The sequence below is a fragment of the Notechis scutatus genome, chromosome 6, assembly GCF_049901735.1.
Source record: "Notechis scutatus isolate UNSWTSFEM ecotype Mainland chromosome 6, rNotScu1.2, whole genome shotgun sequence".
Lineage (NCBI taxonomy): Eukaryota > Metazoa > Chordata > Lepidosauria > Squamata > Elapidae > Notechis > Notechis scutatus.
In genome coordinates this window covers 46,431,646-46,635,987 of record NC_142014.1, presented here as the reverse complement: position 1 = coordinate 46,635,987, position 204,342 = coordinate 46,431,646, and the positions used below count along the sequence as shown (strand labels likewise).

Below are 204,342 nucleotides of genomic sequence, written 5' to 3'. Positions count from 1 at the left end.
TAACAGTGGTGCCATTTAAAAGTTTTGTTTAGAAACTTGTGAACAATAAACATTTGGGTGTGTCTTGCAGGAGCAAATCTTATGGATTGGGCAACAGAAGGAGAATCATCGCTTTTATTTATAATTAGATTTTATGTTTCAGAATAAGTTTCATTATTATCAAGAAAAAGAGTTCCAGCTTTTAATGGAATGCAAATAGCTGTGTTTAAACAACACCCACATTAATGCATAACAGTGTTATCTGTGTATCTGTGAATAATTTCTTGACTGAAGCAGTTAGAACTCCACACCATTATCCAGTAAACTTGATTGCTTGGTATACTTTATTTTTACACAGCAAACACATAAAAACATTTGTAACTTTAAAGAGTCAACAGGTAATTCACATTGTATGTGTTTGCCGCAGAAGCTATCTATGAAAATGCAGAAGTGCATTTGCTGCCATGATATTTATCTTTCTATTGTAGTATCTTCAGCATCTCACATTATAAGTATGCAAAAACATAGAACAGGGCTGTCAAACTCGTGGCCCATGGGCCAGATGTGTCACGCACTGGCCATACCCTCACCCGATTTAGCAAAGGGAAAAGTAGTAATAAGTCACATGATGCTGTGACGACATGAGTTTGACACCCGATATAGAGAGAACATTGCTGTTAATTGGTTTGCTAAATATTCAACTAAACAATTAAACCAATCTTTCTTAATCTGGGTCCTTACAATGCCTAAATGTAGTATGCTAGCTAAGAATTATAGAAGCAATGGTCTGACTAATCGCTGGGTACTTGTAGGAAAGACTTACTAAGATTTCATTTTGTAGCAAAATTCCATCCAGTCCAGGACTGACTAAGGCACATGAGATTTAGACAGAGAAGGAGTTAGATACAAGCATTGAAGGGCACTTAGAAAGACATCAGGCATCTATTAGCCACTTACTATCCTTTAATTTGTATTTAAGGAAAGAAATGTGGCTCTGAATATGTAGCTTATTACGGATGTACATTTTCTGGTTTTTACAATATTAAGGTTACAGTATATAACTGATGACCTCATAGTCTCACAACTTCCTGATTATTGGCAGAAAACCTCAGGGTCCTCATTATTACATCATCTGCAAGCTTCTTCTGATATAAATTGTTCTTCAGCTTAAATTTCATCTCACTTCTGCATGTTATTCAACGTAGCCAAATAATAGCGTTCTGCATGTGCTTCAAATGAGAACACAAACCTTTTAATGTTTAAAAAAAAAACTATAAATCAAATGATAAAGTACTCCACTGTTAATGTTACATGTTATCTATCTCTAGGCAAAGTTTAGAACAGTTTTCTTTCATGGTTCCAATGTGCATAAATCAGTAACTTGATCATTTATTTAAAATGACAAAATAATACTGTTCTGTTCTTATGCTTTTCCATCTTTTTAGCATGAAAATTGAAGGATTCCAAATTGTTCCAGCATGCCAATTTTTATTATTTTTTCCTGCCAAAATTAATGAGCTTTAAGATTAGCTTTTGTTGCATAGTCAGAAAAGGTGTATATGCTGGTTTCTTAAAAATTCTGAAGTTATTTTATTAAGCTTAAATTTACAAATGTAAGATTGTTACATTTGCTTCTAAGATATAATAGCTATATACAGATAGTCCTCAACTTATGACTACAATTGAACCAAAAATTTATGTTGCTAAGTGGCAGTTGTTAAGTGGATGGTGCCTTATTTTACAACTTTTTTGCTACAGTTGTTAAATCACTGCAGCTGTTAAGTGAATCATGCAGTCATTAAGTAAATTTAGCTTCTGCATATGATTTTGCTTACCGGAAGCCAGCTTTAAAGGTTACAAATGATGATCACATGATTAGGGGACAGCAATTGTCATAAATACATGCCAAATGCCCAAATTTTGATTTGCTTTGACCATGGGGAGGCCACAATGTCATAAGCATGAAAAACTGTCATAAGTCACTTTTTTCAGTGCCATTGTAACTCACTAAATGAATGGTGGAAAGTTGAGGGCTACCTGTACCCTCCCTGTATTATGCTGTGTAACGGCGTGTTTGAAGTGAATGTAGGCTATATATTTCAGAAGTTAAAGAAAAGGATGTAAGCACTCTTGGATCAGTATGCATAAAAGAACTGGGGTCCAAATATCCCCTAAAAAATCTAACAGGATTCTGTGCATTAGGCAGAACATTTTTGGCAATGAATATGAATATACTCTGTGTGTGTGTGTGTGTGTGTATTTTCTTAAGTTTTTGTGGGTACTTACATGTATGGTATTCAGCTTTGTTCGGGTATTTTCCCATGTCATTATAGTTGTGCTTTTAAAGTTGTAGCAACGTTTTGGCAGAATCTCATCTGCCATCATCAGGCTTCTGTATTGTGTTCGTCTGTGAGTCAGACTTTTACAGTTGTTTCAGTTTTAAATTTGGGGCTAGCCAAGAATGGTTTTTCTTCATCCTGATTGGTTGGGAGTCTTGGTCTGTGTTTATTGGTCTTGGAATTTGCTGTGTTCTGCTTGATTGGTGTTTCTAATATCTTCTGTCTGTTTTGTGGCTTTTTTTGTGTCTTGATTGGCTGGCAACATTGTGTTCCTGTATTGGAGGCTTTTAGTGCAGCTTGGCTCTGAGTAAATGGACGGCTATCATTTGTTAGGAAGCTAGGTTTCATCTGGGTGCCTGGTTGGGGTGTGTTTGAGCTGGAGGGGGAGTCTGTTTGTGCCCAGGTGTTTGGCTGGCTTGTGTGGAGATTTTTTTGCTTGAGAGTGCAAGCTTCCAGATAATTGACAGTCTGGTGGAGTCATCTCTTCTATTCATGCTTTCAGGTCTTTTTTCAATCTCTATGGCTTCTCTGATAATTCTGATAAGAAAAAAGACCTGAAAGCATGAATAGAAGAGATGATTCCACCAGACTGTCAATCATTTGGAAGCCTGCACTCACAATCAACAAAATCTCCACACCATTAGCCAGGCAAACACCTGGGCACAAATAGATCCCCCCTGATACCTCCAGCTCAAACACACCCCAGCCAGGCACCCAGATGAAACCTAGCTTCCTAACAAATGATAGCCGTCCATTTACTCGGAGCCAAGCTGCACTAAAAGCCTCCAATACAGGAACACAATATTGCCAGCCAATCAAGACACAAAAAAAGCCACAAAACAGACAGAAGATATTAGAAACACCAATCAAGCAGAACACAGCAAATTCCAAGACCAATAAACACAGACCAAGACTCCCAACCAATCAGGATGAAGAAAAAACCATTCTGGCACAGCAGTAGGCTAGCCCCAAATTTAAAACTGAAACAACTGTAAAAGTCTGACTCACAGACGAACACAATACAGAAGCCTGATGATGGCAGATGAGATTCTGCCAAAACGTTGCTACAACTTTAAAAGCACAACTATAATGACGTGGGAAAATACCCGAACAAAGCTGAATACCACATACATACATACATACATATATATATATGTATGTATGTATGTATGTATGTATGGCCTTCGGTAAGTACGTATGTAAGTACCTGAAAACTTAAGAAAACATATATATATATATATATATATATATATATATATATATATATATATATATATATATATATATATATATATATATATATACACACACACACACACACACACACACACACACAAACACATATATATATAATCAATCAAGTAAAAAGTCTGAGAAATCAGTGGATTCTTCAAATAGCAGAAACTTGTTCTCTCAAAGAAGGAAAGTAAATCTTGTGAAACAGAATGTGAAGTGAAAATCAGTTGTATTAAGTTTTGCTTCATATTTTTAACTTCAAAATGTACATGAGGATTTGTCATTTTTGCCAAAGCTGGAGCACAGAGGATATTTTCATTGATTTTGAAAATATGACATAAATCTGAATTCTTTAATCTGAATGTGTTTTGTTTGAATATTGTTAATGTCTTCATAAAATGTGCATGTATAGGTTATCTTTCAAATTACAGCTAAGAGGCTGCTTCTCTACTACAACCCACATTATACTCAGTTTTATTTTGTTTTATATTTCATCATCAGGGAACCAGACATGATACTCTAGGAAGTGGCAAACTCTTTTCTGCTTTCAGAATTCTAGCCTACTAAAGAGACCAAGAATCTGGATAATTTTTAATCACAATATTCAATATAAGGTTAGTACAAAGGGGGTTGCGGGGGAGGAGAGAAAAATCACTGAAAACTTATTCTGGGTATTATGGTATTTATTTCCCAGGTATGGAGAGGCACCTGTCATCTTTTTAGACTTTCATTTTTGTAAGAATTACTAAAATATTTTTTGAAAAATCAAAAATGTTGAAGTCTTAAAGCCTTGGTCCATGCACCACTGGAGATACTTTTTCTCCATCCCTGATAAGAAGCACGTGAGAATTTTACCTGTTCACAAAAATAAATTTTAGATTGACATCTCTTTTAACAATCGGCTTTATATACAAAGATAGTGGCACTGAATAAGGTTATTCCCTCCAATTTAAAAAATGCCCCTAAAATATGTTGCAAGTATTTTAAGACCATATTACTGTTTCAGAAGAATTCAAGCACTAATGTCTAAATAGTGTTCTATTCTTAACCCACAGGTCAAAATATTATGGCCTGTCAGTTCAGGAAGTAAACAAAAATATTCTTTATATATTTGGAAAGCGCTTAATTCAAAATTACATGAATATACTGCACCACATGGCTGACCATAAGGGGAATACTGGAATACTAGGATGGGGAGAAAAGTGTTCAATACTTGGTTCTTTCCAACCTTAATCTTAATACTGGAAAATATATAAATCATTTATATAACATTATGCAAAAGAAGGCACAGCCGGTTATAGTTTATACAAGCAGGATGCATAATACACAGAAGTACAGAAGTAAAACATTTCACATCCTTTACATATTGTTTAGAAATGTATTAAAGATAACTTCATTAACAGTGTTCAACACTTGGAGAGCAGGATATAAAAATTATAAGTTGTTTTAATGCACAAAAGATTTCTTATACAAAAAAAACCCTCAATGTATAAAAATGCTAAATAAACACCATACAAGTAGGTCATTTGTGTAATGGAAAGTGCAAACCATAGTAAAAGAGTTTCATCATGTCCTCCTGGCGTTACCAGAAAAATGAAACCCATCAGAATGGCTGTGTCAAATCCAGTTTATTAGTGAGTCCCCAGTTTGTTGAGACATCAGGATTTATGAGCATTTGGAGAAAGGAGAACTGGAGAAGAGGCCCCATCCAAGCTGGGGATTTGCATTGGGATGTGACCATTTAGCAGAGTTGGAAACTGTAAAAAAAAAAAGCATTGGAAAATGTCACATTTGCATTATATGTGTAAGCTCTCAAACATTGTTTTTAATGATACATGGAGACTGCTAATTGTAGCAGGTACAAGTAAAGTAATTACTTTTAAAAAGACGCATCAGAGGATCGAAGTTAAACATCACTCATTTTGCATTGGATGAATATGAGATGGTTCGGAAGAAAGCATTCGGGGAAAGCACATAATATTTGTGAGAACCCATAGATTCTTATGGGGGGTGGGGGGAAACGTGATTTTTGAGTAAGCTAATACTTTTTCATTTTATTCTAAAATAAATCTATATCAATCTGAGGTTTGACAAATGTTTTTTTTTCTTTTTGTAAATGAATTAAGTTAAAATAAATCTCAGAACTACAGGTTCGTATATAACATTGGGTTGGGAAAGAAGCACATGAATCTGCAAGAGTAACAACACCTCAAAGCTGATGAATAAGGTGCACATCGTTTTATTTTAGCATTCAGAATATGATAAAAAAAATCATAGAAATAATAAAATTGAAAAGAATTAACAATGCAAACATGTCCATATGTTCTGTGAGGCATTCTAATCTTCAAGACAATAATGAATGCCTAATAAAATCAAATAATCCTCAAAAGGACTAATATTTTTAATTTATTAATATTTAATAAATTAATTTATTTTAAATTAATTTGATTTATTTAAATGGCTTGTATATCGCCTCAGGCCCATGATTCAGAACAGTTTAGAGCTTAAAAACAGACAACAAAATAAATTTCAAAAATACTGTAGTAGTTCAGGACACCACTACTCATTGAAAGCCCAAATAAAATGATGTTCATATATTTCCAGAAGGTTATCAAGAAAAGGACCAAGAAGTAAATTGGAGGCAAGGTATTCCAGTGACTTAAGTCTACTATAGGCAAAGCTTGTCCCCTTCAACTCAAAGGGATGGAACTTTAATATCTTTCTCAATGATCTCAAAGGTCAGAAAAAATTATTTTGAAAAAGACTACAATCAAATACCCAGTGCCACACTTTACTGGGCTTAGAAGCTTTTATGCAACCAATACATACTAAATTGTACTTGCCTACCAGCAGCCTATTCATTGCATTGAGTCAGTCTCAAAAGCACTCCCACATAGAGCACATTATAAGAACTCTTATATTCAACAGCTTTTTGGTCCAGTAAGGACTATAACTGGCACATCAACCAAAACTGAGCAAAGGTTCTAGCGTTCCTTTGCTCTAGCAAGAGCCATAAAACACCTCACACACTCCAGCCAAGTCATGGGCATTTTCTTTCAGTGGAAGCACAATTCTGTCCAGAGTCATTGTGGGAACTAAATTAAAGCCAGCATCTTTCTGAACAAACAAGTTCTAAAATGTAACTTGAATTTGGCTATCAAAAGGTATTTGTAGTGGAACTACTAGAATATATCTTCAGGGAGGATGCAAAAACCACTTAGTAGCTAAGAAGGGTGTCAAAGTGGTGGCCCATAGGCCAGATGCGTCACACACACAGGCCACACCCACCCCAGCTCTGCAAAGGGGAAAAAAGATCACGAAATGTCACATGATGGCAACGTGACGCCGCGAGTTTGACACCCGTGCTCTGAGATGACTACCACTGATGATTTGGGGATAATGAAACTTCTGCAAGAAAACAACCTCAGAGAGCACCAAAGACCCCTCGTATCAAACTCTCAGCTATAAATATTCTCCTTTATTAGTAAGATAACTCTGTATTTTGTATCCCCCTTTTTTAATGCATTTGTTCTGATAAACCAAGGCATGATAGCTTAATGCAAAGTCCCTGTGGCTGTTCTCTTGGCAAAGTTCAAAGTTCTCTGCCCAAAATATTATTAGGAATCTTGAAACTGAGAAACTGACTGATTTTGGCGTCTATGCTACTCAACACCCACAAGCTGTGAGCAGCTGGGAATTAGATTCTCCCAGATTAAAGGTGGGGTAAATTAAGGCCTGATTTGTAAATTCCCAGATATTAGTTAACATTCTTGAGTCTTCAGGTGCTCATTTACTACACTTGACAAATCCTTTACAAGGTGTAACGTTCAGTTTCATACTTGTTTGCAGTATGAAGCAGCACAAGCTAAAATTTCACAGATTTGACTTTTTTTCTGTATTGTACGAAATACTCTGAAAAAGGAAATTCTTTTTTTTTAACAGCAAGTGCTCCTATAACTTTGAAAAAAAATACATTCAATTTATAACATCCTATTATATAAACTGCCCATTTTGCCATTATATTATGGCAAAATGTAAATGTTTTAATACTTTACAGGTAAAAAAAATTTAAACAATCAGTAAAGGGAATATTTGTCAGACTGACATAGAGTTAGTGTAATAGTTCTAGTATTATTTAATAGTTCTACTATTAAAAAATCATTGCAACTTTAGAACAGGCTGTGTACAACATAGTGTATAACTAAGTTTTACATAGTGAAAAACAGATTATTAAATACAGCTATTCTTAATTACTTTATTCAAGATGTACATGCTTTTCTATGTCAGTTCCTCAATATCTAAGCATGAACTTTGCATTACAGAAGCAGCAGAGGTTGCAGTGATCTAGTTAGAGTCTAAACTAGATTACTCTTGCATCCATTTCTTAACCAATAAAACTGGGGAAGCTGTTGAATAGTTATCACATTCCTTTTCTGTAACAAATATCACCTTTGGAATATTTTGGACTTTCCAGTGGCTCTTGTTGATTTTCTGTCCTATTTTAAAAGCAAGGAGTGATCTGGAATCTAAAAATAAATGGTCATACACAATTTAAATTCTCCACAGATTATATACTATAGTGTTCCATGGGCAAAAGTTTCACTTCTAGAAATCCAGGGAATATGGCTGAAGGAATGCATCTCTAGCAACTCATTTAAAAGACGCTCCTAAATTCCTTTTACAAACAAAATAAAGAGCTCTGATTCATTGCAGAGATTTGCCCAGTAGGTTGGAGCTTACTTGCTGAGCCAACTAACAATTTTGTAAATTGCCACAATTTGTCTATCCTTGACTCATCCAAGCTTTGTATTTGACATGCTATGTCAGAGTTGGCTCTTTAGAAGAGCTCCTTTTGCTGTTGTGCCTGGATGTGAAGGATTCTAGGGGGTTTCCCTCAAGTCATTCAGTGCAGCTATAAATACTAAGCAAACAAGTAACTGCATGAATTCAAATGGAGAAGCGTGTGTAAGGTGTTGATGAATTTCAACTGTATTTCCTTGCTATTATTTCTACCTTAGTTGCTTGGTAAACTGCAGCTCTGAACAAGTCTCTCATTATCCTAACGACACACAAACTTTTAGATCCAGAATGAGTTAATTACCATCTGCAGAGGCTCTGCCAATTAACCTGAGCCACTGACGTCAGTTGGCTGCCACAGAATCACCTCTACCCACTATGCTGGGAAACGAAAGTAGTTTTACCTGTACATCAACTCAAAATAAATGGATTCAAGCAGGTAGTGTTTGTGACAAAATAACATGTCTTTGTTTTTGGAAACAGCATTACACCATTTTTGAGAAGAGTTCAGGGATAAAGTTGAAGGAGCAGATGACGGGAAGTGATACCATTCGTCACTTCTCTTTGGAAAGCCAAGCACGTACAAGTAGTTTTCAATTTACAACAGTTCATTTATTGACAGTTCAAAGTTACAATAACAATGGAAAAAGTGACTTAAGACTGTTTTTCACACTTATGACCATTGCAGCATCCCTGTGGTCATGTGATCAAAATTCAGGCCCTTGGCAACTGACTCATATTTAGGACAATTGCAGTGTCCTGGAGTCATGTCGTCCCCTTTTGCAAACTTCTGACAAGCAAAATCAGTGGGAAAGCTAGATTCACTTAACAATCGTGTTACTAAGTTAAACACCTGCATTGGTTTACTTAACAACTGTGGCAAGAAAGGTCGTAAAATGAAGCAAAACTCACTTAACAAATGTCTCACTTAGCACAGAAAGTTTGGGCTCAATTGTGGTTGAAAGTCAAGGACTACTGGTAGAATGAACAAAGCAAGTTCTAAGGGTGGTGGAAACTTGGATCTCCTTTTCCTCCTTCATCAGGTTGAATTTACATTTCAGAGCACTTACCCACTAAATAAGACTATCTGGGTAGATGATACTATTATTTAAATTCTTCAAGCATTGTATGAAAGGGGGAGGGGGAGGCTTAAAAATCTCCTCTAATCGTATTTCATTTGGAAAATACTATAAAGAGGAGAGACCTGATTTTCTCCCTGCTTCTTTCTCTGCAACTCTCTCTACAGAGACAAAACACCATAAAAGAAATAGGCTACTTCTGCTAATCTCAATCCATAAAAGCTTCTTCTCAATTCTTGTAGGAAGTCCATGACCAACTTTTTTATTTATTTATTTATTTAATCCAATGAAATTTTTTTAGGGTCTTGGTTGCCACAATAGTTAATTCAGTCAAAAGCTCTCCAGAATAACTATTAATTCATGGGTACTGGCATCACATGAGAAAAGAAGTTTTGAACACATGGGCAACTGTATTAAGAGAATCACAGTTGCCACAAGTTGGGACAGTGTCACTGCTCTCTTTTCATCAGTCTTGTCTGCACGGGGCAGTCAAAAAAATCAAGATGGCAGTCGTGGAAATGCAGTTAAAGTGCCCCTCTTGAATGTACATCTGCACAGTATGCATGCATGGGGATGAGCTTGCTATTGCACCATCTGGACCCTTTTGATCAACTGCTGCAGATGGCACTACTCTCCATTAAGTGTCTTATTACCCCTATTCAGACCATGTAATTGACTGGATGGTCTTTATGGTCTTTACACTCTGATGGGTACATTGACCCATCAGAGTAAACCACATTTAATTTTAATCGAGGTCAGTTAAATCCCTATGGACTCATTCTCAACAGCCAGGGACATTTGCTTGCTATAACAGATCCAGAGTCCCTCTATCACTGTTAGGAACCATTAATATTAGTCAAAGCTGCTTATATTTTCTGTTTTCCTTTTGTCAGTCAAGTACAGCCAAAAGGGCAAATTCATGTGTAGATACAGTTTTACAATGACACTTTTCTCTTCTTTGATAAGAGATTAAGAGAGCGTGCCTTGGACCCATATAGCTGTCACCCATATAGCTGTCAAATCCTTGAGACTGATAGTAGCTTTTCTAATACAATGTTCAATGCCTGTTACTGAAAGATTGCGGTTTCAGATAAGACATATTAACCTTCTAAGCAATCATCAAAATTCTTTGTGGTCTTTTTCATTGATTTCATTATGTACTAAAAATTGTCAACATTTCTTTATTTCATTTATAATGAAATATTGCAGCTGATGTTTTATCAGGAAAGTATTCTGATGTGTACACTATACTATCAGCAGATTAGATCCTAATTCATTTACCAGCAATATAATGAACAACTTTGGATCAGAGCCATTTTTACTGCAGCACTGATGTCCTTGTCTCCTGGCTTCAGAGAAGTTACATATGTTTGCCAAGCATTGAATAATCACAGTTTATAATATGTCTCACCCTAAAGCTGAAGCTCTTGTTTCTTGAGCAAAGGGTTTAACTGTTATATATTTCCTATATCTGTTTTGTTCCCAATGGCAAAGATTGGTCTGAGACAACATGCACCAACTTACCTGGAACAAGGTGTTTGGTCCTTGCAGTCTGGCAGGACTCAAGGGAGCAATAGGACTGAGGCTGCTCCAAAAGTGAATACTAGAAAGCAGTGGACTTGGGGTCAACAGTAACCCATTTGGAGTCTACAAGACAAAACATACTAGCTTAGTCATCTGTTGATAAATATTACTATAAGGAGGCTGGTATGCCATTAACTTTCTCACTTTTATCATAGCTTCTTCAGTGTTGCTTACATCCTATTTTCTAATGAACATTTTGAATGGGATATGTAGAGTCATATTCTAATATACTGTTATTTTTTTCCGTATCCCAGCATCAATTCTAATGGAACACTTGCTAGTTGTTTCCTTGGAACATGATTGATGAAGGCATAGCTGGATTCAAAACAGCACTCTTTTGATCATAAAGCAAGGCTATTTTATACCCCACACTAGATTGTTGCAGTCATCCAAACTTAACTGTTATTTTTTCTATAATATATATTGAAAACAGCTACCCGTTGTTCCCCTTTAGTTCCCTGTGCCAGAGTATATCAATAATCTTGGGAATATACATTGGGTTGTGTTCGTAATAAATCCCCAGCTTGTTTATTCTCCTCGTTTGATTTTATACACATGTCAACACTGAAGGTGGCCGAACTGTGGCCATTTTCTTTTGTAATTTTTCTCTACAGAGTTTCTTCTTCTCACAGCTTCAGGGCTGACACAGCCTGGAGCGAAGGGGACAGGAAGTGGGGCATAGAGATAAATGGGGAGTTGTAGCCAAAATAAAACTATTTCCCCTGGGAATCAAGGACGTTGGTGCAGGTATTTGAATGGTGGAGACTGAGGTCACCTAGCAACTGGACTACATGCTGATTGGACCATGTGATGGGTCACTGGGGGGAAATGTAAAGTTTTACTTTTAATTGGGTGTAAAACCGGTTGGAATCTAGAGCCAATTTTTCACCAAGAAAATGCCAATTTGATATGTTCCAATAAAATGTTATTTGAGGAAGATGCTTGCCTCAGAGTTCTTATTGAATAGGACATATTACTTGGAACCTTGACAACATGTTCACACAATGCCACAAATTTGGTGAATGCACAAGTATACTGGTTTTACCTCACTCCTCCATAGACCACTTGTTAACTAGTGTACAGACATATGTTATGTAAACTCAAAAGTGACTTCCATCCCGAATTTATATTTGAGTTTTGCAGAGAATCCAGGTAAGAAATTCAACATGGTGATTCTTTGAAAGTAAACAAATAGTCAGTCCTTCTGAGTTATTTTTGTTTCTATTATTGGAACCTGGCAGGCGAAAGTTGGAATGTAATCAAGCAAATACATGCATCCATTAGTTCGGAGTTCGAAACTCAAGCTCCTATCCAAAATACAGTATATCCTATTAAGTTCAATATGGCTCATCTCACACAATTAGAGGTTGGAGCTTCAGTCCCAACTCAGCTTGTGTGGCTCTTCTGCTCATTAACTGCTATTTTCAACAGAATGACTCACAAAAAAGCTGAGATTTCTCTTGCAAACAACCCACACCTTTGAAAGCAACTGTCAGGTCATTTATTTTTACAAGAACTGTAAACTCTCAGGCTTTTGTACCTAAAATAACCATGTTCCTTTTTTTGTACCAGTACTTTTTTAGAGTGAACTGATCATTGCTCAGTGTTAAACTCTTCTACTGCACCTTTTAGCATTGTCAGAACTTAGTTCTGAAGTGGCTAATCGGCAAAATGTCTAACTCCCTATGTTGTACATAGCACACTTGAAGAGCCTTTAAGCCAAACAAAGGCCCATACTGAATATCAGAACTCCAGTCTAATTAATAAAGGGGTTAGTCCTGAAAGAGGGGTTGCTACAGTATTCTTTTAACTTTTCACATTTTCCAGGAGAATTCAGTTTATGTATTATTAATACTTGGCAAAATTAGAAAACTACCTATATAAAATTAGCAGCCATTTCAAGGGATAGTTCTCAAGGTTTCAAAAAATATAAAATGGTTATCAGAACAAGATTTGGTTCCTATGTGAATTGGTTGAGGAAATCATATCAACAGAAGTATCAGGAAGTGCAGGAAGACTACCAAGTTGAGATTCACCATGCTTCGATGAGCTGGATGGGATCTGTAGCACTTGGATCCTTCGTGCGGAATGAGTTACCTCGCCTTGATGCTTATGGAATATTATCCTTAACTGTAAAATTTGAGTTGACCATATAGAATTTGAGTTGACTCATATAATTAAATATGAGTTTTTAATCCAGTACGTAAACAGTAAAAGTTGTAAACTTGTATTTCTATATATTTTGAGGTTCTGGAAAAATAAAAATGATAAATAGCACTGGAGGTATTGTAAAGACTGCCTGTCTTGAGACTTGTCCTGATATTTTTGATAAGCAGATTATGTTGAAAACTGATGTATCTGGAGGCACTTACATTTTTAAAAAACTTTTCTTGACTTTTGCAGTGATCCTTCAGTTTTCTGCATGCCTTTGATATCAATGTCTTTCTTCCTTGCAGAATTATAAGCCCTAAGTTATATTTGGCATGATGCAGAACCTCTGAAATGACTTTACATCAGTTTTGTATGGAGTGTTCTGAAACTGCCCTCATGTGGTACACTTGCTGACTAATATTTATCCAGGAAGAAATGATCAAAAATAGGATTGTGCTGTTTTCTTTCTTATGTTTTGTTAAGATATGTTGGTTAAATATACCTTAACAGAAGGGGGAAAAGAAAATGGCACAGGCATCCTATTTTTGATGACTTCTAAGTGGATAAATATCAGTCAGCAACTGCAATGTACTTAAGATTGTCAAAGAACTCTTCCTATGTCAGAAAACAACAAATGAAGCTGGAGTCTGGTATATTTTTGCGTGTGTCAAAGTCAGCACTTGAGTTCTGATGACTGTGTATGCATGCAGATGCTGCATATTGGTCATGTTCCAGTGGATATTATTCATTCTTACATTCATTCACTTCCTCTCATTCACTGGAAATAACTATAGGGCAGGGCCCACATTACTACCTAGAGTTCGAAAAAGAAGCATCTAAGGCAGGGGTCTCCAACATTGGCCACTTTAAGCCTGGAGGACTTCAACTCCCAGAATTCCCCAGCCAGCTTTGCTGGCTGGGGAATTCTGGGAGTTGAAGTCCTCCAGGCTTAAAGTGGCCAATGTTGGAGACCCCTGATCTAAGGGAAAAGCCGGATGACTGCAATAAAGCGCTTTTCAATCTTGTACTGTTTCAAAAATATGCTGTCCTCATGTATCCAAGTCCTATTCTACTGAAATAAGGCTGGTAACTTGTGCTATCTTTACAATTTTAATATTAGAGTTAAGTTAAGGAAAGTGACTGCAGAATTATGAATGGCCACACACACGCTTTATTTTTCTTTTTACCATGTGCTGCTTGCCAGTAGGAAAACAACTACCAGTCACTCTCCCGGATGAGACAAATCAGACATAATTTGCTTAACCACCCATCAATTTGTTGAACAAACCAACTGAAAGCACAGAAGAGTTCCATAAGTGTCACCTGTGTTTAGCAGTCCAAAAGGATTACACTTCAGTAGAAAATCTGTCTGATAGGAATACATGGTGAAAGATTGTCAGAAATGAATGAGATCTATCCAGTGGTGGGATTCAAAATTTTTTACTACTGCTTCTGTGGGCATGGCATGGCTTGGTGGGTATGGCATGGGAAGAATACTGTAAAATCTCCATTCCCACCCCACTCCTGGGGGAAGGTTACTGCAAAATCCCATTCCCTCCCCACCCCACTAACCTGCTTTCCAGCTCCGTTCTCCTGTGCAGGGCAACAAAAGAAGACCCAACCAATCAGCTGGGACTCGGGAGGCAGAGAATAGTTAGGGGTGGAGACAGTCGGAGGTGGTATTTGCCCATTCTCTGAACTACTCAAAATTTCTATTACCAGTTCTCCAAAACTGGTCAGAACCTGCTAAATACCACCTCTGGATCTATCCTCAATTGAAAGGGAATGGAAGTGCCCGTAGCAAATGTCCACACCAAAAAGTAGCCCACATAGTACACAAAGTAATGATATGCATTCCTCCCTCAGAAACCAAAACAAACAAATAGAATTGGTAAAAAGTGCAATTGTGCAAATCAGCAAAAGCAGTGGAAAAACTTCAATGTACGCTTTAGTAACAATGCACAGTCCAGTTGTTTAGGTATGAAGATAATTCTCATTCCAAAGAGTGCTAAACCATTTTGATAAATGCATTTCATAATGGTTTTTAATTAATATAAGGAGCAGCATTACATGTTGGAACAACGTTCAAGGCAAGCATAATCTTGCAAAGCAGTCTCTTTTGGAGGAAAGGAAGTACAGTATGCCTTTAGTAGCCTAAAATGGTCAATTGTAGCTGGTCAGATCCCAACCTCTAATTACACTATCAACGAAGCATACTAAAGTGTATCCATGGCAAAATTTGAGTTGGATGAACAGGGAAAGCGCTACTTTAAAACCGAACAGAAGCGGCCCACCCCCCCCCCCCGGTCCGTACCGCCCCCCAAAGGAGCCCTCTGCGGCGCCGCCACTTTTTGGAAGCGCTTGGGCTTTCGAGCTCACCGAGCGCCAGGCCGGAGCCCGGGCCCCCAGCCCCAGGCGCCGCTTTTGCACCCCGGACCCACCAGCGCCGCAACGCCCACGGCCCGCGCCGAGGAAGCACCATGATTTAAGTGATTTCAGGTGCAACCTGGAGAATGAGGCAAAGGCAACATAAGGAAGACATTGTCATGCCAACAGTTACTGGTGCATATATGTATCATGTTAAGGGATGCAAGAATAACACTTAGCTTAAGTACCGCAGCTGGGGAGTTGGCTTCAGTGATCAATATTTTTTAAAGCTTCATAGATCTTGCTACGTTAAAAGTAAGCAGATCTTCTTATGGCTAATTTTGTTTATTTCTGCTCCTAATGCATCTATCTCTTTTCCTGATAATATATAGCAGTGGTGGCTAACCATTTTGGGCTCCTGTGCCAAAAATTGCAGGCGCGTTTGCATGTTAGCACCCAGAAGACAATGCGTGTGGGTCCTCCACACGCCCCCTGTACATGTGCGCATGACCCCCACATGCTGTGTGCCTCTGCATGCGTGCGTGTCTCCCGCGCACCCCCATACTCCTGCACATGCACGCCATATACTCGACAATCAGCTGTCAGGTGGGCGGCACATGCGCAATGGGGCTCTTCCGAGCCACCTCTCGCATCCCAGCAGAAGTGGCTCTGCATGCCACTTCTGGCACGTGTGCCATAGGTTCGCCATCACGGATATATAGCATTTCTCTGCATCTTCATGATTGTCCTATCCTCTCATTCCCTTGACTGCAATTAACAAATAATACATTATTGGAGAAGCAGAGAAAGAACAATCCACCTTAATCCAAAATCGCACTGTTTCTTGCAATGGCCTATTTATTCATGATTTTGATAAATGCATTTCAGAATGGTTTTTAATTAAGTAAGGCTAATTGAGGAAACCATTGAGGCTCATAGCCACTAAAATTGGATACAACTTTAGTTTATATCTTCATTTTTTTTTAATCAAAATTGTTGCCAGAGCTTTGGAACAATGAAAAGAATGAATTCTAACATGTGCCTTTACCTAAAATCACTGAGAGCTTCATCAATACCACTGTCAACCATATTGTTTATAGGTGCTAAATCTACATCCTAAATCACATCTTCAGGCAATGAGGTCAGTAACTACTAGGTTACAGAATTATTCTTCCCATGCATATATATCTACATATTTTCAGCTTGCGTACTGACATTTTACATTTACTTTCTGTGTAGCCTGGGCCTTAATCTTTTAAAAATATCAAGAATGTCTTTCTCTGGATATTTGCATAATTAAATTTCTATGACTAGCACTATATGTTGTGCTAAATTCCATGAAGTATAATTGAGCCCATATGCATAAGAACAGACTGGAAATATCTTGTCAAGATTGCAGTGTTTGTTTAAAACACCAGGGTTAGCTTTGCTACTGAATGAACAACGTCCCTTTGTAAAAGGACAATATAGGAAGAGAAGGCTTGCAATTACCCATCACCAACTTCTTTCTGGAAACAAAAGGGAAATCCAATGCTTAGTTTGCAGAACACATATTTTTTTTCATTGCCAGGGCAGTTCCCAGTCAGAGGAGCAAAAACAGGAGCAGAGCAGAGCAAAGTTCATTTGATCCTCAATGCAAAAGGGAGAAGCAGTTCTTTACCCTTATGGGGTCAGCCTTTTTTTGTTCTCTGAACATCTTCAAGCCATTTTCTGATTAAATAAAACAGTCTGACCTAAATGTGTCAATTGGTATTTTGCTTGCAAGAGGCCTAGTGCCAGCAGAATACAAAGGGTTATTAATCAGCAAAGAATTCCAGTTGCCAACTGGCCAGAGAAAAAAACAAAACTTGTTCTTACACATTCACTGTAGACCAGAGCAGTGGTCGCCAACCTGTGGGCCGGGGACCACTGGTGGTCCACGATAAAATTTTGGTGGTCTGCAGAGAAATGTCACCCCCAAAGCAGCCCCCCCAAAGCAATTAATCCAGGCTGCGCGGGAACACAAGGCTTGCATCGCTTGCATTGCAAACAACATGAGGTAGTGAGGAGAGGGGAGAAAGGGCAGAGGGGGGGAAACTTGCCCCCTCACCTCATGCGCCTGGCCTGGCCACTGGGCTGCTTCTTTCCGCTTCTTTCTTCTTCTGCTTTGGGCTGCACGCAAGGAAAGCAGCAAAAGTCTTTCTTTCTCTCTCCCAAACTCCACCAGAAATGAGTCTTTGGGCCCCTGCAAGGCATCCTGCTCCAAAAGGCTGCACCGGCATGACAAGTCTCACTAAGACTCATTTCTGGCAGAGTTTGGGGGAGAGAAAGAAAGACTTCTGCTGCTTCTGCTGCTTTCCTTGCATGAAACCAAAAGTCTCTCTCTCTCTCTCTCTCTCCCCCTGAGAACGGAGCTGGAAACAGTATCCTGCGATTCCAAATAAAGAATGATCAATTGTTAGGAAAACGGGGTGGGGAATTTTCCTGCAGACTTTAAAACTTTAACCTTAGACTGTTTACTATTGACCTTACCCCTTTCCTAAGAGGTCTGTAGGGGGGGCATGCATAAGCGCACCAATGAGCCTATCGTCCCTGTCCTATTGTTTCTTTTATTTTTCTGGTACCCATTTGTACCCATTTCATGTATGTACCCATTTCATGTATTCATAACTATGTATATACTTATACCTATTATCTCGTAAGCGATTGACAAATCAAAATAAATAAAAATAAATTAAAAATAAATTTTCCCAGGGTCTCTGGTTCGTGGGATTTAAAATTATGACTGTTGTGGTCCCTGAGGTCCAAAAGGTTGGCGACCCTGGACCAGAGGTCTCCAAACTTGGCAATTTTAAGACTTGTGGACTTCAACTCCCAACTCTCTGGCTGGAGAATTCTGGGAGTTGAAGTCCACAAGTCTTAAAGTTGTCAAGTTTGGGGACCCCTGCTGTAGACAAATCTTGCTATGAAGATACATTTGTAGGTCCTGACATGGAATGATTAGTTTTGGCTTCTCTATGACAGAGCCCACATTACAACTGTCCCTGGACTTGACCCTGATCTTAGAGAGTGTTAAAAACATACATACTCTTTCAGTCTGTTTAAACTTTTTTTAAGCATTATATATCTCGACTTAATGTCTTACTTCTTTTTACATGCTATCTAGGGATGTTAAAGAGAGAGAACATATACATGTTTAAATAAATAAAAGATATTTCTCTCTGGTGATAGTTATTTCTTCTGGACAAGTTAGGCTATATCAGCTTGCAAATGGAATATCATCTATTGGTTCTTTTGTCCTTGATGACTACTTTATACCAAGAATTCTGCAAAGTTAAATCCCATCACATCTGGAGGTTTCCAATTTGAGAAATATTGCTCTATTTTTAAAGGCTCCCACTTCAAAACACGTTACCATTACAGAGTATCATACATCCAACTAAGCCACTAACAACAGCTTTTGTCATGCTCATGAAAATCCATGGGCTGGGCTGTTTTTATGAAGAGCAGAAAGATGCTGAGCTCATACAAAGTGTGCAGCAGTTCTTCCAAATAATTTTCAAGTATGCAACCCCAATAAGAAACTTTAGCAGATTTCTTATCATCCAAAATGTTCATTTTTATAATGACCAAATCTCCTCAAAGAAAACTGCACATCTCCAGACAATGCAGAATCTCTGGACAATCCTATCTGAACTCTTGCAGAGCTGTTGCTGGTCTGTAAACAAATGAATTAGACAGGCAGTAATTCAGCAATTTCTAGATATATTTATTTTGTCATTTAAGAGACAGGTATATGGCAATGAATGCATCATACGGAAAGTCCCTTTCTAAAATCAAATATTGAAAGTAGCAATATTAATTTTCTAAATCTGTATATTTAAAGCAGCTTAATACTCCCTCTCTGAAAGACATAAAATCTGCTTAATAAGCAGATGAGAAGTCATATTTTATGAATACATATATGTAATACATGGTTAAAGAAAAGTCAATCAGACATCCTTTGGCATATGCAGCTGGGTTTTGATCTAATATTTCCTTATATTTGTTTTGCGTTCACATTTCACATATGCTTAAACTATATACATACATACATACATACATACATACATACATACATATATAATTTGTTTTCTGAGGTTCTCGCGGGTATTTGTATGTGGATCTTTGGTTATTCGGGTTTTCTCCCGCGTAAGATTGGAAGTATCTAGGCAACGTTTCATTCTTAAGTTTTCACGGGTACTTCATGTATGGCATTCAGCTTTGTTCGGGTATTTTCCCGTCATTATAGTTGTGCTTTTAAGTTGTAGCGCAGAATCTCATCTGCCATCATCAGGCTTCTGTATTGACGAGCAGACAAACACAATACAGAAGCCTGATGATGGCAGATGAGATTCTGCAAAGTACAACTTTAAACACAACTATAATGACGTGGAAATACCGAACAAAGCTGAATGCCATACATGTGCCAAAACTTGAGAAAACATATATATATGTTATATATGTTATATATGTTATATATGTTATATATGTTATATATTTATATATGTATATATGGATGTGTGTATGTATGTATGTATGTATGTATGTATGTATGTATATATATATATATATATATATATATATATATATATATATATATATATATATATATATATATATATATATTTTTCTGAGGTTCTCGGGGTATTTGTATGTGGATCTTTGGTTATGGGTTTTCTCCGGCGTATTGGCCAGAGTATTCAGAGCAAGCACAGAGCCGAAGACAGAGCATGAAGATGATGAATTCTTCTTCTCTGTGCTTCTCAGATGATTCACTCTGAGAATCTTACGCGGAGAAACCCGAATAACCAAAGATCCATATATATATATATATACCGTGTTTCTCCAACAATACGGCCTCCACCAATAGGAAGCCCCACCATGTTTTATTGGCATAAAATCAAATTAAGCCCCTCCCCCAAATTAAGCCCCATATTAAACATGCGAAATGGGGGAGAGCGGGGGGCTTGCCGTTAGTAAGTACTTTTGTTGCATGCCCGGATATGGTGCTGCCTGCGTTGGTGGGGCACTTCATATCGGGAGACCTTCCACCGTTGCTTCTCCCTTCTCCCTTGCCCTTTCTCCCTTGCTGCCGCGGCGTTTGGCGCAGCCACGTGCGGCCAGTCAGAGGCTCCTTCCTGCAACCGGAGCCCTGAGGAGACATTCATTAGGCGCTCCGTCTTCCCTTTGCTTTGAGGTAAGCGATTATTTTACGAAGCCTCCTGCCCGGAGGGCAGCCCAGCCACGTGGGAGGCTAATTTCCCGGGGCCTCTTCCGTTCCTCCCAGACCTCCCTACGCTCAGCGCCTCTGACGCGCCACTCCCTTCAGCCAGCGAGCTCTTCCACCTCAAAGAAAGGCCAGGCGGGCGGCTGCAGGAGCAGCAGCAGCAGGTCTGAGCCGCCGCAGCGGAAACAGCCACCACCCAGCCCGACGCGGGAGAATGCAGCGAGGTTAGCGCCCGCCAGCCCGGGCGAGATTTGAGAACGAGGGCAGGAGGAGGCACGCACACACCCGTGGCTCACTTTCCCAGCTTTGCCCAGCCCTTACGGCTCTGGCGCGGCCCTGGCAGGATGAGCAGAGGGTCCGGCGAAGGGCTGGGCAAAGCTGGGAAAGTGAGCCGCGGGTGTGTGCGTGCCTCCTCCTGCCCCTCGTTCCCAAATCTCACCTGGGCTGGCGGGCGCTAACCTTGCTCATTCTCCCCGCGTCGGGCTACGGGTGGTGGCTGTTTCTGCTGCAAGCGGCTCAGACCCGCTGCTGCTGCTCTGCAGCTGCCCGCCTGGCCTTTCTTTGAGGTGGAAGAGCTCGCTGGGCTGAAGGGAGCGGCGCGTCCAGAGGCGCGCGCAGCGTAGGGAGGTCGGGAGGAACGGAAGAGGCCCGGGAAATTAGCCTCCCCACGTGGGTTGGGCTGCCCTCTCGGGCAGGGAGGCTTCGTAAAATAATTCGCTTTACCTTCAAAGCAAAGGTAAGACGGAGCGCCTGAAGCCAAGTGTCTCCTCAGGGCTCCGGTTGCAGGAGGAGCCCTGATGGCCGCACGTGGCTGCACCAAACGCCGCGGCAGCAAGGAGAAGGGAAAGCAACGGTGGCCCGAACCTGAAGGTCTCCCGAATATCCAAGCTGTCGCCGCCCGCCCACCCACCCGAGGACGCAAGGGGGAGAATTAAGTCACCCCCGAAAAGACGCCCTAGCCGCTTTTTCGGGGTCAAAAAAATAAGGCCCGGCCTTATTATGTGAGAAACACGGTATATATATATATATAATTATTTGGATTAATTTTGATTCTTGTTTTTACTGTCTTTAAAACCCTTCTCATAATTGTGATTAATTTATTCCTGTTTCACTGACCTGGTATCTTTCACACACAGAACACAAATCTTACTTTTGGCCATGCTACCTGAGCGCTATGGTTGAACATATTTGGAGTTGCCAAGCTGGGGAAGTAATTTTATTCTGTTTGGCTGGGGAACAGGATATTGCCAAAACACTGCCACAACAACATGGTTGTAATAGTGCTTCCCTTTTGAACATTCTCCCCAAAGAAATTCCTGTAGTGCCTGTGGTATTAATTTTACAAATACATATTTGCTGCTGCTGCTGACTTTTTATACCATTTTCTAATGCTTTTACTCATAAAAACTATAGTTAAATGTTATTGGTAAGCACAAGTATAGGGAATATCTCATCTACTAACCAGGAATTGCAAAGGCTTATATATTATCTGCCAGCTTATTTCCTAGGTCACCTGTTTTCTCCAGGTAAGAAAAACCACATATCTACAGGTGGGATAGGAAGACTTAATTCTGCCCTTCCCAAAATCCTGGAATTCACCTCCCTTGCTAAACTGAACTTCCTCCCATTGGCTCTGATTGTTCAGCATTTAACACTTCTAACAGGAGGTAATCTATCTATCTATCTATCTATCTATCTATCTATCTATCTAATCATCCCCGATGATATATTTCTCTAAATTCTGCCTAAATAAGCCTTGAAATTGTTTTACAATAACTATGAAGCATGTATTGTGATAGGAAATTTTTAAAATTACAGCTAGGAATTCAAAGACGTCCGTCTTACCTGTGCGGTGAAGAAAGCAGGGGTCAAGGATCCTGAGGGAAGCGCAGGGCTATTGAGGGCAATAGAGCCAAGGTCAGTACTTGAAAGAACCATTGGAGGTGCAGAGATCTCTAAGCCTTTGGGTTTCTTAGCCTTTGGAGGAAGAGAAGGAGATTTTACTTTGGATCCTGAAGAAAGATTCAATGGCTCAAGAGAATCTGAATCCTGGTAAGTAGACTCCAGATAGATGCTTCTGTGTTCTGAGGGAAGGGGTGAGTTAGGTGACAGAGATGGTGATCGAGAGGAAGTTGATGAAGCTGAGGATATGCTAGTTGTGTTGGGCAACATTAAGGATGATATTTTTGCAGAGACAGAGGATGTTAAAAATGTAGAAGTATTTGCTGCTTCAGATGTAGATGGCAATGACACAACAGGCCTCATGACTTGTTTCTCTGTTTTGTTTGTCACAAATCTAATAACAGTCCGGACTTCTTCCAGAGGTGTGACTTCTTCCAATTTCTCCTCCAGCTTTTCTGTTTTAATTTGCTTGAGAGTTTCTGGCTGATTTTGTAAGGAATTGATGGTGAAAGATGAGTACAGCCCTGAATGAATGTATTCGTTGCGGCTTGTGCCTTTCAAGACTGGGAGACCATGCTTATGCTGTTCTCTGCTCTCCAGAGGTATCTTGCAGTCGCTGTCCTGCAGCAAAAGGCTTTCCCTGCTGATGTCCACAGCATGAGGATCCATCTTTAAGATTTCCGGGAAAGAAACAAATTTGTACACAAACTTCTGACCAATCACCTTCTTGATAATGTTCTGTACAAAATATTAAAGCAGGTATGAAAAAATATGTAAGTGACTTGACAAAATAGTTCAAAGTAGTACAAGTGACTGACTAAAGAAAAGGCTCCAAGCTCAATCCTGGCACCTCTGGATAAAAATATTGGAAGAATGACATTGTCACAGACTTCAAAAAGCTTAATTCAATCACCAGCACTGGGCTTTAGGGCCAAAATGGTTTAATGCAAGATAGGAGAAATTTTGTTAACAACAGCTCTTTGCAGAAAATTCAGGATTCTGTATTTTCTTGTCATTCTCTCTTTCTTTTCTACCCTTCCAAACATAATTTTTAATATACTTAAAATACTGTTCTTTCTTTTTAAGCCTCATGCAACATTGTATTTTCTTACTATCCAGGACTATTGTACTTTTTTATTGTAGTCATTTTATAGTCCATCCTTATCAATTTGCCTAACAGTAATATATTGGATGGGCACCATTTTAATTACTCCTAAAATGCTCTTAAAAGAAACAAAAGACATTACAGGATTACAATACCATGTACTACAGATAGTCCTCAACTTATGACTGCAATTGAGCCCTAAATTTCTGTTGATAAGCAAAACAGTTCTGTTTCATTTTATCACCTTTCTTGCCATAGTTGCTAAGTGAATCTCTGCAGTTATTAAGTCAATCTGGCTTCCCCATTGACTTTGCTTGTCCGAATGTTGCAAAAGGTGATCAGATGACCTGGGGACATTGCAACAATCATTCTTATGGCCAGTTGCCAAGTATCTGTACTTTGGTCATGTGACCATGGGGATGCTGCAATGGTCATAAGTGTAAAACACTGTCATAGGTCACTATTTTCAGTGCTGCTGTAACTCTAAGCAGTCATTAAATGACCTGTTGCAAGTTGAGGACTACCTATATAATTCTAATTTTTGTTTTAGAGCAGGAGTGTCAAACTCATGTCACGGCATTGTCACACACGACATATCGGGACATTTTCCACCTTTGCTAAACCAGATGTGGGCGTGGCCAGCGTGTGACACATCCAGCCTGCGGGTTGGGAGTTTGACAGCCATGTTTCAGAATCTCTTACAACTATACCCATATCATAAAAGGGCTGTGAAACCCTTTGAAAGAAGTGCTTCAGAAAGCATAGAAGGGCATACAAAGTACCCCTTTTCAAATTCTTAAGCAGCTGCCACTTTTTCATGTTCGCACAGCTGCTTCCCAAGTGCTCCTGGCTGTCTCTGCATTCAGGCATTAGGCACAGCCAAGTGGCCTTGCTTGCAGATTGTGCAGAGCCAGCTGGGAATTGCTTCCAAAGCAGCTGTGTAAGTTTTCTTATTAACATCGTGTTACTATAGTGCTATCCCAACATTAAAATTAATCATTTGTTTTACAATTTAAAAAAATTAAAATCATGTAAATTACATTAGAACAGGGTTTTTTTGTTGTTCTTCTGCAAAAAAAATAATGTTAAAGTTTTCAGGATAAACACTGAAATATGCAGCAAAGAATTAGAAAAATATACTGTATTTCTGCAAGTACATTGAAAGGAAAGCATCCAAACCTTTGGGTCAAAGAAACCCAAAATAGTGTATTAATATATTTTTTTAAATACCTTGTCATAATAGTATCTCAGAGCCCTGCTCAGTTTATCATAATTCATGTTAGTTTTGTTTTTTCTGAGTCCCCACAGCTTAGCCACTTCTTCTGCCTTAAGTAACTTAAATTCACCATCATTGGACGTCCAACAAATCAGGTGTTCATGCTTCTGATCAAGAAGCAACTGCAACAGGAATTGCCACAGTGTGATTGCACTCTCCATGCCTACAATAAACCAAAATAAAAAGAGGAGAATAAAGAGAATGTGAATATTGCGTCACTCGGAAATGAGCAAGCCACTTGAACGTTAGCCTACAATTTGAAGGATCTGTTTTTGAGAAGTCCTTCATCTTGTTGTTTGGATTGACACTGGAAAGAAAATTACAACAGAAAAGGAAAATCATAGTAAGCTATTAAAAAAAACACTAGCATGCTTTCCCACTAATTCCACTGTAAAATGCATTCAGTATTGTAATGTAATTCAATTTTCTCAGTTTAAAAAAAGAAAATGAGGAAAAAAAGATAAAACCATGTCAGTTCTCATCCACTATTAGTATTATCACATGACAACTATCATTAGCCAGATGATTTTCACTAAAAGGGGATAATTCTAGAAAGTGTAAACTCAGTTACACTTAAACTCACATTAGTTTCAAATACAACACACAAGTAGGATTCTACATGTAAGTATGTATATACAAGTAATCCTCGACTTACAACTTACAACTATAATTGCAACTTATTCATCATATGTTGTTACGGTTGTAAATCAAGGCACCCATGTGATCAGAAGTAATTTTCTGATCTTTTTTGCAGTGGATGTAGGTAAACCACTGTCATGGTTGTTAAACAAATAAAGCAGTCATTAAGTGAATCCAAAAAACATCACAAATTGCAGTCACGTGTCTGTAGAATGCCACAACTAGTCATAAAGCTGACCTGCCTGAAATGGCCAGGGGTGGTTTGCTTGCTAATAATCCCAATAACTACTTCAAACATTCCATTCATCTATGGTTTATTTAACCAAGGTCAAATATTATGCAAGTGGCACTAGAAAACTATGTTTTACAATTTGGGGAACATGAGTTCACATAAAATAGTACACAATATACAACATACTTAAAGTTGCTTATTATCACATATGAACTAGAGCCATTGTTTTAAGCTTTAGTTTATAAATGAAAGTGTTACAGGGGACTCTATTCTTCTTGGCAACCACCATAAATCCAGGTGCTTTCAGACAGATAACAATATCACATTGTTTCAGAGTATGCCATCGTCCTATCTCTTAATGTCTTCCTATAGAAAAATGAAGTTAAAATTCGTAAAGTATGGGCAGACTGCAAATGGAATTATCCATCTTGTTATAGTTTGTTTATGATGCATTGTGTGATTGAGCAACAACACTTCCACTAAAACTTAAATATGTCCAACAGCTTCCCTGTGGAGACTGACCTGGACCCCTAATACTTTTTAGCAAACTGAAACCATTTTTATTTCAGTGAACATTGTCCTCCTTTGACTTTTTAGCTGTTGTAATTAGTTGCAGTATCTGACTTTATATTTTACTATTTGTAGTAGTTCCCTTGAGAACCCCTCAAGTATACTTCAGTATGTAAAAAAATTAAAAGTTATTTAAGAAAATGTGTTCGTGCAAAAGTAAAAACCCTGAAACGTGTTTTCATTTAGTCCTGAATAATTTCCAATTTAAATAAACTACACTTTCATCAGTAACACATTAAAATTCATTATGTATAAAAAATAATAATCCAAAGGAGGCATATTAACCCTTGCAATTTTTAAAATTATTTATTTTGTTTGGAGATGGTACTTAAAAGTATGGAAAATAAAACTGACCAAAAAAATGAATGCAACAGCAAAATCTTAATTAATCCCTAGTTAATAATTACTTTATTCATATATAGTTAGATAGATAAAGTAATATATAAATGTCTTTTTGCACAGAAATATTTAATAGATTTTTAAAATCTATTCAATATCATCTTTAATATGTAATCATCTTAAAATTACAAATGTCATATAATTATGTGTATTTAACTTTATATTTTGGTTCTTTATTTTTGCTGCTTTCTTATTAGTGGTTTTTTTAAAACTATAAATTTTTGAAAACGATCCTTATCATGTTTTTGAATATGTCAGAGTCAGGTTTGGTTAGTGTTTGGATCTAAAGTACACTTGCTGAATATATGGACCTACTAGGAAATCTCAGAATTATAGACTCACCTTTAAAGTTAAAAAATACTCTTGGCAAACTGGTTTTCACTTGGTGCCAAGGTGACTGCACAGACTTGTCCCTGATGTCACCCAGAATCCAACTCATTGTGTGAGTTTTTAAACAAACCAATAAAGGGGAATATTTGTAGCTCAGGGTTGAAATGGTGCTCTCTGAACATGCTTGTTTTCTTGCAGATGTTTCATTACCCTAACTAAAAACTAGCTGCTGGTTCTTACTAGCACTGATGCTGTTACCTGGTTAGGGTAAAGAAACGCAAACAAGCAAGCTGAGGGCACCAAGGACCCTTCTTTTAAACAAAGTTCATTGAACATGTCTGCCACTAGATGGCACACAATTTCCGTCTCTATATACTATCCATTCTTTTGTACTTCTTAGGCAGTAAAAATGTCACATTTTTTCCTGCAAGATCTTAGATAAACTACACAAAGAACCACTTCACATGATTTACAAATGTATCAGGCCTTAGTGCAGCACAGATAGATTTTTAAGTTGCTTGTGTATATATATTACATGTATGTATATATGTGTGCCTGTCTGTATGTGTCTGTGTGCAAAACACATATCCATATTTATGGCAAACAACCAAGCAATCAAAAATGTTTTATTAACTCTCCAAGGCAATTTACTGAGGAAAATACTGAACGTACCAGAATATCAATTCCCACTTTCAGCATTTTTATAGGCAAGTTCTTCAAAAAAACATATTTCTGATTTTTTTCACTGCCCCAAAAACCTAAATTCTCCTACAGGGAGCAAGAAATATCAATTGGAGATCAGAGGCAGGAATTTGTTCCATTTATTGCCATCCATAAAATGCAAAACAATAGAGGTTAAGTAGGGATTTTAAAGGTGTTCTAATTTCTCATAATTCAAGGTAAATTCTACAGAGATTGGGGGTAACCCCACTTCTGTGCTAAGATAAAAATAGCAGGAATGCCCTGAGGGAAGCCCAAAATCTTCTTTTATCTAAACTGCAGTGTAGCACAAGCTATTCTGGACCCATTATGTGAAGCCTAGCTTTCTGGAGAAGTCTATATTGCTGGGAAAGAAAACACAAAAAGATGACGACTAGCAGCAGGTGAATGGCCTCAACTATAACAGCATTCCGTGCCCTTAGGCATAGAGTCATGGCCACATGACCATGGGAATGTCTTCGGACAATGCTGGCTCCCTCAGCTAAGAAACAGAGATAAACACTGGCCCCCAGAGTCAAACACGACTGGAAAGGGGAAACCTTTACCTTTATAATACCTGTGAGTGCACCGTGGGAGGAGTTGAAAAAAAACAATTTAACAGATTTTCCTAGAGGAACAGATTTTCCTAGAGAAAAATCTATCCATCTGGACACTAAGAATTGACATCATCTGGATGGCATATAACAGTACATTCAATACAGTACAATAGAACATTCAGTACAAGCTATAGGCTTGTGCATTCACATGTTCATTTCCATTTTTAAACTAAAAAGTAATAGCAAAAGGTTTTGGGTTTTGCAGTCTTAATACTATACTTTTCTTCATTTAGACCGGGGTTTCTCAAAACTGTGGGTCATTACTCTTGGAGGGTCATCAATAACTTGAGGGGAAGTTATATTTTAAAAAATAATAAACTGCTCAGGCTTGCATTGGCAGACTTGAATACTAGTAAAATTCACTCCAGGCATTGCTGTTCACATTACTGTTTTTGAGAACCAAATTATATATCAATTAAAATCTAAGTATTAAAAGTATGATATACAAATTAAAATGCAACTATTAAAAGTAAACTGCATATTTCTGGCCAAACCTAATGTAACTCCAATGAAATCATTAATGTTCTGAATAGGAGTTCAACCCAGGAAAATTATAATAAAATAATTTGTAATTCTTGCTATTTTGCACTCTGCAAAACCTAAGTTATTTATCAAATTGAGAGATCATATTAACACACACAAAGCCCAAAAAACTTCTTTCAATCAAATTCCTTTTACCTTGAATTGATTCATTAGTATTTACCTATCAAGTTGCAGGTCATTAAACACAATGTAATAATCTCCATTTTGCATGAACCCAGTTCTAAAAGCCTGATAAAGTTAGGTCCTATCATTAGAAAGCATTAGCAAACAGTTTGTCCCTCCAGACATTTCCCTATTTTCTCGGGTGGTTTAAAGATTATAGCTTCATAAAATGTGAGGATGTGAAAATCAATTAGTCCAAATCTTCACCTGATGAAGACTCCACTTTAGCATTCCTGACATATGGTCAAAAATCTTGGCTTAAGTAGTTCCAGCAAAGTTTGCTACTTCTCTAAACAAGCTAGATAGTTCCATTATTAAACGGTTTTTAGGAATTCCTTCCAATGCCCAGTTGAAATCTTCCCCCTGTAATCTCTGTTCCTTTTCTTCTCTTCTGATTATACTCTGATCAAGTCTAGTATAATATTCTACATAATGTATCTTTTTGAGACACTATGAGACAGCTCTTACATCTCTCCTCAGTCTTCTCTTTGTGTCCAGGCCAAGCATACCCAAGGCCCTAAACGATTCCTCCTAAAATTTTCTTTCCTGACCCATTATCATCCAGTCATGCTCCAACTTTGTAAATGTCTTTTGTAAGATGGACACAAAATGCCTGAGATCAATGAATATTGATCCTGACATTGTTCTTCTGTTGATGCAACTGCCTAGAGTTGCTGGGAGTCAGATGGTACATGAATAAAATAAACAAACAAACAAATACTGCATTTATAATGTTTGTAGCTGAATGACACTCATGTTCAGCTCAACTGAAGTACCAAATTCTTTTAAATGTACAAATGTCCAGTATGGTCTCTCCTATTTTCATGCTTCTAACCTACCTAAATTAAGGACATTTTCTTTGTTCTTCTTGAAGTTCATCTTGCTGGTTTGTGCCAATTGTTTGGATTTCCTCAGATCTTCCTAAATCTTAATATTGTCTTCTAAGGTATTTGCTATCCCTGTTATATGTATGCATTTGCAGATTATACTTTTAACCCTTTATCCATGTGATTTATTAAAAGTATTGAAGTTCAGATCCTAAAATTATGCTCCTCTGAACTTCAGGGCTTACAATTATGCCCATATGCCATGCTGTCAGCCTTCAAGATTTTCTCCCTTTGCTTTGCATCTTTCGGCTGTCATAAGTAACGGGGGGAGGAGGGGGGAATGGTTATGGGAAGTGAGCTGGAGGTGTTACAAACCAGAACTGTATAAACTGGGTGGGGGGGGTACATTCTTGCTTAGGTTTCTATCCTATGTTATGCACAGCTGCAACCCTTTATCAAATTATGTCAAGGTCAACGGACAGAAGCCTCATCACCACCTGGAGATGCCCACATGATGATATACACAACTTTTAATTGGATGAGCCAATTGAACTGTTGGGGGTGGGAACGTTGCCATTACTTTGTATATGTGATTTACGCACCCATTTTCTCAGATTCAGAATTCTTTTGTTGCTACCACTTGATTTCCAGTAAAAGATATCTTTTCTCTGATTAAAGGAGTCTAAGTATTTCTTTCTTGGATTTTGAATGGAGCACCAGCTGACACATGCTATCCCATCTTGACACTGAGCCATTGATTTATACTTGTTGATTATACATGTTCTACTGATAATAGTAATATGGTCTGGTTCATATTTCGCAGTGGGCCTTAATTAAGCAATGCATTTTTTCTCCAATTATTCACAAGCTGAGTGCTTAATAACTTCTTTTAAGGTTTTGCCAGGTATCAGCATCCATCTGATCACTCTGTAGCCACCTGAGTTCTCTTTTATTCATTGTTTAGTTATCTGCAAATTCTATTTCTTTAATTAATTAATTATTCGTTGGTATTTAATGCTGGGCAACTTATATAGGTTGAAAAACAATATTAGCAAGTCAAAAAAGACACAACATGCCAGGGACTCATAACAATTCATAATAAACCATTCAAACTCAATCATGGGCTCTCATAATGTCCTAGACCAGTGTCTTTGATAGGAAGAACATTTGCCTGTCTCCGATTGGTTAGCACTCTGCTCATCTTCTATGACTGCTCATAGGTCACTGGAGGGGCCCCAAGAATACATCCATAAGCTTCTTTATGGCTCATACAGGTAAATGATCTGGTCCTCCAGTTTTAAATTCATTTGTGATAGCTGAATATTTCCTATGTTTTTATTTATCTTGAGTTGCCACTCTACCTTTGCATCAGATATTTTATTTAGGTCTTTTTGAACAAGTTCCCTTTTGGGGAGAAGATCAAAGCAAATAGATGAGGAGTTCTGCTCTCATTTCATCACTTTTTCTTCCATTCAATGGAAACAAATGATACAAGCAAAAACATGCAATTTTTATTCTTTCTAAAGTCTTCCTGGCACTAATGTTAAATTTTCATTTATCACCAAAAATAAATGATGTCCAGCAAAACTTTTTTTTCTGAGCTGAGTGACGTAGGGCATTGTTAGCTTCCCATTCTCATTAACACTCACAGCTTCCTCTATTTCTGTAGGCTGCAGGCAGGAAATGAGAAACAAGACCAGAGGAAACCTGGCCATCTACATCTGTCCTTGTTTGCAATCTCAGCTCCAGTTTTATTCTATTAAAATCATCGTAACCCTTGACATGCCAATTCCTATCATATACTTAATCATACACTGTTACTCTGCACTTTTCTCTGTAATCCTGTATACCTTGATCATAAAGTAGCCATAATTAATGATGATGAAATGAGTTCCCCAAACTTGGTATCTAAGAAATTCCTGACCCAAAGATGAGATTATATGCAAGGGTTTGCCTACATTATCTAAGCTATATTTCAATTTAAACAAAGTCTGTGAACAGGCTATATTGGCAGCATTCATACATAAAGCTAAAGTTATAAATTTAAACCATGAATCATAGCAGTTTATATCACAAATATATAGTTTTATGTTAATTGCTAGGTTGACCCAATATGTTACGTTAAAAAAGAAACCAAATAAAAATGCACATTGTGGTTTAGCCCAATGTCTCAGTCACAATTGCCCAGGTCTTCTATACTTGGTAATGTAGCATTACAAGTTCTCCTTCTTAAATTGGTGTTGTAGATTATTATTTATATTCAATCATTTGGTAAGAATGAAGGACCTTCAATCTACTTATTTCAGGAATGAACACATAGGGACAGCAGAAAATGAAAACTTACCAGATGAAACAAAGTAGATGCTTCAACAGAAACAATTTTCCATAAGGAAGATAAACAAAGGAACAAGCCCAGTGGATGAGAATCACTACCAGAAACAAGTGTCATAGAAGATATGCTGCATAACTTTGAGGCCCTCACAGAATAAATAACCTCTGATTCTTCAGAAGAAGAAAACTCAAAACTGTGGAACAGGAGACAGGACATTAGATCCCTGAAGAACAAACAGGATACAGCAGTGCCCTGAAAGTAGACAAAGAGAAGAGTCATAGTGGTTGATGACATCCTAGAACAAGGAACTAAAACAAATACAGTACTGCAAAAATGCACCTTTGAAGAGTAGTCAGAAACTGCAATAGGTACAAATTGCAGTGGGTAACTGGCTAGCTGGCTTTCAAGAGCCACCTTAGACATCTAGGCTATGGGCTCAGTTTACTAAGAGGTTTTGAAGTACAATTTAATGTGTTGGTTTTTACAATAAAGTATTATGCAGCTTGGCTTCTGTGTACCTTCTGAACAGCCTTGTTTGAAGATATTCAAGCTCTCTGGATTGTATTTCCTGAAGAAAATCTGCTTGAATGTCTGCCATTATTAAAAAGTCAGAGGCATAGCCCAATAGGTAATGTTTTTACAATGTGGACCTTATGAGTAGTCTACCCCTTGAGCCAAGCTAGCATAGACCTTCATGACTTTTCAGAGGTTACTAAAATAGAGGCTTTCCAAATAGTATTAATTATTTTTAATTTACATCCTGTATTACTGTTTATTGATGTAAACCAATGGGAATCCATGCAGATTTACGAAATTCATAAATGAAACAAATCTATGCTAATCAGATACCTGGCTTGTGAAATTTCCTACCTGCCTGGAACAACAATCAGAGATGTAATGAAATACTTCAAGATTTATAAAGTCCATGGTCAATTATCCATTCTAGATAATATAAATCAGAAAAATAATGCTGCCAAGGGCACCTAAAACTGTATCACATGAACTCTAAATATCCAGAAAGAAGCTCAAATGCATTTTCATTCACAGAATAGAATTGGAAAGGGAAAGAATAATTAAACTAAATGAAACTGTTTGAGAGAAATTTGGGACTATAGTAAGATGTGGATAATATATTACTAGCATAGGATGTTTGAATGTAATGAAGTCTGGTAAAAAATATATCTGAAAAAAATGCATAAAGTTGAATTGTGAAATGAATCCTGTATGGGTAGGATATCACATTCTTGAAATAAACTTCCCTGTGAACTACAGAAAGTATTTTGAGTATTGCTGTAATAGAGCCACCAAAAATTAGAAACATAACTGAATCATAAAATGCATGACTTTTGTGGTTGATTGATATACTAATGTTCAGAGTATAGAAGATCTAAAATGTTGGAAAATTGTGTTTTACATCAACCCTAACCGAATGTTACAGAGATATCTGCCAATATCTCAAATGATTGCCATTGAGAATTTTATAGAGGCCATGGTGGCACAGTGGTTAGAATGCAATATTGCAAGCTAATTCTGCCCACAGCCAGTAGTTCGATCCTAACCATCTTAAGGTTCACTCAGCCTTCCATCCTTCTGAAGTCAGTAAAATAAGGACCCAGATTGTTAGAGGTAATATGCTGAGTCTGTAAACTGCTCAGAGAGTGCTATAAAACACTGTGAAGCAATATATAAGTCTACATGCTAATGCTATTGCTATACAGAAAGGAGGAAACTTTTTCCAGGATTATTCTGATATATGATAATATGGAAACCATAAGGAGTGAGCTGGACATATCTTTATTGTGACCTGTAAAAAAACTGTATACAAATAGGACAATGGACAGATGCAAAGATACATTCCACATCCATAGGAATCTCATAAGTTTTTAACAAAATGAATTCTAACTCATCAATAGACTTATAGATCAATAGACCCAAAACTGCTTGACTATCTTATATTAACATTTCAGGTAATGCTTTTTAAATAATATTTTAAATTTATTTATTCATAGGTTTTGTCTATAACCCAGTCCCTTAGGAACTAAAAATAACAGACAAATAGAAATTAAAAATAGAATTAAATAGAAATAGAATTAAAATAAATAAAATTAAGCCTAAATATTAATAAAATGATACATTTTGAAAGAATGGAAAGCCTTGGATAAACAAATATTAAAAAGATGGCTTGCTTTTTGTTTTTTAAAGAATAAAAATTTAACAATTTTTAAAAAGGTGGCTTGCTTCAATTCTAATGGCAGTTTATTCCACAACATGGTCCCTGCATGAAGATAGCAGTATATGTGTTAGTTTACACAAAAGTAGTTGTTGGGTTCTATAATATGTAAGGCTTTATATTCCATGTGAACAATAAAATATAAAGGTTTGGAAGGCAATTGCCAACCCAATGAAGTTGTTTCAGTAAGGAGGTTTTGTGGCAACATCAAGAAGCACTAGACATTATTATGCTACCACATTCTGGGCAAACAGCAATTTCTAGACCATCTTCAAATGACCAGTAAGTTACATTCTAATAAACTTAATATCAGGTAGTTGATTTGTAAACTACTAAAGGTAGTTTACTAAAGGTGTTACAAGGCTGTCCCATATGAGTGCTAGAAGGAGTCAAAACTAATCCTTAAAGATCAGAATGGGTTCTAACTTGACATTACAAACATCCTTCAAGACTTGGCCAGTCTCTCAGTACGTTGAGCCTCTTGTCAGTTGTTTTTTGTTATGTTGTATGTTTTCTAGTTGTGCATGAGTCTATTGGTTTTATGGTTCTTTCTTAGAGGGCAGCTTCTACATTTAATAAAACAGAAGTGCACTCACATCCCGAAGTGCCCCACAGCATTTCTCCTGAATTCTGAAGTTCAGCCCCTAGACTCAGTAACCGCTCCATCTTGTCAGAACTGAGTTTTGTCTGTTTAGCCACATCTAGTACTTTATATAGCCCAGAAATATTCAACTATATAATATATAGTTATATAATGAAATCCCTTCTCTGTAGTTTTCTCATTTCTCCATTTTTCACAACTGCACCTCTTAAAATATTATATTGATGCAGTTTCCCCCATAGTTGTTTTAAAGTTTTTTTAAATAAAATCCTGCTAAACATTAGAAATATTTTTCTCTGAAATTGAGACAAAATTTAGTGATATTTTCAAATCTTCAACATTATCATCATACTTGCTCCCCACTAAGCCTCTAATATGTTGACATTGTAAAAATCTAAATCAGGACTTCCGCCTATTATATTTCAGAGTTGTCTTTCTGGAAAAGCCAGATAATAGCTAAAAGGTAGAAAGTCCTGCAGCACTATGCAGATTGTTGATATTTAACACCAGACAAGTTATCAAGAATGTATAAAGTTATTTCAAATGAACATAGGAAATGCAAATGTATTGGAGGAGGATTCACATTCTAATACAGAAGATTCTTAAAGTGAATATAAAGATAAAACCAGAAACTTTTTTTTTTGGGGGGGTTAATGGAAAAAGACTTGGAATTTTGGGGGGACTTTGATGTTATATATTTTTCAAAAATGGAAGGACACTTCGATTCCCACAATGTACGAATGGCTGCAAAAGTTAATGGAGTTAGCAGAGATGGCTAAATTGACTGCTTTGATAAAAGAAAAAAACACAAGTACTTTTGTTTCTACTTGAAAACCATTACTGGACTTTGTGCTCAAGATGGAAAAATAATAATACTTTGATTTTGGATTTTACCGATTAGATAGATTTGTTGTTATAGAAATGGCTAGTTTATACTATTTCGTAAAAATAAAAAGTTGAGGTCTGATGTTACTGTCTTATTCTACTGCACCAAAGGGAGTCAGAAGTCAATGCCTTATCTTTCTTTTTTCCCTCTTTTTTACACTTTCTCCTTCCTTTTTCCATCCCCTATTTTTCCTATTATATGCTTTTGTATTTTATATTACAAACTAATAAAAAGAATAATTAAAAAGTAAGATAAAAATCTAAATCAGGACTTCTGCCTATTATATTTCAGAGTTTTGTTTCTGGAAAAGCCAAATAATAGCTAAAAGGTAGAAAGTCCTACAGTGCTACACATTAGAAATATTTTTATGAATTGTAGTTATCTTGCATTTTCCAAGATGGTTTCTGTAAATAGTAAAAAAACACATTGGTTGGGTAGAGTAGTAAACTTTTAAGGTGCTCAAGACAGAAGCAAAAAATATCATTGGAATGAGCACAGTAGGATTCATCTACCTATCTCCATGTCTATCTATATGTATATCTATCATCTATCTATCATCTGTCGATCTACCTATCTACATCTATTTATTTATCTACCTATCTATCTCTATCTTTCATTTTTAAGGGATAAAACATAATATTTATTCATTTTCTTAATTTTTCCAGCTTTTATGCCTCTTTGCTTTTTTAAAAAGATTTTCTCCTAGTGGTAAACTTCTCATTATTTATGACAGCTATTTTTATTCCACATTTCAGGATACCAGTTCAGCCAAATTTACTTACAAGTCATATCAACAATTATAACTCAAGACACAACAAAACAAAATATCTGGGTGAGAAGAAAGAGGAAAGAGGCCAACTTTTTCCATTCTCCTTTTCCATTCCTAATGCCACTGCATGGTTTGCCTAATGAGATGTCCAGAAAAACATTTTTTTTAAAAAACCCTGAAATTTCACGAGAACACCAAACTCTAAAAAGATTTCTTTTGTTTTTAGTATGCATTTTTATTTAATTTGGACATTCGGGCAAACTTTTACTATAATATTTCAATATAATATAGCCTATAGCATATTTGATCCAGGAGAAGGGCCTGATATTTGCTAACAGCATTAATGTTTATCCCAATTTCTGTAGTTTTTTTTTCTATTTTAAAAACATTACTTTTCACTTTAATATTTAATATATTCTTTGTGAGATGAGCAGGCATATAAATGTGATAGATAGATAGATAGATAGATAGATAGATAGATAGATAGATAGATAGATAGATAGACAGATAGATATGGACAGACAGACAAGACAGACAGACCCAAGATATCCAAATGATCCATTAAAGTGCATAGAATCTTTCATTTATGTGGGAGTAAATTCCCCTGTGAGGAAATTACTTTAGAGTAAGATTATATAGACAGCCAGTTTGGTGTGGTGGTTAAGGCACCAAACTAAAATAAAGAGACAGTTAGTTCTAGTCCTGCTTTCAGCACAAAGCTCAGCTGGGTGACCTTGGGCCAATCACTGTCTCTCAGTCCTAGGAAGGGGGTAATGGCAAGCCACTTCCAACAACATTGCCAAGAATAAGGCACAGACTTGTTCAGGCAGTCACCAGGAGTCAGCAGTGATTCAAAGACAAAGACACACACACACACACACACACACACATAGAGAGAGAGATTATATAGGGTTGTCTATTTCATCATAAAAATTTCAGTTTGACAAAATTCCTGAGTTAACAAGAAAGAATATAGAAACACACACAAATAATAATCAGGTATACACAACCATATCACTTTGGGTATCAGGTTTGTTGGGTCTCTCTTATGCAACCAACCTGGGCTGGAAAAATAAGTTTAACAAAAAGCAGGGAATACAAGGGAAGACAAGGGATAAAGCGAATGTCAAAGAAATGGCTGGAATGTCCTTGGAAGAGCTATGTGTTTTGTTGAAGACAGAGCAAGATGGTAAGCATTTGTCTATATAGTCATTAGGATTCAAACACAACTCAGCTGATATACACAGCCATGTGTGCATTAAGGTTGTCTGCCATAAGACAGTCCAAACCAGGAAGTTTGATTCAGTGCATGGATTCTATTTCCTGGATTGGGAACAGGAAGGAAATGAAGATAGTTCCTGTTTGCTAAGATTTTTAAAACACTAGTTGTTCAATGTTTTAAAAAATAAGCCATTGGAAAAGCACATAAATCTACAATGATTTTAAAAATTAATCATATTAAAATAAAATGCATACAGAATTCTCATATTTCCTGCCCCACTCATATGGTATGCATCTGTAATATACTGGCACAACATTCATTTGCACACAAAAGAACTTCCAGGTTCAAAGCCAGACCTAATCTTTATATTTTCCATATGTATCTCTATTGTTGTCTTTTTGTGGCAATGTGGCAGTGATAACTATTTTGCTGACTTAATATAAAGCCATTTTCTTACAATTTAAAATACTATAGATGTGAGCAGGATCAAAAATACTGCTCTGCTCTATAATTACTGCTCTGTAATCTGACTACAGTGAACCATTTACATGTTCACTGAAAAATATTTATTTTACTCCTATTTATCAAGCAAATCTGTATTTTATTTAAGCTTTTAAGCATACTTATCGCTTTGATTTTCTTGAACCGTTTCATTTATCTCATCAGAAGGTAAGTTGTACAAATATTAAATGGAATAAAAAGGAACACAGCTTTAATCCTGCTGAAAGCCAGAGATATTGAATAGAAACTTTAGTTTATCCCTTATCACTGGAAGTTCCCAATGTAAGGATTGTTGGAATATGTTGAAAGAAAAATATGCATATATTTTCAGATTCTTCTTTCTAGTTTCCACTACCTGTCTCCCTCTTGCAAAAATAGTGCTGTATCTGCTGGTATGTTATTGCTTACCCAAGTTCAAGACATAATAAATTAGTTGAAGCTGCAAAGCAGTATTTTTAATGAAATTTTAAAAGATATAGTTGATTCCATGATATATAAAATGGTTCAAGAAATGGTCTTTTTAAATCTCTTGATCTACTCCTGGAATTTGTCTTTAAAATAAATGGACAATTAGCCATAAGAATAGAGATCTAATCAGGGGGTTAAAAGTTAAAAAAGAGGAGTACAAACTTCAAGCATTTGCTGACGAGATGGCCTTTATAGTGGAAGCTCCCCTGGAAACGCCACCTATTTTGATGAAAGAAATAGAACAATATGGAAAGGTGGCAGGATTAAAAATTAATAAAAAACAAAAGTGATGACAAAAAACTGTACAAATGAACAAAAGGAAGAACTAACAAAGAGATTAGGGATACAGGTGGTAAATAAAGTAAAATATCTGGGGATATGGCTGACAGCTAGGTCCTCATCAATTAAAAAAGATAATTACAATAAATTAACAATCCAAATATTTAAAGACTTAGATAATTGGGCTAAATTACAGATATCTCTATTAGGCCGTATTGCAATAGTAAAAATGAATATTTTACCAAAATTGTTGCTCTTATTTCAGACGGTGCCAGTCAAGTTGGAAAAAAGCTTTTTTGAAGAACTAAATAAACACATATCCAAATTTATATGGCAGGGGAAAAAACCCAGAATAAAATATAAATTATTACAGGATGATAGAAAGGAGGCTTTGGTCTTCCAGATTTCGAAACATACTACTATGCTGCGATAGCAGCCTGGCTCAAAGACTGGGTTAATTTGATAAATAAAAGGATCTTAACGTTAGAGGGCTTTGATCTCCAACTTGGATGGCACGCATTTATGTTGGATGGAAAGAGTAAACACCACTTGTACTTTCAAAGGCATTATATAAGCAGTGTGTTACTATTTGGGAAAAGATAAAAAAGTACATTACTGTAAGGTCCCACTGTGGTTATCTACAATGGAGACAGTTACACATCCAAACGTTCTAGATTTTGATAATATTGTAAGATAAAAAGATCTATTACATCAAACCGGAGAATTAAAGGGTAGGAATCAAATACAAATTCAAGGAAAACAGATAGCATGGTGGCCCTATGCGCAGATACAAACGCATTACAAAAAAGATAAAGAACAATTTGGTTTTAACATGACCTACAAAGAATTAGATAAAATTTTGCATGGAGAGGAAAGGAAGTTGATTAGTGAAATATATAAATATCTATTGAATTATAAACTAAAAGAAGAAACAGTCAAGGAGTGTATGATAATTTGGGCAAAAAATGTGGGCCACAGTATTGAATTAGACAAGTGGGAACATATTTGGGAAATAAATTACAAACTAACTGTCAGCCTCGTACAAAGAGAATCTCTATAAAATGGTGTATCATTGGCACTTGCCACCTGCGAGACTGGCTAAGATGTTCCCGAACCTCCCCTCAAACTGTTGGAAGTGTAACTGCATCCAGGGAACATACTTCCATATATGGTGGACCTGTCCATACGCTCAGAAGTTTTGGAAAAATATCAAAAATTGGATTCTAAATATAATTAAACAAGAAGTAAAACTTGAACCCGAAACCTTTTTGCTAGGTATGATAGACTCAAAAATAGAAAAAAAATATCAATATTTAATCCTACACATTATAATGGCAGCTAGAATAAGTTATGCTTAGAACTGGAAACTGTCTATTGTCCCTTTAGAGGAGATGGTCATTAAAGAAATTCACGAGTGTGCAGAGATGGACAGCCTAACCAAATTACTAAAAAACAACAAAGATAGTGAATACTACAAAGTTTGGAACCGTTGGTACAAATGGTTAAAGAAAAAGCAACATTTGATAACTGAATAAGTTATGAAACTATGAAGGACATGCGTTTAATCATAAAGTATTCTGTGAAATTAAAATATTAAAAGAACGAGGAAGGTATTGTAACAAGGTAGATCACGTCAATGTTATGGGGTAAAACAAAAAAAGAAAAGAAAAATGTAACCAATGCTCAACACCTGCTGCAAAATGTATATATGTATATATATTTGTTTATATGTTTGTTTCTTTTTAAATGTTTTAAATATATGAAACTTAAATAAACTTTATTTTTTAAAAAAAGAATAGAGATCTAAATTATTATGGAGTTTTCCAGACATACATTGGTCAGAGTTCATATTCCCATTTCAGTTTACTAGACCATTAAAAAAGACACAGACTTGATAATTGGTGTAGTGAATTTGGCTTTCTAGAGGAATGCAATATTTGCATGCTGTTATTACATCATCAAGATTCCTGCTGGGGAGACTTATTTAATATAACCCAAACTCCTTTTGGAAGAATGAACTGGAAGAACATTTATTAGGCTGCTCAAAGAGATTGTGGGCATTTAGAGGATAATTTTTATTAACTGCAAAAGGTATTCTGAGGAATTTAGAAGAGTCACATGGAGATGAATGCTTGCTAGTCAGGTTCTAATGAAGCAGCAGAGATTATATCTTTCAAGGTTATTTCGAAGTTTGAACCTGTTACCTTGAGGAAATTAAAAAGATTCTCCACAGCATCAGTTCTGCCACGTACAGCCTGATCACTGTCCTTCCCAGGGAGGAGATAACAGGCGACTAATTTCAGTTAGGAAGAAGTATGATACTATTGGTCCTGGAAGAGGCTGCAGTTGTAGGTATTTCAAGAGGAAACAATTATCAGGATTGTTTTCAGCAAGGGTTTAGGGTCTAGGTAGAGAATGTAATTCATATTAATTTTGCTTCTGGATAACCTGTGGTAGAACCAGGATAGGGGAAATGTAAGCCTATCTTTTCTTGACTTCTTGGAAGCCTTCACTATTATATTTTTCTGGATTATCTGTAAGGGTTGGGAGCAAAATATACTAATTGCAGCGGTATTCTTTTCAGAGTGGACACTTCAGTATCTACATGAGGTTGCTAGGAGAGGTCACCCTCTAGCATAAAAATATCATCAGTAAATGGACTGTATTCAGCTGCATATTTGAATTCCAACCCAAAAAGGATGTCATTGAAATTTTGTCCCAATACCTGGAGGCTTTCGGGGTCTTCTAGCTAGGTAGGAACAAGCTTAGACTCAATTCCAGCAAAATAAAGTGGCTGTGGATACATTTCAGAGATATGGCTCTGGATGGGACTATGCTTCCCTGTTTAGCTTTCAAACAAAAGGTCTTCCTGTATCTACACCTCCTGCTTGAAAAAAAGGAAGCAGCTGTAGCTTGGAAACCTCTGCATAGTTCCACCTTATGCTTTAGTTACAGCCTTTGCTTTGACCACCTTCCAGTTGGGTTGTGGTGATAAGTTCTTCTCAGGGGTCAAGAATAGGCATAGGCACCAATTGGTTTACCACAGAACATCTCTATATTATATAGGGCAAGCCAACTGGTGCCCATGCCTATTCTTGACCCATTGATTCATATATATATATGGATGACTGCTTTCTCTCAATGGTCCCTACCTGTCCATTAATATTTGTAATAGAGGACTTCTTCCGAGTCCCAATTCTCGGAAATGCCATATGCAGGAATCTCAGCAACCTTCAGGGTCAGAAAGATTTTGCTTTCCTCTTGAAGAGTAAATTTTTAGATTTGCTTTGGTTGTTTCTTGATGTCTTGATCTTTGATATTATTGCTATATTTTATTTTTAATCCTATTGCTGTTTGGAAATCTATAAAATATTCAGAGTCAGTAGTCACAATGGAAGCAGTTTGTACAGTAGACATTCTATTTTTCACTTACATTAGAAAACAAAGAAGCCACTTATGATTATTTTGAAATTCTTTTAATATATAAAGTCTTTCTTAATCTTATTGTACAATTTACTGAACAATATGAATACAAATCAGTAAGTGTGTGGGAGGGGGTATGCATATGTATGGGGAAAGCAGGAGACTGTAGATAGATATGGGTAAAACAAGTATTAAATAATGCATTTGGCACGATTTGATGTCAGGTTTCAAAAACCAAGACCCATTGAAGTTCCTTTAAACAGTTTCCTTTATTGTCCCTCATCTATAGACAAAAATGCTTGAGAAAACTGAAGCAGATTATTTACGCCATTAAACATATATTCTGAAAATGCCTACAGAGTGCCTAGGGAAGAGCTGTCTTAACTCTTTTTCTTCTAAAATTTGCTGTCTCATGGTTCTCTGAAATGCACTCTGTCACTCCTGGGAATCCAGACTATATTCTACCACCATTTCAGTATCCGCATGGTCACATGATCACAATTTGGGGGGTTGGCATGTATTTATGATGGTTGTACTATCCAAAGATCATGTGATCACTATTTGCAATACTCCCAACAAGCAAAGTCAAGGCGAAAAGTCAGATTTGCTTAACAACTTCATGATTCACTTAACAATTGAAGTGATTAATTTAACAACTGTGGCAAAAAATGGTTGTGAAAGTTAGGCTCTCTTAACTTCCTTGCTTAGCAATGGAAATTCTGTTCCCAATTGTGGTTGTAAGTTGAGGACTACCTGTATAATATCAGTGTAGGACTGTAGAATCCTGTGATTCTCCTCTGTGGAGCTTGGCTGAAAAAACAAATTTAAGTTCCTTTGACCATATGGCGTTTGCACTGCTACAGTAGGCATTTTCAGCTGTGAGACCTTCTTATAGAGAGGTGTGTGCCTTTCCAAATCATGTCCAATTAATTTAATTTACCACAGGTTGAGTCCAATCAAGGTGTAGAAACATGTCAGCAGTGATCAAGAGAAATGGGGTGAGGGGGACACCAGAGCTACATTTCAAGTATTGTTGCAAAGAGTACGAATACTTATATGGATATGAATGCCAATGTGATGTTTCAGTTAACTTTCTTTTTAATAAATTTATAGACATTTCCTAAATTCTGTTTTCACTTTATCATAATGGGGTACTGAATGTGGATTGATGGGAAAAAATATTTTCAACAATTGTAGAATCAGGCTGCAGCATAACAAAATTGACAAAAGTGAAGAGGGTCTGAATATTTTCCAAATGCACTGTATTTAAAGTCCCAAATTCAGCATCAAATTGCCAGAGTCAAATTATTCTATATATTCTATATAAATACCCTTGCATATGATATAGTCAACATTTTATATCAAAGTCTACCTTTAATTTTCACATACATTCATAATTAGTTGTCTGCTTTGTTTTAATTATACCATTTAATTATTTCATTATGTTTTTATTGTACTTGACATTTAGGCCACCTTAAAACTTTGTAAAAGGTGAATTATAAATCCATAAATATATTCAACCTAAAGTATATATTTTTTACTTATTTAAGTTCATGTGTACAAAGATTATTAGGAGAAACATTTCAAGGGGAAAAACACTTCCAGTAAACATATTTTTATACATGTTATGAGAAATAGATGAAAGTTACATTCTACTGCAATGTGTCTTTGTGTAACATGCCTAACAAGCAATAATAAAATGTTTAAAGGGTTTGCATACAATCAAGTTCTGAATAGACTAAGATAAATAAGTTTGCATAGAAACTGTTGCATGATATTTTCACTTCATTCAAGACAAACTTATAATAGAAATCTGTTTTGCAGATGTCCTAAGATACAATATAGCCTAAAATCACTACCAAAAAATCCTTTGTTATTCATATATAAAATGGTAGATTTAATAAAAATATTTATCAATCTTCTTAATGCATAAAAAGCTCTTGTGAACATCCTTAAATTTAACAAAGTGTATTATTGTTGTTTAATATAACTAAAACAGTTTATACCTTTATATAGAATGTTCAAATAATGAACCTATGTCATGAAAGGTTAAATAAATAAATCCTTACAATATTTTGCCCCTATTACCATAATCCGCCTGCAACATATTCAGTTTTTGTTCCCCTGTTAGAAAAGAAATTCTGCAAAGTTTCAAAGTTTATTATGTATTTCAAGTTCTAAAATTTAGAGTTAAATGAAACCTACAAATGCTTTCTACTCAACAGTAATTCAACAGGCAAACATGATTTTAAACTTGGGCTGCAAGCTGACTTAAAAGATGCTGCACTTCATTTGAGATTTGTGAATTCTTTGGAGTATTTTTAGAGTTCGTTCCTAAACATTGATACTCATACTGTTCACATAACTGCAAGAATAGGTGATCCAATAAGAAAAAATCAAATTTGTTTTTTAAAAAGGGAAAACTATTGTATGTATATATATATGTATTCATCCTGTTTATATACGTTTTAGCAAATCTGCATTATCACAGTTTATTCTGATGCTTAGTAAAATCAATGTCCTTTCTTGTATCTTGATGTTTTACTCTAAGTTATGACCAATTTATAAGTCAGTAAAATTTCTAAGAACAAATATGTTCTTGTCTTTTAAGTGTTTCTCAGAAGATTCAAGTATACCAGTTGGTTTCCTTAAATCAGAACTTTCGAACAGAAATGAACTCATATAATCATTCAAGACTACAGAATGATTGTAGAAAACAAAGCTGCACTGCTACAAAAAGCTATGACAAATATGTCATTACAGCTTTTTACAGGACTACAATTGACACAGAGGAGGAGGCCAAGGCTATCAGATCTCTTTCTGGAAACCAAAGAACACCTGTACTAAATGTGGCACATAAAATCAATATTTAGTTTGTAAATTTTAGATAAATATCCACATTTAGAGCATGAGTCAGCTATGGAAGTGAAAGGTATTATATTATAAAGATACATATTAAATTGGATATGATTTAGTTAAAATATATCCTGCAGCAGTTCTACTACAAATTAAACCAAAGACCACTATAGCTAATAGTGTATTTTTTTCAGAACCGTCCATGGAAAATTCAAAAATAAGACAACATAGAAATGGAAATTGTTATTATCTAACCAGCTGATTCTCAGCAATTGATTACAGCTATACAGCTTAATAGAAGACTCCACTAAAGAGAAGGATCCTAATTATATCCCACAGCATCAATTTATTTAAAAATATTTAAAAATCTTGAAGTATGATTTCAAAATTTATATATAATGAACTGTAATAAGAAAAGTAAACTAAAGAAGTCTAGAATGAATACAAAAGAGTCTGCTTCATATTTTTTGCCTTTCTGCAGCCTAAATTCATAATATATAAATGTGTTCACATATATCTCAAGTAACAGTACAAACTATAGCTAGCATCAGTTCACAATTCCATTCTGGAATCATGTGAATGTGTGAACAAAGGCAAAGCTATAGTCTACCTATGAATGATCAGATCATTTTTATTTATTTATTAAATTTGGAGCCCACGCATCTCCTCATAGAATAACTCTAATCGGTCTAATCGGACTAGTATCAAACATATTCAAAATTTTGAACAAAGACTGGAAATATTTGAAATCAATTACTTGGTGTAAAGGTATTTATTGAGAAATCAGTAAGCACCCAGAAAAGTAAACAGAAGGAAACGTATCTTCTATAACTATAAAGAATGCAATACAGAAAGCTAGCTGTATTATGCAAATAACTAAATGAAACAGAAACTGAAAAATATAGAAATCGAACTGTGCATATAACTAACCTGTAAATGGTATCATTTCTGGGACTCAGTAATTATATTTATTTAGCTAATTCATTTGTTATCAAAATTATATAGCCACTCACCTCACAAATGTGACACTGTGAAACTAATATTTTTTTAAAAAAGAACATTGTATTTTCTGCTTTCTCTTTCATTTTTGTTACATATAAATTAAAATATCAGCAAAATCGCACAAAAAGCTACTTTACAGATAATTCAACTTAGATCCCTAGAGCACAAGTATATGATTTATAATGACTTTCAGGATAAGAAGTCATAAATTTCAATTTAAAAATATGAATCTCAAGTTTGAATAAAGTTTTTAAGCAAGAAGGAAAAAGCAACGATCCTGCACTTTTCTGTCCAGGTAACTAGTCAGAGATCAATGTAGAAATTTAATATATTAATCAACATAAACAGAAGATGCAGTATGATCGCCTAGGACATTAGTACTTTAAACATTTAACACAGTTACTTTCTTATACCAAAGATTAAAGTTCCCCTTTTAAAACAGATATGGTTTGATATCCATCAATTTTCCTGCACCAAACTGGAATTGATCAGCAAACTTCATTTTTGTTCTGTTTTAAGAGTTCTCCACTGCCAAATGAGCTCATGTACTAATTGTTGGCTGTTTTGTCTTTGTCAAAAGCAATTTATTGCTTCCCTGGCAGCTTGCTGCATGAGGAGAACAAGAAAAAATAGTAGTCAGCAAAAGGACACCAAAAAGAGCATATCCACTGCATATCGCCTTTGGCTCTGCTGCTACCCACTGCTTGCTTGAATCAATCCACTATTAGCATACAATGCAGCCTCCAGTTGATTGCTTCTGCAGGAACGGCAGCCCTCAGAGAAAAAAAAGGATGCCCATTCCTGGTAAGATCATAGCTTGAATAGCTCACTGAAACTCTAATGCGAATTATTACAAATTCTATGAATGAAAGCTATTCTGAGATGTCATATAGCCCACCTGGGATTCTACAAGCAACCCCATTTCTGGGAAGTATAGCCTGTTTCATTTTGGTTACACACCAGATATCTAAAGCAAAAGCACAAACTTCTTAAAACACTTAGAAATCAGTTTGATGATAATCTCCATATGTATTTAACGGGTTTCAAGTTCTGGATTTTTTTTAAAAAAGAGAGGTTTGTGCATTAATACAATCAGAGTTGGAAAAATATCTGGTGCCAGAATGCTCATTTAGAGTAGGAAAAAAAGTTTTTAAGTTATATTATATATGTTAAAATTGAAAATTAATTAAAATGGTAAAATTGCCCACAAGCAATTACAAATATATAATTTAGATTAATAGTCTGTAATCAAGATTGCTATTTTAAGAAACATAAGGTTTAAAAAAGTGAGATCCAAATGAACATACCTATGCGTTATTGAGATAAGCATTTTATTTACTGAGATTATACTCTTACATACAGTAGTTTATCATGATATGCAAAATGTCATGGTTGTTCACTGATGCTTTAAAACAAACCACATTTACAAGGCCAAAGCTCTTCTATTAGGAAAATGAAATGTTTCTGCCGTTCACTTCTCTTTAAAAAGTCACTCAAGACCTCATGACCAATGCACCGTTAAATTAGCTTGGTCCAAACCCCCCATCCCCGTTAAATAAAGATGTAACTTGTCTCTCTTTCAACAGTAATGCAGAAAGGCTAAGAGGGCTTCACAAAACCCTCCTGTGTTCAGGAACGGAAACGCCTAATGAGATTAGTTGGTGTGTGCAGACATTACTTAGCCATGAGTAAATGGGCTCTCTTCCTGCAACCAGTGGAAAATTCAGGGAACTTTTTCCTCCTGCAGCACCACGGTCCCTTAACCTTCAGCAAAGCCAGATCCAAAAACAACCCTCACGCGATATCCCCCCCCCCCACCTTCCCTCTCGTGGAACCGACGGTGTACAAGTTTAAAATGGACGATGGGGTTGCTTCGTGGAAGAAGTGGATGAACGGGAAGGAGCCTGGCTCGCTCCCTTTTTCTCCAGACCACAAAGACAGCCGTAAAAGAGCGAATACATAAACCTGAGAAGGAGAAAACCACAGAGTTTCTTTGTGAGCTGCAGTGACTCATTTTCAAGATGTTGTCTGCTGCCAGTTTCAAACCGGAAGCGCATGGCAATTAGTCTTGCTGTTTCCAGACGAGCCAGAAACTCTCCCAACGCTCCCCCCACCTTCCTCCCAAAGCCCCTTGGACAATCTTCTCTTTGCAGCCCGAAACAATTTAAGCAACTCCCCTGATTTCAAGGAAGGCCAGAACGGTGTACTGCCCCCTCCCCTCGCCAATACAAATTCACTGCCCCAGAAATTATCCTCCGCCCCCCGGGCTCCTTCAAGCGAGCTATTGTCGCCACGAGCCTCTGTAGGTCTTGAACGCACGCAAAAAGCGCTCCCTCCCACACACGCCGGAGTCGGCTCGTGACGACCGCCAGCGCTCCTTGGGAGTAAAGGCAGCTCCTCCACGAAACTGTCAGACACGCTTCCCTCCCCTCCCTTTCCGCAAACTCTGACTCCAAAGCTCCTTTCTCCACACAGAACAAGAGGGCCCTCCGCGGCCGCCGCACTCCCGGAGAAGCGCTTGCAGCGAGCAGAGGCAACAGCGGCGCGGGACTCCGATCCCATCCCGCTAGCCGCATTATACATACAACCCTCCCCGCCTCCCAAAAAAGATCCTTCCTTTGCCTTCCCTGTTGGCAGGTGGAGGCTCCTCGCAGCTCCCTCACCTCATCCCTCTCTGTCGGTCTCCAGAGTCCCTTCCTGCTCGGAGGGGTGGGGGAAGGGGTCCTTAAGTCGTCCTCTCTCCGGCAACCGAGGAATAACGTTTCAAAGTTTTTGCTTCCCCTCCCCCGATATGCCCCCCCCCCTATGTACACATTGATGGCACGTCGCCAGCAGCAAGAAAAATCATCCCAAAACTTTCGCCCCCACCGGCCCCAAACTCACGCACACACGGCTCGGCTCCCTTCCCCTCCTCTCCCCTTCCCGACCGCCCCAACCGGATGCCTTGCGGCGAGGCAGGGATCCCCCTGGCACGACCCTTCTGGTGTTTTGTCGGGAAAAGTAAAGTGCTCCTGCAAGTTATTTTGCAATCGATAGCAGCCCAGAAGCATTGTATTGGCATTCGGCTCCCACCTGTCTCCCCGACAACCCTTTTCCTCGCCTTCAGACTCCCTTCCAACTTTCGAGTTACGTACCCAGCCCCTGGTCTGGTGGGCTTCTCGCCAGTCTCTTCTCGCCGTTTTAAAGAGAGCTGTGTAGAATCCCCCGGTTTTCCATGCTGACAGTCCTCTAAAACGCTCTGTTGCTCTTGTAATGAGATCCTGATTTTTCCCCTTGTTTCTTTCTCCCTTCCACCCCCCCACCCCGTTAGTGTGTGTGTGCGAAATGTGTGTGTGTGTGTGTGTGTGTGTGAGAGAGAGAGAGAGAGAGCAGGAAGTTAGAGCAGTCAGACAGAGAGCCGGCTCACTTCCTTTCCTGCATTATTCCCCAGGCGGTTTGCAGTCTGTGTAAACAGGCTTTTCCTCCCTTCTCCCCTCTCTGGCCACTGATGTGCAGGCAGCATTGCTGTAATATAAGACACACGCAGAGTAAAGCGGTAACGGGACTGGCCCCACACACAAACCAAGGAACTCCAGCAGTTCCCTCTGACCTCCACCTCTTCCTGTTCTGCACCCCCTCCCCCGGGGAGGGGCTTTAAACCAGACCTACAATTTTGCTCATCAGCCTGAAGTACTCGAAACAAGGTAGCTTTAAAACAAAAACAAAATAAACACCAACAACATCCAGCTCTAAGTGATTCAACTATTTTTGGCCTTAAGAGAAGGAAATTGCAAACTGTTCATATATACTCGTTAAAAGTTGTTTGACTTGATTGCATGATATACTAAAACCATGAAAGTCCATAGAATGCATTTATTATATTGCATGTATACCGTGCATGTATCAATATGCCTACCAATGCAGGTAAATGGTTAGCGAGACATCAAATTCTGTTTTTCAGATTTTCTCCATCATGCTCACTTTTCTAAGAATTCTACTGGCAGATTTAGAAGTACTTGGTTAAAATACAATTTTAGAAAAATACAAAGACAATATTTCATTTGCAATAATACTGTTCATAAGAAAAGGAAACAACGATAGGGAGAGATAAAAATGTTTCATATAGTGCTGCAGTCAGAATACAGTAATCAAATGAGCAGAAAACTTCTAGCTGGGAATATTAACAACAAAGCTACCAAAGAGATTATCCTATATACATAAATAAACAATTGGCAAGATAGTTGAACTTTACCTCAAAAATGAGGAGGATAAAAAAGTTAAAAAGAAAAGTTAAGGAAGCCAAAATTTTACAAAATAGTTTGAGGAATGTGACTTGAACTATAATTGAAGTTCAGATTGAATCCACACCACAGATTAGGCAAGATTTTATGAAGCCCAAGAAAGTGCCAGCATAAATTTCTTTTGTTAAAAAATGGAAATATTGTATAAATTAGTAGAACAGGAACAAATGCAATTCTTAGCAAAGTAGAATGTAGAGAGTATTCCATAAGAATTAAAAAAAAGTTAGTCCAACAATAACAGCAGGGAAACCAGATTACATGCTAATGAGAGTGTTAAAGCAGTGCGAAAAGTGAACTGAAGATTGCAAAATGGTGAATTATTTATATATATTATCTCTTAGCAGATGTACAGTATATATTTTCTCAGTCAGAGATAACGGAATAAATAGTAGAAACAACCTGTAAATTAAAGACCTTGATATACTTAATAATATACTGCAGGATACAACTGGAAAATAGCCAGTGTTAACATTTGATTTTTTAAAAAAATGGAAGACAAAATTGGGAAACAACAAATTAATTTAACAGCTTTTGGTAAAATTAGTAGAAAGCATTAAAGATTACATTAGTGGACAAACAGAAAAGTAAGACTTACTGAAGAAGAATCAGCATGCCTTCATTTATGTATCAGCAACCAACAGACAGAGGAATGTAGGGAACATTACATACAGAGAATTGATGACAAATTAATAATTTAGCTGTGAATAACTTGTGCCATTGGTTTCTCCCTAATTATCATATGATTATTGTACCTGCCTGTTTCTTCATAATCTGCATATGAATTTTCTGGTTGTGAAAATGAAGCAAAGAAACCTGTGTTTGTTTTAGTTCCATCTGGAAGAAACCCTTACTTTTATTTTGTGCAACATGGCAAGCCAATTTTGCAGTACAACGGACAGCTCATTATCCCTATCCATGCCAGGGTGCAGGAGGAACTAACAAGTACAGAGTATTTGCAGCTAAGCTCTAACTTTGATTTGTTATGCCATCCAAAGGTACCATTAATACCGACTTTCAAACTATTTTTTCAAGTCCTTCAGTAAACAATCTAAGTAAACTCAGTAGTCATGGAATAAGACAGGAATTGTTGCTGTTGTTTTCTCCTTGGATGAATGTGTTTCCTCCAGGGAAATGTGGCCAAAGTCACATACCAGCAATAGGTAGGGCTACAGCAAAAAAACAAAAAAAAAACAGAGGTAGAAATAAACACTAATACATGCATCCATTCATTCCACTTCCTTTCTGATACAGCAGTAGTGGATTTCTACTTTAGAAAAGGTAAGCAATGAGAAAATATAATAGTATACATAATTGTAGAGCACATGAAAAAGTGAGTGAAATATCATTTCTATTTCTTTCATAATCCTAGGAGTCATCTAATGAAATTAATGGCAGGAGATTAGATATATATATATAATATATTCCTTTGCAAAATTCAAATTTAAACTTGGAATTATGACAACATGGAAGACAAAATTGGGAAAATCAGCTTAAAGATTTATATTCTTACATTGCCCTTATCTAAGATTTATTTAACTAGTGTGACTGAGTAAACCACCAACTGGATGTGCTCACTCATCATAGCAATGTTATTCCAATACCACAATATCTCCATTCATTCATTCAATTGGTCTTCAATTATGGTTATTTACAGTCAAGGGTTATAGGACTGCAGTCTTCTTTAAAAAATTAACAAACTATAAATGGTACAGAAGACAGTGTTGGGGGACCCTAGATCTGCCCTATGTACTGTAACACCTGTTGTACAAGCTGCACTGGCTTCCAGGTTTTTTCCCCAAGATGCAATTCAAGATTCTGGTCATCACCTTTAAAGCCACAGGGCAGGTTATGTGTGGAATCATCTTTTCCTGCTAAGCCAAAAGAGTGGACATACTCCTAGTCCCTTCCCTTAAATATTACCATTTGATGGGAACTAGGAAGCTTGTTTTTTTTTTCCTGTGGCAACCCCTGCCTTATGGAATACTCTGCCCCTTGAAGTTTGGCAGGCCTCTAACCTCCTAGCCTTCCATAAAGCTTTGAAGACCTACTTTTCCTCCAAGCACTGGGATAAGATGAAGTGACTTGCCAGTTTTTTGTTGTTTTTAATGTGTTTAGTTTTATAGTGTTAATATGGCTTTTATCCTGTTTTAACTTTTAATTGGGAGCTTTCCAGAGTTGGTTTTAAAATGTGCAGCTATGTAAATGTTATAAACAAACAAATAAATGAAGTAGAATCAGAAAGGTATTACTACATTTGCAGATTCAGAGTACTTTCTGGAAGAAAAAAAATCTTTCTGTTCCTATTCCCTACTTTCTGACCTTTGGCTTACACTACATAAATAAGGTATTATCAGAAAAAGATAGCAATTTGTGTCTCATCTTGAAATCTGTATAAAATATTGTCAGGTTCACTCGCAGATTCCTTGGTTTTGCTTCTTACTATTGGCCAACAAACAATGAATTCCTGGTTCCTGGATATGTAGGACATAGTCAGTTGTAAGTTATAAAAGGCAATAATTTGTGTCCTTAATTTACCATTATTGACTTGAGTTCCCCCTACAAGTGGTTGAAAAAAGATTATGTTTCTAAAAAAACAGGAGGAACATAAATCCTGCATTGATGAAGTCACCTTGCATTAAGCATATCCAAAATAAGTTCTTTAGAGCAAAAATGGGTAGCTTCTGAAGGGCTCCCAGGTTTCAGCAGCACTGTAAAGGTCTGCAGGGATAATAATATAAAAGTCTATGGCTTTGGGGAAGGAGGGGTTGTTGTAGAAATGTCAATGAAGGGAAGCAGTTCAGGAAACCTCTCACGGGCCAGCTGCTCTCATTCCAACTCTTAAAACTTCATCAAAACTTCAAAACAGCCCCAGATTGCATTGGAAAAATCCAGGCATTATTCTGATGAATTTGCAATAATGGGATACTTTGGAGTCTGTGGATTCTTTACTTTAGACAGAGAGAAAAATAAAATAAAATACAGTATATTGACCTGGGGAGAAACAGAATAAAACAATTCAAATAGTTCTTTTTTATTATAATGATTTCAGCTCTTTTGTGACCAGATTCTTCTGGGGAAACATTTTGTTGAGAACCACACTTTGAAAAACATGGTTCCAGGAAATTAATGGCAATGAATAGATATGTACTTCATTGCATTGCTGCAAGTCTTAAGTATCATCCAGGATTTAGTAATCTGAAAAGCCCAAGATTTAGCAGTGGCAAACCTTTTTATATCTAGTGACATACCATTTTAGGAACACTGATAAATGGATTGATTATTACTACTGTGTACTCCTAGCTGAGACACACAAGCACAGGAATATACTGTACTCCTCCAGCACTACTTACAAAAAGAGAAACCAATGGCCACAAATAGTAATACTTCTACCCCATATGCAAGCATAATTTCTGTAGGCTTATTTCAAGTTCTGTCTCCCCAATAAGGGCTTTATTTTTTTAAAATCTCCTTATATTTTTTGCAGCTGACAGTAGAATCCACAGTAGGCACTACAATCTGGCATATGCAATATAAACATTATTTACAAGTGTATTTCTTTAACACATTTAACAAATGCATTTTAACATGTTAACTTTATAAATAAAGTATATTGGTTTATATTGAAATACTCAAGCAAAAGGAAATCTAATGACCTGCTGCTAATTTTTGGCTACTGTTTATGTTTGAACTTTTCTCTTTCTTCCTGTAGAAACTTCCGTATCCTCTTCCTGTGTCCTACAAAAGACTGTACAATTCTTGAAAAAATGCAGCATAGGCAGAACTCCACCTTTCTCCTTCCTGCAAGGATATCCTTTTCCTTGTAGAATTGTTAGGAATGTTCCTATCAAAATATTCGTTCATTAGTTTTTCTCTGTACATTTCTGAATTTATAAATCTTTGCAGTTAAATGTATTTGGAAGCAAAGTATTCATTATTTCATAATAAAATTTTCTCACAGAAATATAATCTAAATCTGTTTCAAAGTGATTTGCATTCTAAGGCTTTATCATGAAAAAGACCAAGAAAAATAGTGAACAGTTATTTTTCATTAAGTGAATTAACTGAAAGAGTGGGATTTATCTGTCCAATAGCAAAGCAATACTGTATAGATTTATCACAGGCTGAAATTTTTGACAATCACATCTCCTTTTTCTCTCCCAACTCAGTAATATTTATTCAGGTATGACATTTCCAAATATAACTTGTACTCTCTGCACATGGAAAAGAGCAACCAGAATTAGAAATCATAACAATACAATTACAGTTTGAATGCTACACCTAACACATAAAACAGAGATAGTACTCCTCCTAATTGCAACCAATGCTTAAGGTAACTGTTGGCTCAGTTTCCAAGTTGTTCTCTTTTTCATCTTATGACTCAAAATAGCACAACTCTGCACAGTACAAAATCCATAAACTATTTCTAATGCAGAAAAAGACATCTCTTTTAAGTGCCTAGCTGATGCAGATTCATTCCTTGCACATTGACTCAAAATTTCACATTATAATGACTTACTCTCTTTTTAATTTTTTTCCACTTCTTTCAATTTACAGAACATTAAGAAATCAGAAATAGAGCTTAAATTATATCAAAACAAAAAATAAATGCAGAACAATATAAATATATGACAAAATAATGATTTTAAGTGATACATTAAACTTTGATCACCGAGAAAAATATTTATTTTATCTTAATACAAAAGAAGCTCACAGTGAGAAGGTGTACCCATATCATCAAGCAGAGTCTTTCTGTCAAAATAAAATAATAATTTTAGCAATGGCCCATGAATCAAAGAATCATAAATAAGTTTCAAATTTTTAACATCAAATCAAAGACCAGCATAAACATCATATCAGCATGCTACCCAAAGGCAGAAGCTGAACATCATTTGTGTCAAGTTGTCACTTAAGCATATGTACAGAATGTAAAGAGCAGTTGTCGTAGTCTATTATACAAGTGACAACAAGGTAACTTCTTGTTAGAATCAACTAACCTGCTTAATAGCGGAAAAAAAATCTTCAGAACTCTTATGCAAACTGGATGTTAAGCAGAAGGACTGGCAATGCAAAGAAATGGGATCTGATACTATCCCAGTGATCTTCAAATGCTCTCCATAATGTATTTAGATAGGTAAATTTTATAGGACTGGATCAATTTCATACTGATTCAACAATATTTCGAATGGAAGCTTATTTGGAGTAACTTGAAAAAGACCAGAATATTTTTTATGGTTGACACTTAACAGAAACATACCAAGCCATGAATCTTTAACCATAATACAGTATATTCAATAAGCTTGAGTTTTTATGAAGTCAAAGCTTGAGTTTTTATGAAGTCAAACCATGAATCATGATTTAAAAACCATAATAATCTGAATTTTCACTGTGTACAACAGCCAAGAAAACAAACCACTTTCTGGCTTGGTGCGCTGTATAATTCCAGTTGAGGTTGTCCCAGTTCTTTGAAACTTTCCAACTTGAAAACACAAACAGATGGTGAAGATGTAGTTGGTTAAATGTGATTTTGACTTATTTTCTTTTCATTAGTATTATCTGTCCAGGAAAACAGAATGATTTAAAGTTACCTAAAGCAATAAATAGTTATTCTATACCACAGCAGATAATATATAAGAAAGAACAAAATACAGCAACTTGTAAAATCAGGAAGAAAAGAGAGAAAACAGAAAACAAATACTCATCACACCAATTGACATTTATAATATTTGACAACTTAAATTTGAATGTATAAATTGCTTACTAAAATAATCAAGGTTAAATTAACCAGTTCTTACTTAATTCCACAAGCAATTTCATAAAATTTAGCTATATTAAGAATTTTTTAAAGAACTGACAAAAAATAATGGGCACAAATTATTCTGTTAATCAGGAAATTATTTTATCAGGGGAGCTAACTGTTAAGTGGGTCTGCGGGAATAAGAGGCAGGACACGGCAGGAGCAGGTAAAACTCTTTTATTATGTCTATTAAGCAAAAGTTGCTCAGCCGTGGCAGGCGCCGGCTTTTGTAGCCGGCGCTGTCCAAAGCTTCAGCCACTGACGGGACTTTATTTCTCCCACCAGTGTCTGGGCCAATGAGTGGAGTCTGCTAGCTAACTCCACTCCATGGCCATATTTGGTAATACTTAACACCCCTCCCCTCCTAGTTAGTGTTCCTCCAATCAGCACTTGCGCACGTTACATAGTCACGTAGGTAGACGGGGCTTTGAGGGGTACGACTGGACCTGTGCACCTCACTTGTTCCTGGGGCAGTGGCCCGAACGGACAGGTCCACCGTTGCTCCAGTCTGTGGAACCGTCTCAAAGTCATCTTGTGGCACGGCAGGGACCGTTGAGCCTGAAGCCTCAGACGTACACCGCGGGACCTCCTCTTCAAAAGATAAGTGTTCCCGCGTCCTGTCCGGGTTTGAGGCTAGGCAGTCAGTTCTCTTGTTGAGTTCTGTGGGTAGGGCCTTAGTCGGGGACCGTTCTGCTGGAGCGTGTCAGGTGTCTGGCTGGTTATCTATGCTAGGGACCCGGCCTCTGATCTGGTCAATGTGTCTCTCCGACAGTCTCCCTTCTTCAGTTTCTACCCGGTACGATTGGGGCCCTGTAACCCCTGTGACCCACTCAGTCTCCCTGTATAATTGTGAGCATAGACCATGTCCCCTATTGTGAAATGCCTGCATTTTCCCATGGAATCTATGGGAGTCTTGGTACTGTAGTGGGGGTGGACTCTGTCAAGTGTTGATCATAGTCTTCGGCCCATCAATAGTTCTGCAGAGCTGCAGTGTGTTGTTGCATGGGGTGTGATGTGTTGGGCCAAAAGCATTTTGTCAATCCTTTCTTGCCAGTCCCCTCAGCCCATTCGCTTGAGCGTTTCTTTGGTTGTTCGGACCATTCTCTCCGCTTGTCCATTTGTCACTGGATGTACAGGTGCGGACAGTGCGTGCCTGATTCCTAGTCTGGCCAGGAATACTTCAAATGGCTGCGAGGTGAACTGCAGCCCGTTGTCAGAGACAAGAACGTCCGGCAGCCCGTGGGTGGAGAATAGTCGTTGGAGGGTTCTTATGGTGGCCTCTGATGTGGTGGACTTTATTAGTATTACTTCCAATCACTTAGAGTACATGTCGACAACTATGAGGAAGTTTGCCCTTGGAAGGGCCCAGCAAAGTTGACATGTACTCTGGCCCACGGAGCTGTGGGTTTCTCCCATTTTCTGGGTTTTGCTGATGGAGGGGCTGGTCTGGTTTCTTGGCAGGGGGTGCAGGTGGCGACCCAGGTTTCTATCTCCTTATCCAGTCCTGGCCACCACACATAGCTTCTGGCCAGGGCTTTCATTCGGACTATCCCCGGGTGGCCCTCGTGTAGCAGTGTCTGTATTCTATTCCTTAGTGGGGGCAGAATGACTACTCTCTCCCCCCCAAAGTATGCAGCCCTTAAGCACTGACAGCTCAGCCTGTCTGTTTTTATATGGTTTGAATTCTTCCTCTTCTATTGCTTCCGGCCATTCCCTCCCCACCCAGTTTGAAATCTGCACCATTGTTTTGTCGTGGGCTGTGAGTCTCGCAATCTCTGCAGACGTCATCAGTCCGTGCTGTAGCTCCTCCACTAGTAGTACTGTGGTGGACAGTGCTGGGTCTTCGGCTAGGTCTGGAAGAGGACAGCGGCTCAGGGCATCAGTGTGGGAGATGTCTTTTTCTGGCCTGTGGATTAGGCGGTAGCTGTATGCGGCCAGGAACACAGTCCATCTTAACATCCTGGGCGATAGGATGCTTGGTGTGGGTCTATCTCTGGCAAGGATGCCCAGCAAAGGTTTGTGGTCAAGTCGAATGGTCTTCTGTAAAGGTATTCGTGGAAGCGCTACGACTACGGCAAGTGCTTCCTTGTCAATTTGGCTATAGTTTCTTTGGGTTTTAGACAGTGTCTTTGAGTAATATGCTATAGGGGCTTCTGTCCCGTTGGGCAGTTGGTGACTGAGGACTGCTCCGATTCCATAGGGAGAGGCGTTGCATGTGAGTATGATTGGTAGTGTCTCACTGTGCTGCATGAGAACACTGCTGGATGTTAGGATGTTTTTTATCTTTTTGAAAGTGTCAGCCTCATGTTGCCCCCAGGTCCAGTTGGTTGTTTTATCTAGCAGTATGTGGAGTGGTTCTGCAATGGTCACCTTCTGTGGTAAAAAAACATTATAGAAATTGAGTAACCCCAGGAAGGCTTGCAGTTCCTCTTCATTTTGTGGGGTAGGGGCTTCCCATATTGCCTTCAGCTTCCCGTTTGTGGGTCGGATGCTGGATGCGTCTATCAGGAAGCCCAAAAATTCAACTTGGGGGATGGCTAGGTGGCACTTATTCCCCTTTTAATTTCAGTCCAGCTTCTTGGAATCTCCCCAGTACAGCCCTTAGTCACTCTATCAGTTGTTCTCTGTTTTTGGCCAAAATGATCACATCATCAAAATATGGTATTACCCCTAGGATGTTGTGCAATAGCCTTTCCATAATGCTCTGGAACAGGCTGGGGGCGATGCTTACTCCGAACTGCAGCCGCTTGCATTTAAAAGCACCTTGGTGGGTGACAATTGTCTGCGCTTCAGCGGTTGCCTTGTCGATGTGCAGTTGCTGATAGCCCTGGGCCAGATCTAACTTGGCGAATATAGTCCCTCGGCCCAGGGAGTGTAGGAGATGCGCCACTACTGGCATGGGATAGGTGCTTTGCTGGAGAGCTTTATTCAGGGTCGTCTTGTAGTCAGCACAAATTCTGACTGACCAATCTGGTTTAACTGGGATGATGATTGGGGTCTCCCATTTGGCATGGTCAACCAGCTCGAGGACCCCTTGGGCTATTAACTTATCTAATTATTCCTTGACTTTGGGCCAGAGAGCGAATGGGACTCGCCATGGTTTGAGTCGGGGCAGGGGCTATTTTGGGGTCTAAATTAAATAATATTGGGGTCCCCATGTACTTGCCCAGTTTGTTGTCGAAGACGTCATTGAATTCCCATTGCAGTTCTGTGATGTCTGCTGTGGGGAACGGGGTGGTGGTCTCTGCTGCGTGAACGCTGGTGATGTGGATCTGGAGTGGCTCTTCCTAGTAGGCTTGGCAGGTTCTGGTCTACTATGGTGAGTGGCAGGTTTCCCTGAAAACAGCCGTATTGTATATGGGCTGTCTTCCTGTCCAGGACAGGTATGTGGTAGCCCTGGTAGTCTTTTAATATAAGAGTCTGTGGTTCCAATTGGTCACGCCGCAGTTTGGGTTGTAGTCTTTTGAGGGTGTCCCACGAGATCATGGATATGTAGGACCCCGAGTCTACTTCCATCTTGCAGGGCTTGCCTTCAATGGATACAGCGGCCATTATTTTGTTGGCCTCATAGGCATCAGTGTGTTTCACCTGGGTCTGGGCATAGCCAATGAAGGTGAAGTGTGCTTCTTCTTCTCAGGCGTAATCTCTCCCTTTGAATTTCCTGCCAGGTGTCTTCCACTCTCCCCCTTGGTGGCCATGTTAACTTGTTGGTGATGATGCCTGCCTGCCTTGATTATTGGTTGGTTGGCTGGCTCGGCATACCTCCACGATGTGGCCTCTGCGCTCACATCTTCGGCAGATAGTGTCTTTGAAACGGCATGCCAAGTGGTGGTGATTTCCTCCGCAACTCCTGCACTATTTCCTTGTTTCCCATCTGGCTTACTGGACTTTACCTTGTGCACTTCTCCTTCATCATCTTCACTTGCTTTGGAGGCGGAGTCACTTTGGTAGGGTGGTGATCAACCTTGGTTGCATGGACCATCCCCGTTCCCTTGATCCGCACTGCCGATTTGTCAGAGGACTCCGCGGCTCGTGCCTCATCGATGGCTTCCTTGAATGAAATGTCCTCCTGGGGCCAAGAGTTTCTTTTGTAGCGTTTGGTCCCTCATTCCCAGGACGATTCGGTCTCAGATCATCCCTTTGGTGTCTGGAAACCTGCAGTTTTTTGCTATCTCTGGCTCCGCGTGTAAAATTCATGTCGGCTCACCAGGTAGGAGGGACAGGGGCGTAATGTCCCTTGAGTGCCCGTTGGAGTTTGTCCCAGGATACGCTTTGCAGGTCATCCAATACGAGGGCATCTGCCATTTCGTAGATCTCAGAGTCGCAGTAGGTCAGGAATAAGGCTTTTTTCTTTGCATCGGGGGCTGCTTGGAGTCTGTTGACTGCCAAGTGCAGATCAAATCGGCCCATGTATGAGGACCATTTATCCTTTGCCGGGTCATAGGGATCAACATGTGCCATGTTGGTCGGCGGGGTTGCAATCATTGGGGTGGCCGGTAAAATGGCATCCGAATTCCCACGAGGTGTCCTTTGTTGTCTCCACAGCTCAGTATCCCATCCTCATCACCATTGTTAAGTGGGTCCACGGGAATAAGAGGCAGGACGCGGCAGGAGCTGGTAAAACTCTTTTATTAGGTCTATTAAGCAAAAGCTGCTCAGCCACGTCAGGCGCCAGCTTTTGTAGCCAGCGCTGTCCAAAGCTTCAGCCACTGACAGGAGTTTATTTCTCCCGCCAGTGGCTGGGCCAATGAGTGGAGTCTGCTAGCCAGCTCCACTCCATGGCCATATTTGGTAATACTTAACACTAACAGCAATCTATCCCAATAGAAATCACAGTGAAGCAGATTATTAGCAATTTTACTATTCCAAATCCACAATTACAGTTATTATTAACACATGAAAAATCAGTTCAGAATTTCCTGGGTTCTTGCTTGAAGGTGTAACAGGTCTATGTGCAAAAGCACAAGGTTCAGTGACATTTCAATACAATAGGCTGCTCATGATTACATTCAGTCACACTACAGAACATGGAATGTAACACTGATCCATATTCTGCAGTCTACATCTAAAACATAAATTAAACACATGGAATTTCAACACTACCACTGTCACTCCCAACCATTTTCCATAGTTTTTTTCCCCTGTACAGCCAGTATTCAACTCCTAATGATGACACAACGCTACAGTTGCTATACTACCACTATTTCTATTTTATGATAAAAAATGTACTGCTGTGTTCTAATAGCAGATAATATAAAAGGTGACCAAGGGTCACAAAAATATTACTTCATATAATACATGATTTTACAACAGCAAAAATATCCCAAGTTGCTTATCTATTATAACATTTACACTGATTTCAAGAATTAATTAGTGACCATGTGTAAAATAGTTTCTGTTAATCAAATTTCATAGAAATGATTTTTGATAATGTTAGTATGTAAAACTAACTTTTTAAATGAAACAGATAGCATATTTCCTTACTAGATTAAGCAATGAAATGTTAAATTATTTCTATACATGTATGAAACTTCATCAGAAGACATACACATATACATTTTTATGCAACCAGCAAGTTTTTTAAAAATGGTGTCAAATGTACACTATGCTTTGTCTTCTATTTCTAACTAGTTGAACAGGCTGTCGCCCACCTCTGAAATTTATTTGTATTCCTGATTACGGCAATCTCTTCTGAATCTTTAGTACAATTATAGAAATTCCAGACCAGGAAGAAACCTAACAATTTGATGGACATGAGCTTTTTTTTTTTTTTTAAACAAATTTTATTAATTTTAAACACAAACAAATCATTAACCATTACATACTTGAACCTTTTTCCATTATAAATTTTACAAGTCAAATAAAACCTTATTTTATACAATATAATTCTATTTTAAACCATTTCCATATGAGCATACAAATACCTCTTATCCAGTTTCTCTTTACTTCTCTTTACTCTTATTCAATTTCACTATTATTATTTCATCTATTTCTTTCTGACTTGGTTACCATTATTCTCATTCTATATTTCTGCAAGGTTTTATTAATTCTCCCAAAAACATAAACACACAACACACAAACATATAAAAAATCTTTTAGGAAAGTAACTTGGCCCCAGGTACCTCTCTCTACATGGACTTCAATTATATTCACGCTCATCTTACATGTCATTACCTATTTTATTTACCATTCTATGTCTTCTATATTAGCTTCTCCACACATTTCACTCTTCTTAATTCTATCTTATTTAATCCATCTTAATTTGAGTCATTATATTTGTATCTTTTGTCCATTTTTTATTATCCCTTTGTCTCATTCCTTATAATAATAATAAAAAAGAGTTTCTCCTGAAATCACTAATCAGAGTATGATGCCTTTCTATCTTCCCCATAAATGAATTAGATTAACATTTAAAATAACACCTAATACCCAATCTAATTCTGCTTGGTACATTCTGTCTACTAATTTTTTTTAATAAAAGAAAAATAATAAATCCAAAATGATTAAATACATAGTTAAATAATAGATCTAAATATTGAATCTTATAACATTCCCATTGCCTTTTCCAAAGACAAATGCCACAATAATAATTTTATAATAACATCAATACCATAGTCATATTAAACTCTTTAATTAAAACTCAATATTCTAAACATTCCCTTTAATATTTTATTAAATTTTAAAATCAATCATTACTAAACATTTCAACATTTTAATCTCTTATTAACTCTTAAACCATTCTAATTTTCTATTTCTAATACAAATGCTACAATACCATCTTATGTACCTTGCAAAATCTTTTTTAAAGAAATTATACTTTACCCTTTGTCCCTAAAAAAGATTCCTCTTTTCCCATCTGATTTCAAAACTTTGTGGCTTTTCTCCACCTTTTCCCTTTCTTTCTTCTCCCAACAGACCTTTCTACCCCCCCTTCTCCTAGCCTCTGCCTTACTGGCTTCCCTTCTCTGTTGTGTTCCTTTTTTCTTTTGTTTACTATCATTATATTGATTTTGCACCTTTCTTGAGTGTTTTTTTAAATCTTAAGTCCTTCATTTTCCTTCCTTTCTTTCTTCCTTCTTTCTTAGCTAAATTTTGAAATTCATTAAAGATGGCTTCTTCTTCTTCTTCTGCTGCTGCTGCTGCTGCCTCCATCTGTTGTAGTGTTTGTTGATAGGTAGCAAGCGCCATTTCTAAAAAAAGAAAGGCTTCTTTTACACCATCTTTGCCATCTTTTTTTGTTTGCTCGTATTCTTTTCTCAGTTCCTCAACAGAAAAACCCATTATAAATCTTTTCTTTTCTTTTTTTTCCCCCTCTTTCTTCTTGCAACAACCAAGATATTTCAAAAAATAGAACAATCCCAAAGTCATCAATCAATCCAAGCCAAGACAAAGTTCTCACTTTCTCTTCCTGGGGTAGTATCAATCAAAAAAAGAAAGTCCAAATCTGTATCTTAAAGCCTTATTGCAATACATTTCAGTCTTCAGATCCTTAAGGCATCTCCTCCAACAAAATCTTAACATATAAGTATATTTTTTGTCCTCTCCCTTCCCACTTATCACATAAAGCCAGTTTTTACCTGAAAAAGACAGGTTTCTCAGTATCCACTTGTTGATTCCGTAGGGAAGGAGAGTAAACTTTCCTTTCAGCACCTCAAAATTGCCGCTTGTTTTCTCTTCTGGAAAGTATCATTCAAAAAGCCATAATTTCCAGGAATTATGTTAAATATGTCTTAGAGTCCTGGGTCAACCAAGAAAAACTTTCACTTTCAAAGGCTTTCTCCTCTTCCTCCTGCGCATTCTTGCCCAGCTGCCGGCTTCTTTGTGGCGGCCATTACGGACCGCCGCTGCACCGTCTTGGGAAAAGGGGGTTCTGCCGGCTGGGGAGGGGCTCTGCAACACCCCCAAACCCCTCTCCGGATCCCCCCTATCTTCAGCCACCCCTGCAGGGCAGCCTTAGCTCCAAACCCGTCCGGATCGGAGCACCAAAAACGGCTAGCGCAGCAGGGATTGCGCAGTATCGCGAATCCCTGCCGCTCGCGAAGCCGACAAACCGGAAGTCCCGGACATGAGCTTTTATGGCCATATTAAAACAAATGTGTGCTGTTCTACAACTTTTTTTTTCATCAGTTATAAAGGCTACAATAAATTGGATATATTTTAGATTTAATTGTACGAGTTAGAGTTAAACCTAACAATTTTAGTGTCCCTTGATGTGATCTGTTCAGGGATAATGAATGGAAGGGAATGGAACAATATTGTCCTCCCAGAACAGCTTGGCTAAAATTTCTAAGGCAGCATGTCATTCCCTCTAAACTAATTTTAATTGTTAAATATTGGATTTTTCTTGGGTAAATGTTTAATTCTGCAATCACACCCAGTTGCATACAAAAGTTTAAACACTCTTGGTCAACTTATTTCAGTGAATCCCCAAATCAACAGAAATTGATACAATTCTACATGGTACAGAGAAAAACATGACATCTTGTTGCAAATTTGACTATTATTTTACTGTATTTAATTTGACTATATAAATATGTACATTATTATATGTTTTTAAAATTTGTGCATATGTGTTTATATAATAAAAAGTAAAGAATATGATCAGAGGTTCAGAGGTTTGGACAATTTTCAGGTATTATTTTGTAGTACCTCCTTTGGCAGAAATAATAGCTTCTAAATGATTCCTGGAGCTACCTATATGTCTTTCTTCCTTGTTTTCTTTTTGGAATTTTTCCCACTCTTTCTTTCAGAACTTTTTTAGTTCAGAAATATTCTTAAATCTCCTTGCATGCACTACACACTTGAACTATTAGTAAAATAAGACTAATGAGATAAAAAAATAAGGTTAAAATGCAAGACAAATAAATTAAAAGTATAATAAGGTAAAAAGTATTAGCACAACCTAAGCTTGAGAATATAAAGGTATAATAAAATTTATCTCCATTTGTGGTAACTTTGACAATAAAGAAGTAAGCACATGTGCTATTTTACCCATAGCTCCTGATCAATTGGCAAAGTGTCCCTTTCTTTAAATCAGCAGCCCCCAACCTTTTGGACACCAGGGACCAGTTCCGTGGAGAGAAGTTTTTCCATGGACTGGAGGGGGCATGGTTTCATGTGCTGCCTATATCCCGTGGATGAGGCTTTGCTTGTTTGCACAGACTATTTTCTGGCATGCCACAATGCTGGTCCATGAACCGGGAGTTGGGGACCCCTGCTCTAAATGCTATATCTCTTTTTCTCAAAAGTCTTGTAGTAGTTAATGTGGAACAATTTAAATTTTGTATCATCTGTCTATAGCACTTCGTTAAAAAAAAACTTTTCAGCCTGTCTTTTTAACCTACGTTAGATTATTATATTTGTTTGTTTATATATTAATCAAATTTAAAAAGCCACCAACCTCCATAAAGACTCTACTTTATAGTTAAAAATAACAAATAACACAGAATCAGCTAGAAAGGTGCCCACTTTCTGCTCTTGGCATATTTACTAGTTGTTGTTTTTTTAAAAAATTTAAACTGTAAACAGTTGTACCTAACTAGTAGGTATTCATTCCAAAGTATAAAACAACATCTTGTTTAACTTTGCACCATAAGTACGTGACATTTTTTATTACTTAGAGACTAATTGAAATAAAATTTGATCAAGGGTGCCTAAACACTTACTGTACATGCAGGTAAATAAGAATGTTCTCCATTTACCTCCTTATTCAGTTACCTGTTTCTTGCTGATTTCACCCATCCCTATTCTGTTCTATATTGGACAGATGTCTTGGTTTATTCATTCATATTGCCTTCTGTAATAATCCTGCTGTACTACATGTATGTTGTTCTATTTCATAGGATTTCCTTAAGATTTGTAGAAAGATCTGTCTATCACCCCACTCTATCTCCATTTCGATTTCTTTTGGGCTTTGCATTTTCAGATTTGGTTACAAATCATTGAACCTGAATTTGAACCTGAATCTATATACTACTAAAATCCCCTTGTTTGTTTGTTTGTAACCTACAGTTGGGTGAAATCGGAAAGCATAAGGCAACAATTATTCAGTCAATGTAACTCAAATGGATTAACTTACAGAATGCTAAGACTCATGACTCCCGTGGGAATGACATTTGGGGAAGTTGTTGCTTGTTCAGCACTGCTGCATTGCTCCTGTTCAGAGCCACCACCATACTAGTTCTACTTAACTTTTCTAAATTACTTCAAAGATAGTTAGGCCCTGCCATTTAGTTGAACAAAAAATATAAAATATAGAGAATAATACAGGAATAAGCCACATCTTCTTCAGCCAGTGAACAAAAAGGGAGATAGGAAACAAAAGACAGCAAAATGAGGAAAATTGCACCGGTCATCCATATTTTAAGTAATGAAGCCTTCTGGCATTTTGAAAGGTAGACCTCAAAAAATGTGAGGAGCACACTGTAGCCAAAGTTCATTTTCTACATTCCAACAGAATTCATCAGTTAAACCAAGCACACAAATACAGACTAAAAATTATATGCAAAATAAATAAAAGTTAGACAAAATGAGTAAGTCTCAAGTCCTGTAGAAATGGGTGATAGGTAATCTTTGGATTTGGATTTGGTAAACTACATATCTCTGAAAGACTGGAGATGCTGCTGTGACCAACAGACCAGGAGCAAATTTGATCCAACAGGACTCCTCTGGATAAAGGAGAAGATAAGAGATTGCCCACATGTGCTCCAGACACTTTCTCCTCATAGGAGATTGCAGAACAGTCATCATTCTGAGGGTCTGATGAGAAGCCCTGGCATTTTTAGTTAACAGCCCATCCATGTATTGAGTTATGACAGAACAGCAAATGGATAAGTATTTACCCTGTTTCTTACCCTCACTGTGTCTTTAATCTCCAATAAAGAGAAGGAGGGCCTCTCTGACATCTGTTCAAAAGCCAAAACATTTGATTGGCCTGTTGATACAATCCACTTGGAATTGGGAGATCAGTGTCATTTTCAGTTTTGCCTCAGTCTGCAACAGGAGATGTCTCTGATTATTCTAAAATCTGGAAGTTTTACTTGTGATGAAAGGTAAGGGTACACAATCCCTAGTTAATTATTTAAAATATCACATAAAAATACATTTGTAGAAATACCACTTTTGATGAAGGATTATATGCTGGTCATATTGAAACTGATTGTCTCTCATGAAGATGCATAACAGAATAACAGAGTTGTTAGGGACTTTGGAGGTCTTCTAGTCCAACCCCCTGCTCAGGCAGGAGACTCTGTACTATTCTGACAAATGGCTGTCCAATCTCTTCTTGAAAACCTCCAGTGATGGTAAGACAGGTAAGGAAATATACAAGTTAGGAGGAAAATGAGAACTTGGAGCCAACTATAACCCCATCACTACTTCTATGTTCTACCCAGAAAAAGAGGTCAGTGAGGAGAAAAAGAGAGAGTGCAGCATTGAAAGTGAAATGCATTGTTAATGAAAATGCCAATCATTTACAATTGTGCAAAGATTTTTGGATTCTGATAACCCAGGGCAGAAATGTGTGATTAAGTACCATCAGCATACTGATGATAGTTAATCCCAGGCTGACAGATTGCCTTGACTCACAGTTTCATTTAGATGTTAAAGAGGAGCAAGGAAGGACATGAGCTTTATGTCATGTCGAAATACCATAAGGAAATAGGTGGGAAATAGTCTATCAACATAACTGTGACTGTTTTTTTGATAGGAAACCTAATTAATTAATAATGCAGGTATTAAATAGTATTAAATTCATACACCACCACCCAGTCACCTTATAAGTGGACATGAGCAGCATAGAAATTTTATAAATAATAATAATGAACACCACTGGCATTGACAAATTCACCATCAGTCAATTGCAAAAGACAGCTTTACTCAGAACAGCTTACATCTGCAACAATACTTCTAACACCATAAAACATCCACATCTGTCTATCCTAGGTTCTTGGGAAGGACTCAATAGGTGGAGAAAAATGCCAAATCAAGTCTGAACATCTGGCTATGCTATACATTAAGGTAAAAATTGTGATTCATATACTGTTTTAATTGTCAAAATGCTGCATTTCAATACAAAGAGCCACATAACATAAATAACAAAAATAAATTTTAAAATGAATTTTTGTAGTTATTGATTAAAATATAAATTTTTAAAAAGAAGTAAAACCGCCCATGCTGGATAAATGAATGCTGAAACTGTAAATATTTACAAATATTTATATATGAATAAATGTTATTATTTATAAAAGGATAAGTATTATTTATATAAATTTATATGCTTATGTACAGTAAATAATATTTATATACTATATTATCTATATAATAATTATATAAATATTTGCATATTTTTAACCAAGCAAGCTGGTAGATTTTACCTTATTAAAACCAATTTCCCCTTATTCAGAACCCACCAGAGATTTTATATAAGTATGGTAACACTTTTGTTATGTCTTTATGCTTCCTAAATTCTCCTGTCTATGAACTGAAACACAGCAAGATTTTTATGGAACAATATCTTATATAACTGTCATGTCGAGAGAAGCACTTTTAAAGTATTTGTTCTAAGAGTTCGTGAGTTTTAGCTTCCTTAAAACAACCAAACAGGACTTAGTTCCTGGAATAAATGGTACTGCATGTAAAGATATAATTATATAGACATCTTTGTTTGGCTCATATTGGTCTTTGCTAATGTTAGAAGCACTTATTCTGTGGGTAGGACAGGAGCAATGTCTACTGCCTAGAAGCACTAGACAGACAAAGAAGATGAATATTTGAGGGTTTTTTTTAAAGAATCTGTAAACCACAATCACTGATAGATGGTAAGTTGCTTTTGGATGGAATGAAGGCACGATTTCAATTTATTTTGAAAGAAGCAGTATCTCTTTCATAGAGTGGCTTACTAACTTTAAAAAAGTAACAAAAATATCTTATAAATTGGCTGACCAGGAAATGGGGCTGAATCCAGAGATGAAATGTGACCCCATATAAAACACCAAGATTGCATTCCCTGAGGGCAGCCTCTCTGTTTCCCACCATATATCCCCCTACTTGTCACACTAGTATGTAGTGACCTACATCAAGCCACCTCTTAGACCCCAATTTCCCCCAACCCAGACCTCCAAAAGGATATTTCTACATCTCACCATTAGGCACATAGGATGGTGGTGGTATCTGAGTCCATGGCACTTTAGCACTTCCTCTCAGGACCAAGGAACGGTTACCTTTACCAACTCATCCATCTGCCATCACTCCTCAGCAACTCCAACCTGAATGGCTAGGGATTGCCATCCATACAACACATAGGCCCCACTCCTGCCCCCATCCATCTGCTCTCGCCCATAAAAAGGAATCAGTCCCTTGCATTGGGAAGGCCACTCACTATCCGCAACCCCCAACTATATATAGCCATTGGTCCATCAGATGGTGAAATCTTGACAGCAAAGACCAACCACAACATGATTGCCATGCTATCCCTTTTGCACACCAGAAGATGAAGACAATAAGATGGCTCCAGAAAGGAATCTTCTGCTGCTGCTAAACCTTGATTTAGCCACCCCAATTCATACTCCCCATCTTCTAAATCTTACTAAGCCCTCCACTGAAGAGATCACAAAAAGCACCAGTGCCTTTCCTCTGCATAATTCAGCTAAGCACCACCATAAAACAATGTTAAATAAATGAAATTGTATGGCACTGTTGTCAGACAAATGAGTGCCACTGCTCCTGCATCTGGAGTGGCTTCCTAAATTCTCCGTAGAGCTGCTGCGAGCATCCAGAGAGTGGGAGGTGCTCCAGTCTTCACTCTTACAGGCTGAGCTATAATTGAGGAACGCTCCACCTCCTCCACGTGACTCCACCGTCGCGTTCCCCAGTTTTAGCTCAGCCTCGCAGAGACAGGCAGCTTTAACAGTTTTCTCCTTGGCCGATTTAGGATTCCTTATCGATAACACATCAGGTTTGATCTTTCCTTACTTCCTTGGTCCCTGTGCATTTGGCTAGTCTCGGAATAGCGAAGGGGACGTTTATTTTCGCCCCTCAAGGGGGAGATTGGGGGGGTTTAGAGCCTTTTGCCCCCCCCCACCCCCCCACTCTGGTGCCTGCCGCCTTTCAAGCCGTTCTGCCTTAGCAGGGGCTTGTGCTTGCGCGTTGGATAGCACTTCTGTTGTGCCTTCCCTCCACGAACGCAATAGAGGAGAGGGCAAGCTCTTCTCTTTCCGGCCCCTCGTTCTGCCTGCGTTTTGGCAGCTTTTGTTGTTGTCGAGGGGCTTTCCTTCTCTCTGAGTTTTCGCGCTGGTTCCGGTGGCCATTTTGGGTGCGCCTCGTGGCCGGCCGCCATTTTGTTTTACTTTCAATTTTGCTGCGACGATTCTAGGAGGCTTATAACAGGACCGGCAGGCCTGTTTGGAGTTTTTTTTTTATTGTTGAAGGGGTACTGTGGCTCTGTGCCCTGTTGCCCCGTTTGATATCTGTTGGCTGGTTACCGCGGCTCACTCAGAGGCGAAGGAGAGGCACCTACTTCCCATTTTGTTGGGAGGCTGTCTCAGGAAGCCAATATATATATATATTTCCTATATTTAAATATTTACGTTTTTTTCCTAATTTTTTTCCTTTTTCTGTTTTTTCACTGTTGTTTTTTCTGGCCTCAGCGTTCATTCGATCTATTGGCTTTTTGCCCATTCTTTTTTATTACTCTGCAGTTCAGTTAGGTCCCTTTTTTGGCTTTTTGTTTAAAAAAAAACATTATAAATTAAATAAAATAAAATAAAACAATACAAGATAATTCCAATTAGTCATATATATATATATATATATATATATATATATATATATATATATATATATATATATATATATATATATATATTACGATACAACCCAAAATTTTTTTTACCAAAAGGGGGACGCGGCCCAACGATAAGGTATCCGGCCCACATTTAGGCCGAACTCCTAGGCATGCCAACCGCCTTTGTATACAACATTGTCCTATACAGGCTTTATTATGGCAGAAGACAATCCCAGAGGTCCTTCCTTGAAGGCTAAGTCAACGACGCACCATTTGCGCAAGCGGACCGAGGAATCATCCAAAGCCTCTCAAAGGGATGCCCTAAGGTGACACAAGGCTTTGGAGAGGGAATTTCACAAACGCTCTAGGGACTCTCAGTCTGTACCACCAGCCCCCCCCCACCCCCTCTACTTCTACTCAACCTCTTCCTTTGCCAGAACAACCTTCTCTTTCTAGGCGCAGTTCACCCGCCCGAAGCCTCCAAGCCACCCAACCTGAAGTGACATTTACACCGACCGCTGCAGGTTTACGCCCAGAGGGCCCACCTACAGACATCATCCCAGACAGTGTCAGAGAATGGATGCAGCTGGCCATCCGCCAAGGGATTACGGAAGGTATCCAACAGTTCTCCAGACCAGGTTTTCAAACAAGGACACCTGAAGTCGAATCCGTCTCCGGAAGATCCCTCCCCAGGCCGGAACCTCGCCATGGTCAGGTACCGTCCCCAAGGGAGCTCCCCTATCCAGAAGGGGAGGAAGAGGAGGAGGAAGAGGAGGTGGGCTTTGAACCCTCCAGGGACGAGGAAGGGTTAGAGAGAGAGTCTCTTCACTACTCTGAAGGTAGACCCAATGGAAGGAGAGATGTCCGAGGATGAGGGCATATCTCCTGACCAACCCACCTTTGTAGGCCTGTTCAAGCCTCATATGTTCAAGTCTTTGCTATTTAAAGTGAAGAATATATCGGTGCTGACTTCTCAGCCACATTCTGATCCCTCTCCAGCATCCTCTGGGGACCCAGAGGATTCTATTTTCAGGCAGCCAGTCATTGAGACCGAGGTCATTCCTACACCACCAATTTTCTCCGACTTAGTAGCGAGACAGTTGGCCTCATCAGGCCCCCCCCCGCTCCTTCCAGCCAAGACAAGAGGTTCTTTAACCTCGACACGGAATTCGCGGCCATGCTAGATACGCCCGAGGTGGATGACCCCATAGTATGCCTCGCTTCATCCTCTAATCCCACTGATGCTCTGGAAGCACTGAAGCCAGAGGACAAGCGGGCCAAGATGGCGCTACGACGGGCACATCAAGCTGATGCCTGGCCCGTTCGATCGGCCATGGCGGCATCTTTTTTCACCCGATCGTCCATCAGATGGCTTCGACAGTTGAAGCAGCATGTCCCCCCATCTAACACTAGGGCCCATCAGGACATTGCCAAGTTAACGGCCGCAGCGGAATTTGCGGCCGACGCCACCTTTCATTCTGTGAAATTTTCCTCTCGGGCTATCTCCTGGCATGTGACAGCCCGGCGCCTGCTTTGGCTTAAACATTGGCAGGCCGACATTAAAAATAAAGCTAAGCTGGCCTCCGCCCCCATATCGGGAGGAAAATTATTTGGCCCGGCCCTGGAACCATTGTTGATGGAGAGTCAGAATAAAAAGAAATTCCTCCCATCTCTTTTTCGTAGGCAAGAGTCCAGATCCTCCCAGCCTTTTCGTAGGGGATCCTTTCGGACCTCCTTTCAGACACCCTTTACCCCCAGATTCCAGAGGTCCCCGCCATTTCGGCCGGTCTATCAGGACCGGGGCGACTCGAGGGACAGGAACAGGAGGGGGGCCGGCTACAGGAGACCCTTCCGGGGAGCAGGGAGGAAGGCTTCTCGGCGCCCCAGATAGGCCTTTAGTCGCTTACCCCGTTGGTGGTCGGCTAAAATACTTTGCTGACCAATGGGCATCATCCACTTCTGATTCATGGGTCAGGAACACTGTCAAATTTGGCCTTTCTCTTCAGTTTTGTTTTCCCCCTCCAGATCATTTCATGGTTTCTCCTCTATCCAGAGATCGTTCCAAACGTACTCTCGTAGAAGCCGCTATCACACACCTCTCTGACATCAGGGCTATACAGCCAGTACCATCCTCACAGCGAGGACAAGGGTTCTACTCCCACCTCTTTCTAGTCCCTAAACACTCTGGAGGTTGGAGGCCCATTTTAGACTTAAAGAGACTCAACCGTTTCCTTGTCCACCAGAAATTCAAAATGCATACACTTCAGTCCATCTTGCAGGGCACCAGGAAAGGAGACTGGCTCACTTCCATTGACCTTTCAGAGGCATACCTTCACATTCCAATTCATCCTTCATTTTTTAGATACCTGAGGTTTTGCTACAACTGCCAGCATTTTCAGTATGTGGGCCTGCCATTTGGGCTAGCCTCAGCTCCGAGGACCTTTACTAAGGTGCTGGCAACTCTGGCGGCTCACCTCAGACATTTCCCCATTCGCATCCACTGCTATCTGGATGATATCCTCATCCTCTCTCCCACCCAGCGCCAATCCGAGGAGGACACAAAGGCTACCCTCTCGGTGCTTCAGGCCCATGGTCTGCTCGTTAACTGGGAAAAGAGTCAGCTTACCCCCTCCACCCAAATAGCTCATTTAGGGGCAGTAATTGACTCGGTTGAGGAGAAGGTCTTCCTTTCCTCCGAAAGGTTTGGCAGCATCCAAAAATTGATCAAGGTCATTAGGCGGGCAAGGAAAGCTTCATTACTGGATTTATCCAAATTACTTGGCAAATTGATATCATGCATATCCATTGTTCCCTGGGCTCGCTTACATTCCAGATCATTGCAGTGGTTCCTGCTACCTTACCAACGCTCCGGAAGGAGCAATTCAAGAACCGTGGTGAAGGTTCCTCCAAAGGTTCTCGCCTCCCTCCTCTGGTGGACCACACCCGCTACCAACAAAGGACATCTTTTCAAGGAGCCCCAAAGGGTCACTCTCACAACAAACGCCAGCCTATCCGGATGGGGGGCCACACTCAGTCACTTTCAGCGCAGGGAACTTGGTCAGCAACCAAGCGTCGCTGCAGCATCAACTGGCTGGAGCTCCATGCAGTGTACCTGGCCTTACGCTCCTTCCTCCCTCAGGTGCGAGGGCGCCACGTTCTGGTCCTGATGGACAACACCACGACCAAGGCTCACATCAACCGTCAAGGGGGCACTCATTCCATCCGCCTCATGAGGGAGGCCGAGCAGCTCTGTCGTTGGGCAGAGGCCAATCTCTTATCTATCAGGGCAGAACACATCTCGGGGGTCTCAAACGTCCAGGCAGACTGGTTGAGCAGGGCCACCTTAGACCAGTCGGAATGGCGCCTGCACCCCTCCCTGTTCAAGGAGGCCTCAGAGATATTCGGTCTGCCACTGGTGGACCTATTTGCGTCACCACACAACGCCCAAACACCGAGATTCTTCTCTCAATACCCCACCAATGGGGCAGAGAACCACGATGCCCTACGTTGCCACTGGCCCCCAGGGCTCCTTTACGCTTTTCCCCCCCTTCCGTTGATCCCCAAGGTGATCCAAAAATTAATCCTCGAGAGGGTGGAAGTTCTCCTGGTGGCTCCATATTGGCCCAGGAGACCGTGGTTTGCGGATCTTCGCAACCTGTCAGTGGCTTCTCCTTGGAGGATTCCGCCAGACAAGGTCTCGCTGTCCCAGGGACCTCTTCAGCACCCAGATCCGCAGTAGCTTCAGTTAGCCGTTTGGAGGTTGAGCGGGAGCGTCTAAGAAACGAAGGTCTGTCTATGCAGGTCATCAACACCATTTTGGCCATTGGATCAGAGCTACCATATCCAAGGTCTATTTATCCCAGGCTCTTCCTGTTCCTAAAGGGTTAACAGCTCACTCTACAAGGAGTGCAGCTACCTCGGCAGCCTGGTCTACTCAGGCATCGATTCATGACATCTCTCGAGCGGCCACCTGGGCGTCTCCATCTCCCTTTATACGCCACTATAAGATCGATGTTTATGCTTCAGCAGAAGCATCCTTTGGCAGACGAGTCCTGCAACAAGTGGCGAGAGAACCAGAGGAGATTCCGGACCAGACGGAGTCCCTCCCATAGGACAGGCCATGCTTTGGTATGTCCCACTCTCTGGATGCTCGCAGCAGCTCTACGGAGAATGGGCGTTGGTGCTTACCTGACACGCCCGTTCTCGTCGAGCTGCGTAGAGCATTCAGCCCCACCCTAATTGGTCCGTCTGGTGGGGGAATCCTGTTTCGGCCAAGGAATCAATCAGTTTACAGTTGACAAATGTATAATAGTTAGGATGAGAGGATTGTTGTTGTTGTCTTCTCGTCTTCGTAAAACTGGGGAACACGACGGTGGAGTCACGTGGAGGAGGTGGAGCGTTCCTCAATTATAGCTCAGCCTGTAAGAGTGAAGACTGGAGCACCTCCCACTCTCTGGATGCTCTACGCAGCTCGACGAGAACGGGCGTGTCAAGTAAGCACCAACGCCCAGTCCAGCCACTACCACCAGGCAAAGTGCTCCCTTTGGCAATACTACTGCCGCCAAGGCTTCCAGTACCATTGCCAAGCATTGTGTCTCACCCCATTGTGTCAAGCGCTCTGTGTACAGCTCACGTTGCCTATGGTAATTTGTGGGACTGAGAATACACACAGCTCTTCCTTTACAGCCGAGTCTGAGTCCTACAGTCCAGGTCATCCTACTGTAGAAAGTTAGCACCCACCCTTCCCCTAGAGAAATGAAATATATTAGGAAATATTTAAGAAGGCAGAATATTATACCTCCCTGGAAGAGAAAAAGAGATGCTTTTGGAAAGCAGCCCCAACCTTTGTGAATAGCCCCAGAAAGACTGAGCCATCCTATCTACAAGACAAAAGGCCTTCAGCTCCAGGGTGATAGGATTAGCCCTTACTCAGATCCAAACTAGGACAAAGCCATTAAGCCATAATAGGAATTCAACCAAGATTCAACCAAGCCTGGGACTCAAGACAACCTACAAAGTTACCTCTGCATGGTCCCACGGGAGTCTGACAACCAATCAGAATACTTTTCTTTCACAGGAACAGGAAGCAAGTTCAAAGCCCAAGAGGGTATAAATCTCTCTCTCTCTCTTACTCATGTGCTTGATTGCCCAGGACCTAAAAACCATGTGGTCCTGTCCACCATTAAACTATCTTTCCAAATAGCCTCCATGTTTCTAGTGTCTTTCTCCCCACTTGGAACTGAACCCAGATGGACGTTTCTTTCAACACTATTCAGGATCCAACTCTTAGCAATCCAGCTGTACCAAGATGCATCAGGCAGGTAGGCTCCGAAGCTTCCAAGAAACCAACATAGTTCTCATCACCTACAACCTAAAAAAATCCACAGAAGCCCATACTACAACTTCCACTCTCTTATGTTTAAAAATATATACTCTTGTTTTAGCTTTTATAAGGCACTAAAGACCTACTGTTTCCTCAGGCATTTGGGTCAGGTGGTTAGACAACTTCTGTTGACACTGGTGTGTTTGCTCAATGAATGAGATTATTGTTTACTTTTGAGCATTGTACTGAGTTTTCTGTGTTTTAATCCTTGGAAGCTGCACAGTCACTTGTGTGAGATTGGCAGCTATATAAACCATATACATCAATCAAATTAAGTAAAGTTCTTAAGATATTGATTCTTCAGTGTAAGGTGAGGGCAAAGGCACCTGATAAATTGTTTGCTTTTTCTGTAGCTTCATTGGTTCCATTGCTATTGCTGGTCACTTGGCTTCTGTTCTGATTAATAACATCAACTCTCATATCCCCAAAGATGTGCTCTTTGCATTCAGAACAAAGTTTGTGGTACTGTGGAATAATTCAAAGTATAACAAAATCATTACAGAATGGTGGTGTGGCACATATTCCACACAAACTATGATAAATATCTAATTTAGACAAAAAAACGTGATGGCAAAATGGGGAAAATATCTAACATAATACCTTGGGTATTTTAGCAATTCCTACATATTTCATATTTGCAGAATACAAGCAATCCAGAAGCAGAGCAGCATCAAAGATTTATTTGGTTCTGGTTTTGAAAAGGAAAATATAAGTTTCCTAGGATTAGAACATGGAGGGTTAGTTTGAACTGTATTGTCTTGGTTTGGTATGCATGTTAACCCTTGGCCTCACTTCCCTTTAGACAGATGTGGTCATAGCTCCCTCTTCTGTTTCTCTCTGATTTAGCTGCTGGTCTTGTACTACACTGGTTTTCTTGCTCCCTTCCTCTGCTGCCTTCATCCTCCATATTTCAGAAATATTTCACAAGAAGAGTTCTCCACTCCTCTACTCGTTGTAGAATACCTTATGCCACCAGACTTGAAATTCTAGAACTAGAAAACCTTGAATTACGCCGTCTTCGGTCTGATTTAAGCATGGTATATAAAATCATACATTGCAATGTCCTACCTGTCAATGAATACTTCAGCTTCAACCATAACAACACAAGAGCACACAATAGATACAAACTCAAAGTTAACCGCACCAAACTTGATTGCAGGAAATACGACTTCAGCATCAGAGTGGTCAATGTCTGGAATACTCTACCCGACTCTGTAGTTTCTTCCCCAAACCCCAAAAACTTTAACCTTAGACTGTCTACTATTGACCTCACCCCTTTCCTAAGAGGTCTGTAGGGGGCGTGCATAAGCGCACCAACGTGCCTACCATCCCTGTCCTATTGTTTCTCTTATTCTTCTTTTATTTTTCTTATATGTACCCATTTCATGTATTCACAACTATGTATACACTTATACTTATTATCTTGTAAACAATTGGCAAATCAAATAAATAAATAAAATATTGCAGCTAAGTGAGGGAAGTGGAGAGTTCTGTGTGCACATGGGCTTGGTTTGTACAACTCTAGAAATTTTTACACATGCATTGGCAACTTTTGGTTGGGGGGGGAACAGTGATTTCCATCTAAGCAAAAGTACCCATTTGAAAGCAGTTCTAATTGCGACCATTTCCTGGGTTTTTTTTTCCACTCCTAATAAGTAATTATTTAATGCTATGTTGTATTAAGAATTCTACCTCCCCAAAATAAACTTTAACATGAAAAAGTGAGTGTGCTGGGAATAGTCTTCAGTTCACTTTAATCACTGCTTCTTTGTAAACATTTACACTTCACAGGTGCATCAATAAAGTAAAACTTTCTTCATTTCACATATATACTAAAAATGTGCCATATAGATCAGAAAATGTGGGAGCACAGTGGAATAATCTCTATTCAAGTTAACAAAGTTACAATTATGCCATTAAATGTATTGGACATTAGCTTCCACAGTGCCAAACAACATATTTTGAAATTATGGGAGTGGGAGTCAACCATAACTTTATTTGTAAGACATTCAGAACAGGAAAAATGATTTCATTAATAAAGCATTCTTTTTTCTGCATGTTCCCTCTTTCCTCCCATACAAGTAGAACAGTAGAATCAGTCTTCAGTATTTAAGGAGTTAATAGTTGAATAGGAGAGGAAAAGGTGGAGAAAGGAAGTGGAATAGAGGTGGGGGCAACAGGAACAGTTGCCACAATTGCAATCATCAGATCAAATCAGTGGGTAGAGGAAGATTTTCCAGATCCTCTGACCTTAAAGTTAGGCAGTAAAAGGAAGAGGAAGCACATTTGCACAGAATTTCTGTAATAGCTTCCTTAGGGTGGGGTGCCTGTCCATGCACACACATGCCTCTCTAAACAAGCATACATGTGAAGTTCAAAGTATAGATTTACAAAAGAACATAAACAATCATACTCTTATTAGAATTTCCCTGATTTCAAATTCTTCAAAAGGATTACTTCCAATAAATTATAATCATTAATTTACATTTAGGATACATACACTTGTTCTCCAATATTTAAAATCATTATGGGACTTGAAAAAGACCTCAGATTAGTGATAGAGTTTCAGATTTGAATCTGTGCTCACAGAGATCTTATTCTGAACTCAAAAGCTCAGCTCAATTTGCTGCCATGCATAACAATCTATAAAACCAGTTGGAAGCAACAATTAGGAGGACCTTTGGATGGCAGCAAAGAATTAGACTTAACACATATCTCTTCACTGCCCATCATTAGATTATCAAAATTTTTGCAGTTAGGATTTGATAGCTCTATGCAAATGCTATATTTTGTGATTCACTATGGGATGCTTTTCGAGGCCAAGCCATCAATAGCACTTTTAATTTTAATAGCTGTACATCAAATAGTATCTCTTAGAACAAAGACAATCAACTTTAAAATATGAGGCAGGTGTGCACAGGAGCTAGATTAGCATCTCTTGACTTGATACTTGGATGATTTTGCGGGTGAGATCCATTCAAAACATTTTGCTTTCTGAAAGGAAGAATTAAGTTATTCTGAAACAAACTGGTCCTATATTTTACTTAATTTTAGCATTAATGACAGAACATGACATCCACCATTCCAAAGGGCTGCAAGGTAGTTTAAGAGAAACGGGCCAAAATGCTCCATGGTAAACTCTTTCCTTTATTTTTAAAAACAGCTTTATCTAATGCAAATATTAGGGTATACATGTATTGAATTTAGAACTGCATCATAATAATTGAAGAACTATGGCATCTGAGTGATAATTGTTTTCTGATTTGCAAACTATTATGTCATTTTTATACTTAAATGTTTGGCTATTTCATGAAAAAAGTGCAGTGGCAGAAATTAAAATGATGGTATTTCCTTTCACTGATTCATTAGTCACTGTGCAGACTTTGTATTAAAACTTTCCAAAGTGCAATTTTGTTGTGAAACTGCATTTTAATCAGCTGCTACAATAAAATCTGTATTTTATTATGAGCCATGGTGACCCAATGGTTAGAATGCAGTACTGCAGGCTACTTCTGCTGCCTGCTGGCTGCCTGCAATTTGGCAGCTCGAATCTCACCAGGCTCAAAGTTGACTCAGCCTTCCAGCCTTCCAAGGTGGGTAAAATGAGGAACCAGATTGTAGGGGGCAATATGCTGACTCTGTAAACCACTTAGAGAGGGCTGTAAGGCACTGTAAAGCAGTATATACATAGAATAGAATAGAATTCTTTATTGTCCAAGTGTGATTGGGCACACAAGGAATTTGTCTTGGTGCTAATGCCCTCAGTATATATAAAAGAAAAGATACATTTGTCAAGAATCATAAAGTACAGCACTTAATAATAGTCATAGGGTACAAATAATAGTCATAGGGTACAATAAGCAATCAAATCATACTAAAAAACAGTCAATATAAATCATAAGGATACAAACGACAAAGTTAAATCTAGGTGCTTTGGTTTATTGCTGCACAGAGCATTGTCTTTCCAAAGAAAAGAATGGGGAACACAGAAGGAATAGCTATAGGACTGCTACTCTTGTCCCAAGTATTTGTCTTGTTTTGATATAAAGCCTGCTATGCTTACAGTAAAGCAGCAGGATTTCATATCCAGATTTTTTTTCCAGCAACAACTACACCGTATTCTCCATTTAAAAAAACACATTCTTATACTTGCCTGAGGTTAGAAAATAATATAATTTCAAATGCAAACTTCTATTGACTGTAGGAATTATCTAGGTTATTATTTTGCACATAACACTAAACTTGGCATAAATGTTATGTGAACGTGCCTAAAGCAATTGGCATGCTTACGAATTCCACTTTTTTCTTTTTATGTTAGTTTTAGTATACATAAAAGAAAATATAAATAAACCAATAAAAAGAGAACATACATAAATAATATCTATTAGATATACATATTAGATATACACATACATCCAAAAGAATACGTTTTCAACAGCAACTTAATGGTGACCATTCAGGGAATGTTTCTAGTCATTTTTTTCATTCTGCTGTGATCATAAGAACGGAAGCTTGTTTCTATTTCTTTTTAATACTTTTTTTAAACTAATGGCAGCATTGTTAACCAAGGTAGAACAAAATGCTAAACTATATTTAACTGAAAATGGAAAGATCAGCAATTCAGCTTGAGGAGGTCAAGAAAATGTACCAACTTATATTAATTCTGCCAGATGTTTTGAGGAAAATTGTAAAGAAAGCGCATGATTGTGGTATTGAATTCCCCCTTCACTTTTTAATCTCTCCTGAAATATAGCTAATTTTAAATAATTAATTAATTAGACCTATTTCTGTGCCACTGCAATCAAAAAGATGCTTGGTAGCTTACACAGATAAAAAAAATACAATATGACAAATCACCCTCCAGAAGGGGAAAAAATACTATAACAAATGTCCTGGTATTTTTAAAAAATTTTAAATCTATATCCGTGGTCGCCAACCAGTGGGCCGGGGACCACTGGTCTGTGAGAAAATTTTGGTGGTCTGTAGAGAAATGTCACCCCCAAAGCACCCTCCAAAGCAATTAATCCAGGCTGCGTGGGAACACAAGGCTGTTCCACCCACATGGCCCATGGAAACAGAAGGCTTGCGTCACTTGCATTGCGAACAACATGAGGTAGTGAGGGAGGAGGGAAAGGGCGGAGGGGAGGAACTTGCCCCACACACCCCACGTGTCTGGCCTGGCCACTGGGCTGCTTCTTTCCACTACTTTCTTCTTCTGCTTTTGGCTGCATGCAAGGAAAGCAGCAAAAGTCTTTCTTTCTCTTCCCCAAACTCTGCCAGAAATGAGTCTTTGGGACCCTGCAAGGCATCCTGCTCCAAGAGGTTGCGCCAGCAAAGAGTCATTTCTGGCAGAGTTTGGGGGAGAGAAAGAAAGACTTCTGCTGCTTTCCTTGCACAGAGCCAAAAGTCTCTCTCTCTCTCCCCGAGAGCAGAGCTGGAGATGGTATCCTGCGATCTCAAATAAAGAATGATCAATCAGTAGGAAAATGGGATGGGGAATTTTCCTGCAGACTTTTTTGGGGATTTTCCCAGGGTCTCTGCTACTTTCTGCAGAGACCCTGGGAAAACGTCAGCAAGCCACCGTCAGTCAAAATTCATATTAGTGGTTCATGGGATTTAAAATTATGAGTTTGGTGATCCCTGAATTCCAAAATATTGGTGACCCCTGTTCTGTATGAAGGAGAAAACCAAATGGCACTTCTCTTCTGTTAAGGGTGAGGCTGAAGCAGAAAATCTCACAAGAATATTTCCTTGACAGCAAGAATACATTAAAATACATTAAAAATACCAACATTATAAACATACAGCAAAAATACTATTTTGCCCTTTCAAGTTACTCCAAATTAGTTGCTATTTTGAGATGCTGTGCCTGAAAATGTTATTGGCCACAACTGAGTTAGTAATACTCCTTCCTATGATGCCTGTGTTAGCTTTCACCATCATCAGAGAAAAGATCTCCACTACCCTAATACTATACTAAGTAAGGAAGATCCATGCTAATGTGGGTCAGTTATGCAACTAGAAAAGGTAACACAACTTTGCCCATCACACTCAGTGCATGAGGAGCATTTGCTGAACATTTCCCTCTCCTTTGGGTGTGGCATTAGGTTGGTACTGAAATTCAGAGGCAGCCTTGTTGAACTTAAATTCATAATAAAGGCAGAAGAGGCCTTTTAGTCTGAATATTTCCTGGTGATATTCAGCTGTGAATTCTGTTTGGCTTTAAAGAACATTTTAGGGTAATGTTTTAGATTTTAAATATTTACAATGTACCTTAAAATAGTATTCATTGCTGACATTAAAAAGTGAGCAAACTCTTCCATTTCAGGAGCCAATTTATGTTACCCAAAAAGAGACATTAGAATGTTTTGCCAATCAAGTTATCTCAGTGGTAGAATATTCTTAGGTGTTTTGCATGCATAATGTATTGTTTCTAACTAAATGTAGTTGCAAGCATTTTGTGGAAAAGACATTCAAACACATTTTAATGAGCAGCAAAATCTCATAATAGATTATATTTAATTTAATGTGTCTCACCTGCTATAGCTTGGCAGGCTCTTTCTGTAATCCATATATGATTTCACAAGAATGTTGGCTCTGATTTTTAGTTTAATTGGCCTGTCACTGCACTTCTTCCCCAGGCATGTTAACAAGTAGGCATTGCTCTGTCTGGCAATTTAAACAACATTTAAATAAATTGTTCCATTCAGGTTCCTTTGTTCCTTTGGTGCCAGTGTTAATGCACATGTTCTAGCAAATAGTAGATAATAGAATAGAATAGAATAGAATAGAATAGAATAGAATAGAATAGAATAGAATAGAATAGAATAGAATAGAATTCTTTATTGGCCAAGTGTGATTGAACACACAAGGAATTTGTCTTGGTGCATGCTCTCAGTATACATAAAAGAAAAGATACATTCGTCAAGAGTCAAGAATCCTAAGGTGGTCTGAAGATCTTCTGAAGATCTGAACACATAGATCTGAAGACAAAGCACAAGAGGTATAATTCTTATGCTGCCACTTCTGAATTCTTCCCAAAAAATATACTTTCAGTGGATGGGCATTTTTATGTCAGCATTAGTAGTAGGCAGTGATGATAATGAAATGATTTCCCACACATTCCGTGAAAATTATACAATATATGCACATTTCTATGCTTTAAAGTCCAACTTTCACTTCTATAACATATCATAGAGAAAACTATTGCCTGCATGGTTCTGATCTTTGTAGGTATAGGCATATCACAGCAGTCTATGATGTATTTCTTGGCTAATTGTTACTTTACTGTTGATAATTGATTCTAAAAGGCTACCCACTACTTTAATATATTCAATGTCATTTCAAAGGCTGGTTGCTGGACTTGTTGCCATGAGTTTGGTCTTCTTTATAATCAATCATATTTCCATGTTTAAACTGGTGCTTGACTTTCATTATTAGGACCCAGAGATTATTTTCATTTTCAACTATGAGAATAGTGTCATCAACACAGCAAAATGTATTGGAGTTTCTTCCTGTAATTTTAAAATTATACTTACCTTCTTACAATTCAATATATATTCAGCATCTAGATTAAATAAATAAATAAATAAAGAGTATAATGCTTTGTCTCATTCCTTTGCTGTCTTGGAGCCAGGCTGTTTTGTCATGTTCTGTTTAGACTGCGGCTTTCTGCCTTGTATATGGGTTTTGAATGAAGACAATAAGATGTTCTGGGATTCTCATATTTCTAGGATATTCCAAAGAATAACCTGGGCAGCACAACTGAAAGACCTTCTATAGCCAATAAAAATGCTTTGATTTGTTTTTAGTATTAATTGGCTTTCTCATTATTCATTATATAGCAAGGCTGGTACCCCTTATGTATATCTTGCATCCTATTGTAAACTAAGGTGTATTCTAATATAAAGACAAGTTCTATTCCTTTAGGGTATGTCCCTGAAAATGCTGTTCAATATACTGAAGAAAGAATTATTAAATCAGATGAGTATAAAACATTCCTTACTACTTAAAAAGAATGACTGCTCAGGAATTGATTTAGAACTGGAATTATTTATTGATTTAGGATATTTATATGGCTGTCCAACTCAACCAAGATGACTCTATGTAGTTGTTAAAAAAATAAAAAAAAATAAAATCCTAACAAACATAATACAAAACCACAATGCATAAACTTGTAAGCAATTAAAAAAATCAAATTGAGATCCAAACAGCAATAACTGTCATTTAATCTGGGCTCCAGCAGACCTAAAGGCTGGGGGAAAACTCAGGTCTTGACAGTCTTTTTAAAGACAAGCAGAATTGGGGCCAACTCTATGCCAAGAGGAAGATCATTCCATAAGATAAGGACCACTACCAAGGAACAATTCCTGAGTTCCACCTAATAAATCTAGTGGAGTGGGTAGATAACCTGAGGATTGTATAAAAATATAAGATTAACATATTGTCCTGGGGCCAAGATGCAGCATACTAGAAACAGTTAATAGACTGAGGTAAGACCCCAACTCCTCTCAGTATGCATCTTGCTCCCTTCCTCTCCATCTTTGTTGATTAAGATAATTTTAATATTAATATTTATTATTTTAATGTTTTATTCTGCTGGTTTTATTTGCTATAACCACCAAGAGTTGCCTCTAAGCAAGATGGGTGGCATATAAGTTAAATAAATAAGTCACAAAGCCGTGAACACTGCATTTAAGGTTTTCTGTCCATGAATAAATAAACACAAGCACAAAAGCTTATGTTTCATTTCTGACCACCTTTCCTATTTTTTATAAAATATTAATAGTCTCACCAAATTACTAATTCAGAATAGAACTGGAAGGGACCCTGGAGGTCTTCTAGTGACCCCTTGCTCAAGCATATACCATTTCAGACAGGTGGCTGTCCAGCCTCTTCTTAAAAACCTCCAGTGATGAAGCACCCACAACTTCTGAAGGCAAGGTGTTCCACTGGTTAATTGTTCTTGTCATCTTGTCATCTTTCTCATCTTATCTTCTCATCTTTCTCACTTCTTCTTTCCTACTACCTTCTCCTATTGGTGTATTATGATTTATCAGTTGCTTGTATCTTATGATCTATGACTTATCGCTCTGTTGTTTGTATGTACACTGAGAGTTTATGCACGAGAGACAAATTCCTTGTGTCTTCAATCACACGTGGCCAATAAAGCAATGTATCCTATCTTCCAGCTGCCAAGATTGAGAAACACTGGTCTATGATGTAAGTATAGTAAGTAGCAGCACCAGCAATTGCTAATGTTTGGCCGACTGCACCTCGGCTTCTTGACTTCAAAGAGGTTAAATGATATACTGGAAAGCAAGACAGAACATAGCAGACAAAGGGGAAAACTTTCATTTTGTATTCAAGTCTGAAATCTAGTCCATGGTCAGATTTCAGTGTTTATAAATGTATTTCCAAGCTTAAAACAGTCCCAGTAAGTTCCTTATATTATTTTTAAGCAACAACTAAAACGATATCGATGGTACTCCTCTTTAAACTTTTAATTGGCTGGCTTAAAGACGAAGTGGTCCTTGCAAGAATAGCATCATGTAGGCTTATTAACATCAATACTGAAAGATAGTAAGTTAGCCTACTGGCTGTTGTTGTGAACTGGAAAATACACATCATTTGTATCTGAAAATCTATCTCGGTTTCTATTAAGATTTGGAAGAAATATACAATATTGAAAGATACTAAATTACTGGCTGTTGCTGTAAACTGGAAAACACATATCATTTGTATCTGAAGATCTATCTCGGTTTCTATTAAGATTTGGAAGAAATACACGGTGAAAAAAAAACTTGCATCTCCCCGTCGGGGAATCGAACCCCGGTCTCCCGCGTGACAGGCGGGGATACTTACCACTATACTAACGAGGAAGTACTGGTGAAAAGGTCGCTTTCTGTCCACTTAAATTGCTTTCCTTGAAAGTTTCGGACTGGTAATAGGTTAATAGGTTGCTTGATCGATATCCAGAAGCTACTTGGCTGTCGTGCATCATGGGAGTAGCAGTCTGTTTCCCATTAGTTGCATGAGCGCTGGACCTCGTGAAGAACTATAACTCCCAGCGTCCTCCTTGAGCCCACCCACAATGAGGAGGGGACCCTCAGCCCACAAGGCGGGTCTTAAGGAGTTCATTAAATAGCGAGCGTCGCCCTGAGCCGCCCAATGTGTAACTGTGTGCTGCAGCCATGGCTGAGGGGGACCCGAGTTCCTTCGCTGCTCCAGATGCCTGCCGCACTCACCATCTCTACTTGAGCTGCCGCGTGGACTTCGAGAGCCAATCGCTGAGGGGCACCGCGGCCCTCACCGTGCGGTCGGAAAGGGACAACTTGAGTTCCCTGGTAACGCCGCTCCTTCCGTGGGGGGCTTCGAATTGGGGAGAGGGGAGGTTCTCTCGCGCTGCGTTGGGCTTCAGCGTTCAGAATTGCCCGGGAATTCGGGGTCGAGTGAAGAAGAAATAAAGGACGACCCCAATCCCCCCGGACTTAAAATTCTCCTCTTGATGGGCCAGGAAGCTGTCTTTGAGTGATTGCTGATAGAGATCTTGCTCCTTAAGTATGCATGCATTGGAGCGATTGGGTGTAAGGTTTTCTTTAGCTTCTATTTTAAGCAGTTGAATTAAAATAACGATTTCCTTACATGAGGGGACGTGGTGTCCCTACGACTTACTGTGTAAACGTAGAGCAGTACGTTTAAAGGAGGGGTTTGGAGGGATGACCATGCATGGTGGCTCACACACAATATCGTGAAAGCGTAATGTACAATTTAATGCATGAATGTGCTGAGCTAGCACTAATAAAATTTTAAGGCTTCTTGGAAGTTGCTTTTTATCTCCCTGATAGCAGATGTTGCAAAAGCATAATCCTTCCAGGGCTTTCTGCTAGGTCAAAGTATAGTTCTTCATGGAGGAATGTGGGATGGTCTTGCTGTGGGGAATAAACTTCCAGGCAGGTCTTTGACCAACTCTGCTTCTAAGCTGAAAACAAAATTTCTCTCCATTTTTCTTGGAACAGACTGAGGTCTTGCGTGACAGTTTGTGAAAGAAACACAGCACAAAATACACATTTCACTAGCTAAATGTTTTATCCTCTTTTTATATAAAAAAGGAGAAAATGGGCCAGAGAGTAGGAATGGTTATGTACTGTAGCAGAGGTGGTATTCAGCAGGTTTTGACCAGTTCTGGAGAACCAGTAGCAGAAATTTTGTGTAGCTCAGAGAACCGGCAAATCCCACCTCTGACTGGAGATTTTACAGTATCCTTCCCCTGCCACGTCCACCAAGCCACGCCCACAGAACTGGTAGTAAAAAAATTTGAATCCCACCACTGTTAAGCAGCCTTATAAAGAAAGCTTATATCAGTTTTAAGACTTGAGCGGACCTAACATTACATGCATTTGATCCTTTTGGAGAATTTTAATAATAAGTAAAATATTAAGTGTTTTAATTATCACTTCCAGAATATTTTCATTATTGTCAGAACATTTATTTGTTATGGTAACTCACATTTATTTAACAGGTTTTGGACACCAAAGACCTAACAATACAGAAAGTGATTGTTAACAATCAAGTGGCTCAGTTTGTTCTTGGACAACAACACAGCTTCAAAGGAGCACCACTTGAAATCACATTGCCATTCCACTTGAGGAAGTATGCATTTTTATCTTCATATCATAGTTATCTTGCTATTAGCTTGATCTTAGGACTTGTGTATTTATGACCCTGCCCTTGCTGAATAAATAATACTGCGGCATTATAAATGCTGAGAGCCAATTTAGGCTTATGGTCTTGTGGCACCAGGCTAGAAACCAGAAGACTGTGAGCTCTAGTCATGTCTTAGGCATAAAAGCTGGCTGGGTGACTATGAACTTTCAAAGTACTTTCAGCCAAACCAACCTCCCAGAGTGGTTGCTGTGGGGAAAATAGAAGGAGGGTGAATTACATAGGTTTGCTACCTTGAGTTATTTATAGAAATAATAAAGGTGGAGCAAAAAATGAGTAAAATAACTCTAGTACTATAAATATTATTAGGTGGGGCACAATATTGTATGTTATCTTTAACAGTCTTATAATTATTAAAATCATCAAGACGTTTTTGGCTTTCTCTTGCACAATCCTCTCTTTTTGTTTTGCAATCTAGCACATCTTTCCAAAGACTTTACTTTTGATCTTTTATTAGGGACAAAATGTTCTTCATTCAAAAAAAGCAGTCTAGGGTAGCCTTACAGTGAGATAGGCAGCAAATAGAACAAATAAATAAAAACCCAAGTTTCCAGAAATAAAGTTTTAAAATATTTTGAAAAGTAGAGAAAGAAAAGACAAATCTATAAAACTTTTGGTAAAGCAATCCACTTGCAAATTGTAGATTGGGAGGCAAAAGAACTTAGAAGACTGCTTTCTGAAAATTGGGCTGGTTCCCTACTTCTAAAACAGAAAGTAATGGAGGAAAAACCTCAGAAATCAGCTGCAGGATGAGTAATATCAGGAGGAATGCACTGCTGGACAAATTCATTTCCACAAGTTTATCTTCCAATTTTAAAATCAGGGATACTTGTTTTCTCAACACCACCCATTTGCTAATTATTCTTGTTTGTCCTTCTTGGTGACCCTGCTGCAGAAGAATGGGATGTCAAAAATTTTCAACCACACCCTCTACAGAAACTTGACACATCATGCCAGAATTAAGCTGTGCTACCAGAGAGGGGGTGGTTCATTTCCACTTCCAGAATATTTTCATTATTGTTAGAACATTTATTTGTTATTGTAACTCAGATTTATTTAAGAGGTTTTGGACACCAAAGACACCAATACAGAAAGTGTATTGCAGCTAATTAAAACATACTGTAGAAAGACTAGAGTCCTCAGTATCTGTCAATCTGGTGATTTCTGGAGCATGTTTTCTTCTTTAATCAATAAAGTGCTACGAATTTTAAAAAATCAACATTGTAGGTGTGCATTATAAGAATAATACATAAGAGTAAGTTGAACTCTTAGTAAGTTATATGTGGGCAGACTCGCACAAGTACATTGTGGCTCTTTGCCCACATATTCAGAAGAAATATTGCTCACATTCTCTTTGTCAATAACCATTAAAATATTTTTGATACCTGTTCTGAGAATTTCTTTGGGGTCTCATGATATAAGATTAATCTTGGTATTTGATAGGTTCACTTTGTTGTTGGCTTCTTTTCAGGCGAATAGGACTCAGCAACTGATTATAATTGTTGAGCAGCACATTATAAAATTATTTTGATTTGTTTTAAAAATGTAATAGACAACTGCTTCCATTAAGATACTGCATGGTTTTGTTTTTTTATTTTATTTTTCCAGTTGGTAACTTAATTTTTTTCCATGTTCTATTGTGCGTATAAAGTTTTCTTACTCTTTTGCTTTGTGGGTGGACCACAAACTACTAAGGTCTTTCAGCAGGTATTCATCTTTGTTACAGTTGAGGTTTGAGGGATGGTTTAGGAAAGTCTATGTGATATTCCCAGTCTAAATATTCAAATATCTGCAGGGGACAAGATGTGATTGTGGAGATCTCTTTTGAAACCTCTCCAAGGTCTTCAGCACTCCAGTGGTTTACTCCAGAGCAGACATCAGGGAAAAGACATCCATTTCTTTTTAGTCAGTGTCAGGTGAGTAGGTTGCTTTAGCGACATGTCTCATAAGTAAGTGCTACTGATCTTACTGCCTGATAAAAGTCTGAGAATGCCTTACTTCCTAAACGTGCATATAGTATGTTGTTAATACATCCTAATATACAGGAGATGTGCCATTGTGGGTAAAGACATGCTTGGTTGTCATACGGAGTTTAATGCTTGGTTTAACATACTTAGATGAATTATAGGGCTTTACACACATCTTAAATTATAAATTTACACATTCTGATTTGTATATATACTGTGCAACTTCAGATTGGACACTTCACAGCACAGTCATTTTTGAGACTGCTTATAACTCAGGTACGTACAAATGTATGGCATGCATTTTTGTAATCTTACTGAGCTACTTCCCATGTGCCTGCCAAATTTCAGATTGCCTAAGAACATAAAGTTTAGAAAGGAGTCTACTGAATGAGACGCAATAAAGTGTAGATGTATAATTGAGTTATTTGAGCCTGAATGAACTGAGACTGGATATGATTATGCAAGAATTGGATACTATGCTGCGTTGTAGTATAGAATAAACATTTTACAGGTAGTTCTCAAGTTACAGTGGCAATGAGAACCAGATTTTCCATTGCTGAGCTATGCAATTGTAAAGTGCAAAGTCATGTGACCATACCATTTGGCAACAGCAGTTCCAGTAGTCCTTTTTTATTTTGTATAGATATAATTTTTTAAAATAACAGAAATAAAGCAAAAGGAACAAAACACAAAAATGTATACATTATCAAAAAATACAGAAAAAAATAAGCTATAAAGTATAATAGCACAATAAAGTTTTATATTGTTAGACCTATGTATAATTGTTAATTATCTAATGAAAACATTCAGAGGTGTGTAAACTATATGATACACTAATATGACTATCTTGCTTTTTTTAACCTATAAATTTTGTAGTTCTGGTTGCTGACAATAAGCAACGCTTTATATATGATTGTGACTTCCAATTTCCTGCCATCTTCCCCATTGACTTTGCTTGTGGGAAGTCAGCAGAGAATTTTGTACATTGTCATGTGACAGCAAGGATGCCGTGACAACTGGAACTGCAGGGACTTGTTGTAAATATCATTCATTCGGCACTGTTGTAACTTTGAACCGTCGCTGAATGAATAGTTGTAACCCAAAGACTGCCTGTATATTAGCCATACTCTTAGTGGTTTGCTGCACTATCTATATAAGAACTAATCAGTGCCCTTGTCTCTTCATTAGGCTATTCATTGCAGAGCTCTTCTCCCCTGCCAAGATACCCCCTCTGTGAAGTTAACATATTATGCGGAGGTAAGTACTAGGCAGTTTAGTGCTTCAGGGTCAGTGCTGAAAGGGTGCTTTGGAGAGCAAAGGGTTGTGAAACTGTCTGTGACTCTTTGAAGCATCCAGATCTTTTCCCTGGATCACATGGCAGCTGCAGAGATCAGCTGTATGATCCTGGGTAAAGATGGGGCTTTGATAGTTTTAAAGACTTGCAAATGGATGCTACATTCATATTCCTGCATACTCTGAAGCATCTTTTATTAAATTATTCCCCAAGACTCTAATAGGTAAGTACTTCATGTTGCAGAAATGCCTTCCTTTTGTACTAGGTTGGCCCAACGGAATTAGTATAGGATATGTTTCAAAAGTGCATAGATTCTGCCAGAGAGACTTATTTGAGGAAATAAATAGTTAAACACTGAAAATATTCAAATGGTCTCTGTTAGTCTTGCCAGGTACCAAATGTTGACCTTCTGTTTGTAAAGTTTGGATAGTTACTTTGGTGTACATTACTTATATGGTTAAGACCAATGTTTCTCAATCTTGGCAACTTTAAGATCTTAAAGACCCATTTCACCCATGTTAAAATGCTGACTGGAGAAATTCTGGGAGCTAAAGTTCCCAGGTCTGAAAGATACTGAGATTGAGAAAAACTGATTTAGACTCAAGTTTGTCATTTTGGTTTGCAGAATGAACAAATCAACCACAAACATTAAAAAAAAAAGTTGTGGTTGATTTCTCAGAAAAGAAGTGGAGGGAAGTAAAAAGTGCTGAAGGAGCATTAAATAAATGCCTCCAAAATGATGTCATTACCTTTCCACATAAAAGTACTGAGATTAGCAGATAATTTGCAATATATAGATATTACTCAAATCATCCTGTTTGCTGCATTGCAAATTACATAAAGAATTACCTTTATGAAAATCTGTGATATGCTGTCCCTACCTGTTACTGGAGTTAGAAATTTCCAGTGTTCTATAGCTTTAAAGAGCTAAGCTTTAAGTGATGCATATCAAACTTTTTCCTTTCTTATCAAAATTGCTTATCAGAAAGTCCTGATTTAAATATCCCTGTTGTAATTAGCTGATGGGTTCATATAACATACCCAAAGAAAAATCACTTTTACCCAATTTTAGGTAATTTACCCAAGTCTGAAAAGTGAGTTTTAAAGAAAAATAAACAGAACATAACTAGATGCAGTATTGTTTACATTTTGCATGAATGTTTTTTGAGCATAGGGGTTTTCCCGAGAGATGAGTAGGGAAATTATTTTAAATGGGATGATATTAATAAAAAGGGACAAAAGAAGAAAAGTAATTTCTTATAGTTGTTTGACAAGTAATAAATGTCATACATAAATATGTCCAACAGTCAACAAATCTTTATAGCAACAACTCAAAAGCCACTTAAATTATTCAGCTCTCTAACGGTTGAAAGCCTAGTATTACATATTGTCATGTTTGCTCCTTCTGATTAAAGATTTTTTTTAAAAATGTCTGTTATCGTATATTAACATTTGCCAGACCCCAAGGTTTATAGATGGCAATTAGCACTTGAATAGCACTAAGAAAATCATTGCAACCAGTGCAAAGCAGTACTGGGATTGTCCAATAAGCACACAAGCTGCTGAACTAACTGAAGTTTCCAGGTGGTCTTCAAAGGCAACCCATAATGAGCAAATTACAGTAGTCTAATAAGAAAATAAAAGCCTATTTGGTATGGTGGTTATCAGGCTAGAAACTGGGAGATTGTGAGTTCTAATCCTACCTTAGATATGATACTTACATGAGTATCCTGTTCCATATATTGTCACATCTGGAGTACTAGCCGAAGCTGATCCAAGGCCTCTCCTGATTCTAGTCAAAAAGGATCCCTAGATTGTGCACCTGGGAATCATAAATGGCATAGTCCTATAATTAGCAGAATTCTAAATTAGTCATCACTTTGCTTGCCTGAGTTGAATTTGAAACTGTTTTTCTCTATCCTGACCCTAGCAGCCTTCATGCATAAGGACGTCTACTACATTTGCCTCTAGATCAAAGAAGATAGTACAACTGGATATCATCAGCATATTGATAATAATGCATCTCAAATTATAGATGACCTATCCTAGCATATTTGTGTAGATGTTAAATAGAATAGGTCAGGGGTGTCAAACTCATATTGTCACAGTGGCATCACGTGACGTATCAGGACTTTTCCCCCCCTTCGCTAAACTGGGTGTGGGCATGGCCAGCGCGTGATACATCCAGTCCATGAGGCGGAGTTTGACAGTACTGATATAGGTGAAAGAAGCCCTGGATATAACAGATGGATGAAGGACCCAACCTTCTCCCCATACCACCGTTGACTGAAAGATCTTTCAAATGGAAAGCAGAACTACTGTTGCATAATACCAACTCTCAGACCTTGCAAACAGTTCAGAGAATACTGTGGTTAACATCATTGAAAGCCATTGAGAAATCCTGAAAGACGAGAGTCATTTTGTTTGTTCCTCTGAATCCTTTCTGAGGTCATTCACAAGTGATAAGCAGACAGATAGACAATCCCATTGGAAGCCAAGTCTGAAACCAGGCTACTATAGGTACAGATAATTTGTTTTCCTCAGCATTCTCTGTAATTGCAACTCCACTGTTTCTTGCTACTTTTGCTAAAATGGCCATATTTCTACCCATTTGGCAAGACATTCTACCCCTAAATACACATACAGTGTAGGTTTTAGTGTATGAGGGAACTACAATTGGCCAAGACTTACCCTTGTATAAAAGACATATCTATATTTCAAGCCTTCATCTGTATATGCTAAATGCATGGATGATACATTTTTAAAGGATTTGTCTGCTTAAATAGCTCTTTTTTGTAATGGTTACACTTAAAATAATTTATTTGAATTAAAATTGTGCACTTAGTTTTCTTGTTAAATGCTAGATAATGAAACATTTACTATAAGCTTATATAATTGAGGTGCATGTTTATATCTAATTTAGCTTCAATGAGCTGTTGATGATGTAGTACAATAGAATCAAAGCTGAAAACAGCAAGATGTAGAGGGGAGCATCTGGAAGGAGATGCGAGCGTATGCATAACACATAACAAATTTCTGACTTGCACTGTTGCAGAATTAGCATTTTAATTAAAAGGAAAAGTGTTATCATATTGAATATAAATTTCAGATGTGTTTTGTGTTTAATTAGATATCTGTTCCAAGTGAGCTGGTGGCTCTTATGAGTGCCAAGAGAGATGGAGACTTGCTTGATCCAGAAGACCCATCTAGGAAGATATTCCGTTTTATTCAAAATGTAAGAGTATTCACATGACATATTGTATGTGAATGAGTTTTCTTCAGCAAGCAGCCTTCTAAATTTAAACTGTCAAACATATAGGTCTGTGGTAATTATTGTTTTATTTCCTAAGAACTTACTTCCTTCTTCCTCTGTGTTAGGTTCCAATACCCAGTTATCTGGTTGCTTTAGTAGTTGGTGCCTTGGAAAGCAGGTGAGGATAATATAGTTGAATGCTGGTTAAGTGGGTGGGGTGGTAGGGGGGGAGATTTAAGCATCCTACATCCTCAGTAGCTGTTTGTGGCTCTGGATCACTGGAAAAAGCCTGTCTGATTTCTCAACTGGACACATCTCAGGCAATGAAGCTGTACCTGCCAGGTACCAGCCACCTGGTCAGCTGATTGGGAGGAATCAGATTTCATTTTCTCATTGCAAATGGCAGTTCTGTCAGCTGGTAAGAGGCATCCACATGCCTAAGGGCAAGAGGTGAAGGAGAAAGTGAGGCATATACCTGTTCTTTCTGTGGTGATCAGTATATGAGTGGAAGGTTAGTCAAGAAACAGAATTAGGAACAAAAATAACTGAAACAATTACCTAGCAACTGTTGCATTTCAGTGTTATTCCCTGCAACTCATTTGCTCTAGTTAATACAATTTAGCTAATACTGTCTTGCATAGTAATGAAATCCAAACAGTATTCTTCATTTATCTAATTGAATGTTGTTCTACAGAGTGATTGGCCCTAGAACTTTGGTGTGGGCTGAAAAGGAACTGGTGGACAAATCAGCTTATGAATTTGGTGAGGTGGGTTACTTGCATAATGATAATAGCCATATTTGCTGGTATATTTATTTGTCTTCTGTATACTTACGTTAAAAATTAAACACTGGTTTGCTCACTCTTGTTTCAGGCTGAAGCCATGCTGAAAATAGCAGAAGATCTGGCAGGTCCTTATGTCTGGGGTCAATATGACTTGTTGGTATTGCCCCCATCATTTCCATATGGTGGTATGGAGAATCCCTGCCTCACTTTTGTAACTCCTACTTTATTAGTAAGTTTGACTTTATTATGGATCGCATCTCCTAGAAAAGAGGTCTCCAAACTTGGCAACTTTAAGACTTGTGGACTTTAACTCCCAGAATTCCTCAGCCAGCTATGCTATGCTGGCTGATGAATTTTGCGAGTTGAAGTCCACAAGTCTTAAAGTTGCCAAGTTTGGGGACCCCTGTCCTAGAACAAAATATTGAATCACTTTGACCCCATTTCATTTGCGAAATTGTCTTGTCTTTGATATGTCTTTATATAGGTACCAAAATTAACTCCCAAATTTATGTTGCTAAGTGAGACATTTGTTAAGTGAGTTTTGCCCAATTTTATATTTTTTTCTTGCCACAGTTAAGTGAACCACTGCAATTGTTAAGTTAGCAGCATGGTTGTAGAACAACATTCAATGAACCAGGCTTCCCCATTGACTTTGCTGTCATGTGACCCCTAGACATTGCAACCATCATAAATATGAGTCAGTTGCCAAGTGTCTGAATTTTGATCATGTGTCATGGGGATTCTGCAATGATTGTAAATGTGAAAAATGGTCCTGTTACTTTTTTCAGTGCTGTTCTAATTTTTAACAGTCACTAAATGAGTTGATGTAAGTCGAGGACTACCTGTAAACTATTTTTTTTGTCCAAATTATAGACCATAATATTGTAAAACTTATTTGTCTGGTATGAATTTAGAGTTTTAATTAAATTATTTTGTTTGTGCAGGCTGGTGACAGATCATTATCCAGTGTAAGTATAAATCTAAATTTACTGATTTATGAGGATACACTTATGCTATGAAATGCAAATGGGTTGCTCAAAACTTCATAAATAGCTTCAGATAATCAATGTTACCTATTTAGTTCAAAATTATTCAATACATATTAATAAGAAAAATGGCAAAGGTTTATTCTATAGAATTTGATACAGAAATTTACAACTGAAGCACATTTTAAGAGATTTAGGAGATTATATGAGCATTGGAAAAACATTAGTCTTCTTTTGGCTACATACAGTTGATGGCATTCTCTTTCATGTAATTTCTGTACTTGGTGCTGCAGACATTAACTAGTAAAACAGAACATGATTTTGCTCCTATTTGTTGTCTCTTTGAGTTAAAGAAGCCACAATACATTTTTATACATTTCAGGTTATTGCACATGAAATTTCTCATAGCTGGACAGGGAATTTGGTAACAAACAAGACTTGGGAACACTTTTGGTAGGTGAAATCCAAATGTTTGAAGAATTGTTGCTTGTTTAAGGGTCTATCGAAAAATACTCGTTTATCTGTTTCATATTCTAGGCTAAATGAGGGGCATACTGTTTATCTAGAACGCAGAATTGGTGGTCGGCTGTTTGGAGAACAATTCAGGCACTTCCAGGCTCTAGGAGGCTGGCGAGAATTACAAAACACAGTAAGTGCATTATTGGTTTATGGAATATTTAAATGTATAATATTACTCCCTTGACACATGAGCCTGGATAGATAACAAATAATAGAACAAATAATGCAAATCCACCTAAAACCGGTTTAAACTCCCCAAGCATCCAGGGGGAATTCAATACATGTATCAACACAACACCAGGAACATCTAGCCTGGTACCTGTGGAAGAAGAACAAGTCTTTAGCACCTTACTCACTTAACAAACATCTCACTTAGCAACACAAATTTTGGACTCAAATGTGGTCATAAATCAAGGACTACCTGTATTAAATAAAGACATTTTAAGTGTCAAATAGATATTTTTTAACCATTTAAAGTAAGTGCATCTGATTTCAAGAAACGTAACTATACTGCCTCTCCCTAAACCAGCATTTAATTTTTGGAAATGTTTCCTTTATTGTTTCCTTACCATTTTCGATACTCAAAGTGAGAAAGAAATACATAGATTACATTAAATAAATCCACAAAGTGGCAGCATAAGTCTATAAGTTGAAAAATTCTTTATCAAACAGAATATTTAAGCAAAATGAAGATCTGTGGAACTTAATTCAGAAAAAACTAATAATCAAACATTTTATTTGATTTGGAAGTTCCATTATATGAGTATTGTTGAAGGTATGTTCTCATATCTTGCTACTGAAATGCACTTTCAAAGTGGCAGTTTAAGGAACAAAAGTCAGATTTTGGAGACAGTATGCAAATTTCCTTATATTAGGCAGAAAAGCTTTCAAAATTTTCTTACATTTTTTGAAGTTTTTTAAGTAGCAGCCAGTACTATTTTGACTTGAATTGCGGAAATGAGCCAGACGTCAATGCAATAAAAACGAAGTATATTTTGCAGAACAAAATCTAAAATCATTTTAGTTAAAACGTTTTGAGCTCATACAAGTTCCCTCTCTCTTTAAAAATTGCTTATGTCTGATCTAGATGTGGGCAGGGTAGACATAACAGTGCCCAAAGCTTCAAGAGCCAGGAAAGAGCCTGATTGATGGATAGACTATTCAGTTTTTATAGTTGCTCATTTAACATATGCAACTCTAGACAACAATTAAAAACAATAACAAGAACAATAAAAGTGCAAATAAAAACAGCATACAACTATATTAAAAACTACTGTCAGAAATTCAGACACAAAACAATCACAATCAGTAGGTAAATGCAAGCAATACATCTGATTCAGTAAGAGGCTTACCATTTCTACTGGTCCCTTAAATGTGGTAGCACACTTCAGAGCCTTTCTAGATGCCAAAAGAATAAAGACCAGCCCTGGGAAATTATTTATTTATTTATTTATTAGATATTTTTTTTATCCTGTCTTTAGTACTTTATAAGTAACTCAGGGCAGCAAATATTACATAATATTCCTTAATAAAGGAAAATAGTTGTAGCTCAGGGTTAAAATTACACTCTCTTGAGCTTGCTTGTTTTCTTGCAGATATTCCATCACCCAGCTATGTAACATCATCAGTACTAGTTAAGAGTGCAGTTTGCTGTCAGTTTATATTCTGGTGGCTTGCCTGTCAGTGTTGGTGGGGGTGGTCTTAGGGATTCTTCGTTTGGGCTGTTTGACGTGTGCTTCTTTGATTGTTGGTCTGATGTTAACCTTGGAGTTAATCTATGCTGATCTGGGTGCTGATTGTGGGTGGAGAGGTGTTTGGGTCTTTTTGTTCCCCTTTGGGCTGGTTGATTGTCCCTTTTGCACAGTCTATAATGTTTATTTGTCTATTGATGGCTGATTTGCCAGTGCCAGGCTTCTAGAAATTCTCTGGTGTTTTTGGACTTGGATTGGTCTTAGGATGGTCACATTCTCCCAATTGACACTATGATCACATCTGTCTATATGTTGTGAAATTAAAGAACTTTCATCATGTCTTCTGATTGCTAATTGGTGTTCATGGATGCTTTCTGCCAGTCTTTTGCCTATTTGTACTACATAGTGGTTGTTGCAGTGGTTGTTACATTGTATGTTGTAGATGATTCCTGTTGTTGTTTTTTTCTCTGGGGTTGTTGGGTCTTTTGGTTTGCTTAGGATGCTTTAAAGGGCTCTAGTTGACACGTGTGCTATCCTGATTCCATGTGGTTGTAGGAGTCTGATGGTGGTTTCTGAGATATTCTTGATGTATGCTTTATTGGGTTGAGTGGTCAGGGACTTTTTGATAAAGTTGGGTGGATTTCCATTTTGTTGGAATATGTTGTATAAATGCTCTATTTCTTTCTTTTTTTTTCTTTTTTTTTGCTGTTCCGGGTTGCTGCAGAGTGTTCAGGCTTGTCTAAATAATACTCCTTCCTTCTCCTATTTTGCCCACAACAACCCTGTGAGGTGGGTTGGACTTAGAGAGTGGGACTGGTCCAGGGTCCCACAGCCAGCTTTCATACCTATAATGAGACTAGAACTCATAGTCTCCTGGTGTCTAGGCCAGTGTTTTTACCACTACATCAAAGTGAATCACAGGCACAGAAGCTCTCTTCCTGGGTCCCATCAGATTGATATTCCTTGGTAGATGGGACCCATAGCATGGTTTTCTTGGAAGATCTGATGGGATGGGTAGATGTAAACGGGAAGAAGCAGTACCTCAAATATTTCAGCCCTGTATCATGTGGGACTCTATTGGGCATTACCAGCACCTTGAATTGTACCCAAATATACTTGATATTTGGGTCTCCTTTTCTCCTTTGTACACCAGTCTTTTTTCTTTGTTGTTAGTGCTGGACATTTTTGTTTTGTTTTGTTTGCTTGTTTTTCTGTTTTGTATTTTATCTTCTTTGATAGAACAGAATAAATATACTTTTTTCAAAAAAGAATTGTACCCAAAAGCATACAGGTAGTCAAAGCTGCTTGCACTCAAGGGCTAATCAATAAATAAAGTAACAAAGTAACTGCTTGCAGAGCAGAGGCGCTGCTAAGAAAATCTTCTTTGTTTTCATAACTGTTTTCTAGATTAATAACCTTGGAAGCACAAATGAAGTAACTAATTTGATCCCTAGTCTGAAGGAGGTAAACCCTGATGTTGCATATTCTTTTGTTCCATATGAAAAAGGCTTTGCTTTATTGCTTCATCTGGAGCAGCTACTTGGTGGACCAGGTATTAATTTATTTTAAAATTACGTGACCTTCTTTAACCTAGACCAGGGCTGTCAAACTCCCGGCTTGCGAGCCAGATGTGTCATGTGCTGACCCCGCCCACGCCTGGGTTAACAAAGGGGAAAAAAGTCCCGATACATCTCATGATGCCGCCGTGACATTGTGAGTTTGACACCCCTGACTTAGACATTCTGCTATTGATTAATATATGTCATACTCTCACAGATGTCTTCATTGGCTTCTTGAGAGCATACATCCAACAGTTTGCATACAAGAGTATAGTGACTGAAGACTGGAAAAATTTCCTCTACTCCTATTTCAAGGATAAGGTTAGTTGCTATTCTTATAATTCAAGATTTTACTTAACAATTTAAACTAAAAGAATGGAATGATATGAAATCAAATTGTTGTATACACAGTCCTTTCAACAAACCAGTCTGCTTTTTTTTTTAATTTATCCAATTTGTAGAACTGCCCATCTGAAACCAGTGACTATTATTCCTTTTCACCTAGCAGCCACTTGAGTGAATGTTTAATCTTTTAAACTCAACTACAGTTTAATCTATGATCCATTCAGATATTCTTCCCAAGAGATTTCCTTACTTACCTAAACAGAGAAACGGAATGACCATGGTTGGGTAAAAAAACAAAAACAAAACAAAAAACAGTGGGAGCAGGAGTAACTTATGACTTCCTGCCAGCTTTCCTGTTGAGTTTTCTCATGAAAAACTAATAAAGGGCATTGGAAATCCCTCCCACCGTCCATCTTCCTACTTCTCTGCTCCTTTCTTCCATCCTTCCTTCCTACCTCCCCCTTTCTTCCTTACCTGAACTGATCAACAGAAAACTTCCTCTTTCCTCCCCCCCAAGAAGGCAGGTGAAGTAGTGAGTGTGGCTGGGAAACTGTCATAGAATATTGAAAATAAGGATTACATTACTGTAGCAGCCTCATAGTGCTGAAGCTTCCATAACTTTTCCAAACTGCATTCCTTTAGATTCATGGATTTCATTTGAGATACCTTTGATAAAAGGTTTACCTAAAGATGCCCCATTTCACCCACTTAAAAGTTACAGACATGAGTATAAATATACATAATGAATTGATTAAAACAGGATAATCCTAGGACCTATAGGTCATATTGAAGGAATGTGGGAAAATATTATCTATATTTTCCCACATTCCTTTAGTGGATAGATTGCCTGTGATCCTCCAGAGATTGTTGAAATGCAATTCACAACATCACTTAGTATCTGAGATACAGCAAATTGTTTATCCTTGCACTATTTAATAAAAGGAACTTTGGTAATACCTGGACAGGTAGAAAAGCACTAAATGAATAAAGTTATGTTGGCAGCTGGCACTTCAAGAAAATTGCAGTCCAAAATTACAACAAAGACTAATTTCTTCAAAGTTGCTCAAATTACCTGACAAATACGTTGAAGCAAAATATGTCATTATGAGGATTCCAGCATGGGGATGTAATTGGCACAGTAATTTAAATTTACATGCTATTCAGGATTATATAGCTGGAGGTCAGAATAATACTACTTTTGAAGATATATGTTTACATGCATAAAAAATATCTTATTTAAATATTTATGCCTGCATGCATCCAGCAAAGTCAACCAATGCTTTAGTTGTTAATGAATAAATTGTATTCTATTCATTATGTGTGAAATCTATATCTGAGAATCTGGAGATTTGATGATTTCTTACATATTCAACTGCATTTAGTTTGTTTTGGTGACTTTAAAAAAAAACTGGGGTATGTTACATTGTAAGAAATTGATATGACTTTAAAAGTAATTTTGGTTCACTGCCCACATTTTGGTTAATAGGATGTCATTTTTTTCTAGGTTAATGTTCTTAACAAAGTTGACTGGAATGCATGGATGCATACTCCTGGCATGCCACCAGTAAAACCTGAGTAAGAGTTTTCCTCCAGTAGTTTTCCCCATCTCCTTATTTACAGGCAGAACTTTTAGTTGTATTTTTAAAGCTATTTTTCAATAAAGATGTTTGTTTATTTAAATCTACATTATCTGTTCTGGATCTTTTATTTATTATGTTGATATGAGCATTTAGTTGATTGCTAGATGAATATGGTACACATTTTTAGATGATCCAAATCTACACATAGAATAGTTTTCTATAAAAATAACACATTTATTAAAATCAATATTACCAATATTATTCAAAATTCAAGATTACCAAATAGCTATAAAATATTTTTGAATTATTCTTCTTAAAATTCTACATATCTGTAAGCAAAGTTCTTTATATTACATAATCTGCTACAATGCATGTAGAGCATTAGACGTGTCAAAAAGAAACATGTAATTTCATGCAGATGAACATGCACACACATACTTTTACATTTGTAAACAAATCCTGTTTTTTCCCATCATCAGATATGATACTACATTGTCAAATGCTTGTGTTGCCTTGAGCCAAAGATGGATCAAAGTGAGTTAATGACTTCTAATCACAGAACGTTTTATATGTTTGTCAAGTGTTATTTAAGTGTTCCACTTTACTTTGACTTCCACTTTCACAATATAGAATTTAATGCAAGGTCATTGACAACTTGCCTTTATATTGAAATACTGTTTCATCAGCTGCTATTTTAGACTGTTTTGAACATTATTTCTTCATATATTTTTTATTGTATGATAGTATGAGTGTGAGAGACATTGCATAAATTTACTCAATAGAAATAGATACTTGCTGTAATACTATGATATAAAGTTGTTCATAATTATGTGGAAGCAAGGCTTTAATTTTTTTTTATGTAATTGGAATAAGTTACACATTCAGTAGGAAGTATATTCTAATCTTGTCTTTGAAGATATTTGTTATCTTTATAACTATAAGTATGTAAGACAAAAATGTTTCTTGTCTTTAAAAAAAATTTGTCTCTAAAAAAAAAGTCCTTGGTGTTTGATCCTTATTTACCAAAATGAGGTTTAGTAAATGAAATCCTTCTGAATGTGGATCCTGGCATTTTAGAAACTATGAGTTCCTTTGTACATTCCTGCCCTTGTGGATTTCACATTTCTTCCCAATTTGGTTTACTTTAGGCCACTGAAAGTGATCTTGGTTCTTTCAGCTCAGCTGATATAAATGATATGTCTTCTCACCAAGTGACTGAGTTCCTTGCACTCCTGATGTTGGAGGTAAGTGGTTGCCAGCCATTTGTCATTCAAACATATATGTGTTTAGCCAGACATTGAAAAGAAGGATTTTTTTCAAGGAAAATGGCATGAACCTGGTTTAGACAGTATTTCATTAGTTTGGAAAATTGAATGTTTACAAATTGTTTGGCTACCCATCTTGTCTAAATGATTCTGGGAAAAGTCACAACAGGTAAAAAAATAAAAACTAATACAGGTGGTCCTCGACTTACAACAAGTTCATTTAGTGATCGTTTAAAGTCACAATGGCATTTTAAAAAGTAACTTATGACAATTTTTCACACTTATGAGTGTTGCAGCATCCCCATGGTCACATGATTTACGTTCGAATGCTTGACAGCTGACTCACATTTATGACGGTTGCAGTGTACCAGAGTTATGTGATCTCCTTTTGCAACCTTCTGACTCTGACAAGCAAAGGCAATGGGGAAGCCAGATTCACTTAACAACCACATTACTAATTTAAGAACTGCAGTGATTCATTTAACAAATGAGGCGAGAAAAGTCATCAAATAGATTAACAAATTTCTCACTTAGCAACATACATTTGCTCAATTGCAGTCGTAAATTGAGGATTATCTATATACAAACAAATTATCCACAATCATTTTTTTTTAAAAAAACAGGAAATCATGATCAACAGAATTCATTCTACCTCAGCTCAACATAGTTCATATCTTCAGGGCCTTCCTAAAGACTCGGAAGGTCAAAGCCAGTGTAGGTCTTTATAGGTCATAACCAGCACCTTAAATTGAACTCAGACCCAATGCTGCTCACGTAGCTGAGGAGTAAAATGCTCTATTGGAGGACTAGCCATGCGAATACATTCTATACCAGCTGCAACTTCTGGGTGCTCTTCCAGGGCAACCCCATATATAGCACAATACGGTAACCCATTGAAGTGATGACCAAGGTATGAGTGAATACAGCCTCTGGTTCAGGAACAGGTACAACTGGCACACAACATGGAGTTGCACGGTGTTATTTTTTTATTATGCAAATGTATAAATTGTGGGAAAAGATAGCTCAATGTGATATTCTTTCATTCAGCAACATGGGGAATAATTAACTTGGGCAAACCTTGCGTTCAAATAGTCCATATGTTTCCTTCTTCCTTATTTGTGTAAGCATAAAGCAAGGATTTACATTACAAATTAACCAACTTTTTTTTAAGTATAGTAGAGGTTGATTTAGAAGGGCTCTGGGTATGCTAGGTAACTAACAGAACAAGCAAAGCTGAGGGTCTTGCCTTAGAAATAGATTGGATGCCAAAAGAAACAATGCTAGGAATTGGTTACTCAACTTTCTTGCTTCTATTTAATGAATATAGACCAAAGGCGTAATGAAGTTGTATATGATTATTATTATTATCTGCTCTGAACTGCACTTTTCTACAATAGAATGAGTGAATTTCCAGAAACATTGCTTAGAAACTGACATTGTTACTTAGAACTAAAGATATATCATTGCGGTTTTTTCCCCATTTCCTTTTCCTCCTTGTCTGTCCTTCTTTCTCTCTCTCTCTCTCTCTCTCACACACACACACACCATTTCAAAATTAATAGAATCCTCTTCCAGTGAGCCATGTGAGACGAATGCAGGAAATCTATGACTTCAATGCAACAAACAATTCCGAAATCAAATTCAGGTTCGTTGCAAATATAGAAACAATACATTGAAATGGTTGCAAATCAAGTTTTTCTACTTAGTCCTATTGTATGTACACCTAAATCTCTCATGATGGAGATCAGAAATTACACATGGAAACAAATATATTGAAGTAAGCAGCTGTTCAAGAATGAGAGCATCACACCTGGGAAGTTTGAAGAAGGTGAAAGATGATACTTTTGTTTTGTTCTTAGGCTCCTTTAAATGATGAATTATATCTGGCCAAACCGGTTGCTTAATTAGAAACTTTTGCAGACTTAATCTATTTAATTTGATGCCAACAAACATTCTTAGACTATTAAGCTTTTGGCTAAATAAGCCATTATTATATCAGGACTATATATTTTTTTTCTTTGTTTCATCCTCATGCACTGACTTTCGTGCTTTGTTTCCAGTCTCTTCAATTCAAATTTTAAAGCTATTTATCAATTGACATTCAGCCACAGTTTCCTCTTTTGGTCTTCAGCAAGCAACATGGGATTTAAAGAGATAAGAATAAACATCCCAAATGGGAGGAAAGGGGAGGGGAATGATCTATGGGTCTGACAGTCATTCACTTATATTTGTTAAGCGAAGAATGTTACATTGAAATTATCCTTAAAATTATCTAATCTGCAGGGGGTGCTGCCAGTTTTTAAAATTCTAAATTTTGAATTGCCAGTTTGATTATTCATTGTGTATATGTTATATGCAGGAGTTTTGCAGATTGATTTAGTTATTCATGAAGCACTGAAAAACAGTCTCACTATCAATAGATTGATTTGATGCTTGTTGTAAAATAAAGCAAATTGACGTGTGTGTTTTTTTTAAGAAAACCTAAGGAGAAGTTGAAAGCATATGTCCAGTGTGCAATAAACTTTAGGGGATAAAAACTTTAAAAATATGTCGATGCAAGGGATATCTTGCCAAGACAGCTTGTGCATCTTGCATGCTATGTGCTTCTTCTAAACCCTACTGATAGGGGCAAATTATCATTTTTAAAGCTTTTCTTTTGTGCCAATTAAATTTTTATAATAACTTGATATCTGGAAAAATATAAATTATATGAGTAACTATACTTAATTTGCAAAGTACTTCAGTTTAGGAACAGCATATTCTAGAAACTGGATTATTATTAATTATATATAAAAAGGATTTGTATATAATTGTTTAAAAATTAAGTAGTTTATAGTAATATAAATAAATGAATGCAATAAAAAGGGAAATGAACTTCATCTCGCTACCTTTCAGATGGCTCCGCCTCTGCATTCAAGCCAAGTGGGAAGATGCCATCCCTCTAGCTCTAAAGATGGCTACTGAACAAGGCCGCATGAAATTTGTTCGCCCGTTATTCAAGTAAGAAAAATGTCAAAATGTTTTAGCCATTTTCTTAATCATTGACTTAAACATCATTTTTTATTTTTTCAAAACCACCAGTATCAGAATTATAATGCAAATATACAACTCCCTTATTAACCATCTTAATGTGGAATTTGTAGTAGCTTCTGTTTAGTCTATTTCTTTTCACATACCAAACAATACAAATTTCACAACCTGGATGTTGAAGGAGCAAGAGTTGTTAACCTTTTTTTATGAAGCTGGCAATGCTGTTTTATAATGTCATTTTAAAACTTAAAATCATTAATACATTCTAAAGAATAGCAGTTATTATAAGATCACATAGGAGAACCCAAATATTGTTAAATTTGGCTGTGAGATTTTGGCTTTTAAAAATAATTCATTACTGGAGATTAATGAACATTATGCTGTTGATCACATTTGATTGAAGCAAGCAGTCTATTAAATATTGGATGATTAGATTACCTAAGAACTTGTTTTATCTATCATTCCACTTTGGGATTTTTAAAATAGCAGGTGGTATATACATATTTTACAAAAATAATGTAAATTCTCCACATTAGGCAGAAATTAACTAAGTAAGTTCTAACACAGGTTCATGTAAACCTGCTCCTATTTATCATACAGCACTTTCCTCAAAACTCCAAATATAATCTGAATGGAGTAGATAAACTATATAATCCTTCTTAGTTCGGACTACAGTTTTTATTACCATATGTGAACACTGTACTGATAATGAAAACAAAAGTACTAAAACAATTTTTTTTGTTAATGTGGAATTTTTTATAGGGATCTCTATAAATTCGAAAAATCACGTGACCAAACCATCAGTGCCTTCCAGCAGCACAAAGTTTCTATGCATCCAGTGACTGCAATGTTGGTATCCAAAGATCTAGGCCTGGACGGACAAATAGCTTAATTCTGCAGAGTTCATGGTGCTGACCTTGTACGAGAGAATTTTGGTATTCTTTTCCACTCTCTTGCCAAAAAATACAAATAAAATCATGGTAGATCTCATTTGCTTTCTTACTTTACATTGTGTTCTGAACCTGGAACAAAGAAGCTCTTTCTACGTTTTCTAGAGCTTTGCCCTTGTGCTACATACATGTTCTGCAAAACTGGGGGGAAACCCCTATATTTTTCTACATTTTGCTACAGTAGTTATACTTTTACCACAACAAATACAGGTATTAGTGGACTTTATTGAAACTGTGTATTAACTATAGCTTTTTGAGTTCTACCTGCAATCTCTTTTTATGTTGATATACTTAATGTAATCATTGATTTCATCAGAAAAGTGAAATAAACAATGGACAGATAAAACAATCTCTGTTTTTTATTCTTTCTGTAACAATGTTGGTATAGCTTTCATGTCTGATTCATGAGTCAAATCTTTGTCTTTAAAATATAAAGGCAGAAACAATTAACTTTTATTTTTATGTATAAGATTTATGTGGTATGGTGGTTTGCTATGGTGGCTCTGGGTGACATACAAGGATTAAAACACAAAACCCATGCCATATAACTCCTGGCACCCAAGATAAAATAACTACTTCGTTCATTTAGAAATGCAGTAGAGCTCATCTAACCACCTGACTCAAACACCTGGGGGAACAGCTAGGCTTCAGTGCCTTGCGAAAGGCTAACAATGTCAGGGGCATCTGAATCTTCAGAGGGATGCTGTTCTGTAGGGCAGGTACTACAGGTAGGCCTCAACGGACAACTGTTTAGTGACTGAAGTTACAACAGCATTAAAAAAGTGACTTATGGCCGTTCTTCACACTTAACTGTTGAAGCATTCCCACAGTCACATGATCAAAATTCAGATGCTTGACAACTAGTTCATATTTTTGATGGTTGCAGTGTCCTAGGGTCTTGTCATCACCTTTTGCGACCTTCTGACAAGCAAAGTCAAGGGGAAGCCAGATTCAATTAACAGCCTTGTTACTAATTTAACAACTGTAACGATTCATTTAACAACTGTGGCAAGAGAGGTCGTAAAATGAGGCAAAACTCACTTAAATGTCTCAACAACAGAAATTTTGGGGTCAGTTGTGGTTGTAAATTGAGTACTACCTGTACTGTTGGAAAGCCATAACTGCAGGGTCTTAACAAGATACCATGGTTTTCACAGAAGGGGCCAGAGGTATTCATCAGGTTCTGACCGGTTCTTGAGAACTGATAGTGGATGTTTTGATAATTCAGAGAGCCGGCAAATACCACCTCTGACTGGCCCTGCCCCCATCTTTTCTCTGCCTCCCGAGTCCCAGCTGATTGGTTGGGTCTTCTTTTGTTGCCCTGCATAGGAGAACGGAGCTGGAAAGCAGGTTAGTGGGGTGGGGAGGGAATGGGTTTTTGCACTATCCTTTCTCTGGAGTGCAGTGGGAAAGGAGATTTTAGAGTATCCTTCCCCTGCCACGCCCACCAAGCCACCGACAGAACCAGTAGTAAAAAATTTTTGAATCCCACCACTGGAAGGGGCTCAGAGCATGCCCTCTGCTAGATCTGTTTAGATTGAATAGAAATGATAGGAGACATTGTCCCTATATATGTTGTGTGACCATAATGATTGGTCTGCTGTGATACTCGAGATGCAGCCACAATTCCCTAATGTTTTAAAATATTTTTACAACCATATTTTAATTTTATAGATAGCTAAAGATTTATAGCTGTCATCCTTTTTTGTTTCTCCATATTGTTTATGGAAGGTGATTAGTTGTTTTTTTTAAGAAATATGCTGAATATTATTATTTTTTGCCTAGACAAAAAGGGTGTTATTGCCTGCAATGAGGGAAGAAGATGTTTTAGAGAAAACAGAGCTAAAAGGAAATTAGTAAAGAGTCCTCCCATGCTACTTCCAAATAAACCCAGAAGACTGTATTGCATGTATAAAGAATTGTACTTCCATGTTATTTCCCCATAGCCATCTTTATTGTATGATTTTTTGCTTCTAATTTGAGCTGCATTTCAATGTGAAATAATACACCAGAGAAATCTGCAACAGATATTACTTAAATGTGTATTAACATTTGGATTAATGATTAATACTAATAGGTCTACTATACATATGACTTCTGTTTGGGCTGAAGTCTAAAGGTTGTTGCTTTACCCTGGTTACCTTGTGATCAATACTGATTTTATCATTAGAGTAATCTTTTATTTCAAAATGTGCCCATACAGAAAATTACAACTTACTTGAAGGAAAACGTCCTCCTAACTCTAAGCTCATTTCTGAATGGTTTCATCTAGAATGGAGTTGGATAGTGAATTTGGGAAGGCAGACTTACTTATAGAAAACTATTGGCTCATGATTGTAAATACGTACATTTTTATTAGGTTCTGCAGTTACAATTGACATGAAGAAAAATAAAAAATTAAAGTGCCTAGATGGGAGATAATATTCTTAAATTCCAGTTAGGGTTAAAGGTTTGTATATCCCTGGTAGAAGAGATGAAAGATCAAGCCAGGAGTTCACATTATTACTTCTTTTTATCAACACACCAATAGAATGTTATTTTGTAGTACACAGAAATATCATTGAGTTGAGTAATGTTTGCTCTGCTAGGTGCAATCAGAGTTCAAAGCAACTCTGAACCCAATTTGTTTTTAATGGTAAATGCTAGGGACTAAAAACTTAGGGTTCTTCGCACAACAAAAAAGGAAGTGCTCGGTCAATTAAATAACTTATGTACTTTCCTTTGACATACTTAATATCAGACATATTTTTGTAGTAAGTATTGTTGCAGAGCTTGAATACATCTGGAGACATTGCCAGCATTAGCTATTCAAGCAGGTAAGTCTTTTGAAGGTGGGTACATGGTAAAAAAATAATTTGTGTGGGATATTTTAATTAATAGAAAATCAAATTCACCAGGAAAAAGTTTGAATTCAGATAACTCTTATCTCAGTCAAATGTGTGGAATCACTTGATTCCAAGTTTAGGAAGCAGTTCTTTCAAGAACAAAAATGAAACAAAACAGGCTACAGAGTTAATTTAAATATTTTATTGTGCTTATTTAATTTACAAAGACTTGCTTTGCTCTGTGTTTTTCATCAGATACTTGGTTATGTACATATCCTGATTTATTTGCAGAGCCCAGGAACCTCCAGGTGGGTGGGTGGCTTTTTGGTCTTCTGATTGGGACAGTAAAAGCCAGTCAGGTGGCTTGGGCTGCAGAACGTAGATCAGAGAGGTGCTCAGCCTTAAACTGAAGCTTTCTAGTAACAGGACAATCCTGAACTGAAGACAGGTATGCCAAGATACACGGTGCATGTCCGAGGGGAATGGCTCACTGTCCCTTGTCAAACTGGGACAAGCACAGTGCGATGGCTGGGAAAAGAAGCTCTGAGGCGTTACATCAAAAACAAGCCTGACAATGGAGGGTTTGCTTCAGTGGAAGAAGTAACATTCTTTGTACGATGCTGCAAAGGACTTGGATTGCTGGACCACGATGATGCCTTGGAGGATGTCCTAGAGGACAATGAGTTTGTGGAAGTTGGTAAGCGAACTGCACATTACAGGTCTGAAAATATCTTGTGTACATCAAAGGGAAATGATACATTTCATGAATTGAAATGGTCCCAAAGGAAAAGATGACAGGAAATAATAATAAGCTGGTCTCCAGAGAAACCAACATCAGGAACATGTTTAGCTTTAAATGTACAATGAATTAGTCACAGTTACTTTCAAATATCTTAAAAGCATTCTTAGAAGAGGTTTTACAAACCGTGTATTTTCCTTATTAATGAACTGAAAGAAACTATATTAGATCTAAACTGCTGTCTTTGATGTCACATTCATCATAACATCCCAGATTTCAACTGCAATTGTATCTCGGCTGAAGAGCAATTGTCTCTATGCTGTTTGTCCTTTATCATTCCTCCCTATCCACTATCAAGCTTTTGACAATCAAGTTTCTGATACAGAGATTTGTTTTCTAGGCTTATGCTTCATGTTGGCCTTCTGTAATTATTGTTAACAATATAAATTAGACTGCTATTTCCATAATCCTCACCAAAATGGAGAATGTATGTGCAAATAATAGCATAGAGAGCTGACTTCTCCCAGGTTCTTCTGGGGTAGAGACGGGAGATTGTGAATTGGCTGGGTTTTTTACTGTTTTTTTATTTATATTTGTATTTGTTGTTGCAACCTGCTCAGAGTGGTACTTTAAGATGGATGGCCATACAAATCTTTTAAATAAATAAGGGAATTAGGAAAAAAGAAAGCATAAAGAGATAAAGGGAAATGGCATAATAAAGTTTGAATAATTCAATAAAATGATGATGATGAAGATGGCAAAGATGGTTTACATTTATATGTCACACAATTCCCAGTGGATTTAGTGTGCTTGATTCTGAATATCCAGGGTATTTTTCTTATCAAAGAAAGGTAACCAAGACATGACTTATTTGGACATAGAAATGAAGAAAATCTATGTATTCATGGATTAATTTCCCTTTCCCCTCAGTGATACAAGGAGATGTAATGTCCCCAGATTTTATTCCATCTCAGCCAGGAGGTGTTTATTTGTATCCTTTGAAAAATAATTTAGTGCATAATTGTATTCTTTCTCTTGCTGATAACAGTAGCCTAAAAAGAAGTTTAAATGAACAAATGTTCCAAAATATTCTTAAATGTATAATCTACCAGTTTACCATGTTTATTTTCCTTATATGTTATTTCAGATATAGATACAGAGACAGATATAGAGAATCGGAACAGGTATGGAGGAATGGTGACTTAGGAAGAGTTAGCAGCCTTCAGCAATTTCATGTCCACACGTGATCAAATTAATAGCACCGCAACCAGAATGGCCATTATCATACACTAGTGGAACTGAAATTAAAGTCTGCTCCATAATACAGGCTCCATAACTTGGAATATAAATCCAAATGTGTTTGTTTCCTATTCTCTCCCAATCCTTGTTTATTCTTCTTTTACATTATGATTTAGATGATAAATATGCAAATAAGATTATTAAGATTATTTTTATTTTTTTCTTATAAACGGTTGTGTGGTCCTCCAGAAGGAAGAACAATATAAAAATTAAAGAAGTAAAAATGAAAGAGAAACTCTAATGATTCCACTTCAATGCCTTTGATTATGCACAAGCATCAGCAATAACCCCACAGATTACAGTTGGTTGTCATTATTGATGTCATGTTATTTTCTCTGACACAGTTGTTTCATTCAGTATCTTTATTTAGATGGAAATAGTTTGACAACAGAAGATTTGGTCAATTTAGGAAAGGGGCTATATAAAATCAAGGTAAATATTTGGAGAGAGTTTGATGTTTTTGCCCTTTATCCATAATTAAAACACAAAATAAGTAAGAACTTTTTTTTCCAGCTTACTCCTGAAGCTGAAATTAGAGTCCAAAAATCCAGAGATGTTATTGACAGTATTATAAGTGAACAAAGAGGTAACCATTGTTTTCATTTTATAGAATGACTTTCTGGGAGCACAGACTAATATTTGCTTCTTACGTTGTATTCCTAGAACTTGAGAGCAAACAAAATCCTCTTGCCAATCTGAAACAAGCATAATGAAGCTATTACACACCCAAATCATAGCAATGTGGTAATAGAAATAGAACTGAGTTTGCATCTGCTGCCCTAATGCCAAATGCATTCAGTTGGGAATAAACACTGCTTTCTGTAGAAAAAGAGAAAACATATTCTTAATTTAAAATAATAAAAAGGTATTAAGACCCATCAGCTATGTTGCAGTCATTGGGATAGAATGAAAGTTAAAAAGTGGGAAAAGCGCCACCATGACTATCAATACAATAACCCGCTGGTATAAAAAAGGTAGCATGAAGATGATGTTTCACCTGTGATATCTTCTGAGATATACTATTATGTGAGATGCATGATTCAGGATTACTGTCAACTCATAAAATATTTCTATGGTCTTTTTGGAGTTTCCAACAGAAAGGGAAGGGAAGCAGTGCAGCAGCTTGGAAACCAAAAGTGCATTCCATAAATAGTTTTTCTAGGTGACTGAAGTTTGTACCACACAAAATTCTAACTGGAGAGCATGATTGATTACTCTTGGCTATGGATGTGTCCCATTGGAGAATATGAATTACGATACACCCAGGGGGTGGGGAAAACCAGGGTCAAGGGTGACAATGAATTATGTATCTCAGAGTCGGCTATATCCAGGCAGTGCTGGACATTTTAACTCCCTATAAATCCTTTTGAAGTTTTGGAAGTTTAGCTCGAGACCCATGATTTAAATGGGGGTAACTGCCAGAATCCTGCAGCCAAAGGAACTACAGCAGGTAAATATGCACATGCCCAAGGAAACTGCCCTGGTTATAAAGCATTTTGAGAGGAAGAAAGCAATGAGGTTGCTGCAATGAACAATACTGATTATAGTGACATGCCCACCCACTGTCTATGTCTTTATTGCTGCAACTATCACATAACATTTTCTAAGTGATACTTTGAGATGGCCCTGGATTACAGAACCCTATACAGTCCTACCTGAACAGTGATCGCAGTAAACATATCAAAGTCTCTTTCTTGAAACAAAATAATAACAAATATAATGTATCTGTTTCTTTCAGTTGTCTATGGAATCACAACAGGCTTTGGGAAGTTTGCACGGACTGTTATTCCAAACAGTAAACTACAGTATGTCACTTTTATTTCTTTCTAAATTCTCTAAAAGGAAATTTGTAGAAAATATAGGTAATTTCTAAATGGCCAGCCTGAGCCAAAGCTATTTTTAATTCAGTGAAATAATTTCCATAGTTTTTCTTTAATTTTTTTGCATTAAATTTAATTTCATTATATAGTTTGAATTGACTATTTTCCGCTCTTTTCTCTCTGAGGGAGCTACAAGTGAACTTAATCCGGTCACATTCTGCAGGTAATGGAGGACTCGTTTCTAATTATTTTATAATCATTTTTACAATAATTTTTGTTCTGATAATCTTGAAATGAGCATGTTCATTTCAGGAGTTGGGAAGCCTTTGATTCCAGAGAGATGCCGTATGCTCTTAGCTCTGAGGATAAATGTGCTAGCCAAAGGATACAGTGGACTTTCATTAGAAACTCTTCAGCAAGTCATTGAAGCATTCAATGGTAAACATGATAAGTGTTCTCCTAATTTTTTTCCTCTAGACTTCAGTATTTCAAATACAATTGTTATCCTTTGGAAGAAAGTAAAGTTTTTTTTACTAACAAGCAAAGAATCTCTTATGAAAAAGGGAGCACAATCTTTCTCTCTTCTCTGTGCATTTAAAGTAGTGGATTGCATTTTGAATAAAATGATAGAATGCTGGAGTTGAGCCATGTTTGCCAACATCAATATCATTTATAACCTGTAATGCTCTAATATAGTGGTAGCCACATCTTTCAAGTAGAGAATATATGGAACACAGGGTTCAATTGTTTATTTGTTGGAACTTGGCTGTTTTCTAGCAGAAGTTTCATTTCCCAGCCAGGCAAGATCATCATGATGTAGTGGCATTTAGTATCTTTTGCTGACAGCAATAACAGCAATTATTATATATTCAGTCATTATGGCTTTGTCAAGGATCTCATTTTCAGCACACTTTAAAAAAAGAAGAAGCCTTCCCTCCTTTCCATCTGCCACCTGAAAAATGCATGTAAACATGTTCCCCTCACCTATGTAACAATTAAGTTTTTATTGAGTTTACTGATGAATTGTGAGGAAGACAAGAAATTGTAGCACTTGAAGTGCTTTGGGGAACTTGGGTGGGGTTGATTGCACAGCCAGATTTAAAAAGTTGAGATGGTGGCTATGATCAAAGTTCCACTAGTTCTTTTTAATGTGTGTTGCCATCTTGACTTATTTCACCATGTATGGTGGACACCCCTGTAACCTAGGATAGTGATAGTGAATAGTGAAAGCTGATTCTATTATCCCTGCTGAAAGGCAACAGGGTGATTTTGGTTTGCCTTCCTGCTCAGTGGACACTATCATTAAAAGGCTCTGCTAAAGATGAGGAGACAAAATGCTGTATCTCAAACAAAGAGAAGCCCTAACCAAAGTAATTTTCCTCCATAGCATCCTGCCTGCCCTACATTCCAGAGCAAGGGACTGTTGGGGCCAGTGGAGACTTAGCGCCTCTTTCTCATCTTGCCCTGGGACTCATTGGCGAAGGAAAGATGTGGTCCCCAAAGAGTGGATGGGCTGATGCAAAATATGTAAGAGAGATACTTTCTAATGTAAATGGATACATGTGATGATGGGAAGGTCCATTAAAACATCCATTAAAAGGGAAGAAGGCTATTTTCAAACTTTTGCAGTAATGTCTTAAAATGTAAAAAAAAAAAAAAAAAGATCTCCCGATTCTATATCTTCTTTAAAAAAAAGATCTGTTGTAAAATATTGTGCCCCTCTTCCATCATTGCATTTTGGGTGCTTGGCAACATGCTCACATTTATGACTGGTTGGTCCATTGATTGCACAGTGATGTAATTTGCAATTTTTTCCTGATTTCTGACATTTTTGCCAGTTTCCAGCAAAAAATATCAACTTAGGAAAATGAATTCACTAACAACTGCATGGTTCTCTTAACAACTGCCATAAAATGGTCCAAAATTGGAGTCCTGTGGTGCCAAACTTTTAAGCACAACAATTTAAATCAAAATTCTGGTTCTGATTATGTCATAAGTCAAGGACTACCTGTACTCTAGATTGCTAGAATATGAATAAAAGCCTCTGTATAACTGAAACCACTAACATTCCGGGGGTCCTGGTCCTGGGAAAGTGTGTGTTTGTGTTGAAAGAAACACAATTAGAAGCTACCTACTGCCTGAGGAGAAGCAGTTCACTAAATTAAGGCAGTTTGAAGAAAAACATTGGTGCTGGTGTGGGCAACCTTCCATTTCTTACAGTACAAATGTGTTAAATAGTGATGTACAGTAAAAAAATAAGTTCAATAAAAGGAAACAGAAAAATCTGGAAATTCAAAACAACAGTTCAATCAAAACTAAAACTTGAATGCAAAGTTAAGGCTACTTCCTTATTTTTGTTCTAGAATGCACAGCTGTTAGGTATTTCAAAATATTTGGATGTAGAATTCTGAAAACTTCAATTCAATTGAAAAGCTTTTCTCACTTAATAAGCATTCTTGGTATTGCCTTATAGGTGCTGGAAGCTCATGGACTCAAACCAATTACTTTGAAGCCAAAGGAGGTAATAAAATACATGTTTGTTTCCTAGTACCACAGTTTTGATTGGCAGATAATTTATTATATATATACATAATGCAGCACTGGATTGTTTTAGTGAATCAAAGAGGTCTGTATATTCTGAAGAAAAAAATGTAATGTTGACTAGAGCATAGGGAAACAGTTTCTTTCTCCCACTTTCCTTCTTTTTTAGGATTGTGCAATCTTTTCCTTCCCTTATAGCTATTTCATACCTTTCCTATACCCAAGATCAACATAAGTTTGTTTTACATATTCTTATTTAGCTATGGCTAAAATGCAGGTGAGTACTCAGCGCAGGATTAATTGAACTCTGCTTTATATAGTGAAAGCTTTCCTTGTGTAGTTGAATGGAATACATTTGAGTGTTTTGCATTTACTGCTTATCTGCATAGACACTTACAGAAAAGAGATTTAAATTTAAATAGTAAATTAACTATATGTGCAACACTCAAGAGATTCAGACTAAAGCTTCATGTCTTCATGGAGTTTTATAGATGACAGGACTGCTAGGAAGGTAAATTGTAGCCAACCATGAGATAGGACTGCCAGAAAAGTAATTTCAAGTTGAACAAATGTTGGAACGAAGGACTTAAGTTGCTTCTTTCCCCACCCAGGCTGTTTCCTGAGATTGCCTTGAAGCATGATTGAAGCATGAGAGAAAACATTTTGTGTTGTTTGAGTCAGGAAAATATAAGAAGGGCACACACACAGGGGTGGGATTCCACTGGTAAAACAACCGGTTTTGTGATGGTGCATGTTCATGCCAGACATGTGCTCCGCACGCGTGCTCCGCATTTTTAAAAAGCCCCTACAACTGCAGCCTCTGTGACTCAAAAAGCTGAAGAGTGGCAAACCGCTCTGCTGTGCAAATCAGCTGTGCTCTAAACCAGGGGTGTCCAACCTTGGCAACTTTAAGACTTGTGGACTTCAACTCCCAGAATTCCTCAGCCAGCAAAGCTTTGCTGGCTGAGGAATTCTGGGAGTTGAAGTCCACAAGTCTTAAAGTTGTCAAGGTTGGACACCCCTGCTCTAAACAAAGGAAATAAAGCAGAGGAAAGAGCAGGGGCGGGCGGGCAAGCCCACATGCTCATCGCAGCAAACCAGTTCTGAGCCAGCTGATCATTGGAACAAGGGATTCGCAGGAATCGGTCCGAACCAGTACAATCCCACCCCTGCATACACATGTCTTTGAACAGAAAGACTAACAGAATATCAGTGGTGGAATTCAAATTTTTTTACTACTGGTTCTATGGGTATGGCTTAGTGAGCGTGGCAGGGTAAAGATACTGTAAAACCTCCAGTCAGAGGTGGTATTTGCCAGTTCTCCAAACTAGTCCAAATTTCTGCTACCGGTTCTCCAGAACTGGTCAGAACCTGCTGAATACCACCTCTGCAGAATATAACCCTTGATGTTTCTTTGAAGGGTCTGGCTCTTATCAATGGAACACAAATGATAACTTCTCTGGGATGCGAAGCAGTTGAAAGGGCCAATGCAATTGCTAGACAAGCTGATATTGTGGCTGCCCTCACACTGGAAGTTCTCAAGGGCACAACAAAAGCCTTTGATACGGGTTGGTATTTTTAAAGCATAGTATAGACTATCTGTTTGTATATTGGCCTTTCTCTCCCTCTGTAGTAATTTGCTTCTTCATTATTTTCCACATGTTCTTTATTCAGAGACATTTTCCAGAAAATCCCTCAGCAATTCTAAAACATACTTCTGGCCCCATCTGTAAGTCACCTGAGCTTGCCACCAAGCAATGAACAACAGTATTACAGATTTTATATAAAACATATGCATTATCCACACCCACGAGGGCCACACAAGATGCCACCACCACACTTCCACGTAAAAAACAGACTCACACCCACACAGAAGATGAGACACGACCACAGACCAGAAGCCGCACTGCAGCTGTATCACTATCCACTTCAAACCCCTCTGAGCCATACATGAAGCGAACTGACCCCCACCATGAAGATGCAGCACGACCACGAACTCGAAGCCAAACAGCAAGATCACAGCTCACCAGCTCAAATCCCCCAGTAACTAAGACCAACCTGAGCACAACCAAGCCCCCACCTGAACAGAACACACCTCCAGCCAATCAGAACATGGCCCCCCAACCAATCAGAACAAAGCCAAACCCCCAACCAATGAGAACACACCCCCACCCAATCAGAACACAGCCAAGCCCCCACCCAATCAAGTCACACCCCACTAGCAGTTAAAAGGAAGAAGCAGCTGCAAGCTCACATCACTCTGAGAAGCACAGAGCTGAAGACAGAAGCCTGAAGATGATGAATGAGACTTCATCGAAACGTTGCCTAGATACTTCCAATCTTATATATAACATTTAAATGGCTATTTCTTAACCTACTCTATTTTGTATAAATGAATCTTCTATTCCATTGTACTGGCCCATATAAAATTTATGTCTGTCAGCTCATATATAGCAAATATAATCAAGTCTTCACTAAGTGGAACAGGCCATAAATTTATCTTTCCAATGTTGTAGTAGTAAGAGCACAGAGAATTCATTTGTGCTGTTGGTTTTGAATCTCATGTAGTTCAGGAAATATTCTCCTCTGACAATTTTAGCTTTTTGTCATACAATCATGTTAACGTAATCCATTATTTTCTCCCAAAACTTGGTAAGTATAGGGCATTGTAAAAACATCTGTTTTAAAGATGCATTATCCTTATTACACCTCCAAAAATATTGTTTTGACATTCCTTATCTATATAAATGCAGTGAAATCCACTAAATTCTAAATATCCTTTTTTGTTGTATAAATCATAACTTGAGATCCATTGACATTCTTGCTATACAGGTAGTTCTTGGCACACAACCATAATGGAGGCTACCCATTATGGTCAGAAGATGTGACAGCCATTAAGGGAATTGTCCACATGTTTGCCATATTACCTTCCCCCATCCTTGCTCTCCCTGATGCAGTCATTAAATAATAACCCATGGGTCATTAAACAAAGAAAGAGGTGCCTCAGGGGACCCAGGAGAAGCCCTGGGTGGCCTAGCACAGGGACATTTTTTTTCCATATCTTCATGTTTTTCTCAATTTTTAAAGGCCCATAAAGTGAATTTGGTAAAACCTCAATCTTCCCTCATTTATTTTCTGAAAATATTTTACCTCTTTATCCTTACTTTAAATCAGATATTCATGCACTGCGACCACATCAAGGGCAGATTGAGGTAGCTTTTCGATTCAGATCCCTTTTAGACTCTGATCATCATCCTTCTGAAATAGCAGGTGAGTAATCATTGGGAGTTGATATATAAATTATACAAGTAGTACAATCTTTTTTAAAAAATCTGAAAATGACATTTCTGCTTAATTTAAAATAATATTTTGAGTCATGACTACTATTTACGGTAGTTGTAGAATTCTAAATATTCTATATGTGTGTATACAATACATTACAGGATGAGATTAAAGATTTGGAAACCCAGCTACAAAACAAACTGGGAAATGAGCAATTAGCCAAACATAAATTAAATATATTAGAACAGGAAAAGAATTTAAGAGCTTTGAAATTTGCAAAACTTCAACATGCCAATTTTGAACATGCCAACAAGCCAGGGAGGTGGCTTGCTTATAGATTAAGAAAGGAAAGAGAAAAAAGAACGATTCAGCAATTACAGGATAAAGAATGGAAATTACAATATAATATGGAAAGGAAAAAAGGGATTGCACAAGAGTTCTTCAAAGAGCTCTATAAGCAAGAGAAAATTGCAGATGAGAAAATAAATCACTATCTAAAAGGGGAGACGATGGCAGTACTAACAGTGGAAGAAAGGGTAATGTTAAATAGGGATACCACAATAGACAGGCAATCCAAAAACAAAAAAAATAATAAAACACCAGGAATGGATGGATTACCAGGGGAAGTCTATAAAAGTTTAGAAGAAGCAATTGATCTGATACTTTGCAATGAGGTATTAATGGAAGCAAGGCTATTAGAATCATGGAGAGAAGCTTACATTGCCCTGATACTGAAGGAAGGCACAGATACCACATAGATTAAAAAATATATAGACAAATCTCTTTATTAAACACAGATTACAAAATTTTTCTGAATATCATGGCAGAAAGAATGAAAAAAAATATTGAATAGTAGAATACATTAGGACCAAAATGGCTTTTTACCAACAAGACAAATAAAAAACACAAACAAGAACGGTAATCAATGCACTGGAGTACTATGAGGCCCATCCAGAGAAACAGGCTGCGCTAAATACTATCAGCATGCCCAAGAGGCTTTCGATAAGGTAAATTGGCAATTTATGATCCAGCAGATAAAAGATATGAAATTCAAAGACAGATCTGGAAAAACGATAGGGTCAATTTGCTCAGTTCAGAAAGCTCATATAATAAATAATGGGGAATCTACAAATTCATTTGAAATAAGGAAAGGGATGTCCTCTTTCACCTCTGCTCTTTATCCTGACTTTAGAAATCTTGTTGATAAGAATTAGATCTAATCTGGAAATAAAAGGGTTAAAAATTAAAAAAGAAGAATATAAGGCCCAAGCATTTGCAGACAACCTTGTATTTTTCACAGAAGAACCAATAGAATCAGGACCAAAGCTAATGAAGGAGATAGAGAAATTTGGGGATGTTATGTTTGGAGAGTAATGGAGACCAGAGATCTGACCAGTGACTTCAACTCTTTATTAACAGTAAATAGAACAGAACAGAGCAAGCTATGGGTAGCAGTAACCCCTTTTATAGGGTTGGCTGCTACCCTCTTAACCAATACTAAGTGCATCAAGTTTAAACTAATAACCAATAAGAAGTGTCCTAAGCTTGGCCAATCAGGGCCTTGTTATGAAGCAATCCTTGTTCATTGTTTAAGGACCAATCAAATGTGCAGGCTTCAAAACCTGCTTTGCATGTGGCTTAGTAATTTTATTCATTCACAACACCCTCCCCTTGGGTTCCGTTTGAGGGGAGCTGTAACAAAATCTTCAAGGTAGACAGGCCGTTTGGTCTGTCTGGATGATTTCCGTGGCTCCACCGGGTTTGTTCTCAAGTCCGGTTCCGGTGGAGCGTTTGGATGATCTTTATTAAGTTCCGTTTCGCTGCATGGTGATTCCGTGCTGCTTCCGTTGTTGTTGTCTCCGCCAATCAGTGTTTCTTCGGGGTTTCGCAGTTCAGTTTCCCCCGTGTTCAAGTCCCATGGAAAAGTCAACTCCCTCCCCGCTTCAATCCCTGGTACTTCGCTGGGCCGTAGGTTTTCCGTTGGCCTGCTATCCGTCATATCGAAGTCAATTTCCTCGATATTGCTCCCCCCTCAGTTGGTGAACCCGGGGAGCCATGGGCGCTGGGTAGTAATCTCGAACGGAGTTGGTCTATGTGGCGTTTCCACACCCTCCCATCGTCTGTTAGCAGGTAGTAAGATTTAGGCCCAGTAAGGTGGGTAACGGTTGCGGGTATCCATAAAGAGTCGCCGGAGAAGTTTTTGGCAAAGATTAAATCGCCTACCTTAAATTCCCGGCATTTGCTGCTGGAGCTGAAAGGCTTTTCGGGTGCATATGCGGGGTGGAGCCGGTCGAGGTGCGATCGTAGTTTCCGCCCCATAAGAAGTTCGGCGGGCGTTTTGTTGGTAATGCTGTGGGACGTGATGTGCTGCAACAATAAAATCCGATTGATTTTCTCATCGATGTTTCCGAATTCCATTTTGTGGAGGGTCTTTTTTACAAACTGTACCATGCGCTCTGCACGCCCGTTCGCCGCAGGGTGTGCGGGCGAGGTCAGCGCATGGCGGATGCCCCGGTCAGCAAGATATTGTTCAAATGGTAATGCTGTGAACTGTGGGCCGTTATCCGAGACGAGGACGTCCGGAAAACCATGTGTGGCAAATAACCTGTTTAATTTGTTGATAACTGAGTCCGTTGTAGTTGTGCTCATTCGATGGATCTCGAGCCAATTTGAATAGGCATCGACTGTAATAAGGAAAGTGTGCCCTTTTGTAGGCCCCACAAAGTCAATATGGATACGGGACCATGGTCCTCTCGGAGTTTCCCATTCGGTTGGGCTTGCTTTAGGTGGGGCGTTGCTGACGTCTTGGCAACGTTGACAAGTAGCGACCCAGGCCTCGATTCTTTTGTTGATTCCCGGCCACCAGGCATAGCTCCGTGCGAGTGCTTTCATCCGCACTATGCCCGGATGTCCGTCGTGCAATACCGCTAAAACAGTTCTTTGCAGTTTGCTCGGGATTACGACTCTATCGCCCCACAAGATGCAGCCCTTTTGAGAAAACAGTTCGGTTTGGCGTGCTTTAAAGGGCGCCCATTCAGGTGCTAGCTGTTCTGTTGGCCAACCACGCTCAACCCAGCGTAGGAGGTGTTGCAGGACCGGATCTCGTTTTGTCTCGAGGGCAATGTCTCTCGCCGTCAATGGCGGCGCGTGTAGAGTCTCAATTTGCAACGTTGTAATGGTTGGGGCTGGATCTTCAACCGATTCTGGAAGCGGTGTTCTGCTCAATGCATCAGCGTGGAGAATTGATTTCCCCGGGCGGTGTTGCAAGGTGTAGTTGTACGCCGCCAAGAATTCAGACCAGCGGGTCATTCTGGGGGACAATATATACGGGGTTGGTTTATTACCCGCAATAATCCCCAGTAGTGGTTTATGATCAGTAATTATTGTAAACGCACGCCCATACACATATTCATGAAACCTTTTAACTGCCGCCACAATAGCTAAAGCTTCTTTATCCAGCTGACTATAATTTCTTTCAGCTTTAGCTAAAGTTCGTGAAAAAAATGCGACGGGAGCTTCTGCTCCGTTCGGTAATACGTGGGCCAGGATTGCTCCAACCCCAAAAGGTGAGGCGTCACAAGTAATAGTTAACGGCAGAGTCTCGTTGTACTGCATAAGTACAGAATCAGAAGTTAGCAATTTCTTTACTTGTTGGAAAGCGTTTTGTTCACGTTGTCCCCAAACCCACGTTGCTTTTTTTGTCTAAGAGTCTATGTAATGGTTCAGCTACGGTTGCTTTATTGGGTAAAAAGACGTTATAAAAATTGATAAGTCCAAGGAACGCCTGTAGATCTGCCTTGTTCCTTGGAGTGGGGGCCTTCTTAATTGCCTTTAATTTGTCCTCAGTGGGATGGATTCCTTGACTGTCCAGGAGGTATCCCAAAAACTCCACCCTTTCGGTACATAACTGGCATTTATTTTTTTTAACTTTGAGGCCTGCGTTTTGGAACCTTTGTAAAACTGTGCGGAGTCGTTTTTCTAGAATGTCTCTGTTCGGGGCGGCGATGAGCACATCGTCGAAATACGATACGACCCCTCTTATTCCTTGTAACAGCCTTTCCATTAAGCTCTGAAAAATTCCAGGAGCGACGCTCACCCCGAACTGGAGCCGGTTGCATTTAAATGCGCCCCTATGCGTGACGATAGTTTGCGCCTCCGTGGTGGCCGGATCTACAGGCAATTGTTGATATGCCTGTGCTAGGTCTAGTTTAGCGAAAATTTTCCCGCCACCCAGGGAATGGAGCAGGTGTTGCACTACCGGCACTGGATACGCACTTTGCTGAAGTGCGTGGTTTAGGGTGGCCCGGTAGTCTCCGCAAATTCTCAGTGACCCATCAGGCTTGATAGGCGTCACTATTGGGGTTTCCCATCGGGCGTGGTCGGTGGGTTCCAGCACGTCCTGTTCTATTAGCTTATCGAGTTGTTCATCGATTTTAGGTTTCAGGGCGAACGGCACCCGACGCGGCTTAAGGCGGATGGGTGCTACCTCGGGTTCAAGTTAAATGAGATCGGGGTCCCCTTGTACTTGCCTAGTCCGTTCGTGAAAACGTCTTGGAATTCTTGCACGAGGGCTTCCTCCCAATCGTTGCTCTCGGCATGGTGGACTCCGGCTACAGTGATTCCAAGCGGTCTGAACCATTGAAGGCCTAAAAGACTAGGCCAGTCACGGTCCACGACAGTCAGTGGCAGTGCGACGGTGCGGTCCTTGAAAGAGACCTGGAATCGGCGGGACCCGACAACGGGAATTCGGTTACCCTGGTAATCTTTGAGGATAACCCTTTGAGGGTTGAGGTCTTGGCGGCGGATCATCGGAATGAGCTGTTGAAGCGTCTTCCAGGACACCATCGAGAGGGATGATCCTGAGTCCACCTCCATTACACAAGGTTTGTTTTCGATAGCGACCTCTACTCGGATTTTCCCGGCATCAAGGGACGTAGCGTGGCCTATGGTAATTGTTTGGTGGGTCTCTTCTCGCCTGGTTTCTTCACGCCTGGTGGAAGTGGTGGACGGTTTGTTTCTGTAGGAGTGGCTTCCCCATTGGTGATTCAGTTTGTCTCGGGGTGTGCCGAAGAATCCTGAAGACTGGTATTCGGCCTGTCAGGGTTTGGAGTTTTGTTTGCTTCTGCAAACCTTTGCGATGTGACCTCTTTTCCCGCAAACGTGGCAGAGTGCGTTGAGGAATTGGCAGCTGGATCGGGGGTGATTCACCCCACATCCTGCACAAGGTCGAGATGAGGGTTGTGTGAACTGGTCTCGTTCCGTTCGGAGTCGGTTGACCTCTTCCTCATCGCTTTCTGATGGGGATTCTAGGTCTTCGTGGTGAGTCGATACCGGGTGTCTCTCTGCGCGAGGCGAGGTATCTTTGGCGAGTTGACGTAGCGGTGCGTTGGTGCGGCGCATTCGGGCTGCCGACTTTTTGGTCGCCTCCGCTGCAGTGGCTTCTATGAGGGCATCGGTGAGGCTGATGTTCCCCTTAGCCATAATTTTGCTCTGGATCGTGCCGTCTTCTAGGCCCAGAACCAGGCGGTCTCGGAGGGCTTCTTCTAAATCAGAGAATCCGCAGAGGCCTCCAAGGTTGCGGAGGTCTGCGATGTAGTTGGCAAGGCTTTCACCTTTCCGTTGGTCCCTCTGGTAATATTCGTGTCTTCTGACTAAGGTTGGCACGGTGGGCGCGTAGTGAGCCCGTAGCAAAAGGCTCGAGGACGTCCCAGTCCATCGCTTTTACTTCGGCTGGCTTGGCAAGTGATTTTGCCATTTTAAACACGGTAGGCCCGCAATGGGTTAGAAATATAGCTCTTTTTTGCTGGTTGTAGCATCTTTCAAATTGTTGGTCTCCAGAAACATCTGGAACCTATCCATGTACGACTTCCAGTCTTCGGTTTCTGGGTTGAATGGAGCGGGTGGTACGGCACCGCTGGCCATGTTGCCGTTGATGGTGCGTGTTCGACCACGTGCTCTGTGTGTTGCTCTGTAGATCAGTCAGCTCTCCGGTCTCCGCATCCCATCCTCGTCGCCAGTGTTATGTTTGGAGAGTAATGGAGACCAGACATCTGACCAGTGACTTCAACTCTTTATTAACAGTAAATAGAACAGAACAGAGCAAGCTATGGGTAGCAGTAACCCCTTTTATAGGGTTGGCTGCTACCCTCTTAACCAATACTAAGTGCATCAAGTTTAAACTAATAACCAATAAGAAGTGTCCTAAGCTTGGCCAATCAGGGCCTTGTTATGAAGCAATCCTTGTTCATTGTTTAAGGACCAATCAAATGTGCAGGCTTCCAAAACCTGCTTTGCATGTGGCTTAGTAATTTTATTCATTCACAACACCCCTCCCCCTTGGGTTCCGTTTGAGGGAGCTGTAACAAAATCTTCAAGGTAGACAGGCCGTTTGGTCTGTCTGGATGATTTCCGTGGCTCCACCGGGTTTGTTCTCAAGTCCGGTTCCGTGGAGCGCTTGGATGATCTTTATTAAGTTCCGTTTCGCTGCATGGTGATTCCGTGCTGCTTCCGTTGTTGTTGTCTCCGCCAATCAGTGTTTCTTCGGGGTTTCGCAGTTCAGTTTCCCCCGTGTTCAAGTCCCATGGAAAAGTCAACTCCCTCCCCGCTTCAATCCCTGGTACTTCGCTGGGCCGTAGGGTTTCCGTTGGCCTGCTATCCGTCATATCGAAGTCAATTTCCTCGATATTGCTCCCCCTCAGTTGGTGAACCCGGGAGCCATGGGCGCTGGGTAGTAATCTCGAACGGAGTTGGTCTATGTGGCGTTTCCACACCCTCCCATCGTCTGTTAGCAGGTAGTAAGATTTAGGCCCAGTAAGGTGGGTAACGGTTGCGGGTATCCATAAAGAGTCGCCGGAGAAGTTTTTGGCAAAGATTAAATCGCCTACCTTAAATTCCCGGCATTTGCTGCTGGAGCTGAAAGGCTTTTCGGGTGCATATGCGGGTGGAGCCGGTCGAGGTGCGATCGTAGTTTCCGCCCCATAAGAAGTTCGGCGGGCGTTTTGTTGGTAATGCTGTGGGACGTGATGTGCTGCAACAATAAAATCCGATTGATTTTCTCATCGATGTTTCCGAATTCCATTTTGTGGAGGGTCTTTTTTACAAACTGTACCATGCGCTCTGCACGCCCGTTCGCCGCAGGGTGCGCGGGCGAGGTCAGCGCATGGCGGATGCCCCGTCAGCAAGATATTGTTCAAATGGTAATGCTGTGAACTGTGGGCCGTTATCCGAGACGAGGACGTCCGGAAAACCATGTGTGGCAAATAACCTGTTTAATTTGTTGATAACTGAGTCCGTTGTAGTTGTGCTCATTCGATGGATCTCGAGCCAATTTGAATAGGCATCGACTGTAATAAGGAAAGTGTGCCCTTTGTAGGCCCCACAAAGTCAATATGGATACGGGACCATGGTCCTCTCGGAGTTTCCCATTCGGTTGGGCTTGCTTTAGGTGGGGCGTTGCTGACGTCTTGGCAACGTTGACAAGTAGCGACCCAGGCCTCGATTCTTTTGTTGATTCCCGGCCACCAGGCATAGCTCCGTGCGAGTGCTTTCATCCGCACTATGCCCGGATGTCCGTCGTGCAATACCGCTAAAACAGTTCTTTGCAGTTTGCTCGGGATTACGACTCTATCGCCCCACAAGATGCAGCCCTTTTGAGAAAACAGTTCGGTTTGGCGTGCTTTAAACGGCGCCCATTCAGGTGCTAGCTGTTCTGTTGGCCAACTCCGCTCAACCCAGCGTAGGAGGTGTTGCAGGACCGGATCTCGTTTTGTCTCGAGGGCAATGTCTCTCGCCGTCAATGGCGGCGCGTGTAGAGTCTCAATTTGCAACGTTGTAATGGTTGGGGCTGGATCTTCAACCGATTCTGGAAGCGGTGTTCTGCTCAATGCATCAGCGTGGAGAATTGATTTCCCGGGCGGTGTTGCAAGGTGTAGTTGTACGCCGCCAAGAATTCAGACCAGCGGGTCATTCTGGGGGACAATATATACGGGTTGGTTTATTACCCGCAATAATCCCCAGTAGTGGTTTATGATCAGTAATTATTGTAAACGCACGCCCATACACATATTCATGAAACCTTTTAACTGCCGCCACAATAGCTAAAGCTTCTTTATCCAGCTGACTATAATTTCTTTCAGCTTTAGCTAAAGTTCGTGAAAAAATGCGACGGGAGCTTCTGCTCCGTTCGGTAATACGTGGGCCAGGATTGCTCCAACCCCAAAAGGTGAGGCGTCACAAGTAATAGTTAACGGCAGAGTCTCGTTGTACTGCATAAGTACAGAATCAGAAGTTAGCAATTTCTTTACTTGTTGGAAAGCGTTTTGTTCACGTTGTCCCCAAACCCACGTTGCTTTTTTGTCTAAGAGTCTATGTAATGGTTCAGCTACGGTTGCTTTATTGGGTAAAAAGACGTTATAAAAATTGATAAGTCCAAGGAACGCCTGTAGATCTGCCTTGTTCCTTGGAGTGGGGCCTTCTTAATTGCCTTTAATTTGTCCTCAGTGGGATGGATTCCTTGACTGTCCAGGAGGTATCCCAAAAACTCCACCCTTTCGGTACATAACTGGCATTTATTTTTTTTAACTTTGAGGCCTGCGTTTTGGAACCTTTGTAAAACTGTGCGGAGTCGCTTTTTCTAGAATGTCTCTGTTCGGGCGGCGATGAGCACATCGTCGAAATACGATACGACCCCTCTTATTCCTTGTAACAGCCTTTCCATTAAGCTCTGAAAATTCCAGGAGCGACGCTCACCCCGAACTGGAGCCGGTTGCATTTAAATGCGCCCCTATGCGTGATGATAGTTTGCGCCTCCGCGGTGGCCGGATCTACAGGCAATTGTTGATATGCCTGTGCTAGGTCTAGTTTAGCGAAAATTTTCCCGCCACCCAGGGAATGGAGCAGGTGTTGCACTACCGGCACTGGATACGCACTTTGCTGAAGTGCGTGGTTTAGGTGGCCCGGTAGTCTCCGCAAATTCTCAGTGACCCATCAGGCTTGATAGGCGTCACTATTGGGGTTTCCCATCGGGCGTGGTCGGTGGGTTCCAGCACGCCCTGTTCTATTAGCTTATCGAGTTGTTCATCGATTTTAGGTTTCAGGGCGAACGGCACCCGACGCGGCTTAAGGCGGATGGGTGCTACCTCGGGGTTCAAGTTAAATGAGATCGGGGTCCCCTTGTACTTGCCTAGTCCGTTCGTGAAAACGTCTTGGAATTCTTGCACGAGGGCTTCCTCCCAATCGTTGCTCTCGGCATGGTGGACTCCGCCTACAGTGATTCCAAGCGGTCTGAACCATTGAAGGCCTAAAAGACTAGGCCAGTCACGGTCCACGACAGTCAGTGGCAGTGCGACGGTGCGGTCCTTGAAAGAGACCTGAATCGGGCGGGACCCGACAACGGGAATTCGGTTACCCTGGTAATCTTTGAGGATAACCCTTTGAGGGTTGAGGTCTTGGCGGCGGATCATCGGAATGAGCTGTTGAAGCGTCTTCCAGGACACCATCGAGAGGGATGATCCTGAGTCCACCTCCATTACACAAGGTTTGTTTTCGATAGCGACCTCTACTCGGATTTTCCCGGCATCAAGGGACGTGGCGTGGCCTATGGTAATTGTTTGGTGGGTCTCTTCTCGCCTGGTTTCTTCACGCCTGGTGGAAGTGGTGGACGGTTTGTTTCTGTAGGAGTGGCTTCCCCATTGGTGATTCAGTTTGTCTCGGGTGTGCCAAGAATCCTGAAGACTGGTATTCGGCCTGTCAGGGTTTGGAGTTTTGTTTGCTTCTGCAAACCTTTGCGATGTGACCTCTTTTCCCGCAAACGTGGCAGAGTGCGTTGAGGAATTGGCAGCTGGATCGGGGGTGATTCACCCCACATCCTGCACAAGGTCGAGATGAGGGTTGTGTGAACTGGTCTCGTTCCGTTCGGAGTCGGTTGACCTCTTCCTCATCGCTTTCTGATGGGGATTCTAGGTCTTCGTGGTGAGTCGATACCGGTGTCTCTCTGAGCGAGGCGAGGTATCTTTGGCGAGTTGACGTAGCGGTGCGTTGGTGCGGCGCATTCGGGCTGCCGACTTTTTGGTCGCCTCCGCTGCAGTGGCTTCTATGAGGGCATCGGTGAGGCTGATGTTCCCCTTAGCCATAATTTTGCTCTGGATCGTGCCGTCTTCTAGGCCCAGAACCAGGCGGTCTCGGAGGGCTTCTTCTAAATCAGAGAATCCGCAGAGGCCTCCAAGGTTGCGGAGGTCTGCGATGTAGTTGGCAAGGCTTTCACCTTTCCGTTGGTCCCTCTGGTAATATTCGTGTCTTCTGACTAAGGTTGGCACGGTGGGCGCGTAGTGAGCCCGTAGCAAAGGCTCGAGGACGTCCCAGTCCATCGCTTTTACTTCGGCTGGCTTGGCAAGTGATTTTGCCATTTTAAACACGGTAGGCCCGCAATGGGTTAGAAATATGGCTCTTTTTTTGCTGGTTGTAGCGTCTTTCAAATTGTTGGTCTCCAGAAACATCTGGAACCTATCCATGTACGACTTCCAGTCTTCGGTTTCTGGGTTGAATGGAGCGGGTGGTACGGCACCGCTGGCCATGTTGCCGTTGATGGTGCGTGTTCGACCACGTGCTCTGTGTGTTGCTCTGTAGATCAGTCAGCTCTCCGGTCTCCGCATCCCATCCTCGTCGCCAGTGTTATGTTTGGAGAGTAATGGAGACCAGAGATCTGACCAGTGACTTCAACTCTTTATTAACAGTAAATAGAACAGAACAGAGCAAGCTATGGGTAGCAGTAACCCCTTTTATAGGGTTGGCTGCTACCCTCTTAACCAATACTAAGTGCATCAAGTTTAAACTAATAACCAATAAGAAGTGTCCTAAGCTTGGCCAATCAGGGCCTTGTTATGAAGCAATCCTTGTTCATTGTTTAAGGACCAATCAAATGTGCAGGCTTCCAAAACCTGCTTTGCATGTGGCTTAGTAATTTTATTCATTCACAACAGGGGAAGTAGTTGGTCTAACAATTAACAAAGACAAAACTAAAATGATAACAAAAAATTTAACAGATAACCAGAAAAAGAAATTAGTGGAAGAAACAGGTCTACAAATTGCAAAGAAAGTTAAATATTTGGGCATCTGGCTTATAGCCAGATGCTCAAAAATAAGCAAAAGAAGATAATTATATAAATTTAGTACAGCAAATAAAGAAAGACTTAGAAAAATGGGAGAAAATACAGCTATCTCTGCGACAGAGGGTCACGGCTAGTTTTCTTCTTTCAAACAATTCTGGTAAAATTGGATAAAAATGTTTGGATTTAAATAAAATGACTACGAAATTCATTTGGGCAGGTAAAAGAGCAAGGATAAAATTAAGTGCATTGCAGGATAATAGAAGCAGAGGTGGATTTGGACTCCCTGCCTGGGAAACATATTACAAAGCAGCAGGTTTAATGCGGATTAAAGATTGGGCCAATCTAAGAAATAAAAGAATCTTAACTTTAGAGGGGCATGATTTACAGCCAGAGTGGCATGCCTTCATGTGGAACCCAGGAAGTAAGACCCAAGCTTACTTCGACAGACATATAATTAGAGATTCATTAATGTGAATATGGGGGGAAATAAAAAACAAACATTATATAAAAATTCCAGGATGGGTATCCGCCATGGAGGCATTGATACACCCCAATACCCTAGAAATTGGAAAGATGGCTATATATTATGAAGTTTTAGATCCCCAAGGAGTATTAAAAACAAATCAAGAACTTAGAGACCAAGGACTGAATATAGATTAGTGGCCGCATCTCCAATTAAAAACAAGGTACAAAAAAGACCAGGAACATGGAATTGAAGTAAAGCCAAATCACTAAAGTTCAATATATTTGTAAGTGTTACTATGTGAATCCAGAGTTACAGAAGTGGAAACAGTTGCCACATAACTCATTTACAAAATATTTCAATGCATATTCCATCTTTTAATACAGCAGTGTGAAGATTTCACCAAAATATTAATGCAGATATTCTAAGACAAACAATAATTGCTTTGTTTCTTTGACAGAATCGCATAGATTTTGTGATAGAGTGCAAGATGCATACACATTACGTTGTTGCCCTCAGGTAAAACTTCAGAAATTCCTTCAGATATACAGTATGTAGTCAGGATCTTAATATACTTTCCAAGTTAACCAAAGTTAGTTTTATAAGCAACTGCAATTCACAAGTAAAACTGATTACATTAACAGAAAATATTAATTTCAACAATTGTACTTAAGAATGGCACTTGTTAATAAGTAGAACCATCTGCATGTAGCTAAGTGGCAGCATCCAGTCAACTTTGACTGAAGTCAGAAAAATTAAGCAAGGTTAGACAGGGAAGCACATGGATTGGAAATCAACAGGAAATACCAGGCCTGCAGGCTAATTTCAGAAAACGACTTCTTAGGTGAAGGAGATAATTTTCACTCAATCTTTACTTGAAAGAGACTTACTTCAGCATGTGGGCCTCTAAACATTCACAGTCTGAGCAAATTATAGTATCTAGGCAATCTTGTCTGAACTTCAAAGGTAATTCTGATTGGATATAGCATAGTATGTAGATCCTATCCTGAATATCAGGGCTTTAGTATGGTACTTGCAAAAAACAGCCTGGAAGAAGATAGTAATAAACCATTTCCTATTGTTGCCAACATTTTATGGACATCTTTATCAAAGTCACCAAGAGCTGAGATTGACTTCAAAGAGATTATACTATATGAAAAAAAAATTCTAATCAGAGATTATCTTTGTTACAGAAATAGAATTTATATGGCACTATCATTTCAAATAATAATTCAACAATTAGTTGAATAATTCTAGAGCAGGGGTGTCACTTGCGGCCTGCGGGCTGGATGCATCACGTGCTGGCCCTGCCCATGCCCAGTTTAGCGAAGGGGGAAAAAGTCCCGATACATCATATGACAACACTGTGATGCCATGAGTTTGACACCCCTGTTCTAGAGAATAATTTAACAATAGTGAAAAAGTGTCACATGTGAATAGATTATTTACAACAAGTTAAGCATTGCTGCATGCACTGTAGTTATAATTAAACTTATTAAACGCATGTAGCGTATTGCACAGGAAACTTATTAGAGATATTTTGCAGGCTTTATTTATTATTTTTTGAGGCAACACAATATCTACTTTTCCTTAACTTTGTATGTTCTACCCACACTGATGATCCAACCAAACATCAGTCTGACTTAAACCCTGTAAAGTATGCTGTAAATATACGTTACATACTTTTTGTTGTCTACAAAATATCATGCATTATTATGAAACTAATGTTCTGTTTGATCAATAAAAATGGAAAGGGTGGACTTGTTTTAACAGACTTTTTAAACTGAAGCATCTGCTTATATTGGCTGAGAATGTAGAAAGTTATGGTTCAATACATACAGAAGGTGACAGGTTGGGAAGGTTAACTCTAAAATGAATAATGGTTTACCAAAAATAACTAACACCTGTCTTTTTCTTATAGGTTCATGGTGTTGTGAATGACACAATTGCCTTTGTAAATAACATAATTACCACAGAGATCAATAGTGCAACTGACAATCCGGTATCTTTATTTCCTTTAAAAATAAATTGATTTTTTCCCTTTAGGAGTTCTATTACAAGAAGTGAACTTAGGTTGTGAGACAGATAGATGATAGAAGATATATTATTAGATTAAGTTGTGTTAGGTTAGATTAGATTAGATTAGATTAGATAAAGTGGTGATCAATATAGATAGACAATAGATAGATAAATGATTTATTCCTCACAAGAAGCTACATAGTATCCACTATCTTTCTACATTAATGCATTAAACATTTAAGGCAACATCATGTACCCTGGTCTGACTCCTTGCTCAGAACTGAACCATTTAGTAAATATTCCATTTATGCCCCTTTATTTTTAGTTCCATTATTATAGCTCTCTTACTATATTTAGCAACCAATCTTCAATTCTATATTTATGCAAAAAACATTCAAGCCTATTGACTTTATCATATATTTTCTATGCCTCAAAAGGGTAGGTGCTTACCTCTCATTCAAATTACTTTAAAATGATTTGCTAAGTCCCACCTGTATCATGAAATAAGTAAATAAATTAATATAATTTAAAATGTGGAATTTAATCTGATCAAAGGAATAATTTTTAAACCTGTCATGTTAATTCTTAATTTTTTTTGGTAAAGATGGTTTTTGCTGACCGGAAGGAGACAATTTCTGGAGGAAATTTCCATGGTGAATATCCAGCCAAGGTAGGTGTCTAAAATTTCTTTCTCTAACATGTATTTGCTAATATTGGAATTGGCGAGAGGTGGAGAAGGCTAAAATTCCTATGTCTAAAACTATTTAATTTGCAGGCTTTAGACTACCTTGCAATTGGTGTTCATGAACTTGCTGCAATTAGTGAAAGGAGAATTGAACGACTCTGTAACCCATCACTCAGTGAATTACCACCGTTTTTGGTTACAGAAGGAGGTCTAAATTCTGGCTTCATGATCGCACATTGCACAGCAGCTGCCTTGGGTGAGTACTTAGGCTCACAGTAATTTGAGGACTTGGGAAAATATGAACTTCTCACTTGAAATTGGGAGCATTAATAACAGTACGTCCTGTCTGTTTTATGATAGTACTGCATTGCATACAGTACAATTTTATTCTTGTGCATGACTTGTTGTATATAGGGCTATCAATTACAATCTGGCATTATGCCAATACTTCTGTACATTGATACTACAATTCCCTATATGCAATATCTTCTTAGGATAAATAATAATCTGGCGTGTGTGTGTGTGTGTGTGTGTGTGTGTGTGTAAATAATGTTATAGCACTGAGTTTTCATTTCAGCCTTCCTAAGCATAGGAAATGTTGGGTAGGTAGATGAAAAAATGCACCCAGTTATATAGAAATGTCATAGAAGCTAATATCCCACCACAGTTGGGCTATTTCATCAAGACAACAATCTGAAGTTTACCTCCCAATCAACTATGGCAGTTAGCAAAGAAAAAAAAATACAAATTTTATGGAAGGCCAGCACACAGTGGTGGGATTCAGCCAGTTCGCACCAGTTTGGGAGAACCGGTTGTTAACTTTCTGAGCAGCTTGGTGAACTGGTTGTTGGAAGAAATCTTTAGGTCAGAGAACCAGTTGTTAAATTATTTGAATCCAACCACTGCCTGCATGATATCTAGATGAACATTATTGAAATCTGTATGGAGAATTCAAGCAAACCAGGAGACATGTTTCTGACAACATGTCTAAGCTAGAAGAGTTCTGAGAAGAGTATTAAAACATTCTGAAAGCAGAAGCAGAAAGATTTTAGGTACCTACAGGAAACATTTGGAAGCCATTATTTCTGCCAAAGGAAGTGTAGCAAAATATTATAACTGAAACAATTTTCCAATTTATGTATCTCTCATATTTTTCATTTTTTTTATTTTGAATCTGTAAACAGTTACATGTAGATAGTTAAGTAGCCGTTCGGCTTAAAAGGATACATTGAAATTAGAATTTGACCAGTGCCTGAGGTTTTGAATACAACACTATTACAAAGATTTTTCATGGCTGACTGTTCTTTACATCGGGATGCTATTTCCATTATTATTCGCTTTTGAGGCCAGCATTTATTTCTTCTGGGCTTTTGCAGTTTCAGAGAATAAAGCTTTGTGCCACCCTTCTTCTGTGGACTCTCTTTCAACCAGTGCTGCGACAGAGGACCATGTATCCATGGGAGGATGGGCTGCAAGAAAAGCGCTTAAAGTCATTGAGCATGTGGAACAAGGTAAAGCTCAGTAGCAGCCTCCTAGAAAGACACAGGGCACCATAAGGCTTCATGAGGTACATTTGTGTGTTAGATTCCTGTGAGGCTGAACAAACGCAGGATTCCAAGGCAGGCAGTAGCAATGCTAGAGATAGGAATAGGTGAATGAGTGAATCAGTTTGATTCCTCTTGCTTCTTGCTTGACAGGGTTTGTTTTTAATCAACCATCCAGACACAAATGGGTTGGTCTTTTTAAAATCTACAGAGAATTTACTTCCTTTGAAAATGTGTAAGACCATCTGGCTCTTGGCTTTTTTTCCTCCACAATATCATTGGTATGTCTCCTATCATCTAACACAGAGGTATCAAACTTGTGGCATCACGTTGTCATCACGTGACGTATCTTGACTTTTGTCTCCTTCGTTAAATCGGGTATGGGCATCAGCGCGTGACACATCTGGCCCATGGCCCACGAATTTGACACCCCTGTTCTAGCAGATCATAAGATCACTATTACTCATAAGGTAGCCAAATTTTGCTTTGCTGCTACAAGAGTAAGGTAGCAAATATTGTCTGAAAAAAATGATTTTCTTTGTCACTTTTACGTTTTCTTCCTCTCCTTTTCCTTTACTTCTTAGTTGTTTTAATTTCTTTTAATTGTTATTTTTATGATATATGTAGCATTTTATGTATGTACATGTATATGTATGCACACAAGTCAAAGATCTGCCTATCACAGTCCACAGCAGGCTTTTCTTAGAGCTGCTTCCGAGAATACTATAAAAGAGAATCAGTCCCTGAGGTGAGGCCACGTCTGCTGTGACTGTGGGGAGGTGGGGTTTTTTGCTGAAGAAAAAGCAAAGATTCCTGATAACTTCATACATTTTCAACAGTGAGACAGGTTTGGAAGGATGAATATCAGTGAGACTTTGTTCGTGCTGGCATCCATTTTGCCATGAATCTGCTGGAATTCAAACCTAGCCTTTGTTTCCAGCAGCATCTGTGGTTAAATTCTTTAACATCTCTAATGAGCTTGAGGATAGATGAAGAATTTAACATCTAAGTGACATAGCAAGACTTTTTAAAGTACAGAACTATTATGAGGGGTATGTTTAGGCTCCTTCAGACAGCTCAGTGTTTTGAAATATATTGTAAGCAGTCCTAATGTATAAAGTTTAAGATTGTGAAATGTATCAAACCAAAAATACGTTTTTAGTTGCTGATCTTGGATAGATTGTCATTGTATACTTCATTAGAGGCTAAGGTAGCTCAAGTGAAAAAGTTGACCTACACTTTTTATTATTATTATTCTGTACGTATCTTATTTTGCCATTTCTGTATTATGAATAGCTTGGTGCACATGTATTCTTAATGGATTGGATATTATTAAATCATTATATGCTGTTTACGACCATAATAACTATTATGTTTCATGATTACATCATTTACCAATATTATGGCTATGGTGTTTGCCCTCATTGTTTATTTGTTGTTTATAGTTTTGCCTAATGTTTGTACAATGCATGTTAATTGTGGTTTTGAATTGGCCTAATAAATACATTGTCCTAATCTGACTTTTATTTTCCCCTTAATATTTAACCTACAGATTAACCTCTTGCATTTATTGGCAAGTGTATAGTGTGTATGAGTCTGTGTGTGTTTTGGATCCTTTCCTTGATTGAATCCTGTGGGGCAAGGAGCATCTATAGTCAGCAAGCCTTGTTACAAATTGGATTGAAATGTCAAAAGGCTATTACAGATGATTTTATACATTCTCATAAAATACCGAAGGAGGCAGCTAGGACCCTGGGGGAGCCATGGATCACTATCCCTGTAGGAAGGAAGAAGAGGCGGAGAAAGAGGAACAGGAAGAGGAAGAGAAGATGTCATGCTGGGATTTTCTTTTGGCTCAGTAAGTTTCCACACAAACCTTCAATTCCAAGTATATTTCTTACCAATGCAAGATCTCTGACTAACAAAATGGATGAATTAAGGTTACAGATTGCAAAGACTAAATTCATCAAGAACTGCTGTGTTTTGCTAATCACAGAAACTTGGCTTCATTCACTCATTCCAGTTGCAGCTGTTGAGCTGGAAGGCTACATAGCTCACTGGCAAAATCAAAGGGGGAGGTTTCAGCCTTTATGTGAACAAAAGCTGATGGATCAATACAAAGACTGTAGACAGCCACTGCTCCATGGATCTGGAGTATATGACTCTAAAACGTAGACCCATATATCTTCCACGGGAATTCAGCGTGGTTTTGATTACAGCAGTCTATCTCCCACTTGATGCCAATACTACCATAGCTTTGGGATTCTTGTATAACGTTGTTAGTAATCAGCAGAATAAGTATCCTGATGCTGTGCATATCATAGCGGGGGATTTTAATCAAGCTGATTTAAAAGCAGTGCTCCCTAAATACTATCAGCTTGTTAAGTGTGCTACTAGAGGAGCAAACATATTGGACAAAGTATATTCCAACATCAAATATGGCTATAAGGTTATACAATTACCACATTTGGGACAATCAGACCATATGTCACTGCTTTTAGTACCAGCGTACATCCCTCTTAGGAGACGGACTCTGCCTATAATAAAGACAGTGAAATCTTGGCCAGAAGATGCTTCCCAACAACTTCAGGATTGTTTTGAGAACACAAATTGGACATCTTTTATCACCCTGACCTAGAGGAGCACACTGCAACTGTTCTGTGTTATATCAAACACTGCACAGATACTATCACTGTGGATAAACGTATTAGGATCTATCCTAATCAGAAACCCTGGATGACCAAGGAAGTCCAGCACCTCTTGTGTGACAAGACCAAGGCCTTTAGGTCCGGTGATGGGGCAAGATACAGTGTTGCCAGAGCTAATTTGAAGAAAGGTATTTGAAAGGACAAGACTGATTATAAGAGGATAATTTTTATAGCAATAACATGAGGCAGATATGGCGAGGGATTCAACAAATTACAAACCATCAACCGACCAATGTCATCCCTGCTGAGGGAGATGCTTCATCGGCAGAGGAACTGAATCATTTCTTTGCTCGCTTTGAAATGGAGACATCAGAGATAGATAAAATACAACCACCAGCCAATTGTAGCCCCCACCTCATTGTGGAGGAACAGAAGGTGAGGAGCACTTTGAGGGCTGTGGACCCTAGAAAGGCTGCCGGTCCTGACGGTATCTCTGGCCGAGTGCTTAAAGACTGTGCTGATCAGTTGGCTGGAGTCTTTACCAGGATCTTCAATCAGTCTTTATCCCAGTCCACTATTCCATCTTGTTTGAAGGCTTCCAACCATTGTTCTGCTGCCAAAGAAGTTCCCTATCAATAACCTCAATGATTACAGACCAGTAGCAGTCCCTCCTATCATCATGAAGTTGTTCTGGTTAGCCGGCAGCAGGTGCGGATGACTGAGGAGAGCGAGGACTCAGATGAGGGGCCAGGACCATTAGGGAGTGGACTGCTGCCTTCAGAGATTGTGAGGCTGGCAGCAGCAATGAGGAGGTTTCCGAGGAGCCTGTGCCAAGTGCGTGTACGCACAGAGCTGCTCATAGGAAAGAACAGCTGTAGCAGCACAGGCGACTCAGGAGTAAGGCTGGAAGGTAATGCCCCTCCTTCAAGAAGATAAAAGCCAGTTGTGAATCAGACGTTCTTTGTAGGAAGCAAAAACTTTTTGAAACTCCAGCGTCGTGGACATTGCAGTATCTTAGTTGGTATTTGAAGACTCTTGTGTTGTGAAATATTACTTATCTGTGATTCTTGGCAGTCTCGCACAGTTTTGGTGAGGTTTGTGCTTATCAAAGTTAATTAGTTTGTAGCAGCCTTTAAACCAGGGATTCATAAGACTCATAAAAAGGTTTCTGTTCCCTTTGGTTATTGTTTGTTTTATTGGAAAAGGGTTTGAATCAGAAGAGAAGTGCTTTGAGAAATTGGTCTGCCATCACATCATTTCTGGTCTTCCTCATATATTTGATAAACACCGGTTTGCATATAGAAAAATAGATCTACAGAGGACGCTATATGGCACATATAGGCACATGTGCCAGAGGCTATATGGCACATGTGCCAGAGATGGCACGCAGAGTCCTTTCTGTGGGCACACATGTCATCGCTAGCTACTCTTCTGGTTTCTGGTGCACATGTGCACACTGGCCAGCTGGTCTTCACAGGTGGTGGAGCACCAGAAAACAACCTGAAAATGGCTCAAAAAACAACCTGAAAACAGCCCAAATCACCATCTGAAAATGGCCCCCCAAATGGCCTGAAAGCAGCCCCCCAAATGCCCAAAAAACACCAGACAGCTGGACTTTTTGTTTCTGGTGCTCTGGCATGCAGAGATGCATGCGCAGTCCGGTTTGGGCACTCGGTGCCAAAAAGGTTCGCTATCATTGTGCTATAGCCATCACTCTTCACACTGCTCTGCCTCATCTAGAACAGTGGGGGGGAGGGTTATGTGAGGATGCTTTTTGTGGATTTTAGTTCTGCGTTTAACATAATTCTTCCACATAGACTAGTGTCTAAACTTCTGGACCTTGGACTTTCTAATTCAATCTGCCTTTGGATTATGGATTTCCTGTCTGGCTGCTCACAGGGGGTCAGATTAGGTAATCTACCTCTTCAGCCCTTATTCTTAACTCTGGTACACCACAGGGTTGCATGTTAAGTCCCTTACTCTATACTCTTTATGTGCATGACTGCATTCCCACTCACACTAGTAATACTATTGCTAAATTCGCAGATGATACAACAGTGGTGGGACTTATCTCCGGGAGGGGATGAGTCTGCCTACCGAGATGAGGTGGACCAGTTGCTTTCGTGGTGTGGAGACAATAACTTGGTCCTCAACACCAATAAGACCAAGGAGTTTATAGTGGATTATAGAAGGAACAGATCAGACATCCAGCCCTTGCTTATCAATGGAGACTGAGTGGAGCAAGTGGCCAGTTTTAAGTTTCTGGGTGTTACCATAAAAGAGGACCTGACCTGGGATGCTCACATTGCAGCCCTGGTCAAAAGGGCCCAGCAGAGATTATACTACCTGAGACTTCTGAAAAAAAAACAACTGAATGAAAAACTGCTGGTGACCTTCTACCGCTGCACCATAGAGAGCATTTTAACTTATTGCACCTCTGTATGGTTGGCCAATTGCACAGTGGCAGATAGGACAGCACTCCAGAGGGTTAACGTCATTGCCCAGAAGATCATTGGTTGCCCTCTCCCCTCTTTGAAAGAGCTTTATAGCTCCCGCTGCCTTAAGAAAGTTCAAAACATTCTCAAAGATCCATCTCATCCTGGGAACCCTTTTTCTGAACTATTACCATCTGGCAGGTGGTACAGAATAATAAAAACAAGGAGAAATAGACTGAAAAACAGCTTCTATCCCAGGGCAGCAGCTCTTTTGAATTCTGCTGTATAGTGCGGTGTTGGTGCGGTGTCAGGGGTTTTTGGTTCAATGTGTGGAGGGTGAAGGATGTGTGTTTGTGTTTATTTTCATGGTCATGGTCATGATGTGCACTGAAGATGGTGTTTGATTTTGTTGTACAAGGTGCAATGACAATAAAGTTAAGTAAGTTAAGTAAAGTAAAGTAAATGACAAAACATTTGTGTAATTTCTTCAGAATTCCACTCTCGATCACATCCTCAAAGTGCCAACTGGATTCTGTGATTCCAAATGTTGAGTGTTATACCTTGAACTCTTTTCAGCTAACCAATTATTTTCCTATTGCTTGTATTTACTAGTGCTGGCTATAGAACTGCTTGCAGCATGTCAGGGCATTGAGTTTCTACGCCCCCTCAGGAGTACAACCCCATTGGAGAAAGTCTATGACCTTGTGCGGTCTGTTGTCAGGTATATCAAACAATGATTCCCATGGATTATAGCTTCTGGGAACGTTGGTCAAATATTAACAAAACCATACTAACAGGACTAAATTTAGGTTTTTAATTTGACTTTTTTCAGGCCTTGGATAAAAGATCGTTTTATGGCCCCAGACATCGAAGCAACTCATCGATTGCTTGTGGATCAGAAGGTAAGTTGTTGTTATGTATATACACTGATGCATGTAACTTTGTGTGTCTAGCAATTGTTCATAATTCCTTACAAGATTTAGTATTCAGTGCTCTATGAAAAATATTTAAATATTTAACAACAAAATGTTAAATATTTAACGATACTCTTCAGATGTGTTAGGACTATACTTCTCAGAATTCCCAGTCAGTAGAAGCAAGGCTGAATTAGGGTTGTAGCAGCTACTGTGAAAAGATAATAGCATATTTATTTCAAATATACACTGCTCAAAAAAATAAAGGGAACACTTAAACAACACAATGTAACTCCAAGTCAATCACACTTCTGTGAAATCAAACTGTCCACTGATTGACAATCAATTTCACATGCTGTTGTACAAATGGAATAGACAACAGGTGGAAAGCATAGGCAGTTAGCAAGACATCCCCAATAAAGGAGTGGTTCTGCAGGCGGTGACCACAGACCACTTCTCAGTTCCTATGCTTTCTGGCTGATGGTTTGGTCACTTTTGAATGCTGGCAGTGCTTTCACTGTAGTGGTAGCATGAGATGGAGTCTACAACCCACACAAGTGGCTCAGGTAGTGCAGCTCATCCAGGATGGCACTTCAATGCGAGCTGTGGCAAGAAGGTTTGCTGTGTCTGTCAGCGTAGTGTCCAGAGCATGGAGGTGCTACCAGGAGACAGGCCAGTACATCAGGAGACATGGAGGAGGCCGTAGGAGGGCAACAACCCAGCATCAGGACCGCAACCTCTGCCTTTGTGCAAGGAGGGACAGGAGGAACACTGCCAGAGCCCTGCAAAATGACCTCCAGCGGCCACAAATGTGCATGTGGCTGCTCAAACAGTCAGAAACAGACTCCATGAGGGTGGTATGAGGGCCCGACGTCTACAGGTGGGCGTTGTGCTTACAGCCCAACACCGTGCAGGACGTTTGGCATTTGCCAGAGAACACCAAGATTGGCAAATTCGCCACTGGCGCCCTGTGCTCTTCACAAATGAAAGCAGGTTCACACTGAACACATGTGACAGATCTGCCGTGAAGAACCTTCTGCTGCCTGCAACATCCTCCAGCATGACCGGTTTGGCACTGGGTCAGTCATGGTGTGGAGTGGCATTTCTTTAGGGGGCCGCACAGCCCTCCATGTGCTTGCCAGAGGTAGCCTGACTGCCATTAGATACCGAGATGAGATCCTCAGGCCCCTTGTGAGACCATATGCTGGTGCAGTTGGCCCTGGGTTCCTCCTAATGCAAGACAATGCTAGACCTCATGTGACTGGAGTGTGTCAGCAGTTCCTGCAAGACGAAGGCATTGATGCTATGGACTGGCCCACCCGTTCCCCAGACCTGAATCCAATTGAGCACATCTGGGACATCATGTCTTGCTCCATCCACCAACGCCACGTTGCACTACAGACTGTCCAGGAGTTGGGGGATGCTTTAGTCCAGGTGTGGGAGGAGATCCCTCAGGAGACCATCCACCACCTCATTGGGAGCATGCCCAGGCATTGTAGGGAGGTCATACAGGCACGTGGAGGCCACACACACTACTGAGCCTCATTTTGACTTATCTTAAGGACATTACATCAAAGTTGGATCAGCCTGTAGTGTTTTTTTCCACTTTAATTTTGAGTGTAACTCCAAATCCAGACCTCCATGGGTTGCTAAATTTGATTTCCATTGATAATTTTTGTGTGATTTTGTTGTCAGCACATTCAACTATGTAATGAACAAAGTATTTAATAAGAATATTTCATTCATTCAGATCTAGGATGACTTATTTTTGTGTTCCCTTTATTTTTTTGAGCAGTGTATTTATCTGTGTTGCATTGTGAAAAGTTTTCCAGGCCAGCTAATTAATGTCAGGAAACAAAACAAAATCAGAAATAATTGGCAGAAAATAATTAGCAAGCCAATAAAAACAAATATTCAAACTAGGTAATGCAAAAATGGAATCTGTAAAATGTGGGCAGAAAAGGGAGTATTTCTTCTCTTGTTACTAAAGAGGGTATTAGGCAGAGATACAAAATTTCAGAATTAAAAGAATTGGGAGGATTTTTTTTATCTTGCCTTGGTGATATGGGCAAACTGACTTCAATCAGTTACATTAATAAAATCAGAATGGATGGATGGATGGATGGATGGATGATTTAAAAATTGCCTTCTAAATAGTCTGAACTTCAGACCCCACGAGTCTTAGCTTTATAGCCCGTAGCAGACACCTGTAGGGCAAAAGACATATAGGGCATCAGCTGCCTGTTCCTAATTTTAGCGTGTCTCCTGTTTATTAGTTATATTGACATATGTTCCAATATCTTGCTGAGTTTCAGGATCAGACTTTGCCTTTTCTTCTAACTCATTTTTTTTTTAATTTTCTACTCCTAGGTTTGGGAAGTAGCCAAACCATACATTGAGAAATACAGAAGGGAACATATTCCAGAATCCAGACCCATTTCCCCAACTGCATTTTCTCTATCAGCCAGTAAAAGTGCTTCTTATCACCACCATCACCACAGTGATTCTGAAGAGCATGATGAACTGTGAAACTACCAGAACTGAATCTCAGTATTTCATATGCTGGATTGTTTAATGAATTGTAAAGTTTTTGTAGTTTATTCTAAAGGGTATTGGGGGGCGGTAATTTCCAAAACCAAAAATACTGATAGAAAAGTTGCTGAAATAATTTTACTATTTCACAAATTTAAAAGAGAATATATAGATTTAATTTATTACAAAATTAGGGACTGGAATGTAATCCTGTGCAGAAATTACATTTCATGGCAAAGTTAATAAAATCAATGTCAAGCCAAAATTAATATGAATAAACTGTTTGAGTATATTAAAATAATCATATTTAATGTTACAATTTTTACAGAAGTTAATGCTTAAGTCTTTTCAAAAATGAATACTAAATTCATACGTTTTGTTTTTAGTTTGTTTTGCTAGCCCTCTGCCAGCAAAAACAGAGCTCAGGGAGCTGCATTTTCACTGGCAGAGGGCTGCAGGAGGCTGTTGCAGCTGAAAACGGAGGCCAGGAGGACCACAAGTGGCCCTCCCAAGCTCCAACTTCACTTGCAAAGGCCAGTCCTTTGCTGTTTCCAAGGCGGCCTTGGGGGCCAGATCTAAGCACCCCTTGGGCTGGATCCGCACGACGGGACTTGAGTTTGACACCCCTGTGCTAGACCGACATGACTTTAAGAGAGAAGTAGCAGCAATAACACTAATTGAGTGAGGAAGTAACCTGAACTTAATCTCTTTCTGTAGATCTTTGGTGCTGCTACAGGTTCTAGCTTATCACGTTCTCTAATGGTGTTGAAAGAGACTATTACTGCAGGATAATTGCAAAGCACAATATTTCTGACATGCTACTGTGGTAGCTGTCTGTCCATCTTGCTTCCACACCCAGTCTCAGCCTACAAGTGGAAAATAAGAATTGGTTTTGTTAATTACTGATTGGGAAATCTGTTAATCACTGCACCTAAAGCACAATAAGGTGGGTAGGACAGCACCACATGTTGGCCTCATGACTAAGGTGTAGATTGGTTACGTAGACGAAACAATGCGTCATCCTATGGACTGGAATGAATGATATCTAACTAGCTGTCTGGATATGCAGCTACTGAGTGAACTTGATTGCTATTTGTACCCTATGACTATAATTAGGTGTTATACGTTATGATTCTTGATTCTTAACGAATGTACCTCTTCTTTATGTATACTGAGAGTATTTACACCAAGACAAATTCCTTGTGTGTCCAATCACACTTGGCCAATAAATAATTCTATTCTATTCTATTCTATTCTATTCTATTCTATTCTATTCTATTCTATTCTATTCTATTCTATTCTATAACCTTGAAACTAGGAGTGTGAAGCAAAACTGGGGATTGTGGTAGAAATCAGAAAATATGAAGCCACATCAAGACAATGTTCTAATCCAAACAGAAAAACATTTATAGCTCTCCTGGGTTCAATTACCAGATGGGTTAAATTACCAGTTATGATTGATTCCATGTCTCAGAACATGCAATTGCTATGAAATTGGATTCCTGTGGATTACCTCACCAAAAAAACCCATACACAAAATTTCCATATGTGTGTATATAACCCTCCCATGCTACATTATAAAATGCTCTTCAGTTCTTCCCATTAAATAATAAGAGTCAAAAGAAATACAAATCAACTTCTTCATGAAGACAAGATAGCAAATGGGCAGTTATTTGAATCTTCTTTATTGTACTCTTACTCCAATTACAAATCATATTGATGAACTGGAATTGAAAGAAACAGAGAAGATAGAAGACCTATACATGTTTATTTCATAATTTGCTGAGAAAAAGAAACATTAAAAATGAAATAAGCCCTTGTTTTCATTAAAAATAGGAATGAAAATCAATTAAATTCTGGACTTGTGTACAGTAAACAAGCATAACATTCAGTTTTACATACCGTATTTGCCGGCGTATAAGACGACATTTTTGCCCTGAAAAAGATGCCTGCCGGGTCGTCTTATACGCCGGCAAATAGTAATTGGGAAGCACTGCGGCTGAGGCACTTTTGCGCACGTGGAACGAATCCCGTGAAGCCGAAAGAGCAGCCAGCCTTCTCCCAGCTCCCAAGGAAGCGAGGCTCGCACCGCCCGAGCTCCGCTGAGGTATCCGGCTGGGGCTGTCAGGAGTTGTTACCGCTGGCGCGGCTCCAGTCCCGCGTTGCCTCGGGAAGGGAAAGGCAAAACCAGGAGCCGCTGCTGCCATTGCAAAGCGCCCGCGCTCTTCCTTTTTGCCTTTCCTTCCCGAGGCAACGCGGGACTGGAGCCGCGCCAGCGTAACAACTCCTGACAGCCCCAGCCGGATACCTCAGCGGAGCCCGGGCGGTGCGAGCCTTGTTTCCTTGGGAGCTGGGAGAAGGCTGGCTGCTCCTTTCAGCTTCATGGGATTCGTTTCCACGGTAGACAAAAAGTGCCTCAAAAAAAAAAAAAAGTGCAAAAGTGGAAGGCGTGCGGAAGAGGGGCGAGTATATAACAAACTAGATTTTGAGTGGAAATGTTGGGGGGGTCGTCTTATACGCCGGGTCGTCTTATACGCCAGCATATACGGTAATTGTGAGATCTTACTGTTCTGTGTGCACTTTGGAATTCTGGCAACTGTGGTATAGAATATACCTAGTATTGCAGAATGCTGTCATTTTTGTAAACAATGTTTCCTTTAATAATTACATATTCAATCAATTCTTGATGGCCGCCAAATTGATAGATTAAATGTTCCCACCTGAAAGAAGTAGATAATCATATTTTATGCAGAGAACAGAATAAGAAATACTAGATAGTCTATATATGATCAAAAAAGATAAACGAGCACAGAATGGTATGGTTAAGTGCCTTCCTATTTAAAGGAAGGCATGAATAGCTAGGAGATCACTATGAACCAAGAGTGACTCAAAGGAATTTTCAACTTTTATTATTAGTAATAGCATTATTACTCATAATACTTTCCTAGATAGTATAATCTAACTAATTTCCAATGTCAACATTAATGAATACTTTACACTCTTACCTGGGAGAGTTAATGATAATGAAATCTCCTTGTTTGCCTTTTTCAATGGACCCGTGGGTGTGAGATCTCCCAAGGGCATAAGCAGCATTAATGGTGGCAGCAGCTAAGGCTTCCTTCATGGACATCTTCATGTTTACACAGGCTAAATGCATGACCATCAGCTATGAAAAAAACCAAAAGTGCTGTCAAAATTTACTAAATAGATCAACAGTTACATCAGTCACTTCTGAAAGCTTCCAAGCTCAGTTTGCTATGAATTCCAAACTATGGCATGATTCAAACCATAAGCAATGTCAAGCATTTTAAGCACTATTTTATGGCATTAGGCATTCTGATTCATACAATGGGTGGGCTGGAAGACTCAAAAGGGAACATATCAGAGGTGGTATTCAGCAGGTTATGACCAGTTCTGGAGAACCGGTAGCAGAAATTTTGAGTAGTTCAGAGAACCGGCAAATGCCACCTCTGACTGGGGATTTTACAGTATCCTTCCCCTGCCATGCCCACCAAGCCACGCCCACAGAGCCGGTAGTAAAAAAAAAATTGAATCCCACCACTAGAGCAGATAATCCCATTCTGTTTTTTTAATTACTTTTTTGGTAGCTCAGTGCCTCAGAGAACCTGACCAGGGTGTAATGATGTCAGCAGAAGGGACAGGAACGACAATTTCAGCCATTTCTTAGTATTTTGGGGGTTGAAGTGGGGTGTGTGAGATGGTAGTTTGGGAACTGTTTATATTTTGTGGATGGGCAGCTTTCCAAAATTGCACTGCCATTACTTAATGGTTTAAAACCACACTTTGCCAATATTATCTTGGGAGATCCAGAAACTACAAAAGAGAGAATAATGATCTCTATATGAACCATGCATTACACTTGAGAAACTCAGGTTTATCTATATGAATTTCAAGTGTTCAAAAGCATTTTCTTTCTGGAAAATTTTGTGGAAAACTGCTTTCTTTGTCGGGCTATACTATCAGTATTTAAATCCCAAGAATTAAATTTGTAGATCAACAATATAAAAAATGAAACACAGTATTTTTATATCTACAATCTGAGGCTATAGGAATAAAAGGAACAGTGAATGAACAATCATTATGGTTCCAATAACCACCAGTATGGGAGCATACCATAGAACAACAGTAAGCATTTGGATTAAAATCACTGCCAAGAGCCACGATCACTCCCTCTTTCAACATTTTTCTAGCTTGAGGCTGTTTCAATCTAAAAGAAAAAGAAGTATTGAAAAAACAAAATTAAATGCATTAGATCATTCGCCATATATAATTTCAAATGTTCTAACATTACAAAGTGATTTTTTTCTGTAATGGGGATAATAAGAGATTCAGGATAGTAACATTACATTATGAATATATCTTAATCCTTAACAAAGTTTTAATTAGAAACACCAGAACTAGAAAATTAAAAAATGATTTATAATTCACTCCCGTGCATGGGTGCTTGGAAGTAAGATTCATTTAAGTCTCACATATGAGTGTAGATTCCAGTTCAAAATATAAAGACTGCCAAAAATAAGAGCATATACAGTATACACACAGAGACTTCCAGGCGACATAAAGAACAATTCAGCAGAGCTTAGTCGACACTCTCAATGGAAGCAATGGAATTCTTATCTCCATCATCTCCACAGGACCATCAGACTTTATATGGTCATGGTTAGTAAGCATGGAACTCCCCTGAATCTCGGGTCCTCTTTGTGAGCCAGTGTGTGATTATTTCATTCACATGGACATTCTTGTTCATATGGGACAAATAGCTGACTTTAAGGTAAAGGTAAAGGTTCCCCTCACACATACGTGCTAGTTGTTTCCGGCTCTAGGGGGCGGTGCACATCTCCGTTACAAAGTTGAAGAGCCAGCACTGTCCGAAGACGTGGCTGGCATGACTAAACGCTGAAGGCACACAGAATGCTATTACCTTCCCACCAAAGTGGTCCCTATATTTCTACTTGCATTTTTACATGCTTTCAAACTGCTAGGTTGGCAGGAGCTGGGACAAGTAACGGGAGCTCACTCCATTATGCGGCACTAGGGATTCGAACCACCGAACTGCCAATCTTTCTGATTGACAAGCTCAGCATATTGTCCACTGAGTCACTGTGTCCCTTTGACTTTACCAGTCCACTATTTCAGCCTTGACCAGCATATTAAAAATTTCCAAGATTGCTGTTTTTTTATGGCCTGAAATACCAGAATAAGAGTAAGCATGTTATAGAAAACTTAGATAATACAGACCTGCTAACTCATCCTTATTGAACACTGAATTTGTTGATATTTCTAAAAAAGAATTCTTGTTTTGTATGTTATTATTTACCTTTATTGTTATTGTGAGCTCCTTAGAGTTGTGCTCTTAGATGGGTGACCATACAAATCTTTTAAATATATTAATTGAAAAATAAGTATATTCTAAACTGGCCTTTGGTTTTCAGTAGTCTTCCAAGCTGTGCAAAGTCAATATTTAATTTGAAACTGAAGCTATGTAACATAATTCTAAGTGTGTTGATTCAGTTGTAGGGTCCGCTGAGATCCATGAGAGATATTCCTTATACATCCTTCCCCAATATAAAATATTTATATAAAGCCTAATATCCAGATTAAAGCATTGCACTTACCTCAAGATGTAGGCAGTGGTTGGCAATAGCACAGCTGCACATTTTGCCTGGGCCATGGCAACAATTCCTTCATCACTAATTTCTTCTAGATGACTTATAGCTTGTGCACCCAGTTCAGCTCCAAGCTATAATGTCAAATGTAAGGTGACAAAGAAGCATCAATGAAATATAAAATATGCAAATCAGATCCAGTTTTAAGAACAATAATAATATAAAGCAACAATAGGTTATAAAATGCAAGCTAAAACAGTCACTGCTTCAGATATTTCCTGGTCACATTTGCATATCACATGAAAACATGAAGTATGAAACTGAGGTCTATAATATTCCAAAAGTTTCAGAGCAACCCCCAAAACTCTTCCAAAAGCTGCTAGCATATTATGTTGTTTTTTTAATGAGACTGGGGGAAATAATAAAAACATAGAAATTTATTAAATTAATTGCCAACCCAGTTAAATAATATTTTGCTAATTTGTCCTTAGACTACTACTTTATGAAATGTGGTTTCCTTCCTATAATTCAAAACTGTGTCCCTTCCCTCAAAATAATTGGAGGAACCTGGCTTAATGCAATATAATGAGTCCAGCTCCTGGAATCTAGCCCCTCCTCTATTTCCTGGAAAACCAGAAGGGGTTGAGAAAGGACCAATCAAATTCCCATTGTTCAAAACTGTGGTTTATCATGATATCTAAATATGAGCATGGTATGTTATGATCGAAATTAATTTTTACATGTCAATGTTTGCTTGAGAGTTATTTTTTCCTAAGTAAAACAAGAATAACTACCAGAACAAAGAGATGATATTAAATTATAATCCATAACTTTATTTTTTTGCTTTAGTTTATTAAATAGATCAAATATATTTGGGATATCATCAGCACCTTTGAAATACTGTTTAGTTGAAGCTTATATTGGAATATATTGTATTATATAAATTATCAGACAATAGTAACGATAATATTTGGAACTATCGAAGTATGATGCAACAACTATTAAACTGTATATTTTTAATACAATGAAAAAGATGAAAAGGAGAGTTCATCCTTTAATTTTATATCATAAGGAAAAGATAAGCAAAATCAATGTTTGAAAAATGATCAGCAAAGGTTAGGAGGTTCAGCTTTCTAAAAGATTAACCTCATATGCTGCTGCTAAATTTCTCTGTTACTTATTGCCAAAATGTTGTACTGCACGTTAGCATGATATATTTGTCTTTGCTCTTATCTCAGAACAGAATAAAAACCAAAGGCATTTTAGCAAAGGCATACCTCAGCACTTTTCATTGGATGCAGCTCATCCCCATGGAAGTTCATTTGTAACCCTATAGCTTTTCCAGCCTGAAGAATTCTTTTGGTAGAACTCAGATCAAAGACACCCTTCTCACAGAAGACGTCTATATTGTCAACATGTATTTCACCATTAAGATCAAGTTCCTTGAGTTTAGGAAGATGTGTGTTGACAATGTCATCAGCAGCTTCTGTAGCATTTTTCCCTCTGTTAAAATAAAACAATAAAATAAAACAAATCTGCAAAATCAGTTGAATTGAGCAGTGTATGCTCCTCATTCTTTTATGCCGAAAAATCAATAGTTGAAGTAAGAATTGTTTAATTATAAGGTGGCCATATTATCAATGTCCTGTCTTCCATTGTACAATCATCTCCCCCTCAATCTGCTACTCCCTGGCTTCCCACTTTCCATTATTTCCGGCAGAAAGTCATCATGAAAAAATCCCTTCCTTTTATTGTGCTTTTCCAGGAATGATTGTACTTTCATAAGTAGTAGCAATAGCAATAGCACTTAGACATATATACTGCTTCACAGTGTTTTACAGCCCTCTCTAAGAGGTTTAGAGAGTCAGTATATTTCTCTCACAATCTGGGTCCTCATTTTATCAACCTCTGAAGCAGGGAAGGCTGAGTCAACCTTAAGCCAGTCAGGATCAAACTGCTGGCAGTTGGCAGAGTTAGCCTGCAATACTGCATTATAACCACTATGCCACCATGGCTCAATTCTGACTTTAGAAATTGTCAGATAATTTCTCCTTCAACTAAAAAGTCAAGATAATTCAACACGCTATACATTTGGCCAAAAATTTAGTGGAGAATTCTGAAAAGTCGATTGTGGCCAACTCTACTTTAAGTGATTTTAGAAACAAAACAACACATAATTACTTAGGAACTGCATGGGCTCCACAGTAGGTAGAAGAAATACCAATGTCCAATTCCTTTTTAGCCTGCTCAATGACCCTGAGCATCTTAATTTCTGTTTCCAAATTTAAACCATATCCACTTTTGCATTCAACTAAAGTGGTGCCTGCTCGGAGCATCCGTAACAGACGGATTTTGAAACTTGTGAGGAGTTTATCTTCTGGGGCTTTCTGAGTCTGCTCCACAGTGAAATGTATTCCTCCTCCAGCTTGATGAACATCCATATAGGAAGCACCTGCCAACTTAAAAACAGAATCATCCATGAAACATGTGCCTGGGACAAAATTCAGAGTATTCCATCAGGAAAGCTCTCCTGGAAAGATTCTAAAATAACTTTAATACCTAAATTGGGAACAGATCTGCAGACGATAATCTCCTATAGACCAATTTTACTTCTTAATTTAGATTAATTTGTATAAATTAAATATAAAATATCAGCAATCACAAAAGAAACATATTGTATCTTAGAAAATATCAGATATTATATGATTAATATGAGTCAGCTATATGTTCACTGGCTTTTTTAAGGCATTCATTTTTCCAGAGACTTAAAATGTATAAATTCAGGCCCTATTTTGCTAATTCAATTGATCAGATTTATATTTGTATAACTATGCAAATAAGACTTAGCAACTATCATACTTTATTGTAATTTTGTGAGGTACTAAACAAGGATGCCAAATCAGTTCTCTCATTTAATTTATTTTTAGAAGCCTTAGCAATTGCACTGTGCACTAACAATCAAATTCAAAGAATTAAATCTGGAGATAAATTATATTTATTAAGCATCCTTGTGGATAATATGACATTTACATCGTTGAACCCCAGCTCTGCAGCCAAAGAGAGTAAGGAAAAACTTAAGGGATCTGCAGAGGTATTTGGCATGGTGTCATCTTAAATCAGAAGATCTTACTATGGACTTCTACAGATATATCAGAGCCTGACAATTTTAAAAAATTATATACTCTTATAGTTGAAAGTTTTTTTCAAAAACTAAAAATAAAATCAATAATGCCATCTGTGGCAGATGTGTAAAAAGATTATTCTTTTGGGGGATAAAAAATAGCTAATTTCAAAACAAAATGTTAAATGCCCCACAGAGCTCGACTTATTATATCTATTCATGTGACCCAAAACTTATCTTAAAAACATAGAGTTGATGTTTACTTACCTTTGGCAGCAAAACTAACTATTGCATAACATGTCTTTAAATTTTAACCATTTTTATTTGTGGGTTAAAACAGCCTTTTCAAGCGCAACATTAGAAAATGCTGATGAACTTACAATAATGAACTTTCAGAGGCAAGAACCACATTTTTTATCAAACTTATAAAATGAGTAAGTTAAGTCATTCATTATTCTGTTGTTGCCATATCTCAGGGACCTGAAGTCAGTGTAGTCCCATTTCAATGACTGCACCCAATGTTATAATACTTCTGCATTTCCAAAGCAAACAGAAAAGCACTTCAGACACATACAGTATAATATAAAGAAAACCAAATCTTCTCTAAATGTTGTAACTTACCTTCATTGCAAATTCATGAACCCTGTCACCAGCCCATACAGGATGTGTGTGGGCATCTACTAGACCTAATTAGAAATAAATTAAACATAAAGTAAATATGAATCCTGGAGTTTCCAAAGTTAACCCTTAGTACAGAAGAGAGAATTACCAAACTTTAATAATGAATCATACAGTTAGCAAATGCCTTACATTGCATGTTTAGAAATTGAGAATGTGAAACAGAGAGAAGAGAAACTGTTGTTTGCATGTAATTTTGCAGAAAATTGACTAGAAAGAGATTAATCGTCCCTTGTTTTTGAGAATATTCATGCAACTTCTACTGTCTAATGAAGAATGTAATTGTAATTTTATTTATTCATTTAGATTTAGATCCCAACTTTCTATAGGGGCTCAGGGTGGTGTATATATAGTATTTCCCACTCCAATTTTATCTTCACAACAATACTTTGAGATAGACTGGGCTAAGACATAAGAAATACTGTATCACTTTTATCTGAATTGTAGCTGCTGAGAAGTGGGATTGTGGGACAATGGATCCATTATGTCCTGCCTGGGGATATTTGTTTGTTTGTTTATAATTTCTTTTTTGTTTGAAAATGTTCTATAGCATCAGTCTTGTAAATAGGCATCCAACTATGGATGGAAATATTAAACCATATTAAATCTTTATATTTTTCAGGGCATTTTTAATGTATTCATTTGCTAATATTTCAGTTCTGAAGCTTCTTGATCTAAGTTTATGCTGCCTGCTTAACATATACAGTTGAAGGTTGTTTTTGTGCTACTCATTCTTTGACCAGTAAACCTACAGGAACACAAAGGAGCTCTCAGGGCCGCATACAGTCTTGACAACAGTTCTGTCAGTCCTGTCAAGTTGTGGGGAAAAAGCCTGGCCTAAGATCTTTCAGACAGTTTTGTAGTGTGCTGTCTGAAAGATTTTGTGGTGCTGGCTGAGGGATTGTGAGAAATGCAGTCTCTGGAGATCTCTGGGGAACACCAGATAGAGAAGGCTGCAATTATAACAACATTAATAATAGAATGTAATAGGAAAAAAATTGAGAAGAGCAGCCCAGTCCCAAGACATGAATGCTTAAAATGCACCTGGAAACAGACTAGAAACCACTATAGCTCCTGAAGCAGTGGCATCTCATGTCCTAAAACCAACACCACTAACGTGATGGATTGTTGTGTCTATAAAAGAGGAGATGGTGTGATGGACTACAGTTAAGAGGCAATTTCCTTGGAAGGAGGTAGCATATTCCAAGAAGTGGGGCAAGATTGGAAACAGAGGAAGAGATTTAGGATAACCACTCACTAGAATCTCCCAGAATATTTCCATTAGGGTTAGAATAGTATAGGTTTAGTCTGGCAAGATTCTGTCTATATCATGTAAGCAAATAAAAAATTGAATTTGGGTTGGATTCAAGATTCTAGAATCTGTGTCATTCTTCTATGTCAAGAATGACATAGAAGACCTGACATTTGCTGCCATATTCTGCACCAACTGAAGCTTCTGGCTCTGATTTGACATATTGTAGATTTAAAGTCCTGGCATGCTTAACAGATACATCCAATTTGACACAACCATCTTTCTTTCAGAATGTTCCGTGTCCTTTATCCAGGCCTTTTCATTTCAAGGGAAAGGAAAGGATAGAGATATAGCTTCCCCCGCCCACCCCAATAAATTTCTGCTTGGTGCAATAAATCTTTAAATCCATACCAACCTGGTAAAATGCACTTTCCCGAACAATCAATTATTTTGTCAAAAGTTGCTCCAGAGAATTTCTCACGAATGGCCCTTGTATCACCAACTGCCTTTATATACCCATCTCTGAAAGCAAACCACAACTTGAGATTATATGTCATGGAATTACTGTTTCCTCAATTCCTTCCTCTGTGGTGATCTCTCTTCTCCGAGCCCCCCCCGGCCCCCCCCCCCTTATCTGGAGAGATTACTTTTTCTCATTTTTGCAAAAGGTCTCAAAAAATGTTCTCCTGCTCACTCCTCTGTATCCTCCCATCCAGGGGTGGGATCCAACAGGGTTAACTACCAGTTCAGTCATTTACAAGGTTCGGTGATTTACGATGTGCTTCCCTGCACGCTGCCCGAGTGCGCCTGTAAATCGTCATCAGCATGCTGCGTGCAGAGAAGCAGCCTTTCAAGAAGCCCTTTTTTCCTGCTTTTTAAACTGCAGCTGTGCCTCGCATGGCAGCTGAAGTTGAAAAAAATCAGGAAATAAAGGTCAAGTAACAGCCCGGGTGGGCAGGTGGGCAAAAACATCAGCAGACATAGAGTTGGTTCTATGTCTGCTGCTCTTCAGAGCTACTGGTTCTACAGAGGTGGACAGAACCAGTAGAAACCCACCCCTGCTCCCATCATATCTTCTTCCTGGTATCCTTACGATTTATACTGACTGTTTCCTAGTATGATTGATTGCTTATTGTACCCTATGACTATCATTAAGTGTTGTATCTTATGATTCCCTTATGATTCTCGACTCCTGACAAATGTATTTTTTCTTTTATGTATACTGAGAGTATTTACACCAAGACAAATTCTTTGTGTGTCCAATCACACTTGGCCAATAAAATATTCTATTCTTTTGTTTTCCCTTTTGTTTTGTTTTTTCAGGAAAAGTAAGAGATGCTCAAATTCTTTGCTGGTAGCCCCAGACGTCAATCAATCTATTTCAGCAGAATTAATATATTCTCACATTAGGAGAGAGTAAGCTACCAATATCAATGGGGTAACTGATTGAAGTATGTTGCATTCTTTTTAATGAGTCCTCCACATGTGGTCACATCTTAATTCACTCATAAATTCATTTATAGTAGAAACAGTAGGACTGCATAGACACACAATGTTATGTGGGTTTCTTGCTTCTGGATTAGCCTGCTGGTTGGGCTTCATAAAACATGCTTTATGGCAAACCTCCACGGTTAATGCCGGCCATGGCATTCATGCCTATGGGAGCTCTGGGTCTTCTGAGCTTGGTCGTTTGCTTGAAGGTGTGTTAATGAAATGTTTGTCAGCAAACGACCAATGTCTGGAATAATCTGACTCTGTGGTTTCTTCCCCAAACCCCAAAAACTTTAACCTTAGACTGTCTACTATTGACCTCACCCCTTTCCTAAGAGGTCTGTAGGGGGCGTGCATAAGCGCACCAACGGCCTACCGTCCCTGTCTATTGTTTCTTTTTATTTTATTTTTCTTATATGTATCCATTTTACGTATTCATAACTATGTTATACTTATACCTGTTATCTTATAATCGCTTGACAAATAAATAAATGAATAAAAAATAAAAGCTCAGAGAGCCCCCAAGGACTCCACAGCTCAATCCTGAGCTACCCATTCTCTTTTCTGGAATGAATTTATTCTATCCTAAACTTTAATTCCAAGAAAGTTAATGAAGTAAAGCAATAACCAAACGTTGTTAATAGTTGGATTTATTGCGAGTGAGGTGGGAGACTCCACGGGGTTTTAGGCTTCAGGCAACCGTTTCTCACGTCCGCCTGCCATCTGAAAGGCCAGGGTAGCTGGCCACGGCCATTCGGAATGCCGCTCTGCCCAGAGCCACTACGCATCGCCCCTGGCGAAGATGCACTTACTTGCCGACCACCACGCTGGCGTTTTCCCGCAGGGCCAGCTGCTGCATGCCGGCCTCCAAGAGATACCGCTCGCCTTGGGTGCAAACAAGCACCAGTTGCTGAGCTCCTTCGAGCAGCAGTTTGTACTCCCCGCCGCCGGCCATCGCCTCGTCCGCCGCAGAGCCAAAGGCAGGAGCCGGACAGCGGCCGCAGGGGGCGGAGAGCAAGTTTGCTCGGTCAGGGTGGATCTCTCAGGAAGAAGGGCCGAGTTTATTTGCTGGCGGCATTCAGCACGACGAGGAGCAGCCCGGCTTAATGCGTAGCACTTGGTCGCCCTTGATTTATTCACGACCCTGCGCTATCAGTCAGCTTGCTTCTGCCTGCCTCAAACTTGGCTCTTGCCACCCTTTGATTAAGGGCGGTGACGAAACTTTTGGGTTGACATAAAGATAAAAGGATTTCACTTGGGATGTCTTCGTGCTTTTTTTTTTTTTACAAAATTTTGTGAAGCTATCCTAGAGTCATTTTGAAGCTGGGCTGCCTGAAAACTTGATGAATAGATGCAAAGCAAGTCGCGATCGGCTTAGTGCCACCACGAACTGTGATTCAGGGGCCATAATGGACTGAATCTGCTCAGTGGAATTGTTTAGAATTGGAGGGAGGGAGCCATGAGAAATGGTTGAAGCATGAAATAAATGCCCCAACTGTATAAACCAGCCACAGAGAAGCCAACCCACTCAGGCGCAGAAGTAACATAACTTTTCTGGATACAAAAGACGCCTTCTCAACCAAGGAGGAAACTTGTGAATCCCCTTCTATTGAGAGGTTTTGAAATGGCAAATGGTGCCTCTTTGGTGCCACCTGGGACAACTTCTGGAAAAGAAGCTTAATAAATGAATTCACACGCACACACACGCACACACTTTTCCCATATAGAAAGAGAAAATAGCGGGCTGTGATAAATCTGACGAGTTAGCCTGGATGGCAAGCCATAACTGACTAGGACCTCTGTGGCATCAGCTGGAGCACTAAAATCACAATTTCTCTCTTGTGATGAATTTTACTTGTGGGATTTTATTTTAAGTGGTTGCTCATAATTCCAAAATATCTGAGGGTAAACTCTTAGCACAAAGTTTTAAACGTTTGTTTTAAGATTAACTACAGTAATTTAGGAATGTGTGGCATAAACTTCAGACCACAATGCTTGCACTATAATCAGTATGGTAGAATTGCAGAATTGCGCCGTCTTTATTGTTTTCTCAAAGCAATACCCATTATTTCCAAATCGATTTTACTACAATTGTCGATCTCCCTTGTTCTCTAGAAGGCACGCTCAAAACTATGTGCTTGAGCAACATTCGGTCAGTCTTATGCATCAATGGAAGCAACTGCCATAGAGTTCAATGGAACCGAGGTACTCCCTGGTCCCTCTTTAGGCTCCGATGAACTGAGTTTACTTCTGGGGTGGTGTGCGTCCCATGAGAACAAATACTGAAAGGTAGCAGTTTTAAACCCAAAGCCCGAATTTTGTGGAATCTTAATGACAGTCACCTTTATTCTTCCTGATCTGAACACAAGCCCGTCAGAGCAACAGAAAGAAAGGGATCTAGTCGCATGTAAAATACAATAGAATTTTATAGATAGAATACTTATCCTATTTTATCATCATTCATATAGTAAGTGCCCCACAAGAAGGAAGGAATCTCAAACTCTACGATTACTCATAAAGGCATGTACAAATATCAGTTTCTTCCGGGCAACGTCCTTGCACTTAAGAAATGGAAGGACTTGTTGAACACGAGCCACGAGCTCTTTTCCCAGTTCAGAGGCGGTAAGAATTGGGGGCGAAGCCGCAAAGAGAGGGCAGCTGAACTGCGGAGTTCCGCCCTGTTTCTTCGCTGGAGTCTAGATCGGGCGGAAAGTGCCGAGCTGTATTGGTCAGCTCCCGGGGCCGCAGTCCAGACCGCCAGAGCCGATTAAAGCGCCCTCGGCCCACAAGAGCCAAGTAGAATGCGGGGATGGGAGTGGGGAGAGAGAGGGAGAGATCCGACGCCCTCCCAGTCTATGGGCGAAGCAAGGCGAATCCCGACCTCCCAGGGCGCCAAAGGGCTTCTCTGCCTGGGAAGGACCTCCAGCTTCCGCTGCCCGGCGGGCCCGTGGCTGGCGGCTGCCTGAGAACGGCCGTCATCCGAGCCAGAGTTCCGTGGGAATGCTCGCCTCGTGCCCAGCAGCCGGGCTCAACCGTCTCCTCGCGGGAAGTCCAGTCTGATCGCGACGAGCCCAAGTGCCTCGGCTGAGTAGCTCGCGTGGAGCTGCTGGGTGTCATCGCTCGAGGAAGCTCCGCTGGGGAAGGTGAGCCGGGGTCTCTTCGGCCTCTTTTGAGCTCTGCAAGGTGCCGGTAAGATGGAGCGGCTGCAGCCGTCGCACCCCTCCGCTGTGCCCACCTGCCTTTTCGGGATTAGGACGGCGGGCGGACGTTAACTTGTCTGGCCGATGTGGTTGCTTCCGCAATATAAAAACTTCCTTCAGAAATAGCAATAGCACTTATATACCTCTTTATAGTGCTTTACCGCCCTCTCGAAGCAGTTTATTGCCCCCAACAATTTGGGTCCTCATTTTACCCACCTGGGAAGGATGGAAGGCTGAGTCAACCTTCAGCCTGGTGGGATTTGAACTGCCAAATTGTAGGCAGCTGGCTGCAGAAGTAGCTTGCAGGACTGCAACTCTAACCACTGCACTACAGAGGCTCCTAAATAAATAAATAAATAAGTAAATAAATGCTGGAATAGGTCAAATAAGTTTTGGAGAAAGACATTCTGTGTTTGGAGGATTTGTGGATGAAGCGATTTTTAGTCATTTTATTAAATCCTAGAACTTCCGTGAGTCTTACACCTTCCACTTTGCTTAGTCACTTAAAAGGATTGGATAAATTTAAAGTACAGGTAGTCGTCAGTAAATGGAGGTAAGTAATTAGGACTGAGAACTCTGTTGCTTAACAAAACAGTCATAAAGCACAATATATCATGACCTCACTGATTTGTGACAGCGGTTCCAGTTCTGATGGATTAGGCAAAAACCCATGTGGTCAGTCGGTGTGATGCCATGTAAATCCCATGTGGTCAGTCGGTGTGATGCCATGTAATCACAATTCGCAAATTCCTACTTGGCTTTGTTTGTTGGAAGCAGAAAGTGAAGGTTGGACATGGCAATCAAACAGGATACTGCAACCATTGTAAGTACAATTGTAAGCCCAGTGTCCAAATCACAATTGTGTGGCCACGTGGATGCTGCAATGGCTGCAGCTTTGAGCATGTCTCTTTGTGCAATATCATCCTAATTTTGGTTGGTCACTGAATGAATGACAAGCCTACCTCTAAAACTAGACTCATAGTAAAGATGGTTTTTTTTCTCCTTCCATTAAATTCAATTCCGGAAAACCGCTTAAATTAATCTCTGTAGTTTTCTGGCAAGATTTTCCAGAAGTAGTATGCCATTGCTTCCTTCCTAGGGATAAGAGTAAGTAAGTGGCCCAAGATCTCCTAGTTTCTAGCCTGATGCCTTAACTTAATCACTACACCAAACTGGCTTTGCAAGAAAACTGCAGGGACATTTCCAGGCAATCTCAGATAATTGGACATGATTTAACAGAAGAATGGAAATTGGACACATTAAAGCACAAAACAAAAGAACAGTGATGATAATTTAAAAGAATATGTTCACTAAAATCATGGCAATACCTCTTCTAAAGGCCAGTCACAGTTGTAGAGAAAATGTATTCTAAAATTGGAGCTAATATATTTCAAAATTTAGGAACAACCAATGTTAGCTTCCAAATTCTGGTTGACAAGAATAGAGTCTATTCAAGCTTGAAGCTTGTTCCCTATAATAAGACAGGTAGAACCACATACTTTTATATTTCTTTGTCAAATCTGTCTCCACTGTCACCACCATCTATTTTAGCTTGACATACACTATTAATAAGTCACCAGTAAGCATTCAAACGTCAGAAAAAAGGAAAACAAAAATTAATTTTGGTGCAACATTTCTTCTTGTAAATATGATTGTGAGACACACCTACACACGTGTAGCACACATTTAATTTTCAGGATGCCAAATGTATCATTACAGAGTATTGAATTATTTACTTGCAGATTGAATAAAATGTGATTCAAGTCCTTCTTGCTATTGTGTTTTTCTGTTTTGCTAGATCTAAGAAGAATTTTGTGTGAAAATGGCATCAACAAGTGTTACGCCTAGTCCTTTCGTGGAACTAGATGGTAATAATAACATTTTAAAATTATGTAATCTTAGTAATTATAAAATTCTAATTAGGGAAGCTGTTTAATTCTGGAAAATGCATATCAAGAGATATAGTAAGGAAGGAATCTGGGAAGAGTGATGCATTGTTGGTAGGCTCTTCATATATTATGTATAGAGACTAAAATAAAGCATAGTGAAATAATTAACTGTATGGCAGGAGTGAATTGAATTGGTAGGCTAAAAAGCTGCATACTCTATGGATCTCTCCTTGGTGCATCCATGGCAAAAGAAAGGAGCAGGGGTGGGATTCAACTGGTGTTACTACCGGTTCGGTGAGAGTGCGTTTTGCATGTGTGTGTACAGCATTTGCAAAAAACCATCAGCTGTGCCGCCCGGACAGCTGACAAGTGCTGCACACGGGTGCACAGTGTTTGAAAATCCTCTTCTTTCCTGCTTTTTCAACCTCAGCTGTGCCGTGCAAAGCAATTGAGGTTGAAAAAGCAGGAAATAAAGTACAGCCAAGAGTCCGGGTGGGCCAAACAGGCGACCAAAAGGTCGTCACAGAGAACCGGTTCCGTGTCTGCTGCTCTTCAGAGCTACCAGTTCTATAGAACCGGGCTGAACCGGTAGCATCCCATTCCTGGAAAGGAGTCTGTGGTTCTCTAAACCTGGTGCTTCAGTGGGGTCTTGGAGACCTAGTAGGCTTTATGATCTCAAGGATCCATGCCCACTTGAAAAATAAAGCACTAAATTTCTTCTCTAAATTATGTTTATTGCTTTTAAGTAAAAGAGTTTCTATTTATTTCTAACACAGAGAGTCCTTGACTTATGACAGTCTAAAGTTACAACAGACCTCTCCCCTATGGATCATTGTGATCTGGATTCAAAATTCCAATGTCTGGGGACGTTCCTCCCCACCAATCATATGATTGCATTTTGGGTGCTTGACAACTGGCCTGTGCATCATCCTGCAGTCACATGACCACAATTTACTACATTTTTTTTTTGCCAGAAATTAACATTTACTTCCAGTTTCAGCAAAAAATGCCCTTTTTGCAAATAGTAGATTCCCTTAATGACTGTGACTTTATGTTCCCCACATTCACTTAGCAACTGCTTCAATAAAGTCAAAAATTCAGCTGTGGTTGCACGATGACCCCTTTAATGATCAGCATGACTGTAATTCAAGGTTTACCTGTATATATAGAGGCCTCCGCTTTTTGAAATATACATATATTTTTATTGCTTCTTAATTGTCCCGCTTGTTTTCTGATTCCACAAATATTCCATGTCATCATTTTGATATACTCTTAGATGGAATCACTGTTAGGAAAGAGAAAGAGGGAAAATATAACTTTTAAAAAAACTTTTTGGAATACAGCCCTTTTATCAAACTGTCTTCACTGATACCTGATCTGGCCTTTCCAAATGCAGAAGTCTTTGCCACCAGCAATCCACTCTTCCGTTCTCCTTTTCAGGTCCTTCTGTCCCTCAGCTGCAGATCCCTCTTCCAACAGTTCCTTGATTGACCCAGAATATCCAGTCACCATAGCACAAATACCACCTCCAGCAATGTCCAACATCCACCACCAACATACTCCACAACCTAAGAAATCTATTCCCTTCAGTATTTTCACTAAAAGACAGACATGACTGATCTCAGCTTTTTCAATTAGGGAGAAAACTTCTCACTGTTTGCATGATCTTATGCATTGTGCTGGCAAACAAGAACAAAAACCCTTTAACACTGAGACCATTTTACAACTCCTCTCATCTCATTCTGCCACGGGATCTCTCTTGGAGATGCTGCTGAACTTTCTTGGCCAGTGTAGTCAGTGATGAGAAATGCCTGGAATGATTGTTCAACAATATCTGGGGGGTGGGGGACTAATGATTCCTGATTCCCTTTCTTAAGGAAATTGTAGTTCTTTAAGTAACATAACTTTATATACTTAAGAGAGGTGCAAATACATAAAGTTTATTTCATGATAATCCTATTTCACAGGATTCCAAAATATCTATGCTCCAGAATAAGAGGAACTGTCTTGGGGTGGGTTTCTGGAGAATTCCCAGTTGGGAACAGACAGAGGTGGTCCCCAGGTTTTCTACTTACAGCTCTGAACTAATACTCTACTTCATCCTTTATAACCCTAAATGCCTATAACACAATTAACTGTTATGTAATTTCTGCTCTACAGTATGAAATTCATAGTTCTGCTAGAGCGGAGAACATGCGGGTATCTGAGGAAGTGTGCTGTTATATTATGACATAACTATTTATTATAAAAATATAATTATATATTATATTATATCTAATATATGTTGACATCAACAGATAAGTATTAGCTGTTGGTCTTTAAGATGCTGAAAAATAGACCCTCTGCTGTTTTTGCTGCAACAGACTAACATGGATGGCTTGTTGGGAATAACTTGGTTGATGTGTCCTTGAAAAGCACATGTTTGTTTACCTGCTGCACATTCTAACCTAGTAATACAAAACTGCTGTTGCCTGTTGTTAGTGCTGACATTTTGAAGTGTACTAAAATATTTTTCTTTAATATTGTCCATCAGAAGAATACAGGCAAAAATCTCCTTTTGAAAGGATGAACACTGAAATCTACCTTTACAGAGATATTGAATGCACAGAGAAAGAAATTGTAAGTATTCGACTGGTCCGCTATTGCTGACTATAATGCCTTCTTGGCCTCTTTGTTTGGATCAGTTTCACATATCCCATTGAATCATAGTTTGCTTTATCTCCAAAAAAGGTAAGGGCAGTTTCATAGACAAACCAAAGTCACCAGGGCTTCTTACTAATGTGGAATAACTAATTGCAGTTATATTTTAGACAATGAAAAATCAACAATTTAAAATAAGACAGTAATAACAATAATACAAATAATTATAAATAGAAACCAGAACTTTCTGTATGTTTTAAACATTCATTTTGGACAACCAAAAGAGAAAGGTCTGCTTCTTTCTTTGGAGCCAAATAAAGAAAGTGTGGCTAACAGAGCTCTTTAAATCATATTGTGGCTAACAGAGCTCTTTAAATCAAGTTTCTTGCCTCTTCCTCCCCCTCCCCCTCCTCCTTCTCAATTTCTTATTATCTTGCTCTTTCTCTGCTCCTTCTTCTTCTTCAGTGAATTATTGGAAATAACTATTGGAAACAACAGTACGAAGATTCAACGGTAGTTTGAGAACATGAAGAAAACACATTAAATGAATCACAGAGAAATTCTCTTGGCTACCATTTAGTTTCTCATTTAATTGGAATTCCAATAATTTACTTTCAAATTTCATAGAACTATAATATACATTCAAAAAATAGAGAACAACCTGCAGAACAGTGGTGGGATTCATTTTTTTTTACTACCGGTTCTGTTGGCGTGGCTTGGTGGGCGTGGCAGGGGAAGGATACTATAAAATCTCCAGTCAGAGGTGGTATTTGCCGGTTCTCTGAACTACTCAAAATTTCCACTACTGGTTCTCCAGAACTGGTCAGAACCTGCTGAATACCACCTCTGCTGCAGAAGCAATAAAATTTGCCTAAATAGATTTTCTTTAAAAACTCATTTCCTGATATATCATTCTCCATTCCCATGCATGTAGAGTTGGGGATAACAAAATACGTGGACTTTTTGAAAAAGACTGGTAGAGTTATATTTGGATGTGTTTTTATTATTTTTAACATTGTGTTTAATTTTTAAGCCACCTTGGAAATAAAATAAAATCTTTACTATGATCATAGACCAGCATAAGCCTTGAGAAGATTATGACTTTGGAAGGTGGTTAGGAAATGCATTGTACATTTTGAAAAACTCGACAATAAACATGGATGTCAATTTTAGATTAGAAAAACTAAGCAGACTGTTAAGGCATATGAAAGGAGCACCATTTCATCAAGAGCCCGGTGTCGAAAAGCTTTGAGAAAACTAGAGGAAGTCACTGAACAAGAAACAACAGAAACAATGGGAAAAGATGTTCCTGCTCTGAATTGGGCTCTTGCTTTTGCAAAGTGTGAGTAAACATTTTAGACTGCAGGAACACTGAGGAATTTTGTGATTTTTGCGGTCTTGATTAAGTTGATATTTTCATAGATGTCTCTGATTGGGTCAGGATTTTCTAATCAGTTTAGTGGTTTTTAATACACAATAATATCATTGTTGTTTTCCCTTTCTGGTATTTTTGCCCCAATGCTCTCAACTGGATTCCTGTGCATCAGTATCTGGATCTAAAAAAAAATGTGTGAACGTCTTTTACATTTACTGCCACCCTTACCCCACCTCCCCTTAATCTGGTTTACTCTTTGGAGTAAGTGGTACCCTTTAATCCTTGCATTCCACACATGAGTTTTATTCCACCAGGTATTTAGTACAGATAGTCCTTACTTGTTGCCTCATGACCACAAGTTCCATCATTAAGCTAGGCAGTCATTAAGTGAGTCACACCCTATTTTGCAATGTTTTTTTTTTTTTCCAAGGTCATTCAGGGATTCCAGCTTTCCACTTTGGCTTTGCTTGCAGGGTCCTTTGGAAGATTATGAATGATAATCATATGACACCTGGACACTGCAGTCCTCAAAAATACATGCTGATTGCCAGTTTTGATCATGTGACTGCAGAATCACTGTGATAAACATTAAATTAATGGTCATAAATTGAGGATTACCTATAATGCCATTAAGACTTCTAGTTTTTCCTGTTTGTTCTTTATAGCCTCTAATTATATAAAGACTTTGGAAACCCTGAATCATATAACACGGGGAGTTCCTTCCAACTTATTACTACCATAGCTTGGTGCCTTCAGATCCTGCGTGTTATTCTCAGTAGAGTGAGGTCACACTATTTTCTGGAGTTTTTTTCTCACTCCTCACTCATTCCATATGGGTGAGAAGAAGTTGTTTTAAAATTATCTGTATAAGGGGTGTAAGTTATCTTCCAAACCAGTGGTGGGATTCAAATTTTTTTACTACTGGTTCTGTGGGTGTGGCTTGGTGGGCGTGGCAGGGGAAGGATACTGTAAAATCTCCAGTCAGAGGTGGTATATGCAGGTTCTCCAAACTACTCAAGATTTCCACTACCAGTTCTCCAGAACTGGTCAGAATTTGCTGAATATCACCTCTGTTCCATACACATTTCCCAAACCTCATCCAGCTGTACTGGAACATCAACAGGGACACTCTGAAATCTATTCTGAAGATAAAAAGGAAAAAAAAAACAGGTCTTGTCTGGTAGATTTGTTTTCTTCTTATCTTCAGGGAACAATGAAATATGATGGCACATCTCAAAAGAGGAAAAGAAATCTTGATTTTGTGGAATATTCTACATAGTCATCTGCTAAATGGGTATTTTACAGAATAGTTTGCTTGAACTACTCTGCCAAACTCCTGTTGGCTCACTAATTAAATGAATTCTTAGTTTTGGCTCTGTTTTTAGCATAGTTTCTTTTGGTTTGACATTATACAACTTGTTTAACATGTGGTCAGACACTTAATATTTCAATATTTAAAATTTCAGTTTAATTGTGTTAAGTCATTGATAATATAGCTTTATTTTAAAACATAGGCTGCAGAATATCAGGAGAGAAAAAAAAAAAAAAATTTTTTTTAAAGGTTGTCAAAGTGACAAACAGTCTATAGCAGATTACATCAGTGAAGAGAAGGAGCTATTTCTATTGGAGGTAACAGTTTTTATAAACTTTATAAAAATAGTAGTATATGTGTTTATGTTTCTGCAGGCATTCTAGAAAACCTTCAAGATTTAGCTATTCTCCTAGGTCTCAGGCTAGGTTGGTTGGTTGAATTGTGTGTGGCTGAAGATAGTTGGATCTTTTTTTTTTTATCATTCTTGCATTCTGCTTTAATGTATTTGGCTTTATTTTTCACTATCAAACTAGGTTAGACTTGGGTAGTGTCTAACATGAATCAATTAAATTAAATATATATCTGTATAGCATTTCTCATACAGGTAGTCCTTTACTTAGGACCATAAATGAACTCTGAATTATGGTCATAAGTCATGAAAGTCCTTAAATGATCAGGCCCGATTTTACAACCTGTTTTGTGGTAGTCATTAAGCAGATGCTCCAGATGTTAAGCAACAGAGCAGTCGTTAAACAAATCTATTTTATCTAGTGAGAGATTTTTTTTTTCCCAAACAGAGCAAACAGCCTGTTTCAGTTATAGCATAAGCTTCCTGAAATCAGATTTATCATGCACAGACTTAAATGTGCACAGACTTACACACCTCTTGTGCTATGGCATAATCACTAGGCTGAGGGAGAAGTGGTGATGAGCTGATGAGGAAAAGTGGACTTTGCTAGAATACCAAAAAAAATGTGGTGAAAATATCCAATTTGGAGAACTGAAACAGGAAAATAATCATGGGGCTCTTTAAGAATAGCTATAGTAGTTTGAATAAGCTACTGGTATGTAATTGCAGCTGATACAAAGAGAATAGAAAAGGAATCCTGACACTTTTAGGAAGATTTCATTAAATGGTTTGTGAATGAATGATTCCTCTTTATTAGTTACAGAATCAAGAAAAGGATATGATGGACTGCTAGTTAATAATGCAATTTCAAGATTTTATAGACTTAAAAAAATAGAACACACACACACAGTTGTATGCTAGCTCACATTTCTGAATCTATCATGTAGCAGTAAATGGTATTCATAATTTTCAAAATGGAGAAAGGTGACACACATGTGAGAAATGATTCAGGAAAGTAATTTGGAGAAAGTGATCAATGGCTTGCTTGACAGGAACATATAGGCTTGTCTCTCTCACACACATACACATGAAATCCAAGTCAATATTTTAAATCAATATCTGAGTCTTTTTTTAAAAAAAAACAGCAATATTTAATCAAGATCTTTTCAAAATGCTCAGTGCCAGAGAAGTGCGTGGGAATGCTTTGGATATGACAAGTTACTGTACGTTAAGATGTTTTGTACATAACATTTTGCTATTGTTTTCTTTTGCCAGTACTCTGTTAAAGTAAAACAGCGCACCATGGCAAGGCTGGAGAAGATGGCAGCAAAGGAAGAGAGGAGGGCCAGGATTGCTGAAACAAAATTAGAAGACGATACCCTTTCATTTGAGGAGTTTCTCAGACAAAATGATAGGAGTTCTGTAGAAGCCCTTAAATTGTTGGTTACAATTCTATTTTTAACTCTACAGCTGACTGTAGTGGCCACATTTGGAGTATGACTTCAGAAGTTCATTGTCTGGTTCCCTCTTCTGTTTTCCCAAGTAGAAAAAGCCCTCAAAGAGAAATTGCAGGAAATGGACTCTCTTTTCCCCCTAAATACTTTCCTTTTCTTTCTGCTAGATGTGTTTCTTAGGTTTTAGAAGTTTTTTAAGTAATTGGTCATCCTTGGCTTTTGAATGGTGTCATGGGAGTCACATTCTAAAATATTGATGCCCAAGAAAAAACAGTGTGTTAGGCCAGGCACAAGTTTGATTTGATTTAGCTTATATTACATTAAATAAAAATAAATATTATTAAATAATGTCTCTATGATTACCCCTCAGGACATTAATAATGTCCCCATGTCACATTATAAACATTGTAATTCAGCAGCTTTTGCAGGAGTTTATGGAGCCAAACATGAGGCATTCAGGAACTGTACTTTCCTGTTACAGAATATGAATAAAAACATACATAAAGGCCCATAGATAGCTGTTTTCTGAACTGCATCTATGTACTCTATGCAGTGGGCAACTGTAATAAGGAGTCTTTACTTTTCCCTAATCCAGTTCCTTAAATAAGCTTCTATTCACCTCTAGATTAATTCCAGACCACCCTGCCAAGATATCTCAAACCTGTCTTTACCCCCAAGCATCATCATGTCTGCAATAATAACTCTGGGATTTATGATGCCCCCACATTAATCATTTCCACTATTAGTTACAATTCAGAACTGCAGTGGGCTTGCACACTCATATACCCACTGAGTTAACCCAAAAGAGACTCTGCTGTCCTAGTGTCATGATTAAACCAATTTTGTTCATGTCCTTGTTTGAATAAGAAATTAATGTATTTAGAAGAACTGCAGAGTAATGTGACAGCATAAGTGTACATTTGAAAATAATAATAATTTCTTCCATTAGGTGACTACCACCTACTAGATCTTTGGGATCTTTCTAATTTATGCCATTTGATCTCAGATGTAATACTTCATAATTGCTCATTATGAGCAGCTAAAGGGGTAAGAGCTTATAGGAACAATAAACTAATTGAGTTTTAGAAACAGAATTCTATTACAAATAAAGTGAAGGAACTGTTTCTGTAGATGAGATTTCACTGTCTACCTTATCACACACAAAAGGAATGGGGGGTTTCCAAAGATTCCTGAAGAATTTCTTATTATAAGAAGAAGCTGATATTAGGAATCAGCTACATACAATTTCCTTTAGACAAAAGGGTTTACGTCAAGGGAAATTTTATTGTGTTTTTAATTTTCAGTCTTTTCAAGTTATAACAATAATTGCTGAATGTCACATAGGATTTTCTCCCTACTCTGATGAAAAATTAGATTACTTGTTTTGTTTTTTTAAGTTTTCTTTAAAATTATCCTCAAGTTATTTTCTCATTAAGTTTCTGGATTACCAATAGTTTATACAAGTATCATCTCTTTTGAAGAGACAAAAATACCCCTTCTTTCTTGATTTAAGAGATATAAACCACATCTGTATAACTATTTCAATATTTGGAAAAGGGGTACTTTCAAGTATTGATCCTAGCAACTGCCTGAGTCCCTGCACTTTTCTTGGCAAGATTTTGGAGGGTTTTTTTTGTTAATGCTTGCATCCCAAGGCAGAGAGAGGCAACTGGCCAAGGTCACCGAGCTGGCTTCATACCTAAGATGATACTAGAACTCACAGTCTCCTAATTTCTAGTCTGGTGGCTTAGCTAGTACATCAGATTGACTTTGTATTTCAATATGAACATCTCTGTATTAAAATAACATGCAGCCTTTTTCTAGGGCAACTCAAGAGGCAAAATACAAAATGGAAGTAACAACAGAACTGAGGATAGCCATGAATGAACTGTTCTCCCTTAAAAGGTGAACTCTTTCTTGTTGCTTTATGAGAGAGATTTATGGGAAGGATTCTTGATGATGTGATTCTTAGTATATTTTTCCACAATGCAGCATCTTCTTGCTCCATGAAGTTGCATTTCAAGTACCAGATACCTACACAAGGGTCTTTATACATCTGTCATACAGAAAGGCACAAAATGATCCAGCTCAAAATCTTTAAAATGTACACTATATCATGGACAACTGAGAAGTGGCAGCTGAGATACAAAAAAATGAACCTTTAGAACTATAAAATAAATGTAAAATTGAGTAGGTGTTCTTATTAAGCCCAAGTTAATACTTTCTATTCTTTTTATAAAGCATATTCAAGTGTTCTTTTTTAAATTTCTGAACAAGTTCATAGATGTTTATAATAAAGGACAGAAAGTTCCTTGATGAAATAATCTTCCCCAAATTCAAGTAATTTTGAAAAACATCACTGCCCAGACATAGTACAAGTAGCTCCAGTACTAATAAGAACGATTATAAAACCATATACTGTAATTCAGGGGAAATGTTCTACTCAGCTTTTTCAATTATATTTTAAATGTCTGCTTGGTGCTGTACATCTGTAACATCTTGTATGCCTTGTATCCCTTGTTTTCTTTTGACATATGCAGTGAAATTGCAAACACTGAAGACCTTTTGAAGCTGTATTTATCCTATGAAGCCTTTTTGTTTAGTATTTCTCCCAAAGCATGGCAAGAGCAGCAGATAGCAAAGAGGAAGAAAGAATGGAAAAAAAGCCCATCAAAATCCCTTATTTCTTTCCCACCAGCTGCTGATAAAGCCAAACTAATCTCACCCTCCATTATATTGCAAAATAAAGCGAGTAAGTACACAGTTTTCAGTGGTTCATTGACCATTTAAATTACAGTGTGGGGGAATACTGCTGTAATCATTCTAGCAAGCACACCAACTAGGAATCTTGAGTGATACAAGGTTAACACACCTGAAACAAACTAAATTGAAAATATATAAAGGACAATATATAAAGGCAGGAAGTTTTAATGTATGTAAAAAAAAAAGAAAGGGAAGCATTGAATTTCCCTTAATATGAGATTGCCTGTGAATAAAGTTTCTGAATAACTGGAGGAATTTAGGATACTTCCTCTATGATACTTTTAATATATTCCCATCTCCGGCTTTAGGTTTGCAGGGAAAGTGGCAAATAGGAACAAACAAATATGTAACTTAGACATGCGTCATATTGACTGGTTCATTTGTAATAATTATGATCCATGGGGCATTTGTTGTACCTGAAAGCACTGGGATATCCAGTTCCAATCACCACCCTTTATGCTGATTCGTTCTGGCCAATTTGTTTAGTGTACCAGAAGTGTTCATGTTAACAAAAGGAGATTAAGATGAATGGGGACTCATCAGGATACCAAAACCACAACTGGAAACAAACCATCAATTTATCAAATAGAAAAACTAAAAACGTACGGTACATAAGTGAGGGAACCCAGACAGGTCACTAAAGAAAAATGCACATGGTGTTGCCCTCTCAGTACTTGCCCTGTCAATTGGTGAAGATGTGATCTTCTCCTTGATAAATACTTGGCTAGCTTGTGTTTATTGATTGATGGTTTGTCTAGTGTTAATCTTGGTGTTGGATCTCTGCTTATCTGGCTGTAAAAAAAAGGTTAAAAAAGTAAAAAAGAAGCAAACCTCTTTCCAGAACACCTCCTCAGCAGCAATCAATTCCCAGATAAGCAAGGATCAACAACAGGATCAACACCAGACAATCAAGCAATAAACAATATCCTAATCAAGGAACTAGCAACCCAGACAAATAAAGAAGCATCACACTTGTTTCAAGGAACTACCAAGGAAAAAAACGAAAACCCCATCAACTGACAGGATAAGCTATTGTATATAACAGGGCAACCCTTCCCCCCCGCCCCTTCTTGGCACTGTAGATATTACTTAATTGAGTGGTAAAACAACTGTGTGAAAACAACTATGCTCAGAGATCACTCTGGGTCCACAATAAAGTGAAGTATTAAAAAAAACTGAAGAAAGAAAAGTATTGTCTTCTTTACAAGAGTCAGGAAATTATTGGATTAGTCAGTCTGGCATCACTATCTGAGCAGGTTCCAGAGGAGGAAATCATGGAAACATTATATGAATCAAAATTTGTCAAAACCAAATCCTAGAAGACTAAATTTATTGTAAAGGTTAGGTTAGATTGTATAACAATTAAATGTGTACAATGTGACACAAAAATTGTACTCAAAGAGCACTCATGAAAAATCTTAATTCAACAAGAGAGTTACAATTCTAATGGATGCCATTCCCATGTCTAGTAAAATTGTGTATTCTCTTACTGAATAGTAAAGCAGCACTCTTAGATTACTCCTGTACTATATTGGTTTCTTCATGATTGCTTTTGGAGGCCTTTTTTAAATAGAAATTTTATCTAGGTGTGCCAAGATATGGAGGGCGGAAACAATGTCCTAAAAGAAAAAACTTAGTTAGTATAAATACATTTGTCATATCCCGAATTATTGAAGATGCAAAACAAAAAACAAAAAAACTAGTTCACGAGGAACATTATGAACTATATACTTTTTTTAAAGGTCCTAATGATGTTTATATAGTGAAATAACTATAGTGAAACATTTATATAGTGAAATTGTCACTCCTGTATCAAGAATAATTGCCCTCTCTTTGACTCTTACCCTTCTGTCCTTCTGGAAAGCATTTATAACTATTTTTTTAAACAGGCTCTGAGCCAGAAGATCCTGTTTAAATATTTAGAATATTTGTGTATTTCTCCAGGTTGCTGATTTTAGTCTATTTGCTTCAGTGTTTTAAAATGAAGTTTTAACCAATTGTATGCCTTTGGAGTAATGTTTGAACAGCTAATGATGTATGTATGAACAAAATAATGTATCAGCATTCTCTTTTGCTGCATCCTTAGTCTTAGTGTGACTGATTTCCCTAGGTTTCCTGCATTATAATTCAGTCTCCAGTCCCATGGTTTGACTATTTACTTTGACAACACTTTAATACCGTTTGCAGATTGAATCCATTGGCAGCCTTGTTTGGATTTAGCAAGGATTAATAGAGCTGATGACTTGTTCATGTTTTGTTCTTTTTAAAAATACGTGACTCTTGTGTTATTTGGCTACTACTCTTAGACAAAATGGCACATCATAAAGGGCCGCAGCCATCCAAGAAAGTGACAGTAGACAAATCGGTCTCAGTCATCTTAGGCAACCCTGAGGAAAAGGCACAAGTTTCAAATGACCAAGGTAAGGAATAAGGAAGACCTCTGAAAGAAAGAAGTCTGGGCTTTGGGGTGAGATGTTATGGCTGATTAGACATCTCTATAAGCAGCTTTGCAGGTAGAGACAACACAATGGTTCAATTGCCAACCAAGACTTGGTTCTGGTGACAAAAAACTTCTCTAGAAGCAGGAGAAATCAGGGGATTGCCCACTTGTGTTCTGGAAGAGATTCTCCTTGCAAACAAAACAAAACAAAATGCAGTTTAGTTTGTTGTGGTCAATTGTGAGTCCACTTGAGAAGTAAGGAGTTTACAATTTGCCCTGAATTGCTGTACAGCCTTTTTATGGACATTTGAATGACAAAAAGTTCACCTCACAATTAAATCACTTCACAATTAAAGTACTTCACATCTAAGAAAGATATTCCAAACAGTAAGGAAGGAAGGAAGGAATTCAAGAATTTCAGTGTCTTCTTTTTTAAATTAAAAAGATAAAAAACCTATCTTAAAAGATTTTAATTTAAAGCTGATCAAGATTGCAGTATTAGGATGTTTCAAACAGAAAAGGAAGACAGTGATTTTAAAAAATAGAAGAAATAATATATTTTTTCTTTGATGATAGTATCTTTGAAAATAATAAAGTTAGTTAGACTAACAGACAGGACCACTGTGGGAAGATTGATTGTTTATGTATGTGGACAGTACCAATTGGTGGATTTTACAAAACAAGAAGAAAAGAGTAATATCAGCTAGATTATTTGACTATGACTAGGCTGAGCCAATTGAGAAAGAAGAAGAAGAAGAAGAAGAAGAAGAAGAAGAAGAAGAAGAAGAAGAAGAAGAAGAAGAAGAAGAAGAAGAAGAAGAAGAAGAAGAAGAAGAAGAAGAAGAAGAAGAAGAAGAAGAAGAAGAGGAGGAGGAGGAGGAGGAGGAGGAGGAGGAGGAGGAGGGAGGAGGAGGAGGAGGAGGAGGAGGAGGAGGAGGAGGAGGAGGAGGAGGAGGAGGAGGAGGAGGAGGAGGAGGAGAACAGTGCCTTTTATTCCCATTATAATAACTGACATACTTTTACTTTCTTGCCATGGCAACTACAAAAAAAGCTGCTAAACTGGGAAAAAAATGCAGGGGTGTTTTAAAAGATTTGAAATTTACATTGTGTTATGATCTCAAAGATAATTTTTATAAAATGATGTATCATTGATACATAATGCCAGAGAAATTATTTAGAATGTAGAAAGTCATTTCAAATGTATGTTGGAAATATGATGAAAGAATGTTTTATCATGCTTGGTGAACATGTAAAAAAGCTAAAAAAAAATTGGATCCAATACCTACTTTGATACAGATTATTTTAAAGATCAGCATTCAATTGAAGCCAGAACTTTTTCTTTTAAGATTAATGGATAAATAATTAGAAAGAAGCCATGAAAAATTATTTCAGTATATGATCATAGCAGTGAGATTGCTGTATGCACAGAGATGAAAAGAGTTAGCACTGCTCGTTATGGAGGGATGGTTGAAGTTGATAGATTTTACTGAAATGGATAAATAACTTCTTTGATTAGAGTAAAATCATGTTTCTATTTATTGCTGACTGAATACCTTTTATGGACTTTTTGCATAAAAATGAAAAAATGAATTTGTGACTCGTGGTTTTGATGATTAAATGGGATAGATTATAGAAAGAAGCATAATATGATGTAACTTTAGAAAGAAAATATACTTGTGCTTAAAACTGCTATGAAGAATATGAAAAGCTGCTTCCATATACTTTTTTCTTCAACTTTTTTTCTCACTTGCATGTTTGCTTTTTCTGTGTTTATTTTATGAAAATGCATAAGATAATAGTTGAACAATGAGTACTTATTACGTAGGATGCTTCCATTTTTGTTTAAGGGCCAAGAACTCAGTTTGCATTGAGACACCTGGAGAGTTTAAGGGGTAAAAATAGAAGTTTTAATCCTTGCAGGAGTTTAATGTATCTGGTTTGCCCCTAATTACAGCACAACATTCTGCAAATATTCTAGAGGCCACCAAAAATTTAAAAAGTGGAATTGGGAGTTATGTGCTCCCACAGTTGCCTATTCCTGCTTAGGGCAATCCTTTCATAGTGGATTCATTTATCCATCATGTATGATATAATTCTAATAAACTCCTGTTGCTAAATAAGAATGATATTATATGTTTCCTCTCTTTTTTGCAGGAGACTACAGGTTCTTTAGAAAGTCATCACAAGGAGGAGTGGACCCAAAATCAGTAATAGATGATAAATATATATCATCAGAAAGGTGATAGCAATCTGAATTGGGGAAAAAACCGAATCAAGCTCATCTGTGCATACCAACTTTCCTCCCCTCCCCTCCCCTTCTCTTCCCTCAGGTGGGATCTTTACTTTACCAAGCATGATCTTCCTGCTTGGCATTAAACACTTACTTGGCAAGCTTCAAGGTATACACACAAATTATATCTAAGTTATTTTTTCTTTTAATAACAGTGGTTTAAGTGAAAACAGCTTCTCTCTATCTTCAGAGGATACTTTTAACATGGATGATATCCAGAATTGTGAGAAAGTAAGACATTTATCTTTAAAATATACATATATCAGAGTTAAACTGTGGGGTTCTTGGTGCTGAATTTGGTTGTTTGTTTGCAGTTGTTTCATTACCCAAGAATTGTCCTATTCTGACAGCTGGGTGACCTTGGGCCAGTCACTGTCTCTCTGCTCAATTCATCTCACAGGCTTATTGTTGTGGTGAAAATAGAAGGAGGAAGGTGTGTTGGATATGTTTTTACAAATAACTCATTTGTGAAAATAATATAAAACTATTTTTGAAAAAGAAGTTTGCTTCTAGATACTATTTAATACCCACAATCTTTCAGATATCACCTACATAATCTGAATCACTGTACATATTTTCAGTGCTACAGGAATCAAAGAAGCAGAAAACATTACCTAATAAATGAAATAAAGAATTGATTGATTGATTGAGTCTATAATTAACAAAGTATTTAGATTACAAGGAAATAAATATTTTGTTTTATATATTTTATCCAGTAGGTCTTTAGTGGATTCAATCCAGTAATGTAAGGAAGGAGTGGCAAAACCTGGGGGCAGAGTTAAAAGAGGAATCAGCTTAGAATCTCTAAATAGTCACAAGTGGATTAAGTCCAACCTCTCTTGAATTCCATTGACCCTGATCTTACAACTAGCAGGAAGATTCTCAAATATTTGAGAGTCTTTCTATGCATAGGCATGAGTAGTAATAAATCAATTTAATTGGAACTTCACATGTGGACCTGACAAATAATCCTTGAACTTATTTTGCTGTGTTCTCTACAGCAAATGATGGTATCTATAAATATACAAAACCTTATGTCAGTGAAGGACATTATGCAGCATTTCAGTGCATATCAGTCACCTGTTCCCATCACATTTAAGCACATTTACAGAAAATTAGTGGCATGGCAAACCATACAGTCTGCATAATATATAAACTGACAAATGAAATTGGTTTTTTTTTGCTAATTTATAGCACTCAGCAATAGCACTTAGACTTATATACTGCTGTACAGTGCTTTACAGCCCTCTCTAAGTGGTTTACATATTGGGGTAAGCATATTGCCCCCAACAACTTGGGTCCTCATTTTACCCATCTTGGAAGGATGGAAGGCTGAGTCAACCCTGAGCCTGGTGAGATTTGAACTGCCAAATTGCAAGCAGCTGGCAGTCAGCAGAAGTAGCCTGCAGTACTGTACTCTAACCCTGCCACCAAGGCTCATTATATATTTGATAATGAGTCCTTTATTGCCAGTTGAGTATAATCATCAAATGCCCTCTTTTACCCTATTTCCATTTTTTTTCAAAAAAATATTTGCAAACAGATGTGCCATTCCAGAAATTATGCATTACTGTCTCTCCTTCATTAGGAGCCAGAAATATATTTTAAAGACACAGAAGAGTTACTTCAGATGTTCAGATATCTTGAAGAGCAAAATCTTTCATTATTCCAAAACATTCAAGATATTAGTGGCACATTGGAGGAAAGCCAGCAGAGAGAGAAAATAGTTAAGCAGCATATGTAAGTTATTAATTTAATAGGGTTTTAAAATATATTTTCAAAGTGTGAACATGCATACATGCTGATAGCAATTTGTGCTCCAAACAAGCCTATTGGGATCTCATGATTTTAGCCAGAAAAAGAAGATAAATTCAATATGGTGTTGTATTTCAGGCAAAGCTGATTAGCTTAATTTTAAGCAGGGTGTAAGTATGGAATGGTTTCAGCTCTTTAACAGTTAACACAGGGAAAGGGATTCAATGTAAGAATTGAGAAGCTAAGAGATATGACATACCTCAAAAATGTAACAAGTTTTGGCTTTAAAATGAAGTATTAGAATACTGAATAATCCTAATCATTCTAGACTCCGGTTAGAGAATCTTAGGGAGAGAACACACTGCTTCCCTCATCACTTTTTTAATGTTTGTATTACATGGAAGCTACTCTCCACAAAAAGTCTTTTCACTTCAAAAAATAACCTAGGAATACAACATTGCCCAATGAAATTAAGATTATTGCATCTAGAAATAATATAATTAGGAAATGTAATTAAGAAATATAATTAAGAAATTATATTCTTAGATGAATAAACCATATTTTCAAATGAGCCAGTTCTTGTGAAACTGCAAGTAAGTGGCATGTGTTGCTTTAAATCTTGTGATTGTGGCACGCCAATACAGAACTAGCTCAAAAGGCAAATCACAGTCCTATGCCCTGAAGTTGGTTGGACTGGCAATTGAATCTTAATGCAGTGTTGGGAATCACACAATACCTTCTACCCTTCCTAAGAATAGCAGACTACGCAGGGCAGGCTTTATGGCACATAAGACAAAAATTAAGATGGGGTTCAGGGGAGGAAGCTACAGAGCTTCCACAGATGCCCCTCTAACACTTGCCTCCTATAGAGGCTGCCTTCCTCTGTCCAATACAGGATAGCTCCCCACTCCCCTTCAGTACAATTGATGATCATTCCATTATTTGCTATTCTACCAAATGTATTCTTTTATACTTTTTCACCATCTTTTCAAAAAGATGTTTTTAATTAAAGTAAAAGATGTCCTTTCTAATTAAGAGATTTTAGCTCTTAGTAGCAAATCATTTGGATAATTATTTTGCAGCATTAGCCAGTTTATAATGACACTGCTACAAACTCAAGACCATGTCTTCCACAAATCACTCTATGACAATCTCCAGGAATCCCTGAGTCAGGAAATTCCTATTAAATCGATTTGGTGTTAGCAAAAATGTGTTGTTTCCTCTGCTGAAAAATGCTGGAATCTAAAAGCTTGATGAGTACTTCAGCTACTTAAAACAGACAAGCTAATTTAAAATTCTAGCTATTAAGTTTTATACTCTCTTTTAATAGGGAACAAAAGGTAAAACACCTTAGAGACCAAAAAGAAGCTCTGATAGCTGCTTGCCTCAAAGAAGATGGAAAAAGTGCTGAACTGGCATTAAAAGCTAAAATGTTTTCTTTAGGAGAATATAATCCAGCATCCATGGTAAGTTTGAATGCATCGACTATCTTCATCATAATACAGATTGTCCAATCCTTAAAAAAGATAATTAACAGTTTGTACTGATGCATTTTTGTATCTCTTATCTGTATGTAATACCCTGAGAGTCTAAGGTCCAACATCAGGTCACTTTTACCTAAGCCCAGAAGCTAAGCAGGGTCAGGCTTGATTTGTTCTTGAATGGGAGAAATATCAAGGTTTTAGGTTAGACGGGGAAATTTAAAAAAAAAAAAAAACATCCCAGAAGGCAGCAATGGGAAAGAGCTTCCATTCTGATGCCAACTTTTGAATACCGTATCCACTGTCTCAAATGGGGGATGGGCTGAATCAGGCTCATCATTCATAGACAAAGGAAACCAATCCTGTCAGTATACCAGTGGGCAACATTTATGTTACTGAGTAACATTGCAGAGCATCCAAAATGACCATCAGCAACTTATTATTGATACGGATTATGAAATAATGGCTTTACCACTATAATATCTAATGGTGGCAATTAAGTGCTTGGTTTATTGATTTATTGTATCCCATTGAATAAGGTAAATTCTTAATGACCACACAGATTTTCTCCATGACAATCTGTCCCGAATTTGGCCCTTCAGATTTTCCAATCACGCATTCATTGCCACTGTAACCGAATCCATCTGCCCTGCTGCTGGTTATCCATTTTTCCTTCCTTGTTGCACCTTTTCTTTACCATTAGCACCTTTTCCAACAAGGTAACTAAAGTAAGGGAACTATAGAGCCAGAAGCTACAATTGACCTAGATAATCTCAAAGGTCCCTTCCAACTCTTACATTCTATGATTCTATATCTGAATACATGCAGATGCTGCTCAGTGTAAAAATCCAGCTTGAGCATGTTCTAACTTGAACATATGCAGCAAAGAAGAGACTATCTTTTTTTGCCTAATTTGTTACTCTGTCAAATTCCTCTTACAGTTATCCCCCCCACACACACACACACACATTCAACTGGCATTATCTTCCTGTTCCATAAGTCTATTCCATGTCCTACATTCTGGAGAGACAGAATAGGTCTTTAATCTTTTTCCAATTGGCACCCTTTCAGATTCCTGAAAAGTAAATATATCTAATCCCTACTATATTTGTGGACCACTTGAAATGCAGTCTTGCTGCTGCTGAATAAATTTTTTATTTTTGTTTTAGGGCCTTCAAGTCATTCTTGGCCCTGATGATTGAATAGATAAGTCTCTGCAGTTTTCTTTACAATATTTTCCAAAGTGGTTGCCCTTCATATTCCTAGGGCTGAGAGTGACTGGCCCAAAGTCATCCAGAACTTCTTCCAATGTGTATTAGGTTCTTCCATTTGTGTTTGCATCCACATTGGTTTTATGCCTCTTTGACCACCAAACTGCATTTATTGTTTAACATTTATCCATTTGAATTTTCACAGTGTACATCACCACTTTTGTATTATTAGGTTTTGCTCACCGAGCGAATACCATTTTGCTTATACATTATTTACTTCCATTTTAGCAATGTTCAGAATTATATAATTCTTAGCCTAAATTTGGGGATTGCTTACCTCTAGTATTTAATTTTAGATTTTACTATAAGCTTTGATTCATGTTTTCTAATGTAACCTCAGAATTTGCCTCATTTGTTTATGTATTTATTTACTAAAATATATTCCATTCCCAAGACTAAGGGTTATTAATGATATTAATTTTCTTATTTACATCATAAGAATAAAATATTGGATTCACTTACTAAAAAGGTAGCAGAAGTATACAGTGTTTGCTGTGGGACACAGGAAGTATCCAGTATGACCTCATTCCAAATGCTAAAAAAAATAGAAATGCGAGTTTCAGAACTCTGTGAGATGTTTGAAATACTTCCAAAAGAGTATCTTGAGATTATTGAAGTCACTGAAAAGCTCAGAGCAAAAGAAAGACGACAAAAGTAAGAGTTTGCAAAATATCTCATCAATTAACATAATTTTAACTCTGAATTCCAACACCATTTTATTGAGATCAGCCATGTGTTGAACTTTTGACTTAAAAGGTAGACAGTTTCAGAAAGAATCAATGTTTTTTGTCTGCTGGATGCCCTAAGGCCCCTTTATAGTAAAACAAAAATTGTATGAGCAAAATTGGGGTGAACAGCTACAGAATTATGGATATGTCTGAAAAGATCAGTTAGACTACAGCGAATAGCTGTACTATACAAGTGATGGAGAATATGGACAGATAGAAAGATTGTTCCCAAGAACCTCAACACATGATTGGTGACAATGAATATTGTATTTGTTGCATTACAATAAGTGATAATACAAATATGGAGCTTGCATTAAAGGTCAGAGAGTATTTAGACTATGATTTAGAAATAAAAAACCACATGAGTATGCAAACCAAAAATATCTCCCAAAGTAGCAAAAATAGTCTGGGATTAAAAAATGCAGAATGTTCAGCCTATAGCATTGGAACTCTGTGGGGGGAAATTATGTGAACTAATAAAAAAGGGAAGGGAAGAGCAGGCATTAGGACGTTCTTTCTCACCATTATAATGCATATGATTTCCCATTTAGTAGGACAATATTTGTGGGGGCTTCTCTTATAAAATATTATTCTTGTCCATTAGGACACTCAGCTTTGTCTTCTAAAATGAAAAAATGTAGTACTTTCTTAGGGGCAAAATAAATGTATAATTGATCTAATTATACAGTATAGAGAGGAGGTGCTAAGCACTTTTCATTAGAAAGAAACCTTGTGGTACCAATGGGAGCTGTATCCAGAAGGCATGAAGAAAAGGCTTTGAGATTTCCTTTTGACTGGAGCAAGAAAGAAGAGGTTGAAGTGCCATCTCTTACACAGATAGGATGCGTCAATCGCAGGTTTCCAATAAGTCACTATGACCCTCTCTCATTCTCAGGTCTAACATGTTTTTTTTCCTCACTGAAATAATGCTGAGTTCTTCAGATTTAAACATAATAAAATAAAATCAGGGAACATTTAAAAAAAAAGGAAGCTTTCTTCCAACAATAACCTTTTCATTTTTAAAGTCTTCCCTTTTTCCATTCTTGAAGGATACATGAAGACAAATTGAAAGAACTCAGAAGAATTCAGGAAGAACGGCTGAAGCTTGCTCTTGAGAGAGCAATTGCAGAACCAAAGAAAAGGGTTGGTAGTCATGCTTTAGAGATGTGTTTTTGGATTGTGCTGGATGACAGCAAAATAAATGCTTGCCTAGCTACTTTGTCAAAGCCTAAACTAGCTATTTGTAGTTAAAACTTTTACTAACATCTTATGCTATATCTAACTAATTATGCCTATTCACGGCTTGTGAATTATGTGTTCTACCCTTTTAAGGCCAGACACATGTTCCTATATACAGAGTCATCCCACAATATAGTTTAGTCGTGGTCACAATTTTTTTTAATAAGATACTTCTGGTTAGACTTCCTTGGTGATGGACTGAAATCTGTGATCGTCTGTGGTTTCGGTTCATGCTCTCGGTCAAAGGGCACCGATCTATTTGATTTGGAGCTAAAGCCACCCCGTAGAGGTGATGAAGAAGGGGGAGACCGCCAGCTGGGTTGAAGGGAGCCGCATCTCCCCTCCTTGACTTGGCTTGGCTTGTCATCTCCGAAGACAGCAGTAGCAGTGGTCAAAATGGCCACCCTGAAGAGGAAGATCAGACTGGACAAGAGTGTGCAGGAGCAGGGAAGAAGAGGACAGCTTGAGTGACCGGGCTAAGCAGAAGTAACATCTAAATAAAAGGTACCCTGGAATTAAAATTATTAAGAACTTTTTAAAGAAAGATTTTTAAAGCGGTGGCAGAGAAGAGGGGGAAAAAGATCTGACAGCTGACAGCGGCTTTGAATTTTGAAAGAGAAGCTTGAAGAAGATATTTGCGTAAAACAATCTTGACACTAAATAGGCAAACTTAAAGCTGAACTTGAAAGTGTCAAAGGGAAAATAAGGAATTTTTGAAACGTAAAAGCCATTAAAGAGAAAAAAGCTGAGGAAAAAAAGTGGGGGAACTTGGACATAGCATAGAGTGCCACCCGGTGGCAAAATGAATTAATTGTGAATTTTCAAAGGATTTTTAAAGAATACAAAGTGTGAAATCTTGTTACAATAGAGCTCCCAGAAAGTGAAAGTGGAGCATTGAACTTTGGAACAAAGAAAGAAGAAGAAACTGTTCTGGGATTATTTGGTGATTTTGGAAATTTTGGACACTGGATTGGCAGAGGATCTAATTGAAATTAACTGTGGAAAGGAATTTTTAGACTTTGGTTGCTTTAAAGTATTGGTTAGAAGTGTTTAAAGATGGCAGAACTTTTTCTGGATCTGAAAATGGAATTTAAAAATATGAAAGAAAAGCTGCAAGAGAAAGGGGAATTGTTTGGCTTTGCTCTACAATTTCTAGAAATGGCAGTTTTAGAATATGAAGAACAAGGAGTTCCAGAGGGAGAAGAACTGAATAAAGAAGAGGCCATCTTTAACAAACAAATGGGGCAATCAGGGTTGAAGCGAAAAGAGGGGGGAAAAGGGAATTAAAAATTGGAGATTAGAGGTAATTAGAAAAGAGAACAGTTCGAAAAATAAACAAAATATAAGCAGAAGGATTACAGAAGGAAGCCTTAAAGAGGGTGAGGGACAAAAACTGGAGTGAGAAAAGGAGGGTGGAAATAAAGGGGAAAAGAAATTACAAGAAAAAGAATCAGGAAATAAAGAAACATGGGGAATGAACAAGAATAAGAAAATTGTTTAAAAGACACAATGGTTAAAAACAAAAATTAAGAGAGAGGATTCTACAAGGTGATAAGGGATAGTATAAATATATTAGAAATAAACTATGGAGAAAATAGGAAAATATACATTATTAAAGTGGAAGATGAAACTGGTATTGTTAATTAATGGAATGTTTGCTAACAATCAAATAAAATATAGAGATAAACGGAATAAAGGTGAAAGAAGGGAAAATATGAGAAATATATTAGTTAATATATGGAATCTAATTGAAATGAATTATGAGGATTATTGTAAGATTATAAGGTGAAAAGAGAGGTATGAAAATATGTATATTAATTATAATGACCTATAAAATATAATTGAAATGAATTATGGGAATGATTGTAATGAGATCAATATCAGTTTCTAGAATGAATTTAAATAGATTATTGTCTTTTCTTTTTTTGAAATTTAAAGTGTATTGGGGGTAACTTAAGGGGAAAGTACCATGCGGAATCTGACTGAAAAGGGATATATGTTATAATATAGTTATTAGGAGTTGAATGTTATAACTGTTTAAGGGGACAATCTAAAAGTTGAATGTTTAATGGGATTTGAAAGGGAACTAATTATAAGATATGAAGGTGACACATTCTAATTGGCAACTATAGGGGAAACCTTGTTTTGTAATGTTTGAAATGAGGAGAAATTTTTTGGGAAATGATGAAATAAGAATATGCAATGACATTGTAAACAGGACAGATAAAAGTACAAGTATAATTATTATGAAGATATGAAAATTTTGAAAAGGAAATAAAATACTTAGAAATGAATGAGAAAGCTATAAAATAAGCCCAAGGGAAGTATTTGAGAAAAAAATCAAGAGAATATATAAAGTAGTGATAAGATATGAAATTGAATATGAAAGATGAATATGTAACTGAGATATTTGTATGGAGATGTGAAAACCTGGAACCATGCTAAAAAAAGATGTTCTATTGTTCTTTTGTTTTGTGAAAACTCAAATAAAATTTTATTAAAACATTTTTTTAATAAGATGTATAAATATTTGGACAAAGATTGGCTTAAACAGAGGCACTATTTCAGCGATGTCAAATTCAAGGCCTGCGGGCCGGATCCAGCCCGCGAAGTGCTTAAATCTGCCCCATGGGGCCAACCTGGAAATAGCAAAGGACCAGCCCGCAATGCCCCCGGCAGTCAATATAAAACGTCGTGCCCCCGTTTTAGCCAGCAAAGTAATGTTGGAGGCTGTCCAGGCCAAAAAGGGGACACGGGGGCAGCGCCCCCAATCCTGTTTTGGCCCGCTGCATGGGGCATCCACCCCGTCTTCCCCTTCCCAGCCCGCAGAGAACTACAACTGATCTAGCCCTCAAAAAAATCCAGTTTAACACCCCGGCACTATAAGAACAGGATTAGCAAATGTAGCAATATTGTCCACCCACATGTTAGTATTTTTGGAACATGCCTAATAAAGTTATAACAATTATTCAAAGGAGATGCTTCGTAATGCACAAGACCACAGAAAGCACAAAGACATTTATTTGCAAAGCTTGCTTGACTATTACAGAAGCTGCTCCCAGCTGTCTCCACAAGCAAGTAACTTTAGCCAAACAGCTATAGATGTACATGGAGATAACAGCAACTTCTGAAGTAGCTGCACAAATCTGAAAATGTCAGTTTTAAATTTGAAAGCAGCTGATTTGCATATATTATTGTGCATTTTGAAGCACCTCTTTAATACTTTGCTATAACTTTAGCATTATCTTAGGCAATAGTTAACATGGTACACAAAAAGGGCAAATGGGGCCTGCAATGGGGGAATTTGCCTTAAGTTTTCCACTTAGAAAGCTTATTATTTTGCCCCTCCCCTTTGCACCTAATAATCTGGGTATTACTATTTGATTCAGCCATGGCAAATATTCTCAGTAAAGATCAGCTTTTCCACCCACACCTTTGGATTATAACCCTCTCATCTCCATGCAACATGGCCAGTGGCCCAACCTGAAAGAAAATACAGCCTTGGACGTTGCTGTTGTGCGTGTCACGAGGTACCTGTCCCAGAAGAGATACACTATGCGTTGCCGAAGTCAATACAGGCTGTCCTTGTCTAGATGCTGCATGGCTTAAGTAGCACCAATCCACACTGCAAACTGCAAACATATCCATTAGAGGGCAGTGAGCCCCATCTTAAAAAGACACAACTCTCAGATCCTGCTCAAATTCAGCTTCCATAACCAACTGTGACTTTAGAACAAATCTTTAGAGGTTTTGTAGTTTTTTGTATGAAAGGTGATTCAAAGAATTGGGCTACACATACTGTATGCAGCCCCCTTAAGTCTTATATCTTATATGCTCACTTTCAGTTCAGGTCTCTGTGTGATCCAAGACCTGACTAAGGAAGATCCTGGATCATGTTGACAGTTGTAGCCATTCCATGTTCAAGCAGTACAATTCAATTTCAGAACTTCCATCTGAACACATGGTCATTAGGCAGATTATGCATCTTTCTCTGCTCACACAGAAATTATCACAGCTGCTAATTTTTGGGTGGCATTTTGAATTCAACAACAGATTTAATGACTTTTGTCTACTTTTTAAAAATCCATTAAAATCACATTTAAATCAGAGCTAAATTATTTTTCTGATTTCAATTCTGAAGGATTAGGAATTATAAAATAAAAATATAGACAACTGTCTAACAAAACTTTTTAATAGTTTCTTCATCATAAAGTCTGTAACAAAATGTGTAGACACCTAGTTTCTAGAGCAATTCCAGCCATAATTTCTATCAAAGTAGGATATTTAACAACATCTAGCCTTAAGATATATATCCATATTAACGGGCCCACGTTAGTCATGACTATCTTCAATTAATGTTTTCAGTAATGTCACAAAAATGAAAGTATTTATACAAACATTGCCAAAACTCTTTCCTGCAAAGTATTTAAATGTACATTAAGGGTCAGGTGTGACAAATTCAAAGACAGTGGTGGCAGATGTCCAGTGATGTGACTACTGGATTCTCCGACAAAAAAAGCCTTCACTTCCCCCTCCACCCCCACTCCAAGCTAAGCAACTTTGAAATGTGTGTTTTGTTCTAAATAGATCTACCTACAGGCATCCATTTCAAGTGCTTCCACATTTGTATAAAATATAAGTGAAAGGCTATGTATGGGAAGTTTAACAGGAAAACTAAGGCTGATTTTAAAAGTCCATGCATATACGGATTTTATTTTTTCGTCTTTGTTTTAGATGGGAAGAAAACTGGTGTACCGCTCACAGCCTCCAATGACTAAGCACGAAGCAGAACAAGCTACAGATGCAACTACAAGAAGTGAAGATGACTACTACTTTACTTGAGGTTTTTTTTGTAAAGTGTATTTTTGTACTAGTTTTATATCTTGCACCTAGTCATATAAAGTAAATGGTGATGGAATACATCTGATCCCATTTGCTTTAAAATATTTGTATTAAGGCTAAATAATCCCAGTTTTTAATTTGTGGTTCATCTTTCATGTTGACTGTTTCTTTCAGCTTAATGTATTTTTCTGCACCCCAAAATGTAGTTACAAAACTTGAATTTTCTTCAAAAGCGACAACTGAATATATATATTTTACACATTAAAAAACACAAGATTTTCCAACATTATTCTCTCATTTCTCCATCTTCTTCTTCTTCTTCTACACCCCTTATGTATAGGACATTGTTGCACCTGGCAATAAAGAGATAAGTTATTTTTGCTGTAATTCACATGAATTTTAAAAAGACTGTGTTCTATAAAACAAATTTAATTCTGTATTTGGTGTTGTGTTTAATATTAAAACTGTTTTTATTGAATTTGTGTCATTATTTAAGTGCATTTGTCTATAACTGTCAAATACATTAAAGAAACAGTGCTTTATAAAGAATGAAATTGTGAAACAAGCAAACTTTGGCTTTGCAACAGATCTTTCTACTATTTTGCTTTCCCAAAAATGCTTTCCATTTTTATTTGTCATTAAAATCTTGGGGGATGGAGCATGTTGTGGAGATGCAAAGGAAATTCAGGAGAGGAAGACAGTTTCTTTTGATTGTTCAAGGAGAATCATGCAACTAACTTGCATTTATCAACTTAACAGACAATTTGAAATCAAAACTTTATTAAAGCACTAAGGTATTTGATTAATGCACTTTTTCCAATATAAGTAGTTGTCAACTGATGACCACAATTGAGCCCAAAATTTCCATTGCTAACCAAGACATGTGTTGAGATTTGCCCTATTTTACAACCTTTCCTACCAGAGTTAAGTGAATAACTTCAGTTGTTAAGTTATAACACAATTCTTAAGTGAATCTGGTTTCCCCATTGACTTTGCTCAAAATAAGGTTGCAAAAGGCAATCACATGACCCTGGGACACGGCAATAATCTGAATTTTGTGTATGTGACAGTGGGGATGCTCAACAGTTGCAAGTGTGGAAAATGGTTTTAAGTCACTTTTTTCAGTGCCATTGTAACCTTGAATATTCCCTAAATAAATGGTTGTAAGTCAAGGACTTCTTGTACTACACAGGTAGTCCTCAGGTTATGAGGCAACAGGGACTGGAATTCCTGTCACTAAGTGATGTGGTTGTAAAGCATACCATCACATGATCGCATCGCTTACAAATATTTCCAACGCTCCTGGTTGCCATTGTCAATTTCAGGATCGTCTAGATCAGGGGTGTCAAACTCACATGGTCACAATGGCGTCACAGGATGTATCAGGATATTTTTTCCCTTCATTAAACCATGCATGGGCATGGCTGGCACATGACGCATCCAACTCGCGGGCTGGGAATTTGACAGCCCTAGTGTAGATTAAGTGAGGACCTCACCTGATTGCAATGTGGGAAGAGATGTAAGTCCCAGGCAAAATGCCAATGGGTGAAAGTTGCAGGTGAAAGCTTTGGGCAGGCAGATGCTACAGAGTGCAGGTAGGTGGGTGTGGGCAAGTATGTAGGGTGGGTGCGGAAAGTGCTATGGAGCATAGATGAAAAAGCAGCAAGAATAGGAGTGACTGGCAACCTCCTGCCAGCTTTCTCATTGACTTTGCTCATTGGGAGCCAGCAGGGAAGGTTGCAAGCAGTTGCTGAATCAGTGGTCATAACCTGACCTTTAGTTGATAAAGGTTATTTGTTAGATTTATAACTCCAAGAGTTTAAGGCATATCACATGTAGGGCTCCTCTCATTTGATTTTTCACAATGATTTGGCAAGATAGGTGAAATGTACATCTGGCAATGTATCAATTGGCCCAATAATTTCTAATAAATTTCCTGCTGTGAATTTTAACTTGTCTATCTTCATCCAGCACTTCAATCACTTTTACAATACTTCATTTTAACCTACTCAGTTACATGAAGAAGTTACCTTATCAGAACTTCACCAAGATGTCCCGACAATGCACCATCAATATATTCTTCGGTATTGGCAAGCTGTACAAACAGGAACGAGTATTACTGAATAGGAGAGTTACATGTATTCCTTTTAATTAGAACATTTTCTACATTCTATACTTAAAATTTAATAGAAGTTCAAATATTTAATACTCTAAATTGGTGGTTCCCAAGTATGAACTGAGTTCTGAGATCTTACAAGGAGTCTATCATATGCATATGTAATTTTTTTTTAAAAAAAGAAACCATTACACAGCTGACACTTTGGTTATCAAGATACTTCAGTGGTATCAGGTGGCAAGGAGAGAAAAAAAAATAGGTTGGCTTCGTCAATGGAGTGAAAGGAAACACATCAGCCGATTTCAGAAAGCTCCTCCTGATCAGTGCTGACATTTCTCTCCTTCCCTATATACAATATATGTTATCTATTCTTGCTGCCGCCACACTCCTGGCATCATACCTGGCTATGATCCAAGTAAGCTCACCATACTCTCATATAAAAATAGCAATGTTATTGTGTAGATGGTGCCAGACTTACTCAGCGAATTGATGAGGCTCCTGGTGCATCCTGCCTTCTGCAAACTCCCTTTTATATTCCCCTTCTCCCATACATTTTGACACCCACCAGCTTTAATAATGAGGACTGTGGTTTTTTTTCCTGTTCCCTCTCACTAGAAAGGTCATAATGCAGAGGTTCACTATAGAACGGGGTGAAGTAGCCCCGGTCCATGCTTGCAGTCCCACTCAGCCAATAGCATCTCCAAACACAAAGGTCTCTTCCTTGGTATCCACCACTGAATACACTCTCAAGTGGGGAATCAGTGCAGAACAGGAAGAGAGCACTGGCTTCTGTAAGCCAACACAAAAGACTCCTTCAGCCAAAAAAGAAAATAAATTAGTTTGATAATTAAAAATGTTTCTAATTTATATTTAAGTTTCTTTAACCTTTTCTGACCAGATGTGTATATACAGATTTAATTCAGTTTTTGAATTTTTATCTATTTCAGTCAATATATAGACAAAGGTAAAGATTTCCTCTGTCCCAACCATGTCTGCCTTTAGCGGGTGATGCTCATCTCCATTCTTAGCCAAGGAAGCCAGCATTGTCTGAAGACACTTCTGTGGTCATGTGGCTAGCATGACTGATAAATATACAATAGAGATACAAAGTAGAATTACTATCATATAGTAATAACTTTTTTGTTACACATAATGAAAATGTGATTTATTATTTAAGAAAACTTTGCTGTACCACCTAAAAATATCTGTAAACATGCAATTCTATGTAGACTGGTGAGCACCAGGAAGAAAGATGATCACAGCAGTCTGTTTATTTTCCATTCTGGCCATAGAAGAGTCCCCTCTTCTTTGTCCATCATGTAAACACAATAAGCTGGTGAGCTTGGAACTTCCTTTAGCAGCCAGCTTAATAGGAACTGGGTTATTTGACTGGGGTTTTGGTAAACTAAGAATCCAATTTATATTTGAATGATATCAACAAAGGAGACTTCCCCTCTTCCAAATCCAGGATTTGGTTCATAATTCTTACAGACATGAGTTTATAAGGGTATGTTTGTGGATGTTACATCAAAAATACTTTATTTACTTTAATAACATTGTACAGTATGAACACTATAAAATTATAGACAACAAAGCATGAATCCTTTATTCAACAATGTTCAATAAAATATAAAGATTAACCTGATTGCTAAACTTAGAAATTGGGCTTTTACATTTTGTTTTTTTTTCTGCATTCATATAATTTGATGCTATATTTGCACAGATTATGCCTCAATTTATTTGCTCAAAACTAATCTCTTACTGTGCTTAGGTACAGCACAGAAGTATCATATATTTTCACCAATTGGATAATATGGATATTTTCTTCCATCTTGACTTACCTGCATATTCATGTAGCCATCAACCGATACAAGATAGCCCTTGTATTCCATTCCCCACTTCAATTTCACCATTACTGGCTTCCCAGTTAGCCCATTTAGAAATGGCTTTGGATTGAGAGGCAAACTCTGCATAGACAATAAAATAAAAATGCACACACACACACACACACAGTTAGACTCTTATCCTGATTAAAGTTTGATTGCTAAGATTTAAAAATTACAATTTTAAGATAAAGATTATAGCATTTCAAACAACTGTTTACAAAATACACCTTTAATTCTATAAATGTCAGCTTTTATTCTTATGACACTATAACCTAATAATAATGGTCTCATTATTTGGGACATTTTCCAGAGATGTGCTAAGGATTGCGGAAATTACAGTGCAATCATTCTGAAAACAGCCAAATTGGTGATGGGCATTTTAAAAATATATAATTCTCATTTAAAGTACAAAACTCATGAGCATAATTACATGTTGCATTATCTTAGTGAATCCCTGAGCCAATTTTTTTTTACAAAGAAGTGTTGTTTTCTCTACCTTAAGTCTTTCACTTCATACTTCAGTTCCAGCACCATATATCATCCAGACCATGACGAAGTTGGTACACCATTAACTGGCCTTATTCTACTGGTCTACTGGTTTTTAAGCTTTATCTAAACAATAACTAAACAAGCCCCAAACACCATAAGAACCATACACAGTATTCAAGCCATATAGATGTCAGAAGGCATCCTAACACTAGGAATGTTATTTTTAACCACCCAGGAGGGATATGTTGTGCGTCTCATCTTCAAAGGAGTTCCATCTGATGGAACCTAGGCAACATGTCTTTTCTGCTGTGGCCTTGGGAACATAATTCCACCCACCCTCCACTCCACACAAATGACATTAGTCCAGGCATAGTTTCTTCATCAGTCTCAAGGATTTCATGCAAGGTAAGTGTATGAGTCCAGTGACCGTTGTCCTCCTGAAATCTTGGTTTTGCTTTTTTATTCTAATTATATGCTCGATTGTTTTGAGATTGTTACTGTTTGTGCACTGCCCAGAATCACGTTTCCATGAGACAGGTCGCTATACAAATATGCTAAATAAATAAATAAAATGTATGTATGCATGTTCCCGCATAGTGTAAATAAAAGTTGCAAGCAATGTCCATGGATAGATCCCATTCTTCCCCCCACTAGATGCGCAGACACTCACACACCCCACATACAGAAAACTAGGAATCTGTGAAGAGAATATAGTCCATTGGCGTCACAAGAAGAGTTCTCCACTCCTCTACTCATTGCAGAATACCTTATGCCACCAGACTTGAAATTCTAGACCTAGAAAACCTAGAACTACGCCGCCTTCGGTCCTATCTATACATAGTATATAAAATCATACATTGCAATGTCCTACCTGTCAATGAATACTTCAGTTTCAACCATAACAACACAAGAGCACACAATAGATACAAACTCATGATTAATCGCACCAAACTTGATTGCAGGAAATACGACTTCAGCAACAGAGTGGTCAATGTCTGGAATACTCTACCTGACTCTGTGATTTCTTCCCCAAACCCCAAAAACTTTAACCTTAGACTGTCTACTATTGACCTCACCCCTTTCCTAAGAGGTCTGTAGGGGGCGGGCATAAGCGCACCAACGTGCCTACCGTCCCTGTCCTATTGTTTTTTTTATTTTTCTTATATGTATCCATGTATTCATAACTATGTTTTTACTTATACCTATTATCTTGTAAGCAATTGGCACACCAAATAAAATAAAATAATAAAATAAACAATAGGCTTTCCCAGCCTGATGGGTCTATTCAGCTGGGAGTGATAAGAACTCTACCCCAACGCATCTGTTGGGATAAACGCCTATTAACCTGAGAAATCGGGGGAGGGGGGGACATTAACCGCAGCACCCTGCCAATGCTGCAGCCAAGAGTCTCTTTCGAAACCGCGCTCCCAGATGCATCACCTGGAACCCGGGACCTTCCTATCGCGCTGTCTCCCCTCCCTTACTCACCATAGCAACCCGGCCAGGCGAAGGGCGGCTGAGACTGCAAAAATTATTCGGGGGGCAACACGTGCGCCCGCCAAACTTGCAAAAGAAAAGGCCCGGAAGTGACGTCACACGCAGTCTCTTTCCTCGAGCAAAGCTTTCCTGTTGACCTTTCACCTGAACGGAATAATACTCCCCCGTCCTGTTGATAGACTTACACATTTTCCTATCTCTATGATCCAGGAGAAGGCGAGAAGCAAAGACGCTCTCCGATAGGCAGCTTTTCAGAGACAAGGCGGATGGGCGGGGCTAGAGAAGCTGAGTTTGATTGGGACTGGAGAGATAGTAAAGAGCGGCGGGGTGGTTGAACGCGCGCAGTGCCTCTTAGGCGGTACGCTTCATAATGGAAATCAATTGTTTGGGCGGTTTCAAACTATTAGCATACACGAACCCCATTGGGTTTAGCGTATCAACAGAGCCGCAGTACGAATGCCTTTAATGCAGGGGTCTCCAACCTTGGCAACTTTAAGCCTGGAGGACTTCAACTTCCAGAATTCCCCAGCCAGCTTTGCTGGCTGGGGAATTCTGGAAGTTGAAGTCCTCCAGGCTTAAAGTTGCCAAGGTTGGAGACCCCTGCTTTAATGGGTGCCATTGGCTTTGATTTCTTACGGGATGCAGGGAGGGTTTTCCAGTTTTTGTCATCCACTGCAAAAACGAGCAGTGAAAGTAGTGAAAGTAAAAAGTCTGTTTTATTTTAGGATGAAGCCAAGTGCAGTTGGCAACTACAATGGTGCATAACTTTCTCACTGCACGTTTTGGAATATTTTTTGTTAAAACTCCTATTTATTTTATTTTTATTTATTTGATTTGTCAATTGTTTACAAGATAATAAGTATAAGTGTATACATAGTTATGAATACATGAAATGGGTACATATAAGAAAAATAAAAGAAAAATAAAAGAAACAATAGGACAGGAACGGTAGGCACGTTGGTGCGCTTATGCACGCCCCCTCGAGACCTCTTAGGAAAGGGGTGAGGTCAATAGTAGACAGTCTAAGGTTAAAGTTTTTGGGGGTTGGGGAAGAAACTACAGAGTTCTAGCTTTCCCGCAACTGAGCCTGTGGCGCGGGACTAGGAACTGTAATCGTTCTACGGTTGTGTGCCCATTTATAAGACCTGTCCCTTTCAGCAGTATTACCTTAATTATTAACCGTGTAGCGGTGGGCATGTTTGCTTGGGAATTTCCCACACATCCTTGTCACCATGGCAGAAAGACCTTTTTCACTGGGTTGTTGAAGATATCTTCCAACGTCACCCTTATCTCTGTGCCAATCTTCTGAGGAAACTGGTACAGGTTTAGATATTTCAGTGTAAAAGAGTTGGTTTTTTTCCCCTTCCCATCACAACCTAGCACATTGCTGGACACTTTATCACAACCCAACATATTTTATCATGTTGGTGGACGTGAAATAAAGCCAAACATTTTTGGATACAAATATATTTACTAATTCAGAAGAGTTTAAAGACATGTACACTTGAAACCAGAGCTGTTTGCTAATGGATAGTTTGAAAAATATCATAAATGTTGTTTTTATATAGTATGTAGGTTCAAAAGTGAAAAGGTTCAACATCATCCACAATAGAGAAGTAGTTGGTAAAGATGATGGAAGTTGCAGAGATTATTAGACTTACTTCCTTGATTAGAGCAAAGACAATATACTGTATTTATAAAGACTGGAAACCCCTTAAGGACTTTTTGCATGAAACAGAAAAAATATGAATTGATGAATTGTGATTTTGATGATTAAGGAAAAAATGAGATAATAGAAAAAAGAAAGCTTTTGTGTTTTCATATAATAAGATATAATTGTGTATTCATACTTGTATTTGCTGCAAAGAAACCCAAAAGATAGCACAGTTTATAAGATACCGGCAATTTCCTTCTGGCTCAAAGAAAGAAAAGAAGCACAGCAAAGTGACTATTTGAATAAGCCCTTAGATATAAGCACCATGTAACCAGATGATCATTACTCAAAAGTTCAATCTGGGGTGTGTTGGAAAAAATATCCATCTGGTTCAGTTCCAAGCAGGGAGAAAGAAACTGGAAACATGGAAGCTGATTGGAAAGACGGTTTATTGATGGACATGGAACACATGGGTTTGAGGTCCTGGGCAGCTGACCACATGGAGTGGAGAGTAAGGGTTATTTATACCTTCTCTTGGGCCTTGCCCTTGAGCTTCCTGTTCCTGTGCAATAAATGTATTTTATTGGCTGTAGCCAGACTCCCATGAGGCCATGTGGGGTAATGTTTGTCTGAATCAAATTTGGTTGGAGCCTGGAGAGTGATGATGTAATGAAGAACCTTGTGTTCTGAAAGGTGTTGGGCAATTCCTCTTGTGGCTTAATAGCTTTGTCCTGGTTTGGATCTTGAGTGAGGACTAATCCCATCACCCTAAGGCTGAAGGTCTTTTGTTTTGTAGACAGGATGGCCCAGTATTTCTGGAGCTATCAACAAAGGTGCTTTCCAAGAGCATGTTTCTCTTTTTCTCATCCAGGGAAGTATAATAATCTGCCTTTTTAATATTTCCTGAAATATTTCATTCTACTAGGAGAGGGGTGGGTTCTAACTTTCAACAGGTGCACTAAGGAAGACCTTTGGGGTGAAATGGGCAAGGTTGGCATTCTGCTCAGCTCCAGTTCTCTCAGCAAGTCTTCTGTGGGACTACTCTGAACTTCAGTGGTATCCCATTATGTTCCAAAGCCATTTGACTACGCTTGCAAGAAAGAACAGACATTTGCATAGCCAATTCCTTCTTTGGGGGTGGTTGGATATGATGATACTATATCAAGGTTCAGTGGAATTTCTATGAGATATTTATTTCCATTGGTTAAAAAAAATAAAACTAGAAAATATTTGTCCCTTAAATATTCCAGAAGACTCATATCAGCTCCTTCATCACAGGATGCAACTGAAACTAAATTTAGCTCGCTTGGTTAGCCCAAGATGTAAGCAATAATATGGTGCATCATTATTAATTTGCAGCAATTTGGATTTTGAAAAACTAGATTTGTTGTGGTTGTGTATGGAATGTGTCTAAATATGTGTCTAAAGATTATAGGTTACAGTGAATCACTGATCTCTTCCATCAAGTAGAACCAAAAGCAAATTCCCAAGGTTACATAGATTTTATATGGAATGTTGATATGTGTAGGAAGTGTTGGTCCGCTTCCAAACCAGGAGTTAGGTATTGGAAATAAAATGGAAGCTGACTGCAAGGAAATAATGTTTATTTGGTTTCCAGAATCTTCAGTAACAGCAGCAATGTTTTTAGGATGGCTTACCAAATGGTTGATGAGTGGATGGATCTCTTGATGGAGATGCTCCAGGGCTGTGCAATTTAGTGAGCCTTGTGTCTTTTGCTATTCTGGTAGTGGTTAATCCTATTATGTCCTAAAGATCATGTCCTGTCCTTATAATTTGGGTAGGAGAATGTCGATTTTAATCCCATTAGCTCCAGCCTTCTGTGTGTTATTGGCCCAGTCTTCCTGAATGGATACAAAATCTCCATTCCAAATGAACAGTCTTTTCTGCTTGAGACTGTTTTCCCATGCAGGAAGACTGGGGCTGCTTTCTGCCTTTAAGAACATGTTTCTCCATTTCTCCTTTGGAGAAATATTCTATTGTGCCTCTTTTGATATTAAGAATAAATAATATTTTAAATTCGGGGGTGGGTGGGGCTTCTTACAAGCGCATGCATATATATTGTAGAAACCCCAGATACACTATGACTGATAAGGATGCAAAATAACAAGAACTGAGGCATGGGTATCATTCAAAGTAAGAAGACACTACAATAACATTCATGGAAATGTAACAGAGCCACTTTGATATTCAAAAAGTGTTAAGATATTTTAACAAGCAAATAATCAGAAGAAGTTTAGTAGCACCTTTTTTGGCTAGGTGAAACTTTATTATCAAAATTAGAGAAAAATATTCATTAAGTTTAACATAAAACCAATTTCAGCAATATGTATAATATATATGGTATTATGGGCTTTCTAATTGTTAACTGTTTAGCACACTATCAGACACAAATGAAAAAAGACATTTGATTTATTTATTAAAGACTGAAACTCTATAATTTTGCAAATAGTCTAGTTCTGATTATATTAAAAATAGCTATAGCAAAATACATTTTGTATTAATGTATAAACTAAAGATATTGCACAGATAAGCTGCCCAAGGAGCTGCTGATACAATTCTACAGAGGAATTATTGAGTCTATCATCTGCACCTCTATAACTGTCTGGTTTTGTTCTGCAACCCAACAGGACACAGACTTCAGAGGATAATTAGGACTGCAGAAAAAAACAATTACTATCCACCTGCCTTCAATCGAGGACCTGTATACTGCACAAGTCAAAAAGAGGGCTGTGAAAATATTTACAGACCCCTCACATCCCAGACATAAACTGTTTCAACTCCTTTCCTCAAAACGACGCTATAGAGCACTGCACATCAGAACAACTAGACCCAAGAACAGTTTTTTCCCGAAAGCCATCACTCTGCTAAACAAATAATTCCCTCAACACTGTTCAACTACTTACAAAGTGTGCACTACTATTACTGTTAATCTTCTCATCACTCCTTATCATCCATGCCCTCCCACTTGTGATTGTATGACTGTAACTTTGTCGCTTGTATCCTTACAATTTATATTGACTGTTTCCTAGAATGATTTGATTGTACCCTATGACTATCATTAAGTGTTGTACGTTATGATTCTTGATTCTTAACGAATGTATCTTTTCTTTATGTATACTGAGAGTATTTACACCTTGTGTGTCCAATCACACTTGGCCAATAAAGTATTCTATTCTATTCTATATAGGTCAGTGGTAGAATTCATTTTTCCTCAAAACTAAGACTAATATGCCGTGCTTGATTTTAAAGCACAAAAAAATTGACCGCACTGGTGAAAATGTAGAGCAATCCTACATTTAAAAAAAGAAAAGTTCAAAATTGATGTATTGGACTCTGACTATAGATAATATATTAGCATGTATTAAGTACAGTAGATTACCTAAATTAGTGAGATAATTTGAAAAGAGATGCTCTCAGAAATTTCTGGGATACAAAATATACAAGGAATTAAGTATTTTGCTGGGTGGTCAATATGAAGAGAGAATGTAGTCTGGCATATTACATGTTCCAATGCAGTCTTGTGGCATGACTGACAATGGTGTCATCCTAAGCAAGTTTGCACAATTTGTAATCCCACTAAGTGAAATGTGGAATACCAACAAAACTTTATTAGTATCCTTTTTGACCCAGGAGCTGCAAAAAGAGGTATTCATCCCGAAATGTAGACTGCAATCCAAAATGTTGTAACTAAATATATATCTGCAGTTATGCATGCAGTCTTGCAAGAAGAGGGATAGTCACATGTTCTACAGCATTGACTGCAAAGCAGTAGAATAATAATAGATCTACAGATCCTTCCCTGCTTCATAAGACCTGAAAAGAGGGAACTTGAGCTTGTCCAGACAAAAGTATAATATGACAGAAAGGCTGAAGGCAGCTGACAAGAATCTGTAAAGTACAGTGTGCTTCCTCTAAAACCTTCTGTCTTTGTTTCTATGGAAGCAAAGGGTAATAGAGGTGGAAAGGGCTCCTTTGATGGGCAGATTCCCAGGACCTCCCTTCTTAAATACCAGGTGGATTGCTCTCTTCTTTGAATCTATAATGCACATTCCAAGTGACCCATTTATAAATGTGTCAATCAGGATAACTTCGTAGGCTTAGCCAAATGTAGCCACTTTCACATGGAAATAATGCTAACACCATAATGTGCTATTTGTGCTCAGATGGATTACACAAGCAAGGCCTCTGCCTGGCCTGATATAATTATATCAATAGGACATTCCTGTTCCTTCGAAGCTTGAAAATCCATCAAAGAAACTTAATTCTAATGATATTGCAAGCAGTTTGTGTGAAGCTGTCAGTTTCCTTGCATAAGTACTGTGAACTTTAATTTGCTTGTTACACCAAAGCGTCCACAGCCACTATGTCAAAAGATGAAAACAAAGCAAAGCAAAACAAAAAAACACGGTCTCATAAGCTTCAAACTTGTATTGTTTCAAATGCTGTTTTATTTTTTCCTTTTTAAGGAAAAAAAGCAATGCTACAGAGTTTCAGCAATGCTACAATTACATCATGGACCTACTGAAATCAATACTGTATAAAGACCATTGTGGGCTTCTGAGTATTTGAATAATCTATCCAATGGGCTTCTGGAAACCAAAAAGCATTCTGACGATCATTTAAAACTGAGTTGGTAGTTTCAAACAGAAAATGATGTATTTTTGACATTTCTCTCATATGTTATTTAGGCTCATACTGGTGTGCAAATACATATACATACACAGATATATAATAAAATCACACACACACACACACACACACACACACACACACCGAGAAAAGAATTGAACATGTGCTGACAAAAGGATATGTTACTCTCTGTCTCAAAAGAAACAATTGAAGCATTAGTCCTATATGCCACTTCTCACTTTAATGTTTTCAGGTATTTTTCATCATTTTGACACTACTATTTCTCAGAGGAGTATTCAAAGTATAAGCAAACAATTCCTTTGCCAATCTTCAACTTTTAGTTAAGATAGTGATTCTAATGGAAGATTTTTTCATATAATTGTCACCAGCTCATTTTCTGGTTCAGCATGTCATCCTTGCCACTAACTTCTTTAAAGGTTTACTAAAAAGTGGAACTCAAAGTGGAATGTCACAATGTTTAATTCTTGTTGCTAAAAGCAAAAAATAAAAAATAAAAAAAAATCACAAATTGGTAATAACCCAAAGATCTGTGTATCTTTCATTAACTTATTTTTAAAGCTCTATATGAGCAATGCTTTAACAAGAAATTTAATGGAATTTTTATACATATTTTAATCATTTTCATATAATTCCAATAAGCAAGAAAAAGTAGATCACTACCGTTCTTTAGCTCTTCTTTTATTATAATATTTTCCACAGATGCTATGTACTCATACTGTTTGTCTAGTTAGAGACAATTATATATACAGTATAATAGATACTGATATAATGGTTATCACTATGTCTATATAGAGATAATAATGCTTATTATAGCTATAGACATGAAGGTTGGATTATTGCAGTGCACTCTTCATCGACCTCCCTCAATAAATATTGAGAAACTATGGGTAGCTGACAATAAATGATTCAAAGTCATAATGGTTATGTACTCATAATCCCTTGCTTTGAGAATTGCATTGGTTACTAGTTGACCTCAAGGTGCTATTTTTACAACTTTACAACAAGTTCATGGCTTAGGGCCTGGGTGTCTGGGGGAGTACTTTCCCTTAGTTCAATAAGATCACTTAGAGAAGAGATGTTCTGTGTGTTTCCTCTTAGGAAGATATGTGTCTGATATGCGTCTTTTCAGTCACAAATTCTCAGCTACACTTTGGCACAAATGCAGGGAGAAAATAAGACACTCTTCACTTCAGTATTTCATAACACAAAAGCTTATTGTTTATTCCTTCCTTCGCAAGGAGTCCGAGATAATAGCTAAGCAAACAAAATAAAGTTGGACCTAACCCGAGTTTCCTGGGACTCGATATTTATAATGATTTCCCCTCATTACCCTTCATTACCCCTGATTACCCTTATCACCCATGATTACCATTTTTAATTATAATTATTCATATGAACTCAATCACATGAATTGTGGTTAATGCATAGGGTTTCACCTCACAGCATTTTACATAGACCGCGCATATAATTATGATACAGGGTTTATTCTGATAAAGAGGAATGCCATCCTTCAGGTCACTGTGGCTTCAATGCAAACACGTGTGTTACGTAGTCGTGACACAAATATAATTATGGACCAGGACATCTGCAGGGCCCTTTCCTGACTGGTTTTAGAAATTGCCTAAAATATTGTTTCACTTTGGTGCTGGAATGTTGTAATTGCTACCTCTACAAAAGAATGATGCTTTTAACATTGGACTGTTAATTGTTGTATGTTCCCATTTTTTAATACATTGTTTGTTTGGTAGAATTGCTGAATTATTGTTGTATGTTCCTTTGTTTATTATTTTGTTTTAATCTGTGTTTATAAAGATGGGAATTCTACACTACAGAATCAGTTTTAACTGAAGCAATGTAGAAGCCTTGTAAAATAAATACATACTCGTTTTTCAAAGAGACAACTAGAAATAGGCTCAGTTAATTAATTATGTTAATTAAAATAAATTAATTAACAAAGGATTATAAATTTTCTGGAACAATTGCTCAAGTAAATTTTACATCCATAGTTCTGTGTTCAAGTTAGGGTAGCATAAGATTATAGACAGAAATTTTAAATAATGTAATAAATTTTAAATACTAAGAACATTACAGTCAAAATCTGTTTAATAATGGATGTCAAATTTCATAACTAAAAATATAGAATGGTATCTTAACCAGATTAATGTCATGGTGGGTTGCTTGTTTTACAATTGTCTACTATTAAATTCCTTACCTTTTTAAAATTAGAGATAGATAATAAGTTAGATTTGATGTATATTTTAGATTTTTAAAAGATATATACCGTATTTGCCGGCGTATAAGACGACCCGGCGTATAAGACGACCCCCCACCACCACCAGAAACGCCCTCCAGAAATCCCTGGGGCTGCAGCGGCAGGGCGGAGTGCCAGGGGCCGTGGGAAGAGCAGGAAGGCTGCAGCCTCGGGCGGAGCGAGGCGAGCGGGATGAAGCGGAAGCGACGCAGGGGATCCGGGAAGCCAGAGGCGCCTTCGCTGCGTCCAACAAGCATCCGAAAGCCGGCAGTGGATATACCGGCGTATAAGACGACCCCCCCACTTGGAGGCATGTTTTTCGGGGCAAAAAAGTCGTCTTATACGCCGGCAAATACGGTATATTAAATTTTATCGTATGATTTCCATAAGTGGCAAAGATAAAGAGTAAATAAACGATTGGCATCTTGTCTAAGCAAAATCCTTAAAACATTAATAAGAGTTGAAATCAGATATTTGAAAATATATTAATGAACATGTTTTTAATAACATATATTGTAAATAAAAATATATGTTGTTCAGAACATCAGAATACAGTAATAATTTAATTATAATTCAATACCAAGGAATAGGACAATATTATAAAGAATGTAAGCCAAAAGTTAAGTTTACAGGCTAGGCTCCTTGACACCCAGGATCCTTGACACCCACCCAAAAGTTAAGTTTACAGGCTAGGATCCTTGACACCCTATATAGGTAGGATATGATTGTAATAATAGAGAAGATGATGAAGATAGTGCTTTCTGTAACTGAATTTAATCAATTTTTCAACAAAGCCTTCTTCAATTTGTACTCAACTCTGAAGACTTCATGGATATATCTATGTAGTTTTGTAAGATAGATTGCCCTGGTTTCAACTTCATTCATGCATGCATTCATTGCAGATGCAGAGGCCCTCTAATTCCACACAAGACAGAGTAGCTTATAGCATTAAAAATGAAACAAAAGAACAAAGTTCACATGTGATTGGAAGAAAGAAGATACTTTATAGGACAGGTGGATATCCTGTTTGAAGGAATGTAGCATGGCAGGTAAACCAGGCAGCACACTTGCACTAGAGCCAGAAAACATTATTTTTAATTTATAGCAAGACAGAACAGGCAGAAATTGCCTTACTGCTATCATATGTAGAAGATGGCATTGTACAATCCTGTCCTAAAAAATGGCCAGCCAATCATACTTGCACTAGCACAATCTGGTCAGCCTAGAGCAGGGGTCGGCAACCTTAAACACTCAAAGACCCATGAATGTCCTAACCAGGAGCTCCCTGTTCATTTCTGGAGCCAACTGGAAGTCTGTTTCCCCCACCATAGAGTCTCCTCCAAGTGTGGCATCCTTTTTCTTCTGCGGACCGGAACTCCGATTCCCCCACCATAGAGTCTCCTCCTAACCCAGCATCCTTTTTTCTTTTACCGACTGGGGACAGGGAGCTGCAGCAGAGGGATGAAAGAGCCACATGTGGCTCCAGAGCTGCGGGTTGCTGACGCCTGGCCTAGAGTCTAGAGTAGACTAATTGACTCCAGTGAATCAGGCCCTCATATCCATTGAGATAACTGCAATAAAAGAACATTTTCTTGAAGAGATCACAATGGTCAGCTTTCTAGCACTTGAGAGACTTGATTTAGGTGACATGATCATAACCTATCAGTATTCTGTCCTTTTTATTGGCTTCCAGATTATTTTGTTTCCCTGGACATCCAAAAGAAACTGGCTGATGTATTAAAATTACTCAGGAAGTTAACATACGGTCCTTGTATCTGGAAAAAAAATCCTTTTTAAAAATTTATTTATAAGTACGATATATTATCATAATATAAATTCTCTAGCTATTAGACCATTTTTAACAATTAACAGCCAGACATAGATTAAATGAAG

General features: G+C 38.3%; 6 protein-coding genes and 1 non-coding gene across 13 annotated transcripts; 3 read left to right on the top strand and 4 right to left on the bottom strand.

Annotated features, from left to right (window-relative positions):
• Positions 1-4,222: 4,222 nt before the first annotated feature.
• ELK3 (ETS transcription factor ELK3) lies at positions 4,223-50,265 on the bottom strand. Of its 4 annotated transcripts, none has more exons than XM_026694052.2 (6): positions 49,785-50,265; positions 32,426-32,665; positions 25,018-25,226; positions 22,626-23,420; positions 10,955-11,077; positions 4,223-5,311 (listed from the first exon to the last, which is right to left on the bottom strand). In XM_026694052.2, the coding sequence occupies exons 3-6, from the start codon at positions 25,222-25,224 to the stop codon at positions 5,213-5,215; spliced, it is 1,224 nt and encodes a 407-aa protein (XP_026549837.1). In that variant the 5' UTR covers positions 25,225-25,226; positions 32,426-32,665; positions 49,785-50,265; the 3' UTR covers positions 4,223-5,212. The 4 variants fall into 4 exon arrangements, with proteins under 4 accessions (XP_026549837.1, XP_087824256.1, XP_026549848.1 ...); XM_087968130.1 differs by having other exon boundaries at positions 49,723-49,797; XM_026694063.2 differs by lacking the exon at positions 49,785-50,265 and adding an exon at positions 49,314-49,583.
• A 36,433-nt stretch (positions 50,266-86,698) lies between these two features.
• On the bottom strand, positions 86,699-86,770 carry TRNAD-GUC (transfer RNA aspartic acid (anticodon GUC)). The gene has a single exon. It is a non-coding gene; the product is annotated as a tRNA-Asp (tRNA).
• A 101-nt stretch (positions 86,771-86,871) lies between these two features.
• On the top strand, positions 86,872-108,183 carry LTA4H (leukotriene A4 hydrolase). Its single transcript, XM_026694029.2, has 19 exons — positions 86,872-87,235; positions 88,411-88,541; positions 90,409-90,529; positions 91,769-91,837; positions 95,005-95,109; positions 95,253-95,305; positions 95,822-95,894; positions 96,001-96,141; positions 96,857-96,880; positions 97,281-97,351; positions 97,436-97,547; positions 100,516-100,660; positions 100,885-100,988; positions 102,517-102,587; positions 103,072-103,126; positions 103,741-103,836; positions 105,420-105,502; positions 106,753-106,857; positions 107,650-108,183. Exons 1-19 carry the CDS (start codon positions 87,083-87,085, stop codon positions 107,777-107,779), a joined length of 1,842 nt encoding a protein of 613 aa, XP_026549814.1. The 5' UTR covers positions 86,872-87,082; the 3' UTR covers positions 107,780-108,183.
• Positions 108,184-110,434: 2,251 nt separating this feature from the next.
• On the top strand, positions 110,435-145,009 carry HAL (histidine ammonia-lyase). 3 transcript variants are annotated; one of them, XM_026694010.2, is made up of 20 exons: positions 110,435-111,359; positions 112,332-112,392; positions 112,549-112,585; positions 113,058-113,132; positions 113,214-113,286; positions 114,439-114,505; positions 114,706-114,743; positions 114,833-114,958; positions 115,908-116,047; positions 116,994-117,041; positions 118,482-118,629; positions 120,236-120,331; positions 132,372-132,430; positions 133,833-133,913; positions 134,535-134,600; positions 134,706-134,871; positions 135,992-136,126; positions 141,855-141,963; positions 142,075-142,144; positions 144,527-145,009. In XM_026694010.2, the coding sequence occupies exons 1-20, from the start codon at positions 111,113-111,115 to the stop codon at positions 144,683-144,685; spliced, it is 2,001 nt and encodes a 666-aa protein (XP_026549795.1). In that variant the 5' UTR covers positions 110,435-111,112; the 3' UTR covers positions 144,686-145,009. The 3 variants fall into 3 exon arrangements, 2 of the variants coding, with proteins under 2 accessions (XP_026549795.1, XP_087824252.1); XM_087968126.1 differs by having other exon boundaries at positions 110,497-110,668; XR_015750085.1 differs by lacking the exon at positions 141,855-141,963 and having other exon boundaries at positions 110,789-111,359.
• A 1,343-nt stretch (positions 145,010-146,352) lies between these two features.
• Positions 146,353-157,959, bottom strand: AMDHD1 (amidohydrolase domain containing 1). The gene is made up of 10 exons (XM_026694019.2): positions 157,670-157,959; positions 155,782-155,888; positions 154,058-154,122; positions 152,497-152,774; positions 151,593-151,818; positions 150,325-150,449; positions 148,823-148,916; positions 147,694-147,854; positions 147,240-147,408; positions 146,353-146,589 (listed from the first exon to the last, which is right to left on the bottom strand). The coding sequence occupies exons 1-9, from the start codon at positions 157,810-157,812 to the stop codon at positions 147,303-147,305; spliced, it is 1,305 nt and encodes a 434-aa protein (XP_026549804.2). The 5' UTR covers positions 157,813-157,959; the 3' UTR covers positions 146,353-146,589; positions 147,240-147,302.
• Positions 157,960-159,616: 1,657 nt separating this feature from the next.
• Positions 159,617-188,363, top strand: CCDC38 (coiled-coil domain containing 38). 2 transcript variants are annotated; one of them, XM_026693979.2, is made up of 16 exons: positions 159,617-160,000; positions 161,856-161,925; positions 164,480-164,565; positions 165,760-165,928; positions 167,523-167,590; positions 168,898-169,061; positions 170,901-170,981; positions 171,617-171,828; positions 174,146-174,259; positions 176,434-176,518; positions 176,725-176,800; positions 178,158-178,309; positions 179,655-179,790; positions 181,516-181,730; positions 182,854-182,947; positions 187,778-188,363. In XM_026693979.2, the coding sequence occupies exons 2-16, from the start codon at positions 161,880-161,882 to the stop codon at positions 187,883-187,885; spliced, it is 1,806 nt and encodes a 601-aa protein (XP_026549764.2). In that variant the 5' UTR covers positions 159,617-160,000; positions 161,856-161,879; the 3' UTR covers positions 187,886-188,363. The 2 variants fall into 2 exon arrangements, with proteins under 2 accessions (XP_026549764.2, XP_087824253.1); XM_087968127.1 differs by having other exon boundaries at positions 159,664-160,046.
• On the bottom strand, positions 187,220-194,001 carry SNRPF (small nuclear ribonucleoprotein polypeptide F). The gene is made up of 4 exons (XM_026694001.2): positions 193,865-194,001; positions 191,843-191,968; positions 189,916-189,980; positions 187,220-188,238 (listed from the first exon to the last, which is right to left on the bottom strand). The coding sequence occupies exons 1-4, from the start codon at positions 193,865-193,867 to the stop codon at positions 188,172-188,174; spliced, it is 261 nt and encodes an 86-aa protein (XP_026549786.1). The 5' UTR covers positions 193,868-194,001; the 3' UTR covers positions 187,220-188,171.
• Between the last annotated feature and the right edge of the window lie 10,341 nt (positions 194,002-204,342).

Coding starts and splice junctions, on each gene's coding strand:
- AMDHD1 (XM_026694019.2), bottom strand. CDS start 157,812: ATGGCCGGCGGCGGGGAGTACAAACTGCTGCTCGAAGGAGCTCAGCAA. Junction 151,819..152,496: donor GGAGCCCATGCAGTTCCTAA/GTAATTATGTGT, acceptor TTATTTTAACAG/AGGGAAAAATGCTACAGAAG. Junction 147,855..148,822: donor ATGCTTACTGTTGTTCTATG/GTATGCTCCCAT, acceptor TTTTTTTCATAG/CTGATGGTCATGCATTTAGC.
- ELK3 (XM_026694052.2), bottom strand. CDS start 25,224: ATGGAGAGTGCAATCACACTGTGGCAATTCCTGTTGCAGTTGCTTCTT. Junction 23,421..25,017: donor TGAGATACTATTATGACAAG/GTATTTAAAAAA, acceptor TATTTTGTACAG/AACATTATCAAGAAGGTGAT. Junction 5,312..10,954: donor GACCAAACACCTTGTTCCAG/GTAAGTTGGTGC, acceptor TTTTTTTTACAG/TTTCCAACTCTGCTAAATGG.
- CCDC38 (XM_026693979.2), top strand. CDS start 161,880: ATGGCATCAACAAGTGTTACGCCTAGTCCTTTCGTGGAACTAGATG. Junction 170,982..171,616: donor GAACTGTTCTCCCTTAAAAG/GTGAACTCTTTC, acceptor TGACATATGCAG/TGAAATTGCAAACACTGAAG. Junction 178,310..179,654: donor AAAATAGTTAAGCAGCATAT/GTAAGTTATTAA, acceptor CTCTTTTAATAG/GGAACAAAAGGTAAAACACC.
- HAL (XM_026694010.2), top strand. CDS start 111,113: ATGCCAAGATACACGGTGCATGTCCGAGGGGAATGGCTCACTGTCCCT. Junction 132,431..133,832: donor CATTACGTTGTTGCCCTCAG/GTAAAACTTCAG, acceptor TTTTTCTTATAG/GTTCATGGTGTTGTGAATGA. Junction 133,914..134,534: donor ATAGTGCAACTGACAATCCG/GTATCTTTATTT, acceptor TTTTTGGTAAAG/ATGGTTTTTGCTGACCGGAA.
- LTA4H (XM_026694029.2), top strand. CDS start 87,083: ATGGCTGAGGGGGACCCGAGTTCCTTCGCTGCTCCAGATGCCTGCCGC. Junction 90,530..91,768: donor TTCTTTTTAGTCAGTGTCAG/GTGAGTAGGTTG, acceptor TCTCTTCATTAG/GCTATTCATTGCAGAGCTCT. Junction 96,881..97,280: donor GTGACAGATCATTATCCAGT/GTAAGTATAAAT, acceptor TATACATTTCAG/GTTATTGCACATGAAATTTC.
- SNRPF (XM_026694001.2), bottom strand. Junction 189,981..191,842: donor ATGGCTACATGAATATGCAG/GTAAGTCAAGAT, acceptor CTGTTTGTACAG/CTTGCCAATACCGAAGAATA. Junction 188,239..189,915: donor CTTGGTGAAGTTCTGATAAG/GTAACTTCTTCA, acceptor CTTTATTGCCAG/GTGCAACAATGTCCTATACA.